This window comes from Arctopsyche grandis, chromosome 13 (genome assembly GCF_051622035.1).
Source record: "Arctopsyche grandis isolate Sample6627 chromosome 13, ASM5162203v2, whole genome shotgun sequence".
NCBI lineage: Eukaryota > Metazoa > Arthropoda > Insecta > Trichoptera > Hydropsychidae > Arctopsyche > Arctopsyche grandis.
In genome coordinates this window covers 18962165-19250522 of record NC_135367.1, presented here as the reverse complement: position 1 = coordinate 19250522, position 288358 = coordinate 18962165, and the positions used below count along the sequence as shown (strand labels likewise).

The following is a 288358-nucleotide window of genomic DNA, read 5'->3' as shown; positions in this document are numbered from 1 at the left end:
CGCCACTGATTAATATATTTGTTCGGTCGGTGCACTTCTTCTAGTCTGACTCATTATGACGTTTAACACTCTGCTGTTAAATTGGAAATAGTAGTTCCCGTTTCGAGTTGGAAGTTAATGTGTTAATAACATGACACTGACATCTATTGTTTCGTCAATGACAATAGTTTTCCGAATTCTAGATGTGATTCAACGATTCTGTATTCGGTTTAACTGTGTTAGGAATTTTCTTTTCAAGTTTAAACTGCAGCATCGGCATCTGCAATTCGTTGTATCTTGACTTTTACGCATTTTTCGTTTTTGTTGTAAACTATTATTTGGCTGTCGGCCATAGAAACGTTCCACGTTTAAAGTAAAAATATGTTGGAGATAAGAAATGAACTCGATTTTATTGCAAATGGAATGTCTGCTTTATAATTCTGGTCAGAATGATTTATCCTGAACATCTGTTTGGATTTTGAGATTGCAAACTGATCGTTGGTTTATAAACAAATTGATTTTCTGATCGAGGTAGATAGATATGATTGTGAGTTAATAAGACGCAATGAATTCATATATTATTTTATATTATGCAAAATATTATTTTACCATGAGATTTTCCTCAAAGTTCAGTAACCAACGTTTTTCTGATCGATTTTCTACATAGTCTCCAGTTTTTTGTATTTATTTGCTCGACTTTCATTCATGTTTTTCTTTTTTATGAAATCCGGCCAGCACGTAAATAATACAAATTTACCGGCTCATTTAAATTTTCATTGAAAATGTGAAATTTTATATACCATGAAGGTTTTCCATATTACACAATTAGTACGTGACAATTTTTATCGTTTGGTTTTCAAACTATACATTTGAATAGTGTGCAATTCTTGACTCAAAATTAATAATTTTAATAAAAATTTGTAAAATTAGTTTCAATGACTAACTCTCAGTTCTATTTTGTTCAGATAATACAAATTCTAAAATAGAGTTAATCTAATGGTACATTTATGTATATTCCAAGAATATTTACTAGATAATACAAACCATTTTCTCCAGCCAGGAATTAGTTAGATTGGACCTACATACTTCGTTTTAGGTATATGTATAGTTTTTATTTGTAGTTTCTTGGCATTAGAAAACAATTTTGTGAAGATAGATAGCTGGTTCTATAAAATCTAAACTCGCATGCACATTTACTATGTTATTTTTTTACACTAGTTTAATTATTTTGAAATTTGCGCAAACTTTGTGAATTACATAATATACATATAATAGTTTTGTCATTGTATTATAGGAATAAAAATAAATTTTGTTGGCTATTTCAAAGCGAATATATTTATGTATGCATCGATATTGCAGTAATTTGCAGCTTTCGTAAAACCAGTTGGCTGATTGATTTTTTAGCATATGTACACAAATAGTTTCATTTTCTATTTAAATATAATTTATTGCGGTTTATGCCAAAGTACACATATGTACATGTGTATATTTTTGATCTGTGTTTTTCAAATATTGACACTTGCAAATGTATACTGTATTGCAAATGTATACTGACTGATAAATTCAAACAAATCATATTTAATATTTGTATGCAATAAACTGTCTCTTTATAGTGAGTATCGTGTGATAGTCACGATGATTCAGTCCTCAATGCTGTGACTCAAAACTTATTGTCTTGGTAATGTGCACAATGTGTATTTGTAATAATATCTTAAGGAAAAATTACGATTTTATTCATAGACTTGTGATTTTGACCTGAACGATTGGAATTTATACCGAGTTCTATATATTTTTTTCATATTTATAAACCAGTTCAAATCTAGTTGCCCAGGTCAATTATAAAAACCAGTCAAATCACTAATCGTTTTCAGTTGAGAATCACTACTAGTGTTTTATCGTGCAATTTTTTGATGGAACGCATAAATATATTTTTAGATTTCCTTATAGGTTTCTACACATCATTTTCATTTTTGGAACATTAAAATTTACAGAGCAGATGTCTCGATTAATTTGAATGGTCTGACGATGACGAGAGTAGAAAGAGATTCATAATAATGTCAAGCTTGATCGAGTCCGTTGGTGATTACGTACGTTTTTGATATTTTCGACTGAAACTTGGCACATTAACACTGTCCTACCTTTCAGTATTTTAATCTCATCTATAATTTTCCTTGTGTACGCATCTTTATGACTGTAAATTAATTAATCAACGTTCGTATTTTATGGAATCCATCATTTTCTTCCTGGGGTGATGTGTGTTTTGTTGTCTATATATTTCTCTCAAATATTTCATAGGATTTATTTTGTGTTTAGTTCATTTTTAAACATCCTATATTGCTAGAGGCATTATAGATTTAGTTCTCAAGGGAGATATGGTCAGTACGTCAGTGGAAACTACGTCAGTCTGCTTGCTCTATATTTATACTTCAAATGTGGGGCAACTGATGTCACTGTTAAAATTCTGGAATACTTAATCTCTGTCCTTCTGAATCTTTCCAGTTCAATTCTGAACTAAAATAGAAAAATACCCAACATAAAATCCTAAACTGTAGAGGAAATTAAAAGCGTATCAATCTTGCGATTGTTCCGAAGAACAATAGCAGTTTGTTTGTAATGTTAAACTAAAAAAAACAATATCAGATAAACATTACAGCGCAGTTAAAACTGCACATTTGAAACACAATTTTAAATTAAATAAATGAAATTCAACTCGTGTTTATCAATTGAATTGCAAAATTATTTATATATGATTTCAATTCTAGTCTATTGAAGAGAGATAGATGTATATTTTGGATCTGTTTGGTTGCACCTCCTACAAATTAGGTATTCTTATGAGTACTTGTACATTATGCGAGTACACAATACGTGGAAAATACAATGGAAGAAAGCACACATGCTATTATTGTGCTATTTTTATTCCTGACGCTGAACTTTGCCCGTTCGATTTCAGCAACCGTCTGTCTTATAAGACCATATTAATTTGAAAGAAACTTCAAATGTCACCAGATGACTAAACTATATAATCAACCGTATAATTGCCTTCTTTGAATATTCAAAGTTTCACCAACGAGACGAACCGTGTTGAATAAACGTCAACACTCCTCAGTCAAGTGTTCAAACATGAAAAATTTACTGTGTACGACCCATGGTGAATCCTGCTGAAAGGTTTGTCATTTGCATCGTTCGTCTTCAGTTGCTAATTTTGATCCAATTTCGAATGCCATATGTGTATGTTAAATTAAACAGTTTGACCTGTTCTTTAATCGCGTTAGTCAGGTTGTATAATATAATAGAAGGTCGCCGATGTTTATATACAAATATATGACGGAACGATTAAGCATGTCGCATGTGTAATGAAATTCAGTGTTTTTGAATAAATTTAATGATATTTTACTCACACAAGGCCTTTAGCTTCGATTGTATAATAAAATCATGGCTAAGCCCTATTGTATGTATGTACAAACAAATAATCTGTCATGCCTTGAAAACCCTTAAGCTCAAACCTACTACATTTGTATGTATGTAAATTTCCAAGGTATTCCAATGTACATAATTATAATAATTTCACCGTATGTGTATTATGTAAAATGGTGCAAAAATGTGTAAAATTCATATAATTCTATTGAAATTAATACCCACATAGCCAAATTGCCTGATGTTGATCGAACAAATGCAAGTTTTAGAAAAGAGTAAAACAAATGGAAAATTTTATAATTTCTGTCGGAATACCATGAGAATATTAGAGAATATTGAAAATATTAGATTTGCTTACTAAATGCTATGTGGTAATTTGAGAATATTTTTATTGAAACTAATATATTTCGTTACATAACAAATATTCATTCAAATGTACTAGAAATTTTGTACATTTTTCAATTATTTAATATTTAGAACTCAGTATTTAGCTCGTTCCTGTCAAATGAATATTAATGATTAAAGTGGCAATAATGGGACATTGGAATGAAAGCCAAGTGCAATTATTTTTTTTTACTTAGTTGAAGTTCTGATTCTTTATTGATATTTTAAGTAACACTTGAAATGTACATACGTATAAATATATGCACAATTAGTCTTAGAAGTGTTTCTTTAGTTTATTCGTTGATGTGTGATCCAACAGACAGCCATACACAATGTGTTGAACGCTGACCGTGGAGGATTTGCTGCAACTTTTTTGTGTGTCAAGACTGCGCCGCAGCACATATTGCCTTTGGCAGAGCAAGTTTCAGCTATGTGGCGGTTTTGATTTATCTTGAATTGTATATAAGTAAAAAAAAAATAGCGATTCATCTGCCATGATTTTTTGTTGCTTTCATCGACCCGTTGGTAAAACCTAAAATGTATTTCTAAATAAAAACGATTGTTTTCAATGGATAACATACATATGGGACGTGTATCATTAATTATTGTTAGAAAAAATGTGTTTGGCGAACTTCGAAACAAGTTCTATGTGAAATAAAAAATGTATTTTTTTTAAATAAGTTTACATGATTTTAAGTAATTATAATTAAAGTCATTTTTTTTAATTTATGATAAAAAAGTAACATTATCATTTAAAAAACAATACCTTTTTTGAATTGAAGTTCGCAGATTTGTTTATAAATCTAAATCTTTGTTAAATTTTTACAATAAATAAAAATACACTACATTCATAATTCTTTACTAAAAAAACATGGCCATTTTAGACAGGCGACAACTTTTCGCGAGATTCAATGAACTACATTATGAATTTTGTCACAACGCAATTTAAATTGAAGTTAATTTTATGAAATTTCAATCATTTTTATTTTGAATATTTAAAATATTAATTTATCATATGTATTATAGCGCTATTCTGTGTGTATGTGTATCTGCGATAACGCTTGCCGTAGTATAATAGTCGTTTCGATTCGACATATGTACGTCACAGTTAAAACACCGCCAACAAAATGTACGAATATAATAACGAATCAGGAAAAAACCTGTATATATACTGTTTGCTACTAATATTTCCTCTAGGAAAATGGTCTCATCAGCATTTATTGAAAATGAATTTTTTTATTGTTTATATGTAGGTAGGTAGGTAGTTTTTACTTATAATACACCCTGAAATTTTCAAAAAAAAACCAAAACCGCCCGTTGAAATTTCAACGGGCACAACACTAGTTATTATATAAAAATACAATATCTGCATATATTCGGAGATCAACTAAAATCTTCATTTCGAAATCAAAGCAATACATAAAAGATCGTCTTTCATTCTTTTGAATTTTTGATCACTATAATATGCAATTGCTTAAAATTTACTTGGGATTTTTGTTCAACCGACTCTCACCTGTTTGAAACAGTTATGAAATCTCAACAATTTTTTTATTGAACTCATTGAACAATGTTGAAATATATGTATTATATTCCAATCTACATGATAGGTTAGCGTTTTACAAATAAATATACATATGAATGTGTAGATTCTTCCGGATGATCATGTCATTGGTCGCATGATTCCATTCACTGCTGTAAAGTTCAGTCTATAAATGCATGCAGACTTGTGTCTTTGATTCGTTCCCGGTATTGACGTCGCACGGTATCCTCAATGACGATAACACGTAAACCGTGTCACTCCGGAGTACGGTGGGTCTGGCATTCGGCGAGATTCGGTTATAAAATTGGCGTTGGCACAACATTGGCACCATGGGCCGTCTCGTCAGAGCCGTTTGCCAAGAGTGGCTGGTTATTCTTGGAGTAGTAGTCTGCGGCTAGCAAACCATCAAGTCCGAACTTTGTCATTTCGTTCAAAAGTCTTAAATAGCATAGACTCGTGTTGTGGCCGTTACGAGAGTACCTCTTACCACTAACATACTTCATCGCCAAATTTATAAATTCCTTCTAGGAAAAACCTACCCATTGCCTCGATGCTCACCTCTTCCTTTACAGAACAATTTTATATATGCATGTAATAAATGGAATTTAATATATATGTATATTTCACGTGTATGGAATTTGAATTGCACCACTTCAAACCAATGAGTTTCTCAACTGTGGCAAAATACTAGTAAACACCAAGCGTTACTTTTATATGAAATTTCTTACATTTTCAACACCAAGGCCTTGGTTTTATTATACAGGTTGAAAAATTTGTTCCGAATTATAAACAGGACATCCTGTAAAGAGCATACGTTATTATTAGCGATGCAAAATTGGCCCTTGGCCTAAGCATTTAATTTCACAATGCCACCTTTAATATTTTGTTATATCATACATTAAAAACATTATTATGTTTTTTGTGAAAGCTATTTATACACACGAACATTAACAAATCTACTGTAACTGGAAGTTATAATCTACTCTTGCGGTTTTAACGTTTGTTTTCCTTTGAAATTAATGATAACGCTGCATGTAGCGTGCAGATATGTATGTATGTATACTTTTTTTTTTTTGATATTTACTGAAATTTTAAGAATATTGTAATTGCTCTGCTAAATATAATCAATTTTTAATTTTTAAAAATCATAATATGGTGCAATACATCATAATATGTGTAAGTCCCCACGGAAAGGCTAATATTTGCAATATTTAGTCTATTCAGACACAATGCATAACGTATGGAAATATTATTTTCTGACAGTTGCCTAGTGATGCATAAATTACCTGCTTACATTATTTCGTTGTATTACAAACACCAAAGTGAATATCGTGGTCTAAATCCGTGTCACATGTTGTATTATTTTCATCTCAGTTGTATATAATTAATTCAGCATTAAGAAAGTTATAAACAATTCAAAGAAACGACTTGTTTGAAATGATAATCTAAGAGATTAGAATTAGAAAATCTGGGAGTCGTTTAGTACTTATTTACTATTTGACCGTGACATTTGTAAACCGGTATAAATAAAGTTTTCGTTTTACGTTTAATTAAAATTGCAATTCAATAAGTACATGGTTAATTTGCTTATTACATACATAAAATTTAAAATAAATTCTATTTGGATATTATATATATATAGTATTGTTGCGTAGGGGTGGGTGGAGGATCCAAGTAAAAGGCCAAAGTCGTGTCACAGCATTTATTGGTGATTAAGGAGATACACACACTGGCAGTGCTCAGTCCAGAATGTCTTGATATCGCCTAAGTACCGCCTTATAAGAGGCAGGTCTCTCAGTACATCTTCGACTTCCGATTTGTTTACCTATTGTTATGGTCACGTACTCAGATATGTATTCCCACGACACTCAGCCCCATGGTATCGGTCACTTCTGAGAACTCCACGGGAATGCGACCGAGTGCCGCTACTACGCCATTGTTTAGCTTACTTGCACTTAGTTTGCAGATAATCCTCGAAACCAATTATAACGGTCGCACAGTGTCAGGGATGCGCCTCGGCTTAATCCGATTGCACTTAACCGGCGGCTCTTTACTAACCTCTTATTTTAGTATATGTAACAGTATTAATAGTTTTTTTTATTAAATTGTAAATAATTTAACATTTATTTTTTATTTATTTACAGCCAAAATATGCCTTTTCTACACAATTTTCTACGGTGTGCTAGCGGCTCTAGTGGCGGTATGCATGTGGGTGTTTTTCCAAACTTTGGATCCTAGAACACCAACATGGCAACTGGACGAAAGCATAATCGGTGTAAATCCAGGACTCGGTTTCCGTCCCTTGCCGCCAGAAGACCAGGCAGAAAGCACTCTCATTTGGTTCAAGGCTTCAAATGACCACAACGAGAAAAAGAACTACCAATATTGGATCGATTCATTAGAGAAGTTCTTGGATGGTAAACCAATAAATGCATTACAAAATACATAATTTATTTATTATGTCGCATTTTATTTTATTGTGTTTAATTTTTCATTTTCTAGTTTATGAAACTCCTGGTTCTGCGCCTGGTAAGGGTGAAACGATTTATTCTTGTCGGTATGACAATCTTCCTCCTAGTGGTAAAGTATGCAACGTCGATGTGAAAAGTTGGAAACCATGTACGAGGGAAAACTTTTTCAACTATCACAAGTCTGCTCCTTGTATCTTCCTTAAACTTAATAAAATTTATGGATGGATACCGGAATATTATAATAAAACAAATGATTTACCATCAGGAATGCCAAAAGACTTAAAACAATACATTAGTAGTATAAATGTCACAGCCGAAGTAAGCACATTTGAATATTATAATATAATATTTTATATTTACTTGTATATTATATTTTTTTCATATCTAATTCTCTTTTCAGTTAAATACTATATGGATATCTTGTGAAGGTGAAAATCCAGCAGATGTTGAAAACATCGGACCTGTTCAATATTATCCCACACGAGGATTCCCCGGATATTATTACCCGTATGAAAATTCTGAAGGCTATTTAAGTCCACTTATTGCCATTCATTTGGAAAGACCTAAAAGTAAGTTCTTTTAAATGCACTATTTATTATAAAGGAAACTATGGAATTCAATAATTATTGTAAAATGACAAGTCAAATTTAATGAAAAAAATAGTGGAAGAAAAATCGAACAAGAGTAAACTGCCACTTCCGGTTGACGGATGCTTACTAGATTTTATAAATAACTTGGTATTAAGCTTAAACTTCTAGATATGAAATTTCAGTTCAATAAACCAAAAGGTTTGTGAGAAAAACATAAAAAACCTCGATTCTCTAGAGTAAAAGTACTACTTACGGTTCAGATAAAAATATTTAAAAGATGTAAGGTTATAAAGATTATTATTTCTATCACATGTAAAAAATTTAAGTCCGATTTAGTTAGTGGTTTGGGAGATAATTGAATTAAAAAACTTAAAAAAAAGAGGACACCTATAAGGGGAGGAACCATTTCTGGTCGACTTAAAAATCTGAAAAAAATTTACGCCGTGTTGATAAAAATTTCAGTAACCGATACTAAGTTTCAGTTCGATAGGACTAACGGTGTTCAAAAAATCCCCAAAATACACAGACACACACACACACACACATTTTTTCTAGATCATGAAAACGTGATCAGTGACCGATTCTGAGTTCGAATCAGTCAAAATCTCGAGTTCGAATTTTCGCATGATCACAAAACTTCATCTATTGTTACTACGTACATAGATAAAGTAAAAAGAGGACCGAGGAAGTCATAAATCAAAAATCAATTTAATCATTAATTTTAATGGTTTGGTGATAGAGATATTTGGTTTGAGGTCCAAACTTTTAATAGAACTCCAAACTTTGGTTATGTGTGATTAATATTTTGAAATTGTAACAGTTTTATAAAAATAGTAAATATGAAGTAATTGTATTGTGTATTGAATTGAGAGTTTAATTCATAATAATAATCATATTTTTTTTTTTCAGCTGGAGTCTTGATCAACATTGAGTGCAAGGCTTGGGCTCGTAATATCAGGCACGATCGTCATGATCGGTTAGGATCCGTTCACTTTGAGCTGATGATTGATTAGCATCGGACTGTTTTAGTTCTCTTCTCATATTCAAGTACTAAAGAGCTCAACATCGTCAAGCGTTTACCTTTGTAGTGATCATTCAATTGATTGAATCGCTTGATTCTTTGAACGTATAAACTTATTTTTATATGGTCCACCTTTCCGACATGCGAAAAATCATAAACAATATATGTATGACTAACTAGAGATATAATTTTTGGGATACTTATACAGCTCCTGTTTTTTAAATGTATATTATACATATCATCTTCGTCAAATATACGTATCATTTGTATATTTAAGGGACTGGTTATATATGTAAAATCAAACATTGAACCTTCGTTGCTTTCGATTCTTATTTATTTTGTGATTGCCATCCATTTTACATATTAAGCTGTACAAATTATTCCATTGTTTTAGTGACATAAGGCAACATTTGTACATAGCGAAAAAATATTCAACTATATAAAAATTTAAATTTAAATTGTATTTTTTCATGCGAAAGAAAATGAGTGGTGTCTTTTTTATGTGGGTTGGATTTCATTCTAAAGTTAAGGTATTTTCAAATATGAAGACACATATGACTCAAAATCATAGTGGATGCTTTGAAGCAAATGTAGATCTTCCTCTATGTTTGTTATGTTTGTTAAGTATGGATGATCCTTCATATTTGAAAGAACTGTAATTTTAATTAACAACAATAATTAGTCTAGGTTAAATATGGTTGTAAATTTTTAAATCTACATGATACTGCCAAAATTTTAAAATGAAGATTTTTTACATAGATGTAGGATTCAACTTTGGGATTTGATTATACAATGCCATGTTAAGTAGTCACAGTATAATGATTAAAAAGCTATATATATATATATACCTACATATGTAATTATTTTTGTTACCTAGTCATTGCATATTAATTAACATATGAAAGTCAATGACTAAAGACTGCAGTTGTTGAAATTTAATTATATTTTTCGAAAATTTTGTCCATTTTTTTAATCTCGCTGTTTTCTGAATTTATAATGTGATAATTGTCGATCTAAATATATACTTTTTTTTTTTTTGATATTTTATACTTACATATGTAATTTGGTTTAAATTTCAAGACACTATCATGTAATTTTTCTAATAACTGCTGTACTTTTCAAGTCGATTGTTCTTATAAGCAATACATTGGTGACTATGTTTTCTTATATAGTATTAACAGAGTGATTATTTTTGTTATTCAATGTTTACCAGCTGAGTAATCAACAATCCAACTGGCATTGTTTATAAATTTTGATGAAACTCATTTAATTAAAATAAAAATTGTTTGTTATGTTGAACGTGGTTATGCAAAAAATACACATTTATTAAAAAAAATCTCATTTAAGCGAAAATATCAAAATTTAGCTTTGATTTATTTGTATTTGAATAAATTTGCAATTTTTTTGTATAACTACAGTGTTAAATTTGTGTTCTTTTTTTTAGTAATTTGCTTATTTTTAAGAATATGTTTATAATGATGAATTCACATTTTCCTTTAAATAGATCACATCTGTTTATTGCATTATAGATACGTATATGTATTATGTTCTTAGCATTCGTCTAAAGTTGACTTTAGTTGTTTCAGTTTCTCACATTTTGCGAGATTTAATTCAGTAATTTATTTTTAGGACAGTATTACTTTTATATTAGTACAAGATTATTAATTTAAATAAGGACAGAATGTTTCAAATGTATGGTCATTACTATGAATGTTCAAGGGATTTTGTAAGGAAAATTATGAATTATGAAAATTATGATTTTTTTTTACTCAGAAGATGAATGGAGTTTATTTTATATACATGTATTTTACATAATTAAAGAAATCTATATTGGATCGTGAATATTAGTATTTCTCACCACTGAATCTCAATATTACGAAAACTATAAATATGTTAAGTAACAGTTCTGGTTAATGACTGGCTGTAAAATGCTACAAGACCTCCTCATTTCTCACAATACAAATAATGTTGATTCAAATACAATATTGTATTCCTTTAAAAAGTTGCCAGTCTGCACCTGAACTTGTGAAAGTGTCTTAAGTACAAATAAAATGTATATCTCTTTGGTGCTACATTACAAAGCATATAAACTTCAAATTTAAGCAATTGTCATAACTACTTGGGAACAATTATTGTACGTAGTTAGTGTAAGTTTCCAACATGACATCGAATTTGGAATTATATACATATTTAAAGAAATATATTCCTAATGTATAATATAAAATGAAAAAAGAGATGTAATTAAATTGGTAACTTCACACTTTACATCCCAAACAAGTAATTACGTCACTGTTTCAATGTAAAAATCAACTTGATTTGTGAAAATATTGTTATTGTGAATGAAAATAGAAAGAAATGGAAAGTGCCTCAATAAAGAGAATGAGTATATTTTCAATGTTTTATTTATTTACTTACACATACACATAATATTATTATGATGAATCCTATGTTAAATATGGATAGTATTTCCATTTAGTTGTCCCAAAAATTTGCGGTTGTTATGAATGAAGTTCTATTTTAATGAATGTGATGAAATAGACTACATATGTAATCAAAACACTCACGTCATTCACTCCGAGAACTAGATTTCCACCAACGGAACTGAATAAAAGTAAAATTTATTACTTTTGGGTTTAGATGTTTTGAAAATCAATAATAATATAGGGATATAAATTAAATTGGGAAATGCTTTGAAGCATAATGAATTTATTTTTTATACAAATATGTGATAATAAATTTATGCGCACAACCATTTCGCTGATTAATTAATAAAGTAGCGAAACGTTTTCGCCATTGAATCAGTCAATTAAACGCACGAGAAGATGATATTTTCAATTTAACGTTTGTTTGATATAGGTTAATTTAACCTAGTTTGCCGAGTTGCCGTTTTATTTCGCGTTTAGTAAGCTCGGTGCCGTTGTCGAAATAAGACATGCGATTCTTTATTGAGTCATTAAAAAAAGTTAACCCATCATGAAGGAGTCTAAACGCCAGTCTAGAGTACATTATCTATTCAGTAAGTTTATTAGAATGTATTTAAATGAAAATATGTTGGTAAAATCAAAATTCTTATACATCGGACATCCAACATCATTTTTGTTTAATGAATGATAAAATAAATTAAGTAGATTTTTCTTTGATATTGTAGAGTTTCTTATGATTTTTGCTTTCATCAATGCAGACTAAGAAATATAAAATATTTAATGAATTACATAAAAATACAAAAATAAAATTTTTGATAACAGTAAATATTGTTGTTGCTGTTGTCTACTATTACTAAAATTTGCGTGTTTATTACTTGGCATTATTGTTATTATGTACATATGTATGTATATTATATAATAAAGATTCATGAAACTCCAATTTTAATCCAAAAGAAAATTTAAAAATAATTTCAGAAATTAAAACAGCTAAAAATTTAACTGAATTGTTTGTTATATGTACTTTATGTCATTCATACATTCATTGTTAATTTTTTTATCACACCTGGCCTATAAAAATATATATTTTTAAACCAATTTTATGTGTGTATCAATTTCTATTTCATTGATGTGATTATTTAAAAAAACTTCACAAGTATAAGAATATTTGCAAATTAATCAATATTTTTAAGTACCAGTAGGTTTGAATTATATATATATATGTAACTCTTTAAATTTATATTCTGAATACATACATCCGTTGACAGATTTAAAATTTAGCATTGTTCTGCTTGAGAAATAGAAAGAAACAATTCTTGCAATTGAGGCATACGTATATAAAAACTCTGGAGAAGATAACTTTTGCTATGTAAATATGTGACACCAATTAACATAAATTGTTTCAAATGAAATGTCCTTTGACTTGAATTCACATGATATAACTGTCATGTATCTGTTACTCCAATTTGCAATAAAGTTGCAACTGCAATGGTATCATTTCATTTCATTTAATTCAACAGTGTTATTACATTTCATACATTTCTTTTGCAGCTAAATACAAATTATATTGGCCTATAATTATAATTGTATTTATTTCTCTAAGCGTCGTTGCTATTGTGTTTTGGAAGGATATCGTCGAACTAGTGAAACCAAAGAATCACATGTATTTAGAATTTCATCCCAAATCATCAGATGACGACACACTGATCATATACAGCAAAGAGAACACCGAAAGCTTATCAAATTGGTTGCAAAAAATTGACCAATTCACGGGAGGTAAATATTATCTCAAGTTGCATCACAAAAGAGTTTATATATTTTAACACAATTATAATGGACAGTTTATAGATTGCCTTATTTAACACCGGGTAGACGTACATCTACAGTTTCGTGCGACTATTATGAACCAGTGCCAAAGAGAAAAGTTTGTGATATCGACGTTGGATGGTGGATTCCGTGTACACCCGAATTCAACTACAACTATGACACAGACTCGCCGTGTATTTTTCTCAAGCTATACAAAAACAGAAATTGGATACCAGAGTTCTATTCCAATGTGACAGAACTACCTGAAAGTATGCCTGCAGATTTAGTAGAATATATCAATAACATTACCAGCATTGAGCCCGTGAAGGTTATACTTTCTTCAAACTTTGTATCTTATATATATATCTTAATTGTAATGAAACATACTTATATTGTTTATGTAGTTCAATACCGTGTGGATATCTTGTAATGGTAAAACAGCCGATGACAAAAATAACATACACAACATTCGGTATGTTCCATCAAGGGGGATACCGGGCTACCTTTTTGATAATGATAAAAATGAAGGCTATGTGAGACCGGCTATAGCCGTAATATTGGAAAATATTTCTTGTTAGTATTTATCTCATTTTGCAATTGTTGAACATTTCAATTTTATTCACATGTATTTTACTTATTTTAGCAAATGTTGAAATCAACGTTGAGTGTGAATTTTGGACTCGTAATTACCACGGATCCACAGAATTTCAAATTCTACAAGATACTCAAACTTCATTAATCGAGACAACCACAGAAATCATTTATTAAATATATTTTTCTAATACACATTTAAATTATTGATATTTAAATAATTTTATACTGAATAAAAACGTTGTTTCAATCATTTCCTTTTTTTACCAATAAAATTAAGTTCATAAAAAATTACACAACACTAACAAGCACAGAAATAATTTATTAAATAACATGCAACAATTTTATACATATTTCAACTATCGATATTTAAATAATTTTGTACAAAACTGTTACTTGAACAGAAAAATTATTCAAGATTCATTAGATTTTTATTTCAATTCTCAATCGATATTTTCTTTTGATTGTGTTTGATTTTCATTTGTACCATCACGATTTGGATCATTAATGACTTCTTTTGAGTTAAATTTACCCACAACTGCATTCGAATTTGATTCACTAACAATTACTTTCGAACTAGATTTACTAACAATTGCATTTGAATTAGATTTGCCAATTGCTGCATTTGAATTAATTTTGCTAACAACCCCGCTCGAATTAAATTTCCCAACTTCTGCGTTTGAATTGGTTTTGCCAACCACCACGTTTGAATTAGGATTACTAATAGCTAAATTTAAATCGGCATTTGAATTTGATTTACTAATAACTTTATTAGGAATTGATTCACCGATGACTGCATTTGGATTAGATTCAGTGTTAGTTTCTATTGCCACAAAAGTATTTATGTTTGAAATCTCTCCTGTGTCTTGTGCTATGTCTGAATAAATATAAATAACAGAAAATAAAATTTGAAATTCCTAATATGATAATAAAAAATGATAATTTACCCGATAAACCAATACTCATTGCAACAGATTTTGAAATAGTTCTGTCATTCTGTACTTCTTGTTTATCAATCGAAGATGGCAGGATTTCACTGTTTTGAACTTCTGCAGAATTCACTTTTGATATTCTATTTGAGTTTGGTATGATGTCGATTTTCGAAATTGATTTAATTTGTTTTTCGATTTCCTCATATTTATTATTTTCAACACTGACTAGCGTTGACTTGTCAACGTAAGTTTTTCCAGCATTAGTGAGAATTGATTTTAAAGACGATCTTGACGGTGGATTTTCAATATTCATAAATGATATTTGTTTTGCTACATCTGATGCTATACGTTCTATTGAGTTTTGTTTTGAATTTATACAATGTAATAAGGAATCGGGTAAACGAGAGAGACGTTGACTGGCCGTTGTTAAAGTATGACTTCCACCAGTAAATCTGTTAACGAAGCGAGTATTTAGCCTGAAAATGAAAAAAAATATAGATTTTTTTGCTTGGAAAATTAATAAATAAAATGAATTTTTAATTTTAATGCTCACTCTTCGTTTTGTATAGGCTTTACATCGAATTTTTTCGATTCAGTTAACTGTCTTAACTGCTTTATGATTGCAGTTTTATCTAAAAGTTATTTTAAAATATATTATTTGATATAATAACAATTCCATAACAGGTATAGAATAAAATTTATTACCTGATTGTTCAACAGAAGTCTTATTAATTCTTCTATATAATGGCATTGGTAATAATTTGAAATATTGGAATGAAGGCAAATTTTCATCCTTTCTCATCACAACATTATTACCACAAGATAAACAATTTACATTTCTGCAAAAAAGTTCAAAATTCACATTTAATTAAATCAAAAGAACAAAGATTCTTTAGTATATTTAAGTTCAAAGACTTAACCTCAGGCATTTTTGTGTGACTGCGGCCTCAGTTTCAGCTTTAATCTTAGCAATCAACTTGACGTTTTTAGCTAGCTGAGCTATGCTTTCCTGTGCATAGTTTTCAAACGAATCAAAATCACATACATCCGTTTTTTGTAATACTTTTTCTTCAATGTCTTGAATTTTTTTATCAACATCCACTCCCTTCAATAAAAATTTGTATGACATCAATAACATTCACTGTTTATATGTACCATCAGATTATGAAATTAGATGAATATACAAAATCTTACATCATTTACAAATGCAGTACATAAATCGTCAATCTGCTTTGACAATTCTCGTTGGTTCGTTGAAAAATAAGTCATCGACACTTTTCTATCCAAACCGTCTTGGTCGGCTTTCCGGGCCAACGAGTTATGAAATTCTGACATGTCGACTTTTTCGTGCACTAAATGATTCACTTCTTTTTGAAGCATCTTAAAATAATCAAACAAACCATTTAAATCACAGTATGAACAATAAATGTTATTATTTACAAATTTTAAATACATTTAATTGATTACTGTTGTTGTTCATCTTGTCATTTAACTCTTGTATATCTTTATTCGTTAAGTTATTGTCTTCCACTTCTTGGAAAATAAAGAATATTTAATAATAAACCAACGTAAAATATAATGAAATTATCCAACATTTCAGTGGTTTCCAAAATATCATAAAAATATATATATGGGCCAACTGAAATATAACACGTATATTTATTTATTCTTAGGTATAATACCAGAGTCATCATTTTTTTTGACATGTTCCTCTATTATTTTCCACACCTCGGCAAATTCTTTTTCCACATCTGATATCTGGTCTTGAAGATCTTTCATCTATGTATAATGAAATTTCACTTTTTTAGTTATTACATACATATGTATATTATAACAAAACTGTAATATTAATCGATTGCATTATTCAAAATATAATAAGTAAATATATTAGCCAGCATTATGGCTCGGTGGTTGCGTTTCTGTTTAGCAACGAGAGGTTACCGGGTTCGATCCCGTGCTAATCTTTAATGCTGCTGGTTAGACTTGGATATTTGTGACTCCAAGTCAATTGTTTCCTAGCAGAGTTTGCCAATTTATCTGGTTTCATTGTTGAAACAGTTCCTCCATCAAATTGTCAAAAACAATCCTACCTGCTATGTCACAAATATCTGAATTTGATTTATGTACAATATTGTTGCATAGGGGTGGGTGGATGATCCAAGTAAAAGGCCAAAGTCGTGTCACAGCATTTATTGATGATTAAGGAGATACACACACTGGCAGTGCTCCGTCCAGAATGTCTTGATATCGCCTAAGTACCGTCTTATAACGGATAGGTCTCTCAGGACATCTTCGACGTCCGGTTTGTTTACCTATTGTTATGGTCACGTACTAGATGTGCCACGGAAGTCAGTCCCACGCTACCGCTGTGGGTTCTGAGAACTCTACCGGAATGCGACCGAGCTACCGCTACCCCTGCTTAGTGCAATCGGGGGTATCTCATTGTTAGCCGAGCCTGGAGATAATCCTCGAAACCAATTATAACGGTCACACAGTCTCTGGGATGCTACTCGGCCTAATTCGATTGCACTTACTCGGCGGTGTACGTAACAATATGTAAAAAATTATGTACAAGTCTAAATCCATAGATGTCTCTGTGTATTAATTCATTAATTAATTAATTGCTAATTTCGTGTTCTTCAGCCTCTCGAAATACAGTGATTTATGTAATTAAAAATGCTGCACTGTTTGCAATTAATTATCTAGGAATGCGCATTGGGGTTTACCTATTAGGCCTTATTAGTATATATATATATATATATATATATATATATATATATATATATATATATATATATATATATATATATATATATATATAAATAAAATATATTAAATTAAATATGTATAAATTAATACTTGATCGCTTAAAAATGCTTCCATTTCAGTCATTCTTTTGTAGAATGTTTCCATTTTTTCTTCCACTGAATCATCACTATGTCTTCGGAAAGCTTGCACATTTTCTGTGTTTAAAATAAATTTTGTATAAGAAAAATAAGTTCTAAAAATGATGACTTGAAATTAAAAAAAATGTTGATTATTAACTATTTTAAAATTAAGCGCAATACCTTCACTGCTTTCAACAATATCAGTAAGATCTTTATTCAATTGTTGTGTACTACTTTTGATTTCAATGAGTTCTTTTGAAAAATTCTCCACAATTTCTTTCAAGTGAAGTTTTGGCTTACTAAAAGTTACAACGATACATGACAATAATAAATATAGTATTTTACACAATTTTAACTTCAGTAATATTTCATATCAAAATACTTTTCATCACTATCATCGCCGCTGACGTAATATGGAACTTGAAATTCCTCTTTGACATGTTCGTACTCCATGGTCAAATCTTCTAACATTGAGGATAATTTTTCAATTGCGGTTTCAGTTGCATCCAATCTGGCCGCTACATTCAACGATGCAAATACTTCTGATACACGACTCTTACGAGATCCTGATCTATGTACATTTAAGTTTTAAAAATATTTCATGTAAGTTTTTATATTATATTTCAAATATTATACATTGATACGACGACATGTACCTAACATCATTTATGAGATCTTCATTGCTTGGAAGAATTTGGTTTATCTGCGATACTATAGAATCAATTCTTTCTTCCAATGTTTTATATTGTGTCATAGATATTGGTGCATTTTCTTGGCAACTTTTTTTTATCTCTAAAAAAAAATAGATTGAAAACAAGTAAAGTTTTAATAAATACATATAAATAATTACCTTCTATGTCGACTTTTATTACGGTATCTTCTATAGTGCTTTGATCTGGCTGTTTATTTTTTTCACCATCATTTACTATAAATATATTAAATACCAAAAACATATATAGGTTTTTCTTTCCAAATTGATATACACACCCCTTTTTAATGTCAATTTTAAATGAAAAATTGTCAATTTGAAATGAAAAAGGATCAGTTTGGAAAGAAAAACCAGTATTAGTAATTGAATATAATATATGTATTAATAATTAAATAGACACCTACATATATTTACACTCAACACACTTTCTTGACTGCTACTCGCTGAAAAATAAATTTATTGGTATGTATTTTATTGAATTGAAATTTATTTAAATACATTATTATACTTACAAGTATTTTCATCTGTTGGGTTATCAATCTGAAAACATTAGTTGTAAGTTGAGTTAGAATTTTGATGTTAAATAAATTAATTTCTGATTTTTCTATGTATGAATGTATGTATATCCTCACCTCTTCATAAATTGTATTCAATTCTAATGATTGCTGACTTAAGGAGTCCTAAAAACATGATAAAACATTCAATAAAAATATATGCAGGATTGAAATCCATATGAAAATCATAATACTTTTCTTCCATCACTTTTAGAGCCGAGTTGTTCGCTTGACTTTGACACATTTGGACTAGTCTGAGGTGTTTTAGAATGTACTCTAGATTGTCTCTGAAAGCATAATCGGATTGTATATATATAATACGTGAAAAGGAATGCAAAAGAATTATTTTTATAATATACTTTTAACTGTGACTTTCGATTTTTATCGGGTATATTTTCAATCGTCGAATCTAGTGACTTCTAAAATATTTAAATTACATTATTTTAAAAAAAATGCATAATATATGTAATTAGTAATTGTACTTTCTAATTAACCTCAAATTGAGTGTCTGATATTGTGACGCTGACACTATTTTGACGAGAGTTTACCAATGAGTTTATAAGACAGCTGCTATTACTTTTAATTTGCACCTTCGTCTCTAAAATGTTCAACTTTTGTGCGACTATGTGCAATATAGTGTGCAACAGATTAAAATTTACAATCCCAACCTAAAAAAAGTGAAGATCACAAAACTTCATCTATTGTACTACATACATACATAGATAAAGTAAAAATATTGTATTTATATTGAAAGGTACAGTTCGTGATAGTATAATATGTGAACATACTTCTGTCGTATTCAAAGCTAAATCTATCATGTTTTTTATGTTTAATTCCACCGTTTCAGTCATTTTAGTGTTGGAGTGTTTTGTAAATGTATAAAATTAATTAATTATATTTGTGATGAACAAAAATGATGAAATTTCTTCGAAAAGTGTTTTTTGTTTGTTTCAAAAACAAATGAACCGCTTAATGAATACTTTTAAATAATTAATTTTTCTGCTGATAGATCTAATTAAAAATATATATTTTCTAGTACGAATTTTGCTATGAAATCATAATTTTACTCGTTTATTGTAGGTATTTGTTTGACATACTATAATAAATTAACTATATTGTATGTACGTATATTTTTACTTTAATTTTAAATCAACTTTCATTTTCCCATACCTCCCTACATACATTTGATTTTGATTTTTAAATGCTTTTTATTATTACAAAATTATGTTCACAATACATCTTATATCTATTTTAATAGCTACTGATCTACTGATCATTTTCTATTTTACAATTAAATTTAATTCGGTTAGTAGTCTTAGTATTATATTATTCTAATGTTAATGTACAGCATAATAGGAAAAAGAGCTCAAAAACCTATTTACAATTCTTATAAATGCTCATAATACATCTAATACATCTAAAGTGGATGACCTAAAGCAGATTGTGTTTAGGTAATCTGTGTTTATACCTGAAGGGTATAGACATTTTGTTGTAATCACCGAGACTCTTCACAAGTGTGTTAGTATAGTTATTAGTGATTCTGTTATAGAATCTACTTTTAACAAACGGAATATTATTTATTGCATGCAGTTTTTTCAAGTTATTGTATATGGGTGTATTATAAATTATTTTTAGGGATTTATTTTGTATTACTTGGAGCTTGGAAAGGTTAGTATTCGAGGCGTTATTCCATACAGGTGAAGCATAGGTTAATAATGGTAATATGAGCGCGCGATATAGTTTTATTTTATTTTGAGTTGATTAAGAACTATGGCGATTAAATATTGGATATATTGAGGATATACCCCGCATCGCCTTGCATTTCGCTCCCTCAATGTGAGGTGCCCATCTCATTCTTTTATCGAACGTTACTTCTAAATATTTTATTACTGACTGCCATTTCAGACTTTCTCCAGAGGGGATTTTCAGATCAGAACTTGGCTTATGCTTTCTAACAATAAAGAATATGGCCTCTGTTTTGATTTGATTAATTTGAATTTTCCACTTAGTGAAGTGTTCAGTCATTCATTGGAGAAAATAAATATGTGCATCTAGGTAAAAAAAACCCAAGTTTTTTCTACAAAATAGACAATCATTTAATCAACTGTCCAACATCGATTAGACCTAGGTATCATCACTAATTGTGACCTAAAATGGACTTCTCATATTAACCATATTGTGAACAAATGTTATTCATTTTCACTAGTTGTATATCATAAAACGTGTATTCAATTTTTTCAAATTAAACATATTATCAAAAAATTATTAAATTTTTATCATACCTAAATTAGAGTACGCTTTGAGTATATGGAATCCTCATTTTAAAAAGATGTTATATGTATGGAAAGGGTACAAAGCAGAATTAAAAAGATACCTTCTGAACTTAAATCATATAACGAAAGGTTGAAAATAATGAATCTCCCTACACTGGAGATAAGAAGAATAAAATAATAAATAATCATTATAATTGTCATATGTCCAAACTTATTACGTTCAATGAAAACACTTACACTCACACCCTCAGACTCCAAAAAGAAAAATCGAATAAATTGATCAGATATTCCTTCTTTCCAAACAGTGTGGTTTCAGTTTGGAATAGTCTTCCAAACAATGTAGTAAATTCAGAAAACGTTAATATTTTTAAAAACAAACTAGATGTCTTTCTTAAATTTAAAGTATTTTTGTAATTCTTTTTTCCAATATCTTTTCTTTATTTTTGTTTTCTTTTAGTTATTATGTTACCGTTCCAGATATTTAATTTTTCTTCTATCTCATTATTATTATGAATATTTTTGTTTTTATTTTATTATTTGTACAATTTAAGCCCTGTGGGTTTTGACGCCTTTCCCATGTATTTTAAATAAATAAATATTTTTTTTTATAAACATGCATATGCAAACCTTTTTATTTAATTTAAGTAAATATATATTGTTAAAATATTTTCTATTAAAAAAAGTATTTACGTGTGCACTAATAAATTATATTTTTTAACGGAATGACCGCTAGGTGGCACTTTTTTATTTTCACCGGAATTTTGATGAAGATAAAAAAAAACACCTCATTTTTTAATTATTTTTAATTAGTGCTACATGAGCGTTACCCGTGAACGAATATTTTATTGTAAAATGGAATTTATTGATATGTACATATGATTTCAGTACATATGTATATATATACATCCATAGGTAGTACCTAAAATTTTCGATTTACAATTTAGGCCTTCCAATTTGTTTCTTCCAAAAAAGTTTGACTGTGTAAAAAATATTTTTTTAAATCTTTGAAGCGTAATATAATATGTAAATATGAAGAAAAAACATAATACAAAAATAAAAAGTGATTCTCCCCGGCGGGGAATCGAACCCCGGTCTCCCGCGTGACAGGCGGGGATACTGACCACTATACTACCGAGGACTGTGAAAACTATGCCACTATTTTCCGAGAGTTTCTCATGCACATACAAAAGTACAAAATGAAAATAAAAAATTAGATTCAATTCTTATAATACAATCCATATTCATATAATATATCATACGATATGAAAACGAACAAGATCGAAAATAAAGCGCAAATACGGAGGCCTCGACTTGCAAACGACTGAACGAGACCCCTCGCTACATATTCCCGAATCCCAGACATGGGGTTCCGGTGTTGGATGTGACCTCCTTTGAAGGGCACCTCGAATTCCCCATCGCCGACACCTCTATATATCCATAAAGCTACTACAATGAAATCGTAAAGTCTACCACCCCTTGTTTTGTCGGAGATAAACTGCACAGACAGCCTGTCTGTCCGCTAAAAGGACATTCAGCATACCGTAGGTCGTACGACACGTGCACTAAATTAATTTCGAGGAAATATTTTTTCAATTAAACGGATGTAGACTGGATTTTTATCATATGCATATTTATGTAAGTATGTAAATTGTGTGCATTGACGTTCCGGTGTGTGCATCGACAGGTTTACGAGTCATTTGGGTCACGACCGATGGGATTGGGTGGGAATGGGGGATGGGGAGGAACGGTATTCGCTCTTCTATCCAACCGACCTCCTCCCACATCCTCACCCAGCGGGCATCGATCCCTCGAGGGGTTGGGGCCAGACGGGGAATGAACTGCTTTTACCACTGGATGCACCTACCGCGTCTGCGGGACGAGGGACAAAGGTGGGGTTGGAAGAAGAGAGGGATGGGAGGGTTGTAGTCGCTTCGAAAACGCGGAAGAACCACCCCTGATTATTAGCACGTACCTGGAGTTCGTACGCGTTGACCCCCAGAATGACATTGAATGACCGGAAGGGTACGAGTGAAATGGAGGAGACGAACCGACCCCCTACCCTTGCAGAGCGTCTGTCTGTCTGTCCGCATGCAATGAGCGTAATTTATAATTTGAATTATTTAACGCCAGGGGTGTCGAATGCATAGCTCGCACACGATAAATATTTATCTATCTTTTGTAATGGCCAGCTATGTGAAAGTGCCTCAGTCAATAAATGCTGTGAAGCGACTTTGGCCTTTCATTTGGATCCTCCACCCACCCCTACACAACAATATTATAAGTAATATTTATTTATTTATATAAATATTTATTTATTTAAGTTTGGACCATTGTAATATTACAGGAGATAAGAGAAAAAAAATATAAAAAAGAAAATACATTTATAAATAATCTTAAAAATCAATAGCACTATAATAGTACTAGGTAAAGTAAAAATATTAAATAAACATAATACATACATAGTATGGATACTACAGCCAGCACCAATATACATACATACATATAAGAACCAGCCATAAATACAAAAACATCCCTGCGAGGCCCAAAGGTAAGAGAGAAGATAAAATTTCCATTCATACAATTATAAAAATAATAATGAGCGCAGGCTACCAGACAGATATATTAGAATATATTTTATTTATTTATTTAAGTTTGGACTATTGTGGCATTACAGGAATCCTTAATGCGCCACAGTGGTTGAAAATATAATAGAGAAGAAAAAAAATGTATATATCCATTATATAGATTATATTAATTGACAGTGTTATATTCTAATATGTTTTCATAGAAGTAGTCTTTTCCGTGCAGTGCTGTGCCGAGCTGTTGACGCGCGGTGCTGGATAATATAAACGAACCTTTACTGTAGTGTTTCAGTTATAAAAAATTAAATTAAATGGGAGCTTCAAATATATGTAAAATTTAAACACCCTTCCACAACGCAATTTTTTATATAAGCGAAAGCAATTATAATTTTCATTGAATTATGTATATGTAAATTTCTGTTCTGTTCAAATTAATTTAAATATTTTGAAGAACAAAATTTTTATAAAATATATAAAATAATTAACCGACTTCTAATTCACCTTCATTTGTAGCATTGAATTATCTATCATGAATACTCCAGCTACTTATTTAAATTATTACATAACGACCACTTAGCTTGCAAGCTTTCGTATATGTACTCCATAACTTATGTAGTCTAAAAATTCACGTACATATGTACATACATTTAATAATATAGCTTATGAATTGTCAAATACAAATTCGACCCGCATTTATTAGGTTAGATTTGCCGTTTTTTTTTAAGACTCATCAAATGTGGAAAATTGGGAAATCCTTTAACCGAATTGAATTTTTCCGCTCTTTTAGAGCGTATCCTAAATTGACGCCCGAGGTATGAAATTTCCGATCGCAAATTCCATATATGGAAGATTAGTAACAACGGCGAAAGCAATAAATGGTAAAAGGGTGGAAAGGCGTGGAGAGAGGAGTGGTTCAGACGCGAATTTTTAAGGCTTCTACACGCTCGGTTTCACCATTGATATAGGGAGGTGGGTATTTTTTCAGAAATATTAAAAGTCCATATAACCTCAGACCAGACGTTCGACTACTGCTCTCTCTCGCTACATACCCCAAAAATCTAATAAAAAGCACAATTCTGCCTTCGTCTATCTTAGATCTGCAGCCACCCTTCCCCACGCATTTACGAACGGATACACCATTATTGGGGCTGTTTCAGATGTGTCTAGCACAAAGGATGGATACAGACATTTCGACCTTTTACCAAGGACAAAAAAGAAACCGGCGGTTTTGAAAACTTACAATATCATCCGGTAATTGAACCGAAGCCAGAGATAACCCAGTCGTTTGGATTATATTGTATACGAAAGTTAAATTTCAAATAGCAAATAAAAATATAAAATTTTCTTCGTGTTATTTTTCTCATCTCAAAACCTTACAAACACCCCTTATGAGCGTAATTTTTAATTGCCATCATCCTTGCTACGCTAATTTACATCTCAAACGAGTAATACATAGATTTCCTAAACACAATTTGCTTTAGATCATTGTATTTAGTTAAAAAATATTTATATACACACATATACATATGTATGTATGTATATACAATTTATAAGAATTGTAAATGGTTTTTTCCAACTATGCTGTTTATGTAACAGTCCTGTTTTGTACTTTTTTTTTTTTTGTAGTTTATGTACTTTTTTTTTTTAAATGCTTTTTATTATTACGAAATTATGTTCACAATACATCATATATCTATTTTAATAGCTACTGATATCTACTGATCATTTTCTATTTTACAATTTTATTTTATTTGGTTAGTAATCATAGTATTATATTATTCTAATGTTAATGTACAGCATAATAGGAAAAAGATCTCAAAAACCTATTTACAATTCTTATAAATGCTCATAATACATCTAATACATAATATTAATTAAAGACTCTCTAAAGTCGATGACCTAAAGCAGATTGTGCTTAGGTAATCTGTGTAAATTTATACTTTAAATCGTTCATGAACATACTGGTTTGTTCATACACGAACTATTGGTTTTATTTTAGTGCCAACAGTCAAAAGTTATCGTCAATAGACTCACCGGGTGTCTCATGAAACTTTTAGCTGTCAAAACCTGTGAGATGTCAAAACGAAGTATTCAAAAGGAAAATCCTATAGAAACCGCATCAAAACGTTGCTATGATTCCCGTTTTTGCTAATATTAAAAATGTTGCAACCAAGAGTAAGCATAAATATGTACATACATAGAGGTTGGGAAAAACGACTGAGAATACTTAAACTCAAGCCCAATAATTTATTGCATGAACAAACTAGTTCGTTTTTTGTTCTTTTTGTACACTTACATATACATAGCATGCCATATTGGTTTCTAGTGTGAAAAAACTATTCAACAGTCACCATGTTAACTAATTATTGTTGTTACAAAGCGTAATTCTTGATCTATGTTTTCATACAGATAAGATCTGCATATATAGTGATTTTAAAGGTAACGTATTTCAATGTGAATATGTAGGTGTAGTTGTAGTTGTAGTCAAAAGATCTGTTAAAAATTCATCAAAGCATTCCGATTGGATAGTGTGTGAATCTACATGTACGTGAGGTGTGTCGGTTGCTGCGAACACACAGACCCCTCTTACTTTACAGGCCTGCGCCAAGGGATGAAAGGTTGCAGGAAGGTCACGGAGAAATCGAGGTCTCCAGACAGTTTCCCCATCCCTTTAGTTGCGCCCTCCCCGGTCGTGAATTCTCGAGGAAGCGGCGCGCAAAGCCCTAAAGTCCAAGTTTTCCAGTGCCGGATAATGCATATTGCTCGTCTCTCATCACGAACACCTTCGTGTCTGTCTGGGTTTTTTACTAATTTTCTTCAATGTCTGTGGATTCTACTTTATGGTTTTATAGACTATTTGCATAAAATTCGGGCCACCGATAGTACTATATAGTCGTATACAATTTTTGAAGTTTATGAATGCTATGTATAGTAGATATATGTATGTACATATATCTTATTCTAAATTGTTCTTTTAAAGATTTCTCTGGTATATGATATATTAAAATTTATAAATGAAATATATATTTTTCAAATGTATTTAAGTACATTGTTATTATATTGAGATGTACTTGACATTTGTTTGAAAAAACACAATTAAAAATTAAAAAAATTTATTCCATATCAAATATTTATATAATAATTTCTCCGTCTCAAGTATTTTTCTCAATCAGCAATAAGTATTATGTTCATAACTATCTCGAAATTTAATATATATATATATATATATATATATATATATATATATATATATATATATATATATATATATATATATATATATATATATATATATATATATATATATATATATATTTATATATATATATATATACATATATATATATATACATATATTTATATAAATTAATGTCTGTGTGTGTGTGTGTCTCGAATAGGCTCCTAAACCACTGAACCGATTACGGTGGAACTTTTAGGATTTGTTTTATGCATGTCCGGGAAGATTACTGTGAAAAAAAACGGGAATGGAAACGGGAAAAACGGGAAAAACGGGAATGAGTGTCATTGCAATGCAATAATTTCAAATGTGTTCGCTGCCTGCGTTTTTCCGACAAATGGGAACGGGAACGGGAACGGGAATTGCATGCGTTATTATGGCATTGCAATGCATGCCGGACTCAGCTAGTCATCTATAACAATCAATAACAATGCAGAGTATGCACAGTATGAGTTGCAAAAACACTGTATATGTTTGACTTAATTCACAAATTGCTATCACGATGTGTCCAGAATCTTGGAAAAGCAGGATAAACGTATTACAGGCCACCAGTAATTTTAAATATTGTTAAATGCAAAACATTATATTTAATGTTTTGCAAAGTATTTCTGAAATGCCACTTTCTAATATACCAGTTCATATATTAAACATAATTATTAATGGGATGGGTAATAGTTATAAAACATTTGTACTTATTTAATATACATACATATAGTATACAAATCGCATGCATTATTTAAAACCCAAATAGCGTTCACATCATCGTAAAGTGCGACTCCAAGTTTACATTTTCCCTTGACGAATCTTCGGCGTTTAATTTTCCAGCGCGCCTCAAGCTCATTCAAGATAAATATAAACACAGTAAAGATCAGTTTAATTAGCGAACTGCGAGTATTTAAATGTCTCTGGAGAAAGGGGGATACGTGAAGAAGTCTCAATTGGAGATTAGTTGGCAGTTGTGCAAAATCGAGAATCGAATACAAAACGTGCATCAAGGTGAACGCTTGGCGAAAGCACCATATTGGTTGATAAGTCCAATAACACCCAATTTGGGGCGTGCTCTGGGGGGCTCAGCCCCAGACTGGGGGGGCTGGGTTGTCGCTCCCGAAGCCTCCATCCCTTTTGCCAAAAGTTCACCGACTCGACCGTCGAACAAAACATCGGTTTTCCTGGAAAATCTTGGCGATTCGATATGAAATGTGAACTTGCAGCGCCAAAGTCAAACTTTAAGGACTAATATTCCACCGGAAAACTTATGGGCTTTGAGATAAATGCATTGAAAACAAAAAGTGTAAGCGTTCCTCTTTAAAGTATAAATAGTTTTATCATACGCGACATGGATAATGGTTTTCAATTGCTTTCTGATTTTCTGAAGGGGAAACAAGGAAAGACTTTTTGGTGGGAAGTAGTGATATTCAATGGAGGCAATTTTTTATGAAACTGTCAGACAAATCTCTATTAAATTGTCTGTCGTAGTTGTTTCTGTGACTTGCAACTTGTTTGCAAAGAGATAGGGCTTTTGTTCGTGGCACAATACAATCTGTTGCGTGATCTTAGTTGTATTCATCGCATTTTCGAGGGCTCAAAATATTATTAAAAATGTACCATACAATACATTTTTTTAACAATGAGCTGATTTTTTGTCAATATTACCATTTTCGTTCAAAATAATTTATATTCGAGAAATGAAGTTGAAAGATTTGTCTCCAGATATGTTACTCGTTTTCAAAACTCGTATCGTACAATTTAATGAAATAAAAATATGTAGGTATTATTAAAAAGGTAAATATTTCAAAAAGCTCATACTACCAAAAAGCTCATTACCCATTCACTGTAATCTACATATATAAAATACGAAATGCTAAAATAGAATGAATCAACAAGTTGCACGACCAAATTCTAACGTGTTTCAGACACTTCGGGCTCTTGAACTTCACTCAGAGATCAATGCCATTTGAATTCGAATTTTTTAGAGTGGATCTTCCAGTGCTTAATCTTTTCTATCTTTTTTTTTTTTGTACAAATTGAATTAGCTATGAACCTTTCAGACGTACATACTAGTGGGTAAATGAACTCAATGCTTTATGGAATATATTTTAATAGAATTTTATTATATGTAACTCATATCTATAGTATAATATTCTTAGTCTGTATAATATGTATTGTTATATCATGAAATTTATCAATTAAATTTGATAAAGTTTTGGAAAAATGATACTAATCTTCATAGTTAATTTCTTAAAACATATGATGGTTTCAAGTTATACTATCTCCTGATGTATCTAATATATAATTTGGAAAGATACTTTGCATACATGTATGTATGTATGTAACCTTCGTTCGTAGACGAAAAATTCTATTTTTTTTTTCGATTCATAGGCGCCGATTCGATTTTTTCCCCGGGCGCGAAGCCCTAGAGGACAAAGGAGCCGGATTCTGGTATACATATAATTTCGAAAGAGACAGTTTTGTTTGACAGACATGTTTGTTTGTTCGTGACAGTCCAGAGAAATGTTATAATAATAGAAGCGCCTTTTCGAATACATTTCTTGTTTCAATAACATGCGTACCGTTTCCATAACTATGCAATATTGTACGCTTATGCGTATGCTATTGCCGAATGCTAGCTGTCGCCATGACGCTTTCATGAAAACTTTCATATACGATGTTAATCGAATAATATGTTACTTAAATGATAAATTTACTTATAAAAATGTATCCCATGCTGTTTATTGTGTGTTTTTGAATGCAACGTGCAATTTTGAACGATGCACTTGCCCGTTGCCTTTGCCCAGAGAAGTTTTTAACCGACATACGTCGACCACCAAGCATCAAATACGACTGATGCTAAAATTATTTAGGAATGTCTGTGGACAATCGTCACTTGACAACAATATAACACCTAAAGTCACTTCTATTATTATAAAATTTCTCTGTGACAGTCAATTTAATTAAAAAAAAAACAAATGAGTATTCAAATAAATTTATATAAAATAAAACTATTCAAATAAATTTAATAAAATCTTTACTATTAGATTAGTCATGTTTAAGCGGTTTATATCACAAATGCCGAGCGAAGCCGGGTAAAACTACTAGTTAATTATATACATACATGTGTCTATATGTATGTATAGGTAGTATTACAGTTATTTTTATCTGAAAACATATAATATTCTCTTATCTGCATTCATTTATAATTTTTAGACTTATATAGGTTTCATTAGACAACGTTAAATCATTGAACAAATTTCGGAAATAGTTCTCATAAAAGACAATAACAATCATAAAACAAATGAAGGGTCAGCCATTAAAACAAATGCAAATTTATTTTATGTTCAAAAACAAAAAGATTTCTATATATTTGCTTTACAATTGCCATTTATTTATTTTAATTAAATAAAAATAATAATTGATTTCAAATATTTTAAGTATGTACATATGTATCCATTTCGTAACTTAAAATGGGATAAGAATTGTATTATACAATATAAATAATCCAGTAGAAATTACATATGTAATGTATGAATGTTTATTTTTAGGCAAATGTATGAATGTAGTAGTATTAATTGTTTTTGTTTAAATTGATATTAATGAAACTAAGTCACATGAATATATTCAGCAAAGTATTTTTTGTCAAAGAACATGTGGGTTGAAATCCGCATTGTAACAAACGCTTCAGTCTCGTACAATGTAATCATTTCACGGTCGAGTTTTCCGCCACGTGAAAATTCACTACGAAACGAGACTAGACTGGAAAAACCCCCACGGGTTGAAAGTTCAACATTCGCCTGTGTCAAATTATCGCTATTATCCAGCAATGTACGCAAATACAAATATTTCCACAAAATTGCATTAAGAAGAAAGTAACGTGCTTTCAAAACAGAAATTTTCGTATTATATGTAGTTGAACATATCGATTCAGATGCTCCCCTCGCGTCTGCAATATTTGCCATAAGGGAATGAAGAAAATTATAAGAGAAAAAGTTTGCAAGGTTCTGTGTTTAGCGGAGACTTTCATCTAAGGAAAAAAAGGGGAATGAATCCCCTCAGCCTTAAGAAGTCGAGGGGAGCGAAAGCAGCGAGAGAAACTTTATCGATAAAACGCGACCGAATACATAATAAAATTAACGAAAATATCATTTAATGCAAATCGCAAGGTGACTCAAATATACAATCTCGGAGTTTGAGAGAGATTTCGCATATTTAATAAATTATTTGGAAACCTTTGTCTGTACAAACGTACATACTACATATATAGACGTTGGGAGATTGGGGTGGGTGGTTGTAGTGGTACGGCTAAAGCTCGACAATCGTCCTCATCCGTGAACCACCTCCACAGAGGGAGGCTGTAGGGGTTGAAACTGGGGGAGTTTGCTGTCGGGGGTAGTCGGGCACATTCACTTTTAACCTCTAGGCTATGGTTTAAGGTCAACGCGTCAGTATAACCGCGTATTGGCGTGTGTTGTATCAAATTATCTACGTTACGTTCTACAAAGAAAATAAAGATTTTAAGCCGAATCATGTTTGAAGAGGTATCATTATATTATATACATAGTATCGGAGCTGGAAAATTGAAGGTGTGTTTTCATTTCAAACACTTTTGATTTCACAGCTTTACGTTTTTGAGTTAATAAAACCCACTCGATGTTTTTATTAACATGAATATCGAATCAAGTTCATGCAAACTAATTCTGAATAATTTTATACATATTATATTTATCTAACTCCTTTGTTATTTATTTATACGATTTACCTCGATATATTAAACCTACATGTGTACGCATATTCATTGATAATATAAACAATATACATACTGTCACGTTCCAATGAAAGATTAACTAACCAAGATTTCTCTATTATTATTATTACGTTACATTTATGTTATTGGTAGACTTTAATTATGGAACGGAAAATTTAAATGAGATACGTAGAACTGTTTCACTTTAACTTTGCTTCACGATTTAACTTTGTTCTGCTGCTATGTTGACTGCTTCTCTTGGAGTCGATGGTGATAAATATCACTCTCCGAGTCTTGATGGTGATGACTACCACTCTCGGAGTCGATGGTGATGACTACCATTCTCGGAGTCTTGATGGTAATGACTAACTTAAATTCCAACAGTGATGAGTTTATATAGGTGTGCTACTTATTAAATTAGGTGTGCCACAAATCAATGGTGTGTCTTATTGAATTATGTAGGTGTGCCACAAATCAATGGTGTGTCTTATCCCTACTGGTTAGTCGACTACATTGATAAGTGAGGTACATAACAATACGTAGATTTTTACAGGTCAAACATTTATTTGTTTTTTGCAGCATGTTACAAAAGTTATCATTAAATCTTACATCACCAAATAATTCACTTAATTGACTATTCATTCATTTTAATTTGATCTTGTTCAGTAGATGCCAAACCTGCCATTTTCTTCTTCATCTCCCTTTCTCAACATTTTAACACGTCTTATTCTAGAGCCAGGTCTGTACCCATTCCTTACTAAATTTCGCTAATTGACTTTCACAAGTTCATCTTAGCTGACACTTAAGCATTTTTCATTTTGTTACTAAAAATAAAATTTTCTTTGGAAGCCTTTATTTAAGAAATATGTATAAGATAAATATGGTATGTAGTAATGTTATCATAAGGTTATGCACCTTAAATTACCTAAATTCAGGCATTAAGATCCAAAGTTGAATTACTTGAATCATATTATTAGGAATGACAAAAACATATGTGGGATGCCAATCAATTATGTTGCAAGTGCCACGTAGCTCAAATGCGTTTTATTTGTGATTTGCGGTGTACATATGTATGTATGTGTCGCCTTTACTTGCACTCTTTAAAATATGTCACCTTCTAGGGGTAGATACCTGAAGTAGCAATTCATAACATTTTAAGTGCCTTATTTGTTGCACTGTTACTTTATGTATACTTTAACTTTAACTGGATGAATATTGCTAAAGAGATGATGAACACCAAAAAGCTGATAATATCTTCAGCCACCATGATCAGGGTAACATCTGAGAGTTGCGATAAGTTGTCCATTTTTACTTTTTTATTGTAAAAGTTCTATATAAAATGTTATTAAGGCACTTAATGATGACACAAATTATGGCACTTAAAAACGTTTTGTTGTTTTAATTTTTTTCCTAATACCTAAGATTTTCGATTTCTTGTTGAATTAATGTAATACCTTTCAGAATAATATTTAACTAGCTGAACCCGACATGCGTTGCAATGCCACAATAACGCATACAACTCCTGTTCCCGTTCCCATTTGTCGGAAAAACGCAGGCAGCGAACACATTTGAAATTATTGCATTGCAATGACACTCATTCCCGTTTTCCCCGTTTCCGTTCCCGTTTTTTCCCGTTTTTATTTTACAGTAATCTTCCCGGACATGCAGTGGTTTAGGAGCCTATTCGAGACTATTTTAATCTATAGGAGACTATATAGATTAAAAAAATGTTGTAAGAATGAGTCTCTGAAAACTTAATTTTCTGGCACTTGAAATATTATGGTTTGGCACCCCTCATATACATATGTATGTATGTATGTATATTAGGGGTGATATATTTCGGAAAAGTAAGAAAAAAGTAGTATATTGTTTAAGGAGAAGCAGGAAAATTAGCCGTAATTTTACGTCAATGCCAAATGTGGTACGACCACAATGTCATTCAGCTAATGGCACGGATCAGATTATTATAATTATCTCATGTGAGGATAATTGGCCTTATAAAAATGTATGTGGTATTGAAATTCAATGATAATTTATTCCCAAATATTTTGAATAGTGAATAAAAGTGGGTAATTGAAGAACAAATGAATAATTCAAACTATTATTTAATTATTTTGTTTTAAAATACGATGAAACGTTTATAATGTAAGCAATATATTAACTGAGAAGTATTAATTATTAATTTTAATTTACCAATTTAATTTACGAATCTGTAAATTATGTGTTTCTGAGAATCTTTTCTTATATAAAAACGAATTTTAATAATGGTATTGTACTATTATATTCGAATCAATCCAACTGGTTGATTAGCTCCAATAAATCGTCAATTGAAATCAGTGCAATTGATAATTTCTCCTGCACTTGTATGACATATTTCAACCATGGATAACTAGTCTTAAATCATGTCTAAATAATTTCTCAATGTTTTTTTTATCATCAATTTCATGGCCTTATAAATTTTGTAATTTATTCGAAAATCAATATATCTCTTTAATGGGTCTACCTTACGGGCCCGAATGTGAAACGACCGAAAACGCAAATATCGGAAGGCAAAAATCGAAAATCGAAAGATCTTAAGTCGAAAGATAAAAAAGGGTGCATGGTAAACGGTACATACTCACTTAATTTGCGCGATCAGGATACAACAGGAACAAGAGGAACAGGCTTTTCCTCCCGTATTCTGCGCGCGCACATTAATACGGGGGGAAAAGCCTGTTCCTCTTGTTCCTGTTGTATCCTGCTCGCGCAAATTAAGTGAGTACGTGTACCGTTTACCATGCACCCTTTTTTTTATCTTTCGACTTAAGATCTTTCGATTTTCGATCTTTGCCTTCCGATATTTGCGTTTTCGGGCGTTTCACATTCGGACCCGTGACGGAGACCGCTCTTTAATATCTAGATCTTTCCCCTTCCTGATCGAACGAGTTACTCCATGACAAGAGTTTCAAGCAGGGATTTTGAGAGGAACATTACAGTGACGTTTTTTAATTGATGAAATACTCGCACCTCCTTCTCGCACTCGGTTAGCATAAAATGTGTTTAAAATTTTTGATAATTTAATTTTCAACGTGGTTTTGTTTTAGTCATTAATTTTAATTTAAAAAATACATAATTCATTCATGGATAATCTGCCAACTGGATAATTGAGGGTATACTTATGTATATATAGCTGAGAGCAGAGAAATGTTACATTTCTCTGGCTGGTATGAGGAATAATGTTATAGGAAGTCGGTCGCCTCTGTGCGTATTGCCTAACGCAAGGCGCTAAATTCGTTGCACCAGGGAGGGTCGGGACTCGTTAGTGGGGAGGTTCTGTTTTGACCCGCGGCGAGAGGGGGTGCACTCCAACGGGGTCGAAATACCGGTCGGCGGTCACCATGACAACCATGGGGTGGTAGGTAGGTTGTGGGTGGTTCACTGGTATTCGCCCTCCCCCTCTTCGCGAGCTAGGTCTTTACCACTTAACCAGGTCGAACACCTTTCCTTTGCGGAACACTGTGACGTAACTTTCAAGTAGGCAAACATCCCCCAGATGATTTCGTTTGCTAAATTAGTAAATTTGACCCGGAAGACGTTTACGACACGCTCAAACATGGGTGGTAAAAAATCCAATTTAATTTGCTCGAAGTTTACAATGCGCGTTTGAATTGTTATAATAAGTTTATTTGAGAAGATCAAAATTATGATAATTGAAAACAAGACAGTTTTATGGAATTAAATAATTTTAATATTTGATGAATCAAATTTTGAAATGAAATTGTTTCGACAAATATTCATATAATTTCGATAACATTTTCCGTCGCTTTTTATAAACTTTATGGATATTAAAAAAAAATGGGCATGTTTAGCACAACTTCTCAATATTATTAAATCACTTGGTATTCCAAATTAAATACAATTCAGCATATTAAAATATATTGAAAGCGAAACTTGTTACGTTATTAATTTTTTTCTGACCAAGAATTGTTTAATTTTTTTAGTGTTATTAAAACAATTATATCTTTTTATAATATATAAATATATTTTCAACCTTGAACATGACATTGATATATACATAAATATTTAGATGAATAAAAAGTTACAGGCAATTAAAATAGGATGATTATTTCTGGCCCACATTGCATAAATTAAATGAAATTAAAAAGAAATATAAGTAATTCTATAAAAACAACATGGGACATAATTGTATTCACAATTTAAAGCAATAAGTAATATAAAACTAATGGCTTAATAATTGCATTGAGTTTTTTTTTGTTTTTTAAAAGCTTTTTATTGTTCATAAGTTACATATGTTTTCAATACGTCTTAGTTATGTATGTATGTATATACAGAATAGTTATATTTTACAGATTTTTATTGTTTTTAGCATCGATGTATAACATTCTCTTATTGTAATGTTTATATCTATAACGGGAGAAAAAGCTCAAAAACTTTTTTTTATTCTCATCATAGTTGGATTACATATGTAACTTAAACACTGACATCTAATCTATAATTTGGAAAGAGACTTTGTATGTATGTAAATATGTAAATATCCTTGGTCGTCGTCGTCTTCGTCGTCCGTAGATCGGTGACGTCATCGAACACGTGATTCGATTTTTTTTTTTTTTCGATCCATGGGCGCCGATTTGTTTTTTTCGATTCAATGGATTCACCCCCGCGGGGGCGCAAAGCGAGTAGTTTCATGGGGCCCCGCCAGGGGCGCCACAAGGGGCGCAGCCCCGTGGGGCTCAAAAGGGGGCGCCACAAGGGGCGCAGCCCCGTGGGGCCCCGAAGGGGGCCCGGGGGGCCCAGCCTCATGGGGCGCAGCCCCATGGGGCTCAAAAGGGGGTGCCACAAGGGGCGCAGCCCCGTGAAGCCCCGAAGGGGGCGCGGGGGGCCCAGCCTCATGGGGCGCAGCCCCATGGGGCTCAAAAGGGGGCGCCACAAGGGGCGCAGCCCCGTGGGGCCCCGAAGGGGGCGCGGGGGGCCCAGCCTCATGGGGCGCAGCCCCATGGGGCTCAAAAGGGGGCGCCACAAGGGGCGCAGCCCCGTGGGGCCCCGAAGGGGGCCCGGGGGGCCCAGCCTCATGGGGCGCAGCCCCATGGGGCTCAAAAGGGGGCGCCACAAGGGGCGCAGCCCCGTGGGGCCCCGAAGGGGGCCCAGGGGGCCCAGCCTCATGGGGCGCAAGCCCTAATAGGCATTAACTAAGGGGGGCGAAGCCCTAGACGGCATTTAATCATGGGGGCGCGGAGGGGCGAAGCCCTAAAAGGCAACTGATCATGGGGGCGAAGCCTTAGACGGCATTTAATCATGGGGGCGCGGAGGGGCGAAGCCCTAAAAGGCATTAACTAAGGGGGGCGAAGCCCTAAACGGCAATTAATCTTGGGGGCGCGGGGGGCGAAGCCCTAAAAGGCAACTGATCATGGGGGCGAAGCCTTAGACGGCATTTAATCATGGGGGCGCGGAGGGGCGAAGCCCTAAAAGGCATTAACTAAGGGGGGCGAAGCCCTAAACGGCAATTAATCTTGGGGGCGCGGGGGGCGAAGCCCTAAAAGGCAACTGATCATGGGAGCGAAGCCTTAGACGGCATTTAATCATGGGGGCGCGGAGGGGCGAAGCCCTAAAAGGCATTAACTAAGGGGGGCGAAGCCCTAAACGGCAATTAATCTTGGGGGCGCGGGGGGCGAAGCCCTAAAAGGCAACTGATCATGGGGGCGAAGCCTTAGACGGCATTTAATCATGGGGGCGCGGAGGGGCGAAGCCCTAAAAGGCATTAACTAAGGGGGGCGAAGCCCTAAACGGCAATTAATCTTGGGGGCGCGGGGGGCGAAGCCCTAAAAGGCAACTGATCATGGGAGCGAAGCCTTAGACGGCATTTAATCATGGGGGCGCGGAGGGGCGAAGCCCTAAAAGGCATTAACTAAGGGGGGCGAAGCCCTAAACGGCAATTAATCTTGGGGGCGCGGGGGGCGAAGCCCTAAAAGGCATTAACTAAGGGGGGCGAAGCCCTAGACGGCATTTAATCATGGGGGTGCGGAGGGGCGAAGCCCTAAAAGGCATTAACTAAGGGGGGCGAAGCCCTAAACGGCAATTGCTCATGGGGCGTGGAGGGGCGAAGCCCTAGAAGGCAAAGGCTCAGGGGGGCGCCGAGGGCGAAGCCCTAGAAGGCAAAAAAAAATTTTGATTTTTTTAAAATTTTTTTTTGATTTTTTTTTTATTTTTTTTTTTGATTTTTTTTTTTTTTTTTTTTGATTTTTTTTTAATTTTTTTTTATTTTTTTTTTTAATTTTTAAATTTTTTTTTAATTTTTTTTTTTTTTTAATTAAATTAGCTTAGTCATGTTTAAGCGGTTTATATTATAAACACTGAGCGAAGCCGGGTAATACAGCTAGTATATTATAATATTATAGATTGACAAAGTGGGTCCTGTTTATTAAAATATAAACTGGTTACTATGCAAGTCTAACATCACTTTTTACTTCATATACATATACATTCATTAAATAAAGTAATATTTTATTAAATGATATATGTATATATGTAATATAAACAATTTACCTTAAAAGTTAACTTTTAACCAGTAATCATTAAGAGAACTGTCTAATTGATCAGTATTCTCTCCCTAAGATTTCACCGACGATTCAATGTTCAATGTACTCCAATACTGCACGACATTTTAACCCATAAATATGTATATAAATACCTATGTACATATATATAAAACCTTGTAATATAATTTATTTATGATATAGTGTGAAAAAAGTTAATTAGGTAGGGGCAGCGAGCAGGCGCTTCTGATAGCCAGCTGTCATCGCGTCGATCTGACGGCAAATTCTGATGATTTTATTAATGTTTCAATTGATTAATTCAAGACATTTGCTTACATTAATTCGAGCCAGCAGCGTGGCTCGGTCGTTAAGCTTCTGCTTAACACTGAGAGGCGCCGAGTTCGATCCCTTGAGCTGACCTCGATTGAAAAGAATTTTTCTGAGTATATCTGTAATGCTGCTGGTCAGACCAGGATTTGTGACTCCTGGTTGATCGTTTCCTATCAGAGTTTGCCAATTTTCTCTGATTTCATTGTTGAAACGATTCCCGATTAAAAATTGGCTAAAAATCCTTCCTACCCACTATGTCACCACTATTTGAGTATGATTAATGTAAATATTACAATAAAAATGTATGTACAATTCATAGATGTCTCGTTAAATTGTCGAGTTTAAGTCAGTGTCTCGTAATTTAGCGACTTATGTATATAATAAAAAATGCTGTATTGTTTGTAATTTGGCCAGGAAGGCGCATTGGGGTTTACCTGTAATGCCTTCCTGGTATGAAATAAAAAAAAAAATAAAAAAAAAAAAAAAAAAAAAAAAAAATGTTGGTAAAATATCAAAGCGATCGGAAAACTGGAAGTGGTTGAAAATCAGTTCACAAATATTGCACCATGTACACATAATAAAAAGCGCGTAAAATGACTTACAGTCAGTACATATACCAACATACAATTTTAGTAAACGAATCTATAAGTGATTCCAATAACGTTTTCAAAGCAAACGTGTACATACCATACAAGATAGTGATAAAATAATGAATGTTTGTTAAACAAACATTCTGATATCTTCATTTCCGTAAGCGTAGACTAGGGCTAGTATGATCTTACCTAAGAGTTGGGTAACTTTTTAATCAATCACAGCAAAGAGACATGATCAAATGATCAAAATGATCACCACCTACTTACTATCCAAGAGTTTTCGGTGTCGTCCATCAGTCACACCGTTAACTGGATTTGCACGTGGCTTTTAATGATTTCAGACATGACACGAATAAAGGCCCAGCGTGTGGTGTTTGTCAGAAGTGAGTGTGTCGACCCCGACCTTAGCGGCGTCCCGGCGTCGGCGTCGCTGCAATGTCAGGTGCAGCGAAGCGCATGCGCAACCGCACCCTACGTGTACGACCTGCACATGAACGTGTATAAATATACCTATGCACAGGCACACAGACGAGAGATAAGTATCTACAACCTGCCCCTGACACCGAACGTACCCACCCCGTTTGATCATGTGGACGCTAATGACCCTGGAGCCATTGATGCCAGATTTGAGACTTATAAGGTTTACTGATTGTCCAACTTTGAATGCGCTGATTCATGCTAGACTGCACTGAATGGCTTTCAGATATCAAACGAAAGTGGATACATTCAATTTATTATTTTAATATATAAAATTGATGTATACGTATGTATGTATATATATATATACATACATATGAAATAGAACTGAATCATACATACATATGTACCAGTGGCGTGCGGTGAAATTCTCTCTCTTTTTGTCGTACAGCCTTACTTAATATGCGCGAGCAGGACACAAGAGGAACAGGCTGTTCAACAGAACAGTATGACAAAAAGAGATATAATTTTACCGCAGGCCACTGATATGTACATATGTATCATTGGCGTGCCGTGACTTTTAAAACAGGGGATTAGGTATGGTACATAAAAAATACATTTTAAAATTTTGAATTATAATATTATAATTTGCCTTGAAGTGATGAGTATAAATTTTCATTTTTGTGCTAACAGAAACAAGTAGCATTAAAGACATCTTGTTTTTCTTCGAAACTTGGTCTTTTTAATAATTTGTCGAAAAATCGTTGAATGCAACATTCCAAGGCCTCGTCATTTGTTTCGGAATCAGAATCGTTTCGTGAGCCAAGTCCCTTGCCATATTTGCATTCAAGAAGTTACGTGTTATTTTAACAAAAAAGCTCGATTTGTGTCTATCAAGCCATGTTTGATAGATATTAATCAGAATATTCTTAGCGAAAATTCCATAAATATTTTGTCTTAAACGGAACTTCCATATATAACAATTCGCCAGTACCGCGAAGGTAACAGAATTGAGACGGCGAGTCCGTGCAAGCGAACGACACGGCGGACCATACCATAGTCCACTACCACTACAACTACCTCAAGTAGGACCGATTCTGGACTTCGCTAATCCGAGTGAACAACATCAATAGAGACAACGATTTGAATTTTTGATATTTTAAAATTTTTGGTAAAAGATTTTAGGAGACTAGCCTAGTCTAATGACGGCACGCCACTGATATAATATGTATAGTGATTATAATTATTTTATATAAATAACATGTGTTCAAAATGCCTTACTATGATAAGCATATGTATGTACATAGTACATATGTGTGTATGTACATATGTATGTTAAAATATGATTTGTACAATAACTTGTACCATTTAATTAATTTTGTTGTTTAAAATATGTAGAAGTTTTTATCTGCATCTTCAAGTCAGAAAGTGCTTACTTGTTATCTAAAAAAATTTTCGTTTATATGTCTATTATACATATGTAAGTGAAGTAATTTAAATGAATTGACTTTAAAAAAAGTATGTAAAAAGGGGGGACCGTTGAATTTTCCTGATATTTTCGTCAAAATATTATTTTATGACTTTTTATTTGTAAAAATATTTCAAATTATATTATAGTATTCTAGTATTACAATGCAAATTAATTAGTGATCCGTATTCTTAAAATGTTTAGTTGTAGCAATTATTTCTTTTAGATCACAGGCTACCTTTTTCGGGTGGGGAACCATTTTTATATCAATTGACCCGCGTCATTTGAAAAATACATTTTTAATGTACAAAATATTATTTAAACACTAACATGGATTAAAAATGAAAATTAAACTTTAGTTAATATTTTTTTTGGTTTATCGATTAAGTTAGTGACCCGACAGAAAACCCTTCGCGACCCCATTTATAGTCATGAACCATACATAGGTTGGGAACCCGTGTTTTAAACATCATAATTTTCATAATAAACATTACTTTCAATTATTTTAACACAATTTATGAAAAACTAACAATTTCAATTTAATAAAAAGAATAATAAACGTCAATTAAAGAGATTACTAAAACATTATTAAAAAGTACATAAATTAACATTTATTGAGATTTTTAGCGTAAATCGCAAAATGCTTCGCATAATGGAATATGTACATAACCATAAAAAACATTGGCTCCTTTTAGAACTTTAAAATACTTTTTTATAAGAAATATTCGAAATTATAACGCGAAATTTAAATTAACTGTCTTCAAGTTGGCTAAATTTCAACTGGTGTATACTGTAGTATGTACATACATACCTATATATACATACATATATGCTACAATCCCATTGTACATTTCGTTTGCTTATGAACATCCTAGTTTGTTAATACAAGAACCAATCTGTCCAGTTATAATGTTCACAAAAGAACAAATTGACAATCGAACTAGTTTGTTCATGAACATCCTATTGGGCATAAGTATTCTCAATCGTTTGTCCTATTTCCTATGTATGTATATGTATGTATAAGCTTGTCCTGGGTTGCAATATTTTTAATATAAGCAGAAATGGGAGTTATAGCGACGTTGTAATATGGTTTCTATAGGATTACCCTCTTAAATCCTTTGCGTTCCGACACCTCAAATGTATAGGCAGCTCAAAAGTTTTGACAGCCAAAAGTTTCATGCTACATTTTGTGAGTCTATTTGAAGATAGCTTTAGACTGTTAGCAATTAGACTTAAACCAATAGTTCGTGTGTGAACAAACGAGTGTTTTCATGAACGAACCGGAATGAACACAAACTGTAACATATGCATGCATATAAATCCGCGTTAAAAGGTTAATAAAAATCCCAAATTTTTATTCCCCGCTTTAACACAAAATCCACAAATGATATATTCTTAAAATAAAAAAACATTTTTCAAACATTCTGGAAAACGTACACATATTTCTACACAATTCGACGATGCGTAAACAATGCAATGATAATATGGCCGAGTCTTCTTATCATCAATAACCTTGGCCCTGAAAAGATATGGCACTTTCCGATATAAACATATGTACATACACAAACATACGTTATCGCGCGATAAGAAACCAAAATTGTCCCTGTATTAATACACCGCATATGAAAGAGAAATGTAATTATCAGTGGCAAAAAAAGATTGAAAAATATACAGACTACATACATATATACTTACACAGTCTTAGGATCTAAAAATGTACAAACAGAAACCCTTTCCTTTTGCTGTCGAAGGTCAAAATACACGTTGACTTTTTTACACGTGGTTTAATTAACAAATACCCTGTAAGCATAGCCTTCACCTTGCGTCGTAAATTTAACTCGTACATAACTTTTGTCGTAAATTAAGTCGAAATTGCGGCGATAAAGCTTATCGTCGTTGTGTAAAAAAGGTTTAAATGTAACTGAGCAAATATGTACAGTCGATTTTAAACGGGTGAAATGTTCATGCGTGTGATGAATCATGACTGCTTTGCACAGGTAAAGGTATTTAGGTATTCAACTTCTGAAAATATGAACGTGAATGAAACATTTGCCAACAATATAAGCACATTTCGTATATATGACTTCTTTACGCTTTCGTCTGTACGTTTTCCATGATATGTTGTCATTTTCAACATTTTACATCTGATATTATAAACTCAATGCTATTTTTAATACATAAATAGATTCGTTATAATATAAATGTATATCGGTAGAAAAACTGCAAACATTAGAAGTAGATATTTCCTATCGCCATTAACACACTTCTTTGCAGCTGTCAAAACGTTGTCAGTATAATTCGAACTATTTTTTTATATATACATACATATGACGTTATATCAAAATACTATTATTGATTGTAGGTATTCTCATAGACAATACTTAGTAGCCATGTATTGAGCAGATAGCTGATGAAACAAAGTGACAAGAAATAATAATAACGCATAAATATGTACATATGTACATATACCAGGAAGGCCTAACAGTTCAACCTCAACGTCCAATTCCAAACATCGTAAATTTTACAGAGCATCATAAATTTGCATGTTTGCATGTGTATTTTAGGGATTTTTTGATTTTTTAAAGCAGATTGTGTTTAGGTAATCCGTGTTTATACCTGAAGGGTATAGACATTTTGTTTTAATCACCGAGACTCTTCACATGTGTTAGTATGGTTATCTATTGGTTAGTTTGTTAGTAATGTCTGTAACAAACGGAATATTATTTATGGCATGCAGTTTTATGTATATGGGTGTATTATAAATTATTTTTAGGGATTTATTTTGTATTATTTGGAGCTTGGAAAGGTTAGTATTCGAGGCGTTATTCCATACAGGTGAAGCATAGGTTAGTATATTTGTATACTTTATGTACTAAACTTGGACTTCTTAAGGTTTTAGTTAAAATTCGTAAACTGGAAGAAGTAATTTCTTTTAAAATAATAATTCATTATTTTATTTTGACCTTTTAAATTATTTCTATAGTCTTGACATTTAATGTTTATAATATTTATAGTGATTTTAAGTAATTAAAAAAAATTGAACAAAATCCGACAACCGGAAGTAGAACTTTTGTCTTGTGTAAGTCTCCCTACATTTGGGCTCAATTTATATCGAAAATGCGAGAACGGGTATGTATATACATACATACATACATTTCATTATTGAATTTTGTTTTTTATACTTCTTATATTCCTCAAATATATAGATAAAGTCGTCGGTTAGTAGCATCCGAATGTTTCATTATGTAAACTAGCTGAACCCGGCATGCGTTGCAACGCCTCAATAACGCATGCAATTCCCGTTCCCATTCCCTATCCCGTTCCCGTTCCCATTTGTCGGAAAAACGCAGGCAGCTAACACGTTGGTCGCGACGCGAAAACATTTGAAATTATAGCGTTGCAATGACACCCATTCCCGTTTTTCCCGTTTCCGTTCCCATTTTTTTTTCACAGTAATCTTCCCGGACATGCATACAACAAATCCTGAAAGTTCCATCGTAATCGGTTCAGTGGTTTAGGGCAGTGCTTCCCAAATTGGGGGTCGCGACCCCCTGGGGGGCCGTAGGATTTCTCGCGGGGGCCGCGAAAATATTCAATAGAAAGTACAAATATTCATTTATGAATATTTTTCCACATTACATATTTAGGGAATGTATATATTTAAGGAAATATTTCCCAAACTTGAATAAGGATGAAAGGAACAATTGGATAATAGCACCATTTGCCTAGTCCTTAAAATATGATCATATTACGTGGACAGCCCAAGAAGAGTTGATCGATATCAGATCAGATAATTTGCTTGAAGTGGAATTTAATGAAAAAACTATTTCAAAATTTTGCCCTGGTAACTCTTATTCCTTTCGCGACTACGTACCTATGCGAAACAGCATTTTCGTCATTACTTATATTCAAAAATAAGCAAAGGTCATGCCTTTCCACGGATACTTTGGAAGATTCTGACATTGAACCCGATATCGATTTGTTATGTAAAAACATTTGACCTCATCTATCGCATTGAATTGTTTCATGTGTGTATAGTTTTTATTTAAAAAAAAATGTTTTCAAGCAATTTCCTATAATTTTGGGCTGAATATAAATATGTGTATCATAATTGTAATAATTACTATTTGAGACACACACACAGACATTCATTTATATATATATATATATATATATATATATATATATATATATATATATATATATATATATATATATATATATATATATATATATATATATATATATATTAAATTTCGAGATAGTTATGAACATAATACTTATTGCTGATTGAGAAAAATACTTGAGACGGAGAAATTATTATATAAATATTTGATATGGAATAATTTTTTTTTTTTTTATTGTGTTTTTTCAAACAAATGTCAAGTACATCTCAATATAATAACAATGTACTTAAATACATTTGAAAAAATATATATTTCATTTATAAATTTTAATATATCATATACCAGAGAAATCTTTAAAAGAACAATTTAGAATAAGATATATGTACATACATATATCTACTATACATAGCATTCATAAATATATATAAATATATATATATATATATATATATATATATATATATATATATATATATATATATATATATATATATATATATATAGCCAGCAGTTTGGCTTAGTGGTAGCGTATATACATATATAGCATCACTGAGGTCAAAGGTTCGAGTCCTCGCCATCTGCTGGTTAGATTTGAGGGTTTTGTGACTCCAAATCGATCGTTTCTCTATCAGAGTTTGCCAATTTTATCTGATCATTGCTGAAACGGTTCCTGAAAATTGGTAATAGATCTATACCTGTTGTCACAAAATCTGCCTGTGTATAATTTGTAATAATTATACACAGTAGTCTGAAATCTATTGATATCTCTATAGACATCTCTATAATTTCATATTTATTATATGTATAAAAATTGTACACAATAAAAGTCTAAAAATAATTCATAGATGTCTCTATGATTATTATTTCTGATTAATTGTTATATGCTATATATTCTGATTGTATATGTATTACTGTATTTCTGATTTCTGATTGTTTATGTAATCTGCATTTCGTTAACGTACACCCATTGCATTCGCATTGGAGCAAATCTGTAATGACGAGTGTGTATTGATTTGTAACAATAAAAAAAAAAAATATATATATATATACATATATATATATATATATATATATATATATATATATATATATATATATATATATATATATATATATATATATATATATATATATATATATATATATGTATATATATATATATATATATATATATATATATATTTATATATATATATATATATATATATATATATATATATATATATACACACACACATATATATAGCCAGCAGCGTGGCTCGGTCGTTAAGCTTCTGCTTAACACTGAGAGGCGCCGAGTTCGATCCCTTGAGCTGACGTCGATTGAAAAAGAATTTTTCTGAGTATATCTGTAATGCTGCTGGTCAGACCAGGATTTGTGACTCCTGGTTGATCGTTTCCTATCAGAGTTTGCCAATTTTCTCTGATTTCATTGTTGAAACGATTCCCGATTAAAATTGGCTAAAAATCCTTCCTACCCACTATGTCACCACTATTTGAGTATGATTAATGTAAATATTACAATAAAAATGTATGTACAATTCATAGATGTCTCGTTAATTGTCGAGTTTGTCAGTGTCTCGTAATTTAGCGACTTATGTATATAATAAAAAATGCTGTATTGTTTGTAATTTGGCCAGGAAGGCGCATTGGGGTTTACCTGTAATGCCTTCCTGGTATGAAATAAAATAAAAAAAAAAAATAAAAAATATATATATATATATATATATATATATATATATATATATATATATATATATATATATATACATAGATAGAAGATAGATGATAACTCCCATATTGTTTTATATCTATGCAATAGAAAATTATTATATACGGTAATAGATAAAGCGTATTCTAAATTTCATATCAAGCAAGAGTTTAAAATCCTTGCAAATTACACAACCCAAAAGGCTTAGCTTTTCTCATAAAAGTCCCACGTATGTACCACTAGTCGGTTGTCTATGGCCACGTAGTAAGGGTGTGCGTGTGCCGCAATGTCAACCGAATGACGTCCATTTGCATTTCGCTCTCGCCTTTTCTCGTCTGCAAAGCCATTCGGGTCATATCCGAAAGAGCGGGCAAGCCGAACCACCTGTGGCTGGAGGGACTGTGGGGGCGCAGGCCGGGGGGCGCAGCCGTTCGGGGGCTGACATTGTGGCACCCTTGGCTCGAGGGGCCGACGCTCGCGTTATCGTCGACCACGCACAACTCCAGACAACGACCAGTTATGTGTACATTGTACGAGTACCACTACCGATTTCCAACCTTTGGTTAGCGATTCCAATTCCAATTATTGACGGAAACTTGGGCACGATAATGTAAAGCATCTACATATACGACCGTATGAATTTTACAGAGACCGCTGGATCACAAGGGGATACTTGACAAATTGTCCAAGAAATTTACATTGAAACTTTCTTATTGAAATGTAATTTCCGGCAGCTTTTTGTTTGAAGAAAAAAGTGAAAAAAAAAACATTCGTATTTTTTTCAGCATTTTTTTTATATATACTATACTAGCTGAACCCGGCATGCGTAGCAATGCCAGAATAAGGCATGCAATTCTCGTTTCAAGTAATGGTTGGAACTCTACTAACGTCTCTTCAACGCCGTTTCGTCATAAAATAACTGGTAACGTGGTTACCAACTAACACATTTCATTGCCTACACAATAGCGCTTCAAACTTTCGCGTCGGTAAAATCGTAATTACGAATATTATTATAAAGAGGTTTTTTTCCATTTTCTTTTCACAGTAAGCTTCCCGGATATGCATACAACAAATTCTGAAAGTTCCATCGTAATCGGTTGAGTGATTTAGAAGCCTATACGATACAGACAGATAGACAGACAAACAGACATTCAATTTTATATATATATGTAGATTATAAGATTATTAGACGCACCCTTATTTTTAAATGTCAGAAATAAAAATAATAAAAAACACTCTTTAAAAAAATCTTTCTCGGCATTCCGCTATTCCAATCACCTAAGTCATTTTATTTATTTAAGTTTGGACCATTATAGGATTACAGGAATCCCCAATACGCCAGAATGGTCGAAAATATAACAGAAAAGAGAAAAAATACATTTATAAATTAAATAAAAATTTTATTTATAAAATTAAATACATATTTTTATGTTGAAATACATACATATACATATCTATGTCCGAAAGAACCGAGTATATGCTCAAAATATTAATTTTTGACTAGACGAACCTTCATCGATGTGGTGATAGATCTGTCCTTCCACATTTGGGTCTTTGCCGTTCATCTTTTAATTTCAGTTTCAAATCCACCATCATTTGAGATAACTAATCCAAGATAAAAATATTCTTCGACAATTTCATAGTCTAGTATTTTATTTTTCGTGTTTAGCTGACTCAATCAATTGTTTATCTCAAGATCCGTTTTTTTTTTTTGCTTTCATGCTTAACTCTCTCACGTACATACATATATCAGCCATCTCATCTTTTGTGTTGCATAACCAGTCTATCTTACATATATAGGTTAAATATAGGTAGAAGCTTCAGATTCAGTTTCATATTTTTTTTAATCGTTGATTTCTATATTTCCGCACAGAATTTAAATTTCTGTAAAATCAAGAGCGTTGTTTAAGCAACATTTCTCAAAAGAGTATCCCACTATTGATTTTGGAATTTTCTTCCAAGCAGCAGATCTATCCATTCTGCAAAGATCGTATGATTTATAGAAGTCAGCTAGAGATCAATTCAGAATTAATTAATAGAAAACGAATATATGTAATTTGTTATCCATCAATGATTTGACTAGATTTATTATGAGAAATATTGTACTGACTCTAGCACGGTTTTTTGTGGAATTAATCTAAAAAATGGATCAATATTGTTTCCAAATGACTATAGAGAAGATTACATTTTATTAAGAAATGATGTAAAATTTTGAAATACATCATTGCATATGAAGCATTTATTTAAACGAGTTTCACCTGTTGTTTGAGGAAAAACTCTCCGTATCCTTTCAGAATGAACTTTTTGATTCATGTTTCCTTAGTCAACGTAATCTCAACAATTCTGTGGTTGTAAAAAGTCAACATAATATTTGTAAGAATGTGCAAAAATTAATATGTCGATTAGGTCATGTCTAAAAATAGTAAAACAAGTTTTTTCGCACAATTCCTAATTTGAATTAAGTTGTAAGAAAGTTAATTGAATTAATAGCATAGTCAGAATTCGGCTGGTTATTGAAAGTTATTAAATTCTTACATTTATTTCCATATGATACATAAAGTGCACTATATTTCAAGTGTTATAGTCATTCACTTTTATTTTCCAATGTATATTTATATTTTGAATTTTGTATGTACATACATAAAAGATTAAATTCATCTACCGCGATAAGCTATCGGCGGTATCATTCCAAGGAATTCAATTTCATCTCAATTTTTTCGAATTGCCAAATGTATACACGTGTACTTTAATAAACCATAGCTTCATAATATCATTTTATTTTTTTTACTTCGGAGCTATAAATCGTTTCTTTGCCACGGATCCCACAGGGATAGCTTTGTACGTACAAATAATATCACGCATTGGAGTAACGCGCGTATATCTTATTATCTCGAACACTCATTTCGGCACATCGAGATACGACCTGGGTTAACTTGGGTACATGAAAACAGATAGTATTCTCCAGGGATCAACATAACGCCCCCCTTTTTTCTGTATATGTTTTTTTATTCATTTTTTCTCAGAGGTCGACCTTTCTATCTGCGATTTGTACTTTCTTTGTGATACGGTCAAACGCACGACCTTTTAAAAATTTACCCACGCGTTATTTTATATATCTTTCGTGTTTTAATTAAATATTTTAGTCTGCTTGAAGTCTATATTAAATATACATACGAATATTATCACTGAGGTAACCTTGTCGTGTGCGGTAAAAATGCAATACGTGCATAAAAATATATATACACAATAAATTTAAATGTTATGCAATTTATCGCACAAATGTGCCGAAATGAAAATATTTTCACGTACTATTTTTAAATTTGTAAGATTACGCAGCATTGCTCAAAGTTGTGGCTAAATTTATGTTGATACTTTGATATCACTGGAATATTCGAAGATGCGTACCAAATATAGAATGTCGTTGGATTTCGCCGTCGTAAACATTCTGACTGTGGTTTGCATAGGAGCAATAATGCGAATTTTAAACTATTTTACTCTTCAATTTCTATGTGTAGAAATGGAACGTCTGCATTGAAATGAGATCGACAAGAATGCGTCTTGTCATGATTGCAAATTTAAAGGATGACGTAGAATTTTTGGATCGATTCAAAAACTTCAAAATAAAAACATCCATTGATGGAATGTCAGGGATAAAAACAGCAATTTAAAATGTTAAATTTATGTCAAATTACAAGTTCAAATATTTGGATTGATTGAATAACGTGTTTTACACATTTCAAGTCAATAAATTTTAAATAAATTAATATTACATAGTATAATAATATATATAACGAAGGATGAGAATTTGAAATCGTATGATTCGATTTTATATAATATTATATATAGTATTGTGTTGATTCATGACGATAAGTAGTAAAAATATATACTTTTTTATGATTTCATACTTGATTAGTCGTCATAGCCCGTGTCCACGTGTTAATTAATAATCATTAGTTTTTATCTACAATTGATGTTAGAATACAAATTTCGCTTAAGTAATGTATTGAAAACTGTTTAATATTGAGAATTTGCACATTTTATCTAGGTTAATCGATAAGACTATGTATTCCGTGCAAAATTGTTGAGTCCTAGTTACATAATTGATTTTACCGTCCTTTCATTGTATTTTTCCTGAAAAATAAAGATAAACTACTGAAGAGCACTCTCATCAAGACTACATATCTAGACAAGTCGATAGGATATTTCCATATTAAATCATTATCTTCTTACTTCCACACTTCTGTACTCTTCTTCCATTAAAATAAAAGCAAAAAGGAAACAATAAGAAAGTATAACTGAGTTGATACTTAAATGCAGGAATGAAAATATTCCACCAGCGTTCAAAATTAAGTACGCAACATTAAGTTCTGAGATTCGTGTCCTGTATAAGGTTGATGAATTTCGAGGTCGTTTATTGTTAGATGAAATGTATGGTGCAATGAGTACAAGTATGTAGACAGGCAACGAGTCAAACAAAGGAATGTGAATTTTAGGATCGTCTGGAAGAAGTTTTGTCCTTGTAGTCGTCTAAGTCCTGTTGCTTTCCGACAAGACAGGGATACCCGTTCACTAAGCGTGACTCACGCGCGTGGGCCAAGCCGATGGGTGGGTAGGTGGGAGAACCAGACTCCCCCACATCTCCCTAATGACATTCCTAGTCCCAATTAACATCCCTAAATTGCACCTCACACCCTTTCAAAAAATTAATCCAACACTCAGGATCGAAGGTCCATATCCGAATGTGATAAAAAAACCCAGCCCCCTTCGAAGTTGACTTCTAATGGGAAAAGTCACCTTACGAATCTCACCCCAATCGTTCATAAATTTGATGGAAATCCTCTAAATACAAAGTCACCTCTACATATTTCAGTCGTGACCCTGTAAACGCCCGTATGAGATATTCTCTTCTTATAATAATAATTGTTGATATATTCAAAATTTGTGCTGATTCTCGGTATTAAAAATTGAAATTCTATATAAATAATATTGAATTAATATTTGAAGTTCGTAGAATTCCTTTGAGTAATTAATAAATTTCAAATATAAAGCTAGTAAACAATTCATAAAACCGTTTATTCCCGTTAAATAAATTCATAAATTATTTATTAAAATTGTTTGCATGAGTGCTAATTGATTTTCACAATAAATAATTTTTTCTTCAATTTTATAAAGATATAATATTTGTAATAAATTATAACTTGCTATTTGACGATTAAATGTTTCACATCATTTAATTAAGATGAAGCCTGTCTGAGTATTTTAACGATAAATTATTTGAATATTCGACTGCAGTCAAAAAGCAAAGCATTGATTATGAATTATGCTGTTTATTATATTTCAATATCAAAAGCCAGTAGATCGATTCCATCGAGCAACAAAAAAATATATACCGGAGCGAAGATTAATCAATATTTACTAAGTTTGACCCAATAAATTCGAATATGACAATGATTTTTGATGATGTTTTCCCTCACTTATGACACATGATCGTTTAAAAAAATTCGCAATTTTTACAGTTTTTTAGCACTTGCTGTCTTTGAATCAAAATCTAATATTGCTATGTTAAAAGTGAGTATTGGAATAAATATTCACGTGTTTTCTTTATTGATTTTCATTTTTTTTGTTGTTTTAAAATACTTATAATTGATTATCTAGCAAATTTTCAATTTCTTTTTTTTTTTACAAATACTTTTCCCATGCTATTATAAGTTTAATTGGTCTGTATTTTATTTCATCGCGTTTGATTTTCTATCTCATAATTTTTTTTTCTTAATCTAAACGTACTAATTCAAGAGGTAAATGATTTTAAATTTATTTAAAGAATATTATCGTTGATGCCGTGCGCGTGCTAATTTGTTACGCGTGAAAGTGAATAGATATTAATAATTTCATTATTTATAATTTTTTTGTGAAGTTAAGCTTTATAATTTTCCATGCTATAATATTTCGTTGTGCCTTTCTCCTTATTATTATTTCGTTTAATAATGTCCTATCTTATCCTAGTTTATGTTTAGGTATGAAGATTTATCTTCAAATGCAAATTTATGCATATACATACATATCGTCTTATGAAAATTTGAGGGTTTATTTAAAAAATAAAAAGAACCAAGCGTGTGTGTTTTACAAAATTTGATTCTATGCAATTGATACGAGTCTGATTTTATAAAAAAGTTGAACGACAGATTTTTATTAGCTTTAGGCAAAATTTTATCATGTCAAATACATACATTAATTTGAAGATCAAAGTTCGTTCAATACTCTCCAATATATAATAAAAGATTTATCTATTGAAATACATAAAAATGATTAAAAACCACATCGCATAGTCTGGAATATGTACTCGAAACTTCTAAGTAATGCTATATGAAATATTTGCCCTCTCTCGTTGACATTGCTTTAGTTGAAATAATGCGAATAAAACTTGAGCTCCTTGAACTCGTCTTGTCGAGAAATTTCAGCGAGGAATTGCACAAGCCACATCTCGTCTGGAAAGGTACCTACATTCGCGCATTAAAAGGTACGAAAGGTGGTGGGCAGGTAATACACATGTACCTACTTGCGAAGGGCTCAGACGGTCAACGTTCCCTTGCAGTTGCACCGAGCCAAGCACAATCCTGATGTGCAACACGTCAACCCGTCAACTTGAACTCTAAACGTCATAAATGTCCTCTATAGCCCGTGAGAAAGTGACGCTGATTTATAAACTGTTGCTGAAATATGCACACTTTGTCCTTTTGACATTCGTTTATGAATGAACGTGCCGATCGTGAATCAACTTTGGAATTTGTAAATCGATTGGCAAGCGCTATCCAAAATTTCCGTTGAATGTTGTGGTTAAACTTTGCTTTTTTAAAGAAATACTGAATGGACATGCTGAGGAATTTTTTCGCATTTCAATTAATAAATAGTCACCTTCTAGGGGTCATAATGCGTTTAATTTTGCTGGATATAATTGCGCTCTATAAGACTTTATTTTTTTACTTGATATGAAGCCATCGAAGTTTTTCGATTAAAAATTGCGCACAGAAGTCAAATTTTTGTATTTAATATTATTCTATTAAATTTGGTGACGAAACATTAAAGTGGAATTTTTTCGCATTTCAATTAATAAATAGTCACCTTCTAGGGGTCATAATTCGTTTAATTTTGCTGGATATAATTGCGCTCTATAAGACTTTATTTTTTTACTTGATATGAAGCCATCAAAGTTTTTCGATTAAAAATTGCGCACAGAAGTAAAATTTTTGTATTTAATATTATTCTATTAAATTTGGTGACGAAACATTAAAGCGGTTTAATAAAATATAGGGTTGCCAAATTGTGTTAGTTTGATTTTTTTTTTTGATTTTTAAATGCTTTTTATTATTACGAAATTATGTTCACAATACACCTTATATCTGTTTTAATAGCTACTGATCAACTGATCATTTTCTATTTTACAATTTAATTTAATTTGGTTAGTAATCATAGTATTAGATTATTCTAATGTTAATGTACAGCATAATAGGAAAAATAACTCAAAAACCTATTTACAATTCTTATAAATGCTCATAATACATCTAATACATAATATTAATTAAAAACTCTCTAAAGTCGATGACCTAAAGTAGATTGTGTTTAGGTAATCTGTGTGTTATACCTGAAGGGTATATACATTTTGTAGTAATCAACGAGACTCTTCACAAGTGTGTTAGTATGGTTACGTTAGTTCGTTTGTAACGTTTGTTAGAAATCATTTAAATTTTCTTTAGCTAATATTTTATTGATTTAGAGTTTTATATGCATACAAACATACAATGTATGTATGTAAAAATTCAATTTAAAATCTTAAGACTTGTTCCGACCCAACGTTAATAAAGTCTCTCGCAAAAATTGTGCCTTATACCTGTGCGCAATTGTGCATTCACAATGCGGTCTGGGCGTATTTTTAGGTACATTTGAGAATCTCCGGTCATATGTACATTTGTATAAAATACAAAGCCAGCTCCAGACGCTGTATGGCGTTGTCGAGCTGAAGGGCTTCTGCTCTATTCATAAATAAATGGGTCAAAGACCTCGGTTAAGGACGAGGGACGCTCGGCCAGACAACGTTGAAGTTCAATTACACTGAATTGAACCGACGTTTACTATATGTGTCGTACTACATATTATGTTTAAAAAAAAAGGACAGAAATTAGACCTGTTGTTGTAACCGATGCTGTAGAAGTGCATGTCATACTCGAGACACTTGGGGGTGAGAATTGACGAGGTGTTGAAAGGTTATAAGTGCATCGCTCGGATTCTTTGAATTCTTTAAATTGGTATACAAGATAAATAATCATTATTTGTCGAATTGTGTAATATAAAAGAGATTTCCAGAATTTACATTGCACAATTTTCATATAAAAAATATTTTTTTTATAAGACATTTCTACTACACACATGAATTACATTCAAAAGACATAGTGAAGAAGTGGTTTTTTTTTTTTTGTAGAATTAATGAATGTATCTAATTAATCTTTATATAATATTATGTATCATTATCCGATTAATCTTCATACAAAATAGGTTCAAAGTCAACTCCAAATTAAAAATTATAATCGACTGTCTTTCTGCCGCACCCTATACTGATTTAAATTAATTTTTCCTCAATTGAACTCGGTTCACTGTCAAACCGAACGAAGCGTATATTCCATTGTGTTAAAGTTAACGTTGAACTTTTTTTTATTATGCCTTCATAGTAACGGAAGCTTTCAATCGACCGAATTAACCCTTAACCCGCGTACGTATATGCTTTATTTACGCAATAAAAGTGTTATTAACTTTACAGCCGATCCATGACAAGATCTCTGATTTTAAATCAAAAACGGATTTCCACAAAAAAATATGTAATCACTAGGATATTTCTATAATACCTACTAATCAAATTAAATTTGTGAGATGTATTAGATCCTTCCAAATTGTTTTCGAAAAGACTATCTATAAAAGCAATTTCATCGCATTACACAATGAAACTGCGCGTGTGTCAGTAAACAAATGTAAGTAATTGTTCACGAATATTTATGTGCTCTTTTTGTTTCAATGTCACCCATGCTCTGTAGACAAGGTCAAAAATTGTAGCCCATTTAACCTCATAAACTTCAACCTTATAATTGCTAGTATGGCTTACCCGCATACGTATCGACAATATTAGGCAGATAGGTAGCGTGTTTCCGAGGAATATTTCCATTACTCAGACAACACCAATTTAAATTACTATACAAGCACCTATTGTCGTAAAAATTTCATTACATAATCGAAAATTGGTGTACGAAAATACATTCGAACGGAAAAGTTAAAGAAAACCTGTGCGGTAGTATTCAAATCTGCCGATAGATGGCAGTAGTATGTGTGACGACAATTTTATGTTGTTTTATGATTTGAATCGTATAAATACTTTTTTTATTTGTTATATTAATTAATTAAATATTAAAATTGCTAATATATATATATTTTGTTTTAATTTATTTAAATTCAAATAATAGAATTTTTATATTCTTATACGAAAATAAGTTAGCCTTTCTCACAGTCCTCGGTAGTATAGTGGTCAGTATCCCCGCCTGTCACGCGGGAGACCGGGGTTCGATTCCCCGCCGGGGAGATTCACTTTTTGTCATTTTTTTCAATCATTAAACAACATTTATACTATATCTCACTATTTTAATCCCTCAATGTATCATTTAACAAACATTCAATGCCATCATTCTTCAAATAAACAAAAATTTACACTCAAATCCGACTACAGTAGATTATTTCGATAAAAGTTGTCCCCACCAAGGTTACCCCACTAACGTGCACATGATGTCATGAAAAAAGAAGGGAACCAGGAAGTCGTACATGAACCGTTATATCTACGCACACAGATTTCCGCGTTTGTAGCGATTTTCTATGTTGATAAAACGTTTACAAAAAATTATGATACATATTACGAGCACGGTGAACTACGAAGAAATTCGTGCCAGTTTAAAAATAATTGCAGTTCGCTTACGCTCTCCTTTATATATTTACAATTTCAAGGATAGAATGCACACGTCTAACGAACATTCAAGTTCGAATAGTTACGAGAATATCCAATTTATTATTACATTTTCCATTCGCCTTTTCACTACTGGTATATACTTCTGTAGGTCAAATATATTCAATCAAACTTTACAGAATCATCTTTTCATGAAGCTATTAGTTTTTCCATATATAAAAAAATGTTGCATTTGTTTTTGTTATAGAAATTTCCAGCTTAGCAACGTTCATTATTTATTTACACCAGTCGTACTCGTCACACAGTTTCACTGTCGACCGTGATCTTGGGCAACTTGTCTAGGTCAGACGAAAATAAAAATTCACGAATTGCGTCTTTACTATTCACGAATTCCGATTCTCATCCGATCCAGAGTGATTTCGTAATATAAAATTTATTATATGTGCATACATTTGCCATTGAGTCATCCGAACGGTTTTTCTAGAAAACTGCCCCATCAGAGGAAATTCCTGAACTCTAAGCGTGCAAAGCAAACCTTCCCTCTAAAGTACAAATCAATATTATTATTCGCCCAACTTTTTCAAATTCAATTCATTGTGTTTTTCAGGTGAAACGTTTGCGATCATTTGCCTCATTCAAGCATGATGTGCATCTGTCTATCAAAGCCCAATTATTATTGGATACACTTGAAATGTTTACAGTGTGAACCACGGAAGTAAATAACAATAGATTCTTATAAGCCGGTAAATCAGAATTTTATATGTATTTGAAATAAAATACCATATCTACATATATTTAAAAAAAATGTATGTTATTCTAAGTGACCAGTATTTTAAGAGGAATATACATAAATCTTTACGGATTCATCCAACACTTTGAACAAAAGTTGTATATCAAAATGTCTACTTTATACGAATACCAATGTATGTATGTATTACAATGACGTCAATGAATTTCATCTAGAGCGAACATACATATATAAGGAATATAAAATGATACATGATTTTCTTTTACGGGGTATTTTATATATTGCAATTTATCAAATTAAGAAACTGGACACTTAAAATACATATGTACATACGCCATGAGCATCTGATAACAATGATTCTTTTCTATTATTTCGACATTTTTTAGATTTAAATAAGTTTATGGTAATCAATGGCATCCTGATAAAAAATTTTTCAATGACAAATATATAATATGTAATACAAAATTTAAAAATTATTGTAATATTAAGTACAATGACGTGCAAAATATGGTTACCAACCTATTTAATATTTTAGAATCTGCTGAAATCTATATACAAATATACATACGAATCAGTGACTTATATCTAGAAAAAATTGGCCCACATGCAAATTGTTTTTTGATGAAGTAAATGAGCTTACAAATTGTATATGTCCTTCGTCTCCAAATTTGCAAATTCTGCAATCACTTTTTTTGATCACCTTCATGTTCAATACTTAATATTGAAAGTTCACTAATCTGAATTGACCGATGAATTTCTTCTTTAGTCTTTTATTAATTTTAATTTACTAAATGTCAATTCTTTACTATTTTTTATATAAATGTATATATAATATGTATGCATTCTATAGCAAAATGAAAAAATAACAAAAAAAAATCGTATAGATACACTTCAGAGAATTCGCTTTTCATAAAATTGTATTTTGAATACATACTTGACGTTTTCAGTTAGTGTGAATTGATTGTCTTAATGTTAATTGTTAATTTTATTAACTTTATTTTCATTAAAATATATGTATTAATATTTGGAGATCCTCTCACCCCTCCCCCTCCCCACACTAGGGGCCCGCATGCACCGCATAGCCCCGCGTCACAGTTTATATACAATGTAATTATATATATATACAATGTACTTATGTATACATACTTATCTGTAAGTACTTTTTATGCATGTATGCATGTATTTAGTATGCAAATTTTTTTTTTTATTTTGTGCACCCGTGCATGTGTTTTGAAGTTTCATATATGTATGTACGTATTTAAATTTAAAGTGTGTATTCACGCTGCATTCTTTTCCTCTTTTTTATGTTTTTTTATATATTTTTGTCTCTTATAATATGTATATTTATTAATTAATTTATTATTTTATAATAATAATAACAATAAAATGACCAGTGTGACCTGACAGGTTGGCTGGCCCAAAGCGTCATATCATATGCGTATATGTACATATGTATATCGTCATAGTGGCGTATTGGGAAACTGTAAAGCCATAATAAGGTTTAATATTAATATTAAGGTTTAATATTAATACATAATTTTTTAATATTAAAAGCATAATGGCACAAAAGATTTTTTTTTAAAATAAATATCTTTACATGAAGTAGAGATTATTATAATGAATATAACTATATGTTATATTTAAATAAGCATTGTTTTGTCAATATTTTCATTAAAAAATTATGTATTAATCTATTTTTAGATTTCTGTTATTTGAGTTTCTGTGACTTGAGTATGTACTTTAAACATCATTTGTACACGTGGACAAGAAATATACATATGTTTGAACATTTTGGTTGATGTGGCAGAGAAGACTTGGAGGGAACAAGAGGAGGGGCAGATCGATTGTATCAAGGTATGTATTTACATTTTCCATAATATTATACACTTCTCCTTTTACATTTTTTTTTTGCCGAATTTGGCACGGATAGGTCACTCATTGACGTTGATAGCCATTTCGCAGATCATGATGTTGTTCGCGTGAGTCGCTAAATCCATTTTTTCCATCAGTATTTCACATTTTTCATATATTTTTCGTTAAAAATATGTGAATCGTGGCCTTGACAATGAATCGTTTTGCTCGCCTATTTATACTCGACGACTCCCCGCTTCGGGTCACCGCCGATTCTCAAATACAGGCGCGCGTAGAAGCCAAACTGCGTAACTAGGTCGATTTCGGATGCAGGGAAAATCTACACTTGGTCGAAGTCCGCAGACCGCCAAATCCAATGGACATAACACCGATGTCGTTCAAATTCCTCGTTGTTATAATTTTATTCGCGATTTCCAGTGCCAATTCAATTACATGCATTACGTGACATTAAAATATTTATGCTTTGATTCGGTTGAATTTATAAAAAGAAAATCTATTATAAAATTGGCAAGTGAATTTTCGCATTGTACACTTTGAATTTATGAAATCAACTCCGAAAATAAATTATTTTATTAGAGAATAAATTTATTGGGCATCACACGTTTTGAAAATCGCAGACCACTTAACTCGCCATTTACAAGCTTTTAGTGCGAATTCGGGGATACTCTTTTCTTGTATACACGTTATGCGTGTTACGTTTTCCGGATGTTAGTTTTTTTTTTTGCTTTCCTCTTTTTTACTCGAATTTTTGCCAAATATTTTGGTGGGAAAGGGGGGGGGGGGTGTTGCCATTGACCTTTATGTGTGAACTCTAGCGAGACTATTCCAAAACAAGGTTGTCAAATTCGATTAGGTGACACAAGAGAAAGTAGAAGATTTAAGGGTTGTGATATTTCAGATATTTTTTACAAGGCTTTATTATGTATCTCAGTAAAGATTGATTGTATTGGATTTTTAAACTTGTTTATTACGATTATCATTCACCATCGAACTAGAGGAAGCAATTTAAATTTTTATCGGGGACTAAACCGCGCAAAATGGCAGAGTTTAAAACCAATCGGAAGAATATAAGAAATAGTATCAGACCAAAAGGTTCATACTATAAAATTAAAAATCATGTATTTTCTGTTCCAGAAAATCATTTGTTTATGCATATTACAACTTTATATGTCAGATTACAAACCAACTTTATATGTATATAAAGTTGTATTTCTTATAATATTATATATGTATATATATATATATATATATATACATATATATATATATATATATATATATATATATATATATATATATATATATATATATATATATATATATATATATATATATATATATATATATATATATATATATATATTAATATATATATATATATATATATATATATATATATATATATATATATATATATATATATATATATATATATATATATATATATATATGAGTTCGGTCTTTCGTGTCATGCGGGGAAGACGTGCTTCTGCGTTCTTCCCGCTATTACTCGCTTAAACCCGGCTATTGCACGAAATTTAATCTAAAAATTTAACCATCTAATCACTTATTTTACTAATTGCATCCTAGTATAATTTAAGTGTAAAAATAAACAGACGATCGGCCGTTAACAGCGTTTTTAATATCAGTGATTGCGAAAAATTTTGTGTTAATTTTGTGTCAGTTACAAAAGCGTATACGAACGAGATACATCTCCCTACCTGAATACAAAAAAATAAGGGTCCCTGCTCGCCAGTCAAAATTCGGTCCCACAGAAGCAATAAATCTTCCACATAATTGCTTTCAGACAAAAATTTTTAACGAACTTTACTTAATAGAATAATAGCAAACAGAAACGGTGTTTCCCAACTGTCTAATAGTTCTTTTTCATATTTAATTTATATTAAAGTAATTCGTGTAATTTTATATTCTTTACTAAATTTATTATTAAAATATTAAATTGCAAACCGCACTCACATATATAAATCCGTTGTCTCCAAAGAGGCGTCTCACGATAAAGATCTGTAAAAAAGTAGTATAACAATTGCTAATCTATTATTATCATAACTAACTACTTTCACTTACAAAGTAACCCTGTTAAATGGCATGTAATAACTCATAAGTGATCCAAGTGATACCTAGGATGACTATCTGTCAAAGCTGACCACAGAGAAGAGTCTATGGCGGTAAGAACTCACTCCTTGAATGGAAATCTCTCTCAAGTACCGCCTTTTTCTCAACACATCTTGGATAAATGCGAGAAAAATAATATCCAAACCTCCAACAAGGTAAGAGTGACGATGGATGATAGCTTAGCTAATAGAAACCTGTATTTAGCCACGTACAATGTAAGAACGTTATCGAGTGAAGGAAGTGTGCTTGCATTAGAGAATGAATTAGAAAATATCAAATGGGATATAATAGGACTTAGTGAAGTAAGACGAAAACAGCAAAACCAAATAATCCTAAAAAGTGGTAACTGTCTCTACTGGAGAGGGCTACCAAATGGTAGAATAGGAGGAGTAGGGTTTCTTATCAATAAGAGAATAGAAAGAAATATTATAGAAATAAGCGACATATCGGAACGTATATGCTATATAGTATTAAGAATCTCGAGCAGGTACACTTGTCAAATCTTCCAAGTGTACGCCCCCACATCTAGCCACCCAGACGAGGAAATAGAAGACTTCTACGAAAAAATACAGGACGCATACGATAATAGCCGTCACCACTTTAAAATAATCATGGGCGACTTTAACGCAAAAATAGGACAAAAGGCAAATACAGAAAGAGCAGTAGGCAATTTTGGTACCGGCCAAAGAAACGACAGAGGCGATCGCCTCATAGAATTCGCAGAACACAACAGGCTCTTTATCACTAATTCATTTTTCAGGAAAAACACCAACAATAAGTGGACTTGGGAGAGTCCTAAAGGAGACAGAAACGAGATCGATTTCATCCTAACAAATGCCCTGCACTCCGTTAAAGACGTTAGTGTTTTAAGTAAAGTAGATATAGGTAGCGATCACAGATTAGTCCGTGCCAAGATGGCCATTAATATAAATTGCGAACGTAGGAAATTAATAAAAGGATGCAGTAACTCTCCAGATTTCGCTCAACTAAGGTCTAGGAAAAAGGAATTCGAACTCGAACTTGGAAATCGATACGGGAAATTAAACCCAGAAGCAGACATCGAGGAATTGAACACTGTAATTAGTTCGGTTCTAACCTCAACAGGTAAGAAATTAGGTGGATTCAGGAAACAGATTAAATTAAGCAAAATTTCAGCGGAAACAAAAAACCTAATTAAGCATAAAAGGAATTTAGATAGGGATAATAATAAGCAAGAATACAATCTAGTAAATAAGGAAATTAAAAAGAGAATAGTCAGGGATGTCAGGGATTTTAACAGCAAGCTAATAGAAAATACCATTAAGAATAACCGTAGCCTGAAAAAGTGCAAACAGGATCTTTTCTTAGGCAAAAACCAAATGATCGCAATCAGATCAGAGAGCGGAGTAATAATTAGGAATAGAGAAGAAATCATAGACAGAGTTTACACGTTCTATGCAAAACTATACGAGAACGACAACGGCCAATTCCCCGCTCTGGAATCGACACACGGCCAAAGGGTTCCTGCAGTATTGCCTAGCGAAGTAGAGGCCGCGCTAAAAACTGCAAAGAACGGTAAATCCCCAGGGGAAGATAATATTCCCATTGACTTACTAAAATGTGGCGGCCCCCCCCTAATTAATATCTTAGCTAGGCTTTTCAGCAAATGCATCCAGAACCAAGCTATACCAGAAGGATGGAATAACGCAACTATCATTTTAATACACAAAAAAGGCGACAAAAGCGATATCAAGAACTACCGACCCATTAGTCTACTTTCAGCGGTCTACAAGCTCTTCACGAAGGTTATTACGGAAAGGCTGAAGAATATCCTCGATGAGAACCAACCTATAGAGCAGGCAGGGTTTAGGGCAAATTTCAGCACAATGGACCACCTCCAAGTAGTTGGCGAACTAATCGAGCGCGCCAACGAATATCAACGGCCATTGTGCCTAGGTTTCGTCGATTATGAGAAAGCCTTCGATACAGTTAGTCATAATGCAGTACTTAACGCTCTAAAAACACAGGGAGTGCCGGAACCCTATGTGGGACTGTTAGCTGCAATATATAAGAATGCCACAGCTTCGGTTAAAATTTTTTCAGGTACAGATAGATTTAGCATAGGAAAAGGAGTAAGACAAGGAGATACAATCTCGCCCAAGTTATTCAATGCGGTGCTTGAGGGAGTTTTCAGGAAATTGGATTGGGATACAGCCGGAGTAAGCATCAATGGTCGCTTTTTGAGTCACCTTCGGTTCGCAGACGATATAGTTTTAGTAGCTCGTGATTCAGCTGACCTACTTATCAGACTAACACAGCTGGACAGGGAAAGTAGAAAAGTAGGATTAAAAATTAACGTAGATAAGACTAAACTAATGTTCAATAGTTATTGCATGCCTGATAGCATCCCCTTAGATGATAAACCAGTAGAAGTAGTAAATAATTATTTATATTTAGGTCAAATAATTGACATGTCTGGTAGTAAAAATGAAGAGATAAAGAGACGTATGAAATTAGGGTGGAGTGCATTTGGACGGATGAATGCTGTTTTTAAATCAAAAATGCCACTCTGCCTGAAGAAAAGGATCTTTGATCAATGCGTTTTGCCAGTGATGACGTATGGATGTGAAACTTGGACACTGAACGCCAAGATGCAAAATAAAATCCAATGCACTCAAAGAAGTATGGAACGCTGTATGCTTGGCATAACGAGGAAAGACAGGAAGCGGAACACGTGGGTGAGAAATATGACAAGGGTAGTGGACATAGTGGATAGAGTGAAGAGATTGAAATGGCAATGGGCGGGTCACGTAGCTAGGAGGATGGACGAAAGGTGGACAAAAGAAGTGCTTGAATGGTACCCGAGAGAAGGCAAAAGAGTAAAAGGAAGACCGCAAGGAAGATGGGTGAACGAAATTAGGAAAATGTGCGGAATGAGATGGATGAGTGTTGCGCAAAACAGAGACGAGTGGAAGCGTGTTGGAGAGGCCTTCATCCAGCAGTGGATGGCGAATGGCTGTAAATGATGATGATGATGATGATATATATATATATATATATATATAACATGTATATATATATATATATATATATATATATATATATATATATATATATATATATATACGTATATAATATTATAAGAAATGCCATAATATTATATATATACATACATATATCATATCCGGTGGTATAAAAATTATTCTCATTTGACTTGCATATGATCTTTGTGATTATTATATGGTTTGTGGTTCGTCAATTTATAACAATATCCAAACTAACGATTTGGCAACCCTGGATGATTAGCAACCTTGAGCTGGTGATTGCGTCACAGCAAGGGCGTTAAACTTTTAATTCTTCCGGAAGCGTGCCCTGCATTAAACACCGACGCTTCTCAAATGCGCAATCAATTGCTCGTAAACACAAAGGTACCTTTAACATAATAGATTGACTTAATTGCTAATTGTACTGTTTATCATCAAGCGATTTTTTTTATCATTTCGGCTTTTGAATCTGACGAACAGGCGATTTTATTAATCTTCCTTTTGTAAGCACTTACATATGTACGTAGTAGGCGCGTTCAGTTCAAACAAATCGAAGTTCATCGAAGGAGTTCAAGGTCGAAAACATACAAATACGTGTTATCAATTCAGCAAATCGAATTCAATTGGGCAACTTCCCTGCCATAATATCGTCAATGTGAAAATTTGTACCACTTATATATGCAGGTACAATGTATGTTCAATTTCATATTAACTTGCTACGTGAGATAATACTTCTAAGGTGTGCACCCCTCAGAAATATGATTCATAGTACATATGTTCATAATACATATGTAATTTACACATTGATCCAAGCGAATCGATTTACTGAACAAGCTACATATGTACACATACATATATATGTATAATTCTAGACACTTTGAAATTACATTCCAACTAGTCAAAATATGTATATTACAACTGAAAATACATTTCAACTACAACGGTAGTTGGAACTAGGTTAGATGCGATATATTCCAACTAGTTAAAATATATTAAAACTAGAAGACACACTTCAACTGTAACATATATGTATGTATGTATATCAATTACTGACAAAGTCCATTACTTATGTCCCCCGCTTCTATTCATATTTAGCAGCAAAATTCGCGTTCACAATATACATATTTACGAAAATATAATTTTCAAAAACCGAAATGAAATTGATATTTATTACAGTTGATATTATATTACAGTTGAAAGCAGAAATAAGACTGGGTTTTCTTCGGGATTTAAAAAACGAAAGTATTAATATTTAAAGAAAATATAATATTCTTCACATTTTTAATGACTCATGTTAGTTCGAAAGGTTCCAGAGAAATATTCTATGTTTGGAAACGAATGAAAAATTCAAAAAGTCTCTTAATTAAAGATGCATATATTATTTAATTTAGGGGTGGGCTAGCACCCCCACAGCCTTGACTACGGCCATGGTCATAGCACTGATTACAATTATTTCAGGATTGTGAAAAGTTTATCTTTTATGTTTGGTCTCCAAATACGAGTATATACATACATACTACATATACATATATGAAACCAATGTACAGATTTATAATGATTTGTGGCAGTTAAAATTGAAATAATGTTTTTTTTATAAGTCGCACACAAGTGATTGTACTTTTTCAAAAGTCCACTTTTTATGATGGTGATGCATTAAATTTCAAGTTCAATAAAACTTTTCATTAAATCTGCGCAAAAATTTCCAAAATTAAATAAAAAATAACTATTGCATTCTTATTTTGGAGATATACATATTTTTACTTTTAGTAGACTATCCGGCGTTTTTACATTTGGGACTTTGTGATAATGGGTGACTGTTAACATATTTTATCGCATTTTAAACTAATCTGCTGTGATTGGGAGACATAGAGGGAATAAGAGGGAAAATAAGTATGTACCATTGACGTGTCGTGACTTTTAAAACAGGGGATTCGGTATGGACAGAAAAAAATATTTTTATTTTTTAATATAATAATCTGTCTTGAAGTGATGATTATGGTTTTTTTTCTTTTCATTTTTGAGCTAACAGAAATATTCTAAGTAGCCTACCTTTCTTAATAACATCTTGTTTGTTTTCAAAGTTTAATCTTCTGAATGATTTCTCGAACAGTTGATTGAGAATGCAACATCCCAAGGCTACCTTATATGTTTCCGCGCACTCCGGACTGATTTGTCCTGAGGGAATTGTTACGTGAGCCGAGTCCCTTGCCATATTTGTACTCAAGAATTTCCGTATAAATATGTGTTATTTTAACAAAAAAAAAAATAGTTCAAAATGATGTTTGATATACACAAATCAGAATATTCTTAGTGAAAATTCCATAAATGCTTGAAGAGACAAGTAAATTAAAAATTGTTTGTGTTCAACGGAACGTCCATACATACGAGTATCGCGAAGGGAACATACTTGAGACGGCGAGTCCGTTCAGGCGAACGACGCGGCGGACCATACCATAAAAGTCCACTATCACTACAACTTCCTCAAGTAGGGCAGATTCTGGTTTCTGAACTTCGCTAATCCGAGTGAACAACAACTATATGGACAACGATTTGAATTTATTGTAATTGAATTTTTGATATTTTTAAATTTTGGGTAAAAAAATTTAGAGGACTAGCCAAGGCCCTCTAGTCCAATGACAACACGCCATTAGTATGTATTTATGTAGATCTTCATCATTTTTCGTGTCGCAACTGAAGAATGGTAACAATCATTAAGTAGTGGCTACTTAGTTATCTTTACTTGTCTTTGTGTGTTTTGGTGATATCATGGTCGATTTTAATTTGAAAAAAATGATTTTATTATTATTTTGTAAATTTATGCTATTCGAGTGTCCCTTTGGTCCACAGTTGTCTACGTCACAGGCATCCGTCGGCAGGAAGTTACCCGCGAGTCGGTTAGTAGAACGCTCCATCGATTCGGCAGGCTCGTGTAACGAGCTCCGAAAACCCAGTTTTTGCCGGGGTGAACGACCCACTCAGGGGGCCCCACCCGCGCGGGGGCGCAGCGCCGCCTCGAGAGCCTCCGCCCCCCAACCCCCGCACCACACAATCCGTTCGAGGCGACCTTCACCGGGACTACGGAATGAGACAGAGCAGGATCGAAACCGGATCAAATCTTATTTATACGCCCTGTACCACCCTGAGTGTATATGTACATACATAAATTTACATCCGCCAACCTCATCTCTTAAGGCTATATAACCCTTTCGATGATAGAATTCGAGTATCGCATCAATACTCATCGCTACAGTCGACTGTGATGATTTTTTTTTTGGTATTATAAATGAGCCAGATCTTCAAACCTTATTTTTAGAGAGACGTATTTTTGGCATTTTGCTATTAATCCTTAATTGATGCTAAAATTCGGAATAGATGCTAATATATGCTAAATTCGTAAAATATGCGAATAGATGCTAAAATAAAAAACAAAAGTGGAATTTGCATAAAATTAATAGACAATTTAGAGGGGTCTTCCTATCCCTTTAATTAACAAAGGCTCAATGTTTGGAAGGACAATTAATAGAGAATATAAAAAGTGAATCCACGCAGGATATATTGCTATTATTAAATATGAAGAGTTTGGTTGTGCAGCTCTAAAATCTATTTGGTGTCCCTTTAATAGTGTGGGTGCTGAAAGGTATTTTAGTAAATACAATATAATTGTTACCGATTGTCGCACGAATCTCAAAAAATAATCTGTAGAAATATGCTCCATGTTGAGTTTTAATAAATTTTAATTGGTATTATATTTTTATATTCATATTTTTTGTATTTTTATATTCATGTTTTTTATTACATTACCAGAACCGGAATCGGAATCGAAATCTTAATCTCATTCAAAATCGATAATTGTAAAATTTGATTTAATAACTCTTGATAATTGTAAAATTTGTTTTTTTTTTTAATCTTCATACATGTTGATGCACTTGCACACATACAACCCGTCCGTTTTTATATACATTTATATTATATTTCCGGGAAATATATTTTAGTAGTTGATTTACTAATTGTTGATTCTTGTAGTGTATATTTTACACAAAAAATTTATAATAAAATTTATTGTTTAACAAATTCAGTGTTTTTAGAACGATAATTAAAAATAGAAACTCTTCCATACATAATTTAGGAGTGCCTGTTGAGATGTAATTAAAATAAATACATATTAATCGAATTGAAGAGAGCTACATACATACTTAAAATGGAGAGTGGGCGAAAATCCTGACAGGTGGGATAGAAGTATTTAGAGTGTTTTATAGAACCTCTGAAACGAATTTCGGGTAACAGGCTTTAGATTTAAATATTAAAGAAAAAATCATTTTTCAAGTGTACAATCATGAATTGATACGAAATAACTGAAACGAAAAGTTTACGAGTAGCTATCTCAAAGAAAAATATCCCATCAGAATCGAGAACCCAACGAAATCATCAGGATCACTCTCAAATGGTGTGGAATAGTACAAGGAAAAGGCCTCGAAGTCTGTTAGTTGACTTTTGGACATTTCAGTAGTACTTCAATGTAATAAAAAATCAAAAGGTTCGTTTTAATTATTTATAAAAATGTTATCATATAGAAACCTTGAATATTACGTATAATTTGAACCGTTTGCATAAGTTTCGATTTTCTGTCTAATTTATCGGATAACATTGAAGGCGTCTCTCGTTCCATCCGCCGTAAACTTTGATGAATTTTCCAAACCATAAACAAACTTTGTCAAGGTTGTATTTTTACTTAATTATCTCTTTGACGTTCTTGTTTTCACCCACTTTGCCAAAGTGCAAAATACAATAATAAAACCGACTGTTTTCGAAACGTTACATAAAAAGAGTACGAGAACCGATTTTTTTCTATATAATACATATGTATGTACATACGTATTTTATATCTCGATTACGAATCGAAGTATCCTCGATTTATGCGGGGTTACATCAATCATTATCCGATGAGGAAGATGGGTAGGGTTAGTGTTCGGTTGAGAGTGTGTGTTTTACGTCACGGTGCGGTGGGGGCGCAGCCCTTGAGGCAGGGCAAGGGCAGGGTGGGGGCATCCCGGTGCCGTGACCCCGGCCTCAGTTCTCGGGCGGCCAAGGGCGCACGCTCCGGGGGCCCCCATTGCCACGACCGGCTTTTGCATCCACCGATTACATACAATTTTGTCCCGCGACACACCCATAGGACGCCTCAAATTCTATTATGGGTCTCAAAGTGCCAAGTTATAAACCAATACCCTTAAATACTCGTAAACCGAGCATTATTATACATACTGTTTCACTAATGTTATTCACGGGTGACTTTGAGAAGGAATTGTAGTATGTGTGTATATTAATAAAATATTTTAGTGCTTAAAAATGGATGAAATCGATGTGTGTAAATGAAATCGATATACATACATACATAACGACAAATATGTGTGTGTGTGTGTGTGTGTGTGTGTGTGTGTGCATTCGACTCGAATTAAAGTAAGTTAGTGGTGGCCACGTGGGCTTTTTTTTGGTCGAGTTCATTTTTCCAGTATTGTCCTATTTTTTTTCTATAGATGCAGTTGACTCGGATTTTCTTTATAAAATATAATATGTATTTTAATAAAATAAATCACAATAGCATAATACTATGTTTACTATCATAAAATAAATCAATAACAATTTAAATATTTTAGATAAAAATAGTCTTTTCCATTTTCTCTTTGTTGTGGAAATACCTACTTCTAAATTTAGGCTTGCATTTACATTTAACGACATAGGTCCGTCCATCCGTGATTTCAACTTTATTTCTTGTTTTCAACTATTCGGCTCCTTTGAGAGTATTATTTTTAAATTATTAGTATTATTTTATTATTATTATATTATAGAAGTATTATTTTGACCAGCAGAATAGACTAGTGGTTAGCATATAATGCTTTGAACAGAGTGGTCACGGGTTCAAATCCCACTGGTTTCTGCTGGCCAGACCTAGGATTTGTAACTCCAGGTCGATCGTTTCCTATCAGAGTTTGCCAATTTGACTGATTTTCATTGAAGCGGTTCCAACAAATTGGCAACCTTACGCATTTTCTTGCAAAATCTGGAGTTTCCAGCAATCTTGAAATTCGCTGAATTGTATAAATTGCTGCAAATTTACAAATTTGATCATGAGTGTCTATGTGGATATTAATTGATGTTTATTTATGTACTTTGTATAACATTAATAATATTTTTATCAAATGTACAATGTTTCTGGCCAGAACGGCGCATTGGGGTTACTTGTTAGGCCTTCCTGGTATAGATTAAAAAAAAAAGAAAATTAAGAGAAATAAAATAAACATCTAGATGCAAAACAGCAAGCTAGATAATGTTTTGCTTAGAAAAAAAAGTATTCAGTTAACAGTAATTTCATACAAAAATAGTCTCTATGAACGGGAATAGCAGGTACTAATATCCCATAAATATTCATTGTAGTTATTCATTTTCAAAAGTATTCGTCCTTTATCAGTTAGAAAAAAATTCGCATCCAAAATATCAACTACGCCCGAAAAGGGCCCACGTGGCGACCACTGCTTCACATAATTCTGAAATGTAGTTAAAGACATGCAGTATCTTACATACATATAAAACCGAAACGACGTCTGTAATTCGTTTCTGGTTGGCTGTCGTCAAAGTCGTTTCTGATTGGCTGTATTGATCAAAGACGTTTGTAATTGGTCGGTCGTTAAATATATATTTTTTTCGATTCAAATAAATTTAATAATAAAACAAATGACGATTTTTTTTATGATTCGACAGTATTCTCTGCAAGACTGTATTCTCTGCATTTCTATTTCAAGTTATTTTTATTATATCCGTGCTAAAACGGAAGACATCGTCAAAAGTGGAAAAGCCGGGTAGCGCCACTCGTATATACATATGTATATAATCAATAATGACAAAATATCGGATTTAGTGAATGTATGTAATATGTATGTATGTCGAATCGAATAGATACATTAATCTAAAAATAACGTAATTACTAGACTCGATAGCTAAAAGCAATTTTGCTCAATAAAGGCAAGTTTATATTGTTTGACCCTGTAAACGTAGATATTTCAGTGTTGATTTAATATTGTTCTGTTAATAAGTTTAATTTATTCGGCTATCGTGAACTATGAAGCTTAGCGTTGAATTTCACAAATATGTACCTATTTGCTTAAATGTAGTATTTAAATCAGTAATTGAATGGCGTCAAATTCGCAATATATTATTTCATATTTTAATAAGTCTATATTCGGTTATAAAATCCGTTCCTTCCCAATTTAGATAAATAAAATTTAATTTCATAATATCCTAAACACATTCACTTTGATCCGTAACCAATTGATACGAGCCTTGAAAATGAGTTGTGTTTGCATATTGTTTCCAATCATTCAAAATTCAAAGTATATAATATTATTTGAGAAAAAAAATTATTTCTATAAAACATAAGATTACTTACCCCTCTGTCTTTTTAAATAGAAATATGTCCAAATATATGTGCATATTTTTATATAATTTTTAATACTTTTATTTGGACTGTGTTGTATCGTCTGTGAATAATAATCTATGGCCAAATATGAATGATATATGTATATATTTTATAAAAATTTATGACATTATTATTATGAATTTGAAATTATATTAAAATAATGGTAACAAATGAAAATAGGTTTCCAATTTGTGCTAAATTGGCAAACTATGATAGGAAACGATTGACCTGGAGTCTCATATATCCAAGTGTGACCAGCAACACTCGGCCCGAGATTGAACCCATGACCCCTCAGTTTATAGCATTATACGCTAACCACTGAGATATATTGCTGGTTATCGTTAAATCGATTTATTTACCTGCCGTATTATTTCAAATTAAATGTTAATTTAATTCATTGTTGAAATTGCGTCGGTCAGTGGTTACAAACCAATTGTAATTTACAAACTTGCAAATAATATATGATCCTGCCGCATTGTAATTATATATTACAATCTCGGTTTTCGAAAGTTAATTAGCAAAACTTTACGCAGTAAATTCACAAAAATATTCCCCCCTTCGTTCGTGTGTATTAGAATTTACGAGAATTCATATCGAGATTCAATTGAACGAGCCGTTTGATTCGATTTGCATGCAAAGCGATATAATAAAATCAAAAGAGTATATAGTGCGTAAATCATCGCCGTCATCATCAAAATGTGGGTTTATTTTAACGACTTACACTTTTTTGCACAGCGTAAAAATTTCGCATAGCATTTTTAACGCGTCGAAAATTACATGTGAATGGTAGGTAGTGTGGTAGCGGTGTGCCACTTAAAAAAAATTTTTTTTGGACTCTTTTGGGCCGTTCCAACCCTGTAACCATATCACAATACAATTTGGTCATTCGTCTTGAGTCGTGCGAGCGTTTCGAATTCAATGTCGACGCGATAAGTTCAAGGTTTTGGTCAAATTTTTAGTCCGTTACGTTAAGTCGTTAACGGGTGGGTCACGTCATCCAACCGCGGAGATGCTATCGCGAATTTGCTACCTCCACAAAAGGTTTAATTATACACACCCCATCGTCTTTTTGGGTGAAAGGATTTTTATTATTATTTCGCCGGTCGTATATTTCGTTATGTTTACACGAAAGCGGTGTGAAAACTGCGGCTTGCGGAATACTTGATTAAAAAAAATCTTTCTATGTAGTAGTCGTGTGCCTCATTCCTGAGGATCGTGATTATGATGAGGTTTTTTTCCCTGATAAACTGCTTCCATTTGTCCACGGAGAACTGCCATTACATATAGAAGAGTGTGTCGGGGATCTGCCTCTTCCACTTCTTCTCCTCACACCACCGACCACAACCAGCTTTTTCAGACTCTCCTCTCCTCATTGTGGGGAGTCTTTCCTTGATCTTGTTTTCCTCAAGAATGGACCCCAAGGAACTCTCAACATCCGTCTCTAAAACCACATCTCGAAAGCATTGATCCTTACTATATCTGCTGCCTTCAATATCCACGTCTCGACTTCTTAGTCCATATAGACATAAAGTTTCTCCTTATGAGCAGAGATCGGCGTTATATGGATTCTTTTCGCACACAAATTGGTTCACTGTTGTCAATTTCTTAGTAAAACCTTAGTTTTTTTCCAAATCTTCGACAACTGCAACATTCTCGTTGTTGAAATCCTTTGCTGTATTTCCGGTTCACTTTCACTGGAGCCCAGATATAAAAAAATATCAACCACTTCTAAATATTTTCCTACAAAGATGTTCAAATTGTAGAACGATTTTTGGATTGTTAAAAAAATCGATAATAATATTGATTCAAAAGTCAAATAAATTTTTGTATTCATTGAATAAAATTTTCATCTACGGCGCATCATAATTTAATATTTAAATACATGACATTCCTTATCAGTGGTTGGATGATGTGGAGAGTGATACAAAGCGAGAGTTGAAAGATTAACCCTCGATTTTTTCACTTTCGTTACACTATGTATTTCCATAACTATTTTTGGCTCACCCCTTACAAAAAGAAGTTTATACTTCAAATATCAACCGCATTTGAAATCTCCTACAAAAATGTGGTATCGTTTTGTAAACTTTAAAAACTTTAGATATCCCCTCAAAAATTCGCAATCTATCTCTCTATTACTCGAAGAGTTTAGACGCCCCTAGCTAGTATTATGCGCATTTAAATATTATATTTTATATACAGGAATGAATTTTATATGTAACTAAATCATACGCTTTGAAATACCAAAAGCCTGCGGATTTTATATGAGTATGCGTAGTCTAAGTTTGAATATTAAATTATGTAATTAATTGTCGACGCTTTCTGCCACAGGGACCCCAGAGGGTATATTTGGGGTCGAAAAGCCCCTTCGTGTGCACAGTTTCAAATCAATCTGTTCGATGTGGGGTTTGTGTGCGTGAAGTATTTCCTGTGGGGGTGGGTGAGTGGGGGGTCATGTGTTCGCCCACATATTATAATATAATACCCTTTCGGTTTTTCACGTGCTAATTCGATGACCTACATTATAGTGTTGTTGTTGTTATGGTTTGTTCGTGTGTGCATATTTTTATACACGTGAGATGTGTGACTCATTTGACCGTGATTTAAAAATTTGTTTTGAAGGTGAATAGTGTCGCTTTTACGTAGATCGAAATGGTTACCTCTTCACTTTCTTACAAACGTGTCATCGTGAAAATTAGATCCGTTCTAAAATTAAATATGTATTTCGTATCGGTCATGATTTCCGGAATTAAACAGCATTCAAAGTTTAAAATTTTATTTAGTTTAAAAGTGACATAAATTATAATAATAAAGAGTCGAAACTTAGTTTCATGATATTATTCTGCATTTGTTTCTATATGATGACTAAGCATGACAATTCGGCATTATCATTGGATTGGCATATGAAATTGGTTCGCTCATACATGTTTCCATTGAAATAATGGTTCCTTTTATTCCTAGAATTTCAATCATGCTAAATTTGTCAATTTTGCTTACATTCAAGAATCACCACTGTTTGCTTATGATACTGTAATTAATCACTTTTTATACGCATTTATATTTTGAGAGGTCAAATCTTAACCTTTTCTGGTCGTTTTCTAACATTTTCATAATATTTTTTACCGTATTATATTTGAATTAAAATATTGCATAAAGAAAAAAATTGGCCTTGAATCATTATTAGGAACAAGAATTTCATATATTATGTATATGTACATTACACATGAAAATCGCGAACGAAACCGCACGCACGCACGTGTTTAATGACTAATTACAATACATAATATAATAATAAAATATAAAAATGAATTGTTTATTAAAATTTGTATTGTTTAAAGGATACACAAAGTGGAGAAAATACGAGAATCCCTGTGTAACGGAAAATTCTGGGATTATGTAATTATTTGGTTATTCTTTTAGTTGAACTGGCATACCTACCTCATTTTGCGTATCATTGTGAGATACATACATATGTGTATTTAAAAAAAATCATTTAATAAATAATCATTAAATAGGAGGGGTATTAATTCAGTGGTTTCCTTTTGTATGGAGCAAAACGAAATTAAGTTAGGTTAGAATCAAATTATGTAACTTACTTATGTAGGTTGCCTCTCGACAAACACATAGTTGAATTAGACGTTCTACTAATTCTTGTTGAAAATCAGAATCCTGGCTGCTTTCATATTGACGCGACGCAATATGGCAAAACTACTTAGTCAGCAGCATATCTTAGTGGTTAGAGTATACTGCTTACGACTGAGAGGTCCCGGGCTCGAGTCCTGGTTTTACTTCAATCGAAAAATAAAGCAATCATTTGGAGTCTCAAATATCCAAGTCTGAGCTGCAGAAATAATCGCAATAAATTATTCTCAATCGAGATTAACCCAGGTTTCGAACCCGGCATCCTCTCGGTGGTTAGCATTAACGCAACCACCGAGCTGCATATACTGCTGGCTATATACATATGTATGTATGCACAAGTCTGGCCATATTTATAGCTTTAGGGCTGCCTGTGATGGAACCATGGTTAATATAAATATACATAAATATAACTAGCCATCGAGATGATCCAATATTCTGGTTGAAGCTTTATCAAAGTTGGTCGTGTTACTTCAATTGCCGTGTCGTCTCAATATGCACCCAGTATTATAAGTTTCTTTATCGAATGAAATCGTTGCTTCTGTGCCTGAATGTGATATTTTCCACCTCAGTGAGCGTAGGTTATCGGAGATTTGTCTGGTAGCCATCATTATTTTTATAATTGGATGTGATGTATAAGTGGAATTTTGATCTTCTCTCTTCCATTTGGATCTCGCAGGGATGTTTTGTATTTGCGGCTGGTTCTTATACATATTATATATTGGTATTGGCTGTAGATGCTAGACATTCCCTGCTATGTATGCGTTTTGTTGTTTGATATTATTACTTTTTCTGCTATTATAATAATGTTATTGTTTTTTTTTTTATCAAAAATTAACAAAGGAGTCAAGAAATTCTACTGAGACAATTTGCAAAACAAGTAAAACCTAATTTGTCATGATTAAAACAAACATAGCGTAATTAAAATTCCGCTGTAGTAAATTTATAAATAGATATAAATACTTATATAGAACAACTTGACCGGTGCACCGGGTGCTGCGCTATTTATTTTAGGCTCTCTTCACGAGGGGTGAATCCCTCCGGGGACCTCCATCTCCCGGAAGGGAGGGTACTTCGCCCCCTATTTCCTCCTCTGCCTCCGCCGCCATCCCTTCCCCTCTTTCTCGGGGCAGATCAAGCGCCCGATTCAGGCCCAAGGACAAGGTTGCATGCGCGCGCAGCATCCCCGCACCACCGGTTCCGGACCCCTGCCTCCCAGCCACCCACCCGCCCACCCACCGCCCTTCACCCCAGAGCTGGAAGGACGCGAACACGGTCGAGGGCGACGAGCAAAGGGCGAAGGTAACACACCCGGTTTGCAGGGTTCACCCACCCCTATCTTTGGCCCTTCCTCTTAAAAAAATATTCACTAAAATTAAACCGCGCCATTGAAATCCCAATTTTATTTATATAAATATACGCGCAAGTGCATACTACTATAATATTTTTAAATGTTATTCGTATTTTTGGATAACTTGTGATTTATTCCAATGCAAAAGCGTTCATTTACACCCCTGAACGACATTGTCTTGTTTTTGTCGTAGGCGTCTTGTGTTATTTTCTTTTTACTGAAGAAAATATTTCATTTTTTTACGCATTCTTTGTTATTGCAGATAATCGTTAATCGTACGTATTTGTAAATAATTTTTTTTTGCTGTCGATGGATCTAATTTTCAAATAATAAATAATTTTAATAATAAGAAGAGGAGTAGAATGTTTGAATAGAAACATTGATGTAATATTATGTTCAAAATAATATATTTCGCGTACTTTACGAACTTTCGAACCTTATTATTTCATCAATCAATAGAGTGATGATATTCAAAGTCATCACTTTGCACTAATTTTAAATTTTATCAATGCAATTTTTTTTATTTGAAATCATTTTATCAATTTATGCACGTATTTATTATTTATAAAATAAATGTTACAATGTAGCAAAATGAAATATATGCAAGCAACAGGAAATCACACCTCCAAGTACAAGGTGACAAGTTAAACAAGTCATTGACATCAATGATTTCGTTATAAAATAAATTATGATTTAATCGACGTTAAAGTAACATATTTATTTTCTTAAATGTTTATTTAGAAACATAAAATAATACTGGGTTGACACTATACAAGCGCACTCAGACCGAGTTAGTTATTTTTTTCACTCGGGCGTTACTCGGACGTTACCACTAGGGATCCCAAATATTCGTCGACGTCAACTATTCGAATATCGAATAGTAAATCAAGAGCTAATCGAATATTCGAATATATTCGAAAATTAAAAAAAAAATAATGACATATGTACTAAGCATCGATCACACTATATTTATATATGTAGTGTATTAAAATTAATAACACATATGTAATTTTAATTTACATTTTTAATTAAAATTCAAAAAACATATAAAACTAAAATACACACACAAATTAAATTTAAGATAGTTTGTAAAATTGAGAAAATTGCAATTAAAAATAAATTAACAAAATATAATATGGAAAAATCTTAATTTAGTTTCAGAAATAATAATGCGTTGAATGTTTCATTGTCGATTCTATTTCTAATTTTTGTTTTCATCCACCCTGCAGTCAAAAATACTCGTTCACACGCTATTGATGTCGGTTTTATTGTTAATAGGGCAAGGTATAGGATATCCAGGCTTTTTGTTTTTGTTTTCAAATTTGTCGAATTTTTTGAAATCTTCTTTTTTTATTATGCTATTTTATTTTGAAATGGTTTTTATCAATTCTTGTTCCATAATTGTTCCTAAATTGTTGGTGTTAATTTAAATTTCTTCTATGTCAGTAGAGTCAGTAGAGTTAGTGCTTTCTGAAACTAGTATTTTTTTCCATCAGTTCAATTGTAAATGATATAATTTCAGATTTTGAAGCATTTCTTCTAATTTTGGAATTATTAATTTAGATAAATTAATAATGTTATTACCGTCTTATTACGTCTTTCATTCGTTCTGTTTTCTATTTTTGGGAAGAATTCTGAGAATCGGCACGTGGCATTCAATCGACGAATATATGTATGTATGTACTTGCCTACGCATGATGTTAAATACATTTATGTATACGAATATGATATAAATTTACATGTATTGCGAAATATAACTTGTTTATGAAATGTTTTAAAAAAACATATATATATATATATATATATATATATATTTATATATATATATATATATATATATATATATATATATATATATATATATATATATATATATATATATATATATATATATATATATATATATATATATATATATATATATATATATATATATATATATATATATATATATATATATATATATATATATATATATATATATATATATATATATATATATATATATATATATATATATATATATATATATATATATATATATATATATATATATATATATTTATATATATATATATATATATATATACACGAATAATATTCGAATAGTTGTTGAAGTATTCGAATAACGAATGGCTGAAAAATCAGACGAATAATTCGAATACTCGAATATTCGATTGGGATCCCTAGACCACGTTACTAGTGACGTACGAGCGGCTCGGTATGGGTTCGCTCGTATCGTGTCAACCCGGCATATATCAAGTAATCACAACAACGTAATTCGACAACTGTTTGTCCATAAGATGGCAATATTCCATACAATAAACATATGTTTATATAAAATTGAACATAAATAATATGTAGCTGATTAATTTATTATAGCATAAATCTATTTGATAAGTCGAAATAAAAAATGAAATATCTGGATTATAAAAGCAAATCGATATGTTTTAAAAAAAATTATGGTAGTATATGTATCTAAACGTTAACAATTATTATAATTATGAATTATTCATGAATTCAGTTTGAAAAAATTGTGCAAAAAATTATTTTTCTATACTGGATATACATAATCCTTTTATATAACAGAAAAAAATTCGGAACTGTTGATAGTTATTATATATTATTACAAAATCGAAAATGCAAAATTCGTGCGCTGTTTTGGCGTCGCGTTAAAAGGGCCACGTTCTCGTCTTGACGAAGGGTGGAAGGACTACCCTACGTTCGTACTGGGGGGGTGGAGAAGGGTGTGAGAAGAATTATTGCATCGTAACGAAAGCCGGGAATATAAGGGGAGGGGACGCCGAAGGTGAAAGAGGGAATAAAAGGGACGCCGAGGGCGGAGAACAAGAATAGAATTTTCGCGCATGCTTGGGTTATTATAAGACGTTTGACGTTTCGATCGCGATATTAAATACTCTTTTTATTGGATCTCGGTTCGATTTATGGTTAGATCGTGTCACATGCTCGTCTGGGTTTGTAGGAGTTCGCGCGAGTGTGGGGGTGTACTCGACCGGCCTTCACCTCGACTTGCCAAGAGAAGACAATATGCAAATTGGCCTAGAAGGGCAACATCAAAATGTGTTTGCAATATTGCATATGCAATTAAGAGCAATACACATCCAGTCAAGCGATCCCACTCACTTTCCATGCAAAGTATGCAGTTCAGTATCATCCTACTTGACTGCGCAACGACGAGCTATTAACCGTGCCCGTATACCTACACGCTGACTAAAAATGCTCTACCTATGCAGAATCACTCGTAAGAGACGTATAATATTTCTTGCGAAAACAATGCACCAATTCCCAGTTATATTGATTTTAATTTGTTGCACCCTACTTGATTCTACACTCTGTTAATGTCTTGTAAACAAAATAAATAAAGATGTTCAATCTATAATATTTTATAGCCAACTTGTTGAAATGGATAAGGTTTCACTTCCAGCTCTGTATGCATTTAGAAATTATATTTTAAAAACCTTTTCTAAAATGCGTCATAAAACGATATAATAATAATAGCTTTTATTCCAGACGATGAGGAGAATAGTGCAATCCCCAACGCCCATATAAATACATAATATATAGATAATAAAAAGATTATTGAAAAAATAGTAAACAAAAAATAAATAAATACATAAGTAAATATATATAAATATTACTAATAATAAATAATAATAATAATAATAAATAATAATTATAATTATAATTATAATAATAAATAATAATAATAATAAATAATAATAATAATAATGATATGACGTATTTAGTTTAATAATGATGGGACGTATTTAGTTTGTTTTAATGTTGTATTAATACAACCATGTTGTATTAATACATACATATACATATGTAGGCATGCTTTAAAGATCGAGATGACAATGGGCGGGTCACGTAGCTAGAAGAACGGTTGGTGGATGGACGAAAGAAGTGCTTGAATGGTACCCGAGAAAATGTAAAAGGATTCGAGGACGGCCACAGGGGAGATGGGTGGGTGAAATTAAAAAAAAAATGTATGGGATGATATGGAAAGTTGCCCAAAATAGAGATTAGTGAAGCGTGTTGGAGAAGTTTTCATCCAGCAGTGGATAGCGAATGGCTGTAATAATGATGATGATATACTTTTATTGGCTTACTGATGACAATATTCCAATACCGTTTGTAAAAATATGACTAAATTATTTGATTTGAGATATGAATGTGAAATTTTGTTGCACATTAAAACAACAAACATAGATAAAGTAATTAAATGTAATAAATACGAAATAATCAAAAAATACATTAATAAAAAATCTTTTTTTGCTCTCGGAGAAATACATATATGTACATATGTATGATATATAGTTGTCAAAACATTTCTTTTTGTTTTGTAGTTTGAGCATTTCAAAGTCAACATTTTTCGTAAACACACTTTCACATCCATTATTATAATTATGTAAATATTGTTATTAAATAAGTACCCATAAACAGTTTATTTATTTACCGTATACATTACAAATTTGTGGCATCAAATCGTTATCTTTTTCACTTAATTTTTTTTTACCTCGTCGCAGACTACCGAAAAGTAAGCACTCAGAGATATTTGCTTAAGTTTTTGTTGAGAAGGTTTATCATAGTGAAACAGCAACACTCAAAATTGAGTACCATAAATGAGAAAAAGAAAACTTTTATATAAGACGTTTAATTTTTTTTTAAATATTCCACGCAAAAAGTATACTAATAATATAAAAAAAAACCTCCATTTTCATTTAAATTTTTAATGAAAAAGATCTTTGTTATACATATGTATGTACATATGTTTATAAATTATTTCAATAACACTTTGCGGTCAATCTGTAGTGTGCAAGTTGTATGACCTACGAAGGACTAACCGCACACCGTTAATCGGCTTCGTCGAGTCTATAGTCTCATATATGATAATATAGCAACTTTGTTTATATGTAAATGTTAAATTTTAAACAAAACATACACGCAAATATTAAATTACCAACGGACTAAACCAACTCCCCGACAGAAGCCTGAAAACATGAACAGTCGTAAAATTAATATTAGAAAATTGAGAAAGTTATTTCAGCGCCCCGTACGAATAACTCCCACACATACATGCAATATGTATCCAGAATCGTAAAACGCCCGTTCAAAAATGGTAAACGAATTTTCTTTGCAACAGTGCAAAAACTAATCGGCACTTTCTCTAACATTTATCGACTTGTTTGCGCGAGTTTTTATATCTAGAAACCGTGCATTCTTACTGCACAAAATGTAGAGGGTTGAAAGCTCTCGGCGGAGGGCAGTGCTCTGTCTGCAACGGTTCGCCCCAAACCCCCTTAGGTTCCAGAGCATTTGTAGACGTCGTCGCCCAGAAAACCTTCATAGTTCGTCCACCCTGTCCAAAATAACCAAATGGATGCGTGTGGATACAGTAAACATACCCACCCACTCACCCACACCCGTACAATTTCGTATTATTGCCGTGGTCTGTGCAACTCCCACCCCACTATTATACGGGGTAGTTTTTACCACTATGTACTATATGTATGCATCGATATAAAAATGTACTGTACTGCAAGTGAAAGTGCCGATTCGATGAAATTTTGGTTGTTCTGCAACTTCGAATGAAACAAAACAACGAAGCTTTGATGGATGAGTCAATAAAATGGTTGAGATTTTTGAACCGTCCGTTTATTTTATATGTGATGTGTTAGTTACATATTTGTATTTAGAGTTAAAATTTATTTACAACGCGTACTTTGTTAAGAGTCGGGATGATGTTGGAAAATCTTGTCGTCTGGTTATCCTCTCTGTGTGGTCTCAGTTGAACTCGGTTAATTTTTCATTCAAAAGGGAGTATGGTGAATTAATATGGTATGATTTAGGGGTGTTGAAACTGGGGTCATGGAACTTATGGTTCGCACGTATATTCATTTATTTAGTTTAGTTAAATATGTATTGTTTACATTTGATGAAAATTCATGATAAATAATTTTGAGGTAAATATTTTCATAGGATAATTCAAATATACATATGTAATTCGACACCATAATTATACGCGTACTCTCTTTATACATATATTAAATTGAAGCTCTAAATTTTGAAGGTATGTTTATGTATAATATATGTATATACTTACTTACATATACATACATTTAGAGTATGTTGTATAGTGTTCATAAGTACACGTACTTTTTTTTATTCAAAAAATTAAATTTTCATATTAAATTCTGCTCCACTTTAGGTGGTAATTTTTAATAAAAAAAGTAAAACAACAATTTTCTCGTAGAAATAATTTAAGGCATAATTACCTACGTATACATACCTATACATAACACACGTAGGAGTAAATCTAGATAGGTATACATACTTACAAACGTGCAAAATATTACATATGTACATACGTATTATCGGTATTTTTTTAACATTTTGTGATGTCCTTACGATTTTTTTTTTATATTTTTTGCAATCGTGACAAAAGTAACATACATTACTACGATATTTTAGAATATGTAAATATCTATATTTTTCTCTTTATAAAAAAATAGAATAATCATAGGGTTTCATGAAACTTTCTGAGAAAATTATTTTTTATTTCGTATGAATAATAAGAGAAATAATATTCTTTGACGCTCATACGACGTATCCAAAAAGTATATACAACTTAAACATATATATTAAAAATAATTCAAATTGGATATATGAAAATAAAATTTAAATAGAACAAGATAATAAAATTTCACATACATATGTACATACAATAAGTGTAAATTCGTTGATCACTTGGATTTTGAAGCTAAAGAATAAGAACCTTATACGTTCTTATCACTGATTATATTTTATTGATGCCCTTGATGTTGCTCCTATTCACTACTAACTACATAATATCAGTATGTATATAAATTTACCGTCAAATTGTATGTATTTAATTTTTTTGTCATAGTACAATGTCAGGTTGCATCAAATCGACTCCTATGTCCCAACTTATTGTATACTAGTTATTTTACCCGGCTTCGCTCAGGATTTGTAATATAAACAGCGTAAACATTGCGAATCTAATAGTAAATAATCATTTGTTTTTTTATTAAACTTATTTGAATCGAAAAAAAATAATATTCAAGCAATCGAATCGTCGTCATAGAAACTTTGACTTGTTTTCGATGATCCGAACCAAAAATACTTACATACAAACTTATGTACATACAAAGTCTCTCTCGAAATTATATATTAGATAAAGCGTATGTAAATTTATATACTGTACATAAATCTGAAATTTTATATCTACAAATTTTGTGAGGAGCCATTTCAACAATCAAATCAGATAAACTGACAAACTATGACAGGAATCGATCTACATGAACTCACAAATATTCAAATCTGGCCGAAGAAATATGTACATACTTCAAACCGTAAACGTTTGATTATTTTCAATCGAGGCCTTACTAGGCCTTCTCAGCCGCTAGCATTAACTTCTGGCTTCTGGCTATTCTGGAATGAAATAGGAAACTATCAATGTGAAGTCACAAATATTCAAATCCGATCGAAGAAATACTTCAAACCGTACAACGTATTATTCTTTTCAATCAAGGCCCCTCAGTCGCTACCACTAAGCTTTACTTCTGGCCAATGCAATATTTTAGCCCTATTTGACAGTGACTAGTATTTTCCATAGATTAATTTATTTGAATGAGGAAAAAATAGAATTAAATAGGAAACGATCGACGTGAAGTTACAAATATTCAAATCTAGAAATACTTCAAATCGTACAACGAATGATTCTTTTGAATCGAGCCCTCACCAAGTCTTGTCAGTCGTTGCCGTTAATTTCTGGCTAATGCAATAGTTTAGTCCCAGTGAACAGTGAATGTAGTGTTTTCATAGATGATATAGATTTTCATCATTTCATATTTTCATAGATGATATTGATTTTGATCATAGATTTTCATTTGGATGAGGAGGAAATGGAATGAAATAGGAAACGATCGACGTTCAAATATACAAATCTAACCGTAGAAATTCATACTTCAAACCATACAACGTGATTCTTTTAAATTGTAGTCTTACCAGGACTTATCAGTCGCTACCACTTACTACAGGCTAATGCAATATTTTTGACAATGACTGGTATTTTAAATAGATTAATCTATTTGAATGAGGAAGAAATGGAATAAAATAGGAAACGATCGACGATCAAATATTCAAATCTAACCGTAGAAATACATATGTACTTTAAACCATGCAACGTGATTCTTTTAAATTGTAGTCTTACCAGGACTTATCAGTCGCTACCACTTACTACAGATTAATACAATATTTTTGACAATGGCTACGTCCACACAATCGATATCTACACCCGATATTTGCGAATTTTTCCATAAATAGCAACAACACAGGTTGCAATATGGGAACTGGATATGGAAAATTCAATATCGGTAGTGTGGACGTAGCCAATGACTAGTATTTTCCATAGATTTATCCATTAGAATGGGGAAAAATGGAATGAAATAGGAAACGATCGACGTTCAAATATTCAAATCTGACCGTATAAATACATGCTTCAAACCATACAACGCGATTATTTTAAATCAAAGTCTTAGCAAGACTTATCAGTCGCTACCACTCACTACAAGCTAATGCAATATTTTTAACAATGACTAGTATTTTCCATAGATTTGTCCAGTAGAATGGGGAAAAATGGCGTTTAATACAATGAACAGTTTAACATTTGCGTACGATGAGAAAGCCTACTATCTACACGAGTGTTCAACAAAAATCGGAAATCGGCCCTTGACTCACTGTCGGGCGTACGTACTACGACAAGAGTGCACGCCGGTCGGTGCATGCAGTGCGAGACGAGCCGCTGCACAGGGGGCGGCGGAGGGCGAGGGCGGCCGGCCAAACCCGCGCCGACGGGGGATGAGACGGAGGACGAAAGGGGGAGGGAGAGGGAGAGGGAGCGGGAGAGAGAGCGCACTGTCAGGAAAGTAAAAAGCGGCGCCCGAGTGCGTCTGGCTGGTTTGTGCGGCGCCTATGCACGCCACTGCGCCCCGCGCACGCCGCCTTCACTTTCAACCGGCCGGACCGCAGTCGGGGAAAGCCGGCCGTTCGAAGCGGTCGCGTGCCCCGCTTATCCGACCTACACCTCGGGAACCGAACACGCGAACGTCAACACACACGTGTCAAAAATTTCCATCCAAACTAAAAAATAATAAAAAAAACCGAACAACAAAAGTGCCTTTTCGCCTCTAAACTGTCATGAGATTTGTGTCATCCCATCTGCTGCCACTTTCACTCTCTTTGGCCTTGCGCGGCCTTGACTCATCCGGTCAAGGCCACACGTGAATCCAGTGTCATTTTCCCGCCCCCCCCCCTTAAAACCCTCCCACCTTGCTCCTATTGCGGAAGGTTATGTCCGCACGCACGAGCAGATAACCGTTTGACATTCGTTCAAGATAGTGCAACAGTGTGGCCCAAAACATGCAGAGTTTCCCGCGCCTCTCCCCCAAAAGGGAAGACGAACCGGTGCGGAGCAGTGGACAGCGCATCGAGCTGGAGCCTGACATGGTCTTAGGCGTCGTAGACCACGAGGAGACCGTCGTAGACGAGCACCCAAGAGTGATCATCGAGCCGGCCAATCGCGAGTTCAGAAGTTGCGATGTGTTACGGACTATAATTGACCCGCAGTGCTATAAGGATAACAGTGATGAGGTGAAAGTGAGGTTTAGGGACGTAAATGAACATTATCAAGAGGAGCCCTTGGTTAGATTCAGGGATGTTAACGGGTGTCGGGAGGAACAGCAGCGTCTGCGTGAGCAACAGAGGGTTGCTATCGAGCTGTGTCGGCCTGGTCTGCAAGTTGTCGCTCTGCCTGTTGACGATAGGAGGGAGATGAAGGAGTTTAGGGCGCCTGCTGCTCCTTTGGTCAGCTCGACGAGTCCCGGAGTCATCACTCATTGTCCTATGCGTCCACCCCCGCCTCCACCGCCGAAGCCTTCGAGACACAACTTGGATAGAGGTGTGCCTCACGAGGAGCCGTCCAGCTCCATTCCAGATTTAGGTGAGTCTCGAATCTACTTCTAAATCCTCTTGTACGTCCTTCTTTCATACAGATAGTCAACTTTTTACTAACCTCTTCTTACTTTCTTACTGAATTTTTCAATACATAATTTACAGATGCATGTTGTCTTATCTGCATTTCTCTTATTACATTTTAAATTCGTACGTGCAATATGGTAGGTTTCATTTCTTGAACTTGAACATTGCAGTGGGTTATGGGCACGTTTTTGGAGTCGTTGCACAAATGCGTGAGCTCGTTGTAAATTTCATTGTGTTGATTAGTGATATTCTAATCTATTTGAGATATGATAAAATGCAATGTGAAATTTTTAAGTACATTGAAATTTTCAGAAACTTCATTGTATTATTATAGAAAGTGAATTACATATTTTTTCATCAAGAAAACTGTAACAAAAATTTCAATGAAAGTGATTTTTTCTTATGGTTCTGAATCTGTATAAAAGTATTTGGTGCATAGTTCATATTAATGTCTTAACCCTTTGACTGCTACAACAACGATAAATCGTTGTTTTGAAATCGGCGAAGATTGCTACGACGATCGTTGTTGACGTCATTAATTGTCGTATTTCAATACTTTCTTTGAGCCACCAGCGCATCAGTGGCACGAAACATTTTTTTTATATACGTATTTATATTTATTTTTCAACCAAGCTTTATAAATATTTATCATTTTTTTAAATAAAAGCTCTTCAATTTCGGGTTCATCATCAAAGTAAATTTCGGGTTCGTTGTCAATGTCATATAAGGAGTTATTACTTGGGAATTGATTATTGTCGATAAATTCATTTTCAGAATCAGTAGAGCTGCTGATTTGTCGAGTTCCTCGGCGAGGAGCTATTATTTCGCTTTCATCACTTTCACTGTCCGATATCATTTTGCAGAGTTAAAATAAATGGCAAAAAACAATAGAAATCCGCTTTCAATTATATAGGTCACGAGACGTCACGAATTCATGCAATCAATCAAATGCAACTGAAATGCATACAAAATGTTTATGATACATGTTGAAAAATTATTTGATTATTAGAAACTTCGCATCCTTGTGTGTCTCGCTCACACGTACACAATTAAAACCAAGAAAGAAAGAGAGAAAGACCGCTACCTGTTTCGAATATATCGCATGTTGTAAGGATACATCGATATCTAAAAATAGATTATCGAAAAGAATAAAGCGTCGGAAAAAAATCGTCAAAACTTATTTAGTGTATATATGTAGGTATCTCTTTCGCACGCACGCATGTAAAAGCAAGACAGAAAGAGAGAGCACGAGTCCACGACTGCTTCTTAAAAACGTATATAAAGTATTATAAAAATTACGAGTGTTCGGCGAAGTAAGTATGTAAAAAAAAATATTATATTTATTTTTTTTCAAAATAATTACAAATGTTAGCATTTTTCGCTTGGACATTGAAAAACCTCGTAGCAGCTAAAGGGTTAATATACATATTAATTAATCACTCAATTTTCAAATATTACTTTCCATAACAAACCGTTGCCAAATTTATTTCATTTTTCTTTTGAGTTAATCGCATTACATATAAAAATTATCACCAAAAACATTTGAGAAAATGAGTATCTCTAATAGTTTTCCAAGCAAAAATAAGATCCAGATCCATCAAAAGAATCAAAAGGTTTTTTTTTTGAACCGGTCAGTCTTGAACGTTATCATAATAAATTTTAAAACAGATAACGATTAGTAAGAGATTGCAAATTTCATAATCATACTTTAATAAAACACAGATGCAGGTAAACACACAACAAATAATCAAGATAATTATAATTCGCCAATGAAACATTTAAATAAAATTTAAGCTAAATGTACCGTTTAATCGACGGTTATTATTTACCTATATGGATTTAATCGATCAGCTAAGGTCAACTCCGGTCCGCGTTCCTTTCTACGGTAACCGACACTGGTAGGTATGGTAAATAATAACGATAAGCTATCTATTTGCACGAGCGAATTTGGAGGTCAAATATTTCGGAATCGTTTCGATTGTGACACCAGATAATATAATGTGGACGAAGATAGCCTCGATGAGCCTCAAATTTGACGGTCGTTGCACAATACGCGGAAAAAAGTCAACTTATTAATTGGTTAAATCGCGTTTAAGACCCCTGGATGTGTCAAAATATGACTCCGTCGGTCTGTTGTGAATTTCTTAACGACCTGCCTTCTCGGGTGTGTACCGATTCAGGGTCGTTGTTAATTAAATTGCAAATCGTATCAGTCTGTCTCGAATGCATCCATCTACGTGCAAGTAACGTGTGTTCCTTGCGATTGTTTTTTTCGATCAAATTAATATTTGGAGGAATCAGTCAGTCGGATTAAAACCAGTTATTATAATTTTGGAGATTGTTTTAAATTTTTTTTCACGCTTGACATTTGTTTAAGTATTGTGATATTTTATTATATTATCTCATTACTGTCAAAATTGTAATGGGCAGAGCCTCTAGCTACAACAATATATGTATATTAATTGATCGATGATATCGAACATGTCTCTTTTTCTCATTACGACAAGGTGAACGGGAAGCGTTTACGTTTGCATTGTAATTAATACATAACGCTCTCCACGAGTCGGAAAATCGTTGAGAAATCGCTCGGAAAAGCGTAATTCTCGCGTCCTCGGTTTTGAACGACTGACTCCGCGTTTCACTGTCAATCCGTTGACATAATGTGTAACTAATTACTTCAAGGTGTTCTTCTCGTAATGTACTTATGTACAATGTTTGGGTCTGTGTACTACCTGGATATATGTATGTATGTATATAATTTACCTGTTGAATGCATTTCCTTATTGTTAAACGCCATAACACCGTGACACAGAAACCATTAAAAATTGATACATTTACCGTCGTTTTTTTTGCACGTATTCACTCGCCATTGTTTATCTATTTTTTTACTATATTTCGTGTACAGGTATTGTACAGTTATCTGAGGTTATCGACGAATTATTTATTAAGTTGATTTTATTTTTAACCCGTTTGACACGATGGCGATTCAATCTTATGCTTATTAACTATGTATGTAGTTGAAAACATTTTTAAACTCAGTATTCTACTGTTGATTCAAATTACGCAAATCTTACATTTCAATTTTAATTCAATCGATCTTGTAAACGTATATAGACAGTATCGTGACTTTAAATTAAAATTACATTTACTTATTTATTTAAGCTGAGATTTTTATCATCAAAGTTTGAAATAAGTTTTTGAAACGTATACCCTACGTGGAATTTTATTGGTACTCAAAATAATGTTTACCGAGCATTGCCGTGTTTTAGCGCAATTTAACACTGATACAGATTTTGACAAAAATAAATGTTATACTTATTATAATTTTAATTCATAATTCATACAAAATTTTTAAAACATTTGACGATTTCTGAGAATATTCAAACAATTATTTCGCATTCATATTTTAATAAAAAGCTTTTTATTAAAACTAGTAAATTTTGCATATACGCATACATACAAATGAAATACCATATATGTACATACAATACGCATACAAAATTACTAATAAAAGCAACATTTTTTCACTATCAACGACTCATAAATCGATTTACTTATTATCTATATTACGTCCTCGACAAATCATCACTTTCACCTTGATCAAAAGTCTGATTAAAAGTTCTGAAACACGGCTTTTCCTATTGTTTTTTAATGTATATATACATACATACGTATGTATGATGTATTATGAATTATATCTACATCAGTAATTCCATAATTTTCGAGATGCCGAATGGGATATTTTGGAATTGAGTGATAAAATTGAAATCATGCACCATTGAAGATCGTAAACAATCTTTGATAACATTGAGTAACAAAAAAGTTAACGACGTGGAAATTATTCAATCTTTACTAAGTTTGACTCATAGAATTTGAATATAACAATGATTTTTGTTGACTTGTTCTCGTTTAAGTGATATATGTAAGCGTTTGATAAACGTACGAGTGAAACTAATAAAAACGTTGTAAAATATGGGCAATTTTTACAGATTTAATACTCTTTAATTCAAAATCTAGCATTGCTGTGCCAAAAGTGAATATTGGAATCAATGATCATGTGTATATTTTTTCTATTGATTGTGATTTTTTATTGCTTTGAAATACTTTTATTGCTGATAAATAATTAATTTTAAAAGTTAAAAATATTTTTTTTTCCGTAATATCATGAGTTGATTTCGCTAACTTTTCACTTTTTCATCATATTCGAATTCAGTGGCCCAAAATTAGTAAATATTGATAAGTTTCCGCTCCGGTTAGTAAAAAACGAGATTTTTTGTTGCTCAATGTTATTTAAAGATAACTGAAAAATATTTTAACTAATAACTTTTAAATACTATCTTCATTTTATTATAATTTGCAATTCAAAATTAATTGACGATTTTGCGCCCCTAGATTTTGAAGCTCACACAGCTTTGTGTATGCGATTCAGTAATTGCAGGTCGTACGGTGAAAAGGTCACACGGAGAAATGACCGTAAATAAGCACAGGGGCGAGGTTACCTCTGGCGACTCTTGAACCCTTGTGGCCCTTTCACCTTTCATTCTCACATTTACTTGCTTTATTTAGTACTTTTTGTCTGAATAACTAGCTAGATAGAATATCGGGACAACTGACTCGTGGACCAGGACACGGGAACACAGATCTATAAACTGAAACATGTCCGGATCTAACGGGACGTGTGGCAGCCCTAATCTATGTACATATGTTTATGCATATTGTTCATTTTTCAACAGCTCGTTCATTATCTATGAAATCTATACACCGATTACAGTACATTTATTTGTGAAATGACATAAAAATATCCTTCGATTTGATTTTCGTCCAATACGAACATACGTAAGATAAGATATGCATGTTTACTACGTACGACCTTTAAAAATCAGTGGTATACTTGAAGTGAACTCTCGGTGCATTCGCATCCTTTAATTAGCCATTATTGGATGTTGCAAACGGAACACGCGGAAGCGATGTAACGCCATGTGACCCGGTCGACAAGGTTGTCCACAATTTATTAATTTATATATTGATCACGTATGTATGTATGTATATATTTACACAAATGCAGACGTGTTCAAGTGTGCAAATTTGCAAATCCCAGCCTAATTTATCGACAACGACGAATGTGCGCAGCCTTCTACATACATATGTATATAGGTATACATAAATAGAGTACGTAACGACGCATGTCGATATGAAAAATGCAATGCGAATCTGCTCGCTTCCTGCAATTCTTGTACTCGTTTTGCAGTACCGCTCAAGTGCAAGTGCTTCGTAAAAATGGGTTAGTTTCAGTGTACCAAACGGGTAAACACTGCGCGCACTTTCGTTTTCTATAACGACTGTGAGAAGATTTCAACCTTGCTCTACACGTGGTGTTTTCCGCTTGAGAGATTCCTATGGCACATTTTTTTTTTGATCTGGTTATCTGTGCTTAGTTACTTACATTACTGGTTACTCATTCACATCATTTTCTCGGTGATTAAATTAATTCAATCACACATTACATGTGCGTAAAAGTTGGAATGCACCTTACTAATATGAGTAATAATTAATTTTAACATCAGCAGCTTTATCTATATGTTTCAGTTATTCGATACTAGCAGTGAAAGTATACTTTCACTGGCGTTTTAGGGAATTCATATTCGTAATACTTTACATTTACTTCTGATACTTCTATCGTTATGCCTCCTTCTTTTTTTTCTTCTACCAACAAGAGTTTTCGATATCTTCTTCAGTGTATAAATGCTTACATTACATCAGAAGGCAAAATTGATGATGTTAGATCAACTTTGTCCAAATATGTACAGCTTCATATGGCTACCGTCTGATACCTGAATGGAATGCTCTATTTTACATAAATTAGACAGACTATCACAACCCTTTCTTTCAATTCGTATTGTTATGATCTAGCATCCAATTTGACAGCATGTTTTCAATGTCCTGATTTGTGTGATATTTTTTCACAGACTGAGTTAGCGAAGTATGCTTCTACGAGTGAAAGTATTTTTTCACTGTGAAATACAGATTCACAGTGACGTATATGTATGTACATTGTAGTATTTGTGATCCATCTCAGCACACTGGAAATCGACTAAAATGGAAAAATGCAACACGCATCATTTGAAGCTATGCAAAATAGATTAAAAAGATTTTCACATTATTTTTTTAATTAGTTTATTTTAATATACATACATACTCCGAGCATTGAGAAATTAAATCATATGTTTTTCATCTAAAGTAATTTTGGGTTATCCAATTAAATTTGCATATGTTACAAAATTGTCAACGCAGATAAAAAACACTGATCAGAATGTTAAATTGCATCATTCCTCATTCAAAACTAACCTATCCTAATTTTTAATACAATCATTAAACCGATCAGGGTGTTGAAATGCATCACTCGCCAAACAAAACTAACCTAGCTTAAAAAAATTACTAAACAATGTATCATAATGTTTACACGTAGTATCGCTTAAGTATCTAATAACTCAGATGATAAATTGCATCATTTATAAAAACCGAATTAAACAACACGGTTTATACATATGTAATACATGTTGTATAATTTTTCAATTATAGCACTCAAACAAATTGATTAAAACCATCCAAACACCAACTCCAACATAATGATTGAAAATAATGTCACTGTTGTCAAATTTTTTTTGACAATTTGCTAAAAACGAGCATGTTAATCATTGTTGTTTCAAAATCTCTTTTGAAGTACCGCCCGCCCCCAAAAGCTCCACCATCATTTTGATCCTGCCCGCTTTCCGGTGCGTATGATACGAACACCCACGATTTAAACGGATATATCCCAGCGATAGGACATTACAAAAAAAGGGCTCGTCCGTTATGCTGGTCATGAAGTGCATAAAATGTTGACATCCACTGCATGCGGTAGACAGCGGCAAACGATAGAGGCCATGCGGAGTCACTTGTTGACATTGGCCGCCTCTGTACAATCACACATACAAAACATTCGTGTATGTAATTCGTATTTGTGTTGATATATGTATGTATGCATACACAATATTCAGCAATGACATTCACCGCGAATTCGACCGGCTATCGTTCGAAATTTTGCAACATTGGCGAGAACGTCACTCGCGATCCATCGGCAAAAGTGCAGTACATACATTGTAGGCGTATTTATCGAACAATGAAGCGTACTCGATTTCGGTTTTCGGTTGATTATATTGTGTTTTTTTTTATATAAACTAGTTGCTTTACCCGGCTTCGCTCAGTATTTGTAATATAAACAGCTTAAACATGACGAATCTAATAGTAAATATTCATTTGTTTTCTTATTAAATTTATTTGAATCGAAAAAAATGGTCTGAATAAGGCTTATTATTTTTTGCATAAAATATAATATAGTAATCTGTTCTGAAAACTTTGTTAGATGATTCGATTTCGGCATCATTTTAAGTGTGTATAATTTTTTTCAAAGGGTTTTTGGGCTCTTTTTAAAATATTTTCTGCACTCAAATGAGTATTTGAGTGAGAATACGGTTGTAGTCACCAAATGTTAAAACGAGTCTGCTCACAATATTTGGTATACAAAATTTTGAAAAATATGAAACGCACCAACATTACATATTTACATACTTTCAAAGTCTCTTTCGAAATTATATATTAAATTAAAATTTCTGTTTGTTCTATTAAATTAACATTCCAACCAAGGGTGCACCGGCTTTTTAAAAATTTGGAATAGTCTATCCAATCAATTAGTAATTTCTAGTAACTCCCGCCACTTTCAAATGTTCATAAGTACATACACAATGCCCATGAAAAATTTAATCAATTATATTTGTGTTTTTATTTCATAATATCACGTGAATTTGTTATGCTAAGCTCACTTACTCGTACATAGTTACTGAAATTTATTTATATAATAATTATACCATTAATAAAATATTTAATCTATCTTTTACCGTGCTTTTAGTTCAATCAGTTCAAAAGTCAGAAATTATTTTTGCTTAGAATTTTTTTTATAATTTATTATGATATATTTTTCATCTCAATATCTGTATTAGGATTGTGCATAATATTTTTGTGTTTTTGTGCAAAAGAGTGTGTTAAGTTACATCATAATTTTCTCACAATGTATGTTTACCATAATAAAAATGATACGAATTTGATCTATTCAACTTAAAATCTGTTTTGGATGCTACAGATGGAAACTTTTCATTTATTTAATAATTTGTATATATCTCATGTATGAAATTCAACCTGTAAAATTTATTTTATAAATGAGAGAGACTACAGCATCCTCTTTATACGCGACTCGTACAATCCACTGGAATAGGCAAGGGGGTTGTAGGTATCTCGAACGGTTGACTCGTCTCTAACAGATCTGGTATAAATATAGAAGATGTAATTAAAATCCTGGCAAATGGCCAGTGAGATATACCTCAGTAACAAAGTCAAAGTCTTATCTTCTCAATAGGTGACTCTTGATTATTGTGAATGAGCATCGAATTCTTGTGGGTGACTTATTGTCTCTTTCAATCATGGCACGTTCCGAGGGCATACAACTGCTTGCCGATTAGTAAGAGCGAACTGGATCACTTTCATCTTACGTAGACTGGTTTAGATAATAACATGTAGATATTTACATATGTACACATCGATATTTAAAATAACAAAGTCAAAACGTACAACGAATCGTATTACGTACTCGTTTGCAAAAAAAGTACGTAGCGTAAGTTTGCATTTTATACTTATGCATATTTCATGACCAATTATTGTTATATTATACAAACTCTATTTTAGGCGATCGATCTCATATGGCAAGCAGGAAATCTGATAAATCTTTATAAGTATAAAAAAAGTGGATCACATTCGAGTACTGATCTAATATCCTATTCCTCGTTTGAAATTAATTTGGCGTGGTCAGTGTTTTATTGCTAATATGATCGGAACACTCAATGACTAGTACATTAACATACACTATATTGTGCTTTAAATAATCATTACTTTGAAAATAGTATATGTATGATTATGTTTAAAAATATATTTGATTTAGTTTCGGCTTATTCGGCTTTGATTTGTGCCTTTGCATAGGTCAGGCGTACTAACGTTTTTTTTGCACGTGCAAAACTATCTAAAGGTGTTTTTTAGAAATTTGTTTTTTTAAATTAGCAACACTTTTTCCAACAACAGCCAACTTGATAGTTGAGAGTTGATTTTTGTCAGGTTAGTTTGCCATTTTACCATGAATAGACTTACGCTAGAACAACGCCTAAAAATTGTGCAAATTTATTTCTAAAATCGTGGTTCAGTTCACGAAATTAACCGTGTTCTATGCCATTTTACGGTCGTGATTTAGCACCTTTGAATTATTTTCTATAGGAATATGTGAAGTCGCTAGTCTACGCCGATAAACCAGAGACGATGGACAACTTGAAAGCCTTCGCCGGGCTATTGCCGATATACGGCTCCAGGTGCTCGAAAAAGTGATCGAAAATTGCCCTTTTAGATTTCGCTTTATTCGAACAAACCGCGACGTTCATATGCCCGATATAATATTTTCCATTCCGATATTATTACATTCGCGGAATTGTATAAAATGCTGCTAATTTACAAATTTAACCATAATTGTTTCTGTGGATGTTAATTTATATGTATTCACAAATTTTTTTAAATAGTGCTGCAAATTTACGTATTTGATCATAGATGTCTCTATGGATGTAATTGATATTTATTTACTTTTTATAATACTTGTATCAAATGTACAATGTCCCTGGCCAGGGAGGCGCATTGGGGTTACCTGTTAGGCCTTCCTGGTATAAATAAAATAAATATTTAAACGCAAATGGCATAGCATTATCTTCTAATAAAGCCAATAACATGGCGATTACCACGATTTTTATATGTAAAATTTTATTTTAAAGTTCTACACCTCTAAAAAAATCCTTTATACAATAAAAACACATGCCCCGTACCGCTCTGTGTGTTTGTGCCTTAATAGTCTATATTTAAACTGGCATACGATTTATGTGCTATGAATATTTATTATTCAATGATAAAAAGTTTTGATTTGTGATATTTATTTATTAAACTCAGAATTACGCAGTATGTTACATGAATGAATACTATAATATATTCATCGAAAATTTACACTCGTTTTTTTATATAATATTTAGGAATTCCGATACATAATACATATTATTACACGTGCATTAAAATGACATTATTTTTTATCGTATCAAAAATGTGTATTGCGTCGGCTGCAAGCTTTTTTATTTCATGTCCATGTCATTAACTTTGCTAATTGTCTAGTTTTATATTATTTTTCCGCATTCAAATTTCACGCAAAAAACATTCGACACGAATAACTGTGCCAGTAGTCGATCGCAGGTAACCTTTCAAGCCCATTGAGAAAAAACCGGACCCGTTCGAGTTGAAAATTTATTTAAAAATAAATAAATAAATATTACATATGTATGTATGTATGTAAACTTATCGGTTCTTGTATGGACAACGTTTACATTTAACGATTGCTACTGCCTGTGAGTATTTCACGTTCACCAAATTAGACACCATTCGTGGATGAAGTAATGTGGCGTGAACTATTTGACATTGAAAACTATTATCAAACAATTGGTAGTGGTCCATTCAAACGGTCTTGGTATGTGTGAGTGTGTTTTTTTGCGATGTCAGTAGTATCACATATCATATGTAAATATGTACATACATACATACATGTATGTAGGTAAAAAACATATTGTTTTGCTAAAAATTTGCCAGGTGGTTTGATGATTTTGAACCTACATACATACATACAGATTACGTATTAGTTGTTTATATATAAACCTTCAAGCAACTTTCAAGTTTAAATGATTCCATTTTTAGGTGTTTATGTACATATGTGCTATCATCGAAATTTCCCGTATGATATTTTATCGTAATATCTATAAATATACTGAAACACGTCAAAACAGTTTATTGTTTGCTAAGTTGCACGTATTACGTATAACGTATACATATAATGTTATACATAATAACTTATATAATAAATTTAAGATATGATTACCTAAACGGGCTATTTGTGTAATAGACAGGTTTTTTTAATGATTGTCTCAGGACCATCCTCTTCAAACGTCATGAGTAGACAGTGGAGTGTGATTAGGGCTATATGCTATTTTTTTGTTCTCTTGAAATTAGCATTGTTGGGACGTGTATTATTATTTGTCATTGCCCTAATGACCATCCGCCCTATATTCACATTAAATCAGCATACATTCATTCAAAAATTGGGTAAAATACGTATGAATACGTTATTTTTTGGTCGTGAGACAAAAATGTCAAAATGGGTTTAAAATCAAACTGTAAAGTGTAGTCAAAATGGATTTAAAATAAAAAGTATTAAAGTTTAGTCAAAAATTTGAGATAAAACCACTTCTTTCCAGCTGGAAGTTCTGTTTTCCATTTTTAGTTACAATCTATGTACATATCAGTGGCGTGTGCTGAAATTCTCTCTCTTTTTGTCGTACAGCCTTACTTAATGTGCACGAGCAGGATACAAGAGGAACAGGCTGTTCCTCTTGTATCCGGTTCGTGCACATTAAGTAAAGCTGTACGACAAAAAGAGAGAGAATTTCAGCGCACGCCACTGGTACATATGTATGTAGTAAGGATTCTAATACCGGTGTAATTGGTTCTACCAATTTTTGGTCAAAATTAGTCCTTCCGTACTACCGGTAATATATAATGGACAACCGGTAGTACCAAAATATAATAATTTCAATTTTATGTTCGTTGAATTGTTTTGAATTTAAAAGAAAACCTTGTATCGGCTAGTTTATGTGGATTAGTCGAAAATTGTTTAAAAACTCAACATCATTTTTGACCTGCTATTCAAAGGAGCCCCTAAGTGTATCACAAATTTAAATTAAAAAATTATGTTAAACCCATTTTTTTCACTTGACGATTATTTGAATTCTACACAAATATTCTTCAAAGGAAACAATAACTTATATTAAAATGAATTGCAGTTATTGATTTAAATAATAACAAGCCGACAGTAAATTAATTAATTTACAATTATTTTTTTAATTTCTTGCATTAATTGCTTAGATAAATCAATACCGATAGTGTTTTTAAAGGTAGTACCGGTAGTGAAAAACATTGGTATTTTCACAAACCTCCTTAACGTTTCACTTACGATTACAATTTGCCAGTAACACGCACTTTTTGGCAACGGACGATTTGTACCGTTATTAATATTACCAAAATCATTTTTGAATTGTGACCTGTGTGTGTATTATAAACGCGATCGCGTGCTTTTCATAAACACGTACAGAACTATTATATATGTATATATGTATGTATGTTGATTCGCGACGCGTAATCGCATCGAAAGATAGCACTTTTTTTTAGCAAAATTGTAGGTCACACTGAAGTGTTTTTTGTCCGCGCAATGTCATACACATGTTGTTTTTTTTTTTTTGTAAAGGTATACATTTTTTTTTTTGGCGTGATGTGGTCTATAAAGATGACTTTGTCCTTGAACTTGAATCGTCGAATCGCGCGAACACGTATATACACATTGCATACACACATTATGTCTAGTAGTGTTAGTTGTATGCAAATTGCCGTTTCGTTCTCCTCATGAATATTTAATTTGAACCGCGAGTATTATTTTTACTTGCTACTCAATTTGTCCTTTGTTCGTTTTCGGTCTTGCTTTTATTATATTTTTATTGTAATATACATATGTATTACATACGTGCTCGGGTTATTTCTTGTCCTCTTTTTTTTCGGTCAAATTCACGTAATTTGTCTTTTGTCGTTTGAGAGACGTCCGTATGTACGAGTGCGATTTTTTTCCGCGAAAACTTCGCGCCGCGCTGTTGGCCATTTCCGAAATGTTTCGAATAATACAGATCGTATCGCAGATACCGCAGGAGACTCATTAATATTTATATTTGCGATTATTGATCACACCAGGAAATGAAATGCAAACTGGTCGACATTGACTTACAAGTCTAAATTGTGTGATCTAGTGAAAGTGTCCAATGGGCAATCTAACTACAATATAATTGCATTTGTAAACTTCTATAGATACAAATCTTCAAATTAAAATGTGACACTTTCTGCTAATGTATGTATGTACATATATGTTACATTCGAAGTGTATTTTCAGTTGTGATACATTTCAAAGCGTTTTAGGTCATTCATATTCGAGTACAGTTCAATTAGTAAATCATATATCTACAAGCTCAATGTGCACCAGTTATAATATAACAGTTGAGTTTTGACAACTCTGATGTTTTTAAGAATGCTTTAGAATTCAATAATGTGTTAATATTTGCTAGATATTACGAATACAGGTAATGAGTACCGTATTACGATAATTCTAAGAATGTGTTCAAAACAAAAATATGACTTTCCAACTCAATTTACAAGTCGAGTGACGTTTTCACGAAAACCTATGTAACCTCTCCATGTTACCTGGTACCAAATTACTATACTATACTGAACTGTATTTTCAGTTGTAGTATATTTTGACCAGTTGGTAAGTAATTCGCCATATTGAGTTAGACGGAATATATTCTGTTATGTGGTGAATATCTTACAACCTATGTATGTATGTACTTACATATATTAATCTTTATCCCCGCTTGTTATTTGATCTTGATTCTTTGAGCGCACGTTTAATTGATATTTTCTTTTAAGGTTATTTATGAGACTTTCAAAATCTTTATTGGTTTAGCTGTATTTTTGTCTCACGACTCATGTTACCCTCAAAAATCATTATCCCTCTTAATCCTACCCAAACATTTGTCGATACACTCAAGGGATACATATATCAAATACTTAAACTATCTTAGGGCCAGGCCGCACCGCTCAACTCGCGAACAACTTGGTTGAGGGCGACCAGACCAATGCATGCAGGTAGATGGGACATGCCACACCCGTCAACTTGTTTGTCGCACACATTTCCATACATTTTTTCGTGTTGCGCGACTAGTCGGCCGACAAAGTTGCACGGTGCGGCCCGGCCCTTACGCATGAATGCCACTGTTAATCACCAGTTGTTTTACCAAACTGTGATTGGTTGAAATTGTTACCCTTATTGAATGTATATACATATATATGCTCATGTTAAATAAAATGAAGACCACTTGCGATTAAACAGCTTAACTAGTAACTTGCGATTTACATAACTGCCTAAATAGTAACTTGTGATTGAAATGTTTAATAATAAACTAGTACTTGTGATTTAAATACGTAAATATAAGCTTATTACTGTAACTACTAATTTGTATTATAATTCGAGACTCGTAAATACAAACTGCTTTGGGAAATATAATATAAGCATATCAAAATTATGTTTTTAATTATTATAATCTCCTACTCGTCCCCGTAACAATTCCAACTAGTCAAAATATATTACAACTGGAAGATACACTTTTCAACTGTAAAATATGCATACATATAACTTGGACATTGAACGCCAAAATGTTACACAAAGTCCAATGCATTCAAATAAGTAGCAAACGTTGTATGCTCGGCATAAAGAGGAGAGATAGGAAAGGGAATACATACATACATATATGGGTGCGAAACATGACAAGGCGGGTCACGTAGATATGGGAGAAGAACAGACGATAGATGTGCTCGAATGTTACCCGAGAGAATGTTAAAGGGCAAGCAAGGCCACAAAAGAGATGGGTGGATGAAGTTAGACAAATATGTGGGATGAGATGGATGAGAGTTGCCCAAAACCGAGAACGGAAGCGTGTTGGAGAGTCCTTCGTCGAGCAGTGGATGGCAAATGATGATATGACTAAAATGTTATATGAAAAAAATATGAATCACGTGAAATATATAAATGAAAACTGCTTGTTAGCACTCGGTATTATATTCTCGATTTGTGTAAATGATGATGTGATATATATTTGGTAGAAAGAACTGTCATTATTATTATACCTATATACATATATACACGATTCGGTTGTTTAGTATCTCAATTTTATACAAACGGTTTATCAATAGTTAGAATTGATATGGGAGATACCAATAAATTACGCTGTTAAATATGTTTAAATTAGAGTCCTAAAAATGATTTAAATTAAAAAAACAATACAGAAAATATATGTATATTATACATTATACGTACATATAAGAAAAACCTATATAAATTGGTACAAATTCAGTCAGTTTTCGATACAATCTAAAAGTAGTCTCAGTTACAAGAATTTTTGATGCTGAACCCTTTATAAAAGTACTTACACAGTGATTTCAATTTCATATAAATAATATTACTTGTATTTATGTAGTTCAACCATTGTAAGTATTAAATTCGTACAATTAAAATTTGTAAATATGTAATATTTTTAATTAAATAATATAACAAATGCCATCTATCGGATAGTAGAAGTATTACTCAAATTTAAATAACAATTTTACTCGCATTTGTTTCAGTAGTAATTTACACATTATTCAACATATGTATGTATGTACATACATTTAAAGGCATACACGCTTTAAATGGTTTGAATTGTAGCCGAATACATAAGAGTACGTATTCCATTATTGAAAGACGTTGACAAAGTCTCCTTACACCTACATACATACATACATATGGAGAATATCGTGACCAGAATAACATACGATAAAGTATGTACACATTCTCCAGAACGAATTGCCTTGCGTTTCCTCAGATAAACTATTCCCAATGTTTCCTCCGTGTTAATATAATGATGTATTTTCATTAGGATTCCATCAACATACTAGTGTTTCATCAATTAGAGTCGATTCGGTATATAATACTGTCGAATCGACGATCGAATCGAACTTGAAAAAGAGACCCAGCGGTGCATTCAAGCCGACCAGCATTCGAAATAGATGCATCAGCGCGTCTCCCGAATTAGTTCCCCGTTTAACTGTCCCAACATTTTAGCCGACGATCGGTTCTCCCCGTGCTCTTGGCTTTCATCCGTCTCGTTGTTGGTATAGGGAAGATGGTGATCGGCACGTGGGGAACAACCCTGAAAATAGCTCTCGGGTAGTACTATTCAACCGAATTCACTGTTACGGAGGTCGTTGCACCAGTTTTAATTTTAAATCACCGGGACTCGGGAACCGGAATACGGGATACTTACTTCACTTTGGTGACTCGCTAACACATTATGTGTGACTCACTAATTAATACAACAACGTTCGCTTTCTTCAACGCTTTTTTTTCCTGTAAAAGTTCTATTCGTGTTCGTGGCTGCACTAAAAGTATTAAAATTCTGAAGAAATTTTGATCCAACTGCACCATTTACATATAATCGTTTCTGTGAACATAATCATTTTATAGAACATGCCTCAATTAATTATTTAAAAGCTTTTTAAAGATCGTTCTATATACATATTCATATATCAAATATTGATCATAAATTCTGATAAGATTCTATTTACTTCTAAAATTAAATATCCAATTAGATTCTCAGCAAATACATACACACAGGTACAACTTTTTCCTATGAACCTTTCTATCATTTCATGTAATACATTAAATTAATTGTACTAAGAGTCTCTTTAAGCAAATAAAAAAGGTTCAAGATTGGTACCTTTTGCAAAAAAATTATATTTACCATCTAAGTCTATGTAATTTCAAATTAATTGTAATTTGGTTTTAAATTTTTTTTTGTTCGTGATTTAATCACAGTACACTAAAAAATCGAACAGCTTTTGAAAAAAAAAACAAGATATTTACTTTGGTGGAGATTTTTCATTATTTTAATTCTTCAACGTCTTCTTCAGTTATCCACATACATACATACATAATAAATTGTATTATATAATGCAACATGCTATTTAGTATTGAATTTTCAGCACAAATTCAACAGTTAAATTGAAAATGTATTTCTTATGATTTAAATAGCATTTTGACGTTTCAATTTATTGCATATAACATTCGAACCTTTTGAGAGAATTCGCTTTGATAAAGTGAGTAATATTCATAACAATTATTTGAGGTCATATGATAAGTGTTAATTTCAATAATAATATTAAACTATAAGGTACTTATGGGCGCATTTTATATAAAGGTCAAGTTCCGGACAAGTAAAGGGCTGAATAAGGCAACAGATAAAATCATTAGGAGTGCAGAGCGGTGTAGGAGTAAACTACGATGCAACCGAGTGCATCGCGAGTGCAGCGCCAACCCGCATATGCATGCACACAAACACTACCGTACTCAACACGATTTGCATACATACAAACATTTATTTACATTTTACGTCATAATTCAATTTAACACCATCGACAAATAAGGTCATGATGTTTAAAGCACTGTTCACGATCATCGCAAGTTTTGATTTGCTCCATAAATTATATATCAAATGTCAAAATATGCGACTGTCATTGTCCCATACCATTCTGCATATTTATAATTATTATTATAATCGAGTAAACGATTTCAAAACAACATCGCAAGAATATACAACGTATATATATATACGTATGTTAATGTCAGATGATCGCACCTAACCTCAAAGTGCATTCATATCGAATGATGTCCGTCACGCTTCACCCGGTCAAATTTTCAACCAATCGTGAGTTTCGATTAATTAATTGGATGCATTAAGACGTCCTACCGTGTAAACATCGCAAAATTAGTGGAAAACGTATAAAAACATTAACACGGACCGACCAACGCCCGCCATATCCCCTTGAAACTGGAACGTTGCACCGAAAGTGCGAAGAGTGCAACTGTATCCATCGCCCGTCGCACTCTAGCGGTCGCAACTTGCCTTTGTTGCATTTAATAAATGCACAACGTATCCATCTCCTCGTTTCGTTTCGTTTTCTTGGCTCTTGGTAGATTGCCTTGGGATAATTATCAGAAATCTAATCTGTCAGTTCAAGTGCACTAGGTATTCTACATATGCAAGTACCTGTTGTATTTAATTTGCTTTTCATAGTTTTTTGAATGTGATTGATTAAAAAAGGCCTTAACTCAATGATTTTCTTAATTAGACAGTGTTTTTCTAATATCTTATAAACATAAAGTATGTTTATAAAAAAATGCATCAAACTTCCATTCTACATACATATATACATAACTAACGATTATTTTTATTGCAAGGTTTAATTTACTTTATCCATATTACATATATTATTACAATAAAAGCATCACAAAAAATGAATGGTAGTACCTAATGCTAGAACGTAATACAAAAGTGAACGTTCATAAAATAACGCAACCTATACTATATGAATAATTGATTTGAACAACAAAAAGACTATACATACTATACACGTATATTCATATACTTATGTACATACAATATAAAATGATTATAATTTATTAGTTTGAGTTGCGTTATTTATAAACACTCGATGATTAGGTTCCGATTCTCAGAAGGCGGGGTTATCGACCTATATATTTGTCCGATTCAAAAATAATGCAAATCGTGCGGACATAAGTGTGTAGACATGCATACATTTCGCTAGTATATGATAATAGTATACGTAAGGTCCAATGTATGTAAATATAATCTCGTTCCAAGTGGCCGCTGCATTATGCACATAACAGAAATGGCTTATCTGAACGAGCTCGCTATATCGGGTCGGGCATATAACGAACGGCTCGGCGAACTTGCCAACACTGACCAAGTGCATACGAAGTGCATCGAGACCCCCTCCCCCACATCGGGTGACCGCCTTTGCTTCGCTCTTGTCTCCTGGTAATCGGGTGAACCAAGTGCAATGTGCACTGTCCTGTCCCTCTCTTCACCCCACTCGACTGCATTCTGTCTGTCTCTTTCCCGAGTTGCATTGCCGTTGCGCGGTGCAGTTTTGTGCACCTACCGGAATGCAGTTGAGGCACGCTAGTACGTATGTATCGCTGTCACTTTCGCCCTCATTTGTGCATTGCTTGCGTCTCTTTCGCACAACTGCATGGGTTTTTGCAACGCGAAATGCTAGTGGATGCATTTTTACCCACGACTTCTTATACAGTCTTGGTATTTCTGCATCGAAGCTTGCAGTATTGTGTCAATCTGTTTGACAAATAAAAAATGTGCAAATTATTTTACTCACTTTAGTTGTTCGTCTTCTCTTTTCGTTTATTTTTTGTTGACTAGTTTTCGAAAAACTTCAAAAAAAGAAAAAAATCTAAATCAAACCAACCACTTTTTATTACAAGCTTAACAATGCTAAAAATTCTTAAATTTTCATCAATTAGAATTTTTTTACTTTTCATTACTTATAGGCAAAGTTTGACTCAACGATTTTTTTAATCAAAATAGGTGCATGTATTTGTTACTTACAAATAGCAAAATTTCTAGTAAAACAAATCTTTTGATTCTTTTGAAAAATATCAGTTAAAAGCAGCGACATATTAGTTGCATTTGAAAAAATTGATATTACAATAAAGTTCACTATGGAACGTCTTCACACAATTCATTGAAATGCACGTGTTGCATCATTTTTTGCATGCTCGGTAGGTAAAATAGTTGCATCATTCATTGACGCGAATGCAATCATATTTTTCATCAATGCATAATCCTAATGTTGAATAATCTAAAAAAGAAAACCCAGGAAATCCACTCAATCATGCCTCGCGATGAATCTTTGTAAATATTTCACCGCTTTAAAAGTCGGCACATTTTCAACCCCTTCGAATTTAATTGTGCGATTTTTTATTTATTATTCGACTTTCCCTTCTACTTGAGATCACTCTCATCACGTATGAAATGCTATTAGGAGTACACGACAGTACTGCAGATGCGACACATGCAACAGTGCAAATTTTCCACGATGCAACGTCACGCGAAAAAGGGCGGCGTCCAAGCAGCATTTCCACCAACACCCACAAACGGAAAATGTGTGTGTGTGTACGATTTTGCAATTTAAAGACGATACTGAGCTCGATGCTCGCGTTTCAGTTTTATAATGCTCAGAGTGTACGTCGAAGCGGGGTAGAAAATGTGCAGTCGTTGCACTCTCGATCCGACACTGCGGGGATCGATGACGTAGTCGTCCGGATCGTTGGCCGGGTTTCTGCGACGCTCTGATCATACTATTTCCATATGTATGTATGTACTCCTGGTGGTAGAGGAGTCGCATGTGCATCGCTGCACGCGCCTCTCAGGGATGTGGTCGACGTGCACGTGCATACCCCGATGCACTTTCCGATGCAACCGAGCGATGACGCGAAAACCCGAACGTGCGTGGCGATTACTACGTTGCATTTTTGACTGAATCAAAACTATGTACTGCACTTAATACATGCATATATCTCGATATATATTTATACTTTGCTATAAATGTATTTGTATGTACATATAAACAATAATATATGCAATATGTGAGGCCCTATTTTAATGATTTAAAATTTCCAAAAAAAAAAAATCTATAAATATATTACAAATATTCACAAATGATAAGACGGCGTATTTATTAAAATATCTTCTATTTTTGAAGTAAATCTTATATATAATGTATTATATTTATGTAAATATTTCATGTTGGTATTCTTATAGTTCAAGATTGACGTATTTAGAACTCAATTACATACAGCGTATTGAGTGCGGCAAAGATATGGGCCATTTTAATATTGCAATAGACATTTTATAATTTTTTTTTTTTTATAATAATTTTTAGACAACGTTCACTTGAATTTTTTAATTGAATTGAAATTCGTTATATTTCAAAATAAAATTATACTAAAATATTAAGAGCTGCCGAAAGGAAAATGTTCTCCGTACGCGTCATCTAAATGCATGCGCCGATAACGTTTCCGTTTTGGCCATTAAATTTATTTTTATTTCATTAAAAATAAAATGATTTTTATTTAAATTAACATGGCATATTTATGTTTTGTAAATAAAAATATTTAAAAGATTCACTCAAAGTGTAATAATCGCCCGTATTTACGCCGCACTGTAAATGAACATTTTCTTTAATTATGATTATCCTTGGTATATATTTATTTTTTATTTTTCATTTGCTTTGTGCAGATATTTTGAAGATTATAATTTTCAAATACAAAGTTATAGAAACCCTTAGTAAATAACTAATTTTTTATCTATGTTATCACTTATCAGTTCAAGTTCTGTTTTAGTTCGATATTTACTAAAAGTAATATTGAATTTCGATCACAGCAAACTGCTTTCTGATTTTCTATATTGAAATTAGAACACTTTTGTGCTAATTTAGCCTTATTTTAATCACATATCTATGCAAATTACATACTTGTATGTACGTATACTTAAGTATGTGTGCATGTATGTATGTATGTATGTATATATACATATTTGTAGATCCGATCTGAAATAAATTTAACATCCCATAGTCATCTCTCAAGGTTTATAACCGAGTTCCATATAATTTTTGTACTTGAATTACAGTTCAATTTCAATTTGATCAGCTTATACTTACAGCAAGTATGCGATTTACGACTCTCGGATTTTATATGCGTGGATTTACATTTTTAGCACCATTTCGCGGTCGGTAGATTTTAACCGCAGACCGAGCAATGGCGGTCGAGGAGGATTTGCAGCGACGACCTTGACACATTGCCGGTCGTTGCACTTGCACTTGCGCTGGTAAGCGCATCGATGTGCAAGTGCACCACTTAGTACCGACTTTCGCAGACATTGTCGCCGATCCCACTTTCGATATTAAATTCAATGCAACATTAAAAAAAATGAATATACATATGTAAATATGTAGTATGTGCGATTTTTTTGAAATTATGAGTGGTTATTTTTTTTATTACTTTTGCGTTGAAGAAGCAAATGGTAGCTTGACGTTTTATGAGCGAAACATTATTATAATAATTTGCGAACATAAAGCGTATCATAATAATTTTGCGATATTTCTTCAGCATAAACTTGTTTGACCTGTGTCTACTCGGAAGGTATCCCACCTTGAAAATGGTATATTCTATCTTTATAGGAAAAAACTATTCATTTTTATTATTGTTTATTTGAGTCGTTACGCAAATATAAAACTTAATAGACGATTTTCTTCCTTACAAATGGTTCGAGCGTTTATTTATAACATTTGTCTATCTATCTCAGACTTTTACACGTTTAAGGTACATTTTTTGTGCTTCGAAGCGCGACGGAAAACTGTCGAACAAAACGTACCGGGAAAATAGAGGTCAATTATCAGAAAGGTCAAGGTCGACTTTTCCAATTTTTTTCCAACGAGAGGCGACCGTTCGACCTCATTGGGTCGAAAGTAATGAAACTTTTTACATAATTAACCTATGTTATTACTATTATTATCTTACAAATACCGAGACACGAATCATTAAATGGATTATACCGAAGCTTATTTTCAATTTGTTTTATTTTATAATATACATAATGGACATAGATAGAATCAGAATGCGAGGGATTCCAAATTATGCTTGCAGATTATACTAAAAAGCGTTTATTATACGTCTTTATATCAGACCTGCTAAAGGGCAAGTGCCTCATACACTGTTATTTATTTATTTATTAAATGGAAAATTTCTAATGAATTATTTCACAATTTTACAATTAACAATTTCAAACTTAAACTAACAACTATACTCTAACATACTTAACAAAATTAACAAAACTATAATTAGTAAATCTAAAATAATATAATACAATTCAACATAGGATTTTATCAAACTTACATATATAATTACGTCATCATCTTCCACAGAGGTATGCATTAACACCCTTCAAGAAAGCCCCCCAATAGCTAATTCCCAAACACGCTCTGCACTATGCACGCTCGTTAGCCACACACTCTGCACATTCAATACCAAATCCATACATATATTATACATACATACATATATGCATTTTTATTTACGTCTTACGTCTCAATCAAGTGAAAACCAGTTGCGATAAAATCAGTTGTTTCAAATTACACCACGTTACACCAAGTTTTATTTTTCTACATATCCACCACATAAAGATGTATGTTTGATCGTTTGTTTGCCTCATATGAAAGTGTAGCTTTCAATTTAGAAACATTAAATTACTAAGACCAGCCATACAAACTTTTATGAAGAAATTACTTTTCTAACTTAAAAATAAAACAGCGTTTAAATAATAAACGATTATAAAAATAATTTATGTAGTATTTGACTTGCAGAATTTGGCTCATAATAAAACCAGGGACTGTTTTAAAAGACATACAATTAATTATTTTAAATAGCCTAAGCTAGCATTGAGATCATAAAGTGTTGCTATTTTTAATTTTTTTAATCAAAACAATACTACATACATACGTTCATTTAAGTATATTAAAGCCACTAAAAGAAAATCTTAACTTTTAATTGGATTTTACAACACAAATTAATTCACGCTTGTGTATAGTCAGAACTCTACATAAATCTGTTATAGAATTTCAAAAGTACTACTTTCATTAAAAACAATAAAATAAATTGCGTTTAAGTCCCCACTAGTAGTTTAAAAAAAAACCTTGTAAAAATGGTAAAATTTAGTCAATATTTTTACCAATACATTTAATATAAAGGAAATAAGCTCAATGATTGACAGCTTGGTAAAACAGCCCTCAAATTGATACCCCTGATGTCTATAGAGTGGGGCATTGACCGTCATCATCAGTGCCAGTGACCTCCAATGCTAGTAATGCGGCCGCAGCATCTCGACATTGCACTTATTGCAGACTGCACTCGCTTCAAACCGATGCATTGTAAAACCGCCCGCATTATTTATATTCAGAATTTTCCTACAGGTCAATTCACACCGGCGCTAAATCATTTTCATACCCACATACAAATCCAACGTCTTTGATCGTTACGTTTTTGATACCGTTCTGGCTCGTCTCTGTCTAATTATATCTTCTTGTGGTATTGTGGTTGCTTTAAACTACTCCACACGAGTTTCCCAATAATCCATGTAAGCTTCCAGTCAGTGCCACTGACCTCGAAAAGTATATATTGAACACATACATTGTCGAACACTAATTTAATTCGAACACGTGTCTCTCTCTCTTCGACCGCTCTTTACTTTCGCCGTTCTCGGATTCGCGCCCTTCCTCTTTGTAATTTGTTTCGGGATTTCAAGGCGATCAATTTAGGAATAATGGAAGGTTAGTCTCATCCTCCACGTTCCCTCATCCCGCATATTCTATTGATCACTTTTTTCCTGGAAATCCGCTTCAGTAGAATCTCACTTTGTTTTTCCTCACACCCCCACCTATCTCGTTTCCAAGTATTTCTTTATAATTTTTAGCGATGATATCATTTCATCTAGCTCATTTTATGTAATATTATATACATTTTGGAAATGTTTACGTACTTATGTATATGTATGTATATGCTGTTCCAAATAAAAATGAATATATTCAGGAATTTGTATTAAGCAATACCTTCAATAACTTATAATTTTAATAAACAAAAAAAAACATGTACAGTGGTTTTATCTCATTCTAATTCAAGATTTACTATAGCAAAGAGTACGTTTTTTTTCTCCTTTTGAAAAGATCTCCATCAATTTACCTAATATATAACATTTTTACAAACATGTATTGATTACAATATAAATTCATTTTAAATGTATTTGTTTCCCATATATTTTTGACTGGCTTTATATGTATATGTATTTTTAAAATACTCATATTCACAGTCCGTAATATATTCCTATAAATAAATTTATGTAGTTTATTGTTGGATTAATATACAATACAAGAGTGTTTAGCTTGTAAAAATATGATTGAAAATACAATTGAAAGTGTGATTAAAATATATGTAATTTATTATTGGATTAATATACAATATGAAAACTAAATAAAATAAAAATATCAAAATTAATATACAATATGAAATAGGACTGTGGCCACAGTCGTTAAACACTCAAGCGACTCAGACTCCAATTTCTTGGTAAAATCGCGTTTATATTTTAACTTAATAATGTATCCTATATGTGTATTAAATTACTAACTAAGAGTGACTTACCAATACCCAATGTATGTACATACATATGTATGTACATATGTACATAAGTATACAGATCTGAGACACACTATTTTTACTAACCTCTTCTTATTATCTTTATCTTTTTCTCATGTTTAGGTCAAATCGAGGAAAGTTCGATGCTTACATTTTATGCTTACAAATGCTTACATTTTATAAGTTTCATGTACATATGTATTCATAAATAAAAAAAGATACAAAATATTGAATGAAGAAAAAATCTAATTAAAAGTTAATGATTTAAATCAGCTCACTATATTAGATAGTACTCCAGATACATACATATATGTAAATATTCTGAAATGTATGGGAACAAAATAAAGTTTTGAATCAGTCGAATTTGAATTATAGGATAATTTTGTCAGGGATGATGGGAGTCGTGTATTTTTTAACGACTCCACGCCCTGGATTAAAACGAAGGCTAAAAAATATTCAAATTATAAATAATATTTTTATACATATGTAGTATATGATTTTTTTTCTGAAGAAGTAAAAATATGCATGATATTTTGAAGGAATTGGCGAATTCGCGCACGGCGTTGACCAGACGCTCGCCGTTCGTTGCATTTTTCGATCGATCGCGATTAGCTCGACCGATGGAGAAGCCGCGAAAGTGCAACCCGGTGCAATATGAATGCAATTCGACACGCGTAATCCACGACGACATAAGGCGCTTTTTTTCAGCATCATTAAAATAACCGCGGTAGCTGCAACCGGCCCCTGTAAGCCGATACAAATGGACAGGTATGCGTTTCACCGTCTGCGCCATTCGCATTGTTGAGTTTCGTCTTCCGCTGAAAATAAACGAACCCATTGCACCGCTTAATATCGCATTGTCAACATTCGATACGCTCAAATCGACAGCACACATCTAATAAAAATACTTTTTGGATTCCTCACGGGAAAATCCCCTGATGTGTTTCCACCCTAAAGGGATCTGCGGTGGGGAAATTTCGCTCTCGCGCCCTTGTCATTGGAAAACCCGCGCGTCTGCAAACGACATATAAATTCCCACCGTATATGCGTTTTGGTCAAAATGTATGTCTTTTTCAGTTCAATACAAGTTTAGTTTGAGATTTGAATGTCACAATGTAGATTAGACTTTCCGCTTTTTATACCGATACAATTAATTATGCCCATTCTTCACCGCATATTCTCAAAATGTGCATTTACATTTACTCAAGCATTACATTGATAAAACCGCACAGAATGATATGAACATGGAAGAAGGCAAGTTGTAATTAGACATAAAAAAATGTATTCAAAAGAAGATTGCAACACGAAAAAATCGCCATAATGTTCAACTGCATGTCTTAAACTACATTTCAGAATTATGTAAAGCAGTGGTCGTCAGGCTCTTTTCGGGCTTGATATTTTGGGCTTGAAACTTTTTTTCGACTGATAAAGGACGAATATCAAGTCAAGAAATTTATATTGTTCTCGCATCTTTTGAAAATAAATAACTGCAATGAATACTTATGGTATACTTATGGTACCTGCTATTCCAGTTTATAGAGACTATTTTTGTAAGAAATAACTGTTAACTAAATACTTTTTTCTCTAAGCATGACATTATTTATCTACCAGCGGGGGATGTTCATTTTATTTAAAAATAATACTTTCAAAGAAGCCGAATAGTTTGAAACAGGAAATATTGTTTATTACCGACGGAAGGATCGATGTTGTTAAATGGAAGTGCAAGCCTAAAAACAAAATTAGGCATACATATACATATGTATGTACCTCCCCAAAGAAGATAAAAAGGAAAGAACGGACAATATTTAGCACGAAAATATTTGCATTGTTATTGATTTATTTTATTACAATACATAATACTTGTTTATTTATTTTATTAAAATACATATTATATTTTATATTAAAAACCTCTGTCAACTGCATTTACAGAAAAAAAGGTCAATAGGATAACACTGGAAAAATAAACTACGCCCAAAAAGAGCCCACGTGGTGACCACTGATGTAAAGTCCCTCAACCTTGTTACATAGATATTGAAACATGTTATTTCAATTTGACCTATTTTTACAAGATTTATATTATTCTTATCGATACATAAACCTAAATTAATGTTTTTATATTATTTTTTTCAGTGTTAATTTTCACATTGTTTACAAAATTAGGTTCCAAATTGATAGTCGGGGTTTGGGAAATGTTTGGGGTTCCCACTAACTAATCTTTAGTGTCGTTTATCTATGTGGGTACTCTTAGGATACGTAAGTGAGGATTTCCTTCTTGGAATTTAATTTCTGATCCGCCTGTATGCAATGAGATCAGTATGTCGTGCTCCTTAGGGAACGTCGAACCGTATAAAAGCAGTGCAGCGAACTTCCTGCTGGAGCCGACGAACCCCACAAGTCCCTTGACCTCGTGTGTGGTGCATCTCGTCGGTGCAACGACCCAATTAGCTCTCTGCACTCAAGGAACAAACAGGACCGCACAATAAAGATATCCTTTTTAGAGGATGCGGCTTGTTCGCGAAATTAACGAATCGTAAAGATGGGAATACGAATTAAAAAAGGATTAAGTTGCTCTTGTGATTCATGCGAATTTTTTATGCATGCACATATTCCCAGTCATTTCGGATGGATTTTTACATTAAGTCATTCGTTTATTACGGTGACGTATAGTCGTTGACCTTTATTAATGCGATGATGTGACCGCAGTCGGTGCATAATACATACATACATACACACATATCATTCAGAAATCGTCATTCATTTTCAAAATTTAATATGAAAACAAAACAAATATATTGTAAATAAAAATTCAAATATAATATATCTATGTAGTGATTTAATTCATATTATATTAAAAAAATCTACTCTTTTGTTTTTTTTTCTTCGTTTTTCTTTGTAATGTGTGTGCCTTCGAAAAAATACGATATCAAGTGAAAGTATAGCTAGCCATCGTTTTACGCAATCAACATGAAAAATTCTTAGGTATGTTTCCATGCGATTTTAAATATGTTGCAAAAAAATTGATGCAATTATTTTTGTACCTACTATTGTACCTATTAGGTACAATTACTATCGCTCGAATTGCTCATGTATGTACCTTATATACATAGCATGAAAACATTTAGGTAAATTTCATTTCACAAGTTCAATTTTGGGTTCTTACATATTTAATTTTATACATATGTACAAATTCTTGAATATTTATAAAATTCATCATAAACATACATACATATATGTATATGTTTTCATTTTTGTACCTATTAAGATCTATTCATACTAGAACGCACAGACCAGCAACTGCATGTACACATGTTCGTATTATGTAAGATTTATATATGTTACAGTCGAAGTGTATTTTCAGTTGTAATTTATTTATTTATTTATTTATTTAATTTACACCAAGAAGGCTTAACAGGTAAACCCAATGCACCTTCCTGGCCAAAGACAATTATATAAACATATATGTACACCATCCATATATACACAAATTCTTACACGTATACACAAATACACATACATACATTCATAAATATAAAAATACACATATATACATATACATACATACACACCTACACATATATATATATATATATATATATATATATATATATATATATATATATACATATATATATATATATATATATATATATATATATACATATATATATATATATATATATATATATATATATATATATATATATATATATATATATATATATATTCACATATACATACGTACACATATACATATACATATACACATAAACATACATTACATACATCCATAAACATACAAACATTATTTATTTATTTATTTATTTATTTAATAGTTTTGGACCATTGTGGCATTACAGGAAGAACCTAATGCGCCACAATGGCCTACATTTGAAAAATATATAAAAACATGATATAAAAACAAGTAAACTGTAAATAAAGGAAAAAAGCAAAAGCAGAAAACATGGTAAAATAAAATTACAAAAAAAGTAACAAAAGGAAAATAATACATCATTCAGAGAGAAAAAAAAAAATAACAAAAGTGTAAAAATTAAAAATAAAATCCATAAATCCCATTCTTTGTTTACACTGATCAAAATTAAAATAGTATATAAAAATGTACAAAAGAGAAAGAAAAAATAAAATAAAATAAAACAAAATATGAATAAAAAATAAAATCACAGCGAGGCCCAAATGGAAGAGAGTAGATTAAGATTCCACTCATTCATCACATTCAAATTAAGAAAGTAATGATGAGCGCAGGTTACCAGATAAATATGTTAAGATAATATCCGACAATCTACGCTCCCCAAGGTGGAAAATATCACATTCAGGGACAGCAGCAACGATTTCATTGAGAAGTCGAATAGCTCTTGGAATAGGAGCCATTCGAAAAAGAACTGTGCGAGCAGCAGGTACAACCATTAAATGATGATGTCTACCACGCACATAATTATTAGGGACATAAAGTCCCAACTGTTCCAGCAACAACGGGCATGACGTATTACCACGCAATAGCTGGAGAACGAAACGAATTAACGAGAAGTTTCTCCGAAGTTCAAGGGAATTATACCCAAGCATGCCCAAAAGGAAAGGAGTAGGATAGAGATATGGGTAGTACCCATACTCTTTCTTATAAAGAAAACGAAGAAATGCTTTTTGCACTTTTTCTATAATAAGAGAGTAGTTTGCTTCGTGCGGATTCCACACAATTGCATTATACTCTAGCTTACTTCTAACAAGCGAGTTGAAAAGCAAGCGAGAAGACAAGGGGTTGGAGAATAATCTAGCATATCTCAAGACAAATCCAAGTCGACGAAAGGAAACGTCAGCGATTGTCTTGATGTGGTTGTGAAAGGTGAATTGAGGATCAAAAGTGATACCCAAGTCGACCATTGATTCCACGCGCTTCAACAATACGGATCCAATGGAATATCCGTGACAATAGAGCGAATTCGCACGTCCATAACTCATAATAGCACATTTACTAGTATTCAGTTCAAGCCCTAAACTGGAACTGAACTCTAAAACAGCGTTAATATCAGCTTGAAGGAGAGAGGCTTGCCTCTCATCCTTAACAGCAAAGAATAGTTTAACGTCGTCAGCAAACAAGAGACATGAAGCATTGCGTAGTACTTTTGGGAGGTTATTAATGACTATTGTAAATAGTAAAGGGCCTAAGGTGGACCCCTGAGTTACACCAGATCGCGTAAAAAATGAAGGAGATTCATAAATACCATATCTAACAAATTGCTTCCTATCACTAAGATAAGAAGCAAAGAGTTTAAGAAGACGTGGAGAAAAGCCCACTTCAGCTAATCTGATCATAAGAGCGTCATTGTTGACAAGATCAAATGCTTTACGAAAGTCAAAGTAGGCTACATCAACTTGTTGTCCACGGTCAACTTTAGACATGGTATAATATGAAAAGCAGGCAAGATTAGTGGTAGTGGAACGACATGGTGAAAAACCATGCTGCTCATCACACAACAATCTTTTGAACTGCAAAAGAATCAAACGGTGAAGGATATTATCGAAAATTTTGGGAATAGCCGAGATGATAGCAATAGGTCTGTAATTTTCAACCTCATTTTTAGAGCCATTTTTATGAATGGGAATGACTCTAGATAATTTCCATTTTTCAGGATAATTACCAGAATCCAGAATAAGGTTAAAAATAAACTGAAGAGGCTCTAAGAGCGAATTACAGCATGCCTTTAATACGTCAGGGGGCACACCGTCAGGCCCAACAGACCCTTTCAGCTTCAAAATTGCTATCCTAACATCTCCAAGCGAGACCCGCGGAATGTCTATAATAACACCTTCAGTACCAATTTGGGAAGCCAAATTAGCATCAAGGGATGGTGATCTCTGATCAAATACAGAGCTAAAAAAACTAGCAAAAGCTTTAGCGATCTCAGGACCGACACAACTTTTATTATTAAATGAGAACGAATGCTCAAGGCCATGTGAAATATGCTTACTCTTAATAAATCTGAAAAAGTGGTGAGGATTACTAGCGATAGCACTCTCCATCTCTTTGAGATAGAGGGTATAACGCTCACTCACACCACGTTTCACGATCTTCCTAAGAATCCGAAATTTCTCATAGTCACGAAATGATTGGCTACGTTTCCATCTTCTATGAGACAACCATTTTGCACGAACATCAGTTATAAGTTTGGACCCAAACCACGGTGGAAAAACCCGACGATGTAGTTCTAAATTAGGATAACTGATGAACCGAGGAACATAACTGTCAAAAATATTATATAGTGTGTTATACAAAAATTCAACAGCATCACCAGTATTCATGAGGTACATTTGGCGCCAGTCCATAGAACGAACCTCATTATAAACCAATTCAGAATCAACGCGAGCAAAATTCCACCGCGATGAAGGAATCCCAACAGATGAACAAGCTGAAACAGGTCTCACAGAAGACAAAAACAGAAGCTCAATTTGTAATGCATCATGATATAGGTCCTCAGGGATGATCGCAGTTCCTTTTGGGCATAGGATCATCGTTGCTGACACATTGGATTCATTCACCAACATAATATCAAGCTTACTTGGACTAATGGGTGAACCAACCTGTACTAGGTCGCAATAGGAAATAACAAAATTAAATTTATTGCGGACATGAATATTGGCACTAGGCATATTAAAATCACCCATTATTAATAATATGTCACGTTCATTTATGAAATCACGTACATTCATCATATTTGCAAACAATAACTCATATACATCGTCTTTCGCAGCGGGCGGAATGTAAACAACACAAATAAAAACTCTCGCAAATACAAAATCAACTCTCACCCATAAGTCCTCGCCAGAAGGAGTTTCAAAGTTCTTCAACCTGACAGACCGCAACCAGACACGATTATACATGCATATACACATAAACACATAAATACACATAAATAAAGATAAATTACTCATATATATATAAAAATAAAAAATAGCATACATATATAAATAAAGATAAAACCAACATACATACACATTATGCTAAATAATAAAATTACAAAATGAAAACAACATGTGTAAATATGTATGTAGCTAGAAGTCATTTAAAATATGCTGCCTGACAGAACTGTATGATGAAGTAAAAACATCAAGGCTCCCAGAAAGCAGGTTAAATAGTCGAATGGCTCTTGAAAGGGGTGAGTCATCAAGCACATTAGTTCTGGCCCGAATAGGCAGGAATAGAGTTCTGGAGCGAGATTCTCTCAGTTTCTCAGGTACTCTAAGTTTAAGATTACACAGAACTTCAGGAAGATGACATTCACCCCTTAGAATTTTTAGAAAAAGCTTACCAAGATGATTGTAATATATTCCAACTGGCGTTTTAGGTCATTCCTATTCGAATACAATTCAACTAGTAAATTATATCTCTACAAGCGCAAATACACTTTCAACAGTGTGCATCAGTTGTAATATAACAGATGAGTTTCGACAGCTCTGAAGTTTTTATTAACGCTTTAGAATTCAATAATATTTTCTAGGTATTGTGAATAAAGGTAACGAGAACCGTATAACGATAACTCTAAGAATGTGTTCAAAACAAAAATTTGCATATCCAATTGATTTTACTAGTCAAGTGACATTTTCACGAAAACCTCACTCACCTCTCCATCTTACGTGGTACCAACTTAAATTTGAGCTGTATTTTCAGTTGTAATATATTTTGACCAGTTGGGATGCAATTATCAATATGAATCAACTTATATGGGTTAGACGGAATATATTCCAATTAGTCAAACTATATTTCAACTGGAAGATACACTTCAACTATAATATATACATATCTATGCACATATGTACATTTAACCTCAGGTGAAAAAGGAAGGTGTGAGTGATCGCCTTTTAAAATTCTCCCGCGATTATTCTCCGTCAAGTGCATACACATATTTTTGAATAGTTCCAATAGCGAGCGGTTTCTATGATAAAAAAAAACTTTTTTTGGGCGTTGACTAGCGTGAACTTGGCGCAAAATACCCTTGGCAAAAGTCAGGCTCGGTCACGTTGGGTTTTTTGACCCCACATTGCTCCTTAACCGGAGTCGTGTTTGCCTCGCAAGTTCTCCTATCGGATCAACCTCCTAGATTAGGGGGAGGGAGAATCTCCCACCTCCCCGCCCATCACCTACCGAACCGTGGTGTGAACTCTGGTGACTTGGGACGGTTTTAGGGAGCTTTCGCCCTTCGTTTTGTCTATTTTTGGTCTTCTTCTCGAATGTTCTTATTTAAATTAGACGTATTTACGCTTTGGTTCAAATTCTTTAAATTTATTTTTGCTGATTTTGCACGCGGCATTTTATCAATACTCGCATTTACATACATATACATATGTATGTATTAGTGGAACTTGTCACTGGGATTTGTATCGAAGCGTGCTATCGAAACCCGTTGCGAAAATCAGATTTAAATTCACCCTTTGCATCGTTGAACTACAGGGGTGCTAATTATGTAATCTCTGAATTGATCTAAGGAATTTCATACTGTGTATATTTTTTCATCGGGCTTAACAGTTGCTCGCCTACATTGTTAAGTTAAGGTATAAATTAGTTTTTTGTCCAAAAATATGTACGTTGAACTGAGAAAACGTTTTCTATTCTAATTTGGAATGCTATTTTTATATTACTCAATTAAATATGGATAAAGGTCCGTTTACTTAATACGTCAATAGCTCGGCACAACACTGCACGGAAAAGACTACTTTTATTCATACTATACAGCACCGCAATTTTTTGCTTGTTTCGTGCGTGAATATTACTACAATAGGCAAGGAAATCCGGTTCTGTTTGATACGATTCGGTGACCTGTACTGCCGTATAATATGCATACATAGATCGTGTCTGTTGCTGCTGTTATGGATACGACACGTACACCTTACGAAACATATGAATGTGTCCATATAGGATGTACTAAAGGATATTTTTCATGCTGCTGTTTACGTACAGTTTGCTGTGCTGGTATAAAGGTGCCTTTACCTGTTTTATAAATAATTGATATTTATTTTTAAATACACTGAGTTAGATTAATTGACGTGATACGTGTTATAATAGGGTCATTTTAATTAGACATTAATACATTATAAACAAATTATTATATTTTGTAATTATGAACTTACGCTTTTTTCATGATATAACAAAGCATTTTAGTGTTTTTTTTTAGATACAGAGTATGTGTACATATATAAATATGTATGAAATTAAAAACGATATGAAATCTAATGGTATAAAATCTTCAATAAACAGGAAAATAAATTTAAAATCTATTTAGATTTATTTTTTATTTTAATACTTCTGTTTTACTATTTATACATATGTACATCAGTGGCGTGCGGTCCATGGATGCGGTGGATGCGGCGCATCCCCTATAACTTTAAAAAGCCAAGAGTATTTTTAATAAATATTTGAATTTCGCTTCGATGTATTCTTAGTGATGTACGTGATTATGATGTAGTATATGATATATATTTCACATATCACGTGTTTTTTGTTACATGATGCATTATATAGGATCTTTTGATAATTTTTATTAAGGATTCGCATAGGCCGCATTCGCATAGGCCGGCCACAGGCGAGTGACGCTGGCGAGTAGACGCTGAGTGAAGTGCGCGCGCGTCATGGATTCGGAGTCGCGACCGATCCCATTTGCGCATGCGCACTATGAGGCTGTCATATTCGCGCGGACGCGTTGACACTTGTTTAACCTCTACGGTGGATTCGGTTTCTCTGTTTGCTTATCTATTGAGTTTCACTTGGAAGCCGCTGTTGATCGATATTTCCGCACGCTACGCCCCAAGTTATTTATCAAAAAGCTAGCCGATTCATTTCTTTAGACGAAGTTAATCATTTATACTGTAAGTTGGTTATTTTTTACTTTTGAATTAAGTTTTCATTTTAATTAGTTTCGTCTAACTTTATTTTAGTTTACTGTTCCACTACTTACGAGTTTTCATTATTGCCTTTAATATGGATATCGAAAATAACAATGAGAGTGGACTTGTCGTCGAGATCAATAATAATTGCAATTGTTTAATTGAAAATGTGCTGAAAAGAAGATTTGCTTCTCTCCCATTTAATGAAAAGGAGATTATTGTTAAGAGCCCCAAACCCACACCAATATTAAATATTCAGTCTAAAACAAAAACATTTAAAAGGTATTTTAACACAGAAACATACGAAAAAATTTCATGGATTTGTGGATGTGCTCACTTAACGAAATTATTCTGTTGGCCATGTATTTTATTTTCTCAAGAAGTGAATGTCTGGAGTAAATTTGGATTTTCTGACCTAAACAATTTAAGTAAATCGCGCAAGAGACATGAATGTTCTCAAGCTCACATATGTTCTGCTGCTCAATTTAAAAAATTTGGAAAGGGACCTCGTATAGAAAATTTTTTAAGTGCTCAATTTAAAGCAAATATTGAAATGCACAACAAAGAAGTTACTGCAAATAGATACATTTTGTCGAAATTAATAAGCGCGATCTATTTTTTAGCAAAACAAGAACAACCTTTACGAGGACATTTTGAGCACCAGGAATCGGAAAATAGAGGGAATTATATTGAATTGCTGTATCTGTTGAGTGAATCAGACATAAAATTGAAAACTCATTTAGATAACTCTACGGTGTTTACTGGACTATCGAACCATATACAAAATGACTTGGTATCCGCAATATCAAAAGTCTTGCTAGATGAGATTAAAACTGAAATACGTGCATCAAAATTTGTTTCCATAATTGTGGACGAATCTACAGATATCAGTCGCAAAGCTCAGCTATCTACTATTTTTAGATATGTAGATGAAAATAATGAAATTCAGGAGAGATTTGTTGGATTTGTCGATGTTAGTCCCAATAGAACAGCTAATGCTCTTTTTCAGCACATTCATCAACATCAACAAATTCATCCTTGGAAGAATTTGGTTGTTTGGACAAATTAATTGCACAAACGTACGATGGAGCGGCTGTAATGTCCGGGGAGCATAATGGAGTGCAACGAAAAATTCGAGATATTTGTCCTAATTCTTTATTTGTCCATTGTTACGCTCACAGATTGAATTTAGTTTTGTCGCAATCTGTTAAACATATATCCGGATGCAAACGTTTTTTCAGCCGTATGTTGTCATTTTCAACTTTTTTTTGTAAGTCTTCAAGAAGAATTTCCCTTCTCGATTGTCAAATAAAAAAACGATTTCCCACTGCTGCCCCTACACGATGGAACTACAATAGCAAAATTTTAAATATGATATTAGAATATCAAACAGAATTAATGGAAATATTTAATCAAATAATTAATGACGAAGACGAATGGGATACTGATGCTGTCATAAATGCTGAAGTCCTTCATCGTTATTTAAAAGAGTTTGAATTCAATTTCAATTTGCATTTATTTTCTGCAATATTTAATTCGGCAGATTTTTTATTTGAAATTTTACAAAAAAAAACCTTTGACATATCGTATTGCGTAAGTGAAATTAAAAAATTTGTAAAATATTTAGATAACAAAAAAGACGATTTTGATTCATTGTGGAACAAAGTAATAACTAAAAATTTTAATAGAAAAAGAAAATATGCTGAATGTGAAGAAGATGTGAAAACAACGTATAAACTTCACTATTCTGAAATTTTAGAAACTCTTTCAGTAAATACAACCAATCGATTTCGAGATATCGAAAATTTAAAATTTCTCGAATTTTTTAACGTCAAAAAATTTAAAGAATATGAAAATAATTTTCCAGATTTCCTATTTAAATCACTCCACCTAACTTATGGAAAATACTTTGATTTTATGAAATTAAAAAGCGAATTAATTTACATGTACTCAACGCAAGATTTTCATTTGAAATCTATAAATGACGTAAAGGAATTAATTGTGAAAGATGATCTAATAGACGTTTTGGAACAAGTATTTAGTTTAATACAATTAATTTGTACGATACCTTCCACGAGCGCATCGGCTGAACGATCATTTTCGACTATGAAAAGAATTAAAACGTTCACCAGAAGTAGTCAAAGTGAAGAAAGACTCTCTGGTCTTGCTTTAATTGCAATCGAAAAGAAAATAATGTCAAATTTAAAAAACAATAAAAAATTCTATGATGCGGTTATCGATGAATTTTGTAAAAAGGAACGAAGAATAAAATTAAATTTAAAAAAATAAATTGGTCGGTTTTTTTTTTCAAACAAGGGACAGCATCCCTTGTTTGAAAAGTCACCGCCCGCCACTGATGTACATATATTACATCGGTATTTTAAGGAATTAATTTGCAATTTAATTTACCATTTTTTTTTGTAATTTTCAATTTCCAGAAGCATAGACTAGTGGTTAGTTCATAAATCTTTCGAACAAAGTGGTCACGGGTTCAATCCCATCATTTCCTATAAGATTTTGTTAATTCATCTGAGATTGTCAATATATCCAACAAATTGGCAGCCTTTACCCATTTTCTCGAAAAATTTCGAGTTTTTCAGCATCTCGAATTTTGCTGATCGCTGGGTTTCTTTGGCTCGATGTTAAATATTTAAACGATGTATAACAATTACAATACTTATGTACAATGTTTGACCATTGATTCGTGTTTAATGTAAATATGTGGGTGTATATATAAATTAATAATTCTTAATTTGTATACCATGCTCGTCGCTTTGGAGCAATCTGTTAAGACGAGTGACATGATTGATTGAAATAAATAAATCAAATTTTCTTGGATATGAAAATTTTAATACATATGTGCCAGTAGTATCAGTAGATTTGTAATCATGCTAAAATTTGACCTCGATATTTTGGCCGATTTGAATTCAGAACTGATCACTCACTGATCATGTTTCCGTGGTTTTTATTTTCTTAAAAAATGCATTTAAATATCTTCATGTCGTTTTATTGTCTGGTTTTATGTAGAATACATATATAACACATACAATTTAAATTTTGCTAAAAAATAAAGAGGCTTAAGTTCTTAAACATGACATAAACATCAAAATTTTAATATTTTAAGTTAAGCCAGTACCGCAAGCGCGAGTATACTTAGGATTCGGCTCGCAAGTCGACGGTTGGCAAAACGTGTTGCCAATGAAAAATTCAATGTCAATGTACTGAAGTTGCGTGTTTTCGAGTTACGCGGACCCTGAGGAGAAGCAACTGCGGGTCAAGGTCCCGAGATCACCGCCATTGTAGACCGGCAACAATTATAATATTATCATACATACATCATTACACAGTCGAATCTCGTTTATTACCAATAGGCTCGTTTATTACATATTTCACCGGATTACTTTTTTTTTAACAGAACGCCCCAAACGATCTCTTCGTGCGAAAGTTAACGCTCAATTTAACCGAAGAAACACGTAGTCGAGATTCGATTTCGAAAGCTCCGAACACTCCTACGCTACAACGAAAGCTTTACGAGATAGTAAAAAGTGCAATGCCTAGAATAGAACGGAGGGCACTTGAAGGGCGCGCTTCTAAAGTGAGGTCTACCACCTCTAGCGATGTACATCTGTAATACTATATTTTCACAAGGCAATCTCCCGTCCAAGATATTCTCGCGTTACTACATATAATACATAGCTTAAAGCAAATATGTCTTCTATCTATATGATATGATATGATATATGTACATATTTTGTGAAAATGTTGCTCGGTCATCATCAATCATTCGTTATTGAGTTGTGTATGTGTGTGTATGACGATATTAATGGTGAGCCTCTATTTACATATAAATAGAGCTGTAGAATATGGTGGGTGCAAGTGCATTTCGTGTCGTATCGAACCAACACGACATGCACTCACCCTCTCCCAAGTTTCGGGATGACTCATGCACCCCTCTCGTGGATGCACAAGAAGGAGGGATCAAAAGAATAGCAAAGGGCACGCATACTTATTTTATCATATCAAATGAAATATGTATATTTATACATACTTTTCTGTGCATTGTGTTGGTGTGTTGGATATAAATCATATTAATTGAATACTATTTTAGGTTATATATTACAATAAGTACATATTACATTTTGGAATTATTTTAAGGATTTTTCTTTATTTTCTGTAGTTTATTTATTATTTTTGTTAGAACATCGGTTGACATCATAACAACCTCTCTGTCATCTAAAATTATTATGTGCATATGTATATACAGACATACCCCAGTGAAATTATACTTTCATATAATTTCACGTAGAAAGCATATTACACAATTCATGACATTGAAAACATGCAGTCAATTTGGATACTAGATAAATTGGAAGAAAGAACAAAGAACTGTCCAATTAGTGAAGAAGCTAATAAAAAGCTTGTAAAAATAGAGCATTGCATTCAGGAATCAAACGGTCCCTTGTGTATGAAGTTGTATTTGGACAAACTGCAAAAGTTGGTCTAACATCATCAAATTTATTTTCTTATGTAACATTTATACACTGAAGAAGATAAAGCAAAACTTTTGTTGCGGGTAGAAGAAGAAGACACAATATTAGTATGTATAAATATACATATAAAGTAAATGATTTATTACTATTCGGAATATGAATTCCCCAAAACGCCAGTAAAAGCACATATAATGTACTTTTACATTAGTATAATACAAATCAGTATTGTTTCAATAATTGGAAGTATACTTTGGAGTGATATTAATTATTTTATTTTACACTAATTATATTCAGATTCGTGAGATTGCAATGTTTTTTATTTGATTCAGTATTGATATTTGTTCGGTTTAATTATAAGATTTAATAAAAAATCCCTCACAAAAGTTAAATCCTGTTAAATGTCTACTGTAAATGAAACAAAAGCAAATATTTTAGTAAAAAGCAAATATTTTAGTCTAATACAGTCACAGATATATTTGAATGTGATGTATGAGTGGAATCTTAATCTACTCTCTTCCATTTGGGCCTCGCTGGGATGTTTTGTATTTGTAGCTTGTTCTTATTTATCGGAACAGGCTGCAGGTGCAAGACATTCCCTTATTTGTATTTTTTCTTATTTTAAATTTTAATTACTATAAAGTTTTTTATGATTGTGTTAAATGCTGTACTATTTTTTTTACTTTTCTTTTTTTTTTAATTTTTTGTATCTTAATTTTTTTTGCTTTTGCTTTTTGTTGTATCTACTAATTTTTTATTTTTGTTTTCTCCTCTCTTATCTTATATTATTATTTTAGTATGTAGACCATTGTGGCGCATTAGGTTCTTCCTGTAATGTCATAATGGTCAAAAACGTTAAATAAATAAATAAATATGTATATATATTAAATAAATAAATATGTATATATATTAAATAAATAAATATGTATATATATAGCTTTTAATACTGTTTTCGGTTTTTTTAATGCTAAATCAGTCAAAATGTCATGGTTGAATTTTTCCATGATCACAAAACTTCATCTATTGTTGTTACGTACATACATTAAAAATCACTTGAAGTTTGATCATGTTAGATTCAATGTAAATAAATATATTAATTTTGTCTTTAAATTGCTAATCTTGATCATCGGCAATGTGAATTTATAACCGTAGAAATAGTTTAATAGTATTATAAAACAGTCAATGACCATAGATCTGTATGTCCATACATATGTACATACATACGAACACGTTCAAAAAGTTAGACATACATACATATGTTATAATATTTTACATATAGTAATTTGATGATAAACTTAAATATATGTTGACTGCATTGAAGTCATCACACTCCCTTCGGGCACGGCCTTGACTCGAAGAAAATCGAGAGTGTTGATTTGAACTGTACGCTTAAAATCAGTATTGATTCAACATGCATCCCCATGGTGCATGGGGGTTGCACCGAATGCGTCAGCGGTGCACCCCCGAGACGCGAGTTTCCCGTTCCTTCACCCACCTACCCACCCTCCCACCCACCCACCAACCCACCCACTCATGCATCCCGTGAGTCATCAGCTGTGGGACATGTCGTTTACACCACGAACGTCAATAAAATCGTATGCCAACAATTCGGGGTGAATTGCCAACGGTCACGTGTCGATCGATCCCCATGATTATTGAGAGTACATATGTATGTACTTACTATTTACGATGTGAATGTGATTTTTAGTTTAATTAATGGGTTTTTTTCTGTTTTTGTTTCAGGTAAGCAAACTTCTACGTGCTTAAATGTCTTTCGTCTCTAAATCCAAATTCGTAAGTGTTTGAGTTGTTTTTTGTGTATTTTATAAAAAAAAGCGTGTAGTGATGATGTTGGTGCAATTCTATTTATAAAATAAATTCGTCGAAAACACGGTATGAATTCGTAACAAATGAAAAGCGGATACAACGAGACCGGAAATAGAAGCAATAGTGAAGCTTTTCAGCGGAAATGTATTCACCCCATTCATACATATAATACTACATACATACGAGTATATACATACTAATATGTGTGCATAAAAAATTATATTCAAATTTTTACCATGTATCTACATATGTACATGCATATGGACATACACATGTGCGTGTTCGGATACATTGTCTGCCGTTAAAATATTTATATTCGATAGTTGATTCATTTTCGATTTGTTTGTTTTACAGTCGAAATTCAATTTGATCTGTATCATCTGTGCACATTTGCACCTTTTGTAACGTTTTCAGAATTTTTATTAAAACAAGATTGGAATACATTGATCGTTAATATAATATATTATTCAAAAAATATATAGAATACAGCTACATTGTTGAATTATTGTCTAAACAAATCGATTTTGAGAGTAGTCGGTTCAACGAACATTTTAATAGCCTGCGACGAAATGAAGGGTATATTTAATGTGAGTCTTCTAAGAGGGAATAGAAAGTGATTATTTGGTTTAATATGTATTTGACGTGGAATAAAATTGTTTCCAGTGTTTGATTTTATTTGATTTAATTTTGTATTGGGGCGAAAACACACACGGTGGGACGTGGTACGTGGTATTTTTTAGTTACTTTTAAACGTGCGAAAAAAAATTGTTAGGCTTTGAATAAATTCATGGGATGCCCAGTACGAGCGTCCAAAAAAAAGACCCCCTGGGTGTGTTCGGTAAAATTGTATCCTTTTATTTATTCTTGCATGAGTGTGATCGATAACGGTTTTAAGAAATGTAGGAGAACTTGTCGACGTTCCACCCACATATCACATCCCGCGCTGTGTGTTTTCGCCCTTACGGTCTTCAGTTCTTCCAGTGTGCGTGGCTTTACTTCGTACACGTGTGCTTTAAGATAAGCCCCATAAATAAAAATCACAAAGATTAGATCAAGTAGGACAGGGCAGGCCAGGGGACATCCTCAAATCGTGAAATTAACAGATTAGGTAACAACGCTTGAACTCCAGCCAGTAAAGCTCTGGCTGTATGGGCAGTCTTGCTGGAACCATATATGTATTTTCCCTGTTGTCTTCGATGTTCTGATTGTATTCATAATTACTGGCAAGACGACTAAATGGCATAAGAGTCTAACAACCATCATTACAGGTTCAACCTCCCTCTCTAAACGTTGTGTACTATTTATTACAAAAACTCCCGTTTCTTGTGAGCCATCCTGTATATGTATGTTTAATTTGAAAAATTCTCAGAAACGAAGTTGCGAGATTTTTCGTTCGCATGATCTGTCCTAGCATCGCTAGCTACCACAAACATCGTATCCTCTAGGAAAGACTGTCTACCGAAAATATTTTCCATGTATGAAAGTGCCAAAATATGGAAGTGCATATATGTATGTATACATAAATGACCCAACTCGCCACACCGATCCTATCCATTATATCAGCTCACTAACAAGCCGTTAAACCTCCGATATGTTTCAGCAGACACGTACATATATGCATATGTACATATGTATATTCATAAATTGTGTGTTTAGATGTCTGTGATGCTACGATAGTATGTCGGCATGTACACCGACTAGGCGTGGCCCGGTGCACTAACCTTCACCGCGTCATGGAGGCGTGGAGGGTGCACCGGCTAACCCATTGTAGGCGACGGCCAGGGGGAGGACCGGGGAGCGCCGGGGAGTTTCACTCTCACTAACCCACTGCGCGTTCCGCCCCATGCCGCCCCCCCATCCGACGAGCCACCCTGTCTGCGCCGCGCACGCAACTTCCTGAAACAGCCGCCGCGTGTATTTACCCCGTACGCCCCTGCACTTTACTGCACCCCCGATGCGGCGCGAGATACCGTCGCGCTGCACTTTTCGCGACCGTCTGCGTTGCATTATCGCGTGACGATTTTTCAGACCGTTTTTTCCTCCCGTCTGTTTTTTAACAATCGTTTCGCCGTAGGTAATTTTTGAATTGTTGTTGGGTAATTTGCTTTCACGCTAGTTTTAATTTCGATGGTGGTGCTGCTACTTTGTGGGTGCTTTTCGCATTGCGAGCACGTTAGATCATATCTTGGTTAGTTCAATTGTCGATACGTATTATGTATATAATTTAAACAAGTGATCGGAATTTTCTTTTTCTTTTTACTCTAATACATTTTAATTATTTTTATTTCACACATACATATGTACATATGTGCTATGACAGGCATTACCCCAAAGCGACCCAAATGGTTAGATTATTTTTGTACATTGTAAGTACTTACAATTTTTCAAACACAACGGTTCATAGAAAACAATAGAGATATCTATGGACAATCAACAAAAATATCATGTATTTCTCACACCAAATTTGCGAGAAATACATTAAGGTAGCGTTTTTAAGATTCAACAAATTCGAGATGCTACCTCATAATAACTCGGATATGTGAGAAACTGAGAGGGAGGATGCCGATTTATTGGATCCGTCACAACAATGAAGCTAAGAAAATCGGAAAATTCTAACAGGATACGGTCGATCTGTGTTTTAATAACCACAAGATCTCGCCAGCAGCGTATTTAGCCGGGACTTGAACCCACGACCTCTCTACTGTATGCATTACGCTGTATATGTATGTACATACATATTTATGCATACATAGTTGTATGTACCTATGTATATGTACAAAAACATTTTAATTATTCAAATTTAAAATTGTGTGTTTGCTTTATAGACAAGCATCAAGTTATTCCAAATTAATATTGTCATATTAGAATATAGAAGTTTTATTGTATTATGTATGAAGTATGTCTTTCAATGTGGATACGTTTGTTTTTTGGAAATTTCATGGTACTCGAAGCATTTGTCTCAGATGTCATATTTTTAATGTCTTTTAAAAACAATATTTTTTGATCTCGCTATTCTCCAGTTTTTCAAAATTTCCTTCATATTGTCTGTTTCGTATCACAACATGACGGTTCTTCTTTCAATGTCATTCTCTGTCACTAAAAAGTCAAGATATGTATTTGCAAAATTTCATAACCTACAAATGGTCAATTTGCTCGATATTATTATTTTTTACCTGTTGACGATCAACATTTTTGATCTTCTTCAATTGATTGCGAGGCTCGTATCATTTCACAATCGATAAGATTTCTTCTGCTCATGTGCTATATGCATTCTGTAGATGCATTTTATGTAAATGCTTTTTTAATTTATTAATTAAAAGCCCTCGTAAATTTTTTTCAAGACGCATTATGTACTCTCTATAATGCAAGATGGATCTTCCAATGCAAATGTGTGAAATATCAACAACTAATGATTTCAACATGACATTTAGTGACGATTTTGAATAAAAATTTATACATCAAATATATAATTATTTAATCATTGAATGAATTTTAACCGCTGAATGAAATGCGCGCTTTTGATAATAATAAAAAAAATACTTAACGCACATTGTAAGATTTCTGTCAAAAGCTGAATTTGCTCAAACGCTTACGTTACTTGTTTTTATTTTTGCTGTATTTGGACGTTCACCCGCGGGTACACGAGTGAAAAAACAAGTTCACGTAAATCTTACACGAGTCATTTTAAATTTTGTACGAAATTTTCCACGTATCGTCGAGTGGCAATATTTTAAGTGTTTCTTTTTTCTCCTGCACCGGCAAAGATTAACATGCGATACCTATTTACTACGACACATCAAAAAGCTTCCCCACAAAGCTCAGTGAACGGAACAAAAGAGGACACCTCTCGGCGTATTCTTCAGAATTCGCAGACGAGACGAGACGAGATGCACACACGTTAAAGCACAAAAAGCTCTCTTCATGAAAGAACCTACATGTATGTGTGGAGGTGTGTGTAGACCGCCTAATTGTGCGTCGCATCGACCCAGACTGTGTGCCTATATTCATTATGCACAAGTCAAATGCACCACTCATCCCCTTTCTGGTGCGCCCCTGAGCCAGATAGGGACGGATGCCAGACGGGGTGCACCCGTTTTAAGGGTGTGTGGGAGGGGGCTTATGGGGTTCAATGGTAGGGTGGGGTTGGGGGGCTCATTCGAGCCAGACAGCGTAGACTACTACGGCAGTCGTAGATTCCGGCGTAGACGCTTCACGGTGCCTAGGTGGTGGGATGGTGTGGGAGAAAGCTGTACCTACATACATACATACCTATACATATGTACGTATATTTTTATGCTTGTGCTTACTTTGGATAGGTGCTTATGCCGTGTGCACTTATACAGTGCTACGCGGTCTAGACTGGGTCGCCAGTTTTCTAGGATTCTGCCAGACTGGTACTTGCAACTGCCACGTGACCTCATGCTGCATAATGCAGCCATGGATATGTGTATATTATATGTAATGTGGCATAGTGTTATTCGCGATGTGATATTTCGTATTACGTATGCATATATATGTACACGTGGAAAGTAAATTTAAATTTGTTAAGATGGCTATGTAACTTGTTTACGGTTTAGGTAGATAGCACAGGACATTGACATTGAAAAAAAAATCCCTTTATTTACACGTGGAAAAAATAACTGGGCGGAAATTTCGTCGAATTTTTTTTATTTTCTTTTGGTGGAAATGTCGTAGAATTTTTTTAAGTATTCAAATGACGTGCGTGCGTTGGTTAAAGGTTAAAATACAGCCTATCCATTGTTATACAACCTATTAATTTATTAAAATACAACCTATCAATTTATGCAAGTTTCTTATTCGGCGCGTAAAAATGTTTCAGAAAAGCTAAAATTATATTTTTAGTTTGTGAATTATATTTTTTGAATTAGTGTGAATTTTCAATAGTTGGTGACTTATATTTTCAAACCATACTTTTTAAGATTTTAATTTTGAAATTTTAGTTTTTTTTTCATTTTTAAGCAATAAATTTTGTAAATATTTATATAAATATTTTATTCGTATATTTTTAAATTATTTATTTACATAATATTTATATAAATTTATAAACATTTAGAATTTTATTTTATTCTTTATTTAAATTCCAATGAAAGGCGGGCAAGCTTTATATTGTGTACAAATGGAAAGGAAAAATACGTGTCCTTTGTTCGATGAGATTAATGAACCGATATTCGTTAGAATTTCAATCAAAAGGGTATTTTGGATTAATAAAAATAAAAAAAAATCGGAAATAATATAATTTTATAGTAAAATATCTTGAAGAAATTCGGTACTTTTTACTAGTTACAAATCGTATTTTCTCCATTCTATCTTCGACCAGTGATGACGTTCGACTGTGAATCTTGGACAATGAACGCCAAAATGCTACACAAAGTCCAATGCACTCAAAGAAGTATGGAATTCTGTATGCTCGGTATAACGAGGAGAGATAGGAAACGGAATACACGGGTGAGAAGTATGACAAAGGGTACTTGAAATAGTGGAGAGAGTGAATAGATTGAAATGGCAATGATATAAGTGGACAAAAGTAGTGCTGGAATGGTACCCAAGAGAATGCCGCAAGGATGAAATTAGCAAAATGTGCGGGATGAGAGTTGCGCAAAGCAGAGACGAATTAGAGGCTAAATGATGACGTAAGATTAAATTTCCCGAATCTTGTGTGACCATTAAATAATCAAGCGTGCAGATTTATGTAACAATACTTATCCGAATATCTATAGAAATTTTTTGCCGAATTAATTAGAGCATTTTCAACGGTTTCTTTTCCGTTTACTGTATTCAATTATATATATGTATTTCTGGTTAAATTAATATACCTCATTCTGAGGGAATTTTTCCACTGTTTGTGGCGTATTATCGAACGCTACGTTTCCGCGCGGCGTGTGTTTTCATTGCATTATTCGGAAAGGCGAGGGCGACAGTGCACAGTAGAAAAGGAAAATACAATGTCTACCCCAGTTTTTCCCGACTAGTGAAACGGAGGGTGAGCGATGGAAGTAGGGGAAGCCAGACGGCTCCCGAAGGAACGGCTGGATGGGTGGGAGGGGGCATGGGAGGGTCCTTTTTATCCCACTTCCCGATACCCCCGAAAACAGAGTAATTTGGCCGACGTGTGTGGGTGTATTCTGTGCATGCTGCTGGAGGGAAAAACTTTGATACCATTTTTGTCTACGATACACGAAAAATGTCTATTCCGTACACGTTCGTGTGTGCACTCGTATAATAAAATCAATATGGGACCATTGTGATGCTTTTTCGCCGGTGAAAATTGTACGATTCAAATTAGTACCCATTCATTATTATTATTTTTTTTAAGTGCTGCACAAATTATTGAATCAATACATAGCCTTTATTGAATGAATACATAAATTCTTTATCCATCCATCATTTTGTGGAACATTGAAATAGGCAAATCGTTAGTTTTTTTTTATCAATAAATGGCCGGTTTAATTTAGTAATTATAGAGTATCATATGTATGTGCATATGTACATATGTAAATAACATTGAACGGTAGACATGAGTCAAATTAGCAAGATTCTATGTACGTATTACTTACTTTGATTCGTATTACTTACCGTGATCAGTTTTCATACCGGTTTTATTTATTTTTATCTCATCCCCGCTTAAACAGTAGATTTCACCGCAGATGTCAATGCAAACACCAATTCGCAAAAGGAAAACGACCGCCACCTAAAACGGAAAAGCATTTTTAATTTCCGCCCCTTGCGTCGGGGCGAGGAAGGGTAGGGTGTTGGCGGTCGTCATGGCAACCGTCGCCATGATTGGCGGAAGGGGAAGCGCAAAGGACGAACGGGATAGGGAGGCTTGCATCTCCCACCCACCCCTACCGCATGCACCGATATGCGATCGCGAAACCTGACTTGGACACCTCTGGCTACAATCATACACCGACTCTACTAATAACGTGTTTCCCTAACATCATTTTCACATGGGATAGTCATTTTAGTCATTCGCTGATCGCTGCTGCACCTGAATCCCATAAATCCTACTACATACAATAACCGTATTTTGTATATTTCACATACATACATACATATGTATGTATTCGGTATTACATACCCCGCATGCTTCGTCTCATTGCACAATAACCGTTTTAAATTGGTCCAACATATTATATAATGTTGTGCATACATGTGAGGTGTGCACAATATGTACATATGTACATACTTACGTGCATATATTGGGGATGCGACCCCTATGTATGTAGGAGAGTACGACCTAAATAGCGGCGCCTGCATCGACACAAGTGCATTGATACGTTATTAGGGAAGTCCTACAAAACATGCAGTGCATTTCCCACAGTTCATGTAAAATTGAGTTCATTGAATTTTTCATATGCAGTTTCCCCATACTATAAATACGTATAAAATTGAATTGGGTTTTAATTAAATTGTCTGTTCGTTGTGTTTACATTACATTTACTATCGGTATAGACAGCTTAAACATGGCATATCAATAGTAAATATTCATTTGTTTTTATTTTTATTTATTTGAATCGAAAAAAATATATATCGAATCATCATAGAAACTGTTTTGTTTACGAAGTTCCCAATCAAAGATACAAAGCCTCTTTCGAAATTATATATTAGATGTATTATAAATTATACCAGAATCCGGGGACCCCCCCGGCGCCCATGCCCCCGGCGCTCATGCCCCCGGCGCCCCCCAGGGGCCGGAAGCGAATTTATTTGAATCGAAAAAAATATACATATATCGAATTGTCATAAAAACCGATTTGTTTTCGATGATACGAACCAAAAATATATATTTACATACTTACAAAGTCTCTAAATTATATATTAGATTTAAAATTATTGTTCACAAATACAATTTCAATGTACATATGTGTACTATTTTGAATACATTCGAAACCTACCCAGTAGAATACCAATAAGTGCAAGATAGAAAAAAGTTGTTCTAAAACAATTTGCATAATTGAATACGAATCCTCAAAGTTGCTATTGTATTATTTGATGTTTTATACATATATTTCGATATATGTGTATTTTTATACATACATACATACATATATGTATATTTTTATATACATATATTTCCATTGTATCTGTGTGTGTAGTATGTGCACTTGTTTGAGTCTGTATCGATCGATGTTCGTCTGAGGCCTAGGCACTCCGGCCTAGAACTTCGCGGTCATGGACTTCTGCCCCTGCACCACACAAGCGCACTGGCTTCCTATAGGAAATACTTGGGGTTAGGGTAGCTTATTTACCTGAGGGACAGCCCAACACCCCCCCCCCCCTCTTCACCCACAAAAAAAGGGAAAAACACTTCGACCCCTCCCTCCCGACCGACCGACAAAATGCCTCTCTTAACCTTTCGTATACGATTCAAATTTATGTGTATTTTTCTGTACCTACTACTACTACTACTTTATTTATCTTACAACACTTTTAATATTCTAAATGATATTTTGTAATATTTGTTTATAGATATATCTATAAATTTAAACAATGTGAAAAAAATATTGGTGAAAAAATATTTGTATGGGCATGTGGTGCATTATAATATAATTTGAGGGTGTTTTTTGGGTATACATTCCACTTTTCACCCCTTAATTCAAACCCCATAGATGTTGCGACTGATAAAAATAAATGCTAGATATCCGCCCACTCCGCCCAACTCTCCCTTTCTGAAAATAAAAAAATATAACGGAAAACATTTCTACATATTCAAGGGAGATGAAAATAATTTATTGTTCAACATTTATTCCTAATCCCCATCACGCGAAAAAATACCTTTTTTATATATATTTTTTCATAATTTTAATAATAGCATTGAATCGGCTTCTCGTTATATATGTACATACATATTTAAACGCTGAATTAAAAAGTTTTCTCCTTTAATTAGTAAGGTTTATTTATATGGTCTACATATAATGCAAAATTCCATTTACCTACAATGTACCTACAAATTATGCAGCAAGTCTAAAAAGGTCATCTTATCGATTTTCAGTAAGTAATCCTCAAACTATGCCATTTTAATTTCTGCACTACATAGCCTAACTACTAACTTACGTACATGCATACACACAATAGCGATCCCTTCGCATCCGGCGCATCGGAATTGGGGTAAGGTGACGACCCAAACTCCCCCAAACGGAAGAATCCAGGGTCGGCACATGGTGAGGAAGTCAGGGATGTGGGGGGTGGGGGTAGGGGCATCAGAAAGAAAGAGAGGGAGAGACAGGGGTGCCACAATCAAAGTGGTCCATGTGCGAATCCCGCATTTATCGCACGTGCTACATCCTCACCCCCCAATTTCACTCCCGTTTCGTTACAAGGGTTGGCCCTTATCGGCGATCCCCCTTATCCTCCTCCCCCCCCCCCCTGTCGACCCCGAGAAAGTGCATGCCGTCAGCGCGAGCGGACGGCGGATCCCTTTGAATTATTCAAGACGGCCCTTTTAGGGAAGCGGTTGCACCGCTGCAAATTCCCTTGTAACCTTCCCCCTCCCCTTCGTCGTCATCATTCGTCCGTTTTATTTTTGTGGCGGTTTTTTTATCGGACCCTTAAAATTCAGGGAGGGATTCATATCCGGGAAATTTGGGTACAATTTTCATTTAGATATGGTCACAATATTTGAGTTTTCTTTAGTGGAAAAGTTTCTATGGAATTTTAAATGAAAATGATAATGAATTGCATTTTATTTTGATTTGAAATCCAGAATTTAAAAGTGCAATGTAAATATTTTTGCATTGATTTTTTAAACGCAATGAAAATATAGCCCTATTTGTATAACCTGGTGTTGCTTGGGAGAGTAAAAGTCGAAGAAATATATATTTTTTAAATTTGATGCCAAATTCCGATCCTTTTTAAAATACGTCTATGGTCTAAGTTTGAATATTTACAATTAGAAATAGCAAATTTTGGGAAAAAATATTAAGATTGTGGACAAATAGGCAAATATGCATTATAAATTCTCCATTTATTAAGACATACATACATATTTGGAATAATCAATTGCAATAGTGGAGAATTTTTTGTCGTGAATCATATATTGTGATTCAAATCAAAATAAAATTAAGGAAAATAATCATTTTCCTTTTATAAATATATGTATCTGTATATGTATATTATTAAAAAAAATTTCAAATTATTCAAGTCATCAATAAAAATCCAATATGAAACAAGGTTAAAAATAATACAGGCACTTCTATTCACTCTCAATAACTTCCTTTATCCGGAGACTACTTCCCTCAGAAAACACATTTACTTTTGTATACATCCATAAATATGACGAACGATTGAAATCTCGCTTTTTCGCGATAATGCAGTTTGCTTTGAAGCAGATCTCTACTTTAAAATGGTTCCATGTATGTACATGTGTAAATGATGACACTACTACACATCTATAGCTGTTATGTCATGTTCATTTTTCCATACTAATTCTAATAATATATGTACTATACGTATACAGTAGCTCTGAAAATGTTAATATTGGATGCACTATCTATGTATGTACATATGTAGACTCGTTCTATTGTCGAATTTGGAATGATCTGTAAGGACGAGGCGACGTGTCCAGACGGGGTCATCGTCTTGGCAACGGCAAACGTACGCACACGCCGATATATGTATGTATATGTATGTATATATATGTATCATATTATATCTATCTATCTAGTCGTGGGTATCGACAATCGGATATGGTGCAGATCAATGCAGCGGCGCGTTGCACCGAGTGCGCGTGCTCGCCCCGTGTTCATGACATTGATTCAGTGGCGAGCCCTTGAACGTGGGCCACTCGAGCCCCATATCTGGGTACGTGCACCAGACACTACCGCAACCCTGAACACATCAACGACAGGGCTGCCACCGCTTAATCCGATTACTATTATTATTTCTATATCCGCCCACCCTCCCCCTGATTATAGTGAGATGACTGGATGGCTTCCCAAGCGCACTGAAGCGCAATACGCGCATTGACCACTTACAAAATCTTTTTGTGCAGGCAAATGAGGTGTTTGTTTTTCATTAAATATCCTTGTAATTGTTCTACTTTATTATTCTACTCCATAAGCCATCAGCATTGTTCGGTAGTTGGGCTTTTGCCCAGCACCGAGAGGCGCCGGGTTCGATCCCGTGAGTTCCGCGAACCTCGATCGAGAAGAATCTATTCTGAGTATATCTGTAATGCTGCCCGGCCAGACTTGGATATTTGTGATTTCAGGTCGATCTTTCCTATCAGAGTTTGCCAATTTTTCTGATTTCATTGTTAAAACGGTTTGAAAATTGGCTAAAAACCTTCCTACCTACTATGTCACCACTATTTGAGTATGATTAATGTACAATAAAATTTACGCACAAGTTAAAATTCATAGATGTCTCGTTTATTTAGAGTTTTCAGTGTCTCGTAATAAATATGTGATAGGGTATTGGAAAAAAAATTTTTTTTTTGTTATAAAACTAAAATGACCCGAGGACGTCGCGTACCCTCTAGCCAGGAATACTTTTGTGACGTGTATAATTACATATGTATGTTGATTTGTGGATGTTCTGTTAATGATTTGAGGGTGTGTAAAGTCAAACTTTTGAATAGTCTGACGGTCAATTGTATTGTTACGTTTGCAAGGATCTTCATTTAGTGATGCTGTAAATATATTTTTAATTTAATTAATGTGCCTAAATTTGTCATTGTTTTGTTAAGGAGTCCATTTATTGAATTTTAAAACAATTTACTCCATTTAAATGAAAAGGTTCATGCAAAATTGAGGTTATTTATTTTAGGGTTGATTTTATATGTCGTGTCTTGTTTGGTATTTTTCTGTAATTTTCATTAATTAATCTTTACGATTTAAGCTCTTAAGACTTTGAGCAGTATAACTCGGTGATTGCGCATTGTATATGTATGTACATATATGTATATGTATTGTACATACAAAAATAGTTTGGATTTAATTTATAGAATCTTATTAAACTTCTTTCAATTTATACATGTATGTAGATACGAAAAATATGTATACATACACATCATACAAAAAAAATATTCTGTTTTGGACATCTCTCATCCATCCATCCAATACATTTTTTTCTAATTTCATTCATCCATCTCCCGTATGGCCTTCATTTCACGCTTTAACATTCTCTCGGGTACCATTCGAACACTTCTTTCGTCCATCTATCATCCGTTCTATATGACTATATGACCCATCTATCGCCACTTCATTTTCCAGTATACGTACATATACATATGTACATACATACATGTAATATAAAGCATTCATCGATTTAAAGTTTAATTATGTATTTATTTTATCATTAACAAATAACGAAATTTGAATTTGTGTATTAAAATTTATGGTGTTTTTTTTTAATATTTAATGTTTCAATAATATATACATACTTTAAGTGTATAACTAAACGAAGCAGTCTCTTAGCACTTAAATATATTCCTATATATTTTTAATTTTATTTTCTTCAGTACAGTTTTCTAAATTGAAAAGGCCGGAGGGTTAAAATAAACCGCCATAAACTCGAAAAGTTAACGCGACAATAAAAGATTTGATGTCGCAACCCGTTAACCGAACAGTTTATACATGGTTTACAACAGGCGTGTAAAATCGGTAAATATTACGTAGGAACTTATTTCTAAACTTTACCTCTTAAATGGAAATCCTCTAAACATATTTATTTCATACTCATTCAAACATAAAATTCTCATACAATACATACATATGTAATTAAGAGTTAACTGTACGAGTAGTAAATAGTAGTAATATATTGTGTTTATATTTAAGACGGTCGACTTTTTTTCGACGAGTAAGCTATTCGCCGATCCCTCCCCATGAAGTTATTGTAAGGGAGATTTGAGTCCGACGCGACGTGGTAAGATAACCGAGGGTAGATCTCTCGTCTCGCGACGCACTCCACCCCTCCTTCAGAATGCAGACGGGGTGCAACTCGAGTCGTAGGCGGTGGTGTGGGTTGGGGTGGACAGTGGGGTAGTTTTTGCCCCCCTTCCCCCACCCTCGTCAGTCGCCGTCTCGCTGCGACCCTCGCTTAAAAAAGCTCAACCGCTTTCGTATTGTACGTAAAAGCGCCTCTAGAAATAGCGACGATGCGTTGCATTCCGCGTTTGAACCTGGGGACGTAATATTAGACAAGAAATTGTACAATCTCACTTTTTATAAGTAGTTTTTAATATTTATGGTATGTTTATACGTTGCTCGGAACGTTTCTGGGCGGCGTCGAGCTGTTAGCATTGCTTTGACGTGAAGCTGTGTATTAATTTTTAGTAAGGCTTCCAATCCCGGGATCCCGCTGTTTTCTGGTACCGTGAATCTCGGTGCTGAAACTAGTCTGAATACCGGGACTACGGTGCTGGCAAAATTTCTTTAAAAATATTATTTTTACAAAAATAATAAAGAAAATACATAAAACAAAATTATATAATGAACAATGGTGGGATGAGCAATGACAGTCATAGTCCATTTGTTTTCTCTGACTCGTTTTGACGCCGGCTTGCCGTTCCCACGAAATGGTATCGACGGCCTGTATTGTGTCGCAGATTTTGTGCTCAACTGCAATGATATTTGTTGCATATTTTGACGATACGAACTCAGAATCGATGACTGATCACGTTTTCACTTGTGTCTGTGTGTCTGTGTGAGTGTTTGTATGTGTGTCTGTACGTCAGTGTATTTTGGGGATTTTTCGAACAACGTTCGTCCTATCGAACTGAAACTTAGTATCGGTTACTGAAATTATTATCGATACGACGTAATTTTTTTTCAAGTTGACTGTAAATGATACCTCCCATTATAGGTGTATCTCTTTTCAGCTTGCTTTTGATTTTTTCGTCTGACAATATTTGGGTTCTTATCCACACTCTTTTGTTTCGATGAATAATTACTAGACGGTACAAACTATTTGTAAAAAACGAATCAATGAATCAAAGTTATGTTTTTTACTTTATTTGATTACATTAAAGGATGTCTTTTATTTAATCTTAGAAATTTATGGATGTCAACCGAAAATTTAAAGAATGTAGCCATACTCTCAAAACAAGAACGCCAATGTGAGGAGTATTTTTTGCGTGAAACATCGGGAGAGTTTGCAAAATGCAATTGAACGGTTTTTAAATATGAAAATATGCAATTGAACATTTTTTTCCTTTTTTTTTTGTTATTCATTTGATTTCGCGGTTCTAGCACCGGGATCTCGGGATCTTCGGGATCTGACTCCTATGGCCAAATTTGTACATAAGTACGAAACAGTTCCAAACACATTCTTAAATGTGCGTATTTTTAACAATCAACAGAGAAATAGACGGGGGGGGGGGGTCGTACAATGTTGACAATAGATTTCGTGTTAATATAAATGGGTGTAACCTGTATAAATAAATAAGGATGTACAAAGTGGGCCGTAGGTGTCGCCTTGAGGCAATGCCGTAATGACACCATGGTAAAAATAAATTAAATAAAATAATAAATTTAATACTTTCTCGATTCCGGCCGGGATATGAATCCTGTTGAAGATAGCTTAACCATTGAGCTACTCTGTGGCTCATAAATATGTATATACTGATCCCGGAGAAGCTTGTAGACGTTCCAGAGGTTGTTGTAGTTAATGTCAAATTTAATGGAATTGGAAATTCAATTTCTTTTTTTCAAATTCAAGCGACAGTACTGAAGTATGCATGAGTGAGATGTCATCAATCTATTTAGACCCACTAGCTTGTTGTATCTTTTAAATAACTTTGTACGCTTAAAAATATGTTTAAATATAACATTTACATACTGACACAACGCGACAAGATTAATCTAGTAATTCATCAAAAATGACAGATCCTAGCCTACTGTCGTGTCGCATCACGTCACATTTAAAGCGTCACTATGTTAGTCGAGTCGCATCGCGTTATGTCACGTCGCGCCACTAAACAAACACTTTAAATAGTTTAGCCTCTCTAAAATATAAATAAAAATAATCAAATATTTGTATAATTTTTAGTGCTAATTATTTGTTTTCAAATTAGCCTTCCGAATATAATCACTGCGAATATATTTATATATATACATATATATTGTATTAATTCAGTTCATACTGAGGCTGTTTCGTCGTCTCATCAAAATGTAAGCGTACGTTTATGTATAAATTTATACATTTAATATATGAGTTTGTTTCCGCGAACGCCGTTTTGGTACTGGAATGTAGGAATCCCGGGTAAGTAAGCTACGAGGGTTGTAGGGAACGCAGCTGGGGGGTTGTAAGGGTAGTCGAGAGGGCGTAAGGGGTGGGAGGGTTGTATGGCTGCAAGCCGAACCACCATATCGAGGTCATGGCACTCCGTAGAGCTCTACGACGAAAACTGTTGCGGCTCTACGCACGTGTTTCTAGTACCTAATTTAAGCGCTCAGCGTCCGCCTTTTATTTTAATCAATTTTTATTGCTGTATTTTATTATTAGATTACTTTTTTCGTCAAATTTAGTATATTAAAATGTGAGATGCACCCTTTTCAGTATCCGAAGGTCGTATCGGTCACACCCACTGATTGAAACAAGTTTTGCAATAGTCACATGGGATTGTTTGTTGGATTGCGGCTTCGCAATCAATTATGCCCGATGAAATAGTCTAGTGTGAAAATGAAATTATTCTGATTTGAAAATAACTTAAAGATAAATTTAATTTAAATATTAATTTGTACGCAGTTCTATTTAAGTTTCGTCAAAGTTTTTTTTTATTTTAAATATAATGTCAATTTTATTTAAATATCTATGGTGAATAATCTTAATTGAAGTTCTAAACTCTAGCTGAAAAATGTTAATAGAATAACATTTTAGAGTTCTGGCGTGATTTTAAAACAAATTTATTGAATATGTGTATATTTAGATCCATTCTGTCTATTTTAATGTTGGTGTCCCAATATAGTCTCACAAACTATTTCAGAGTCCGCAAAATACTTTCCAAACAGATCACTATTTTTCGGCAAAACTCGTTACTGAATACTAAAACTTGTCGTTTATGATTGACGACCATCGTATATCACAAGTTAATTCAAATGAAACTATGTATGTACATACATACATATGTATGGAATCAAATCTAGTGTAAGTCTACTTTAATTTTGTCATGAAATTTCCTAGTCGTACGTCCCAATGTAAAAAGGATATTAAGCATTTGATTCAATCTATATATTATACAGTTTATACATATGTGGATGTAAAAGTAGCAAGGGTATAATATCAAGTACGTTTCTTATCATATACATACATACATACATAGAAATGGTCATGAAAAATTATTATATTGTATAACATATTTATGTGCCTTTGCTGACCCGAAAAGTACGAAGTGGATATTTATACGTAATGGAGGCGTTGACCCCGACAAACGCGCAAAGGGAAGGGCGAGAAATGGTTGTAAACAAACGGTGCGTGTTTCTTGGGGCTGGTTAAGACGTGGGTGGGGAGGGGGTGTTTGGCGATGGGGTGGTCCATGGGGGGGAGGCAGTGGGCGATGGGGAAGATGGGGCTCCAAGAAGGGCACGAAATCCACTTACTATTCACCCTCGCGGTACGCATCCATATATCAAGCTTTACTTCTAGGAATTTTCCTCCCGCGCGGGGAAGATAAAGCGGCCCGAGTGAACGCCGGGTATCCACATAATCGATTGTTAACGGTATCGCCCTTTCGCGAAAACGTTCTGCGTTCTATTTATTATTATTTTTACACGTATTCGCGCTTTGAGCGCCACTGGAGACATTGGCCTTGGTGTTGTGAGAATAGATCGTCGCCATGGCGACCAATCACTTTTCGCGAAAGCCTCTGCTTTGCGCGGAAAATATGTATACATGTGAAGTGTCCTTTCATTTTGTTTCGTTTGTCGTTGTTTCGATGCGATCCTCCTTCATTATTCGGATTGAGTCGGGTTTTTATTATTATTTGTTTTTTGATTCCGTAAATAATTAGTTTTGATTGTATTTTTTTATTATTTTGAACTTTGGGAAAAAGGTAAAACTTCTATATTTAGATGTGAACAAGAGTAACGTTGTGGATATATGTACATATGTACTTACCAATTCTATTTATGCACATATGTCCTTTAATAATTTATATTCAAAGTCCTTTTATAATTGTTTTGTGGCATGAAAGGACTTCATTCAATCCATACATTGTAATATTAAGTCTTAAAAGGTAATATTTGCCTATACGAGTGCATATGTATGTACGTAAGTATGTATATGTATAAAAAATCTCATTCAATTTATTTTTCGAATGTGTTAAGTTTCTTTTTTGTACTTACTATGAGTTTTGGATAGAAAAAAAAGTTTGATAAGCATAGCATATATGTAAGTTTTGAGGAAAAACATATCATTTCACTTCAAACGCAATTACATACTTACAATATGTATGTACATATATAATAATTATACAAAATTTGGAAGCCTGTTGACAAATTTTTGAAAGGCCTTCAAATTCATAGACGGAATAGCGCAAACAGATTTATCGCTCGAAAATGCGATTGCAATCAATCGGCCAGTCGTGCGTGTCGATACGATTTTCCCGATAGCGTTCGGAAAATCTAACCTCGTTCAAAATACGCACATCGGTGACGCAATGCTAATTTTTCCACATGATCGCGGGTGCGACGCGCTTATCATTCTCATTTTCCAGTAACAGGGCCGCATATAATGAGATCGGTACTAGCTCGACTAGGTTGCATAGCACTCCACTATCGATGAAATCGCTGCATTAGAAACTGCATAGTGCATTTTCAATTCGTTGTTTTTGCAGTGCATAGGTGGCGCAGCACCGGGTAAATGCAAATACACTTGCATTTGATACGTCACGTGCACGTGGAAAATGTCTAACCCGGTATCCGAACCGAATTTTCCGACGAAAGTGTAAGCTTTCGTCCGATAGATGCCTCTACTGTAACTTTTACTTTTCATTCATAGATGTCACTTTCCACTATGTTCGAATATGCAATAAAAAAAATTATAAAATATTTTAAAAATTATCTTAATTATCTTAAATTATAAGAAAATTATTTTATAATTAAAATAAAATACAACATGCAATTTGCAATTTTAAATTAAAATATATTCAATTAATCTACTTATCTAAACGTTAATCTTTCATTTATTCACTTTCTATATATTTATATATTTATAATATATATATCGTTCAGTTCAGCGACTCTTTTACTAGAAGTGTTTTCAGGCAAGATTGAATCTCGTTCCTAACTGGACATGTTTTGCAATTTAACAATCTTTCCAATTATTCAAATTATCCTCCATCTGGGTGAGGTAGGTAGTCATTCGTCGTGAATGCGTTTAATTGAGATATTTCCCATACCATGTATCCAGATGGTGATTGCTGTTGCAATTCCGGCTGCAATATATGTATGTACTCTCTAACAGTTTGTTGTAGTGTATGTATGGATGTAAACGTATTGCAAAACGTGGTAACGGTCATTTTTTCAAATAAATGGACACGTTCAATTGACGTCTTTCGTGATGTTTGACCATGGGTGCAACGATTGCAATTTATCGTTGTACTTATGATGTGTCTGTCAAATTACAACATCAATCAATCAATATTGATATTATTATAGATAAAATTTGAATTGAATATGAATGTGAATTGTAATAATAAATATTGTGAATGTGAATTATAATAATACATATTTTGATATTTTTAGGCATATGAAGTCAGTTCAAAAAAGCTTTCTACTTGATCATAGATGGCAGTAACAAATAAACTTTACCGTCTACAAATTTAAATTATGAAGTTTATTTTGAAAGTATATGTAATATTCAAAATACATCGTTTTTAAATTGTTACTACATTAGTATAATCGATATTTTCTAATCAAACTAAAAAATTACTTAATTCATCGATAAAAATACATACATAGATATTATAAATTCTCAATGTATTATATATGTACTATATGTACGTACATACATAGGTTCGAAGAATTCAACAATATTTTTCCGCTGAAATCTAAACAAATAATTGCAATCTCAATGACACACATTTTTGCACAACAATAAAATTTAACGACCGTTTTAGTTTTACTATCACACGACCTTCCAGCGTTCAATATAGAGTTTGCGCTTATTGTTATTAGATTAATATATCATAAATATTCCTTATATAAATGAACATAAAACACGCAATTACACATCCAAAAGAAATATAAAACTATGCACATATCATTCCATTAAGCTTTTATATGTACATGAATATGCAGTCAGAAATCTTCAAAGTGTAAAATATTTCGACCGCATACATTTTCATAATCCTCTGTGTCAAAGTGTGCGCTTCATTTTTTTCTTCAGTTTCTTTTTTGCCTTATTTAAATTTCAAGATGGATGTTTTCCACTTGATTATGCATATATTCCAGTGTGACACATTTACGAAGGCTTTCGCTTTTGTACGAGACGAATATATGCTAATACGGACTAGTGGTGAAAAGTGCTTTTCCAATCGATGAAAACTTATTCTTTATAGAGATATTTGTTCCGTGCATGTACATGTGTGTATCTATGTATACATACAATCGTATAGCACGTGTCGCTTATCGCACAATCTATAGTATAAACACGTGTTCAAAATATCTACAAGTAGTTCCACATATTAATATATGTGTATCTATGTTTTCAAATTGACCATTGTCGTAATAGTAGTTATTGCAACACTATTGCTAAAAAGTGCAACGCAATGTTTAATCAGTAGATATTTTTTTTAATATTTGCACTGATTTATAGATACGTTTGTGTATACATTTTGAACGTAGTATTATATGGAAAATAATTTAGGTTTTGCGAATATGGGTGTTCTAGAAATTTAATTTTGCGACAGCCCTAATGCAATCGCCGTAACTATAGAGGTGGCGACGGCCTTGTCGAGTTTATTGGCTTTTGGCCGCCTTTGACCGTGCGAATAGTCATCGCCAACTACGGCACGCGTTCCCACATCATTCATTATTAATTTTTGTATACATGTAATACTATGATACTGTTTCACAATTCAAATAAACAAATTGCCTCTTCATTTGCAAATAAATTTATGTAAAAGTTTGTTTTTAATATATTTTTACTCATTTTTTTATCAAAACCATCAGTGAAATAAAAGTAAATGCTACCCATTCAAATAATACGTACGTACATATGTATATGCAAAGGACAAACTTCAGAACTGTGTTTTTGCCAATTATGGCCAGAACCAATGTGCTTGTGGACTCTATAAAGAGCATCAGAATGCTAAGCGTGCTGTCTGAGCATCTGGATATTTTCCCTGCATCATACAGTTCTGTTCGTCAAAAAATAATAAAAAACGTCTTTTAGTTAAAAACCCAATTTGAATATGATTCCAAATTTATAGTCTATGATAATATGTACAAGCTTAGTACTATAGGTGTCGCTCAGGGGCAATTCGTAATGCCATAATGGAAAATATAAATTAAATTAAAAATAAAATAAGAAAATAACGCAAATTAATTCCATCTAATGTTTTCTTTCATCCTGTGTTTTTCAAAAATATTTTGTTTTTAAATGTAAGCAATACGTAACAGATAATTTAAATTGAAATTCATTTGAATTTCGCCACAAAAAAATGAATAAATAGGGTTTTAGTACAGGCTATGCCTCAGGTTTAGAGTCTCTATCGCGAGTCCCGTACCCAAATTTTGAATTGATGCAAATAAATGCATACTTGTGTAACGTAGTCGTAATTTAATCCGACGACGAGAATGAATCGCTTTGTTCGGATGTTTTAATGAATTTTTACACAGTCATTTTGTTATTTTGCACACGGCCATTGAGACGATCTATGTACATATGTACACCGTCGTCGAAGAGAAAGTTTTGTTTTCATTATTATTGATTTTTTTATTCTTCTCATTTGGGCATATATTTTACGTAATTGACAAATCGACCGATCATTAAAGAATATGAGATGTTAAAAATAGTACATAATATCGCTGGAAAAAATGCCGTTATTAGATTAGGTAGGCAAGTACTTTCGGTTGTGTAGTAAGCGCCCACCGGGCATGTGAAAAAAATGTGCAATTTCGACAATTGGATTATTATTTAGGCGTTGGTTGTTGTTGTTGTTCTGTTGCGCTTTCTACTTGTGCAATTCAGCCGCAAATTCAAAATAATTCTCTATTAGACGCGACAGAATTAATTAATCTTCGTTCCGAAATATGGTAGCGTTTGCAAAATGGCGCCGTTCTCAACAAATCAGACCGTATTTCTCATAAAATGACCTTATCAATCTTAAATTCAATTTCGATTCTGCGAAAGTTGTCCACGCGTTCATTGTGGTATCATCTTCTATTGGAAAAAAATCGAAATGCTTCACTCTTCATTTAATTTGCATCACCGATGACTGATAACATGACGGGAAAATTTTTCAATAATTTTGCAAACGATTTGAAAATTACGTCAGGGCACTGTAAAGGTTAAATAAATCGGACAGGATGTGATCGACATCCTGTCTTTTGCAACTTCAAACTGCCGACCGAACAAGTTGACATTGAACAATCAAGTCGATTAATATATTATTGCATTAAAATATAATAAATAAGTGCATACTGCGATATGATTAATTCTATAACTATGCCCGTGTTAAAACTTTCATGAGCGTAGTGAAATATATTATTTATTTTTAAAAGCAGAAACAATTCAATATTTTTTCTACATATTTATTTATTTATCCATTCTATACCTATATTAACCACGACTATAGGTGCCACTACATTTTGCCCAAGGCGATACCTATGGTCAAACTTTTGATACCATAATTACAGATAATGATTATACATACACAAAACATGAGTTGAAAACACTGTGGGGCAACCCCTGTCACTCAACTCTTCACTATAGCAGCTCCGTCATATGTAGATGTTCCTCTTCCCAATTCATCGATCAAAACTATGTAACTAAGTTGATTTGCAGTGGGCCTCAATATCGCTGCTGCTTCGATCAATTCAACCAGGAAGGTCGACTGTCCCGACAGTACATCGTCATTGTCATCGCCTACTCTTGCAAATATTCCATCGATGACTGTCAAACTGTACTCTGCAGTCCTTCTTACAAAAATGTCGAGATTAGTGATGCAAATGATCAGTTGTGAAACACTAAAGAACATATTCAATAATTATTTTTAATCTATTCGAAATACTTCATTTGATGATATATTCAATGCAAAATTCATTTTTTTATTTTTTTTATTTCAGGTGAGTCACACTTTTGCTTCTATAAAATGTGAGCTGAAAAAAAAAGTAGGTAAGTAAGTACATACATTTCATAAGAATTCAATATCGCGTCATTTGATCGTTGCACAATGACGTCACCAAATATCTTTCAATTAGGATCATTTTTTTCTATTGAAACTAATCGTAGTAAGATTTTGATTTTCTTTTTTTTATGTAATTTATAACCTGATTGAATTTATGAGAATGTTCGATACGTGAAAATGAAAATGAAACGTGTTACAATTTTTTTTTTAATTAAATTCATAGGCATTCGAATAGGTCGAAATCATTAGAATCACATAACTGATTCGTCTTCCGATTCGTATATGTGTGTTAAAAAAAATGCATAATGATAATGGTGTTTAATGTGATCATTCCGGTGGCCGTCGAGCCGGTTCGGCAGGGCGCCCGCTCGGAACGCGAAAGTGCAATTGAATGGAAATGTAAATAAATAAAAAAAGTAGAAATATAAATAAATAAAAATGAATTAAAAATAAAATTAGCGAACACTCTCGGTGACGTATCGTTTACGCAACGGCACGGCTTTAAAATAGTTTCCCAATCGGTGGCGCGTGGCCTCACCTCGTTAGCGTGTGTTGAACCCGGTCGGAACTGGGGCGCCCGCGAACCGCCATTTGCGTATCACTTCGAGACGAAACTATGCTCGACGAGACAGAGACAGATACTGTGTTCGAGTTGCCTCTTTGGTACTGTGGGGTGACCATGCGATTCGCAATGCAGTCGTTTGGTTCCACTCACCCCAGTACTGCAATTTCAATCACTTCTAATATAATTTCATACATTTTGACCAAATTTTGAGTCACTTTAAGTCATTTTTCAGTCGAGGGTCACTAAATTGTAAAATTAGCTCTATACCTTATTTGTGATTTTATTGTTCATAATATGTATGTACACCTTAGGCCTGAAGAAAAAGATATTCGATCAATATGTTGTGTCGGTAGTGGTGTAGTCGGGCCATGTCGGACCAGGTCACCGCCTTGGTACTTCTTTTTGAGCCAGGTCGCCGCCCTGGCACTTTTTTTTTATATGAAAATTATTTTTCGAGTATAATTAAAAAATATTTCGGGTAATATTTCATATGAATTTTTGTATACCAAATATTGTGAGCAGACTCTCGTTCTAACATTTGGTGACTACAACCGAATAGTAATCTGAGCATATTCAAAGCTTAAAAAAGACAACTTAAAATACGCTTTGATGAAATTCATAGGCTTTTTTTTATCTAAAAGCACCCAAAACTAGCAAAGAAAACATTTTTTGAACTATTGACGATACGCAATTGAGGATAGATAAAATAAGGGAACTTAGCTTAAATAGATAGTCATCTCTAAATTCACATGTTAAAATTAGATTTTTTGACATATGTATGACTTTAGCTTTGCTAAAAAACAAATGTTGCTGTTGACAAGTAAAATACGGGTTTTCAAAATCAAAGATTTTGAAGAGGATGCAGTTTGGATGTTTTATAAAACATAAAAAAATTCATAATTAGCATTTGATTTTTTTTATAATATTTGATCTACCAATATTAGGATACATAATAAGTGCTAGAATGGTATCTGAAAGAATGTACATAACAGGGTGAACGAAAGGCCGCAAGGGAGATGGATAGATGAAATTAGGAAAATGTATGGGGTGAGATGAGATGGATGAGAGTTGCGCAAAACAGGAACGAATGGAATCGTGTTGCAGAGGCTTTCATCCAGCAGTGGATGAAAAATTACTGTAGATGATGATGAAGAATACATTTTTGGTATACACTAAAAGCTACCGATACATACATCATACATCGATCATTGTCTATTTTACACGTTGTCTGTATTGTTAGTATAGTTAGATCTAAAGGAAATTGTGTTTAGATAATATGTGTTTATAAATTACTTGTAGTGTGTAGACATCTTGTTGTAATCACCGAAACTCTTCACATGTGTGTTTGTATGGTTATTGGTGATCCTGTCATTGAATTTCTTGGTTAGTTTGTTAATAATATCTATGTACAACTAACGGAATGTTATTTTGCCACTGTAACCTTTTCAGATTAGTGTAATATAAATGGGCGATAATAAATGATTTTTAGTGATTTATTTTGGATTTTGAATTACTATTGTTGGAGGCATTACCATACAGGTACAGCATAATTTAATATTTTATACAATCAGGCGAATTCTGAATTTTATTTTTACTCAACTAAATGACCAAGCAATTAGACAATATTAGATTTTTTGTTTAATTTTTGTCAATTCTCCCCAACAATATTGCTTTAGCAAAATTAATTCTAATTATCTGTAAATTCAGTGTATGAATACCACTAGTTCCTCATTTGTTAATGAGGTTTTTGTTTGTATTGAATATAAGTTTCATCACGTTTTCTTCATCTTCTCTTTCATTAGTCAATATATTTCGATTCAAAATGCATGTATGTATGTACATATAATGTATATACATACATATAATATGATTGTTTCAATTTATATTTTATAATAGTACCTGCTCTAATCTAATATTCTCCAACCCTAAATTCGTTTGATGGGTCGTTGTGGCCAATAATTTCAACTTCATATGCATGTAATTTGTATGCGTATGTACATATGTATGTATCTATGACTGTATCGTAGAGCATGGTTACCCTACTTTCATATGATAATGGCGTAGTCTCTGTTACGTTCGCTCATTCAATGACAACCATCCACTGTATTAAACTATGCATTTTCTATACCTAGTGCTAGCAAACAGTTGAGCAATTTGCATCTTCATTGTCTCAACAGAAATTAGATCAAAAACTTATATAAAGTGGATACATACACACATACAAGATAACGAAATTGATTAAATTGCGAAATTTGAATATTGTAAACGGCGAACATAACATAGTCAATATAATCTTATGACAATATATTTGCAACCTAGTTCTTTTAAAAATTACAATAGTATAAACAAACGGTTAATTGGTTCTATTGAAATGGAACGAACGATACATATTATTGTTTGCACGATTCCTTCGCGTTCAATCAAAAAGCTCTCCCACTTGAGATTGCATGGCAATTTAAACGATTTCCAGGTCATATTTATTACTACGAACGTGTATGAATTCATTTTAAACCATCACCAATTGATTGCACTCATATTATATTAAAATCTTCGCATTGTTTATATGTGTGTGTGTGTGTGTATTTTAAAATCGAATTTTCCTCCGCTTGGCGACCGCTGTGAGGCGTGTAACAGGTTTTGAGCAATAGTTTTCTCGAAAAATAGTATATGTGTGATGGCACTGACCCACTGCGAACACGGACCCCTGATTTAAATCCCCTGTTCGGAGCCGCAGCAGTATCTGCGACCCACTTTGCAACTCGAAATTGCACAAACGAGGAAACAGACACGCGAAATTCGTATGAACGCGACACGAAACTTCACGTGTATGTAGGTGTTTGGGGTACGCATCGCAAAATTCGAACGATCGGAGGTGTTAATGAGATCGTCGAATCGTCAAATTTAAAAATTCGCACACAGCGTGGTGTTATTATTTGTTGTTATTGTTGTTATTATGTCAGCGACTGGTGTGCGGCACTTTCTCCGTTGTGCGAGTCGAGTGGGTTTTGTTCCAAGAAAGTGAACGCGTAGCGAAAAGAAAGTCAAAGCGATGCTCCAATTATGCGAATTATTCAATTGGCATAATTATCGGTCGATCACATTTTACATCATCATCATCATCATCATCAGTGTAGACGTCGTTGTACATAATCGTTGAATTATCATTAGATTGTATGCATGCATGCATGCAGTGACGTTACGAAACAATACGAACGTTCTTATTCTAATGTCAATTATATGTATGTATATATATATATATATATATATATATATATATATATATATTTGTGTATGTAGACTTCACATATATTTTGATGTAAATGATGATATGTTTTTCAGTGTTGTGCTGCATAATGATTTGACGTCGTAAATTGTATATATTTAAACTCTTTTAGCCACAGTTTTGATTGGTAACTGGACGACGCGGTATATGGATTCTGGATTATGATTGGTTTTAATTTGTTTGTGATGTTAATTTTGATTATTTTATTGATTTATATTATTAATAGAATTTGTAGGTATGGTATATTTTCACTATATGATAATCATCGTGGTGTTACATATATTTATTTCATAGTACGTTTTAAATCTTTTCGAATAGTAATTAATGTTAACCTTATTCAAATGCTAAGAGATAACATAATATGAGAAAATATGCAAAAGAAATTATATTTCTTAAGTAAGTTAAAATAATTGTGTGTTTCAACAACTTTGACACTTTGATCTAGTGTTTCTTATACAAATGTTCATTTTTTCAAATTAAATCTAAATCGTTATCAACTATTAAAAAGTTTGATCATTGACTTTCTTTTTAAAATTCAATTTTATCGTATATGTAAGTATATATGTATGTATATGTACGTACTACTGGTGTGCTGTCATTGGACCAGAGGGACTAGGCTATTCCCCTGAAATATTTTATCTAAAATTTAAAAATATCAACAATGCAATAACAATAAAGTCAAATCTTTATCCATATTGATAATGTTCACTTGGATTATCGAAGTTATTAATCCACCCTACACGAGGTAGACGTATTGGTAGTAGATACATAGCTATGTTATGGTCCGCCGCGTCATTAGCTTGTACGGACTCGCCTTCTGAACTCTTTTCACTTCTCGGTACTGGCAGATTGTTATGTATAGGCGTTACGTAGAAGACATCACATTTTTTAATTTTACAAGCATTTGTGGAATTTTCACTAAGAATATTGTGATTTTTGTCTATAAAATATCATTCTGAACGACTTTTTTTGTTAAAATAACACATATTTACAAAGAACTTCTTGAATACAAATATTTATGGCAAGGGACTCTGATCATGAAACGATTTCCTCAGAACAAATCAGTGCATAGCGCTCGGAAACAAATTACCAGGTCTTGGAATGTCGCATTTTCAATCGACTGTTCGACAAATCATTCGGAAGATTTAGTTTTGAAGACGAAAAAGATTTTATTAAAAAAATAGGCTACTTGGGATATTTCTGTAGGTACAAAAATGAAAATTTATTCTCGTCACTTCAAGACAGATTATTATAACTCAAATTTTTTTGTTTGTTTGTCCATACCTAGTGCTGTTTTGAAAGTTACAGGAAGCCACTGGTACGTACATACATATATGTACATATACATACGTATGTTAGAGTTAATCTCATTGATTAAATCGATAACTATTATATGCGTTCCAGATTAGTCATAATTCTGAAAATCGTAAATATGTACATACTTTCAATACCAAGAATCAATCAATTAAACGCTTTCACGCACACAATTTTCCAGCTTTGCTATTTTCAGCACACATGTATGTATGTATGTATTTAACAGTGAGACATTTCAACACATCATCTCGATTTGACTCTTCATAGACCAGTTCTAGAAGCGTCTACATACACATATCTATACGAGTCCAAATTCAGCTCGCCACCATACTTCAAGCTATTTTAGCGCCACGGAGCACATACTCGTCTGAAATTCGACCGTCTGAAAGACACCGCCATCATTCGGCTGAAACATTTCGTTAGGGCAAATTGCAAATATCGGTCAATTACGTCAGAGAGGAGAGTGTCAGTGCGCGCGCACCGCTCTTCACGCGTTACGTCGCGATAAAAATGACGCGGGTTCGATGCCCCGCGAGAAGTTGACCTCAAAAAACGAGGACATTGGAAATTGGCGATTCGGCGTCGTAAAGTCTTAAGTGCCGTAGCCCGATAGCCACAGTTATGGCGCTTAATCGCACGCGTCGTACAGTGTACTCTCTCTCGGCAGGGGGGCGAGGCTTGTTATCTTGCTGGACGCGATAATCTGTGACACAAGTGAATTACGTGCGCCTTATTTACGATATGCCCGGCTCTGACTAAGTGCTGTGTATGTAGTGTGGCGGTGCTGACAGGTCAGGGGTCGTCAAGTGTGGATTTTTTCTTGATTGATCGGTTGATTATGGGTCGGGTGGGTTGGATATTGAATATTTGATGGATTGATGCTAAAAGTGGGTGTTCGCAAAGCGCAACCCATGGTCCATCACGCTCGGAAAATTTCTGTCGGCTTTTATAAGTACATTTGAGCAATTTTTCTGTTAACTGCCCTGCAAGTAATAAGGGAAAAGAAAACATGATACAGAATGCAGCTTATTTCATCTTAATTTTCCTACACCTCGTTATAGTATGGTTAATTTTACATGCATAATTGAGAAATTATGTAAAACACAACGGATAAAGTCTGACGTGAATTTTTATTTTATATTTATTTATTTCTTTCTTAATTTATACCAGGAAGGCCCAATGCGCCTTTCTGGCCAGAAACATTGTACATTTGAAACAAGTATTATAGAAAGTAAATACAATATCAATTAACAACCACAGAGACATCTATGGTCAAATTTGTAAATTTGCAGCATTTTTAAACAATACAGCGAAATTGAGTAAATACATGTCAATTAACATTCACAGACACATTAAGGGTCAGATTTGTAAATTTGCAGCATTTTATACTATTCAGCGAAATTCGAGATTGCTGAAAACTTGAGATTTGCGAGAAAATGGGTAAGGTTGTCAATTTGTCCAGATTTTCACCGTTTCGGTGAAAATCTGGAGTCACAAATTCAAGGGCTGGCCAGCAGAAACCAGTGGGCATTTTACCCGTGACCATTCTGTTCAAAGCATTATATGCTAACCACTAGTCTATTCTGCTGGTTGGGGTATATGGATATGTACATACATAGCTTTAATACTTGTTCGTTTAGATATTTTTATCATTAAATTTCGTTTGTAAAATAATATCAAATATGTATGTATATAAAAAACTAACCTGCCCGTCCGTTCGTTTGTTCGCCTTTTTGTGACGAATATGCATATGTATGTACATACATATGTATATACGATATTGTTACTTTTCTTACTTTAAATAAGAGCGCGTTTTGCATATCATGGAGCTATGGGAAGTAAATTGATAGGGCGAGCGAGATGGGATGAGACTAGGCGCGCGCTCTGTTGGGGATGTGGCTACCGAAGACAGAGTGCGCGATGCATGCGCGCGGCAAGACGTGTTTTGCGTGCAGGTACAATAAAAAATGATATCTACTTTGATTCTTTTTTCCCATCCTGCAAGCACAAATTTTCGTGCACTGGATTTTCGTGCTTTGCAATTTTTTTTTTGTGAATTATTCTTATCTGAATTCTATCTGCAAATCAAATTGTATATATTGTAGCGTATGCTAAAAGATACATATTAGACTAGTGGCCCGGTACATGAAAATTCGTGTAGCTTGTAGCTTTATGCAAAACATATCCGAACGCGCGCACGCTTCGTGCCCTTATGTTGTCGGCGGCCATTTTCCCCAAGATCGCGCGCTATATCTCGTGTTGTCTCGCTCGCTCTACTGCTCTGCCACGATATGCAAAATACGCTCTCATATCAAGTGTGAAAAAGTATTAATATCGTATCCATCACGAAAGAATGACGTATCATTTATGTATATATGTACATATGATAAATACATACATATATGTATGGGTACTTTATAGTGAGTACTACTATTAGCGCAGTAGTATGCATGTACATTATATAGGTAATTCAAATACCGCCTTTCTAGCATATATACAGAATGAATACTATTATTTCAAAGGTTGCATCCAAGTTTGAACATAGCATTCGCAGTCGTTTATCTAATTTCTTTATATTCAGTGCTTCGCAACCGTTTTTCGACCGTCGTTGCGACAACACTCATTCGTTTCTGCAAAACTGCATATTGCCGCAATAGGTGTTCAACTTGTCGGCCAGTCGAGAAACAATCGCCCTTGACCACCATTCTGGTTGTTGGCTCCGTTGTGCGACCTTTCTGTTACTATCTGTGGATAAACTGCGTCTAGAATAGGACAAGGAGCGTATGGCGACACTACACAACCCAACACCACTAGTTTCCATATCCAGAAGCGGTCGAAAGCCACTGCAAAATGTCTCGCAAACTTTTAAGATGTAATTGAATTAGATGTAGTATAAAAAATATTGGTAACTAGTACCAGTATGGATGTATTATACGTATGTATGAACAGATGAAAGAATGATGTTGATATTGTTTTAAAATTTAAATTGTTTTTTTTTATACATATATGCACATTGAAACTTGTGCATATTGACAGTATTTTCATCTAAATTATAAAGATATGTTGAAACAAGTGTAATTCACAATGGATCCTTTCGCATGTTCCTACTTACATACATATGCAGTGGCGGCTCGTGGATAAGATATCTGGGGGTGCTGCGGTTGATTAAAAATAAAAAAAATGTTTATTTAGATTATATTTTACTATTAACATCAAAATGATGAAAATTAAACATTATATGTATTTTATTTCATTATAAAATTGATTCTTCTGTCTTTTTTCCTTGAAAAAAGGTCTATCACCTTTTCGTTAAATTTTTCACTGTTCATCATCATTTTTTTTCAATTGACAGCATAGACAAAGCCGTCAATCTTTCCTGAACCATTGTGTTTCTTATATGTGTATGTCTTTATTCTATTTATTGATGAAAAACACCGTTCTGGCTCAGAGGTAGTTGAAGTTGTAAGCAGAATTTGAATAAGTTTTGTTATTTGCACACGAACTTTGCATAAATTGATTGCAAAAATAATATTCATACTATACAGCACCGTCCGTTTTCGGTACGTTCATACTTGTTTTGGACGAGTGCAAGACAAAATCGACTTACATATATGTTATAGAACGCGACGATACGGCGCAATATTGTTTACGACGTATATTCGAGTCAATGTTACGTTTCTGAAAAGATTCATATGCGCGTGCGCACTTTCGTTAGACGCGTGCACTCGCTACTATGATGTCACGTCATTCGTGAATATTTCCACATTGGCGAAAAAACCCGATTCTCTTCGATACGTTTCGGTGATGTGTACTGCTGTATAATATGAATAGATCGTGCGGTTACTGCTGTTTCATACGAATGTATCTATATAGAAGGTACCAAAGAATATTTTTCGAACTGCTGCTTTCGTGCCGTTGCCGGTTTGAAATGTATTGATATAAACTAGTTATTGATTGAATTTCCTTTATTATTAATTGTTTATGAAATGGATCTATTCGGTTGATGGGTCGATGATTTATTTTACAATGAATGAAAATTAAATTACTCATATTAAATATGAACGTATTATTTCATACGAATCGGAATTGAACGGCTTTGATACGATCACCTTCTACAATGCCTAGAGTGAGCAAGTACATACATACATACATACATAAGTGACAGGTTCGAAAACTCGGTCCTCGACCTAATTTATATCACTATATAGTAGATTTTCCACATTGTTTAACATTTCACTTACGAAATATCATATTATGGGACAACGACTAGATAACTATCGACGTTTAGCTTAATCGGAATAAAGTGCAGCTAAATGGTGAAATTTTAATTAAATTTTAAAACGAGTAGTACGCCTCGCGTTGTTGGATGTGCGCGATTGCACAAACTCGATCTTATATAAAAGTGCTTATTATTTATTTTCACCGTTTATTTTTTCAGGTCTCTCATGCATATGTATGGTATGCATACATACATATGTACATACGAGAGTGCGGCTAAATTAAAAACATTATTTGCCGATGTGAATAATTGTGTCGCACTTGCAAATTGCCGATTTGCAATAGAGGGCGATCGTCCATAATCGCACAGGCGGGTTAACGACCCCCCCGATTATCATTATCGTGGAACAAACACCATGCGATATGATCGGTAAATGCTTAATAATAGTGTACTCTTTCAATGTGCCGACTGTTGAGTAATAAATATGTATATTTTTATCTCGGATGGACAAAAAATTTGTTCGGATAAGTGTAACGTTTGCGAAACACTCGCTTTGATTTTGGCTTCCGTGCGTTTTGATATTTTTATAAAAAAATGTATCGCTGTATATGTTTGTACGATTATATAATCCGTGTAAGAGATGATCCAATATTTTTTGTGTATTTAATCATTCGAACTTGTTTATGATTGGTTTTTAGTATAAACTATTCATCAGAATTCCGTACCTAAGTTGAATCTTTGCTATGTTATCTATACTATTTATTTATTTAAAAAAAATAGAAACAAACAGCATTACAACGTATGTATATAACATTGACACAAAAAAAATTCTGAACATTAATAACAACAATGACAAAAAATAAAAACAAAGAGAAAAGCATTGAAAAATGGTAGATATGTGATATATGTACATACATATATGTATATACATGTGCATGTGATACTAAGAAAAATGATCAAACAATAGAAATTTAAAGCAAAAAAAGGAATCAGAAAAAGGATCAATATTAGGGGAGTATTGTTGAAAGAAGAACAAGATCTACATACATATATGTACATATAATAAGGAGTTATTTGTAGGACGGGGATTAATTTTAAATAATGAAGGATTACGGAGGGATTTTATTGGAAATCGGAATAGGATCTTCCTGAATTAATTGATCAATTAGTCCATTTATTATTTAATTAAAAAACTTATTATTTCATAAATCATAAATTTCTTCCTAGATTGTAAGGAAATAAAACGATAATTGTAAAGAAATCTGGAATTGCAGTAGAAATGGAATCGTTTTAAATTATTTATTAACATATGTATATTCGATAGAAAATATTCCAAATAGTATTCCAATAGTTCCAGGTGACTTCTTACAAATGAATTAAACAACAAAGCAAGTGTACTTTGGGATTTAAATTGTCTAAAAAATTAAACCCAAATTCCCATATATATATATGTACATATGTCTTGCTTGAATATGAAAACGGAAAGATTAGTTGATTAGTATCGATAGGAAATTAAACAATATAGGGGATGTAAGTCTAAATAATGTAATATAATAACAATAGGCTCATTATATTTATGAAAGATGTCCTTAATTACAATCCTGACATATTACAGTTAATTATATTGTAGATAACATTTCCAACAGATGTCATTCATTCGTTGCACACTTCGCGTGCAAAATGCAACCGGCAAAATAACTTGGCCGTTAATCGTTCACGCCGAGAAATAAATTCCCATAAGAAATGATAACAGCGGAGGTATTATTTAATATTGCAAATGTGGGCTTTACGTGTGAAAAAATGTATATAAAAAAGCAAAAATGGAATTTTGCCACAACTGCAGTTATATTATAGTAATCGAAATGCGATCTTATGTATGTATGTATGTATGTAGAATAGAAAAATTTACATTAGGTCTGGCAAATCGGACGCATGCTATTATATAGAGTGCAAAATTACATCAAATTACAGTTCGATTGTTTCTTTGTTGTACGACATTGTCATTAATGACGAAAGGCTTTCGTGGGCTGAGCTTTTGATTGAGCTTTCTGGGTTAAGCCTCCGCGTTGCGACATTGCGGAACAAAAGGTTGTGAAATATTTACTATCGTATCGATACGTTTCGTCAAAGTTATGACTGCCAAACGACGCGATATATCTGTTTATGTCTCGGTGCCGCGGTCGAGATTAGATCAAGCATCGGGCCGATGACGTTTTATTGAATCGCGGTATGACGAAAAATTTTTCTTCGATAAAAAGGAACGGCTTGTCGTCATTTTTGTCGGTTGAATGACATGTTGGCATTGAGGTGTGTGCGAGCACAATGCAGAACGAGGCCCACACGCTACAAATTCACTACGAAACCGTGACGCAATTATTGAATTGGACGTTTGTACGTGTGTGTATATTATGAATGTTGTGGGTTTCGTGTGAAACGTACGAATAATTAAAGTATTGCAAATTGTGAGGTCGGAAAAGCGGGGTAGAATCTTCAATGTGCTGACGATTCAGCGTGCTTTCATTTGACGATTAAAAAGGTGCCGTAGTGAATATTGTTTATAACTAGTATTATAACACTTTTAAGTGCGATAAAATTAATCTTATCGTTAGTATAATTGTGTATAATTATGTAAATTTTTGATATAAGAGTTTTACGGCATACTTTACAATTACATATTACACGAAAAAGTTAACTGCAGCTTATCTCGTATTAGTCGAAATGATATGCGTTATTATTATTTGCATATTAATGTGGAAATAATCACTAGATTTTTTCCGGAAATTGTACACATAAATCACTTTTTTTTTGATGAGTAGAACTACGCGATACTCGGCGTATTTTAAATCACGAGCAATTCTCCCTCACTCTTTATTGATTGAGGCATTTAGAGTTTATTTAGGGATATACTCCAACTCTTGATGCGACCTGTGTGGAAATCTATTTTAACCTTTTTATGTGTTTGAACGCTTTTGTAGTTAAAATCACCTCAATTTTACATACATATGTAAATTAAATCTGTATTATCATTAGATTTTTTTGTGAAATTTTTCTTAATAAATTAACAACGTACTTTTTTCAATTATTGGTAATGGTATATATGAATTATACATATGTAAGAAACGATAAATACAAAATATAATAATAAATATTGTATATTTGTTTCCAAAGATATTTAGATATTATGATAATAAAAATGGAGTTTAAAATGATATAATATTTTACTTTAATTGTAATTTCATGTGTTCAAAAAATTTAAATGAATTGACTAGTTATTAATGAAATGTAAATGTGTACTTTATTAATAATTTATACATACATACATACTTGCAACCGCTTCATGGTTATTAAATAAACGGTTTTTCTAACTACATAGATATATGTATGTAGTACAAAATATTTTTTCAGTTAAAACTGCTACGGAAATTGTATGACACCACTGATTTTGTAATGTGTGAAATTCCAATTAAAAAAACCGGATTTCCTTAAATTTTCTATTGAACTGTAAACAAAGAAATTCGCGAATATATCCATATCTAGGAAAATGAATTAGTTTTTCCAGTTTCCGGTAGTATTGGGTTCAAAAGTTCAACGCCCGCGGCGTTACTTTAGGTTACTTGTCGTTAATACGTTTCTATTGAATGACGTTCGTCAAGACTTTAAGGCGATTATATTGGGGATGGGGGGGCGATTGGGGGGCGCAGGCGCTGGAAGAGGGGCTGCTGACCTGCCCCGTTTGCAGGACGGCGAACTCGCGACCTCAGCCCCAGCGGGTACCGGCGGGCCAGGTCAGGATGTGAAGGAAATCCTTTCTCGTCCATCCCTCCCCATTTCGAATTGAAAATCTCACAAGTTCTTCTCGTCGGTATTTTATTTTATTATTTGTAACATATGTAGTTGAGATGATAATTACGAGAAACGAAAAACTGACAATGTTTGCATTTATTTTAGAACTTGTATAATATCTATTTATTGCTTTGATTCCTATTTCATGTCACTCGCCATACTACTACTTCAAATGATTCAAAAGTTTTTTTTTTTTTTTAAATATTTCGTTGATTTTTTAAGCCACTGTGTAATGTGTGGGTGTTGATTGTTAACACCTCGTCCATTCATTGTTGTACTCTTCGAGATGATTGATGTCGGTGAGAGGGTGCGTGATGAAATGCAACACCGGCAACAAAACCCAAGGCCGGATCTGAGCACTTTCACTTTTAAACCGTGCATATTTTCCGAAGACGGACTTCTTCTTGAATGGTCTCGACCTTTCGCTTTCGCGAAAAACCCGAAAAAAATGATTTCATAACGTTGCAACGCGTTAGAAATTTAAAATGGTGCATTGTTGGCGAAACTTCCTTTCTTTCTTTCAAAATTCGGCACTTTCTAATTTCTAATATAATCTCCTGTAGATAGCAGAACAATTGCCTCAGAAACTTTCCCGTTTTTTTATTGTTATGCACGTTAAGAGATCGACGCATTTGCATGCACTTGCAGATAATAAGTTTTATCTTTAAACATTTCTGTTACCTCATTTTCGGACATTTGGTGAATGTCCATTCAAGTTGTATTCATTATACGATCTCGATACAAATCATCATCGAATGTACAAATTTGTTGTCATTACCGTTTTGATTGAGTTTTCCTTTCGAAATCGCGCCTCTTTGTCAAGTCAATCGATGGTAATTCGACGCGAATTTGCTAATTTCTGTATAAATAATGCATCTAGTTACGGAATATATTTAATACATAATAGACCTTTAATATCTATGCATTCGGTACGATCGAGATTTTTTGCGATTTAGGTTTTTACATACTGCTTTCTAATGTATGCGTTACGAATGCATTTTCTGCATAGGATTATTAAATTATTCAAATGCCTAAAAAACTTGTTGACTTTCGTCACACCGTATAATTTCATTTTAGAAAATAGTTCGATCACACATTATACGCATATTTAAAGGTGACGGGTATTATGTATGTTAAATTGATTGGATAACACTTACATTATATTATTTTTATTTTAAGTAGAGTTTCATTGAATATTAAAAACTTATGGAAGTATGTGTGAAGAATATATAATATATTATAGATAATTATATAAAATAATAATTCTTGTTATTATAAATACATATCGTATCTCAATGTTAACATATATATTTTAAATAAAATCAGTACAATATTTAGTTCATGCAATATCAAACGACTTCAAACGTGTGATTAATATTTCGAACTTATAAATTACATTTTTTTCCTCATACATACTGCACAACTGCTCATAGTTTTCCCGAGAATTTTCCTTCTAACATAATTTCCAACTATTTAATAATACATACCTATCCGATGGTGAACAGCTTTTCCATAAATAGTTTAAATTGAGTAACCAACACTAACGACCATTGCATACACATCAATCTTATACGTACGATGATTGCAGTGACGATTTTGACGCTTCTTTGTTCGTTGACTCTTGTGCTTATAAGGGGGGGGGGGTTAATTCGATACACTTTCAGAGGAAAATACTCTTTGTCATCCCCCCGTTTTCACATTTGTAGATGTATATTTGTTTGTGTGTGTGTGGGCGATGTCCTCGGTGTGACGTCAGCACGGCCGCCCCAGTCGGCGGTCGTCGCTCCCAAGTGGGGCCGAGGTCGCCGGACCGCACTGTACCTACACATACAATTAATTTTATGTTCGAAATAACATATATGGACCGTACGATACAACTGCGAGCAAATTCCAGTCGGAAAATCCCGGGAAAATTACAGACGACTCGAAAAGATAATAAAATATGTACATCGCCTTTGTGCGGACTTGGCTCACTTTTGTTTTGTGGAAATTACTTTTTTTTAATTTAATTAGTCTTTGGAATGTGTAGCTTAATTTCTGCTTCTTATTCTAAGAAACACATACATACATATTAAGTGTATTTCATATCAAATGTAAGTACATACATTTATACAAAATGTATTGAACAAAAAATAGTGCTACAGAGAAATTAGATTTTTTTATATATCATATGATATATGATTTGTGTTTTTCATATGTTCAAACACGGCGATGGATATTGAAGACAGATGCAAACAAAAATAATATGAATATTTTAACTTTATATCCGGAAAAATCTTTGTTTTCCACGAAAGCTCCCTATCCGGTTGATTGACTTTGATTCTGAATTCTTGAAATTTTTCAACATTTTCTTTGATATCAAGTTTAAAGCATACCTTAACTTTACAGATACATTCTTTCGTTCATTTAAAGTGAATTTTGCTACTATTTTTACTCAAAATTGTAAAAAAATTTCAAACATATACATATAAACAATTCCGTATAAATTTTTATACACATGCATACATTCCATTCCACACATTCCGTATAAATTTATATGATTCGATGACATCTTCTTTTTATTAAATTGGTGTTATTATTTTTATGTAATCCTTACTTTCAATACTGTTGATGAATTTAAATCATTATTTAATACATAAATATAAACAAAGCTTAAATTTTAAACACATACTTCAGTTTAAATACTACCTTAATTTTTTTGTTTGTTCGGTTAATTGTTATGAAATCTCTTTTGATTTGTTAGCTGTAATCTATGCATGCACGTAGTTGAGACATTATACATATAAAATGTTATTTTATATTAAATATTTTCGGTCAATTTTGCGCATGTGTACCAATTGAAAAGTATTTGCAAATAGAACTGGGCGAACGATTTTACCACCTATTTGCAACAGTGAAACCTTCAGGTCGGAAAATAGGCCACGCCGTTTATATAATACGTGCGACGATGAAAACGTTGAGGTTTTCCTTTTGGAAGCGTGTCGTCATAACACGTTGCACGCTTAAATTAATGATCTACGTCGAATGAAAGACACCGCCTCGACCTGAAAATGGGTGGGTATGAGTCTGTCATTCGATCTATTCGCAAAGCGAACCGCACAGCACATACATACATACATATGTACATAAAATAGTACTTATCATATTAAATCATCATCGCGATGCTATTCCATTGCTTTATAAAAGCATTTCCTACTTGCTTACATATTTATTGGATTTCTTTAGTCTTTTAGATACCATTGAAGCTACTTGCTATCCATTTTTTAACATACATATGTACAACATACATATATATTGTCGATGTCTTCAGTTTAATCAAATCTTTTAAACATGTATGTATGCTAATTTTTCCCGGACTAATTCTTATTTCTGGTCTGATTCACATCACGATTTTACTGCGTATAAATAACGATCTAATACCATTATTTCAATGACTCATTGAGTATTGCTTTATATCTACGGATTGATTCATAATTAAAATTGTAGAAAATGTCGGGAAAATCATCTCATATACTGGGTCATTCTAATCAAGTGGTGCTGGAACAATTTACATTAAATTCAATTCAAATCAACAGCTTCTTGTCAACCACAATATTTTAATTTTATTCTACTCGAACCAGGTTTTCAACTTTTTTTCTACCTGTCTCCTACAGAAGATCCCATCCTGCATAACTTTTCGAATTTCTTTTCCTCGTTGTTTTCATTTATTCAGTTTTACTTGATCTACATAAAGTCTTCTTGGCTTTTTTCGCTTTGTATATCCGATTTAATTGAAATATTTCAATGGGGGAATACAAATTCAATACAATATGCTCTACTATACTATTTAAGTCATATGTACTGAAAAAAGGAGGGTAATATTGACATAGTGCTTCAAATATGATCAGATAAATCGCATCAAAGTTCCGTACTTCCATATTATTATTATTTATAGAGCATTGTTATAGTGAAATTTGATTTCAAAGTAGCACAAATACAGTACATTGGTTCGTCTAAATTTGCGTAATATTTCCTCGTCGTTCGACGACAATAGCAGCAACGTTTCGGTGAAAGCAACATTTTCTTCGCGCAACTGCAAACGTCACATGTTGCATAATCCGACGGATGAATGGTGAAAAGCGATAGAGCTCTTCACAAAATACTCTATGGCGTATGTGTGTGTGTGTGTATTTGCACAGTGATGTTTTGACCTCGAGAGCATTTTTGCATTTTAATGAAAATGTATGCAAATCGTCGACGCTTAACCCCTTTTATGGATGTTGGCTGAAATCGCCGATGCACTCGAATGCGCTCTCCGTAGATACAATACTTAGTTGCATTTTTGCATGATTGCATTTCGTAATCGACGAATTGCTAAATTAGCCAGGTAGAAAGTGAAATGCATTTGTGTCGCATCGCATAATGTTGCTGCTCGTTAAAATCTCAGTTTAAATCGTAAAGATTTACGATTTGATTGTTTCGAACGTATGTATGCAGCTCTATGACGTATCTATTGTTGCATACGAATGCAAATTGTGCTCCGAATTATAATTAGCTTTTTTTGCACATAAATAATAATAGGTTTTCATCATCGAAACTCGATTTTAAACCGTGGCTATAATAAGTGAAGAAAAAATTTAAATGCTAAGCCATTTTGAAATGTAGGAAATTCTCATTGAAAGCGTTCTATTATAGTAATGAGTCAAAATTCGTATTATATGTGTGTATGTACTAACTTGGCCGGAGATGACATTTGCCAAATAATTCAAGCGTATCTCACACCACCTACACTTTTCGTCTAAAAAAATTTAATCTAACCAATCAACAGTGTTTCGAACATGAACAATAGTTGTTTGAACATTATTTCTGGTTTCTAATATAATAACATGACGTTTCAAATTTTTTTAGATCAATATTTTCAGATTGGAAAATACATTGAATGCCTTTCGTAAAAATTGCAAAACCTTCAAGTGTATATACTATTTTAATGGCGAGATATTTGGCTTTTGATTGTGGACACAGCGGTGTGCATTTATTCCGACCGGTCACAATATTATATTCATACATATGTACGTTGCTCAAGAAAATAGTCGAGTAGATTTATCAAATGCGATCGTTTCCGCAAGCCAAATATTTTGACAAAATTTGTAAATATAATATATAAGTACGCGTCGAAAAATGTGCAGTTTGCGTTGAGTTTATATCAATAAATTGTAGCGAGCGAGATAAATCACTCGGCGTATTAGTAGCGCGTGGTTTGTTAACTTAATAATTTATTTTTGCCGGAAAAATTAGTTAAAGCGAAAGGAAATTTTTCAAATTTTTCGACTCTGCACATAAACGTGTGATTTATCGTTTATTTTTGAACAAATTGTTGTAATTAAATTGATTTGTATCAGGGGCGAAATCAAGCGGTGTGTTGACATAGTAATTCGTTACATTTTATGAAGAAAAAAAATTAATTCGATTCGAGACAATCCTTAAATATTTCATTTCTATAAATATGTTACAACTTCTACTGTATAATTTGGAATATTAACTCTGAATGGAAAGTTTGTTCGAGTGGATGGCATACGTATTGTACATTATTATTGCCTAGCACATTGTTCGTACTACATACATACATATGTAGATATTCTCAAGCAATCTATAATCATCGTTACACCTATCGTATATGTACATATTTTAAATTTAATCTGAAGAACTCGGCATTTCAACTCAACATATATATGTATATAAAACATCACATCGTATACAATATTCGTTTCAATAATATTTTTTAATAGGATCAATTCTAGTATGCGGTAATGCTTTCAAGTTTACTATCTATAAATTTATACATCTAAAAAAATTTTTACCATAGGTGTCGCTCAGGGCTAAAACCCGTAATGGCATATTTTTTTTTTAAATAAAAAATATTTCTTAAAAAATATATTAGCTACAATCTTCAGAAATTTAAATTACAAAAATATACACACTAAATTTGAATTGCTTAAATATTTATGCTTATAAGTACATAGCTATGGCATTACGTATTTCATTATTTGAGGCTTAGTACCAAAATTTCTAATATTAACGGATTTAATATAAAATGCGATATTTAAAGTAGAATTTTGCATAAGATTCATTTTCAAATTTTGCGTTAGTAAAGACTTTATGTAAGTAGACTTTTACGGAAAAAATAGCGACTTTTTGATCTACTTTGTTGAAGATTTATATCAAGTTTAAGTTTCTATGTATGTACATATTATGTTGAAGGAAGTACAAAGACGGTTTGTGTCGGTTTTTTCTTTTTTTTTTACTTAAGTAAAGTAATTAACTTTTTTCTGTGGCGATGAATATTCAATGAATTCAAATTCAAAGGGATTATCGATGACTGATATCTGTGTGAATAATATAGGTATACCGTGTTTCATTATTCATAAAACGACTAACCCAAAGTTGAAATTAGTAAATCGGCACCTTGACACACTCGTCGTCGGTTCAACGCGACTTTTGACAATTGAAAACGTACCAATAACTCTACGTAATCATCATCCGCTGTAATTTATTTTTATATATACGACTTTGTCGGTTTTGGCAAGTCGAAAGAGGAAGAAACCGCGGCGGTTTCTTTTATTTTTATTGTTTCATTGCTTTCGTTTTATTAGCGAAGTCGTTGAGACAACAGCCGGTGCACGTTCGTTCGTTCGTTTCAGCCGTGGCCAACATTTGGCACCGTGGTGTTTGCTGAGGTGAACGCCCGTTCGAAGGCTGCGTCGGTTACTGGGTCACCAGTGACGTCACAGACCACCGGCCCTCCCACCAGGCGGTCGCCCCACCCAACTGCCGCCCCCCCTTCAGTACCCAAGCCCACCCTACTTCTGCTCAGGAAAGTGAAATGGTGTGTTATCTCACTGTTCATTGTTATGAAAAATGCAAGAAACCGGTCGTAATGTTGGCGATTCGATCAGCTCGCAACGGTGCTGATGAGATTCGAATAAGTTATGAGTATGATTGGATCTGTTTTATAGCATATACATATGTACCTATACATACATACATAACTACATTAGTTGTCTCTGACGTTCCAGTGTGGAAAAACGGTATTTACAATGCGATTCTAGGAATTGGAATGGGTCAAGTACGTTTTCGCCAAACATTATTCAGCGTGACATAAAAATCTTATCATAGTACTTTTGGCTGAAATTGAATGAAAACATACAAATGTTATACGAAATGAAATTATTCATATATTGCGACTTTAATTTCAATGTTAGTAAAAAATTTCTTTTTATTACAAGTTTTATTTTGTTATTCCAGATATAATAATAAAATACTTTTTTTTTCGTGGTGTGTAATAGAATAAATTGCGGTCGGCGACCGCTCATTGGCCGTACATTTTCGTGGAAAACTTAGATTTTTCCGCACAAAGCGCTATGAAATCGAAATTGATAGGTGTCTATCTTCTGATATCAGGTTTATTGCTTTTGTTGAATACCAAACAATTCTATTTTTATGTGTGGAAAACCTTGAAATATTCGCTTACGATAGCGAGGAATAAATTTGTACTAGTAAATGGGTAACTTACTATAGAATTGACTGGATATAATATGCTTTGAACAATTTTCACACGTGTATCGTTCTCAATAAATTTGGCGGTCAATTAATGTAATTTTAGTGATCATTACGAATTTTGTGTAATTTCAAAAAAAAATTGTCACCAATCGAATTATGCCCAAATTGTCACAAATTCGAAGATCATATCGTGTATTTATTATAATGATACCACAAATACATGTAGGTATAATTCTATTGAGGGTCGTTCACCTTATCAATTGAAACATATTTTGTAATTCGATATTGTATTATATAACATAGCTTTGTTATAAATTGAAAATGAGGGAATTTTCCTTGAGTTTTCTGCACTTCAAAAGCGCTCTGATATGCAGTTACATTTAAACGTGTTCGCCACAATAGAATGGATATTCAAGGTTTTGCAAAATAGGTTAGTGTGCATTCGTCACCATGAAGTGAAAAATGTCACGTCACCAAATTAAATGTCACACAATATGGAAGAGTGATGGTATTATCGCTCGTGTTTGCTTCTAAAAATTTTATATAACCTTAAATTTTCTCACTTTGTTTAAGTTCAAAGTTGGAAATGAGACTGAAACCGACGGAGCGTTCGTCCAATATTGGATAACTTTGGGCGAACGGGAAACGATCCTTGAAAGTCGACGGGTAATGCGATTGTTTATCTGGAGCGAAACCTTGTTATTCGCTAGGAATGAATCTCATATCGGTGTGTACAAATCGGAACAAGTTGTAAACACGTCGTAAATTGACGGGAAAATTTCCACGCTTAGAAGTATTTTCATCTCTTTTACTTTTCATAAAAATATGTTTGAATTTATAAATTTTACATCATGAAAATCCTCAAGCAATAGACTCGAATGAGTGAAGGATTGACAAACAATAAGCAGGTGAATGAATAAATTTTCCGCATGATTGGAAAAGAAGGGAAAAATATGTCAAAAAACTGTCGTTAGTAAAAAGGTTAATGATGATACGACATTTAGTATCTATTATTTGAAAACATCAAAGAAAATTTCATTAGAAGATTGAAGTATAAGATGTGCACACTGCACAACATAAAGAGCAAGAAGTGGCAGCCATTTAGTGTGAAAATTCTAAGTATACTAAACATAGATAGTTATTAACTGTACACTAAACGCGGAAATGACACCGGGAGGAGCGGAATAACGGCACAGTGAGATAAGAGGTGACCCACAAATAGTGTTACACTCGATGCACACTCGGTTCGGTTGGAAAAAATGCATTTCCTATATTGCATATTTATGTATGCGCGAGCCGTTTTGTTCGCAGACCACATTTTACAACACCGCTTGCGCATTCGACTTAATTACAATACAATACTTAATGAGAATTTGCAATGTACTGTTGTCGGCTTTGCGGTGAAATTTGAATATTTCAGCGCATAGTTGTATGAAAATGCAACGTGTGTTTAATGAATCACGTGTGCTCAGTCCGTTGAACTCTGAAAGTTAATGTGTATATTTTTTATTTTCAATGGATATATTTTTTTTTTGTTTTTTAACGACTTCACTTTGATGATCGTGAATTGGAAAGCAGAAATGCATTTTGATGTGATTGTGAATTCGCTACTTTCATCTCATATAAAACTTCTGTATTTTGACAGTTTTATTCGTATTGATATAATATGTTTTGAACTTTCTATACTTATATATAGCTTTAAAACATACATAATTTTAAAATCCGTGCAAATATTCTTTCTTTTATTCATTATTATCGTTATACTATCGTCATATACATATACATATGTATGTTTACCACATTTATGTAGAATTAAATTCACGAAGGGACAAGTGATACAAGTGATCCATAGGATTCGTTCAGCATTGTAAACCATATTTATTCCTCGATGCGCCGAAATGAACTACCATTTGTTTGTGGAATTACACAGTATATGTATTAACTTAAACATTTAAACATTAAAATGCAGTTTTTTGGAATTGAACACTATTATCAGCCAACCAACTCCTAAATTGACAGTCCTTATCGTCTCAACGATCATAATTTTATATAGGGAGAAGAATGAGCTGAAAATCTTGACAACGTATGTGTTCTGATCAGGGTCAGTGCACTTTAATGATGGGCAGCGATAAATAACAAAAAAACAAGTAAAAATGAAATTTAAAAAAAAAATAAAACAAACATTTGCATTATGACCGTCTAAGGTACTAAGCATACATATTCGGGAACATTCAATTTGTATATATAAATATACATATTAGTGACATTCCGAGAAATTCTCCCTATTACGTGTGCGCGAGCAGTTTACAAGGGACTAGGTGACGTCATATCTAGTCTCCTTGTATCCTGCTAGTGCACACGTAAGTAAGGCTGCGCCACAAAATCAGGGAGATTTTCACTCCACACCACTTATACATACGTATGTATGTATTTTTACAGCATCTTTTCATACAGAACATATGTATATATACAAAAAATAGGGAATAGATAAAAACAAGACAATATTTTAAATTTCAAGCGAGTATGGTATTAAATTTGTTTCAAGTTAATACCATTCAGATATTTTGGGGCCCCTAATTTTTTTCACACCCGAGTCCGTTTCAAGTCTAGCCCTGATTCTGATATATCATCCATGGCCCGGGCATCGGGGGGACAGCCATGGCTCTAACCCGGGGGTCCGGGTCGCGAGGGGGCCCAAAACCGAGATCATTTTTTTAAATTTTATTACAAAATTGAGAAGTGTATTTCGTCTTCGTACTTTGTAGTTATGTTCAAGTAGTAACTTTTCGGTGATACCTTAGCTATTATTTTAACACCATAACACCATGACTTTTATCTGAAACTTGTGAAAATATATGTAGAAATACAATATATCACTTATCAGGTGATCCTCAATATTATTACTTCTTAATTTTTAAATAAAAATATTAATAAAATGATTTTTAACTTCAATTTTGAAACTTTTTGGGGGGACTCGACTCGAGCATGCTAGCCCAGGACCCCGGGTTGGGATGTGCGGGCCATAATGCTAGCCCAGGGACCCAGCTTGGGGTGTGCGGACCATGATATCATCCTTGAACAACCAAAGTTCTTTCTAGAAATATTAAGTTGAACAAAGACAATAAATTTCTAATATATTTTAGAAGGTAGGAGATGGGGGGCCGGGGGTATAAAATAATACTACTAAAAACTCTATAATATGTACTCCATAGTAAAAACTCTAAAATCATCCAGCTAAATGGATTGGATTATGGATAGCAAAATCAGTCGGACAAATCTTCGGAGGAAAGTCCGATTTTCGCAGCTCGCGATTCGGAAAAGCGTCACCTTGAACGGTAGGTGCATGGAAAAGTGAGCACATGGGAAAAACTAGTGGAGGTTGATGATGATGGTGTTGCGCGCAAGCGCTCACCCCCTCCCAATGGCGGCCGCGCAGCCAGCGAACGCCACACGGACGGGCGCCGCTGCGCAACGCACGCGACCATCGTACCGCTTGTGCTCTCCTAAAACAAACACAACAACCATCATAACATAACCTAACCTCGACAGGACAATGTACGACGAGAGACGCGCCACAATTCGCGACGACAACAACGCCGACCGCGAGCACGCACCCCACCGTCATCACAAACGCGGCCTATGACCTACGTGCAACTTAGCCCATTAAAATTTTACCTAATTTATTCTATTTAAAATAAAATAACGGAATGTTGATTAGGAACGTTCACGCATAGATAGATAGAATAATAAAACGCCCGTGGACTCTAATTCTTAATAAAAAAAAAGAAAAACATTTTGGGCCCGTATATTATAATCATAAATGTGCAAAGAGTGTTGTTGTAACATGACCATCACGGAGTATAAAGCGCCCTGTGCCGGAAACTTGGAGTGTTCCGGCGCAGAAATGGAAATTGACCCGTTCCTGCAAGAGCAAGCCGAAGTGCAGCAAGAGGAGAATCAAGATTCGGAAGTGCTGCTGGGAAGAGTGTTAGCAGGTATACTATTGAAATCATCAATTGTTCGTATTGTATAACGCGATCAGCTGAGTGGTCGCACGTGCGCGCGCCAAATTAGCCCTTGTACGACTCGATCGTAAGGGTGACATTAGCGTGACGCTCGGTGCGCCTCGGCGACGTTCGGTCGTGTTCGGCAACTTTCGTTCGGTCCGTAGCTTCGCGGCGGGTGCGCAGGAAGCGGCCTTTTCACTTTCGCTCGATGTGGGTCACGAGTACCCCGCTGCGAGGCTAGGTCGTTGCACTGTGGCCTTCCCGACTATATTTATTGCCGTGTGGGTCTGTCTCGCTCGCACATGTCGCTTCATTCGCTTGCTTCGTCTCGCTCGCACTAGTTGGCTGTTATGTACTCGCGATTTCGACGCTAGTGTATCCACGACCCTATACATATGCATATGTGTGTTATATATATATATATGTATATGCATGAGTATTATTTGAATTTGAATTTCAGGAATAATACCGAGCTCGTAAATAAAGAGCGAAACAAGCGCGTGAATGTGCGAAAATTTTCATCGCATTCATTATTATTTGTATCATGTTATATTTAGAAATGCGATAATACAATTTTATTTTCGCTTCGTAATATATTATATTATAAATAAATTTGCAAATGATCTTCCTCATTTCTATTTTAATATTTTAATACAAACATATTTAGTTCATGTGTACTATTCAACTTTTTAGTTCTTTTTTCTCCTTACATATATGTAGGTAGGTATGTTGATTAATTTTTCGTCATAAAAAAATTGCGAATAATATTATAATTAATGGATAGGGGGATGGCGACCGAATGCGATTGTTAATTGCTATTTAATATATATTTTTAGTATTTTTTTACATTTAAAACTATACATAAAAAATTACTTAATGTCTCAAATTTAAAATTGTCACGGTGTTGGCCTCATATAAGCAAACTAACAATATTTAAAAATTAGGATTCGAAAATTATATAATTTATTTATTATTTATCCCATTTAATTACCTAATGATCAATATGATCAAAGCGATCGATCGATTTTCTTACTATGTATTTTCATAAGTCATGTATTATATATGTATATTTATTTGCCTATTGAAATCGAGATGAAAGTGAAGATTTGTAGAAGTTGCGCTCGCGCAACTCTCAATTTGCACACATCCTATTGGCCTGCGCGAAATATAATGAATAATAAACGAAAAAATAATTTTCGAAGAAAAAAATAAAAGTTTTTCGAGGCCGCACACCTCGGCGCGAGGCTAGGCCAATAACCCCAGCGCGAAATCTAGGTCAACGTAGAATTGGCCTGCCGCAAGAATTCACAACCGTTGCGACGCTCTATTCACAGAAACATCGCCGTCCCGCTCTGACACACCACCGAGACGCGACTCGGCGAAAGAGACGGCGAATCGCTGCAAAGTCGATCGCGAATAGACCGGCCATCTCGCTCGCACTCATTGCGGAGGAAAGTTATCGGAGAAGTGTCTTATGTCGGTCACGATATCGCCTTGAAAATTACACACATACACGCGCGCAAACGTTCAAGCAACCGAGTATAGTTGCAGCAACTCATTTCGTGAATTCGTAGCGATCGAGTCTCTTTGTTGAGACTCAGTCACTCACATCAGAGACTTTTGCAGGACAGGATTGGAACGGACGACCTTCATTTTAGAGCGGCATAAATAAATATGTATATATAAGGTGGACGCAATCACGCTGGCAAATTACTCGAAATTGTCCCATTTAATATGGGCGAAAATCCTGCACGTGCGGATAACAATCGCTCGTTTGTTATGTAAATTAGCACGTATGTAAATTAACACATATCGTCATATATGTGTGCATACTATATAAATATGTTCATAATAACGGGTATCATCATATCAACGCGGCTTTCTCGCCTTGAACTGTAGGTTAAACGATAACAGATATTGCGTTGCATTTTATCACTCAAATCTATGTAGTTTCGTTTTATCGTTTCTACATACATATGCATGTACCACCCATGGTTTATTGGCAAGTTCTGCAAATTCAACTAATTATGCAAAAATTGGGAGAATTTTGACCCATAAACTGATTTTTTTTTTTAAATTAATTCTTGAAATCTCTTTAAAATTGAATTGATTTATTGGGCTTAATAAAGTATGCCAAAAATCATAAAGTTTTGCTCACAGCACAATACAATCAGTCGAGAGATTAAATGTAGTAATTCCTATCTTCCAAAATTGCATTTTGCTAAATATTTTTTTGTTCGATAGAAGAATTTAGCAAAATAATCGAAGCCGAAAACTTTGTCTCCAATGTGTTATAATATCTAACTATGTACAAAGTAAATCCAGATCGTACGTCTACTGTAGAGTTAGCCAATTTATCTAACTCAATCGTAGGGACGGTTTCAATAAAATCAGCATTCCCTCCCTCTCCCAAATAAAGCTCTTCCGAATTCTTTGATTATTGAAAGCATGCAATATGCTTGCATACATAAATTGTACGTATAATGTGTCGAGTAGGATGACCTGTCATGGCTAGACTGCGGATAGACACCGTGCTTTTTCCAGGAATCGGGGCGGCTTAGCTCTATTTACAAAGCTAGAGTCCAAAAATAAACGTTCGGCGAACCTTTAACAATGCATATATGAAATTAATTGATTAATTAAAATATTTAAGCAGATTCAGTTGGTCTTTTTTTGTCCAAAAATATTTTTCTATAATTTTGAAAAGGTTGATTGTTATAAAAAAAAATTGATTGTTATAAAAAAAATAATTTAAAAAGACTTTAAAAAGCATAATTTGCACCTCAGCAATATTATTATTACTCGGTAATAATAGAACTTTTAATTTTGACTTTTGCATGCTCAGCATTACTATCAAAAATATTAACATAAACATTACTAATGGATCATTCATAAAAAAATGTAATTCAATGAATGAAATTTAATCGTCACAGACAATATATTCAATCAAAAATGAAATGCAATTCAAAATTTTCAGATTCCTGAAGATAGGTAAAATTTTAAACCGCAACGCGAATACCACACCATTACACGTACATTTATCGGTATTGTGATAAAGATATGGGTGCGAACGAAGTAGTATCGTATTATTTTTGGGTCGGCATGACTATTTGGGACGAGCTGTGTATCGTTGAATAGTGTGTGGGTTTGGTTTGGTGTGTTTGTGCGCGCGCGCGATCAGCCAAGGCCTAGGGGTCGTTGCCTCTGGGTTTCTATCTGGGTCACCAGGAAAGGGGAGGGGGATCTGTGCGAGGTCACATCTTCCTTGCATCAATCTCTCCAGCAGGATACAATAGGGACGCTGACTTATTAATAAACTCATAATGGCCAATCGTATATGCAGATGTACATAGCTTCCAATCGCGTCCAGATTGATATGGAGATTTCACTTGATGACTTCCGTTCGATCGGTGTGAAATTTTGGCACCTTATAGATACATGTACGTACGTGCAATTGAATCCGCGCGTAATTGTCGATCAGAGGAAAAACGAGTTTTAGCTCGAAAGTGTAAGTAAGTATGTAGTACACACTTTCCTCGACGAGTGGGCTCAGCGCCTAAAGAAAGTGAAAATTGGAACTCGGAAAGAATAAATGATCATACGTAATGCTTATGTAAATATGTATGTTGGCTTCGATAAAATCAAAACTATCGTATTGGATTTATTTTAGAACCGCACTGTAATATCTTACAACATTCCGTTTATGAATTTTCAAGGCAAATGCGTGACTGTATTAGAAATACACGATCCCAAGTTTATATTGTACTGTATTTGCACGCTTGATTATATATTGTACTTGATGTGTAAGCGGTGATTATTTTTATCTTCAAAGAAATGAATCCTATAAATCGGACATTTCCTTAATGCGATTTCACGGTAATAATTAAATGTCTTCTTATTCACGTGCAAATAATCTCAACTCGATAGTACAGTAAGTGCAGTTTGACGATAGTCAAAGTGAAAGCGATTATTGCAATTATACTATCGCGTAAGACTTACGCGCCTTTTTACATAACTAGAACGATTGAGCTTGTATTGTGTATGAGTGTGCTTACGCGCTGTGGACTGTATCTCTCAAATGAAATTACCAGATCGCATAAGATAAGAATGAAATTTTTGTTTTTCTCATTCGAAATTCTCAAACCTCTTAGTGGGCTATCTCCATCTCTCTCTTCCCGCTTTATCTGCGTCTGTCTCTTCTTTCTTTTCTAGGTCTCTCGTCCAATGAAGTGTCGCATTAGTATTGCACACTCTGCGATACCAGCTAGCGATACTTGATGAGCGTTGTAGGGTCGATGAACCGGCTTCTAGCAAACTGCCGTGACCTCAATTCACAAATTATTCCAGCCAGTGTGTATGAGTGTGTATGAATATGTATGTATGGGTATGTCCACACACTGTTCGGTGAGCGTATTTCGTCCGCATGGATTCATACAGGCGTTCGCAGACACTTACGCGCGCTTACGCTTTTTGGAGGACACGCTTGCTCGCGGTAGCGTTGCGTCGGAATTGATTTTAATTTAATTATATTTTCTACTCGCTCTATGTGTGTACTATTATTATTCCAATCGAGACAATCGGAGCGGGGTGATAAGTGTGCGCTCGTTATGGACATGTCATTTGAGTTTATGACCACACATTAAAATGGTATCGAACTCTATTATGTTATATAAGATAATTCAACGAGCGTCGGCAATAAATAGTAATTAGCGTAATATGGAAATATTTTCTATTGATAAATCTGTACTTTTTCATTGGAATTACTTAAATTTTATTGTTTTTTCTTTTAAACAAATTATTATACTCTTTTTTATTAAAATAATAAGTGTAATTTGGATTTATTGTGCAGGTTATATGAATTCATATGATTCAGAGGTGTGAAAAAATTTCCTCGTAATATCCATAACATAGATCGGAATAGCTGGCAGCATAGATCGGTGGTTGCCTTAATGCTAACCACCGAGAGATTTTCGGGTTCAATCCCGTGGGTTGATATCGATTGAAAAGAATTTATTCCGAGTATAAACTGTAGTACTGCTGGCCAGATTTGGATATTTGTGATTCCAAGTCGATCGTTTTCCATCACAATTTATCTGATTTCATTGTTGAACCGGTTCCTCCATCAAATTGGCAAAAACTATCCCTCCCACTGTCACCAGAATTTGAATATGATTTCAAAATTTATAGTGTATATTAATTATAATAGATGTCGCTCGGGGGAAACCCATAATGACATCATGGGGAATTATAATTTTTTCTATTACGCGCTCAATCTACTGATTAGAGGTAGGACCGGAAGCATGCTTTTTCCAGGAAACAGGGCAAACTACAAAGCTAAAGAGCGTTAAAAAAGGTTCATCATAAAAATGAAAAAAGCACGACGAACAATGAACAATGAAGGGCGCAAAGTTGGTCCGCTCTTTACTACTGACTATACCTACATATATACATATAATGATATTTTTATGTAGTAGAAAAGCCTCGTTTTAACTGATTTTACTTCAAAATATTATTAAATAATTTATCTCCATTAAAAAAATTTGCTTCCAAAGTTCGTGGCTTCCAACAGACGTTCAACTAATATTTGTAATTATTTATCTATAAGTCTTTTAAGTAAATTAAAAGTCGCCGCCGGTGTTTTTTTTATAGGAAATGATGTTTCATAATTGAAGTTGTTTGATTATTTTAACCAATTTTTTTAAGTTTGTCTATAAAAAATGCGCTGTATAAAAATAGCGAGTTTGCTATGCATACATGAGTTTGTATAACTAACGCTTGAACCAAATATTGGTTTTAGCTATAGCCGTATTTAACACGTTCGACTGTATTTCGGTGATTTAGATCATATCTCCTCATTTAGAAAAAGGCTCGAACTGTCTCAAACCAGTTCTATGTTACGTTAAATCTTATGTACATATTTCAATATAATTATAATATACATAATGCAACAAATACATCTAATATATCATTTTGAAAGAGACTTTGTATGTATGTATGTAAGTATCTTTGATTGGGAACTTTGAAAACAAAACAAAGTTTCTATGACGACAATTCAATTGGTTGAATATTCTATTTTTTTCGATTCAAATACATTTAATAAAAAACAAATGAATATTTAATATTAGATTCGCCATGTTTACTCCGTTTATATTACAAATACTGAACGAAGCCGGGTAAAACAACTAGTATATTATATTAAATAAAAAAATAGTTCATTTATTATATTTTATTTAGTACGGAGTTAGAGAGCTCATTAAACCCATTTATTATCTTCAAACACCGGATAAAATTTGATTTATTTTTATACACACAAACGATTCACTGTTTTATGTCTCGTAACAGCTACTTCCTATAAATAACCAGTGTATGGAGAAGTCCTCATTTCTTTTTATGTTATTTTTTGACATTTCATTTTTACCGACATTTCTCACGGAAGCGCTCATATCGTCACGTTACCATCTATCTATTAATTTTCATACATCTAGATATAATAATACATTGTTTAGTTTTAAATGAATCAAGCTAATTATTTTCAATAAATGGATAGGTGCCGTATGTTTTCAATTAAATTTTGAAGCGTTTAAAAAACGATTTGTCGTTTTCTATACCCGACTGCAAAGGTTACGTTGTAAAAACATGCGATTCTGCAATTACAAATACTTTATAATAATAATTAAACTTTACAATCGTGTTTTGAGATACAATTGAGAATTTTTATTGCGTAATTTTTTAAAGTCCTTCGAAGAAATTTCTGGAAAAGAGGATGGGGTGGTTATAGTCCACCTCCCACCTCCTAGGAGACCTTCAGCAAACCACCCTTTAGGGGGATGGCATTTCGTGACCTCAGAGGGGGGTGAGAGTAGAATCTAGAACGTGGTTGAACGAACTCGCACAAGGTGAATCCACTTAAGGGGTTACTTCAACGCGAGCATTTCAGCAATAGTCGCCGTTGATTAATAACCCGCACATGACCTGCTCATTTTTATCTTTTTAAGATTAATTTTGACCATTGGGAAGCTGAAAGTTCAAACAAATGTTTATTTACCCAAAACTTTTTACGAAAAGGACTTGTGATTCGAGATAATAAGAGACTTATATAAATACATATGTACATACGTATGTTAGGTATTAATTTTTATTGGCCTAAAATAAAACTGTTTATGCTTTTTTTGTTTTAAACACCAATGGAGCTGTCTATTGTTATTTTAAAAGCGGAATTGACCGCCTAAGATTGGTTTTAAATGTAGAAGTGTAATTAAATCTTTTAAAAAAGCGCCGCATACATATTTTTTATGAACATATTCTAATTTTCTTTCTGAAATCAGTTTCGATGATTATTATATAATAATTATAATCTTGTATTATAATGTAAGATCAATGCCCAATGTGGGATCCATCTTTTCTGTATTCGATGAAGGAAGGTAGCCGTATTTTGAAGGCTTTTAGAGGTCAATTTTATTGTCTTCTTAAAACGGGGTTTGATTTGGTTTTTGGTATCTTGATCTATGATATTAAATATCGTATTAGAAATTTTATCATATTGTACAAAAAATTTAAAAATAGTTTTAAAATATGTATAAATCTTTTTGTTTTGTTGTATTTTTTTTTTAATTGCATACCAACTGAAATTTTTTCATACATAAAATTCTCTTTATGATTTCAACTTTTTATTAAATTGAAGCAGACATTACTAGAAATTTTATTTATGGGAAGATACAAATGTTGACACCATGATCCGAAAACTTCTCATTTACACCGAATTTTCATTAATTCAGGCACTTAGACATAATTAAGTTAAAATTCCTCATAAAAATGAACCCAATGTGCCCAATTTAGCCAGAATATTCTTGTCATATTACACAACCAAAAACGGCATACTAGTCAGTGTATAGTGACGTCATAACCATGCTGAAATCTTACACCTACAAAAAAACAAACCTATACAGATCTGGTTTTGACGTCATCACCCAACCACCTACTATGCTATGTAGATACTTCGAATTTGTTTTTCGCTCGAACTGATCTCGATATTGTTCAAAGAGAATAGCGTTCGTGTTTGCGCTGCTGTTGAATAAATACAGCGATGTTTATAGTTTATCTTAGAGATTATGCCACTACTAGAAGGTCGATGCGAACCGACTCGGCCCTCTCTAGCATAGGGCAGTGGATGCAGGTGAGCCACCTCCAACGGGAGCGAGGACGCTCTCTGCTCACACAATCACTACTCTTTTTGACCGAATCAAAACTAGCCTAATCGACGGATTATAGTAGCAGTAAAATGTCAAGGAACCACCGCAAACCAGACCCCCACTCTTTATTTTTGATCTATTAATCTTTGTTGCAACTCCGCTTCGTGAGTACGCAGTGACATTGGATAGCTCACAACAAATCCCTTTCCATATATAATTAAAACTCAAACCTTGAAAGCGCCAGCTCCGTATCCCAGTTTTTCGGCAAAACTGGGACGACCGATCACGACACCAACGGCTACGCAAGATGTAACTACTGGCAACCTTATACCTACATAGATATTATTATTATCATCGACGTGATTGGATACAATAGTGTTTGTTGGGTTCAAGAGCGTTCGCCGGCCGCTCAAGAACGTTTCGCCGCCGTCTCGTTACTTAATCGGTTTTGTGCCGTAGCAAAGTCCTACTTTTGAATTGCACAAAGTGTACTGGAGAGTATGCACTATATACTGTCATATATTCTATGTACATATGTATGTGACTTTCAGATGTGTCTATCTTTCGACGCGATCGCGTTTCAAAGCGAGACTGTAGAACTGGCGCGTGCCAAAAGTTCAAAACGTGTTCCGTTTTTCCCGAAATCCGATACAATTGTAAACGCTTGCCAAATATTATAGTAATATATACATACATACGTACATATGTGCATTGAACCGACCAGTCAGTTTGACAAAGCAAATGTTTCTCTTTTACATGCATATTCCACTTTCTTTGTAAAAGTAATATTTGCCAAAATTTGCTATTCTTTATGAGAATATCTTTTATTTCGCTTTGTCGTATATGGATCTATGTATTTTTAAAAAGCAACAGTACTGTTTTATTTGTGAAAAAAACATGTATAAAATCTTAGCACTAACAAGTAAATTCCAAATAAAAATACTGATAAGAATCCTTCATTATATCTAGAAAATCGCTAATATTCTTTCATTAAATGCTCTTCTTTGAATAACTTCAAAATTTTGTATCATTTTCAAGTTTAATAGAATTGGTTACTACATACATAGATTGATGGCTCCCATTGTTGGTATTATATTAGAAGCATTGTTCAAAGTTGTTGTTTGTAAAGAAAATCTTTTGATGTTTAAAGGTAGGTTGGCACACAATCTAGGCCGGTCATTTTAGGGTCAAAGCTAGGAGTTTAATCGTCGTTTGACGCCATAATGAAATATGGGGCGCGACCGTCATCAGCCGTCACGTTTGACGTTTCGCCGTCACTATCGTCATAATCATCATCAGCATCATTGTCGTGGCTCGAACACACATTCGTCTTGTTCGTCTGCCACACTATTCCATATCCGGCGTGTTCCCGTCACTCTCCATTATGTACCGAGACGGACCCGTTAAATAATTGACGGCAAAGTGGACAAACACACATCCAGAGCAGATGGATGGATAGCTGTAGGCGACGCCGATTTCATCCCATTGGGTGACAAATGATTTCTTTGAGTGCCAATTTCAAATGTTTACATAAGTGTGTCATTCAAATGTTTAAGTGAAATTTAAAATTAATCATCGTCGATTTATTTTTTGAACGATTGACATAAATTTCGCTCGTATTTTGTAGGTACATATTATATGTAGGTTTCGAAAAGAGCGATGACGAAAAAAAAATACCTCAATTTTCGCTAAACGAATTTTTCAATGGGGGTCGGGGGTGTCTTTTGTCGTCGCTTGACGTTTCCCACAAAAGCCTTCGATGGTAATTTATTGAGCAGTGACCCCGCGCTCGGAATTTTCCGAGACGAACTCCAGAACTAGGTTCGTTACCCCGACACACTTTCTAGTAATTTCTCCCACCCACATGCCGCAGGGTTGATGATATCGAAATGGCTAACAGCGGGGGTAGTTTTGATCGACATATCGTTGAATTTGTTCAATCAGAAAGAAATCCACTTGTTTTAATTTTCTTTTTTTTTATGCAACTTTAATGTTCTTCAAGAATTATTATTATTATTATTATACTTATTATTATTATTATAATTATTATTATTATACATGCTTATTATTATTGTTTTTTCAGTATTTTTCTTAGCTTAATAAACATTAAAATAATTACAAAACAGTAACTTTGTTCATAAATCAGAATTTTTTTATATTAAATACTATTATGATTAAATTTCAAATGAGAGACACCGCGTTGAGTAGACGCAGCATTCGCGCCTTCGAGTTCAGCCTTTGGAGGCTAAAGTTTTGCTACTCGCCGAGAGATGTCTATCTGTCAATATTAAATTTACATCATTTCGCATTTATTTACGTTTTAAATAACTACATAATACTTTATCATTAAAATTTAATTAATTTTTATTTTACTTGCATTTTGTTACATGAAAATTTATATAGTTTGTTTATCATTTCCCGTGGCGCCATTTACTCATCCCTTGGGCAGTTTTTCGCCCCCACACCATTACCTACTCAATAAACCCCTAGCGAATTCGTTGGCAACTCTCCTTCTTAACCTTCACCTTACCTTGAAAACAACTCTGCGACCTTTTTCATATCTGATCTTCGGCATTTTCTAGTCAAAATTCTCATAAAAACATGCGAGGGTATGAATTTAGTACGCAGTTATTATTTATTATCATGCTTTATTTTATAATACACACCGAATGTTTTTACATACATTATAATAAAAATAAAAATTTAAAATTGTACTCTAATAATAATACTAATATTCTTTTGTTGTTTTTTTCCTTCCAGGTAAGAAAAAAGCTTGTACTACCGCTCGAAATAATTGAGAGCCCGTTTTATGTAAGTAATTATTATACGTACACATATTATTTTACCTTGAATTATTTTAACGGTCTATTATAAATAGAGCAATTCCTTTTCACAATTACACATTTCTGTGAAAAAATATAAAATCAACAATCTAATTATACGTATTGAATATCTACTAGCTAACATCAAAATGAAATGGATGCGAATAAAATTGTAGTGTCTAATTTCGTAATTAAACGCTCTATTATTATGAAGCAGTTAAAAATAATCGGGGTTGTTTCAGTATCCATAGTCGCAGACACACCCTTCAACCATAGTTATTTCTGTATGCTCTATTGAATTAATAACCTTGAATGTCTACAATTCGTAACACAAATTTAGACGTAAGATGGTTCGAAAAAATAAATAACAACTATTTTAAAAATCTTGTTTTGAGGAAATATACTTAATAACTAAAAATCACTTTGAAGCGATCCATTTATATTTATTTTAGTATATTAGACGATAACATAAGTTAAAATTGAAAATCGGACTCGAACTTTTGCAATCATCCAATAAAATCTGTTAAATAAATTATCATTACTTATTTCTCCCATTCAATTCGTACAACATTGATTCATTTTAGAATATTTCATACATTTTCCTTAGTTTATTTGTATTCTACACATTTATATAACAGTATTAGTTTCAGTGATCAATAAATACCTTTCTTCTTCACATCTTCAAGCTTATGTATGTAGGTATGTAGGTATGTAGATATAAGATTTGGAAACTACGCAGATTTAATTAGTTAAATGACATTTAAATCCTATTCGAACATTCAACAATGTTCAACATTATATTTTCAACCTATGATTTAAAAAAGTCAATAATTTTATCTTTCGCTTGCTATCTAAAATTTATTGTATGTATGTAAGTTGATTCTTATTAAAATTTATTTGGCTTACTTAGTAACAATGTCTTACATTATACTTGAGAGTTCGATCGCGTAAGTATTATCTCCATATATTCTTGTGCGAGTGAAGGTCGGTCAATGACGGGAACCCCTCATGGGGGATGTTGGGGACCCGCTGGGGGTATATTGGGGGCCCGTTGCGGGGTATCGGCATACGCGCACACTCAGTAATTTTCTTTTCGACCTTGTTTATCGCGGCGGTGTTGAAGCAGGGGATGAGAACGAGGGGGTACCTCGAGCAGTGACCTTAGGGGCGGCTGACCCCATGTGCGCGTGCGCCCCTGACGAGCGCCCACGCGATCCGCGAAAGTCGCCCCACACGGGAACGAACCTCATTGGCGCCCACCGCCACTCTCACGACGCCACTGGCAAAGTTGGCCGGTCCCGCGAAAACTGACAGCCTCCCCTGCCCTCTCTCAACACCCTTACCCCTCCCCCGCTCTGTCCAATTGTCCTCTCGCAACCCTCGGAGGTCGCCTGTGTCACCCCACGAAGGTTACGTAGGACTTCGGATATACTATTTCTTTAACCTTCCGCTATGGAAGCGGACGTGTCTACCGAGATTGAGAAGAATCTCAGTGATTTGAGCATCGAAGGTAAACGTTTGTTGACACCATATACATATACATACATCCATACATATGTACATATGTACATCCAATCTCATTTGGGATTTTAAATTTTTTTGATCACTTTTGTCAGCTTTAAATCATTTCAATGCATTTAATATAAAAATATTATAGTATAATAACTTCTGTAATTAAAATGTAAATGGTTATTGTGTACTTACATATGTACATATTTTTAATTACATGCATGGGAAATTGCCACCTTTTTATTAATTTTTCTGTACTAAAATTTAAACACCGTTAATCCTATCAAATCGAAAGGTACATAGTATCGGTTACCGAAATGTTTATCACTACGTTGTAAAGTTTTTTCAAAATTTTAGTCTGACCGGAAGTAGTGCCTTCCCTTATAGGTCTCCTCTTTATTTTATGTTTTTGGATCCAATTATTACCTAAACCGACCAACGGATTGGATTGCAAATTTTGTACATACATATAATAGGTACATTAAAATTAATACAATGGTACTTTGAAAATATTTTTAACTCAACCGGAAGTAGTAATTTTACTATGGAGTTTCTTTTATGTTTTTATTTGGAGTCTTTCGGCGTATTGGACTAAAATTTAATATGTATAAGTTTTAGTTTAATATCTACTCACATAATAAATTTAGTGAAGATCCATCAACCGGAAGTGGCAGTTTACTCTCGTTCACTTTTTCTTCTATTGTTTTTTAAGTTGCTTTTAAAATTCATTTTTTTAGTCGCTGTTTTCTTTTTTTAAATTTTAGATATTTATTTAAGAATTTATATTTTGATAAAATATACATATGTATACACATCATTAAGTGGATATATTGTTTATTAGTTTTAAGTAAATTTTGTAATTGTATTTTATTGTTTGAGATTTGTATTAATTTTAAAAACTACCTAAAACTTATCACGTTAAACTCACTAAATCTTCAAATATGTAAGTACTTTAAAAAAAAAATTGCCTCCTTGAGTACCTACTCAAATTTTATATATATGTACATATGTACATACATATACTATATGAGGTCAATAACCTTAGTTCGATAATTTTAAATTTGTGCCAAATAAATTGATTAAATGTACAGATTAGCAGGCATACAATAAATATTTAGTTGATATAACCCTGATATTTCTTATCGTTTGATTATTTATCAATGCGACAAAAATGAGTAAGTACATATTATCACAATGATATGTTATGATACCTACCATTATAAAAAAATAATAACATAATAAAAACATGCATTGCATTTAAGTTTTTGTCTAATGATAGTATATTGAAATAAAATTAATCAAATCGGATTAATGACATACTTACTTTCAGGATTCAGACTATATTATTTTGATACAAATTGATTTTATTTGAAAATGTACACGCAATGTGTAGTTAACGTGCGGTTCAACGAGTCGGTTAAAATGTGCGTTGACATTGAACCGATCGCTTCAATGTCGCTCGTGTTCTCTTCGACAAAACCGGACGATTGCTCAACTGAAAACCGGTCGTTGTCGTCAACATCGGCACACGTAAACGAAAGTTCGTCGTCTTCGTCTGAAGTGATAGAAGTTGACTTTGCGCAATTAAATTCCCGTCGAATGTCGAGACGTTTAATTAAACTTACATTGTTCCATCGAACGAAGAAAGTGGTCAAAGTTTGACCTCTGCGAAGAGAGATCTATACCGGCGGTTGTGTATTTTTAGAACACGTGCGCGACCCTGAAAATATGGCGAAAGATGGCGGTGTGGGGCGATGAGGGTGGGTAGACTTTGAGGGTAGGTTGGGAAATTCTGTTGGGTAGGTTGGAATCCGTCCCCCCCCACCGTTCGGTGAATTCTTCGCAAATTTGCCTTGTGTGGGTCGACGCGTAGTTTTGCTATTCGGCCGTAGATGTCTCATTTTAGTTTAATTAAATTTAATTATTCGCTTACATAATATAACTAGACTTTCTGTTTTGTATTGTTGTTTGATTTGTCTTATCATATCGCATTAAGGTCAGATTGATATAACGCGCTATATATGTATATTTTTTGTTTTCTTTCTTCGTTCTGTTCGTGTTATTTATTTTTCATATTTTTCTTTTGATGTGTGCGAGTGTATTCAAGTTCATGCGATGCTAGTGAAGGTCAAGGTTTCCCGCGTATGAGCTGTTTCTTTTGAAAATGGAATACATATATGAACATTTTTCAATGTTCTCATATACAATGTATAATTTGCACTACTTTGTCGAAATATAATGATAAATGATACTTTTATATGGGGCTAGGCTATTCTATAATTCTATAGAAATCATAATATATCATACGTATATTCATTTAAATAATCATACTTGAATATATCACTTTTGTTACAATATGATTCTAGTAGTAAAAATGTCTATGTATTTAATTTTTGGTAGAGTTTTGTTGATCTTAAATCATTTACCCTATATATTCATTTTTTCATCTGAGAAAAATCTGGAAATTTATGTATTTTCTGAAATGAAGATCCACATTTTTATGCCACATAAAAATGGCATTTTGATCAAACTTATACTTACATGATACGAATGTACTCGGACTGCATCTGCTAATTTGGTCACTCGAATCTTGCCACGGTGCGCCTCCGAGTAACCAAATTGGCAGGCTCGGTCCGAGTGTACTCGTATCGTGTCAATCCGGTATTAACAGTAAGAAAAAGTGTTATTATTACTTAATATTATAAATTAACAATTTTCTTACTTTAGTATTTGAAAAATGTACATATGTACTTACGTATTATATGTACATATATTTCTGTCAATTGTTGAATTGAAAGTTTTACGTCAATTTGTGTTATCAGTAGAGGTAGGATAGTCACAGTGCTATCCATTGTTCGGCAAACCTTTAACAATGCATTTACAACCTTTGAACAATACAAGGCCCCCTCAGGCTCCGGTGACTAGTCATCAGTAGTATTTCTACATATACATACATACATACATATGTTTACAACATACATATATAGAATACTACTTAGACATTAAGTTAAAATAGGAAATTCCCAAATTTTACGAAACAACAGACTGGTAAAAATGGTAAGACTGGTAGAATGCACATTTTTTTACAATATTACTGGTAAACGCGTAATATTGTAAAAAATGTGCATTCTAACGACACAATGGCATGTTTCGATCGAAAGAAATTTCTTTCTCGAGCGTTTACTTTCACGGTCAACCGCAATACTTGTATAATACACACACACAATGAACGCTTACTTTCTTCTTCTTTCTCATTTCTTTTTCGTTTCGAATACGCAATAATGATTCGCCTCGTTCGATGGCGTGTTGTTGTTGTTGTTGATGTTGTTGTTGTTATTATTATTATGACACGATTGCATATTTTGTCAGTAGGTATGTATCTATGTACGTACGTACACACGTGCCATCTAATTGTATATTATTACACGCCATTGCGGTCATTGTGATATGCGGCGTGCACATGTATACATATAATTCGATTTAGAAAATTGAATACTTTTCATTTCGGTCATTACTACAATTATAATACATCATCGTAAAAGTTTCACCATTGCAAATTTACGACATGGTGCTTCATTGACGATATATATGTGTGTGCATTGAATTTTTACATTTGAAATAAGATAAAACGATCGACCATTTATGTTGCACACCAACGGGCACTGTGTGAAATGTCATTGTCAATTGTGTGATCGGTTCATCGGTTAGTCTTCACATTTGATTGGTACCTGATGTTGATACGTGGGGATGGATTGACGACTTGACCGACCTTCACATGGGGTTTATACGAGTACCCATAAGAATCCCCATTGCGGTCGGTGGGTGGGATTGGACACGTCCTGGGCAGGCCAGGGCCGGTGGGTGAGGAGGCCGTCGACCGAACCAAGGCCGGACTCGGTTCAACAGCCACGTTCCTCGCCTCCTCTTCCCCGAGAGCCAATAGTAAACGACTGCCTATAATGCGAGCCCGATCTTTCTCGCCTGCTCTCGCTGGTTCCTCTTCTTCTTGCCACACTTGCCGCAACTTCTGTTGCGCAACGGTAGCTCAGATCCGCATCGGAGATAGCGACGCGAGAACTCTTGACGAACCGCGCCAAATTGACGTTCCAATTAATTTTAAACTCTGCATTGGTGTATGCGCTTAGAACTGGTTACATTGTTGGAATATAATATGTACATATGTATGTATGTATGCATGTACATACATTGGCAATTTGGAATTTCCCATAGTATGGGAGTTAAGTGAGTGGCTGGCGCTTCGAGATAAATGGATGGTTGATAGGAGAAGTCGTTTTGAAAAACTTAACTTAATTTTAATTGTCTACTTATTTTGACGCTCTTCTTATGATATGGTGGAGATGAACAGCGTAGATTGATTCTTTCAGTCGTTTGCTAGTTGTTTGGTTCACTTTATTCTATCTACATACACTTTTTACATCGTTTTAGTTGTGAATCGTCCTAAATTTTGACTTAATTAAACATGTTACATTTTGAATATTGATTTTAAGTGCAATAAGTAATCATCAAATTCCTATGTGATTGAATTGTTGGGTTTAAATCAAATTCATACATATGTATATGAGTTTTTACATCATTTCTAGTAGAGCTACATACATACATTACTCAATTACATAGGTCGTAAATTATTAACATTAATATCAGATTGATTAGAACATAAGATTCGCAAACAAAACGACGTTAATGACTAGCAATGAGGATGAAATGACTCAACTACTTCGTAGAATAGAGATAGGGGGTAGACACCTGGGTCTAGAGATAAACAAAAATCTTATTCGTTGACAGATTTGAGCGTCTCATTAATTCCAATGCTTTAAAAGACTATGAGGAAGTTGACGACTTTATCTACCAAGGTGCTTTGATCTCAAGGGAAGGAGGATACCAATCGGAAATCCGCAGAAAAGTCTGAGTGTGGAGAAAACGGTGATGGTTCGTCTGATAGAGATATGGAAGAACCGCTGTATTATGAGAATAATGAAAATCCGTCTGGTGGGATCTCTATTGTTTCACCTTGCATTGCATGGAGTCGAGACTGGACCCCGAAAAAAAGAGGAAGAGACATGCTAGATGCATTCGAAATGTGGGTTTGGAGCGGATGAGGCGCACCTCATGGACCGCAAGACGCATAAACATCTCCACCCTCAAATAGCTGGCAGTTTCAAAGAGACTCTCCACAACATGTAGGCAAAGGGTTCATTTATACTTTGGCTATATTGTCAGGAAGAATGTGTAGAGTCTGGAGAGGTTGATAGTCGCCAGAACGCTGGAAGGAAGGCGAGCGAGAGAATGATCTCCCAAGAGATAGTCATAGAACTGACAGGATCGTTGTCTTCAACTTGGCACAGAGCTGGGAATAATGATCACGACGCTCAGCATTGAGCAAACGAGGAAGAAGAAGTAATCATCAGATTCCTATGTAATTGAATTGTTGGGTTCAAATCTAATAATTTTTATGTGATTTTGTACCTCTAGTATCTATACTGTTTATGGGTCTTCGTTTCTAGTAGAATTACATTGCTCAACTATATACATACATAGGTCGTAAATTATTAACATTGATATAAGCTACGAAGTTTGAACTATGGAGTTCAAAGTGTGAATCTATAGGTACAATAAAAGATATTTAGGACGTATGTATGTACATATGTACATATGTAGATAAAGGTTGAAGCTAAAGTTCAATGACAGCAAACAATCTTGTGATTGCAAGCAATGAGAGCAAATATTTATACCGATGCTACGGTTTATAAATGCATATAAAGCCCTATATATTTTATTTTTTGTGATAATGGAGAGTTTAACGCACTCTTGTGTCCCCGAAGCGTAACGCAATATCTGTGTAGTGTAGGTACGCGGGTGTTTGTGTCCACCAATCACACACAATGAGATTGTTCGAAGCGATTGCTATACCATACCATGGTATAATACGTATACCATGGGTAGTCGCGGATAAAAACCGTTGCGCGTGTCGCAACGCAACGCATTTCACACGGGGTTCAATGCATTGTGGCGCGGGCGGGCATTGCGTTTCCACTGCCACTCTTCATCTTACACTTCTTCTCCTTACTTCTTGCGTAGGTACTTCTCTTCTTGCTCTCGTGTTCTGTTTGCCGTTCTGTCGATACGTGTGCAAAGGAAGCGCGAGGCATTGCCCTTGACCGCGCGGCCGCAACTCGTTCTTCCCACCGCGAAAGCCTCCGTTCAACACTAGCGCCATCTTTGCTCTTGTGTATGTGATTTTAGCTGTAGTCGTCCAGTCATACCCGTTTTATGTTATAATATCAGTAATTTTCTAAATGTTTTCTCAAATTTTAACACTGGCGAAGAATAGAATGGGATACGTGGCAGGAGTGACGAAATGACAGAAGCGACTTTCGATACGAACCACTGACGGTTGCGGTTGGACCGATTACATAATAACTTAAGATTAGTATGTAGTCGGCTATCGGGAAATTCCCGGCCTTCTGCTGGACCAATCCACAACCAGTCGCGCCCTTTCGGGTCATTCTTCACGCACAGATGACTGTTGTTAAGATGACAAAACATTTTGTAGGAATTAAAGGAACCTTAACTAACCTAAGAAAATTTCGGTTGTTTAACAATTGCATAGTATTTTAAGCAGGGAATTTATTTTAAAATTTTCAGTATTTTTTTCCAAATGAGTCAATTTATTCAATTCATTGTTATATTTTTTGCCTTCCTGTGCTAAGAAAACTACTAGCCACGGTGCTGTACTCTAGGTGTCCTGTTAACATTTTGTGTTATAAGCTAAAATAATGCAAAATATACGAGCTTCATTATTTTAATTAGCTATACAAATCATTTTATCGTGTATTAAACCTCGAATTATATAAAATAAGTGCAAGAAATGAAAAAATAACGGCTGAAGCAGAGCCGTCATACCATGGCGGATATCATTCTCGTACTGAACGTTGAGCGCGGCGTACTGAATTCACCCTATCTCTCGCATCTGTGAGCCACGTGTACAAGGGCTTCCTACGAAAATAACTATTTCTGTTGATATTGACCAATGTTTTTAATTCGAATTATAAAGGTTTTGATGAGAAATACATAAAATATGAAGACCCCGCATTCAGCATATTTGGAGAAATGTGTCACTCGCTATCCATCACAGAGCGGAAAGTGTTAATAATGTTAAGATAATTGAGAATTGAACAAGAAACATTTTTAATACATACATACATACATAAACTGAAATAAAAAAAACGCCGATCCTATAAGTTAACAAAGTTGATTTTCAAACTTTCAATATGAAGCCATCGTTACTTTAAGACTTTTCCTGAAAAAAATCTAACAAATTTTTGGCGCTGTATTTTATGGGAATCTTTAGAGGTGGTTTATGAATATTTATCCCCTATAATGCTAGTACTGGTCAGCAGATTCTGACGATAGTGACCATCTCATATGTCAGCCGTGCTTCGTATCACTTTTTAAAAATGAATTCATATGTACATACATGTACATAATTCGGTCAGAGAGTGTTGCTGACCGCGTTAGCTGGCTGGCCTATAATGCGAGCAGTTGGCGAGGGCCAACGTCCTCGACGCAGCTAGGCTAAAGGGTTAAGGAACCCAATTGCACCATATTATGGCAACCGTTGAACTTGCACGGAGCGTGTGATTTACACTCGCGGCCGACAGGAGGCGCTCGCGTCTACGCGAATCGGGTCACCCGCTGATACAGAGAGAGCGGCGAACTCTGGTGGCGCCACATGTGAACCAAATATCTCGAATCGTCCATTTTAATCGATCATTCATCATTTTGAACCCTCCTTGCCGGTTTATGCCGATTTTTCATTGTCTCAGCTCGGATTCCACTTGTTTATAAACTGACCACTCATCCTAACGTGCGTATATCCTAACATGCATTAATAATAGCTGTGTTTTAATATGATACAAAAGCGTGTGTACTATTTTTTTATCTCACAAATGGGGATTTTACAAATTATGTATGTAGAGGTAGTATACAGTATAGCTCGGTGGCTGATTTAATGCTATGTACCGAAGTGTTTCCGGGTTCAAATCCTGGGTTATTGTCTACCCTATTGGAAAAAAATAATTGGAGTATTTTTAAGTGCTGCTGGTCAGATTTGGATATTTATGACTCCAGAGCGATCATTTCCTATAAGAGTTTGTTAATTTATCTAATTTCATTGCTGAAACGATTCCTCATCGAATTGGCAATACTATCCTACGCTCTTTGTCACCACTATTTGAATATGATTTCAAAATTATAATAAGTTTAATATCATAATTGTCGCTAAGTTAAATAAATAAATTATTGGGCTGGTTTTAAAATTTGCGTATATTGGTACTACATAATTTAGTAAGTACATCGATGGAGTTTTTTTTTGGAGGGAAGAAAATACTAGTGCAAATCGTGAGATAACACTGATGTCTTCAATTCTTAGTTCTAGTATTGTAAAGCATCTTTATCAAATTATTTTAGCAGAATTGGTGCTAAAAATGTACACTTAAAGCGTTTGAGAAAGTCATATATAGTAATGAAAGTTATCATTGAAATTGCAATACTGCTTATTTATGGTGTAAAGAAAGGTCTCATGTTGAGTATATGAGATAATGCTAAATGCTGAAAATTATCTTTTCATTTGAAATGAAAGTTATCAATGGAAAGTATATTTATATTACTTCAAGTGTCGTTAAATTGTTTTGTAACGAGATATATTTGATGATAACATTAAGAAGCAGGAAATATTTGTATGATGTTTGATTGCTATTGAATTACAAGCAGTTGTACTTCTACATATGTCTCTTACTGTGTACATATGTATATACATACATATATAACGTCATTCATTGTCTTCTTCAAAGTGTCATTTTTTGTCTTGAACCAAAAATCTTGCCTTCTCTGAAAGAAGTGTTATTTTGGTGGCTGCATCAATTTTCTGGCCGTTCAACCACCTTCTGGGCATGTTGCCCTTATTGTTTCAATTTGCAGATCAATGCCCCACAAAATGAAGGCGACAGAAGTTGCTCATACTTTTGGTTTTACACGAAAATTTGCACACATGTATGAGGAAATCATTTCGTACAGATTTCGACGGTCGTTTCCCGCTAAGAAGAACACATATTAGAAGTTCGTTATAGAAGTGCACGTTCGAATGTTATAAAACGCTTTATATGGGTACATTCTAAAACAAACAACAGATGGTCTTCGAATGGTATATTAGCCGAATAGTTTATTTGTAATTTTCGCACGATTCAGAACGAATATGTCAGTGTTTGTAGAATGGTTACCCACAATGTTGCGAAGAGAGTTCACTGTACCGACAAATACAGCACCTGTCCCGAAACAGGTTGGGTCAAATCGGGGCCCGCAAACGCCAATAATCTCTTCAACAATGCCGAATTCGAGACACTCGATATAAACATTACCCGTGGGCCGTATTTTATGGCTTCTCTGACCTCTGCTTTTAATTTATTTAGTCATGCTGGGGAGGTCGCTTCCGAACAACGCGGCGTATTTTCGAATGAGTCATTTTCGTCATCATTCATTTGGTGGAACTTGACCGACTGCATTTCTTTCTTGGACACTTGGACTTTTTTCCCGGTCGACCTTATTCGATCGATTTGCATGCGCTCGTTCTCTTATTTTTCTTCGCTCGATCTTCTTGCTTTCGTTGGATGCGCGTGCTCGATTAGATCTACTCTGGGTCGGATGTACCCGATTCGGGCGTTTTTATCACTCGTTGATTTATTTATAGCGTATCGAATTCAGAAGAATATGCAACCATTTACGCTACAGAAAGTGTGCTACGAAATTAATTTTTACTTCCATGTGAAGGACTACTCCTCAATTGAAAAGTTACTGTTGAAAAGTTATATCTATGAAGTCTGTTTCAAAAGCTGTCACCACTCTTTACAGTTCCTTGATGATACAATTTAACCTCTGAAACTATCTACATTAATATATTATTAGTTCTAGTGATTTCATACTAGTTTTACTGGCGTTTTAGGGAATTCGTATTCCGAATATTTTACATTTTCTTCTGATACTTCTATTAATGTTGTGTTTTCTTCTACTTCCAACAAAGGTGTTTCGCTATCTTTTTCGGTGTATAAATGTTTAATCTCATCAGAAGGCAAATTTGATGATGATAGACCAACTTTTGCAGTTTTTAATTGAATGCCCTATTTTTCTTGAATTGGAGAGTCCTCGGTCCTTTCTTCCAATTTGTGTTGTTATTATCCAGCATCCAAGTTGACAGCATGTTTTCAATGGCCTATTAAGGCTTGTATGATATGCTTTAACCGACTGGATTGACGAAAATATAATTTCACTACAGACTATATTTAAAGGCGCAGACACACAAAGAGCTACACGTTTTTTTAGGTAGTTTTGCACATGTAAAAAAACGCTAGCATGCCTGATCTATGCTATGGCACTCGGGCCGAAAATCACCCCCTGGAGTAATTTCGGTGATATTTTATCCACGTATTCACATATATTTGACATTAATCGTTAGCAGTGATTCCTATATATTTTAAGAAAAAGTTGTCGAAATTATAAGCTCGTAAGAATTAACAGTGACCCGAAGAATCGCCTTTCCTAGCTGGAAACTACGATTACGTACATGTCGTAGGATTCAGTGTGTTTTCGCATATCTATACATGTATTAGGAATATAAAGAGGGTACATTTATTTAAAATCCGATACGCTTTGAAAGTTTTGAAATAACTCTTATGTAGATACTTTAACGATACGAATACTTCCTTACTCTACGTACGTACATATATTATTAACGAACATTCCTTTTACTAATACAGAACAACTCGTGTTGCGTATTAGTAAAGGGATGTATATATAGGTATATAGGTATATTTCCTTCGCTTGAAAGGTCGACATATAAAATATACAAGATTTTTCAAAGTTTTGGTCACTTATGGAATTTAAATGTACACTTATTTGTTTATTATACATACATTGAAAAGTTGCCAAATTTAGTTAGTGGAATAAAAGCACTATGCTCACATTCATATGTATGTATGTATGTACATATGTATATCCTCTTTCAAAGAAAAGGAAGGTCATCTGACGCCCTTCGAGTTTGCAGAGCTTTTACTACGTCTGAATTGGGAAGTGAGGATTTCTCCAATTATTGAGGGGGTGGGCCTGCATCTTGATCCGATGATGCATCCCGCGTCTCGTCAACGGGTTTAGGTCCTCTTTCACGTGCGTTTTTGACCCGTTGTGTGTTCGGTGTGTGCACCGGTGCGAAATGCTCGCTTGGAATGCGCCATCGGCAGGTAAACGAACCCGAAACCGCCCGCCGGGGGGGTGAAGGAACTCACCTGTTCCATATCGCGGGTTAGTTACCTCTCACGCCGCCCTGGTCGCTCGCCTTGCCCCGGCTCCTTCTTACGTAACCGCGGAGAGAGACAGAGATGGAGGTCCGCGAACCCACCCGGGTTCACCGTATTGTTCGTCCGACTCGCCTATTTCCTGCTGGCCTAACCTTACCTGTCTGTCCGATGACCCGCGCCGTGTGAATCTCCGACCGAGCCTTTCAGGAAAATCCGCAGCTGGAAAATTGCCTGTACCGTTGCTTCGCCGGGGTAAAAAAATCAACATAGGTACATATGTAGATGTGTTCGCCGATGTCAAAGTGTAACCTGACTGTTTCGATTCGACGTATCCATCTATGGTTTTGTCGCGTGGGTGAATACCGTCTCACTATTGTTATGTGTGTATAAACAAATCGACGTGGGTAGCTAATCAAATTGATTTTTCATATTTAAAATTGCAATATAACCTTATGATCATTTCGTCTCATACTTGATTAATTTCCTACAATAGCTTTTAATTAACATCTACATAATAGAAACATATATCACTCTACATTTTACATACAAACATATACATATATAACTTATGTTAATACTATACTTACATTTTGTTTGTTTTTATTCAATTAATCATGCACACTCGTCGAACAGATTGCTCCAACGCGACGAGTGTGCTTTACAGATTAAGAATTATTAATTATATATATTTATTTTATTTTATTTATTTTTATTTTTATTTTACATATATACCAGGAAGGCCTTACAGGAAAATCCCAATGCGCCTTCCTGGCCAATTACAAATACAAATGCAGCATTTTTTTATTATAAGTCGTTGAATTGCGAGACACTGAAAAAACTCGCAAATTAACGAGACATCTATGAATTGTACATAAATTTTTATTGTACATCCATCAAATTTCAAATAGTGGTGACATAGTAGGTAGGAAGGATTTTTAGCCAATTTTTTTTCCGGGAACCGTTTCAACAATGAAATCAGAGAAAATTGGCAAACTCTGATAGGAAACGATCAACCTGGAGTCACAAATCCAAGTCTGACCAACAGCATACTCTGAAAAATTCATTTTCATTCAGGGATAGAACCCGGCACCTTCTTGACGGTAAGCAGAAGCTTAACGTCCGAGCTATCATTTATTTACATCAACACGACGTCTATTGTCTAACATTGTACAGAAGTATTGTAGGTAGGTATAAGACAAATACAAACATTGATTAACATCCGCAGAGACATCTATGGACACATTTGCAGCATTTATACAAATCAGTGAAATGCGAAAGAAATAGGATAGGGTTGCCAAGTTGTTGGAACCGTTTCAATGAAATCGAACTTGGGGTCACATTTCCGAAGTCTGGCCAGCAGCACACACCAGAGATAGAACCTGTGACCTCACAATTGAAAGTATTACATGCTAACCATTGATCCATGCTACTGGTTTCACTAGTTGGAGATCGAAGTATTGTGAATTCAATCTAATTTTGTTAAGTGCTTGGTTTAATACTATATCTAGTTTAGTATCTTATTTACAAATCAAACATGTTGTGACACCGTAGAAAATTTTCTCAATGTCAATGTTTTAAGGGTTAATACATTTGTATTTGGATACAATATTGTCAGTATTGTGTGGTTAACGGTATTGCAAATCTAGTTTAAATAAAAAAAAAACTTGGGTTTCAAAAAAAATTCATGTGGTCTGGAAATGCACCTACCTGCATATTGTTTTACCATGTTTTTAGAAAGTTATTCGTTCTTCTATATTTTGTAACATCCATTTGGTATTCAGATACAGCTTCATTGTATAAATCTGTAAAATTTCAATTTTGATTAATACTTCAGTTTGTCGACGGCCACTGAATGAATTTTCATAAAATTTGGTTTTGGAACAATTTCAATTTTTTATTTAAATTTTGTATGCAAATCAAAGATTATATCAAACGCACCTTCAACGTGACATAAGTTACCTTGCATAGCTTAACCTACCCACCCACAAAGCGTAATAACGCTAAATATGAAATTGCTTAGCATTGCTTGGCGAATTTATTTAGCATTCGTCCAACTCCACTAACCTCTAACAATTGAGGTTTAGGTCTCAAATTACTCCAAATCAAATTCAAGGCGATTTCCTTCCACGCTGGTACTTTTTAAAGCCGCCAATTTTTTTGGGCATCTGTAAGTCGCCGATTTTGTTTATATGGATGTATTTTTTTTGTTGTTGTTTTTACTCAAAACGATGCTTACGAACCACGATGGAGAGAGAGAGCACGTGTGCGGTATGCAAATGTGTTGGGTTCGTCTGAGGCCAAACTCATCCACAATTAGGTCAGTGGCCTTCTTCCGAACACACGAAGACCCCACACTTTTGAATTTCCTCCTCGTGTAGGACCCACGCGCCAAAACCGAAAAACCGAGAACTTCCTCTTTGTCCAAATACGGTCTCACGTTTGTCCAGCCCGTTGCACATTGAACTGGAGCTGAAATTTCACACATCTCTCTAATTATAACCTCGAGACTGGTATTTTTTTTCGTTTCATTCGCACCTTGTTTTTTTTCTATATGTTTTTCCTATGTATCCTAGTCGCGTGTGTAGTAAGAGGCTAGTGTGTGATTATCCTCGTACAAGGTGAATGACATGTTAGCGACCTCTCTACTACTAAGCCAGCGTCAGCAATGTCGGTTCAAATAACTTTAATAGGCCTTTATATCATTACCGACTCTCATAGCCCGATTCGCAAACCACTCTACAAGCACGCTGATTAATATTCAAGACGTATCTCGACGATAAATTTAAACACGACCCATCAAAATCGACATATGTAACGAGTTGATATTTCAAGCATTGACAGTTTGATGAGTGAAATTGAAGACCGCTTATTCCTCTCAAATGACGCATCGATTTGATAATACATATATAAAATACATTTTCATATTTAAAATGAGAGAAGGTATGTATATGTGTAAGATTTTTCTTTCCACAACGTGCAATCAATCTGGATAGAAGTTAATTTTTTTATAATCCAGCAGATATTATTAACTTATTACTATCGTTTTGTGTACGAATAAAAAAAAGATTGCCATTTATTTTGTTTTTAATTTATTAAATACATATGCTCTTATTGGTACATTTTACTACAAGTACATATATACAAGTAATGTGCGGGTCACGTACATGTGTAGCTAGAAGAATTGACGACACATGGACAAAAGAATTTCTCGAGTGGTACCCGATAGAATGTAAAAGGATGCAAGGAAGATGGGTGGATGAAATAAAAAAAATGTGTGGAATATCTTCTCATTCATTCAGGACAACTCTCATCCATCTCGGATGAGAGTTATCCAAAACAGAGTCGAATGGAATCGTGTTTGAAGAGGCCTTCATCCAGCAACGGATGACGAATGGCTGAAAATGATAATGCTATTATATATGTATATAAATATGTATGTTTGTGAAAAAACTGACTGTGTTACTCCTGTTTGTATTTGGTTTTATATTATACTTTTCCAATAGAATGTCTAAACTTTCACATGTCTTTAATCCAAATATATTTAACCAAAATTTGTATAAAATTTTTAATTAATGTTGCGAAAACTTAGATACATAAGTATATTTGAAAATAGCATAAAATCCATTAGGTTTTTATAATCAGTATAATTAAAATGTATAAAACTACACCATAATATAATTAATGATAATCATAAAATAAAATATTATTTAGCAGCCTTTGTACTTATTATTATTAGTATTTATCAATGAGAGTTAAGCATATTTATGACGTCAATAATATAATGCTATCATCTCGTGAAAAAAAAACGCTTTTTATGATATTTAAAAATAGCCAAGGGAAAGGCCTTCGAAGTTGTTTATATTCAATATAAATAATTTGCGAAATCCGTACTAATTTATAATATAAATTGATTGATGGTTTTGCCATAAAGTATTTATTTATATTTGTCAAAATAATAATATATATGTACATATTTTTTCCAACCGTTAGTATCAACAATGAATATTTATGGCAAGTAATTAAATTAGTATTAAAACATATCGTATTTCTTATTAGGGGGAGATAAGATCTCGAAGAAACGGTTTTCTGACAATTTATAAACTATCAAAATAGTTTTTTCTTCTTTTATCACCTAATCTCGTCACCCCATCTATGTATACTTGCCTATTATACATAGGTAGGTATACTAAGCGCGTCTGGCGATTTTAACCGTTAAAATATTTTTCCTAAACCGCGAAACAATGACCCCTAACGTGCGAAGCCATCGTCCGTGTCTACCAAACGATCGGGCAAAAGTGGTAGTAGTAAATATCATAGTATAAGTACAAGATAGTATTAGTAAAATAGTACTGGAGCCTGTAGACTTCGCGAACTCGTCGTCCAAGTTCACGGTCAGCCGACTTGGGTTCATCAGGTGTCAACTACTGGTACATATGGCGTATTCATCGTACGTAATGAGCGTTCACCATCAGTTTCCGATTGAATTCGTTACTCTTCTATGACTGGGTTATTGTGAAACGTATTACTGAACTATCGCAGCTCGTAATGGAGTCATGATAACAACGCTCGTGACCCATCGTTCGAATTTATGACTAATGTAGGTTTTTAATTAGAAATGCGTCATTTTTGTGATAAATCATAACCAGCTTAATACTATTAGGGACTTGTAGAATTAAAATTCAATTAAGGTATTGAAAACCACAACCAAATTGACCTAATCTTTTCTTGATGTTAAGTTCTAATTTTCATTTATTTATCAATTTTAGTTTAAAATGGAATTTATATTAGGATATAATACAATCTATGTACTTTTCACTTGCATAATGTTATCTAATGAATCATTCAAGAAAAGATTAGGTCAATTTTGGTTTTGTTTTTCAATAGTAGTGTTTCCAATAGTTGCAATTAGTATTGATAAATCAATTTAACCCTCTCGTATATGGATTTTTTCTTTAAATTGATTGATTTATTAAATAATTGCTTTTGACATCCCTGAACGAGAGATATCTATTCTATGTCCTAAGTTAGATTCTCGCCATTTCATTGACCCAACATTTAGCCTTGAGTGTGGAACTCGAGTTGACCGGCCGATGGACCAAAGCGAGACACTGTCTTACATTCTTTGTAACGATTTAATTTTAACCATGACTAGATTAGATATTCGTTTTTAATGATGCATTTCATGATAAATTGATAACTAATTTTGTTATTTTTATGTTGTTTCAGGTAAGAGCTTGAGTCTACATTTAAAAGACAATACTTCATAGTGAATGGTTCGAAAGTACTGCGCAATTTCGACTGCAGGTATTTTTTGTATTACAATGATCTTATTTGTAAAAAGGTTTTGTTCTGTTTTCGTATTCTGCAAACCGCGTTAACCTTGTCGTCACACAAACACAAAAGACGGACATTAAACCCGATAAAAAAGACAATGCTTTGAGGATAATTGATCTCAGTCTCTTCACTAGATTTGTATGGAAGGAGACACATTTCTGAGTATGCATTTCTAAGTATAGTCCGGCTCTTTTGTTAATCATTACACATTATTTATATCGGTAAAATCCTTGGAGTGCCTAAATATTTTCTAAATGAGAGTATATACAGGAGATGTTTGTCTGATTTATTGCAAAATCGTTGAATTTAAAACGGATATCCGATATATGAGATATAAAATATCTACCTGTTTTATGTCGGATTCTCACCTAGATACACAAATAATTTTTTGTGCTAAATTTTGTCCCCGTTTCTGCTAAATCGACCCTTTTACAATAATTAGGAGAAATTTGAACGTTTGATCCCCTTCCCATTGAGACAAGGAGGGGGTCTCAGAATAATCTCTTCAAGGGTTAAAATTTCTATGAAATTTTACTGCAAACTAAGGAAACGTTCGATGTATTATTCTGATTTTTTTTCGTCCTCATTTTTTTCTTGCTCAATGAAATAAGAGCTCTTTTCTAAGGGGGTTATTTTTTTCTGTGAACGCTCACTCATTGCTGAAATCGTAGGGGTGAATTTTTTCGCGCTTCGAAGGGTCGAAAATTCGCAAAAGTCCTGAGAACTCACTCCGGCGAAAATGTCGGCACATTCAAGGGGTTCATTTTAATAACGGTCGTTATTCGAAAATTAGTTATTTTCGTGCGTGACCGGAGATTGTTCTGAGAAAAGCCACCCTGGAACGAGAGAGACGAACGGTAAATGAGCAGAACGTTTCCTATGGTCTTCCCCATGGGGATTTAGCATGTATTGTTTACCTTGCCACCCGCTTAGAAGGTTTGAATGATTTACGACCGGTTGTGTGCATATCTTTGCGGACAATATGACCGAATTGCGGTCGATTGATGGTTTTATGGCTGGTTCTAAGTGACCACCATTTTTTTCCACCGCTCGCTCATTATTGTCCCACATTTTCTTGGTATTACTACCCCAGCGATGAAAGCTTTTTGGTACGTATGCGCGCATTCTTTGACTTTTGCTCAGATGATTTACGGACATTGTTATTTGACGAGCTTATGGTTGATCGCTTTAATTGTACTCGAAAAGTGTCAGCATACAATTACATATATGGTACTTAAATTGGTTAATTTGTATGTGTTTTATGTATATATGTAGATACGTACATACTTTTCAGCCTATTTAAACTTCACTCAAAGTCTTCGGTTAAACCTCGTCAACACAATCATTTATGTAAATGGTTCAAATGATAAGACAAAACTAGAATGTTGTTTTCAGTAACTAAGCTTAAATTTCGATACATCGAAATGGTTCATTTGATTATCAAATTTGCTTTACTTTTAACTTAAATGATTGTACTCAAATTAAATTTATACATATGACAATTGTTTGAGAAAGACTCATATACATTTTGCTATTTGTTATGGTTGAATATCCTTTCCCGCAGTGCTTAGTATGGTTTTGTGCGTAATCCTCTTGTTTTTTTCACCTTTTCTAAGAATATTGAAGCATTGTTGACTTTGTATGTTAAAATTAGCAGTTAAATGAAGCTACAAATTACAAATACAATGAGCAGATCAAGACCGGTGAAACGTATACCTACCCGCAGTTTGCTTTGTCGATGCTACCTGTTGATTTACAGCGCTTATATATTGTATATGTTTACCTGTAGTTAAAGCGACAATCTTCTTAACAAGACAATTAGTACAAAACCGCATACTTGTATATCATATTATACCTACCTGTCAGTGTTGAATGAAGACATGTTCAGATTTTTTTTGTCATTTATACAAGATTGATTTCTGGTTACTACTGAAAATTAATGTATGTATATGAATAGAAAAAAAAATTAGGTAATGAGGAAGCTCGTATGCCATTCTAATGAGTATCCGTGCACTTCCTGTAATGCTTGTCCACCTGGTCGTAGAAAAGTGCAATAGACCCGCGGCCGCTGCACCCGCCATTGCACCGTTATCCGGCGAACGTTCTCGAACGCACTTCGTCATTTCTCAACGTAAATGTCAATAACAAAAGCACAATGGCGACAAGCTCTTTAAATTCTCTCGATGATCTTGAATTATATTTTGTCACGTGTACAAGGTACGTGGTTAATGTGAAAATCGTGCGTTGACACGATGTCGACCTTCAATAGCGGGTACAATATCAGAACTATCAGAAGAGCCAAGTGTAACACCCTTGAAGCGAGATTTACATCGGCCGTTATCAGTGACCTCGAAACGTTCGACCGCAGAAGATTTTACGCGGAAAAACCTCGCGAATCTGTTTGTTATCGCGATTTTTCATCGGCGGCGGAAGGTCGTAGGAAATTGCGCTTTTTTGCTATCGTTTTTGTATGAAATTACGCGTCATTTCTTCCAACTACTCCTCCGAGATATAGTCCTCAAAGTGAGCTTTATATTTGATTTAAAATCAATTTAATACCATAATACATTTACATTTACCATAATACATTTTATTACTGAAGTCTATGTACATAGATATAAAAAGTTGTATAGAATGACCTTGCGATTAAACTATAGAATTATCTTCCTACTTTTTTTTCAGACTGAATTATATAAGCAGACACGGAAATCCTCCCCAATGTATTTATCGTCTGATACTTCATCTTCTTTTAATGATTTTTAATGACTCAATAATTAAAAAAGTTGTATGTTTTTTGAATATGCAGTAGATTGATAATAGGTAGTGTCTTTCTTGATTGAAAAATAAATCTAATACAGATCTTGATCATTTTTTTTAAGATTTTCTCACCAAATTTAATGTATATTTTATATTAAAATCAAAGTCTATATTCTGTACATCGTAGATTACAAGTAGGCCCTAGTCAACCCCTTGCATCACTTTTTATAAGTTTTGGCGCGACCCAGTGCTTTTTGGACAATACGTAAAGGAGGTTTGTAAAAAAATGGGTTCATCATTGTCAATTAGTCTAAAGACTCTTTAGTAAAGAGCGGACCAAGTTTGCGCCGTTCATTGTTCATTTTTATGATGAACTTTATTTTTTGCACTCTAGCTTTGTAGTTTGCCATATTTCCTGGAAAAACACGCTTCCGGTCCTACCTCTATCTATTACAATGGCCAACCTTTTTTTTTGCTCTCTAGCTTTGTATTTCACTGTAGTAGACAATGGTAAACCCATTTTTTGTCCCAATAGCACTGGGTCACGCCGATCTCTATTTATAACTAAAGCCCGGATAACCAGCGTGCCGTTCATTGTTAAAATGTTGTAAATGCATTGTGAAAGGTTTGCCGAACCTTTTTTACAAAGCATTTACAACAATTGAACAATGAGCGGCGCGTCCGTACTCTATTTATAACATCACTAGTGGTGTTTTCGGAAAAAGAAGTCGGAACCGGAATAGAAAACGGAACCGGAACTGAAATGGGAATCGGGAGTCGGAATATAAATTATAACTGGAAAAGGAATCGGAATCGGAGCCGGAACTGAAATAGGAATCAAGAATCGAAATCAGAATCGGAATCGAAATCGAAATTTTAAATTAATTAATTCTAAAATTTATTTTTTTGAAATCTCCATACGATACACTCGCCAAATAAAAACATACAAAGCCACCCACAAACATATTTTATTATTTTTAAAAATTCGAAGTATAAGTTTCCGCATTTCTGTAAATGCAAATGGTAAACGGAACACAACATTTTCGACCCCATAATTTTGAAGATTGGTGGCGTACGTCGGGTAATTCGACCACTATTACAATGGCGACAGGTCGCGTGTTCCTCCTCCATCAATATGAATGCACTTTTGTGCATATCCATTGATCGTTAGGCAGATGCCGCGTGCCACGCGTTTTCTTAGCATACACAGGGCTCTCATTGTTTGCGGTTTTTCCGACGACATGTGGTGCATTGCCACTTACATATGTACCATATTGACTATAATATATACACCTGCGATAACTGTAAACGATACCTCGTAGAAGAAATTCGTGACGCAGCGTCTCCAAAACGTGACGCATCGGACGACGACGACCACTATGCAAAGTTTATTCCACTCTATAAGTAGTGGGAGGAGGACGTGATTATTCGCCACTTGACTGTCTCAAAGCTATCTTGGACATCGATTTAATATTCTAGGTATTGTTATGATGCGCTTGAACGGATGAAATAACTAGTGTATTAAGGCTGGTTCGATGCTAGGCCGTTTCTCGGAACGTGTATGTAAGTAAGTTGGCTCTATTTATTATTTCTGCGAAAGCTCGCTGACTAATCTGGACTTGGTTTTTTCCCGTATCTACGACCGTGAAAGCCTTTCTAGAAATGCTCCCTATTAGTCATAGCGACCTGGTAGCGTCGACGACCCATGGGGGGGTCGTCGACGTCATGGGATGTCGGTTCATTGTTCCTCGGCGACCCGCTTCTCTCGCGGTAACTTCGGTACGTTAACTCTTCTCCTCCTCCTCCTCCTCTTCTTCCTCCCTCATGCTTGCTCTTCCGACGAAGACTGCGAGACAATTAGACAATTAAAAACGAGATGTGGAAGAGTTCGCGTTTAGATAATAGACAATGGCTATATAGTGTCAGTAAGTGCGTGCATAATGGCCTGTTCGTGTATGTATCAAGACGTCAAAGGGTTGTCGATTCTCATTACTATGGAATCATATCACCTTTTTATAAAAAAAAAATAACAACAAAATATCACAAGTTTTCCGAAGTTCGGTAGAGGCTATGAAATAATTCCTCTGATGAAGCATCTTATTTTAGTAACATTTCTTATCATTTTTTAAATTAATTTCCTTTCTAATTATGAACCACTAAGTCTAAACATTCAAGTTTTTTTAATGAATTTAAAAAATGCCGGCTGATATGATATCATACTTATAATCTATAAGAGTTCAAAAATATGAGCTTAATATACATACATATGTATATGTATATCTTAAGTTTACTCATTACTGCTATAAGAGTTTGATAAAAAGAAGTATTGATTCTTTAATATAACAATGAAAGATATTGATAACAATACAATTGAAGTTAAGAAATTCATACAAAGAAATCGATGAAGATACCAAATAAGAACTTACATAGAGTAATATAAAATGTTAAAAATCAATTATCTAGATGAAATCGATTGATTTTAGCTGAAAAGTTATAGCTTTAAGTATTAGAAGTATTAGAAGAAGTATCCAATTTGCCCACACCAAACCTTAAAGCAATCTTCTTTATCATTATAATAATCCATTATAGGATGAAACTATTCCCAGCACGTTTTCACTATTTCCTGCAACGGACGAATCGCAACCATGTGAATCAACAGACAATCCTGATCTCATCGACCTATCTCGCGTGCAGCCGCAACGCAACGCCTTTGGTTTCTTGCATTCCCATAGCTAGCTCGCTTTTCATACATATGTATACACACAGGTATATATTGTTAGAACCTTTCTTATCATCCCATGAATGCGATGCAGTAATTCAATCAAGTGCGATGTCGAAATATCACAATAAAGTTGTGGGTGCGTTGGGCAATGGACGAGTTTCACGACGGCTCGGTCCATCTGATCAGTCCAGAGGGTAACGTACCAATAGTTATGTGAAGAAGCTGTTATGCAACATTCACACCGGACCGACGAAGTCCACGACCGACACTTCAAGACCACTTTTTCGCCATTGTTCGTCCGGGTGACGAGGTGTACGAATTGGAAACGACGAGAGGTGAAGGTCGGACGAAAATTTGGGCCGAATACACACGCACCTGAGATTTATTTTAGCTTGGAAGAAGGGTGAGACTGTCCAATTGCCAAGAAATCTAGTTGTTTTCTAGATTGTGTTGTTTGTACTGGGGTTTGTACCATTTCGATCGTGGTCTGGTATGGCGACCGGAAGTGACGTGGCGCGTGGGTCGTTTCTGGTGCACCGTGGCTTCGATGTGCCAATAGATGTGCCGCAGACCTCGACTATGGGGGCAGGTAAACGACCGTTGCCACGCGCTTCAACTACTAACTACCAGGTCCATGTCTGCTAACGATTCCATTTCCCATAACGACTCGCGTGGTTGGTTGATCGGAGATCAGGCGACAGTGTCTATAAACTTGAGACAATAACACCCAATCTAGCGGGCTATTCTATTATATGGATGTAATACACAACGGCACTGATTTGATTACTACTACCCGAGTAAGGACTTGGATTATACATACCTAGAATGGGTTGACCCTAATTAATTTTGGTGACTCACATTTCTTATACGCGTAGACTTACATATGTACATAAGCATATAAAATCAAATTGAACTGGGATCAAACATATTGCGAAAAAATCATTATTGATTGAGTTAAGGTGCAGACACAGAGAGTTGTATGCGACAGTTTTTAAATAGTACGCAAAAAAAAACCGCTAGTACGCTGTCTACATTGTCGCGATTCTTGGCAAAACTCACCTCTTGGAGTGTTTTCGGTGATATTTTATCGTTCACATAGATTTGACAGTGATCGATAACGGTGATTCTCATATTTTAAGAAATGTGGGAGAAATTTGTCGAAATAATAAGATCATGACAATAACTAGTGCCGTCATTGGACTAGAGGGACAAGTCTAGTCCTCTAAAATTAAAAAATATCAGCAATTAAATTACAATAGATTAAAATCGTTGTCTATATTGATATTATTCACTCGGATTAGTGAAGTTCAGAAACCGGAATCGACCCTATATGTAGTGGTAGTGGTAGTGGATTGTTATGGTATGGTCCGTCGCGTCGTTCGCTTGCATGGCTCGCCGTCTCAACTCTGTTCCCTTTGTGGTACTGGCGAATTGAATCGAAGACAACATTTTTTTCAGTTTATTCGTCTCTATTTTATATTTTGATTAGTGTCTATCAAACATAATTCTGAATTTTCTGAATATGGCAAGGGACTCGGTTCGCAAAACAATTCCACAAATCAGTGCAGAGCGCGCGAAAACAAATAACGAGGCGTTGGAATGTTGCATTCATTCTCGATCGATCGTTCGACAAATCATTCAGAAGATTAAGTTTTTAAGACAAACAAGCTACTACAAGCTGCTTAGGACATGTCTGTTAGCAAAATGAAAATTTATACTCATTACTTCAAGACAGATTATTATAATTCAAAAATTAAAAAAAAAAATTGTCAGTTATTAGTCTCCTATTGTAAAAGTCACGGCACGTCACTGTCATGAAAATACACCCATCATAGTTGGAAACCACGAGCACAACCCGTGCCACACTTTTGATTGTGTTCTTACCATACATTTTGATAAAATTCAACATGTTCCAGATTGTTTTAAAATATAATGTTGAAAGGTAAAGGGGCGTTCATTTTTCAATCTACCTCTTTTGGTATGTTGAGTCTTTTCACGTGTGAAAGGAAGAGGGTTGGAGTACCCAGAAAGTAGCATTCTTGGGTGTACGTTGTACAGGAAGACGAAAACTTGATCATCATTGTCAAATAATAATCTCCATTTACAATCGTCAATTGGAAACATCATCACAGCATTTCAAATGAGTCTCTTGTGTTTGGTGTCGGGCGTTTAAAAATAAATATAAAAGTCGTGAATTCGTGTATTGTTTTATAATTCGTCTATGAACAACGAACGCGATTGTCTTTATTTAAAACGACGAAATCGTAATGAAAGGCACATATTATATACACACATTCGAATGTGTGTGCACTGTTTATGTGATATAATGTCGACCTTTTATCAAACACTGACACATGTACGTTCTGAAATAAATTAAAACGATACACCTAAGTGTTTTGTGTATGCGGGGGTCAAGATAACAATATCTTGTAATAAAGCGTGCTTTTTAAAAGTTATAATAATTTTTATCATATTTTTGAATCATTCTTGACAATGACCCACAGTTCAACTAAAGGCGTGTGTATAACAAACGGGTGCTATTGACACAATCTATTTTAACATGTGTACCAAATAAACACATTATAAAACGCTCCTAACCAAATTAGATAACTGTCGTATCATGTGTAATTATTATGAATTTAATTGCGTAGGTTTTGTTTGAATTTGATTGATGCGTCTTCTTCTCTTTCTTCGTCTTCGCAGGTAAAGTTTTTGATCTATTTGAATCTTGAAGTCTTGGCGTTTGGTAGCTTTGAGCTCTATTTCAAGGTTGTCAGGTCAGCAAACCAAGAAATATTCAAATTAACCGACGCAGAAGTGGAAGGAGATGGAGAGCCAGAATAGACGAATAAAAAATTATAAAAAATAACAACGCGGAAAAACAACGCGTCACCTCAACATCGATCGGCAAAACAAATTTTGACCTCAAACTTCAATGGAAAAACCTTTCAAAATGTATTGCCAATTCGTGGATTTCCATCAAACTCTAAGGAAATACGTTCATTTGGTATTCAACGACTATTTTTCTTCTGCTGCTGTTATTTCTGACGCAATTCATTAACCTTTATTCGGCGCTTTTTGAATATAAAAGTATTTTCAGTGGTATTCCAAAGCGTCTCTTTCTGGACAATGCAGTTTCATTGTGCATTATATATAATATATAATATATGAAGTTGGCATACTTGAACAATGGTAAAAATGGATCAATTCCAGGAGGCTTTGAACTTGCGAGGTCAATGAAAGAGGGCAACACTCTGACTTGAACTAGAGAGAAAAATATTCATAGTATTCAATCACTTTACATACATTTTTTTCCTATATTCTTGCACCTGTAATGTATTTTGCAAGCTGGTTTGACCGGCGCGCTCGTGAGAAACTCTCGAACTTATGCATACATACATACATAGGTCTAATTATTGCACATTTTACACGTTGCGATTTGATTTACGATTCACTGGAAGATTGCGTCTAGTCTTGAAAAATTAGAGATTGGATAAAAAATTGATTTAAACGCGGCGGATGCATACAATAAAAATGCTTCGTAAGTCTTTTGGGCATAGAAATTCTTGATGATCGTCCGTCGACGATCGACTTCGACCAGTCAACAGTCGGCCATGAACTTATTTTGACAGATAATTTTTTTCTTCGCCTTCGGACATTTTGTTATTCACTCGATACTGTCACGATGTCGTTTCGAATGCGTACTGTGGCCCATTTACATCGGTGAGCACACGAATACGAACGTTACCCTTCTAATACTGAGAATTTGGTTCCAGTATAAAATTCTATCCATATTTGATGGTTTTCATTGATTCCAATTACTACTTATCACAGCCTGAAAAGGCCACTTTAAATACTAGTAAAAAAATCACAAGTCACGTGAAATGTTGAGACTTGACCATTTTCGCCTTTTTGATTTGAATATTTCAGCTTTTTAGCCGATCGATACATTGTCAGCTTTCCTGTGTTTCAATCTACCCCTGCTTGTTTGGTTTTGGTCAGATCAAAGTCCAATTTTTTCCTTTGATAAAATGTGTTTTTACGATAAGTCTTTGCAATTCAGTGTGTATTTATTTATACATGTATTTTTGTCCAAATGTGCAATTCAAATTTGGTCAATAAACTGTCTGTTCGACAGTTGTGGCGCCACATCCACCGGATTGACATTGAAAATTTTCAGCGCAAATTCGCCGTAAGCGATAAAATTTGCGCGCTTGTTGCGCAATAACCTGACCCACAAAACGGTAATACTTTTATCGACAAACATAAAAATAATACAAAAAAATTCGAATCGAGCGCAGACAACAGCGCGTTCGGCCGACGAGAAATAAAAAGTTCTCTCTGGCATAAACAAGTTTCACCTCGAGCAAAAAGTGATCCACTAACTAAATCGTCTTCTTCTGCTTCTTTTGCGCTCAAATTCGGACGCTTCTCTTTCTCGCAATTATTACTTTTACTTCTAAACGGCGTCGTCTCATCGGCTTTTCGTTTTCCTTCCATGGTGTTCGTGTGTTCTCAATTTAAGCACATTTAAACCGTGACGTCACTGATATGCTATCTAAATCCTTTCCGGGGACTCATCGTTACGTAGTGTGTACATTTTGTCTAATAATTAAATACATATAATATAATATAATAATAATCATCTGCTTGATGATTTTTTTTTGCCAATTATGTACATTATTTAATTTGGCATTCAAAATTATCTCAAATAATTCCAAGTATTGCATGGGCGTTTAGTATTATACATAAGCAATACTTATACATATGTACATACTTACTCACATATCAGTTCAAACAATTCCAACTGACGCAGAGTAGAATATTTCAATCTAATTACGTTTGAATTTTAATCACGTAAATATTTTGCTTCTGAGAAGCGGATACCAATAACATTTTATTCAGTTTCGGTACAGCGACTGTACTCTGTTGTACCTGTCGGCAACAATCAGAGCAAAACGGAACTCGGGTTTGTTGCAGAAGTGGAGGGGATTTCAAACAGATGGGAAGCGCGATACCTGCGGTAAACACATCCGAAATTACTGTATGTAATTGCATTTTGAATCGAATGACCTCTGCTAAACCCGAAAATGATTCACCTGGTTCCAAAAGTTCGCTGAAAATAGTAATAAAAATATATACAAAGACTTCAAAAGAGTAGAAGAGGAGTAGGCGTTCGATGGGTTTCACGATTTTACTCTACGCGTGTTTGATTGGGATTTTTTTCATTATTATCATATTAAGATGGCGTTGTGCAGAGGCGTTTCAAGGTCGAAAACCGAAAGAAGTTGTTACCAAATAAGTGAACGATCGATGGCCGAAGTTCAAGAAACGGTTACAACATACCACTTCTCCTCGAGTGTGCGTAGTCATCATTGCATGGGACGTCATTGTGAAGTTTGTGTAATGAATCTGAAGTGAAAATGTATCGATTCGAAAGTGATTTTCCAATTTTCCGCACCGGAAGTGGTCTGTGTCCAGAAAACGAAATGCGATATTTCGTAAGATGAAGCGGAGTCAACTTGACCGCCGGATCATATATAATATGTAGTCCACTTCGCATCCGACGTGTATAAAACGTAAACAGTTTAATATGCGAATTTCAAATTCTCGAATCTCATTGTTCGACCGGTGCGACCCAATTGTTCGACGTTCAAGATGTGGAAGAAGCAGAAAAAAAAATCGCAACTGCACGCCTACTCCATTTGCCTACATCGTGGTGGTAGTAGTCTTCGAAACAATAAAAACAAGATCGAATCAGTGGCTCTGAACATTTTACATAACGTGGTGTGTATCGATTAAGAAATTCTCATGCGTAAGTGTACACTTTCTCCGTAAGTTACTTGGGAGAAAGTATTGCAACCGTAATAAAATTTTGAACTGAACAAGTTTTGACTATTTTTAGAATGCGTTTGTGTATGGACAAGCTTATTTTCATTTGGAAACTAGTATAACAGGTTAAAAGTTAAAGTTTTGATAGAACTTTGTGAGATTTTTACTCTCGATTCAAATATTTGAAATACGCAAGACACTTTCGAATAGTTTCCTGTTTTCTTTAAAAAAAATCGCTGATCGGAAATGTAAATTTAATATGTAGTATATTTTAGTATAGTATAAATCTGATTAATGTCTGAATCAAATACTGTTACATACTTTGAAATTTTTAGATGGTAAAATAAATTAGATGACTAATACAATCGTATGGTTTAATATTCTATATTTTAGTTTAAAGAAAGTTTGATAGTTGGTTGTCAAATTATGAATTAATATTTCATTTAATTTTAAAATTCAAGTTTTCAGCTTCATAGTAATACGATTTTGTTTGTATTTTGCGGATGAAAGTAGCGTGCAGGTCTCTTCAGATGAATTTTCCAATTTATGTACAAAGGTGTACTTTTTCGCACGTCACACGTCTGCAAACTTGACTCGGATAATTGAGATTTTTCACTCGTCTATTCCGCCATAGTTAGTGCCAACAAACTTAACTTCCTGTACCAGTGGCCCAAGTGGGGGGTAAAAACTGTACTTGTGTGATATAATAATAATAAGACATAATCGTCAACGTACGTACGTACGCTTCTTTTCAAACCTTTTTTATGCAATTTGCGATATTGTGGGAATGAATGTTGCGAGTGAGTGGGTGCATTTTTTTTCCTTTCATTGCGAGGGGAATTTTAATTTTTTTTCATCGCATGTCGGTGAAGTCATCGACGTCGAAGTACATACATAAGTCGCATTCGATTCGTATTTGATAATTCATATTCAGCTCTGACGCCCGTGATGGCCGGTGTCAATATGGCGTGAAGATACATTTGCAAATTTGGGCAACTGTGCCAGTTCCATATTTCTTAAAAACAATAGGTGCTGTAGATCTATTTATGTCTCATAAATTATTGTTATTTGCAATTTGATTATTATTATAATGTAATAAAAATAAGTCATTGATTTGATTATTAAACTATATATTATACATATGTATGTATGTTTGAGTACTTTGACATTTACTCTTTTATGCAAAACTTACGGTATGGGATAAAATGTCGTTTTAAAAAAGTTCGATTGCTTTATTTATACGGCATTCAGCTATCGCCAACCAGTCAAAAGTGATTTTTTTTTATTATTTATAAAATTAATTCTTTAATTACATATATCTACAAAATAATCACAATTTATATTGTAAAAAAATTGATATATACATATGTACATATGTATTAATAAAGGAAGAATGTTGCGATTATTATTGACAATTCAATGACTTCAAAGCAATATATCCGAGACAATTAACGCACATTACTATACCTCATTAAACTTAACATGGCGGTGAGAAAAAAATACGCGACTACCATTTGTGGGCTAAGATGATCTGATAGAATCTCCATCTACGAAATTCACCGTAGTGAGAAATGCGTTAACAGATTAGACGAGAGAAATCGTTGGTCAAAATTTAGTGTTATATTAGAAATTCACATTGACAAATAAACGATGCTTTGTAGTTTTACACCCAACAATATGTATATTTAAAAAAATGGAAAGAATAATTTTTTAAACAATAAGTTGGATTAGTTTTTGATTGGATCATCTAATCAGTTATGTATTTTTTTATTTTATTTATTTTATTTTATTAATTGAAAAATCAACAGACAGGATGTACAGAGATAGGTATAAAAAACACAAAAAGTAAATAAATAATATATGTAACACCCGAGTCCAATAATAGATTATATATGTATATCGTTTTGTGAATAAAAGTCACAATCAAAGATCGGCGTTGGAACGATGATTTTCAAATAACAATAGCCCAGTCCATTAGTGTTCAAAGCAAGAGAGCAAAAAATCATTGTTTTTTAAGAATTTGACAATATCGAACCATTTTTGTGCGAAAAGCATCCATCGATCACCTAAAACTGTTCATAATCAGTCGGGAGACAAATTGCTCGTCATTGAAAATGACCCACGGGAACTAATCGCCCAGCCAGTGCAACCGAGCAATCTGCTCGGTGATAAATTGACGAATTGCCGGCAATAAATTCTCCAGTGATTGTTTTCCTTTATAAATTGACAGACAAGTTGCTCATCGCTATAAAAACAGCTACGCCAAATGAATTTTAAAAAAAATAACCGATTTTTCTGCAGACAAATCTTAACGTCAAGCTAATCGAGCAATAGAATTCAAGATATAATATGATAAATAGCGATATGACGTCATCGCAGAATTCTCACCCCTATATGCGAAATAAACGTCATTCATTTACACACAATCCGTTACAGCCGAATGCGAACGCTTCATGTCCGCAACGACTGATAGTTTTCCGCGGACAGTTGATCTTGACAGATGGACTCGAATAGGTAAAAAGGTTCGGCGCCGGGTGCACCATACCATCTCGCCGAACACAAACAGGCACAAGACGCCAACAGGCACTGGCCGAGCACATACAGGCACACCATAGACTCACACGCAGCACAGTCCATACAGGCGCCGGGCTCCGTTTCCGAAAAGCGCGGCAGGGCCACGGCCGGCCATTGGTCCGCCAATCGGCCGAGGTAAACGACACCACCTGACCTCGCGAAATTTTCAAAGTCTCTCCGTCTCTCTCGCTCGCACCGTGCGGCCGATTGTGTCCGATCGCGTCCGAATCGGACCGATTCGAATGCGCGTGCGCATCTTGCTTTTCAAGGTCTAGGTCTTGCGGCTCGTGGCCGTTTTCGTGGTGGCAGTCACGACAACATCACGATTTCGTAGCCGTGGTGTGTGTGCTCATGTGTGTTTGTACTTTATTATTAGCGGTGCTGTATCTGAATATTGTCAAATGCGCAATTTTTAGAATTTACATACAATGTACGGTCAACCCTCCTACAGCGCGGTAGAACGCATTAGCCAAAGGGCGATAGAAATGTTGAAAATGTTTTCTTATTATTTTTATCTTCAATTTTTTCTTGCTGAATAGATTTAGCGCTGTTATATGACGGTTGACTGTATTAAGTCATATTGATATTATTTGTGATTTTTTTTTTTGGGATCCTAATGAAAGGTTGGTTATAAATTACTATTATATATAGATATTATAATGGACCTAGTAAAGTGATTGAAATTGTAATAGGTGGGTATGAGGCTGAAAGATCAGGCATAAGATGGGTAAGGGAAGCGCTCAATTGGTACCCAAAAGAATTCGGGATAGAAGGAATATAAGTGTGTTGGAGAAGTCTTCGTACGGCGGCGAATGGTGAATGATTGTTAAGATTATGGTTTTTAGCTTTTTTTCAAGTGCATACTCACTTTCATCGATATAAAAATGTTACTACTTCTTAAATATCGACCACTTACTTCTAATGAAAAACTGTTGAATTGCAATCAACAACGGGCATGCTTTTTATCAATGCTTAGTTATGCTTTAAAATAAAAATAGTGTATTGCGATGTGATATTGAACGATTGATATGATATTTCAGTTAATTTTATCATCATAATTTTGCGGCATTTCTATTATGTAACGCACTATTGATAGGTCTAAAATTAGATTGACTATTATTCTACGAACATGTTTTGAACATATCACCCCACCTGTTATGGCCTGCCATTCGTCTGTCCATTGTTTTAAATCTTTATCTTTGGTATTTTATATGCCAAAAATTTTCAGATCCTTCTAAGATCATCATCTCTGAAAACTATTTTCAATTTTGTTGATACGAGACAGGATATGCGCAGTGCGGATGTATTTTGAAGTCGAGGATAGACTAAATTAGAATCGAGTATAGTGACCTCTCATTGAATGTGTGTAAACAGTCCTTGCAGACATTTGAAGCATGTCCTTTTTTGAAACGATCATGAACGCGTTCAAATACGTTGGAAAAATTTACTCGAAATTGGCGCTAATGATTTGAGTACATTGCGCACTTCAAGATGTCATTTTAAAAACTTGCTTTTTTAAGGCGACACATTAAAGATTATCACTTTTTGCGGTTGGGTTTTTTTTTGTTCTGTTGACGAAATATGCACAGAAGGAAAAAAACATGAATTTTATATTCTGTAAACATAATCTTAAAAATGTTTTTAATTAAAATTTCAAGAACAACGGCTGGCAAGATGAGTGAAAACTCTCACTGTTAGAAATAGTTCCTTGCCAAATCGAATTCGTCCAAGCTTCTCGTGGTCTAATTTTGAGCGACCTTAATTTTCATTAGAAGGTGAAAATTTTCGTCGCCTCAGAGCTACATTATTTCTTCTCTAGTTTTTCTGGCGTTTTCAATGAAAAAAAAGCGTTTTTTGAGTAAACCGCCGATGTTGAAATATCCAGCAGAGGACCTTCAACCAGCCGAGTTTGATGGTTGATGATGCAACGCGTAAATTTTCTGGCCGAGGCGATACAAGGTGAAGGTCGGCCAAATAATAACACACACGTTTAAATATGTTCTTTTTTTAATACATCCACACACTCCCCCCATCTCACTTGCGTACATTTCTTTTTACGAAAACACACACAATCTATTCTCGAAATAAATCTTGGCAAAGGATTCCGTAACAGTTATCTAATAAAACGGGAGACCGAAGAAAGCCGGACGATGATTTATTATTGCCTTTTTTTGCTCGGGACAAACGGCACAGAGCCAAAAGTATCGCTCGTCCTTTATTATCTATCATCCTCGTTCGAAAATATTTGTATATTCGTATTGTAGGGGTAGTGCTCGACCTTGGCCCGATCGTCCTTTGAAAATAAGAAGACCGTTAATGGATCGTTAAATCTTCACATCTGAAAAGAGACAGTCCTGTTATTGTAATGAAATCTTTATTGTTTTATTGAGGGTCCGCGGACAGTTAAAATACCTGCGGATGAAAAACACGACAGTGGTTTTAAAAATTTCGTTTTAATTTTCTCTCAAGGATCTGATAAATTTTATTTCATATATTTTTTTCACCTTGCTTTTGACCGACCTTCACCGCTATATATGTAATATTGCAAACACCGCAAAAACACACACAAACACACACGCAGATTGCAGACTGGCAGTAAACACTTATGTAAAATATTCACTCGTTTATGGTTATTTATAATATTTTTAATAAATAATTATTCGTTTGTATTTTTTGTATTTTTAAATGTGCATCATGTAAAATGTCATTGACTATTTAAATATGTACATGTATTTATTTTCCATTGTACCTACTTGTGTATGATGGAATTTTAATAACGTAAATAATGTGATTTAAAAATATTCCATTTCGCATTATTATATTTGAGAAGATCTGTTTATGTTTAGTACAATAATAAAATAACGTTTCTACAGGGAAAGTTTATTTCAATTCCTTCCTCTGTCACGAAACAAAACAACATTGTTTCGAGCCCTATAATCACCTTCACTTTCTGAGAAGAAGGGATCTGATGATTTACAGCGCTGTTAAAAGGCTCAAATAAAATTCCAAAAAGTGTCATAAATTGTGTGATTCTTCCAAATTCATCCATATATCCGGAGATCTTGTAAAATTTTATTTTTTAAAGGTATCGATAGGAAAGGGAGAGTGTTTCCCAAGGGTGAAAAATCCATATAAACACATAAATCTGCGGTCCACTATTGAAAGTGAATACGTGTGCACTTTTTGCATTCGATCGCGAAATGCGAAACCTGCGGGAGATTCCCTTTTTATCCCAGAAACCCAAATAATGACCATTTTTTTCTTTAAAAAAATGTTTATTCAACGCATTAGCGAGAGAGCCGCACGCATCCTGATGCGTTTTTTTTTCATCCGATCTAATATTGCAAGCGTAAAAAATCCATTCTAATATCGTACGAACCTTTCGGCAATTTTGCCAAGTTCCTGTCTTTTTTATGAATTTTTTCCGTGTCCTTTCATTAGATAAAATATCGCATTTCACGCGGTCGTCGACGAAGCGAATCTACTTAACTCTGCTATGAATTGACGAGGAGACCTTGACCGGTTGCAGTTTTCACGGTTGTATAATATGTGAGCTGCGCCATTTTTTTTGGTTGGCTCGTTCTGTGTGCATTTTATGTTTTTTTTTTATTTCATTTGGTTTGCATTTGAGAACTATGTAACTCCTGCTATACACGTGAACAAGTATTCAGAACAGGCTATGTAATATTGAATGCTTCGGTAGAGAAGTTTTTTTTTTGTTTTAAGGTACATACTTCCAATATCCGAATTTTCCAAGATGCGATGTAATTTCTAATTAGTCGAATAATTAGAATGTAACGAATGAGCTGTTTGTTCCACGGCACGTTGCGCAACACTTCCTCTCCCATTTTCTACGGAATGGTCTTGAACTCGCCGAAGTGAAATTGGAATTGGTAAACAACACACGCCGCGGAACAAATAGCCCCAAAAATGTACGTCGTTTTTGAGCCACGTGTCTTCGTCTCGTTGCGCAATTTGGCATTGTGACGAGCTTTCTACTAAAACCGAACCAGACACACCCGTGGCGGCGACTTGTGCAACACATGAAATTTACAACTTTTAGTAGGCAGTAGGAGTGCATCCGTTCCTATGACGCAATGCACTCATCGGCTTGAAATTTTGTTAACACAACGATATGAATGCTTATCAATTTAATAGCGGTTGAAACTGGTTGAAAGTACTCGGTTTCGCCCTGGAGACAATTCTTAAAAATACAGCGCTAACTAACTTCATTTTTACTACTGTTGTATTCAAGCACTAAATGATAAATAGCCCACCCAAAAAAAATCTTAATGCGGTGGTGGTTTTTTATACCCCCCCCCCCCCCGGTTACACTGTACGCTGAACCTTATATCGCGTTGACACGATACGAGCGCACCCGGACAGAATTAGCTAATTTGTCGTTAAATTGTAACGTAGCAACGTCCGAGTAAAATCCGAGTAACGTATCGTGTCCTGTACTTACATTTATTTTCTTGCAACTACTTATTGGTTAGTGACTTTTAATGATATAATCAAAAATTTCTGCATTTTTAAAATTATTTTTAAATACTAAATTAAATTAGAATAAATAATAAATAAATAGAGACAATCAACATTTTTTGATACGCGGCAAATTTAAGAGAAATACATTAAAAAGGTAGAATTTGTTATTTAAGATTCAAAAAATTCGAGATGCTAATAACTCGAATGTGCGAGAAACTGACGGAGAGGATACTGCTTTATTATTATTATTATTATTATTATTACTCAAAAGCTCGCCAGCAGCGTATTTAGTCGGCACTTGAACCCACGTCCTATCTACTGGTATGTAATAGCTCTGCAAGTGCACTACCTTATAGAATAGTAAGCATTTATTAGAACCAAAAAAACTACATTTTTTAATGCCATGATCATTGAGGGTTGCCCATGAGCGACACCTATGCTATTAAACATGTACATACATATTTAAAAATTTTAAAATCTTGCTTAAATAGTGGTGATATGCTTAAATAGGTAATATGGATTTGCCAATTTGTCGACACAAATATCCAGTCTGACTAGCAGTACTATATAAATAATTCTTCTTTTAAATCGAGATCGACCCAAGGCTTAGACCTGGGAACCTCTTGGTGGTTAGCATTAACGCAACCACCTAGCTAAAAGTAAGTGTTTTAAATAAGAAATGTGTACATATTTTCTCAATTTTACAATGCACTTGTGAAATCAATTAAAAAACCCAAAATTAAAATATGTCAATTATCATATTTGAGTTTCCTATCTCAACGCTCGAATCGTAGGGATGGAGCTAATCTAAAACGTCTGGTCTCAATAATTCAAATAATTTATTTTGAGATTATATTGTGCATATGCATGCGGAGTACAAATAAAATCATGAAGTCTGCTGTTTCAGATAATGAGACGTAGACCAACGCGTTTCCGAGTGTGACTGCCTTTGTCAAAAGCAATAAATAACGTCAGATAAACAGCATCACTACAATTTTGTCGCATCAACCGTTTTGTAACCCCAGTAAACAAATAAGACCGATAAAGCTAATGAGCTATGCGCTATAATAATGGATGTCGACACTGTGCGGTTTATCGTATCTTAACCTTCCCGACACATAATGCTCTTCTACATAAGTTCGAAGCCCTACACAGCACGTCAAGGAGACCACCTTATCTCTGTATGTGTTGGACATGTTTCACTTCAACCGTTGACCGATTTTCTCATCTGTATTATACATACATACATATACATATTATAAAACGGAAAAAAAGTCGTTTGTGTGCGGTTGATGAACTTATAAACTCGCGATTTGACCGACCCTCACACCCAATAGGAAGTTGTTCAGCCGCCAAACCAAGCATTTAGAGTTTGAAGTATTCATTATTGTTAGTATGTATTACATTGTTTTTTATCTACTGATAATTTAGAGGTTGTATCCAATCGATTTCCTGAACTGGCGATTAAGATATACATAATACATTCGGGGCCACACTTACACGACACGTACTCACCCTTTTCGACAAGGCATTCCACAATTAGTCATTTGGGTTTATTTTTGTGAAATTTACAGTATGGCCTTGCGGAGGTCGTTGTCCTCTTTGATGCTATCGAAAATTATCGTTGATAAGTATTACTTGATCTAGATGAAATAATCGTCATTGTCACACAATGCCAATGTGTGAACAGGTTGGTGGACGCCTTATCTCGTCACACTTACGACGTGTGCTTTTCATTGAATGATTTGGAAGTTCGGAGATGATCATATCCGGGTGTGATGACCCGCGTTCTTAGGTATATATCACCTCGGTATACAACCCTGAAAATGCAAATGACTTAGCATTAACGAAATTTTTATCGTTCGGTTTACCTGTTCTACGAATTTCTAACGGTGCCGCATATGTTTATATGTACGAGCAGGTGAAACACACGACGTATACTCGAATTTAGATAAGACTACTTCGATTTCAAAATGGTGAAAAATGTAAACATCACAATTGAAATGGTGATCATCCTCACCTCCTTGTATAATTTTGTATAATTTCGGTCATGAAATCGCTGCTGCCTTGCCTGAATGTGATATCTAGAGTACGGACCCAAAGCGCGCCGCTCATAGTTCAACTGTTGTAAATGCTTTGTAAAAAAGGTTCGGCAAACCATTAACAATGCATTTACAACATTTGAACAATGAACGGCGCGCTCTGGATCCGGGCTTTAGTGATATCTAGTTGTCTGGTAGCCTGCGCTCATTATTATTTTCATAATTTTTGTGATGTATGAGTGAATTTTGATCTTCTCTCTTCCATTCGGGTCTTCACGACTTTTTCTTGTACGTGGATATATCGGTGCTGACTGTTGATGCAAGGCATTCTCATTTTTAACTAAGTATTATTATGTTGAACTTTTGCTCCTATTTTATTTTTTTTTTATAAATATGTATATTTTTTTCTGTTATATTTTCGACTATTGTGGCGAATTAGGAATTCCTATAATGCCACAACGGTCGAAACTTTAAATAAATAAATATGAAATGTTTGAAATCTGGTTCAAACCAGACTGTGATTTTCTTATAATGGAACAGGTATAATATGAATATACATATGTATGTAGATACATTTGCCATCCGTTTGACAGCGTCCAATCTGTTAAATGATTAGTTATAATAGCTGTAGGTAACCCTTGTACTATTTAGTGGGGTAATTGACACTCTGTGTCCATGTCGACGCTCGTCATATTTAATTGTATTTCGAGTGTGTGGGGGTAAACGCACGGCATTGGGAATCCACTTTGACTAGTTGGTACACTCATTTAAAAAATTGATATAAACGTGTGTGTGTGTGTGTGCAATTTCAATGCCAGAGAGACCAATTGCGGATGATGCGCGACCTTATGCGATCTGGTGCGGTGGCCAAGGTTCACAAGGTTCATTCGGGTGTGAGGAACTGTATTGTGCTAATGACCGACCTCGACCGATGCCGGAATTACATATTAGTTTAGTCGTCATTCTTCAATTACGTTTGATTTAATTCGAATTCAATTGCGACAGTGTATTGAAATGCGTCAGATTCAATGCGAGGTGCTCGTGACAATCAGCGATTAGATATGTGGCAGTCATCATCGGTTTAATAGCTTTCTATATAAGTAAGTACGAGGGAAATGTGTCCATGTTTTGAAGGGGTCGATGCACATTTGTATTGTGTGTGAGAGTAATTTGTAGAATCAATTGAAGTTTCGCTGAAAAGTGTGATGTCATCGTAATGAGTTCAATTTTGGAAGTCACGTATGTGTGTACGATATTTAGTATTCGATGTAAGCATGCACTGTTGCTTTGGTGAAGAATTATGGTACATTTTCTAAGGGTTGATTGATAGGAAATTGACTCATTCGGGGAAAAAGTCACATAAACGCAATGAGCTTTAATTTCGTAGTATTCGTCGTTTGTTTGAGTTATTTTCCTTCAAATGACCTCGCTCTATCACCCCCTCGTAATATGTGGACCGTGAATCATTCTACATATAAATACATGTGTATTGAATTAGCATTCGATAAAACTTTTACAATTTTACACTTCAAAATTTATATTCTAAAACAATATTTGAAAATTAATAGTTTAATATCACATAAATTCTAGTGTCAGTGATTTCTTACTATATAATTAGTTTTTTTTTTGGATTTAGTCATGAGGAAAAAATATTGTAGTCTACTCTTTTTAGGACAGTAGAGCTTTGATGATCATGTGTTAGTGATAATTTCAGAAAGTGTAAAAGACCATTGAGGGTTGTTGGCCTCATATTGAGGGCTTTATGGGTTAACTTCAATTACCTTAATAATCTCTACAAAACATTTATTTATTTATTTTCATGGCACACATGCAGAATAAACACCTAAAAAAAGTAATAGAGAGAAAAAATATAATATGAAGACAATATTTAAATTCCTAGTTAGTATACTAAAATATAGTAAATATAAAATAATAACAATGAATCAACCACTTCTTCACCTTAGCCCTAAAAGCACTGATTGAATTAGAGAACAAATCAGGGCAATCATTTGCCCAATCATAAAGACGACAAATCCGGGCTATTGTACCATTAAATAAATTAACGGTACATACTCACTTAATTTGCGCGAGCAGGAACAAGAGGAACAGGCTTTTCCTCCCGTATTAATGTGCGCGCGCAGAATACGGGAGGAAAAGCCTGTTCCTCTTGTTCCTGTTGTATCCTGCTCGCGCAAATTAATATAATAAAGAGTATGTACCGTTTACCATGCACCCTTTTTCTTTTCTTCTTTCTGATCTTTCGATTTTCGATCTTTGCCTTCCGATATTTGCGTTTTCGGGCGTTTCACATTCGGGCCCGTGAGGTAGACCCATTTTTAACATGCGAAAAATCTATCAGAACTACATATTAAAAAAATACCTATATATTGGTTGTGATATTTTAAAATAGCAGCAGCGTGGCTCGGTCGTTAAGCTTCTGCTTAACACTGAGAGGCGCCGAGTTCGATCCCTTGAGCTGACCTCGATTGAAAAGAATTTTTCTGAGTATATCTGTAATGATTTGTGACTCCTGGTTGATCGTTTCCTATCAGAGTTTGCCAATTTTCTCTGATTTCATTGTTGAAACGATTCCCGATTAAAAATTGGCTAAAAATCCTTCCTACCCACTATGTCACCACTATTTGAGTATGATTAATGTAAATATTACAATAAAAATGTATGTACAATTCATAGATGTCTCGTTAATTGTCGAGTTTAAGTCAGTGTCTCGTAATTTAGCGACTTATATAATAAAAAATGCTGTATTGTTTGTAATTTGGCCAGGAAGGCGCATTGGGGTTTACCTGTAATGCCTTCCTGGTATGAAATAAAAAAAAAAAAAAAAAAAAAAGTGATATAAGAAAATATGATATAACAGGCACGATTTTCGATTCGTAGTCCGGGCCCTAGAACTTTACCCCGGCTCCCGCCCCCCTCTCATCTGCCCTGGTTACATACTATCGTGCTTTTTGATTTGTTTGTTTATGTTTAAATGAAATGAATAGTGCAACAGGTATCGTAGCAGATGCATCGTATCGTATCGTATGTACATATGTTAGCGTTGAATTGAGCGAGTGCGCGCGCGATCGAGCGGTCGAGGGTTGATCGCGGAAATCAATCAGAACGGCACAGGTCAACGGCGGTAAAAGCGCGCGGGGTAAAAGCGGGTGGCGCTCTCTTGTCGCTTTCCTGCGAGGCGCGTGACCTTGACTGTGGGCGTTTGGATGGGGGGGTATGTGGGGGGCGGGGATGGGCGGGGGGGTGGGGGTCGCGGGTGCAGGCGGCGCGAAGGCGAGCTGCCATTGGCGGGCGCGCGCGGCAATGACCTCCGCGGCCAAATGCATTGAACCCGCAGCCCCTCCCTGCCCCTGCCTGCCCCTCCGCCCCGGCGACAGTCCGCGCACCCAAGCAAGCGGCCAAGTCGCCAACCATCGCGGCCGCGCCATTTCGCAGACTTTCACTCTTCGGGCCGCGCGCGCTCTTCCACCACCGGTGCGGAGCCCCTCTACTGCCCGAACGACACACACCACCGACGACAACGACAGTCGACGCGCGCACGCCACACGACGCGGACGCGTATATCGCACACACTTGTTCTCCTCACTTACTTGTGTTTCGTGATAGTGACCACGCAGTGTTATTGCTTATTAGTGACATGATCCCATAGTTTAGTTACATCCGTACATAAAAATATTTATTGTTATATATATATAGTCCCTATTATCAAAATGACAATGATTGTGAGCCCGGATAGCAGTTATGGTGGGTGCAGGGTGCAGGTGCAGTTGGCCTCTGTGGGCTCTACGACCCCTTCGTGTCCCGTGCGCCCTTCCGACTTTGCGCCCCCTGCGCCCCTCACGGACGATGCGCCCTATGCGCCCCCCGCGCCCGTCTACGCCACCCACAGGGAGGAAAGGGGCTATGCCCCCGTTGTCGCCGACCCCGGCCCCTCTTCGGACAATTACCCCATGGGAGACACCACCGTCTCTTCCGGGGGACATCGAGAGCCAGAACTGCATATCGGTCTGTATTATCATCAACATCATCACCTTGATCTTGAATTTTTTTCCTCGTGTTTTCACAAGTGCGTGAACGAATTCGTTCGGTGACGTGTGAAATATTTTTACCGAATGTCACTATTCGAAAGATGCACTTCAGTTGTTAGTCGTACCTACAATATTCGATAACGATTATAAAACCGAACATGTTATGTATTTACTTAAATATTTTTATTAAATGTGGTGCATCTTCTCTTTTCATTGAAAGATGCACTCTTAACTTTTTGAGAAAAACATGAAACGTTTAGTTTAACATACATATAATATAACAAAAGATGGCATATATAATATGTATGTAGATATCACGATATATCTGTCATGTCTACAATCGAAGGCATGTGAAGATTCAGTTGCGCCGGAACAAAAGTTTGAATTTGGCGCCACCCCCCACCCCCCCCCCCCACCCCACTCGCCCTCAAAAATCATGTTTGAACTTAAATTATTCAAATTTTATTACTTGTGCTAAATCTAAGAATGCAAATTAATTGAAAGTACTTATACATGATTTATTTAGTCTGTCATTTATATTAAGCTTTTAAGATTTCATCTTATGCGGCGATTACTGGACTACTCAAGAAAATTCTATATACTAACTTCACGTTTTTATAATTTGCTGTCAAATTAAATCTATTGATAAATCGAAGGTCTTGTTAATGATCCATTTTTTGAAAATTTTCATTTTTAGGCGACAACAATATCTTTGAATTTATTATTTCACTAAAAAATTCGAGAATTTGTCGCATACAAAAATTCAAATTTGTGTTGACGATTTTACCTCCCTCTAATTTTGGCGCCTGGGGCCGTCGCCCTTTTCGCACACCCCTTCACATGGCTCTGCCTACAATACGTATATTTTTGTAAATAACTATAAAACCGAACAGACGAATTTGATTAATAATTACACAGAAACATTTTCATATCATTTTATGCGAATATATCGAAGAATGATAATATTGATATCACACAATAGACACGTCACACCTGTAATACAATTTATAAATAGTATAGAAAACCAAAAACGAATGGGTACTTTCAAAGTTCTGTTAAATAACACTACTATTTTGCCTTCAGTTTCGGTATAACGAACTAAATATTATAGTTAGCTCTGTTTTGAAAAGTTTTTTACTATGTACATATAATTTGATGTTGCTTTTTCTCAGTTCCATCAATTCTCCCGAGAACTATAGATGCGATTAGGCGACTGTAAATTCAAAGGGGTTTCAATTTGTAATACAATACGTGTACACAATTTTCCAAAAATCCGTTGAATTTCACACGACGATCGATCGATCACACTGATTCGGCGTAAAATTTCAACGTTCATTAATTACACGAAACGTCCAAACTTGGCGCAAGGGGTTGTCGTAATTGTTTGACACTTGCAAAAAACGATTAACGTAAAGAGGGGTGTAGCGTAACACATGATAAATGAAGATGATGATTTCAACGCATTTCCGGCGAAATCTTACGGCCAGGTAAATTGCATATTGTATACCTGCCTTAGCCCTTTTCGATCATCGATCAAATGTGTCACAAAACTCAAGTTAGTCACGCTTTGCAAAATTACCGAAAGAAAGTCTGCCTGTGAATCGGACTTTCTCATGCGTGTGTTATTGTCGATTCATAATTACAATAGTAGATATATGATTGATATATTTCTTATTCAATAACATTTCCTCGTCAGATTAGAGCCCTTAATGTATGACATCCAGCTGACTGCCTTCTGTAATAGTCGAATGCAATCGACGTGATGCAATTCCATAACACTTTCCAGAATAGCTAGAGCTAGGCTGCTCTGTGATGCAACAACAGACAACATCCAACAACCAACACTCTCTCTTATGCAAGCTTTCTCCTACGTTTTGCTCTTACGCTCTTCACACACCTTTCTATTATACTATTTTAATGCACAAGTATGCTATTTTCATATGTGCCAAACATCTGTAATGCGATCGTTTCAATTAATAACACTTTCGATCAATTTGATACAGTGATTTGCGGAACGTTCTTATAGCCGCAAAAGTCAATTTGAATTTTCAATCTATTACTTTTTATACAATGTGTATGTGTGTGTGTGTGTATTGCGTAAAACGTTTGCATGAAATAATTGGACTTTCGTTGCGTTATCAATCTTGGTTGTAATTTTAGTGTCATTTCGAAAGTAGAGTTCATTCTATTGAATTTGATGATATTTTGTATCATAATATATGATTTATATTTGTGAAGAATTGCATCAAAACCGGATCGGATCGTTCGTTGCATTGGAGAAATGCATAGAGAAATTGACCCGGTGCGCCGTTTTATTACATCAGTACTGGTCCGCCATCATCAGCACACTTATCGTCATTAGATAATGCAGTTTTGCACGCATGCACACGCTGAATGCCTTCTTAAGGCACACTTTAATTACTTTACTGCGTTGATCTCAAAACAAGTCCACTTTTAGAAATTTCTCCGCATATTTTTACCTAATTATCATTTAATATATTTTTTAATAAGAATGGAGCAGGGAGATATTGGAAACGAAATTCGTCGGTGATAACAAAGATAAGAGCAGTTAATATAGTAGAGATATTGAAATGGCAATGGGCGAGCATGCAGCTGGAATAATGGACAAAATAAGTGCTAGAATGGTACCCGAGAGAATGTAATGTGAAATGGATGGATGAAATTAGAAAATTGTGTGAGGTGAGATGGATGAGAGCTGCCCAAAAGAGAGACGAATGGAAGCGTTCTGGAGACGTCTTCATCCAGCAGTGGATGATAAATGGTTGCGAATGATGATCCCAAACAAAATAAACTTAATTGAGCATAAGCAAAAGCATAATTTACAAAGCCATACTCAAGTAAAATATGAATATGTTCTGTAAGATTGAATTAAACATAATTGAGGTGTTCCAATATTTAAAATATATGCATGTATTTATACGGAACTCATTGATTTGACGTGTGAAAGGACCAATTGTGTAGATTTCCAGTATTTATTTTGCCATTGTGCAATAATGCTGCAATAATCCACAAACACGTGGGCGCGTCTCAAAATTGGAGCATCGACCCACCGTTTCGAAATTTAAAAATTGAATGGACGGGCATATATGTATATACATCAGAAATGGATTTATTCAGTATTACCTCACAGTGCATTCTCGGGTAAACTTTCTCCTGAATATCGTTGCACCGCATTACCTAAGTGAGCCGTGCGAAATGCATTTCTTCGCGCGCAGAACCGGTATCGGCTCGCGATGAGCGACTTTCTACCACTATGTGGAGTGCATGAATCGTTCCGAGGAATTACCTATACAATAGTAGACGGACAGATGAATGCATCTGCGTCGATGTGTGTCAGATGCGATGCACCGACGAAAGTTCTTTCACCCGTTGACCCCCATACCGTGTACCGGCCTGAATTCACTTTCATTGAAATGGAGAGATGCGCCCGTCGCGCGTGAAAGTCGTGCGTCTCGCTCTTGCGGCCGCTTTCGCCAGATATGCGCTTCTCTCTCGCACTCTTTCACCGCGGGACGCCATTTCACCGACAAACGAGAGTGAAAACCAGTGGCCGCCGTCTCCTCGATTCACGACCACTTTCGTTTAATTTCTTTTTGTGGCTGTACTCGTCGGTGCACTCGTTCGAGTCTGTGATGATTCGATTCCATCCAAAACTGACAGAAATAATCACCGTAGAAAAGTTAGATTTTCACATTCTGCATACAATAGTCGGAAAATACTTTTCACCATATGTACTTTGAAGGATTTTATTAGTGGGCAGAATTTTTTAATTAACAATGGCAACAATTTAAATGGATAGGTTTTTTTTAATAAATGGTCAGTTTTTTCAATAAATGGTCAATTTTTTCCAATTAACGGTCAGTAACTTGTATTATACGCATATATAGTCAGTAAATCGTTAACTACGGTAATTATTTAAATTATCCATTTTTTTCAATAAACGATCAGTAACTTTTACGAAAATGCAGTGATAAAAGTGTACTATATATAGGTACATAATACAATTGTACTATATATAGGTACATAATTAAGTCAGTAAACTAAAGTAAGTAAAGTGATCGATTTAATTACTGATCATCTATATATATTCTAACCGAATCAAATAAAGTTACTGACCAAATAAACACTAATACATTTTAATTGACTAAACATATCTTTTTCTTTGATTTTACATATCTGTCTTGTTTTGAAAGTTCATATTTACTAGTATATGATATTGTTTTCTAATGACCGAATATGTCAGCTTAGATTCAAAGAGTGTATTTTCATGTGCATAGTTGAGTCAAAAGCGATCAGTAAATATTTGGTCCATTATCAAAAGAAAAAGTGATATTTTATCTTTTTTTTTAACTCTTGATCAACCGGATCATTTTCATTCTCATTTATGTGTTTTAGATAATAATCAACTGTAGTCAGAAAATATACATAGATACACTCATGTGTAAAACTAAGATTGAAATGTGTACTAGAAATCATCGAAAACATTTACTTCACAATCCAATATGAATATGTTATTTTTTTGAAGGATATTTAGTTTTTGATGTTGAAAAAAGGTCGTTGAACGCTAATTGCGTATGTGATTTTCAATTATATATTTTGAAGTTGTATTCATTCTATATATTACTGATTTAATTTAAAATTATATTAGTATATTTTTTTATCATTCCTGTCTATACCTTTAGTACTAATGAGAACGAACACAGATGGAACACATTAAAAAACATCAATCACTTAACGCGATCGTTAAAAACGATCCCGTCTACAATATCTGCTCATTAACAAACCAAAAAATCACCATTTGTCAAATTTAAACGGTAATTTATTGCGTAAACTAATTAAATCGAAAATAAAACGAAGCGTTCATCTTTTGATGTTTTAAGAAAAGACGCACTTTTCACAAGTTTGAGCTGGATTGATATTGAATCATGCGACATTGAAATTCCGACCTTGACTTCGCGCATATTATTTATATTACACTTCCTTGTGAATCATCTATATTTTTTCGACTTGTGCAACATTTGAGATTTTATTTTCGTCCTGTTCTTTTAGCAAAAGCTGATCAATCATCCTGATGGGAAGCGTTGATGAATGTTTGCGTATCAAAGGCGAGTTTGTGTGTATCGATAAATTAAAACCCGACATCCCAAACTGAGTCAGTGTGCCAAGATCATGTGGATTCTTCGAATAAACACGCGGAATAAACGTGAACGACCGTGAACCTGGTATTTTCTAGTTCGTCAACGAAATTCTAATTTGTCTTCCACCGTCACGACTTATTTCTAGGAAGTCGCACAGAAGTAATTATCCTCATGTTGGATAATACATAATATCGTCAAATTGTATAGATGTGTTCTTCCTCAACACATAACATATTCGTCTGTATAAATTCGTCATGTTCAATGCCATTCGAATTAATCTGGTCTTAATTGGTCCGCAAAGCGATATTGAGTATATTGACCTGCACCCCACTACCGCGTTCTGTAATCTAACTTGTTTTTCAGATTATTTTCAGACATCAACCGGGTCGATGCCCCAAATATGGGTCAAAACACACGCACACACACTCGAATTACAATTTTCGTACAGACATGCACGTTGTGTAATCAGTTTTCATTGGTAGAGCACTTTCGTTACAACGAATCGAGAATTTTTCCATGTATCCTTATCGTTATGTTTGTACCTCGCGAAAACATGTCATTTTTTTGCGCCGGCCACTTGACATAGATGTGTCAAGATTATCAAAACTAAATATTATATATAGCACGCTTAGCATATTTTCGAAGGGTTTTAATAGGAAAAGGTTCGTTATACCATTCGCAAAATACATTTTGGAGATAAGATTAAATAATATTGTGTATGCTTTATGGCGATGTGTATGTGTGTAAATATGCGCTGTTTTGGCCATGTTTAGATAAGATGCGAAATTTGCTCCAAAAAGATTGGTTTTTGTTAATTTTTCCCTGAAAATCAATCAATCGATTACTATCTCTACTCATATTGATTCATCACATTGATATTGGTTTTTTTTAATCATACTACATCCTTTCACTATTCGGTTGTGTGTATATTAATCAAATTTTCAAGCCGCGTCAAAGATAGTCATCGAAAAAATTTGTAGAATCAGCGGATCAGGTTCATATTATATATATTGTCACGTGCCAAATTGGCGTTTTTCCGCTTATTCTTTGATGTATGAAGGTCGTTACCATATGCCATATGAAAAAGTGTTTTAATCATGTATAAGTTAAGCATCTATATGTACCTCATGACGTAACCAATTCGTTCTTTGATATGCACAATGCATATAAAAACATACAGAAGGTCACGAGTAATCAAAACTAGTAGTTTTAAATGTTTACGGAAGCTTAATAATTGTAGTGTGAAATTTAAACGACGTATCTAATGACATTTGCACTTAAATTTGACTTGTTGTTAATTGTTTGTTTTCATTGCAGAATTTGATGGTACTACAGTATTATGCAGAGTATGTGGAGATAAAGCCAGCGGTTTCCACTATGGAGTCCATTCCTGCGAAGGCTGCAAGGTAAATATTTCATATTTGATATATAGTATTATTATTTGTAATCGCCGTTTATTGTAATCGGCGAATACTCTTGTCTTACATATGTACATGCGCGTGAGTAATGCTTTTTGTTGTCCTATCTGTAAATGGAGATTTATATATTTATTTATTTTTACATACATAGATATGATGTTTTTGGGTTAAGAGTTTTTGTCCTCAAAATTAAATTTGACGATCAAACGCTTTCCACACGCGCATGTAATATTCATTAGTTTTAATGTTAGGTCAACTGTTACTAGTACACTTTGCGTTTGTTTGAACTTTGAAGCATTGGCGTCGCGTGATAGAATCCGTTTGAGGATGGATAATCCGCGTCGAGGTCGTCCTCACCGATTCGTATGTATAATGTATACTCTTGTGTGTGCAAATAAATAGCTTCCAAATTTAAATGGAGATCTCTCGCTAATAAAGTCCGAGGTGAAATGAGTTTTTCCAACGTGCGGCATTGAAGCGAACGCTCGACCCGGCTAGCCTCGCTTGGTTTTTGAACCGGGAAGCTCGTTCGAATTTGCGAATAAATAAAAAATAAACCGCACGTCCTCAAATGTGGAACCGGTGGGTAGAGAGAACCTTTGATAATATTTCGTATTCGATTTTTTCCGCGCATGATTGCTAGACCTTGATCTTTAAAGTGTCCGCGCACAAAACGCGTAGGATTCTATATGTACACGTACATATATTATTTACACGAATGATGATTCATGCAAGTTTACATGTTTATAATGTACTCCAGTGGCCTGAAACCTACTGTGGGTACGCCTACTTTTATAATGACGTGGCATTTGAATGCATTTTTTTTTGCATTTAAACAGACCGTTATGAGCGTAGCCGTGCAAATTGGTAGGGGTCACGTGTGAAAAGTCGACAGGTAGTCCCGTTTCGATTCGTTAAATTTCTCCGGTGTTTAAGGTCACTTTTGTGACCTTCTCAACCTGTTTTCCGAGTCTGTCGAGACGTCCTTTGTCCCTTTGTCGTTATCGTCCCCTCTCTTTCGTGCTTTATTTTCCATGTGGATTATTCGCGCCCCTCAAATGGTGACCCCACCCCTCTTCGCTCTCGATTATATTTGAGATCCTTTATATTATTTTTTTTAATCATTTGTCCCTTTTGTTAAATGAGGTTAAGGTCAACGAGGCGCTTGTTTGTTGGATCGCCTGTGGCGATTTCGATTCCACGCAAAAAAAATTGCAGACATAATGAATCATTTTCCCAGAATGTAGAGTGGACGTCAACGTTAAGAGTTTTTTTTATAGAAGTTAGATGTTTTTGATCGACCATAATGGCTTCTGCTATTTTCTTTGTTTGACTCACTATTTTTCATAGGTTTCGTTGTAATATAATATGTTCAAAATATGGAGAATTGGATCTTATCTATACCAGCAACCAACACCACTTTCGAAACTGTTCAATCTTCTATACATTATTGTTCAATTAATGTTCACAATGTGTCGCGCTTCATATATGTAAGTACTTGTACAATTATACGACGCAGTAGACTTTCTTGCAATTGAATGCAGTTAATGTGCATCGCAATCGAAAGCAGACAGATGTATTATATTTACCTTGAATCTAGCCAATCAAGTGCGAGAGCGAAAGTACTATACATATGTTGTGGAAAGGGAATTTCAATTGTGACAATAATAGACGGGTGTGCCGTATTAAATGTGTGCTCTAAAACGCATAGGAATTTAAGTGGAACAAGCAGGGAAACATTTCAGGATACAATGTAGCACTCATGCGTGATCAACGAAGACACGCCTTTTCCCATTCTGATAGTTTAATTTGTACTTTGAATATTCTAGAATGTGTGTAATAGCTCGTGGTTAGCCGTATATACTCAAGGTCCTGGGCGGTTAACGTTCGAGGCCATTCTGGGATGGTGGAAGTGTCCTGACGAGACGCAGTCATTGTGACGAGCCAGACTCACTCCTCAGGAATAGACACGAGACGAAAATAATGCGAGGGCAGCTCTCGCAAAGGTCACAGACCTCCGCCAAGCAGACGCGGCGTGAGAGTGCGTTAGGAAAACGGCCACATTTTAAATGTGTCGATACAAAAAGAACGAGATGAGATCCGAGACCCAAGGTCTCTCTCGTCCTGGGAGAGGAGGCTGCTCTGCTTCGAGCTTAGTGGAGGTTCAGGGTCGGTCGAGGATCCTCCGTCCCTCCCCCTCGGTCTCCATTCATGCTGTGCTCTCGCTCCACATACACACTAACCGAGATGCGTGGTGCATTCCGAAGTCGTTGTCTGGGTCGGACCGGCTCTCTTCTCGCTCGAGGGACCCCCCTCGTTCACTGCACTCGACCTTGGTAGCACTATTTAGTCACCCATGATTATTTTTATATTGTTGATGCGTTCTCATTTTCCTGCTTTTGGACGATTGAGTCTAGTATCTTGACTCCTATAGCTTCTTCATGTGTTTATGAACCATAGGCTATGAAATTTTCACAGTATAATTAGACCCACATACATACATACATACAGTATATTTGCACTAAATTTATATAAAAGTAAGATTTACCACTGTACGATGTCATCCATTGTTTAGATAAAATGAATGTATCGAATCGAGCAATATATTATCGGTAGATAAAAAGGTCATGCAAGTGACAATTAATATGTTACATAGAATGTAATCTAACCTTTGAGATTATTTTAACTTAGTGCGGCTATAAATATGTATACTGGGTATATGTTAATTCAACCAATGGATTGTTCGTGTGTATTTTCAACACTACATATTATAGAATTTATAATTAATTTTAATTAAAAAGTTAATATTTGTTAAGATTGAGTGCGTATATAGTACATATAAATACATACGAGTTGTTTGAGTGGGTGATCTGATCAAGCTCCTAGTTGGACGACAACGACAAAGGGCGTCGGCCCTCTAGCGTCTGTCCTCTTTTGTTTGTTTTGTTTATCGTCTTCGTCGACATCCTTCGGTCACGTCGTCGTCCTCAACCATTTCGTCCTTTTTCTCTTGTGTGCGTGTGCGTCTGCGTTGCTTCGGTGCGTTCACCCGTTCTTCACTACGGCTCGCCTTAGCTCATGTTAGCTCAGAGTGCATCCGATCGAACGTTTTATTACATTTTAAAATACATCCCTAGTATTTCTGTGGTTTCGTTATAAAATAAATCCTGCACTGGTTTCATCTGTTGCGTGCAGATTCTCGCAAACAATGAAACCTTCATCCGGGACGCACAATAGTTGGGGTTCGCATTTTTTTGCACCTTGACATTTTTTGCCCGCAGCAAGGGTTAAGAAAAACACACAGAAAAGATCGAAAATTAAATCCGAAAATAGCGCTCGCTAAAAAAAGGATGCCCTTTTTATACGTATTATATCGAAAAACTTGAATAGAGTAACTGGGCGAAAATAGTTTCGACCTTGATGCATTTTTTTTGCTTATGGATTTTGCCCCCGAATTCGATACGGCCGACCCTTATCCCTTTCGTTCTAAATTGTCTTTTTTTACCGCGTAAAAAATTGTATCAAAACAGCAGCTGTGAATTTTTAAATTTGGACCCATGCGGGTTAATCCTTTCACTTTATTATTTAACTTTTACGCGGTTAAATGGATTTATTTTCGATATCACTATAAATCTTCGCAGTTGCAACCCTATACTCTTTTATCAATAATGCAATTATATTTTATAAATACGGGTGAGTTGGGTAGGTAACGGGTTTTAGAGGACATGACCTACAAAATCGAGTTTTCGTTATGAAAAGATCAACATAAAACATTTTTCGCAATCCTTTTGATTAGCGAAACTCACCGCGTCCGCTCTTAGGGCAGGTAAGGGACGTCTTTGTATAGTCTGACCCTTTAAAATCTCCCCTAGCGTCTGCGAATTCAGTTTTTGTTAAATGTACAGATTTTTGAAAAGGGTTGTCGGTCGTATTTAACACAAAGGAAGTTCGCAAAAAAATCCAATCGCAAGAAAAACCTACTCTATTGTCTACACCCGCGCAAAATGTGCCAGTATGGCATCTGTACTGATTCGTAGATATTGTAAAAAATATTATGTTTAAAATATCATTGGTCAGAATAATAGTTTGGAATCGACGATTTTTTTTAGTCATGTCATCATCATCTGCGGGAAAACGGATGTTGCGTGAAATCGAACGTCTCGCAAAAAATAAAATAGCGGATGGCGAATCGGTATCAATGTGTTTCACCCTTTTTTTCACCTCTAGAGAGAGGGTTCGCCCTTCAACCCTTATAGTGCGCTCCATTATTGATCTTAGCGAGGGTGGGTAACGAATACAACATCAACAACATAATTCCGACGAAAGTGTTTATTGGGGATAGAAATAAAAAAATGAGCGGAAATAACCCTTGTTTCCGTCGACAGGCGTAACATTTGAAGACGACCTTAAAAATCAAGGGAAAGTAATTTAATTTTTAAACGTATTTTTTTTAATGTTTACCTGTGATTGTTAATAAATTTCTGTTACAATTATTTGACGTACTTAAAATACCATCTATCGGTCGGTAGTTGCACTAAAAATTGTATAGGAATTTGGCATTGAAAAATATTTCCACTCGTGTACGGATAACGTAACATGCTCCAAATTCCATTTTTTTTACATCACTTAATTAATTATTTTTTTAACATCATGGGCATGTAATCTAGCACCATATACATATTCGTTGTAATTATTTTAATCAAATGCAGTATGTGTTACATGTGCAAAAAGTTATCATACACAGATTGTATATAAAATATGGCAATAATTTAGTTCCTAGATTTTCATTAAACTGCAATTTTGTATTCAGTAGTACTGGTATGTTTCAAATTGTGCGTTGTCGCGTGTGACTAATCCGCCGCTGGCCCGCATCTTCGTCACTGCAGTCAGAGCAGTGTGCCGTCTCAAATCAGTGTTATGGAATGCAATGTTTACTATCGCATTGCGAGTTGGCTTAGTAGTAAACAATCTGTTGTCAGAGACTCAAAACCCCCCACGCTCTCGCTGACGAGTGTTGCGTCGCAAAGCCGTTGCCCTCGGGGAGGTCGTTGCTCCATGAATATAACTCTCGCTAGTCGCCGATAGATGTCTCTATTTAATATTTATTAATTATTATATATTATTTGAAAATAAATAGCACAATGATTGTTTTCATACTATATTAATATATTATATTAATTCATTTTCAATTTTACAATCAATTTTTCAAATTAAATTAAATTATATATATTTTTAAAGTGTTAATGTTTTTCGATAGATGTCACTGCAACATTTTTAAATAAGGATAAATACGTAATGTTTTTGAATCTAAATAATTTTCGTATTTATTTAATTAAATACTTTCTAATTATACATTTTATTTTGAATTAAATTTAGTCATAGCTTTGTTATATTGAAACTATATTATATAGTAGTGGTTTTACCCGACTTCGCTCGGTTTTGTAATATAAGCCGCTTAAAACATGGCTAATCTAATAAATAGTTAAATATTTTATTAAATTTATTTGAATAGTTTTTTTTTATTTAAATTTTTTTGAATATTCATGTTTTTTTATAAAAATTAACGTCACGGAATCTACGAACCAAAACTTATATACATACATACATACATACAAAGTGTCTTTCGAAATTATATATTAGGTACAAATGTAAATTGTAAGATGATTTCAAAATTCCAGTAAGATTCTAATACGATTATTTTTCATATAAAAATTCCTTTTATTTTATAATGTAAGAATTCTTTAAAATTTGACATTTCGAAGAGAATAAATAGCGTTTGTGAGAGCTTATTCGTGACATATGTAACATTCCCCGAATTTAACTGTACAGAGCTAGCAAACATAGCGCCGCACTTATTCTTTTGGCAATGTAAACACACTTTTGCGAAATCTAGCGTGTGCGAAGTGCGCCAATACCACACATACCAATTCGGGCACACACGCGAGAGTACAGTCTAGAAGAGGTCAACGGACACTGTTCGTTGACCCATCGCAAAAGTTTACAAAACCTAGGAATAGTGACGGTATGGTTGCGTCACGCGCCGACTACGTAGCCCATACCGTTATACGTAGTCGGTAAACTTTGCCTACTGACTCATAGATGTCACTGCACGCACAACAATTTTCGATCCATTCATTCCGGCATCATAACGGACCTGTTTATGTTTATATCATTTTTTGCGCACTCTCCAACAATCGTAACGTCAATTCCTCGAATGCATTTCGTATTTTATGAACGTTCAAATACCGTTCGTGAACTTTCGAGAGCGCCTACTAAGTAATTTCTTATGCAATTAGAGAAATTTTTCGATCGTTCGAATATGGTAATTTCGGGTTTGACGAACTCTACTCTTACAAGTCAACTTTTTATTTATTTATTTATTTTAATTTGGCGTTCGGCGACCCGTTGACGCATTCGAGAGCGATTTGCATACTGCTGAGAAAAGCGCGTGACGTCATCGGAAAACCGGAACGCACTCGCGTGACCCTCTCCCGATTGTCGACTAGTAAATTAAAAATAGTACAGTTAAGTCCATAACGACTACTACGACTACTATGCGAAAGACAACACATTTTTTCCCATACCACGCGTGCGCACAACCAGCCCACAATAGCGAAATGTCAACGAACGGACTTGACCAGCCAGCTGGTCTTTGTTGGCAGATAATAAACATAACGCACGAACTCTCCGACTAGGGAAAAAAGTCGCGTTATTTTTTTTCGTGATTATTATTTGACGTACGACGTCTCTACATGTTAGTTTTTAACGAACGATCTAATTAGAATTTAATAAGCGGCGCATTCCATTTATTTTATAAGTAAAACGACGGTCGGATATTGTGAATTACACGTCGGAAGTTTAGCACGCTTGACCTTTTGTCCTGTATATAACATAATTTTGCACGATTTTTAAATAAATTTAGCAATAGAAAAATGTATTATCAATTCTATTTGATTATAGAAACGAATAGATTTACTTAAACCTTGCACATACATAGTATATAACATAGGCTCAACAAAACATCAGCTTTTTTGTTAAATAAATCAATAGCTAAATAGTAGTATACCTTAACAGTTATTTCTTTCAAACTGATTCCTTACAATCTTTTCTGACTTTCATATATATACATATATACATATGTAGATCATTGTAATTCATATCGATATGTATTTAATAATGAAATTCTCCATACATTTTAATCGAAATATGAGTAATATGGTATATCCCTTCGCGTCAATCACTCTGTAGGTTGGACGCGTTAACACACTCCATGCCGAACCGTTTCAACCTCATCGCGTGCTCCCTTCGTCGCCAAATCCGTACGCGGGTGCACTGCCCCGTCCGTTGCGCAATCGTGTAAAATAGTTTTGTCTACAAACGCGTCGCGTGCCACATGTGTATTTATTTATATGCCGCATGCAACACGTTGCGACTGCGTTTAAACGGGTCGGCGACCGTCGCCGTGTATGTACACTTGAAACCGACGACCGGTCGAACTGTCGCCGAATTTTTTTATTTCTCATTTTTTTTCAGCCTCCATAGCTTCGTAATAGTAGTGTTAACCCAGCGATCGTTAACCTCTGCACACGATTTTTTTCAAGTTGACACATTTCGCTCGAAAACGTCGACCCGTTAGACGTTATTTATCGAAAAATGCAAACTAATTTGAAACGGCGCTGCAAAGAGCGCCGACTCCTATTGTACGCTCAAATTCAATTTGCACGAATTTGTATGTAATTAGTTTATTTTTTATTTAATTTTAACTTGTCGGTCTATATTTGCAGCACGCGACTCGCCTACGAGTTCGTTCTAAATTTGTAACTATTAAAAGCCACGGTGTACGCGAAGATGAGGAGGGAGAAGTACCAATTTAAACTCTGTTCCTATTCATCGCCACTGATTTAGAACGCTCGGTTGAAGTTCTTGAACTCAGAAATCAATAATCTTTTCAATATATATTAAAACGAAAAAAAAATCTAATCCTCAGAGCAACTCATTTTAGAATCTTGCTCTAAGGATCAATGTACGGTTGTAAGTTTGTAGGGATAGGTGCAAGCTTTGCGCATGCTCAGCCAGCTCCAGATATAGGTTAGCAAAGTGCGGCCCGCGCAATGTGATACCAGCCCGAGCGGCTTTTGTTCCCCCGCAGCCAAAGGGTCAACGGCCGACCGAAGCGTCTGGAACGTTCTCGGCGACCGCTCCAATTTCGATCTCACTCACACACACACACTCGCTCACACACTTGCATATGCAACGTGCATATATTTGCGATGTCGAATTAACCGCTTTAACCCTTTGCGTGCCGTAGGTGAGGCTTAATGATGGGGAAAATGCGCTTTGCCCACCTGCTTCGGCTCAGAAGGGTTAAATTTATGCACGATTACGCCTAGAATTTAATTCAATTCATACATTGCAAGCTTTTCCAGGCTCAATTAATCAAATCGAACACGCTTTCAAAATTGACTCATTGGAATTTAAAAAAAAAGTTATACAATTTTTTAAACCTGCCATTTGTGTGTTGAATTATCGCATTCATTTTATTCTACAATATTTCACATTAATATTTTGTACTTTTTATTTTGAACTTGAATGCAAATGTATAAGGCAAGAATAACAGTTATTATAAACTAATTTTATCTCTTCGATGAATTTATATTTAATACCCAAAAAAGAAATTGATTTGCGCGCAAATACACACATAATCGGTTTATGTTTTTTAAACGACGTTTATTAATTTTTTTGTTGTTGAATTATGCATTATCTTCTCGTCGCAAACGATAATGCGAGAGCAAAAAAGTGTTGCCGCATTGAATTAAAATTATAGAATAAATAAAAAATAATTATATTGTATACAAAGTATCCGTGCTCGATGGACCGAGAGTTGCGCGCGGACAAAGGAACGCGAAGGTTACAAGGTGAGTGCACTTTAATTCGGACGGCCCGCGATAATCGAACGATTGCCGATGATAAATAATAAGAGAAAGAGACAGATTAAATAAAAAAATACAACACGAACGCAGCATCCATTAGTACAATAAATTATTACTACGTTTCGTAATCTTACTAGTACTACATACTGTGGATAGAATTGCACGTAACCCGGTCGCGTCTTGCGTAACGTCGCATATTTTAATTCGTACTTCGTACGTACATAAATGAGTTTTCGATATGGAAGGATGCGTTGTGCAACTTTTATCATTCAGTTCTGTTTATCTTCACTTATTAATTGAGGGGGGGGGGGGTGCTTTTACGTTATCACCAGCTTGTAGTAGCGTCATTCAAGTAAAACGTATCGATGTGAGAGAGAGGGAGACAGTTTATTGAGCGAAAGAGTGAGAGGCTATTATTTACCCCATAGTACTACGTACTACGGTAGGATTTCAACGTAAACGTACTACGATTTTGACGTTTACAATAACTATTATACAATCAATTGTTTGTATACATATAGAGCATATCCTTATTTTATTTTTTTGTATGCAACGATTTACCGCTTATGATTCATTTACATCGGGAAATCCGGGCACAAATTTTAATACATATTGAATATGCTTATTGTATACTATTTGAAGCATTGATTTATTTTTATTACATATATACATCATATGTGCCATAACTGGAACTACCCCAAGGCGACACATTTATTAATTATTATTATTTTATAATTATTTTTCAATACAATAAAATGGAGATATTGACAGTCAACAAATTTATTGATACACATCAAATTTTCCAGAATTACATTATGTAGGTAGCATTTTTATAAGATTCAACAAATTTCAGATGCTAATAACTTGAATTTGAGAGAAAAAAAGGAACAGGATACCGATTTATTAGATCTGTCACAACAATATAGCTAGACAAATCGAAAAATTCAAACAGGTTGATATGTATTTTTTAATTACAACATAATCTCGCCAGCAGTGTATTTGGCCGGGACTTGAACCCACGACCTGTTTACTGGTATGCAATAGCTCTACCAGTGCACTACTCTGTGGCACAATACAAATTACATTTTAATAAATATAAAATAAACTATATTTATTCAATCCATACACATACTTATGTATATGTGATTTTGTTTGAACTCTAAAATAATTATACTATAACTTTGTAGTATTTGAAAACTATTTTATAGTGGATGTATTTCGTTGAGTTTCTGCATGTAAATGGATAGTATATTTGCTGTTTAATTAGTATAAATTTTTTTGTTTTGCGTTTGATTTTTGATCGGAAAATTCTATTGCGAATGTGATGTGTCGGTGTGTAGTATTGCTGGGTTGCATAGTACATAGATGCCAAAGTGTATGATGTATTGATTTGTTTGTAAGTTTAATTGCATAATTATATAATGAATTTTAGTATGTTTCAATTTTATTGCAATCGGTCGTGCAATGTGATCAAATTTCAAACGGTTTTGCTGTGGTTACTTTTCGATCGGATTTATGAGTATGTCCGCGTGCCGGATTGTTTTATTGTAAATTAATAGCATTTCACGCTTACCGCTAGGAACATAGTCCTCGCAGGATTAAAGCTCAAACATTATAGCGGTATTGGAAATTAATTCCGACGGCAATAAAGAGGGCAATGCCTATAAACAGATTTCCGGTATAGAGTAGTCGTGACGCGGGGAATCACCGTTGCGCGCGTTCTATGCATTATATCAACTATATACGTTATGCATCTAGAATAGAAAATAAAATATGGAATACGTCCAAATAATTGAATGATAAATTTTTGTCGTGTTTTTACGTAACGCGTCAGTGCCATTGTTCGTCGATCTGTGCATATGCGTCCGATGTTGTTGTTGCTTCGTTTCATAACGCGCGTATAAAATGCCTCTCCGATGTGACCCGAATTAAAGGATCTGTGCTGAAACTCATAAATATTGATCTGCTCCTTCCTCGCCAACACGCGAATCTTCGCCGAGATGGTTTACGTGTCTTATTGTAATCTTGACAATTGAGGCGTAGAAAGCCACTGGGTCAATAAACGCTTTTGGAGTCATCAAACTGTGTGTCAATTTTCCGAACTGGCCCTCCGGTTGTCGACCGCCCTTTTTTATTATCGTTTATTGTGAACTGCTTAGCCTACCTATAGAAAGTTGACGTGTGTTTGTTTTGCAATTTTAGTATGAGATCATATTATATATGTACATATGTAGATTCGTTCTATAACATGTCAATGCAATATGAAGCTTCAAAGTATCAGATTTAAAAAATATATTTAGATATTTATACATACACACATCAAAATTTGCATATCGAAAATTATGTAAGCAAATTTTAAACGCATATATATTTTTTTTAAAACATTTAATACACAAGTATCATTCATATTTTGGGTAATGTTACCTCAAGGCGATTCTCTACGCATTCGAGTTACATCATTGTGTCGAAATCGTTGTTTTTGAGTGATCATGATCACTGCTTCCATGTGTCACTATTCGATTGCGTATTACACATGATTTGAAATTTGAATTGGGGTTTTGTTTATGTAGTGTCTTACTACGTATCACATGGTGAATAATGTTTGTGTAAAAGAGAAATTTTATCGCACCGATGAGCGCAGAAAAAGAAAACGAATGAGACGAGAACACAATGTGCATTAAAAATAATAATAACAAATAGTGAGGCGCGTCGCTTTCTTCTTTGGCGTGAAAGTGGGCGTTTATTAACATTATTATTATATTGCGAAAATGTATGGGCGTGTATGGGGGGCATCTTTTTGGATGAGACAATACTGAGTCGAATCTGCGCTCGATATTCCGTCTTCGATCGATCTTTTGTAGTTTTATTGTTATTATCGTATGCCTTTTGAATAGGGTCATCACAATTTATTATTTTATGTACCCTTATTGTTATTGTTGAGTACTTTTGTTCGTTCTCATCGTGATGAGTTTCGGCTCCATTGTCTTGTCGGTTGACCGTTACGAATCGTGGGCGTTCTGTCCGTTCGCAAGTCGGAGAATCTTATTTATCTCGAATTTAATAATGTAGTTCGGTGAACTGACGTCGGTTCTTTAACCCTAACGTTGTTTGTAAACAAACCAGCCGGTTATTTGTTACGTAAAGGGATTTCCTTCCGTTATGTGGGTTTGTTGAACTTTTGCACCTCTACTGTAGTATCGTTGCACTAATCGCTCATAACAATCACGAAAGCTGTGACGAATTGATTTAAAACGCATTCTAGGAATAGAAGGGGATTCGCAGAAGCGAAAATTACTCAGAATTAAATACATGTAGTAAGATTTTTCAGAGAATAATCAATCAACATTGTCCTTTAGTCAGTTATCTCTATGTAAAGCATGACGTAACTTTTAACCAAAAGTTAGGTCAAAAGTTGATCTTTTTTTTTACAATGGAAGTATTGTTCGGAAATGACCTGAATATTTTACATCTCAAAAAAAGTCGTATCGACGTACATACATACTCCTACACATCTTGTCGATTTCTAATTTATTGGTCCCAGAATTTATTCAAACGGCTTACCATACATTCGACTCCGTTCATTATATAGCAGGGAAGCATTATTCGTCCTGAACGGGTTTGTATGGAATCAAGTGGAATATGTCAACGACAATACCGGTAGCGCCAGGCCGATCGAATCTTCTAGAATGCGACTGCAGCATCTCAGACCGGATGGATGTTCGGTTGCATAATACATCTGGGAATTCCGCTCGTTACGTATGTACGATTTTGCGATTAACATATCGACGCGTGCTTTGAATACCAGGAGGCTGTGCACTTTGGGTGCATTTGCTGAAGGTGCACTCGTCAGTTGTGCTAGGTCAAACTCGCGGAGTCGTTGACCCATAGTCGGTCGCCAAGTGTTGGTCGGGTCAGTGCGGCTCGCAGTTCTGAAACAGTCGGCCAACTGGTCAACCAGTCGTAATTTATGTAAATTATGCACCATAACCGACAATCTAGTCTCGTTCCCACTGATCCACCTGAAATTATTGCGGTTCAGAGTTTAAACCGAATTCCAATGCATATACTCTGAGATTTCCTTTGTTGAATTCAGCAAAACTTTTTACTATATACCTACATATGTATGTACATATAATACGAGGAAAATATTTAAAACAAATAATATTACATTAATTTAATTGAAATTTACATATAATACGCATTGTGTATAATTTAATATTTAAATGAAAAATAATAGCATAGCTTTTTAATTATTTAAATTAAAACAAAATCTTATTTTATTTTTCATGCTGTTATACTTTAACTCTTTTGTTTCTGATTCACCTGTTTGAATATTTAGGCCTCTTCATGTGCAGATTGAATTCACGATATTTCAACTGTATAATAAAGCAATTAAATCCTGATTGCAAAGGTTAAATTCATAATAATAATATAAATGTTTATGGCTCTTTTTCCATGTACGTAGTTCTAAAGTTCATTGAAAGTCAAACTGCCGAGCGCATCTTCTCGTTAAAAACACATCTATTTTTTGCACAGTTCACAGTCATCTTTCGTCAAATTATGTCCGTTATGTCGTTTTTCGAGTTTGGCCATTATCAATTACATTTTTTTGGCTGTTGTGCTTTTGAATTACAAAAAAAAATATAGGTATAAAAAGTAACCGTTAAGCGGCCAAACGGCGTCAAATGCACACATATGCCCCATTGTAAAGTGCGACAAATTTCGCAGATTCCGCATACGCGTTATATTTCGGAGATTTAACGGTGTTCGAACTAATTTACGACACTTTTAACACTTGTTTTACCGTTTTTCTTCTGTTTAGCCATAGAGGATGATAGTCGCGCATTCCTGTGATTCACTCTTGGTGCGCCGAACTCAAAATTGAGACCGTTCTCTGTGACTAACATATGGGAAAATTCGGTCCCCCCCATTATATTATACGCTCTACATTCTCTTACTACGAATAGTGGAGGTCACGCACAACTATATGTATGTGTGTATGTGCACATACACTAGAAACTATTCGAGTAAACAAAGTGGTTTCGGTGAATTTTATACGTAACGTACGTCTAGTAACCGGTCATTGCCCTGGCCGATGTGCACAATCGGATTTTCCCCGAAATTAACCAATTAAAGTTGTTTTATTTTTCAGTATATATTATGTATGTATAATATATATCGTCGTTATCTCTACATTCTATCTTATTTTTGTAGAGCGCTTTTGAATTTTTTTTAAATACTGACCTATACAGGCGAAACTATACCGATTCCTCATCACGATTAATTCGATCTCTGTATAAATATCGGGTCAAACAGCATTCCTTTTATATTTTTTGTAATATGTTTAACCGTATTAATAATCTTACTTATGTTAAATTAACATTTAAATACTTGGAACGGTGCCTGCATACAAGACAAGGAAATTTCGTAAAAAAAAAAATTTCCACTGAAAAAACTATATGATCGGATTGTTAGAATGCTAAATCGTATGATAGAAAAATAAAAATTCATTAACTTTTGCGTGTTGTTCGGAAAATTTGAGGTTTTCCACGAAGATTACCATCCGGTAATAAATCGCCATGCTCTCAATTTATTTTAGCAAATAATAAATGCAATTCTAGAATAATTTGTGATTTAACACATAGGAAGTACGTACATACACACTTGATTAGAATATTTGGGTCATACTTTGTATATTAAATCGAAATATTTTTTTACATATTTAATAATAAAAAAATATATTTTTTGCGGTTTGTTGACCCGTCGATAAAAATAAACACTGCCACAATATTATGTGTGAACGCGGTCTTACGACCCATTTTTTTTACTAAAGCGTTTATCGCAAATGACCACCGCAATGAAAGAGGAAAATTTTTCGTAACGAATGTAAAATTGGACAAAGGGGAGATGATGTCGCACATTGCGCTAGACTGGGAGCAAGAGTGGGGTGCTCTATTCGCCTGAGCCTTGGGGTCGATGACCCCAAAGCTACAGAGTGCACGGGGCTGCCCGGGTCGGCCCGGGAAACCTGCCCCAGCCCGTCGACCCGGGTCGCGAAACGTGTCAAGTGAAAACGACCCACCCCTACCACACCCTCTCCACTCGGGGGTTCTGATTTTTAAGAGGTGGATTAGGGGCTATTTTGCCTGTGTCGGTTCGGTTCGGTTAACGGGTCGTTTTGCTATTTGGAAGGCTCTCAGTTGTGTTGGTCTAGCGGCGTGCATACCGCTCTCGATTCGAATGGAGGGCGGCCAAGGCATGACCAAGAGTTCAGTTCAGGCGACGTCTCTTCCGCGTTTTACGAAAAACTCGCTCTCTGACGGTTGCATTAGATAAAGACAGACGAGAACGCAACGAGGAAGTGCAACCGGTCCCTCTCGCACTTGCACTGACAGAGAAATTGGCGCATCGCAGGGCACCGTGGCTTGGTATGGCGCCTCTTGTCAGACAGACTTTACTGATGTTGGATCTTGGTTTTGTCTGAAGTAGGGCAATCAGGGTGGGGTGGGGTGATGAGGTCAAAAGTATCGTCAGGCACATTTCATTATATGAAATGACAAGCGTAGGTTAAAAAAAAATAATGCCAATTTTAAGTTTGAAATTCTGAACAGAATGATTCAAATTTTACTAAATTTAATCATTGACACCCGAAAAATAATCAAAAATGGTACGCGGCACATGATCGCGACTGTATAGGCACATCTGTACTGTCGCAATCCTTGGCAAAACTCACCCCGTAAAGTGTTTCCTTTGACATTTTATCCTCATATTGACATAGGCTTCGATAACGGTGATTCCCATATTTGAAAAAATGTTGGAGAAACTTCTAGCGTACGAATAAGCAATGACATGAAGAAACGCCTAGCACAGCTGGAGTCTAACTGGACGTTCCATGCCACACTTTTGAGTGTGTTCTTACCATAAGAGTATGACCTCTCAGATGTATAGTTATTTATAATTGTATAGACTTTTCTTCCCGTCTTCAATGTGGAGAGATTCGTTCTTTTCAATCTCATAATAATATGATCGTAAGAATAAACAACGACACAAAGATACGTCCATCATAGTTGGAAACAACGAGCATGTCCCGTGCCACACTTTTCTTACCATTATTCAGTTTATTTAAGATAAAAACGCAAGATGTATGCACTTTTTTTATTAAATATGATCTCAAAATTAAATACTTACATACTATTATGACTAATTTATGTCAGTGGTGTATTAATTGATGTTTCGTCACCAGGTAAAAAGCTCATTTTTCCTCAACGCCTCAAAAATTCCCCGTATGAATCAGTCAATGTAAAAATTGTGTAGTACGGACGTAACGGAAGGTGCGGGCGGGACGAAACGGGAGAGATGACGAGAGGGGGGGTTGAGTGGGTGGTGGGGTATGTAAGATTCGCGATGACGTCATTCCGATGGGGTTCACACCGGGTCGTAGACCCTAAAAGTGTAAGTAGCGACGTGTGTGTGTGTGTGTGGCGACGGGGTGGATGGGTGGGTGGGAGTGCAGCGGAAGGAAGCAGCCGGTGTCGGAGGGTCGGTGACCGTTGGCGACCTTCCGGGCAGGTCATCGACCGGACGGGGGCGACGACCGCGGGCTCCGGGCCCCACTGACACAGAGCCCCACTTGCAAGGGGGCCCCCGGGAAGCAGGCGCCACCCTTCCCCCCTCAAAACGTCCCGGACACCCCCACATTCCCGCACGGTTGTGGCTCGTAGTAAATGACAGGGTGGTTGCACAGTGGCCTCTGGTGCCAAAGCCAAGTACTAATTAGATACTTAAAGTATAGCACCGTTTGACTTGGTGTAATATGCAGATGAGTTCCTTCGTCCTTTTTGGATTGCGTGACTTATATTGTAAACCAAACAAATACATGTACCTAAAAACATTAAATTTGCTGTTAAAATGTACATTATATACTGAATAACTAGTCACCATTGACAATATTTCATGCCTATAGTTTACTTCAATACAATAATATTTCTTATTAAAATTCCAAATATATTCAATGTGCCTTTAAATAGATTTGATGCGATATTCGTGATCAATTATTTATTTATTTTTATTAAATCAATCATGCACTTTCCTTTAATAGATTGCTCCAACGCGACGTATGTGCTATACAGATTACGAATTATTTATTTATATTACAGGTTTATTATATATTTATTTACATTAAATACGATTTCTACAGTCAAACATTGTATAGAAGTATTGTACATAAGTACTATACAAAGCAATACGAACATCCACAGAGACAAATTTGCAGCATTTATACAAATTAGCTAAAATCGAATAACTCGAATTTTTGCGAGAGAGATAGGACAGGGTTGCCAATTTGTTGGAACCCTTTCAATGGAATCAGATTAATTAGCAAACTATCACATATCCAAGGTCTGGTCAGCAGCATACACCAGGGATTTAACCCGTTACTACAAAATGTAAAGCATTACATGCAAAACATTGATCTATGCTACTGGTTATTAGATTGAATTAATTTATTGCCATCAGATATCAGCAGTGAATAGACGTACCATCGAGGGTACAAATGGGAAGTTAGTAATGTTACAAGGTTATTTTTTAACTAAAATCCAAACGGTCAAAGACTTTAGCATGGCCAATGACTAGTTATAGTGTTTGCCCTACCTTTTCATGCTTAAACTTTTCACTGCCATACAAATTTCAAACGGGACTCGGTATGACGTCACCTATCCTGCTCGCGCACACCTAAGTAAGGCTGTGCGTCAAAAACGTAGATTTTCACGGCACGCCAACATTTATATGTACACATATATAGAAACAAATGATACAATGGAGGTGTACAGATGTTGAAGATTTTCCTTAATGCACAGTTTAGAGTCTTAAGTCTTATTGAATGAAGGGTTTTATTGACATGTGGTGATTCGATGAATGGTCTGTTTTTTAGGTGGAAGCTTTTTTTTTACGTGAGGGTCATACCTATGGGTCAAACGTTCGTTTTCCGTAGTCATGCGGTCCTCGCAAACTCGTTACATTGCAAATGTGCAACAGTGACCGGGGTTGCATTGCGATATCGGTCGTCGAACGGCTCAACCGCCGGTCTGACGGGTTCGTACAGACCGAACGACCGGTAACCGGGCCCAACAAAATGGAAATTGACAAACGCACATAGCCGTCTACGAACCGAGAACGGTTCAAGGACAGACCATGTCGAACAAACACCATAAATAAATTAAAAAAAACCATAAAAAATAAACCTGCGATCGAATAAAGTAACGCTATTTCGAATTAAAAAGCGCTTTGGCATCGGGTAAATAGTCCGAAAGGCCGCGAACTCGCCGGTTTTCGGTTGCGTTACAGTTAGCGAACGTCGACTCTATCGGTAACCCACATAAATCGTCAACGAGACACCATAAAAAAATTAGAAATAAACACTCGAAAGTTCGACGAACGATCACGCTCGGCAAATATAACGTTTCGCGCTTTATAATAATAATATTATGAAATTTTTGAATCCCGGATTCGAGCCGTTCAGGTGGCTCAGGTACATTCGACAAACAACACGCCTAGTCGGTTCGCGGAATTGTTTACATCGGCGCGTTACGGTGCAATGAACTCGACGTACATCTGGCCGACGGTGGTGATGATGATGATGATGATGGTGGAAAATCTTCGTCATAGTGCGGCTGTGACGTGTACCGAGAGAAGTAATATGGTTGTTGCAGCAGCGGCGGCGAAAAATCACGCGATCTCCGATGAAAGTATCGAGATAGTTCGTGGGAAAAATGAAAATTGCACACAAAGTGGGGACAGTTCGATACACTCTTGAAAGTGCTGTCGTTGGGAAATCGCATTTCCTCTTAAGGGAAAAACGCTCTCGGTTTGGATACGTAACTTCAAACGTTGCGACAGCTTCTCGAGCGTTCAGCGCAAACAAATTAACTTTCAATTGAAGGAAACTTCTTAGAATTTAATTTTAAGCGAAAATTTATATTGCAATACTTTATACCAGACGATTACAGTTCGGTTAGTTTGAATTGAAAATTATAAACAAGCATTACAAATCTGCAAACCATTTACTTTGAGTATTGCTGCTTCATTTTGTTAAAAATTTAAAATCTGTGGATGTTTAACAGTAATAATTAAAAAAAATATATATCACTCCAACTGATCTATCGTAATCCTGAGTTCCATTGTAAGCTCATCTCCTTTTGATCTGAACCATTTTCATGTAGATTATATTATATATATATATGATCGGTTGTTGGGTAACTCGCACTCGCATGGCGATCGACCTTATTTACGATTCTTTCGCATATAGTTAAAAGTGAAATCTGACAATTACATAACAGATAGTCGTCGCAGTCGTCGATTTACAATTGTAATTAAAAATTAATACAATCACGTAACGAGTTGTCATCATCTAGCGCGGACGGACGCGCGCTCTGGAGATCCTCTCTCGTTTCGGTCCAATCGCACAAAGCGAAATTTCGACTCGTTTATTGAATAAAACCGAGCTAACGAGCGCGGTAAAAGTAAAGCAGAGTATTAAATTGTATAATTAAAATTGTTTACACGAGAAGGCCACCGCGCTCGAGAAACGAGAGCAAAACTATTTTGTTCTGGGTACCAAAGTGGGAGGGGGGGGGGTTCAGCGTTGCGTTACACCTAGTTAAAGTCCGACGCTGGACAGATGGATGTTGAGCAAAAAGTTGGTAATCGATCACCGTATTGCTCTTCGGTGTGTATGTAATGACTGTGCAAAACGCATCGATCCACATTTTAAAACCAGGTCTCCATTGTATAACATAACCGAGCGAAGAGATCGATTATGCAAGCGATGCGCCTTGCAACTTACGCTGCTAATCGACTCCATTTTAAATATACGTACTCGCCTATTTTTCTATTTTTTTTTCGTGCGAAAAGATCTATGTTGTTCGTTGTTGCTTCATGAAGTACTAGTTTAAATATCCATTGTTCGAATGGGAAAGTAATGTCGAACGTTAACATAACGTTTGCCAACTTTTCACGTTCGGGAGATGTATGTGACGTGATTGCTTTTCACAATGATCGTGATTTGTATGGGTGTGTGAGTGTTTTGAAATAATTCTACATACCCATGGACTGACAGGTCGCCCTATTAACCCTTATCATGCAATACTCAGTCGATGTTTCATCAATTCAAGTACACATCCAACTCTTTAATTGATTTTTTCTTCAATTTAATAGGCACTACGTTTATTGCGTCAGATTTTATTATTTACCTCAAAAAAATCTATAGAACGAATTGTTTATTCCGAATCGGATTATTTCGAAAGTATTCATCGCACAGAAAAATTCCGAGAAAATTTATTAAAATCTGACATTTATTTATTAACTTTAGCGCCAATTAACAAGATAACTATACAAAATTGGTCTCACATTTTCTCTCTCATTATTTTAAATATAAACGCAATTATTTATATAAAATAACGCAATAATAAAAGTGGCGAAACTTCAAAGGGAATAAATGGTATTATAGATGGAAGTACGAGTGATTAATTTTTAACGGAATCATCTCAATCAATAACTATGTACATTTTTTACTAACCTCTTATACGTTTCACATGGTTTTCGTGTAAGCGGTCATTTTTTATATCCCTTATCTCTTATCCGATCGTTTTCATACTTTGCCATATTGCTCATTTTGGTCATCAATATAATTAAATCATATAAAAAACGATTACAACTTTATTTATTTTATTATATTATACATAGGAAGGCCTAACAGGCCCAATGCGCCTTCCTAGCCAATTACAAATATCAATAACAATTACAACATATTTTCATTTTATATATGCCATAAACTCGAATTTGCGGAAGACAGAAAAGGTTGCCAATTTGGTGGAACCGTTTCAATGAAGGTAGATAAATTGGAAAACTGTAATAAGGAAATGACCGACCTGGATTTACATATCCAAGGTCTAGCCAACAAACACCGGTCTAGGGAATGAACCCATGACCACACAGTTGAAAGCATTACACTCTGATAATCTAATTTGCAAATCTTACCAATTTTTAAATTCTAAATACTAGAAAATCGAATTTTTCTATCTTAGATGGAGTTTCAACTCTAAATCTAGCCAGCAGCGTGGCTCGGTCGTTAAGCTTCTGCTTAACACTGAGAGGCGCCGAGTTCGATCCCTTGAGCTGACCTCGATTGAAAAGAATTTTTCTGAGTATATCTGTAATGCTGCTGGTCAGACCAGGATTTGTGACTCCTGGTTGATCGTTTCCTATCAGAGTTTGCCAATTTTCTCTGATTTCATTGTTGAAACGATTCCCGATTAAAAATTGGCTAAAAATCCTTCCTACCCACTATGTCACCACTATTTGAGTATGATTAATGTAAATATTACAGTAAAAATGTATGTACAATTCATAGATGTCTCGTTAATTGTCGAGTTTAAGTCAGTGTCTCGTAATTTAGCGACTTATATAATAAAAAATGCTGTATTGTTTGTAATTTGGCCAGGAAGGCGCATTGGGGTTTACCTGTAATGCCTTCCTGGTATGAAATAAAAAAAAAATAAATAAAAAAAATAAAAATAAAAAATTGCAGCAAATCTAAACGGCATATATAAAAATTCGCACGGATGAATAAATTTCAGTTCCGATGCAGATTTATATAAAAAAAAAGTATCGAAACGAAATTTAGTCCAATGTTACAAAACCCGCACGATCTCACACTGGCGAACAATAACCAATCGCAATTTTCATAAGATGCAATCGACGCGGGCCAACCTTGGCTCTCACAGCATGCGAATAAAAATCCGAAATTTGATTTAGTAATGTATGCATGTGTGTGTGTGTGTAGTATATGCAGTAAAGAGACACGAGTAAAAGGCATGGAGAGTTGTGTACCGCTGGCTCCGTACTCCGTTGTTGCGGTAGGCCGAGACGCGTCACGATGACGTCACGCGGACAACGACCCGGCCGGTCGACGACCTGAGCAGTAGAGTACGGCCAGACGTCGGCCACTATCGACCCGAGTGCTCCTAGTACAAATCCGACCAAACTCTATACACACAACCCCACACACGAGTGAATGAACCTCTCTCTTCTCCTCGGCCGACTTATGCTAATGCTCGCATCTAGCGGAACTCGGAGGTTGGTGGGCATCTCTCGAGCTCTGGACTCCAAAGTCCGAACTCTATTACGTGTCAGCTCGTAACAGTGGCACCGTTAGGCGAACCGGAGGCGAATCCTTAACCGCGGTGTCACTGAACCCTCCCTGGTACTGCTGTTTATATTTGTCCGACTCTGTGTAACTGTAGGCGACGATATTTTTTTTTTAACTACCTACCCACCTTGCGCCAAGTCGTCCGTTCGCGAATTCGCAATCCATCACTCGACGCCTCCTTTTGACTGTGACGGTATGTAGTTCGCAATTCTTTTACTATCAAGACTCAGGTACCCAAAGTCATATATCAGATATCAGGTATCAGAAAGTTCTCACATGCAGTTAAATGTGTCGGATGAAATGATGAAAAAAAGACCTTTCTTTTCTTTGTTCTATTTTGCATGGATAACTGTCTTGAAAGGGTGTCATTGGTTGGGTTGGTCGCCTCCTGTTGAGGATTTCATATGCTGACTTATTTGAGCTTTAACAGGGCAAAGATGCTTTTCGCGTGTAATTGAATTTTCTTTTTTAGTTCTATTTTGCATGGATAACCGTCTTGAAAAAGTGTTATTCGTTGGGTGGGTGGCCTCATGTTGAGGGTTTTATATTTTGATTTCATTGATCTTTAAAATCGCTTTAATAGTCTAATGCCTTTTTGCAAATTCTCAATTTTAATTGTGACTGTATGTAGGTCTCTCAGTTTGCAATTCCTCGGAAGACTTCCTACTCTTCCTAAGAAGGTATCTTCCTATTCATAATATTTATTAAATTATGGAAAGTTTTCGCGTGCAATTAATTGTGTTGGATGAGATTTGGAAAACCTTTCTTTCCTTTGTTCTATTTTGCTTGAAATTTTTATTAGATGCCTTTTTGCAAATTCGCAATCAATCAATAAATCTTGTTTGAATCGTAAATATTTATTTTTTAATGAACATACACATACTAGTGCGCAACAAAAATGGTATTTCTTTCTAGAAATTGATATTTATTGTTTGAAATTCTATATAAAATTAAAATAGAAAAACAAAAGAAAGAAAAATTTACAAATTCATTTTCCTCATTTCCGTTGAATAAATTGGTTTTACCTGCTTGGAATTTTTGCATCGTGTGTGGTTCTTAATAAGTAGGTGTTTGATAATATTTCTCATTGTAAGGCGTTCATCTAAATGACCTCGTAAAATGTTATTAATTCCATAAATTCTCGAACACAATGAAGTGCGTTTTCAAACAGACATGCTATTGATTTGATGATTTGGTGGGTGTTTAGTATTGCTAAGGTATGGTTTAAGAAATGTCAATGAACTGCTTGTTGCTGTATGCGTTTTGAATAGTTCCATTGTACCTATTTTAATAGAATTCTGTCAATTTGACGTGGACGCTAATTACGCCACTGAATAACAGCGCACGGTGGGCCGGCGCCAAAACGCGATAGAAAATAATAAAAATAAGAAAAAAAAAACGAAACGAAATGAAGAAACGACTCTGGCTATTCCCGTGATGTTTTGACACTCGGAAGTGACCGACATTTCGTCTAATTTCGACGAACTCGGCTCTCGGGCTCGCGTTGCAAAATTGAATTATGTACGTCAGTTAGTTAGTCGGTCGGTTTAGTCACTAGTATGAGGGATCGTTGAACTTTTGATTCATCGTCTATGTGGGTCATATGAATAATATCCTGCCCCGAATATATAATATATAATTTTTTCATTGGATATTTACTCGGTCGCGGGTTAACGCTCTCTCTCTACTCACTTCGTGACTTTCGCGTCTTTTCGGGCTTCGGTGCCATGGCCAATAAAGCAATATTTCTTGCGAAATAGCCTCAAAGCGATTGCCAACGTGTTTGTCGAACAAATTAAGAACACGTTTTGCGCAACCGCGTACAGATAAGATAACCTCGCACGATTCCCCCGAAAATATGGAATCGCAGGGATGCGATTTATCTAACACGGTAGCAAGGTTTCAATCCACCATTGCCACACACCATGTTGCGCAATCGCTATACCACGCAACCTCATCATTACCGATGTTTTCTTTTTTGCCGATGGCTCTCTCTCGCACACATCCAAATGGAGTATTATCAACAATGGCAAAATAAAAAGAAGTGAAGAGGAAAATGCGTTTCGGAGAATTATGACCCGAGAGCTCTCTATAACGGCACTGCACATTTCGAGATTGAACTTCTTCCTCGGTGTGTCCCGGTCGATTCGCTGTGGAGGTGGCGAAGCTTTATTGCGACCGGTCATTGGCCCTGTAGCCCTTAGTTTTAGGTACTTACTCTCCGGTTATATCGAAAACCACGCAGTAAGTAGAGCGCACGGCTTCCACCTCGGGTACAATGCCCGATAAACTTCACCCGATGAGAGGAATTTCATCGCATAAATCGTGCTCTCTGCGCTATACTGAGACCATTGTGCTTCAGATTCATCTTGCACTGTCCGACATTTCCTATATAAAAAGATCCATCTTGTAACTATTACCTTGTTTACACACATAATACCTTGATTATTTCATTACTTTTATCCCATTGAACATACTATACATATGCACTAAAGATCCTCTTCAATTATAAGTACTCCATTTGAATTGCAAATGAAAATTTCCCTTGTCGCATATAAAATAAACAGTGATATATCACCAACAATGTGGAGCTAATAAGCATCAATATTTATTGTTCGCATTGGAAAATATGGCACATTATCCCCCCATTGGATTATATAAATCGAGTTTGACGGACTAAATGTGGGCCGGTGACCCTCTTCCGCAGGCCCTGTGTTGTGCCACGAACCCGAGTCACGAGTTTACCACGGTTTTTTGCCATAACAGCACACAGCTTTTTTTGTACAGAGTTTTGTCCGTGTGTGTGTGTGTATGACCGTTCGTTGTACCAGAGAACTCCGTCAGTGCGTAAACAACGAAAACTAAAGCGAGTTGAACGCTCTTACGAGAACTTTGTTTTTCCGATTTTTTTTTTCGTTAGTCACAATCGGGTCATTACCGATCCGAGTACGAAAACCTCAAACGAACGACTATACCTATATAATTATGTATATGTACATAGCTGAAGAAGTTCATTATTTGATATCGGCACGATTTTATTATAGCATTATGTGTATGTAGATACTACATATACAGCAGAACTTCATGAGGATTAATCGATATAAAGACAAATCCATACATACTCTTCAATTTCTTCGCAACTTTTCCAAACTTTAATCAGCACTTTTGGGAACATTTACATTTATGATATTAAATTTTTCTCCAGAATTCCCTCTCGTCGGCTCTGTTTACCATATACAGACTGTCAATAATTTCGCTATTATTATCTTGTACAGATTTGTACGCATTTGTTTAATAATATAATATGTGGGCGTCGCTATATCTAACCGGTGCCTTTCAATGCTAAAAATAGCAATTATCAACACACTAGACAACCATTTTTTTAATACTTACAATTAGCAAGCAGTAAGGCTCAGTGGTAGCGTGTATGTTTAGCATCAAGTGATTATTGGGTTCGATCCCGCTATACTACTGGATAGACTTGGATATTTGTGACTCTAATTCGATCGGTTATTATCAGAGTTTGCCAAATTTATCTGATTATTGTTGAAACGGTTCCTCAAAATTGGCAAAAAATCATTCTACCTGTATTTAATGTAAAAATTATGTACAAATCTAAAATCCACACATATATCAATGGATTAATTAATTAATTAATTAATTGGTTAATTTCGTGTTCTTCAGCTTCTCGAAATACAGTGATTTATTTAATAAAAATGCCGCATTGTTTGTAATTAATTGTCTAGAAAGGCGCATGAGGGTATTCCTGTCAAGCCTTCCTGGTATATATCTATGTAAAATAAAAATAATTGAAAGAAATTTTGTCAAATTAGCAGTTACGAAAATTAGCACTTTGCGAATATGTAGAGCGCTTATCGGCCAATGATATGATATGACGACTTAAGAATTATATGATAACGGTATGTTTTTTAGAAGGAACGTGAGCCAACATTTGGCGACCGATGCCCCTCCTATGCCGTAGTACTACGCACGGAAAGGACCGTGTTGTAAAAGTAGAGAAAAAGTGATGAATGAAAATGTGTGTGTGTGTATCTGTCAGAGCGTGTCGTTGTTGCGCAACGATCCCGCCATTAGTGTTGTCGGTGCTGGTCGTTGAACCGACTGGGTCGTCGACCGATTAACGTTATACCCACCTCCTTCCTCCAAGGGAACTCTTACTGGCTCACCCAGACTATCTATAGTACATATGTGTGCTCCAAAAGTCACGCATTCTCCATTTTTCGCCGAAAGTCTGCTGGGTTGATGTAAAATTTCGTGTGCAATGCGATGCGCTTCCGATATGAGCAATATGGCGGTGTGAGTGTGTGTGACATAATTGGTTAGTAGTGCGATGAGGCGATTGCGCAACTTGAATGCTTTTTCGATGCAAAAGTGTATTATTAGTATTGACGTCATCTTTCATTGATTTTGGTGATTTATTTCGATTCGACTTATTTATCCAAATAGCTACTACTTACATTCATATGTGCAGTACTTTTATCTACTATCTTATCACAAGATTTATAGATTTGGATACTTTAACTTTTGATCTTAAAATCTTTTTATTGTATTCACAAACAAATAATAATATATCTTTTTAATAGCTACTGATCCAATATATACATATTTTTCTTGTTAATATTTATAATATTACATTTATTATCATTTAACTAGTGGCCCGATATACAAAAATTAGTAGTACCACGCCAAAAGCGTCCGATCCCCAAAAGAGCACATGCCGTTTCATTCGCTCTGCCGGTTTATCTTGGTTCCCGTAAGAATGCATCTCGAGAAATCCAAATTTTTTAAGGCGCTTAAGAAGAACTCACGCAATATAATTCTATAAAAAAGGGTAAGCCCCCTCGGCTAGCATATAAATACCCATTTGAAAAAATTGATGTAAGTGTTTGAGACTCTATAGGAAAAAAACTTAAAATTTGTGATTAAAAAAATACGATATCTTCGCATCAACACCAAACAATTTAAATGGTTACATAGATTTTGATTTTAAAAAATATGGCGAATTTTTTTTTAAAGTACTTACTTTTATTCATACATATAGTTTATATTTTTTTAATATGTTATTAATAGTAATGTAATACAATTATTATATGGTTGAAATTAGTTTTTGTTTATCCAATTGTGAGTCGTGTGTACTTTGTCCAATCAAAATTACAATAAAATGTCTCATCGCATAACGTTTAATCGGTTAGTTAGAGTCGTGAATCCTTATCAGCGTTGACCGACTTTGGTAATACATATACACACATTATATCAGGTGGTTTTTGTAGATTGGCGGGTGCGAGATAAGGAAAGCGGCGACAATAAGTTGCGGATTCGCAGAAATTCCGAATGCGCTAGCTATATAGTGTGGGCGGGCAGGTCAACGAACCGAGTTTACCTTCGGCGCTCAACTATTCATTACACATACACACAAATGCTTGCCGTTGTGTGTGCGTTGTTATTTTATAGGTTTTGGCGAAAAAGGGCTCGGTTGGTCGAGGAGTCGGTTGAGTTGAGTTGGTTTGAGTTGACCGTCCCGTTAGGTGACGTTTGGTTGCGCGCGGGCTCCGGAGTGACACTCTCACTTTCGGGCGGGCGCGGGCGGTTGAGTCGCGTTGAGTTCACCAACCCACAAGTGGGTCACGAGCCCTCCCCGGGCCCCTGGACCCCCGGGCCCAGACCCGGGCCTCAGGCCGCGGTCGCGAGTGCTATGAACTCACAGTTGTCGTCGGCTCTCCGTTCTCAACGGTCGCATCGACAATACGCGCTCTGTGCCTCAACCATGTGCGCGCTCTAGTTCAAATAACTCAAACGTGTTTATCAATTTAAACCACACACAAACTCTTCCGAACCGATTTTAAACCGTTCAAAAATGGGTTGCGTTTACAACAGTGACGATCTATCCCCTCCTCAGGGCGATCCTCTAACCAAAAAATCGGACATCCTCAAAAAAACGCATAGTGTACTAGTTCAAATGCTCGAATCTAAGCCGCTCTTTGAAGGGTCTTCTCAAATTGAGAACCTCTCGAGCGATTCCGGGTGTGATAGCGATTCTGGAGGCGAACTTGCCTCCTGTCGTTGTGTGCCCCAATCTGACTCTGACGACGGTAGTGATGGTGCTGACAATTGTTCGCAGGGTTTCTTCAGAAGATCCATCCAACAGAAGATACAATACAGACCGTGCACCAAGAACCAACAGTGCTCTATCCTCCGCATCAACCGCAACCGCTGTCAATACTGTCGTTTGAAAAAATGCATCGCTGTCGGCATGAGCAGAGATGGTGAGTAATCTTTTTCTTGTTTTTTTTTTTAATTTAATTTATGTTTTAATGTGTGAGGTGCAGTCAGGTGATGTATGTCGAGGATGCAGGAATGAGGTTAGGGCGCATGCGGACTGCGTTCGGAGGCTGTCAGGTCATCCACCTCTCGCGACCCTTAACATCTGATAACTCACCCCCTTAGAGTGTACTCCCAATGACCGTGTTGCTAACAATAGAACGGACTTGCGCATATCGGCTTGATACTTTTTGCATCAGTTTGAGGAATGCTTCGAGCATATATGAAGGGAAGGGGCGTAGGCGAGCTAGGTGAAGGGATCCCGGTTCGAAATAGAAACCATGTTGAGGTCAGCCGCTCGACCGCACGATTTGCAGCGACTAATTACTCATTTAACTACATTGATACTTTGGATTTGAGTTAGTAAAATCCTCTTGTATGGTTTGCAGATTTTTTTGGGAAACTTTTGTCTTTGGTTTTATTAGAGTTTTGTCCTAAATAGTCGAGTGTTAAAAAACGCGAGGGTCGTACGTGTGGTCGTCGCTTGCCATCGCCTCATTCCTTGAACGCAGGGCCATCAGCAAGCATTGAACCCGCTAACTGGCACAGTGTTCGCTCGCACACTTTTACTTTATTTCTTCTCTTTCTGACGTACTGTGTTGTGTACGAGCTTGCCTCGCTCTACCATTCGGGTTGCCCAATATTCAATGGCGGTACAGTTTGCTCACCGTTCTCGCTAATAATCCGGGCACAATTGGCATAACTAAATCGATGCCCGAATTCCATCAACCGATAGTTGCATCTCGCAGACGCAAATTTTTGGGTCATTGATTTGAATTTTTATTTTGGGATGGGTATGTTGTTTTCGACGTTTCCGAAAACTAGATCACCGCACGTAAAATTCGGAATAAAATAGTACAAGTTGCTCCATATTGTCGGGTCGTGGTGGGGCTTGTGGCCCAGCGGGAGCACCGACCTCTGGACTGACCCAGTTGACTACCTCTCCCCCACCCACTTGCACCTGTGCCTTCACAATTTGCCAATTCGTTCATCGTTGTGCAAATTTATTAAAATTAATCTAGAAAATAAATAAAGACCATACAGTAATAATACTATAGTACTTTTTGTATGGATTGTCGTAGGTTAGGATCGGGGTTGCTATGATACAAATTAATTTTAATGTTTATTTTAATTGTTATATAATATGTGTTGATGCATATTGGAATCGAGTCGGAGCGTTCGTTTTCGAAGTTCAGCGCGGAAAACAATAGGCGTGCAAAAGTTGACTGAACGGCGGAAAAAAGCTAGATTGATAATGCGATAATAAAAAAAAATATAAAAGAAAAGAAAATGGAAAGAAAACGGTCCCAAGTGCGAGAGTGAGCCGAGTGCAGAAGGCGATCGTCGGCCTCGCGCGAGAGCGAGAGGCGAATATTAGCCGTATGCGCGTGTCTCTCTCTCGCCAAGTGTGAGTGACTTGCAACCGGGCCACGGCGGGTCGTTCACTCGGCCGGCGCCCGCGTCTCGTCGTCGCCTCCCAGTCATGCCATTGTGGCCCTTATTGCTCGCGCGTAGATGCGAAAGTCGCGTGCCGCGACTGGTGGCGCTTAGGCCCGCACACACCGGCCGCGGCCCCACAGCGACCCACTTTTCAGAGCTATTTTGTCCTCGCGTAATTCGTTATTATGGACGGATGGCTGGAGGTTGTTTTTTTATCATCTGTAACATTATACAGACACTACACACACACACACACATTCAATTAGAATTTGTTTTTTTTTAGCAATGATGCAAAATTCAATTCAGACTTTTGGGATATACATAAGTATACAAATATGCGATCATTTCAATTTATACAGGTTGGATTAGTTTCGTGTGTGGTGGATCGGATCAACGTTGTACCAATTGAGTGTGACGTCTTTCGGTTTAGCCTAAATAACAGCGACGGGTCATGGGAGGACAACGTCCTTCTTTCGCAGTTCCCCTGGAGGACGCACGCTGGGTGGGGGAGCGAGCAACACGACGACGACAATCTGGGTCAGCTTTGCGCAAATTCCAAGCGATCAGAAGGTCGTCGCGGATTTTCGCAACTATGTACACTTTCATCATCATCGCGGTGCCCGAGGCTCGGGCATGGAAACAACGCCAGATACCAACGGCCATTGACTCCATTTTCATTAACTTTACTACATCCAAAGTTTACAAAAGGGCCTGAGCTATGATAGTTGTGAATAATTCAGCAGTTTGTATGCACAGGATGATCATCACTATGTAAAACGAAATTGGAAAGGCGAAGTTGTACACACTTCGTCAAAAAGGAAAGTGACCATCATAGTCGTCGTCGTCGGTTGCGCAAATCGTCCTTGCTTGGCGCTCCTCCGACTCAGTCGCGCAATCCGAACGCGAATTTAATAATTTCGGTCGGTAAACAATGACGGGTGGAGGGGGGGGGGGGTGGAGTGTGACCGGGTTCGCTGAACTCGCCAAAAAATGGGTCAAAAGCATTCGGCGAGCGTGCTGACTAAATAATTGCAAATGCGGTCGGTCTCTGTTTGTCGGTGTTGGTTTAAACGCTGACGCACGCGATAAGAGAAAGCATTGCGTTGTCCCCGATAGCGAGGAGATGTCATAACTACGTACAACACACGCTTCGTAATAGTAGTTGAATCATACAGAGTACTTTCCTATTGATGATTAGGTACTTGCCTTAGAGAATTGTTTTAATGTGCCAATTCTGAAGCGTTTGCAGATGGATGCAATCCAGAGCGGATTATATTTGGCTTAAGGTTAAGCTGGGTGGTGGACGTGAGTGGGAGCTTGTGCGACTTCGGCGTGACGCTGATGACAAAAATTGACTCCGCAAAGTCACATGTCCGGATCGTCGCTCTCTGAACGACGTAATCAGCGGGTTTCGCAAGAGTCGACTGTCGTGTCGTTCGGAAGAAAGCAGCGAAAGTGCTCCGGAGACCGCTTCCGCGCGGTGAAAGTCGCCTTTCTCCACGCGGTCGCTACACTCGCTCGGCTTTGCACTCTTTCGTAATAGTAGAAATTACGCACGTATTTTTCTCCGTGTTTTTTTTCCTCCATCTTCTTTTTGTTTAGCCTCTCATCGCCTATTATGCACATACATACATGTACAGTCCGCCTTATCTGAAATTTCACTTTCATTCGGGTGAAATTCTTTTTTAAATATCACGCTCGCTCGTTTAATAGATTTCACTTCGACATTGAAAAAAAATGATGGAAGTAGTACTTTAGATCTATTAACGCTTGACGATAATCATTGAACTTTTACATATCAAAAAATAATTTAAAATCAATTCTAATAAAAAAAATGGTTGTTTTGCATTTGTTTGTTTGGCTTTTACTCGTTCATTCACAATTTGAGAATATTTTACAATTTAGCGGAGTCGCAAACCGAGCTAAATAGCGCGCGTAATTTTAGCGCCATCCTACGGCGGCCTCGCGCACTAGCGGTCGTCGACCTCGTCGATAACGGGGCCCCTATTGTTTGCATTCGTTGCTTGCAAACTGTTTTCCAAACATTTTAATACATCATTAATCAACGTTTTAATCGATTCGAAAACAAAATTGACGAACTTGTCAACGCCGCGAAGAATTTATTTCGATCTATGCAATTCTAATTATATTTAATTCGCTTCGATAATTATCCATAATTAAATGCAATATTAGAATTTTAACATTTTTTGGCGGGGTACGTTCGACTGATAAGGAAAACAAGGTGTTGCGTCGAAGGTCGATGCCCGTTAGTTGAGCGCGTCAACTATAGGTGTCTCAATCACGATAATATTTAAATTTGTATGAAAAACAGATGAAAATTAATTATTAATTATATTTAAAAATAAAAGCCTTGCAAAAATTATAATCTAAATTTATTCATATAATATAACAATAACAATATTATCGCATTGAAATGGGTTGTATTTGAGGTCGAGAAATTTTCGAATGGTTTAATCTTTTTTTTTTACCTGAATTTGAATATATGAACACAAAACGAAAAAAACAATGGAATGACGCGCTTTCGGACGAAAAATGGCAATACAAAATATTCCATCTGTAAAAATAAAACATAAGGGCGAGGTGTCCCCCGGTGCGTCCTCACGACAAACATTAGTTTGTGCGTGTCGATCGTTGTCGTCAGAGGACGAACTAATTATCTCAGAGGGTGTCTCGAAAGTCGTCGCCAATGTCACACGTCTAACCTACGGTCGCCGTCGCTAACTAGATCGATCAGACAGACCGGGTCACTTTTTTGTACAGGTCAAATTACTTGTATGTATATTATATTATTCATATTATTGTGATAGATTTGCCTTTTTTCTCAAAGGCGAATTTCGTCCAAGTGTGTATTACAATATATAATCGCAAAGTTCGAATTGACGGTTTGAACAAATAATAGTAAACTTATCGTAAAGGTAGTGTAGACTAAATTAATGAGATATTTACATTCTTAAGTAGTGCATCATTTGAAATACTCAGATAGGCGACATAGGTAAAAGATTATCTTTATATATTTATATATGTAGTAGTACATTACAAGAGCAAAAAAATGTAAAGAAAAATAAATACTAAATATGTAAATTTATCGATTTAAAGAATTCTAGGTTTTTGAAAATATTTCTTTTCTTACGTTTATAAATTAACAATTTGGCGAGACAGATAAATATGTATACTAAACTGTGTAAGATGTAAATCATTATTTTTTTATAAACAAATCATTTTATATTTAAATGATTAGGTATTTAAATACTAAACTGTGTTGTGTTAGGTTACATCTTTTTTGACTTATAAAATATAAAATGTAAATTCGTACCTTTTTATCTAAAATAGTAACACTAGAAGCTTTTAATTTAAAATTTAAATGAAAATATGAACTCTTTAAATATTTTTCTTTTTTTGAAATAATCACTGAATTCTGCAAAATTTCGATTTCTTTATTGTTTTAAAGAAAAATCAATGCTTGTAAAGAGCTTCCGTTCATACGAGTAATTTTCTCCACGTACATAGTTGTAAGTAAGAGCACTCTAAATGACAAGTCAACGAACCCCCATCATCGTTTCCTAATAATACGGCGCATACATAAAAATGCACCGAAGAGATTTCACCCGCAACGTATGTACGCGCGCAAAAGTGAGCGCGTAGAGCTCTACGCGCCGACGGAGCTCTACGCGCTCGCTATTTTCGCGCACACGCGGGAAAGCGGCGAAAGGCGGAGAGGGGGGCGGGCGAGTGGTTAGAGGGGAAAGGCGTGGGGAAAGGAGTGGGGTGGGATTGGGAGCTTGGGGGGGTGTGCGGGTGTCGGCAGGGGCAGGGGCAGGGGCAGGGGAGGGGAGGGGAGGGGAGGGGGTGTGCGGGTGCTCACGGCGCAAGTTCAAGGGCACGCTCGTGCCTCTATAGTGAGGTGGCTCGGCTCGGTGGAGTCGGTGGAGGGGGTAGAGCTGTGAGTGCGCGCCTCGACTCCGAAACCGGCCAGTGCCGCTCCGCTACCCGTAGAGAGTGCACGCCCGGTTACCACGCGCTATCAATAACTCGCTTACCACTCTTGTCAAACAGTAGCGAGTGACCACGTTTTCGCGCAGTGAGTGAGCCCCATACTTACCCATTGGATTACTCCCTCAAGTGCAAATGTGCCCAAGGACGAATACACCCTCGTTGCCCGCCAGTGCTGATAGTGCATCGCTTGTGATAATATAATCACAAAACAAAACAAATAAGTTACCAATAACGAAACAAAACAAAGTTCCTATTTTACCGCTTATATATTACCTAGTGTTTGTGCGTGAGTTGTTTTGATGGTATTAAAAATGAGTGAGGAATTGCCGATTTTGAAGGGAATCCTCAACGGCGTCGTCAAATATCACAATGCTCGTACGTATATTGCTATATTATATTACGTATAATTAATATATTATTATTTATATTGGATTAGATTAATACAAATCCTGCGGAAACTTTTGTGCAATTGTTGGATTGTGGAGTTTTAAAAAGTCGACCTACTGAGCCGAGAAAGTCCGTAACACTTTTGTGGGTCGCGCCGCGCCGCGTTTTCACGCCGATAAATATCGTACGAAGAAAACGAAAACTGCGATTGCAGTTCGACAACAATGTCTGTGTGTTAACTTTCTTTCAACGAAAGTGTCTATTGAAATTGTCTCCGAAATCGCCGAAAATTCGATCACTTTTTTGGAATGTTTTGTTGTTTTCATTCCGAGTTTTCTTTTACAACTAAGTTTTCAGCAGCGCATACACTCCTTAACGATGTATTTATGTTCATTCTGATTTAAGAAATTCTTCTAAGTATATGATTGGCTCACAATTAAAATTGCATTACCATTCTCATATTGCTGAGTTAGATTTTCACAAAAAAAGTGTCTATTGAACACTTCTCTATAATATAATTTACATATACAATTGCACAAGAAACTCAATAAAATAATTAAATGTGATTTAAATTTGTGTATGTACATATATCATCATATTTATTGAATTACTTTTTATATTAGGTATTATATATAGTGCAATATGATTATTTTCAAGTTCTGAGAATCTCACAAAACTTTCGATGTATATGGTATGATTGTGGAAAACAAAGTCATTCTCCCTATGTATACTACGCAGTGCATTCACCCTGAATCAACCCCTATTATTTTCTAAAGCTTAACCTCCCTTAAATGTGAAGCAATTCTCCCTTCTAATGTTCTATGACTTATACCTATGTACCTAAAACAAACAAAAAAATAATACGATGCGTGTTCCCATCCATTGTTTCGCACGTGAAATTGATATATGTACAAGGAGAGAAAAGTCGACCCGTTCGCCGAGCGCGTTGTAGAAGTGTGTTACCGAAAACTTTTACTTTCTCCGTTCCAGTTTCGTGACATTGCTTATTCTTCTTCAATAACTGCTATTTCTCGTTTGTCTACTTATTTACTTGTGTATTTGTGTGTGTATTTTTGTTGAAATTGTTCAAACAATGCCATATTGTTTCGTACCTATGCAAATGACCGGTGATCCGAGACGGGCGATCGATCACTTCATTTCACTTTCTGCCGTCGCTACCGTCTTGCTCACTTTCACTCGCGAATTGGAGCGCTCATTTGTGTCACATTCTGTCGGAAAATTCTGTCAGATTGTCTCAGGGGTGCTTTGGGTTGTTGTCCTGCGTCGAGGGCGCTGACCTGCGCCCTCCTCGGTAGCCAGCTGCCATTAGCACCTGGCCTCCGACACACGCCACCAACCTCTAGGGTGCCTTCTGCCACTCCGCATATGTTCCAAAGTAGACGCGACGACACAAAAAATATATTAGAACCTACCACAACAGAAAAAAAGAGAAATGGAACCGTTACGATATAATAATAGGTTCGAATTTAGGGGTGATGCCGCAGAGGGCACGTATGACGCGCGCGGTCCTTGAGACGGACGAACGAGGGCGTCTGAAGGGCATCATCATCATCCCCATAGCTTCTCTATTCACGCGTGTTGCTGTTTTGTTCCCTTTTTTGGGGGGGACTGAGGTCGATGCACTTATGCGTGTGCATCTGTCTGGCCCAAGCACACCCCAAAATCTCAAAGGCAACAGGCGGGTTGTCATCCCAAACGAATTCACTTTTATTCCATTATTTATATAAGGGTATCAAATGTATAGTTAACGGTCATAGTCGATGCATACGATCGCGGAAGTCTAGTCTTCCGCGTCGTACTTTGCACCTTGTACAGATTGCCAATGTTGTTGAGCTACTTACAGTCCGATCTAGTCAGCAAGGCCTTAGTACGAAATCAGTTTAGGATTAGTATATTAAATGTATTGCGTAATTCATGTGTGATTTGTTGCTTTGTTATATTTATTATAATTTTTTCTTGTCTTGTTGCAGCTGTGCGATTTGGTCGCGTGCCGAAGCGCGAAAAGGCGCGAATCCTCGCCGCTATGCAGCAGTCGAGCACATGCAGATCTGCAGAAAGGGCTGCTGCCCTGGAGCTGGAAGATGAACCTCGTCTCGCAGCTAGAGTCATCCGAGCGCACCTGGATACGTGCGAATTCACGCGCGACAGGGTTACCGCTATGCGTGCGCGAGCGCGAGACTGCCCCACCTACTCGGTGCCAACCCTGGTCAGTACCTATTCACTATACATCCTATACAAAGAGTTTGAAAGAATGAACATCCCATGCCTTTTATCCCCTATTCAAATACTACACGTGTGCGTTTTTCGATGAGCACGCGCGCATCTCTCTCACTGAACGCATGTGCAATCTTTTGTCATGAACATCCAAGGTTGACGCATATATAAAAATAAAAAATGTATTATAATATCGTAACAATGAGTTGACATTGACCGGCGCGTGGATCGTTATTGTAGTTTATTGCTCGAAACGACACTGCTTGTTTCATTTCGTTCTCGACGTGTCCTTTTTATTTTGTTCTCTTGTGCGATAAAGTTCTTCTGTTACAATGGATTATGTATTATTTATGAACAGCTTCAACCTTGATTTTGATAAGAGTTGTGCATGCGTGTGAGCAATATTAGCCATACATAGAATGAGTCAGTTTTGATATTAAGCTTTATGAAGTAGTACTTGATGTGAAGAGTAGGATCAGTCGCCGAAACTAGTATTGTTGGCATACTTTTGATGATTCAGAGAGTCAATCGGATCGCGGTGAAAGTGTGCTCTTCGAGGAGTGCTCTACCCAGAATCTCGCGTACACACGCGGATGTCCCAAGGCAAGGTTACAAGCAAGGCCGCCTTTACTGAAAATTGTTGACTTTCTTTATTATTAGTTTTGTTCCTATTTATTACGAGCGGATGTCTCTGGTGGACTTTGCGGTCGCGCCCTTTGTTCACATCCTAACCATATAGGATGCGGAGGATGTTCGGTCGAGTGACTATACTCTCGGACAGTGGCGGTTTCCTCCTATTGATACAAATTATTTAAAGGACGCTTGGTCGAACACGGTGAAAGCGTATATACAATTAAAAACAGCCGTGTGTTACTTTTTCCGGCATCTGTGTACAAGAGGAGGGTTCGAACCCCTCATGTAATTGAAGTTAACGCAACCAGAACGAACGGTCCCACCAGACCAGACTGGTCGACCTTGTCTCTCAACGGAAACGCTCAAGGTTTCCAAAGGGAAACTCAGTGTGAAAACATTACTGGGACTCTCTCCGTGTATGTATGAATATTTTAACCTTTCGGTAGTGTGGTTCTTTTTGATTTGAAAGATGGCACTTAATCTGCTGAAACTTGTCTAAGAATCACTCGAAGGTGACTAGGAAGTGAGTAGCACTAAATCGCGTCCAAAGGCCGTTGCTCGTTACTTACTGCTGCTGCAACCTTGTCCGGTTGCTTCCTAGAGGAAAGTAAATGCAATGATTATCGTCGATATAACCGGTTAAGCGAAAAGGTCAATTTAAAATTCCCTAGAAAGGTCAGCTCTTCCTATTGTCATTTCAATCAGTACGAATTTCCTTTATATATGATCCAACTGTTTAAATTCCAATCATGCCTGTTTGAATTCGAAGTTATCGATCGTCCCTTTCAACCTTGACGCACCAAACAAAAGGTTTTCGCCCCTATGTGTACATATATATATATATTTCCATTTCCTTTCGTTTTAGTATGAATGGTACCATTTTACGATTTTAATTATCATATTAACGAAATATTTTTTTTGTTACAGGCGTGTCCATTAAATCCAGCACCCGAGCTTCAGTCTGAAAAGGAATTCTCCCAACGTTTCGCCCACGTGATCCGTGGTGTGATAGACTTTGCCGGTTTGATACCCGGCTTCCAACTCCTCACCCAAGATGATAAATTCACGCTGCTCAAGAGTGGCCTCTTCGACGCACTCTTCGTCAGACTCATATGCATGTTCGATGCGCCAATCAACAGCATCATCTGTCTGAACGGCCAAATAATGAAGAGAGACTCCATCCAGAACGGTGCCAACGCCAGATTCCTCGTCGATTCCACGTTCAAGTTCGCCGAGAGAATAAATTCAATGTGTTTAACGGACGCGGAAGTGGGTTTGTTTTGCGCCATAGTTTTGATCACCCCCGACAGACCCGGACTGCGCAACATCGAACTCGTCGAGAGGATGTACTCCAAATTGAAATCGTGCTTGCAGACAGTCATCAACCAAAACAGACCGGGACAACCAGAGTTCCTACACGAGCTTATGAAAACTCTGCCCGATTTGCGCACACTCAGCACACTGCACACAGAAAAGTTAGTCGTATTCAGAACAGAACACAAAGAACTGTTGCGTCAACAAATGTGGCAGATGGAAGATGATAGTAGCAAAAGCCCAGCTGGCAGTTCATCGTGGTCGTCAAGTTCAGACGTCACGATGGATGATGCCGTCAAAAGTCCGCTAGGATCAGTATCCAGTACTGAATCGATGTGCTCTGGAGAAGCCGAGCAATTTGCTGGCGCCCCATTGTTAGCAGCAACCTTAGCAGGAGCGCGTTGTCCTGTACGCCCTCGAGCTGATTCAGGCGGTTCTCGTGGTTCTGCCTCATCAGGAGAAGACGAATTAACAGCACCCAGACCTACCGGACTAACAGTGACAGCACTCAACCGCCCCCCGCACACACACCCCCACGGTCAGCATCCCCACTTACGCTATAGGAAATTAGACTCACCCACCGATTCAGGAATTGAGTCTGGAAATGAAAAACATGAGAAACGACCGGGCACATCATCCGGTAGTTCGAGTCCTCGCTCATCCTTAGAGGAACGAGTGGAGGAGCGGCGTCCTGTCGAGGACATGCCTGTATTAAAGCGCGTGTTACAAGCGCCTCCTCTGTACGACACCAGTTCGTTGATGGACGAAGCGTACAAACCCCATAAAAAGTTCCGCGCCATGAGACAACGAGATTCAGCAGAAGCTGAAGCCATGATCAGTGCGCCCGCCATGAGTCCAGGCAGCTCGAGCGGACCTAGCGGGTCGGGTGCATCGAGGCCGTCACAGCTTCAGATGCACTTATCCCGCGGAGGTCCCTCTCTCTCCAGCACGCATTCAGTGCTGGCGAGATCGCTCATGGAAGGCCCTCGCATGACTCCGGAGCAGATGAAGCGTTCGGACATCATCCAGAATTACATAATGCGTGGTGAAGGTGCGCGAGAGCCATCATTCCGCACGCGTTGGCCTGCACCACCAGCACCTGCGCCAATACCTCAAGCCCCCCGATTGGAGTTGCAGGTGGACATTGCGGATTCTGCACAACCCCTCAACCTGTCAAAGAAGTCACCGTCACCCCCGCACACGCCCTACCGCCCCCACAAACTACTTCTGGAGGCGTAGTGTCGTCGCGCGTGCGCCCGCCTTACAAAAAAACCAAATAACCCGTCGGCCGGCAAAGGACTCATGTGTCGATGTGCTGTAAATAATTATTAATTATAATGATAAAGAAATATTTCGATGCGGACATCGTCCGGCACCATCCTATTAATTGTGTTATAATGAAAAAATGACTTAAGTTAGGTTTTTCAAATTTTTGAATTAATATATTTGTGATAAATTTTTCATTTTTATTATATTGAATTAATTTTACCTTGTTAAGTTAGATTGTATAAAAAACGGAGGCGTCGTACAAAAAATAATCGGATCATTTTTCATCCCTTCATCCATCTCGTGTTGTTAATATTATTTGATCACCCCGCCCGTTGAGTTTTGTTTATAAGAAAATGCGTTTTTAAAACCGCTAGAGCGGTTCGCGCTCGCCTAATATAAATTAAAAAAATAGTTAAGCCCGGATCAAAATGTTTTATATTTTGACTTTTTAATTTATTGTAAGTAAATCGGATTATTTTATTTTACTTTTTTTCTATGAAAATGTTACGTTTTTGTATTATTAAATTAAAATTGTGAGAGCAGTTTTGCGTACCTAGCGGCTACCGCTAGTTTTTTTTTTTCGTTTTTTTGTGTATATAGAAAAGGTGGTGAAATTAGAGGAGATGTGCAATCAACTCGATCAGTTTCTGATATGAATTTGTACAGAGCGGGCCGGGACGATATACCGGTCCCGCGGCATTTCTTTCATTCTATCGCTATTTAGTGAATAATTTAATTAAAAGGAAAAAATACAAAAAACAGTACGTGTGAACAAAAAACTTTATCATTAATAAAATATGTATTTAAAATATTTAAAAATATATATATATTATACGAATATATAAAAATGAGGCGTGTCGGGGTGTCTGATTAGGGCAGGCGCGGTTTAAAAAACGCGCGTTGCCGCCGCCCCGATCGGCCGCGATCTCTTGCTGCGACAGATCGCACCGATCTGTCGCACGACTGTCATATTACAAAAAACCGGTCTGTTGTGTAAATGTTATTTTTGCCGAGCATGGTCGATGTTAAAACCCCACTTAGTAAACGTATGTAATAAAAGAATACATAATTAATTAAAATACATAGGTCGATTGTGTCCGAATCGGCGAATAGTTTTATCTAAATAAATCCGGTCGATTCGCCGCTAGTATCATTTGTACTTACCCATCGTTTTCCACTCACATTCAAACATTCAAAACCATACCATATACCCCACCCATCCGGCGATTTTTGAACTCTGTCGATAGTACACTTTGTCATCCGCCTGGACCATTTAAATTTTAAGGTGTTTTTTGCATTTAAACATCACATTGTTTTTCCTTTAATAATTTTGTTTTGTTCTTAATTACTCTTTTTTTTTTGTAAAAATGAAATGCATCCTTCTGCTGGAGCGAGATCTCTATGTGTTAGTTTGTAATAATTGTTAGGGCGCGTTTACAACGCCGCACTCCAGCAGCGAGATGCATCCGACAGTCACCGTTTTTAATCACGGACGACTATCTAATTACAAAAAAAATTACAATAATTGTATAAAAGAATAATAGCTGTTAAAAAAAACAAAATGTTTCAAAATGTAATTAAATTTGTCTTTTTATCCATTTATCATTGTATCATATTGCGACAAGGTTAAAAGTAAAACAAAATCCAGTTCTTGCAGTTATTAAATAATTAAATTTAAAAATGAAAAATATGTTTGTTTGTGACCGTGTTTTCATGTCAAATCATTTCCTCACCGATAGTGTCACTGCGTTGGCCCAGTGAGGCGGGAATGACATGTCACCCCAATTTGCACTCCTAATCTTGTATAGTCAAGCCGCCAAGATCAGATCAGAGCACACTTGCTATCTATATAAAAAAAATATTCCCAACGAACGCCTTTTCTAGTTCAAATTTACTTATAGAAAACCGAATTCTAGGCGTTCGAATAGTGGTGATGTGCAAGTGAGCTTTGGTCCAGTCTAACTCGGCACCACATTGTAATTCTACAGGGTGTCCTATTAAAAAAAATTGCATATTTCGTACGGCCGTGACATATCATACCTGCCAGTATAATAATAATAAATAATAATTATTAAAAAAATACATTAACAATCTAAGATGGTTGCCAAGTGTGTATGTTTAGTATTTTGTAAGCATGGGTCAGTTCTCAATTTATTGTTAAATAATGAAAATGAGAGGTCGTCAAGAATAAAAAAACTTTGTCTGGTGAAATTTAAACTGTATTTTATTTACTTATTTACAATATTGAATTTAATATACACAACAAATCCTTTACCCTAAAATCCTATCTTCACAAATAAAAAAAAATGCAACATGATTACATAGAACAAAATACACATTCAAATGAAAATATAAAAATGATTTTATATTACAATGCTACATACTTACAATACAAAGACTATTAGATCAAAAGCTAAATGTGTAACTTGAGACAAATTCCACACAGATAAGAACTGTTATGCCAACCACAAGCAATTCACACACATAAACATTTCTAAAAAGTTCTACTGTTGAGATAAAGAGTTGAACTCTTCACACTTACAGCTAAAAGTTAACTGTTAATGGGTACATTTACTTTTGTTTCCATACTACAATACAATTTAAACTTGAAACACTAAAATTTGAATACAATAGCAACAGCAGAGAGGTTGTTGACTTGCTGTGTATTATTAGCAGGCACTGGTTACTACACTAAAATGATTTGAAATAAAGAAGAAAAAACAACAAATAACTTTGTATCTAAGAGTTACTGATGTAAGACACTTACAACTTGAATTTACCATCGAAATTCAGCATCTGAAATAGCACTGGATGATGTAAATCTGGTCCAGGAAGTCAATGGCCGCAATAGAAACGGTTAATTTTCAACAGCGAGCCAGATAACGAGCTCAGTATCTAACATTAGACTCTGTGAACGCTTTTAGCAAGGTGAACGCTCTGGAAGCTATTCATTAAGTAAATACATTCGCATGCAGGTTGTTTTTTCTGCAAAATCGATCCTTCGAGAAGTATTATTAAACTATCGAATCTCTAAAATGTCATCAGTACATTAACAATATATTTTGGATACTGAATATTGGATACTTGATTTCAAATTTATCTGCTTTACCGTGTTAAACATTTTAGCCATGTGGTAGTGTATTGATAAGAACACATTTTCCAATCATTTATTCTGTTGTCTACTGATGAGTTTAAAAATAATATAATATTGATTTAGTGAGAAGGATAAAACCTTTTTTTTATTCAAATATTTGGTATAAAAATTTCCACAAGTTGTACCAAACTTGAAAATTCTTACAAAAACCTCATGTGGTAATTTTCATTTAACAATAAATATACAATTCATCTAGCAAGTGTAATATTGTGTTTATTTATTTTGGTTATGTTATAAAATTACTAAAACGTACATATGTATTTTCTTTTGATTTGTATTTTCATGTACATATTTTCGTTTTATTTTTTATTGTATTTTGCAACATATGTATGTAAATACAAACATTACCGAATGTATTACCTTAGTTGCCTATATGTATGTACATATATAAATGTCCAAATGAATTATCTTCCTATCATGCTGAATTCACGCTGACAGCTGTTGTAAACATCATGGAAATGGTTCAGCAACAATGGACAGATTTGCAAATGACCTCTTCCCAGATTCAAATGGAGTGATTGTTACAAGCTGTTTTCTATATCGAACCATCCGAACAAAGGTCTCGGTCAACAGTCGATGACTTCTAACGACAGAATTAGATAGTGACGAAAAAAATTGAGCGATCGCGCAACCTTGGTTCAGCTTCGGATATGCATTGTAAATTTTAGCAGATATAAACGCGTGGTCGTATCGTCACGCCTCTTTGACATGTCGAAACGAATTAATTGGAACTATTACTAGAACTACATACATACATTTCGACCAATAAATGAGATCTTCAACCGGTATCCTTGAAGTACATAAATTGAAGCCACGTGGATGTCTACAAAGTGAAAAAAACACATGCAAGTCAAATAACCTCAAAGTACGAGTTTTTAATTTTGAAGTCATATTTTCATCATATTTTTTTCCAACTTCACCAACGGCATTTTCAAAATTTTACATTGCAATCAGAATAAATTATTTGCAACAATTATTTATCATATTCTCATCCAGACGGACAGGGAGATATAGAGTTTGTCATATAATTTTTAAATCACCAAACTAACTAATATTTTAGTTATGATTCAAAATGATTCTAGTTATGAATAATAATTTTTGACAAATGGGAAACTCCGACAGTAAATTTAGATTAAAATGACACCCAATTTACCAACCATTATATGTATAAATATTTCTTTGTAGTGATAGCTGTCATTTGAATATTTGAGTAAATGTTTAAGGGTTCAAATTTTAAGTCACGAATGAATCAGAATTGCCTGTACTTAATAATACATATATAAAATAGTTTATATTTATCTTTATATTATTACTCAACTACATATATGTATTTTTTTTGAAATGTGTAAATGGAAACCACACAGGTCTGTATAAGTTTTAATAACAACTTCTCATGAGAACTAGTAAATATATTTATTTGACTTATGACGATAATATGTACATATGTATGTACTGTATAAATATTTCTTATTTAAGCGACGAGAACACGTACACGTGTTTATTTAAAAATAATATGATACAATGTTGAATAGGAATATGATCAAATTTAATAGGCTAATTCCGTCGAAAGGCTTATGGGTCGTTTTCTTTTACACAATTGCCCTAATTCATAACGTTTAATGCCCTTGATTTTGGTGCTGGCACGTGTTACATTTCGTCCATGACCTTTCCGGATAATGACTTTGAACGAAGCCGAAAAACAATGTTGTATCCAACGACGCAATTGAGGGTGGAGTTGAAATTACGACACGTGTTTTCCAATGGAACATACATATTACACTAATCACCTCGCTGAGAATAAACAAAAACAAACCAATTTCACTGATTTTATTTCGTAATTTGATCAATTCTTACAATGTAAGTAAACATTAATATTAATTCAATTGGCAGTGCATATGAACATTTTTATCTAAATTAATTACAGAATAAAGAGTACATATATTAATAATCAGGGCCGAGGAGACGGGGTGGGGAGATGGTACGAATTCCCGAGGCTCTGCCATTTTTAAGGGTCTGGTCTGAATTGGTAAACGATGTAAGCGAAGCCTACAAATTCCCGATTGCCCAGCGGTGACCAATTCGTCGACAAAATTCAACATCAACAGTCAAGTACTTATATTCTTATTCATTTTTTTAAGTCACTAAATAAAATTTTCCCCCTATGTTAATAATAATGAAAGTAGTAATATGTAATTTCATCCAATTTCGTGAAAAATTCGATTTATTTATATTTTTGCATTTGAAAATGAGCCCTTTATTTAGTTTGTGTTGACGGTAGATGTTGAGAGTCCTCTGGATGGACAGGCGATCCGGTTTTTACCCTTTGGGTACTGCATATATAATATGTATGTATGTAAGTATGGGAGTGACTTGTCATGGTTGGTGGCGTTAACTCATTTCATTTGAAAATAAATCACGGATTTTTGAGTGCATATAAAATTGGAAAGCCGTTTATCAGTCATGATCATATGACTATATGAGAAGTGATCAAAATGAAATACATACATTTAAGCAGAAGAAGGGACGACTAGAAGGAGCATCCTCACTCAGGAACCCAATCAATAAACCATGCAGATATAATACAATAAGCAACGCTACGTTACGGGAGCTCTCAAAATAAAAGAAATAGATTTTGAGTGCAATCCAATATATATACATAATTACGTATAAATAAATAGATTCGTTTGAAAAGCAATCAATCGATTTTTCGAAAAGATATCTTGCGGTGAAGATTGTGATTAGGTTTGACTGATTAAACAAGAATTCAAAGTCGCCGTTTTGTCAGAAATTCCCATACAAAGCACGCCACACTCATAACGGACATTCATTTGGCGAAAAGTTATTGAGAAACTTCCCATATATTTCTGCCGATCTATATTTAACAAAGTCAACAGTATATACATATACCTTAGTGGTTAGCATGTGCAGGGCTCCCGAGAGGCATAAATAATATTATAAATAATAAGGGTCCCAATTTAGATCCTTGCGGCACTCCATCAGGTGTTTCAAATTCAACAGATAACGCCTTTATCGATTTTCATGTATTAATTTATAATAAATTAAACATTATTAAATTAATTTTCAGTAGATGGCGCTAAATGCTCGTGGCACTATTTTCCAAGAGGAAATATTGATAGCAAACAATATATATATATATACAGCCTTTTCCTTGATTCTACCACCCAAACCTTGTCACCGAGACAAATCCCGGGCCCTGGGAAAAATAATTCCGGTTCCTATGACAAACTAAAAAAAAAAAGATCTTATAGATATATTTTAAATATGTGAAAAATATATCAGAACTATTAGGAAAATACATATGTATGTAATACATACAGTGAGCGACAAAAATAGGTACGCACATAGATTTCGGACAAACAGCGCGAAACAAACCTCTCTACCTGCCGTAAACAATGAGACCCCAACCTTTTTTTTTTTTTTACACAACTCCATGTACCGTTGGTTCAAAGATTTACAAAGCTGATGGTCAATTCCCTATTTAGTTTCGCGTTAACTTTGGTTGCAATAGCATCGCATCGGAAAAATGTCGTCCGCACGCCAAATGTCGACCGATGAAAAAGCGGTAATTTTGGCTCTTACGAAAGAGCGAATCGCGTATCGAGAGATTGCTCGTCGGGTGGGGTTCAGTGAAGGTTCTGTGAGAAAATTCATCAAAAAATACAGTGATACAGGATTATTAACAAGGGCTCCAGGATCTGGAAGGAAGTCAAAATTGATGGAACGTGAAAATCGTGTCATAAAACGTGCTGCTCTTCAAGATCAATTTATTACTGCTTCTAAAATCAGGGATGAGGTTTACACTTCAACATCCACAGCAGAACATACCCGTTTGATCCAAAGGAAGCTGAATAAATTAGGGTTTAGAGCGATCAAATTCGCGAAAAAGCCACTTCTGGCGGTTTCAATGAAGAAAAAGCAGTTGAAATGGGCCAAGGACAAGAAGAATTGGATATCAGAGGACTGGTACAGGGTGGTTTTCTCAGATGAATCTAATTGGAATCTTATTGGATCAGATGGGAAGACCACAGTTCGCCGTAGAAGTGGAGTATGTTTTCACGCAAGTTGTGTTTCGCGACCGCGAAGCATTCCCCGTATGTCATGATATGGGGGTGCATTACAGGATATGGAATGGGGGCGCTAGAGTTCGTCCGAAGGTCCATGAATGCCATCCAATACGAAAACACGATACGGGAACGTGTTTTACCCACCATCGAAGCACTCACAGAATTCGTCGCTGAACCAATATTTCAGGACGAATCTGCACCTTGATATCGAGCTCGTTCTGTAAGTTATCAAACCGTTTTTCTATCTTTAATTTGTTTTTTTATGTGGTAAATATCATCGACTTGTTTTAGATAACCAATTATAAAGAAAGTTTGGGAATTAAATCCCTTACCTGGCCCGGGAACAGTCCAGACCTGAACATTGTCGAAAATTTATGGGCGATTTTGAAGAGGAAAGTAAAAGCCTGCAATCCAAAAACGCTTCAAGAGCTGGAAAACATAATAACGGAGGCATGGGAAAAGGATATTTCCCCAGATGTTATAAAAAAATTGTTTTATTCTATACCCAGAAGAATTGAGGCAGTAATCAAAAACAAAGGGGGAATTACTAAATATTAAGCTTTATTTTATTTATATATTATTGTTTTATGTATATATTATTAATAGGAAACATTTAAAAAATGTATACCGTGAAAACCGCTTTAAATTAAATTAAAAACTCCCGAAGAACTGCCAATGCTTTTTTCCCAACTTTGTTGATTTCGTAAATAATTCCAATATCTCAATAAATACATCAATATAATTAATAATTTGTCTTGTTTTATTATCTTAATGATCCTAGTCATGATTTCAGAAACTTTTAAATGAAAAATATTGCGATATATACGAATAAAATGAAATTTTGCTACTGCGTACCTATTTTTGTCGCTCACTGTATGTATAATTTTGCTCAGTGTAAACAAAGAATGGGATTTATGGATTTTATTTTTAATTTTTACACTTTTGTTATTTTTTTTTCTCTCTGAATGATGTATTATTTTCCTTTTTACTTTTTTTTTATTATTTTATTTTACCATGTTTTCTGCTTTTGCTTTTTTCCTTTATTTACAGTTTACTTGTTTTTATATCATGTTTTTATATCTTTTTCAAATGTAGGCCATTGTGGCGCATTAGGTTCTTCCTGTAATGCCACAATGGTCCAAAACTATTAAATAAATAAATAAATATGAGCCGTTATAATTGAAAGTGGCATAATTCCACTTTTCTTCATTTCGAGAAATATCTCACAAAACATCAAATATAATTTTTTGCTTTTAATTATATCTAAAAAATACAGGTGACCTGTAATACGTTTATTCTGCTTTCCCGAAATTCGGGACAAATCGAATTAAAAGAAATGATAGCAATTTTTTCCAAAGGCTCGATCGAAAAATAATACACATTTAGCATTAAATAAATATATGTATTTTTATGTAAAATAAATATAAAATATCAATATTCGTCAGCCGGACGTCCCGACTCGAGGCCCTTCGACTAGTCAGGGACCTGGAATTTTACCCCGGTTCCCCCCCCCCTCGTCGGCCCTGCATACATACACATATTAAACCTTACAAAGTGTCTTTCGAAATTGTATATTAGATAGAACGTATTGTACGTTCGTAGTGTCGATTTAGGGCAACCTGTTTTGACACCGTGGTAAAACTGAAAAATATTATAATTTCATCATTTTGATTATATGAAAATGTACGAAATAGATATGTAGTAGTGTTACGTGCTACGGTGCGAAAAGCGTGCGTTACTTTAAACTGTAACGTGAAGGATCGCACCTCTAGGGGCTTGAAGAGCTGTTGTGTGGGGGGGAGGGGAGCTATAGCGCGGATGTCGCGAGCGTTGGCCTTGAATTGGTGACCTTGGACGGTCGCTGACCCGCCAACACTGCGCGGTATCATCCTCGCCATTATTGTGTTTGGCCCGCCACCGATTCTCAAATATTCCCTATATAAATAAATAGCACCGAAGCACTTGTGACAAAAACAAATATAATTCGATTTGAAAGTGACGTATGTACATATGTACACGTGCTCGTCCGTTTTGCGGCAGTAATACTTACAAGTACACACGATTTCAATATTGGTTATATGTATATAATATGTACATACATATGTATGTATATACAGTCCACCTTTATTAACGTGCTAAATCTGTTCCTCAAGCAATGGAAAAAATAAGAAGGGAAAATAAAAAAAAAAACTGCTTACATTGGTAAATGGATTATTTCGCACATTGCGATCGCTCAAACGACAATTTTTACCACGAAAATCGCGAATACGTATTATCTGGCACTCAAGTTCTCGTTAGTATTTTATTTTATATTTTAAGTGGGGAAATCTCGACGGATGGAATTTTCGGGTGCCAGATATTCCGTGATCAATATTTTAGTGACGTGCGCCAGATCGTTTAGTGCGGAATAATCACTGAACCGTTTAAATTATACACTGCATTTTCATTTGTTTTATTACATTTTTTACACCTTTTTTGCCGAACTGATTCTACATGATATATAGGAGGGTTGAATGTATATATGTATGTATGTACATATTTGGCTCTTCTAAAAGATGGGCAACATTTTTTTGTGCTTCATTAAAAAAAATTCGGATGCAATCAACTCATTTATTTATTTATTTAACATATTAGCCAAAGTGACATTACAGAGATCTCCAACGCGTCACTGTGGCCGGTCATTCAGTAATAATAACATCATAACAGTAATAATAACTTATAAAAATAACAATATTGACACAACATCATTAAAATCATAAAATCATAAAAAAAAAAACATAGATAAAGTAATAACAATCATTCATATTTATAATAGGCAAAATCAACCACTGGCATTCCTCAACAACCACTCAACCAGATTAGTATATTTTATATTGAAGAGGTCAATTTCACCAGAAATCCGGTTGAGCAGATATATAGCCCTAGATATAGGAGCCGTTGTCAACATATTTGTGCGAGCCACAGGAGGAACAAACAAATCACGATATCTCAAGTCCCTGAATTTGCTAGGTGCATTAAACCTAAATTCATTTAGAACCTGAGGATTGTGAATTATCCCATTCAACAGCTTAAAAAAGTGCCTTCCCAGTAACATATTCCGACGAGACTCCAATGAGTTGAAACCTAACGCCCCTAATAGGAATGCACTAGGATATAGCCAAGGATAATAACCATACTGTTTCAAATAAAGATATCTGAGAAACCGTTTTTGGATTCTCTCAATCTTCAATGAATGAGTTATATGGGTAGGATTCCATATAATAGAAGAAAATTCTAGAATACTACGTACTAAAGATTCATAAAGAATTTTAAGCACCAACGTACTCTGGAAAGGTTTGCTAACTCTTAGTAAGAATCCCAGCATTTTTGTGGCTCGCAAACAAATATTGTCTATGTGTCGTTTAAATTGAAAATTATTCGAGAACAAGACCCCCAAATCACAATATTCATCCACAAACTTTAATTCAACACCACTTAGGCGATATGGATAAATCAAGCGATTTGAAGATCTTGCCACATTGAGAACACAGCATTTTTGAATGCTAAAAAATAATTTATTATCGACAGACCAACTTGACAGCGCATCTAAGTCCAATTGGAGAAGGGCTGCGTCACTATGAGACTTAACTGTCATAAAAATCTTAAGGTCATCGGCGAATAAAAGATAGTCTGAATACTTGATTATTTTTGAGATGTCATTAATGTAAATTAAAAAGAATAATGTCCCTAAGTTGGACCCCTGAGGTACCCCAGAATGTGAAATAAACTCATTTGAGGAATTAGGGTGAAAATAGACAAATTGCCTCCGATTTTCAAAGTAATTTTGTATAAGTTGCATCAAGCCATTTGATAACCCAAAATTTCTTAACTTCACAAACAAAACATTATGGTCTACCATATCAAAGGCCTTCATGAAATCGGTATATACTACATCAACTTGGTTTCCCGCGTCAACCGATTTGGTTACATAATTGGAAAAACATAATAAATTAGTAACTGTTGAACGAGAACTTCTAAACCCATGTTGTTGATCGATCAAATATGGTTCACAGTGATTGTAGATATACCGATGTAATATTGCCTCGAACACCTTGGCAGGAGCAGAAAGTAGCGCAACCGGTCTATAATTTGTAATTGATAAAATGTCACCTTTTTTAAAAATGGGAACAATTTTTGTGATTTTCCATAAATCAGGGAAAATTCCCGAATTTAATGACAAATTGAAGATAAAGCATAGTGGTTGCGTTAAAGGAGCTTTGCAAGCTTTCAACACATACGCAGGAATGAGATCTGGACCAGCCGAAAGTTTTTGTTTCAGTCTGTTAAAACCATAAATTAAGTCATTTTGATTGCAGCAATCTAGGTTTAGAAAAGGGAACCAGCCATTGTCTGATATACTGTTAGACTGACCTTGTACAGATTGACAACTCCGCACAATATTGCTAAAATGTTCACCAAACTTATCAGCAATATTTTGGGAACCATGTACCTCACAGTTTTCATAAATCATAGTGCCAGGCATATTTTTAGTAAAACGTTTAGAATTAATAAGTGACTTTATCTATGTATTTGGGGAATTTTAGAAGTACCTATATAAAAAACAAAGTTCGATACTGAAACATGTACATATGTATATGTTCACACATACCAGCTATGAGAGCATTTTCGATACAATTTGAGCGCAAATGTAGAGAAATTTACACAAGACAAAAGTTCTAATTCCGGTTGTCGGATTTTTTCAAAATTTTCATCATATTTATACAAGGATTTCCTCTTGCAGAGCATACATATTTAAGAGGTCAAAAAAAATAGTGGAAGAAAAATCGAACAAGAGTAAACTGCCACTTCCGGTTGATGGGTCTTCACTTAATTTTATATATAACTTAGTATTGAGCTTAAACTTCTAGATATGAAATTATAGTTCAATACATTCAAACCTTTTTGAGAAAAAAAAAATTAAAACCCTCGATTCTTTAGAGGAAAAGTAATATTATACTTCTGGTTGAGATAAAAATATTTTAAAAATATACAATATCTATTTCATGCACAAAAGTGTTTATCTAATCGTTAAGAGGCTTAGGAGATAATTCTATTGGAGCATGCGCATTCATATGTGTCCATATAAAATGTACCAAAGAATACTTTCCGTACTTGCTGGTTATGTGCAGTTGCCGGACTGTGTTGTTCCAATATGAATAGACCTTTATTTAGACAGATGTGTCATTGCGCATTGTTTTAAAAGGTGATCACTTTTTATCGTGCACGAATACGTACACCTGGTTACTAGTTAGTTG

At 34.7% G+C, this 288358-nt stretch overlaps 4 protein-coding genes and 2 non-coding genes across 8 annotated transcripts in view; 5 read left to right on the top strand and 1 right to left on the bottom strand.

Annotated features, from left to right (window-relative positions):
* Nucleotides 1-11792, top strand: part of nrv2 (nervana 2) — a 17319-nt gene extending 5527 nt beyond the window's left edge. The window contains exons 2-5 of the mRNA XM_077443703.1: nt 7462-7734; nt 7820-8106; nt 8189-8357; nt 9288-11792. Of these exons, the coding sequence (XP_077299829.1) occupies nt 7462-7734; nt 7820-8106; nt 8189-8357; nt 9288-9391 (833 nt within the window). The 3' untranslated portion in view covers nt 9392-11792. The remainder of the gene's footprint in view (nt 1-7461; nt 7735-7819; nt 8107-8188; nt 8358-9287) is intronic.
* A 508-nt stretch (nt 11793-12300) lies between these two features.
* On the top strand, nt 12301-14468 carry LOC143920759 (sodium/potassium-transporting ATPase subunit beta-2-like). 2 transcript variants are annotated; one of them, XM_077443700.1, is made up of 5 exons: nt 12301-12415; nt 13371-13595; nt 13661-13953; nt 14030-14198; nt 14269-14468. In XM_077443700.1, exons 1-5 carry the CDS (start codon nt 12373-12375, stop codon nt 14391-14393), a joined length of 855 nt encoding a protein of 284 aa, XP_077299826.1. In that variant the 5' UTR covers nt 12301-12372; the 3' UTR covers nt 14394-14468. The 2 variants fall into 2 exon arrangements, with proteins under 2 accessions (XP_077299826.1, XP_077299827.1); XM_077443701.1 differs by having other exon boundaries at nt 12319-12415; nt 13423-13595; nt 14269-14464.
* An 8170-nt stretch (nt 14469-22638) lies between these two features.
* Nucleotides 22639-22710, bottom strand: TRNAD-GUC (transfer RNA aspartic acid (anticodon GUC)). Its single transcript has one exon. It is a non-coding gene; the product is annotated as a tRNA-Asp (tRNA).
* Nucleotides 22711-56853: 34143 nt separating this feature from the next.
* On the top strand, nt 56854-56925 carry TRNAD-GUC (transfer RNA aspartic acid (anticodon GUC)). The gene has a single exon. It is a non-coding gene; the product is annotated as a tRNA-Asp (tRNA).
* A 29682-nt stretch (nt 56926-86607) lies between these two features.
* Nucleotides 86608-278034, top strand: Eip75B (Ecdysone-induced protein 75B). 2 transcript variants are annotated; one of them, XM_077443710.1, is made up of 5 exons: nt 86608-87579; nt 235960-236048; nt 264334-264478; nt 272366-272601; nt 274170-278034. In XM_077443710.1, the coding sequence occupies exons 1-5, from the start codon at nt 87000-87002 to the stop codon at nt 275793-275795; spliced, it is 2676 nt and encodes an 891-aa protein (XP_077299836.1). In that variant the 5' UTR covers nt 86608-86999; the 3' UTR covers nt 275796-278034. The 2 variants fall into 2 exon arrangements, with proteins under 2 accessions (XP_077299836.1, XP_077299839.1); XM_077443713.1 differs by lacking the exon at nt 86608-87579 and adding an exon at nt 228981-229460.
* LOC143920765 (zinc finger MYM-type protein 1-like) lies at nt 122206-124673 on the top strand. The gene is made up of 2 exons (XM_077443714.1): nt 122206-122397; nt 122467-124673. The coding sequence occupies exon 2, from the start codon at nt 122510-122512 to the stop codon at nt 123482-123484; it is 975 nt and encodes a 324-aa protein (XP_077299840.1). The 5' UTR covers nt 122206-122397; nt 122467-122509; the 3' UTR covers nt 123485-124673.
* Nucleotides 278035-288358: the final 10324 nt, after the last annotated feature.

Excerpts from the sequence above, each read along its gene's own strand:
- LOC143920765 (XM_077443714.1), top strand. The coding sequence starts at position 122,510 with ATGGATATCGAAAATAACAATGAGAGTGGACTTGTCGTCGAGATCAAT.
- LOC143920759 (XM_077443700.1), top strand. The coding sequence starts at position 12,373 with ATGAAGGAGTCTAAACGCCAGTCTAGAGTACATTATCTATTCA. Across the intron at positions 12,416-13,370 it reads TAGAGTACATTATCTATTCA|CTAAATACAAATTATATTGG; the intron begins GTAAGTTTATTA and ends TTTCTTTTGCAG. Across the intron at positions 13,596-13,660 it reads AATTGACCAATTCACGGGAG|TTTATAGATTGCCTTATTTA; the intron begins GTAAATATTATC and ends TATAATGGACAG.
- Eip75B (XM_077443710.1), top strand. The coding sequence starts at position 87,000 with ATGCAGAGTTTCCCGCGCCTCTCCCCCAAAAGGGAAGACGAACCGGTG. Across the intron at positions 236,049-264,333 it reads ATTCCTGCGAAGGCTGCAAG|GGTTTCTTCAGAAGATCCAT; the intron begins GTAAATATTTCA and ends AATTGTTCGCAG. Across the intron at positions 264,479-272,365 it reads TGTCGGCATGAGCAGAGATG|CTGTGCGATTTGGTCGCGTG; the intron begins GTGAGTAATCTT and ends GTCTTGTTGCAG.